Genomic DNA, 288358 nt, shown 5'->3' on the forward strand with positions numbered 1-288358 from the left:
TGTCTGATTTCAAAGCACAGAGTCTGGGTTCAGATGGGTACATATACTGAAGAGGTGTGAAGCAACATCATGCTGCTGCAAGGGAAGTGGTGAGCAATGAGGCTGGAATCGTTAAGCACCTACTCTTGTTCACCTGACTAAGGGCGAACCGGGCAAAGACAGATTGGGCTGGAATTGGAGGAATCGGTGTAAATGCGCGATTTCATGTGTCTGTACCATCGCAGCTCTGCCCACTGAAAAGGCCTACAAGCAATGATACACCAAGCCTCATTCAATGGTGGGGTTAGCAAGGGTGTCTGCCGCCTCCCGCCCTCCCGGCAGGCTTCTCTGTCACATTCCATTGCGGTCTCGCCACAGACCAGATATCGTTCATCTGCCTGCGCCTCCTTCAGCCGGGTAAGCGGAGCCCCCAACTCCTGCCACGCCTTAAGGAAAAGACCGCAGAAGGAAAAGACCGCAGCGGCCACCACCTCGGCGGCCATTTACACCCGGTGAAGCGCCGAGGACAAGACGCCGACAGGAAGAACCTACATGGGCGGCGACCCTGAAGGCGGAGCTGGAACCGAAGCCGGAAACGGCGCCGTGGGCGGGGCCTCGGGCTCCTTTGTTTTTTATTGGAGCTCACCGCTGCCAGTCTCTTCCTCCTCCCTCCCGTCCTCACCTCTTCCGCGCCGGCAGTCAGTAGGTGGCGGGCAGGGGCGGGTAGGGGCGGACGGCCACTTCCGGGTGGGAGAAAAAAGCTGGGCCGCGGGAGGGGCCGGGAAGAGGGAGGAGGAGGAAGAGGAACCGACGGACGGCGGCGGTTGTAGGTTGTTCGGTGGCGGCGGCTCCGGCTCTCTTACGGGCGCACTATGGACAGCCAGGGCCGGAAGGTGGTGGTGTGCGACAACGGCACCGGGGTAAGCGCTTCGCGGGGAGGCTGCAGCGGCTACAGGCTCGAGCAGGGGATGAGCGAGGGGCGCGCGGGCCCTTGGCGCCCGGGGCTGCACCCCTGGGCCCTCGGTCCCCGGGGCTAAGGGGCCAGGGCCTCGCTTCCCGCCTCCGTGGGTGTGGCGCGCGAGAGGGTCGGGCCCCTTAGTTTACCCGAGCCCGCCACTCCCGCAGCTCGGGGTCAGGACGGCGGGCGAGGCCGGCACTGGATGGGGTTCCCACCTGCTGCCCGGCCGGGGCCGGCCCCGCGCTGGAGCCGCGGGATTCTGGCTGGCTAAAGGGCCGGAGGAGTAAAAGGCTGGGTTTGTGTGTTCCAGAAGGGCTCCATTCCCCAGGGTTGCCGGTGTGTAAAAAGAAGATCAAGAGGCCTTCCTTTTCCTGTATAGTTGAAGATACAGAACGGGAGGCAGGAAGCGGGTTTAAAGAAAAAAGGGAAGTGCTGTCATGCAGTGAGCCTCAGTCCTTTCGCAGTGTTTGTTTTTTTGTTTTCTTGTTTTTTGAGGGGAAGGGAGACCAGGTCGGCAGCGCATCATTTACTTTTTGTTCTACATGCTGGAAATTTGGCCCAGGTGCAGCCCCGCAGAGACCAGTGTGTTCCAGTGGTTGATCTTGCACCCTTTAAGGCCCAAGTGTTAATTCCACTAACCTTAGGGGAAGTTAATCAGTTTGGGTACCCCTCCTCCTTTTTTTCCTTACTTGCAGAATACAGGTAATGTTAGGATTTAAGATTCTAAAATGCAAATAATTGTAAAAATCTGAGTAAAACACTGATATAGAAATTATTTGAAGGTTGTTTCTTTCAATCGCCCCCCCCACCCCATTAAAAAAAAATGTATTTTGGGCAGCAAAGTCAGGAAATTAGAAGACAGAAGTGTTACTTATTTTGGATGAGTTCTGTATTGATCACTTCCCCCTACATTACAACAAGTCCTAACCATCTTGGAGCTGCAGTATTTTGTGACTTTTATCCCCTTCCTTCCATAAATGTGATAGATGAATTAAAATAGATTTTATTTGAACTTTAAAGCCCTTTGGAAACTGGATTGTTGAGGGGAAAAAAGAGCTGATATTCACAGCTATAATATGCTGCCCTTGATTGAATTTGTTAGACTTTTACAAGCAATGATGATATTAGCTTTATCTGACCTAAGTTAAAAACGGATGAGAGTAAGAAGACATCCATACAAAATGGAATAGTACTTAAAGAAAAGGAGGCAGGTCCACCACTATAGAAACATTTTTAAGATCTATTGTTAAGTTTAAAAAAAAGTTTTACAGCAATTCCATCTTTATTAAAGATATTTATGTGTCCACAAATGTATGTGTATATGAAAGTTTTGGCGGAATTCATAAGAAATGTATGTTCATAGTGGTTACCTGTAAGACTAGGGATAAGAGTGAGGTAAGGTGGGAAGGACTTCATCACCCTTCTGAATTATTGGAAAACTGTTCTTTGTTTTTTTAACAAACCATGTATTTTTAAACTATCTTTAAATGAAACTAACTATAAACATGTATTACTTTTACAGTTAAAACTCAGTTAAAGGTGCTTTTTAAAAAATATTAGCCTGATTCCCACTGTAGTCTCAAATTGACCTCTAAATAAATGTAAATCTTTAAAAGTTGATGTTAATATATTTTGTTTTGTGAATATGTCAGCTTTTTTCTTTAGAAATTGAAGTCAGTTATGTTTTAATGGATTCCTCCTCTTCGAAGGACAGTGAACCCTGTTTTTGTAGTATATGTTTTCTCATAATATTTAGGTTTTTTTTTTCTTCTTCTTTTTTTAAAAAATTTTCTTTTTGGCTGCACCGCATGCAGGATCTTAGTTCCCCGACCAGGGATCGAACCCACGCTCTCCGAGGGTGGAAGCGCAGAGTATTAACCACTGGACAACTGGGGAAGTCCCATAATATTTAGTTTTTATGTTACTATTTCATTAGTTTATCTGTGTTAGAAAACTGATTGTATATTATTGATTAGTCTTATGTCTAATCCATAATTTAAGAATCTTGTTTCTTAAGACAAAAGATCAGTTACTATGACATAAATAGAAAAGTGTAGTTAATTCAAACAAAAACTTACATATTTGGTGTTATGTTTCTAGTTACTCTAAAATTTTTATCCAGATTTTCTATAGGACATGGTAGACTTCAAATGAAGAAACAGCTCTGATGTGGTATGTAGTCATGAATGCTGTGATATTTCTGAAAATTTAGAGAATTAGGAACCACTTAGATTCTGTATTTCTTGTGGTTATACTTCATAGTCAGTTTGATTTTATTTAGGTACCTGAAGGTCTAATGATTCCTCTATGATTAAATAAAGAAGATATTAAAATTAAATTTCTAAAAACTTATGGAAATAGTTGTTACTCCAAAGCAATTTGCCTCTTACACATTTTAGGTGTTAAAATTATAGGTATTTGAGAACTTGATTTTTTTTTTTAATTTATTTATTTATGGCTGCGTTGGGTCTTTGTTGCAGTGCGTGGGCTTCTCATTGCGGTGGCTTCTCTTGTCTCAGAGCACGGGCTCTAGGCGCGCGGGCTTAGTTGCTCCATGGCATGTGGGATCTTCCTGGACCAGGGCTCGAACCCGTGTCCCCTGCATTGGCAGGCGGATTCTTAACCACTGCACCACCAGGGAAGTCCTGAGAACTTGATTTTTTAAGCCCCTCTGGCAGGCCCTGAGTCGAATGCCCTAAGAGTAGGTGAGTTCTTGTGATCACATGCCAGATGTTGGTCCCGCTCTTCTTCCTCACTAGCTCCCAAGCTGACCACTGTCTCTTTTCCTCCTAGAGGAGGAAAAGCTCATCCATTTCCAGTACTTTATGCATTTCACCTTCATAACCATTCAAACCTAAAATGGAGCCCTCGTCCAAACCTGCACCTAAAATAGAGCTGCAGAAAGTGGCCAGATAGGTGAAAATGTGGAGATCTGCTTAGGCTTGGGTGCCTTGCAAGAGTTGGGCCTGGGCCCCTGGTGTTGTATATTCTTTTACCAAACTTGGGTGATTTCATCAACATTGAGTTAGTTCACCAACAGTGAAGACTTCTGGCGTGCCTACTGTGTGACTGGTATAATTTTTAGGGTCTAGTGATACAAAGTAGCTTATAGTGTTAGGTAATTACACTTTTACAATCCACATTTGTAGTATTATGGCCTTTATCAGGCTTATACAGATTTATATAATGAATTTAGGAGTGTTTGAGTTAGAAACAAATCAGAAACAGGTTTGGTTTCACCCTATAAAATGCTTTGGAATAGGGCTTCCCTGGTGGCGCAGTGGTTGAGAGTCTGCCTGCCAATGCAGGGGACACGGGTTCGTGCCCTGGTCCAGGAAGATCCCACGTGCCGCGGAGCGGCACGGGAGAGGCCACAACAGTGAGAGGCCCGCGTACCGCAAAAAAAAAAAAAAAAAAAAAAAGTGCTTTGGAATAAATATAATAAATATTTTGGTGGTCTGAGATCAGAATAATCACTATGCAATTAAATTAATATGTCAATATCATCAATTTAAATTAATAAAGGAAAAATACAAATTAAATAAGTCCAAATGAGGCTTTATAAATCCCAGTTTATTTTTTGAGGGAGAAAGGTACTTTTAGAGCAAATGTAGATGAGCTTTTCTTTGTTGCTTGCAAGAACATTATACTGTTCATGTTCTTACCATTTGATGACTCAGTAGGAAGTAAGGGAGCCAGTTTAAACCACAGTGCTATGAAGAGGAAACTATATATGGTAAAATCTATTTCTTAAACACAGCCTTACTGCACACAATGAGAGAACTAAGCCACCAAGTCTTAAAATGATTGGAATGGGGGGAGGTATCTCCAGGATTAAAAATGATACCAAACAAATAATTTTAAATAGAATATTTTCTTTGTATTTTATTACATCGTGGTTTAGATCTTTTAAAAAATACTTACTTTTTACAAGAAAGGAAATGTCAGGTTGTCTGTTGGTTATATGTTATTGAGAAATACATCGTTGTAATTATATTCTTGTTATTATAACTATTAATGCTTTCACATTTGAAATAATGTGAAATAGTGCAGCACTTGCCATTTTGACCAAACACTAGTACCCTGTAGTAATGCTAGCACTGGATGGCACCATCTACTTCCAGTAAGCTACTGCTTAAGCAGAATAAATGATTTCATTAATAAGTGATTGGTATCTTTAATTTGAACTAAAAGCCAAATTTCCATTTTTTATAAAGCACAGGAATAGTAGTTTACAATTATTTTTATAGTTTCAGGAGTTCTTAATTTTTTGTCATCTTGCCTCAGGCACTTGGCAAATATTTTGTCCCGTGAAGTATGCTCAGACAAGAATTTCAGGATGCAAACTACCCGTCTATAATTGTTCAGGTTATAATCAGTAAACATTGAGTGATGTGATTATGGATTTACCGTGTTGCACGTTGCCCAGTGTGTTTGGCTCAGAATGAGGGGAGGCACGTCAACCTTCGCAGCCTCCTCCCTGCACCAGGACTTGGCTTACGCCCCATCCCAGGCTCCTGCCCCACCTTTACCTTGTGTTACGATTTCTCACTTAAATCATTTGTTTACATTTAATATGCTAAAAATGCCCTTACAAACTTGTACGTTCTTTTTTCATTCATTCTGTCATTTTTTTTAAGAACATTTATACCCATGTGAGCATGTTCAGTCTGGTGAATGGACACTTTTGACCCACCCAGTGTCCTTATCTGTTCATTATGTTAATACATAAGAATTTAATGTCTACATTGTATTTGGTTTCTATATTTGGAACATATGTATAAATTATGACTAAAGCTGGTGATCATGACAAATTTTATTTATGTAGAAATTTGGATATGGTGGGGTAATGAGAAGAGATTCTCTGGTTTTGCATCTGACTTCAGTTCACGTCAAGTGAGCTGGCTTTTGACTTAAGGACAAAAGCGAGTTTGATTTAGAAGAGAAGCGTGTGAGAGGTATTTTCATTTTCTTTTAATTTGAATAGACTAGAAAATACTAAGTATTATTCTTTTCCTCTGTGGCAGTTGTCACTCCAACTCTTTCTGGGTCACATTGTTAAATTATTTGGGAAGACATTGTGGAAAATGGACTAGCATTTCTGAATTCTGTTGAACACTTTTTTAGGGTGGGAAGTGTATTGCTCTTTATCAACCACTATTCAAATGGAGAGAGAGGTATGAGCAAGCAGGTAATCTACTGCATATGCCATCATATCACAGTAACTTCTGCCTTGGAAGCTAATCCGGTCAGAATTGTAACATAGTTTTAGAAATGGGTATGTTGGTGAATGGTAAACTAAGCAGGACTAGGTTTTGTGAGTTTGGAAGAAAACCTGTCTGAGCAGTGTGTTTTATTATGTAGGTTCTAAAATGTAAACGTGAACTGAGGAGATACGAATTCAGGTGGTGTTGGAAATATGCAATTTTTAAATTTTAGGCGTATTTTTCATACCAGTAGCTTTAGTCTGCTAAAGACATGACTTCAACATATTTTTAAGAGCTCTATATATAAAAGACTTGAAATTATGCATGGCAGAATGTTCTAGACTATTTATAATTAAATGTGGTTCATCAACATCATTTCCAACAAGATTGTCTTTGCAGTAGAAAAATTTTATATTTTGGAGTGTTAGTCAGAAGTCAGTGAGTTTCAGGTAGTTGCTAACCTTTACCACTATCAAACAAAACAGTTCCTTGTAAGTAACAGCTTTCTCTCCACTTCTGTGTTATTACTATCATGCATCACATTCAGTTACTGTTTTTCTCCTTAATTCTTCTAAGAGAATATGGTACCTGAAGCCATGGAACAATAGACTTTCTCAATATTAAACATATTCTCTAGGTTAAAATAATCATAGTATCATACGGGTCAACAGCAAAACTTCTAATATTTATTGATCAATTAAATAATATGCATTTAGTATGTGTCAGACACTGTTCTAGGTGCTTGGGATTCATCAATAGACACAAAAATCCTTGCACAGTGTACCATACATTGAATAAAGGCTTGGCTTGGTAAGAGAGAGGCTTGGTAAGAGAGAGAGAGGGTAGAGACTGATTGCATTTCCTTTCTTTTATAGCTTCTTCCTCCCACCCTGAAGTTTTAAACTGCCTTTTCCTTGTAATGGCTGCTCTTAAAAATAAGTCTAAACAGACTGTATTATTGGTATAAGAACTAAAAACCCTTGGTTCTATTTTCAGTTTTACTGTAGATTGTTAAATCTCCTAGTACATCAGTTTCTTATTCATAAAATGGAAGTATTATTAGAATCAGTGATATGTCCTCATTGGAGAAGTACACTATCTGAATATGAAATTATGTCATTTGTTATTACTGAATACGTTTGTCTAAATATAAAGGTGTAAATAGCCCAAAATGCCTAATAAATGTTTATTTTGATGCTAGTCCATATGCCATTTGATTTTCCCATTTTCAAAAATGGGGTTGCTTAAGTGAATTGCCAGACATGAATGAAAAGCTGCTTTAGTTCTGTTCATTTTCTGACATTTCTCTTTTAAAAATCCTTAGCATTTGTTGAGTGAATTTGTCCCTTCCCCGCTGTGCATCAAGGCAGTGGGCTCCAGCATGAACTGCTCAGCTTAGCTCCCTGTGGTGGGGAGACCTAGGCAGTTAACCAGTAAGGAAACGGGAACTCTGGTAGTAGTGCCATAAAGGAAATAAATGGAGGATATGATAGATGGGGTGACTACTTTGGGTAATTTGAAAGCAACAAAAGTTTAAAATATTATATAAATGCAAAGTGGTACTTTTCAGATACAGTTTTTAAAAGGATAATAATCATAAATACCTTGACACTAACCCACTTTTACTGTTCTTTTCCAGTTTGTGAAGTGTGGATATGCAGGCTCCAACTTTCCAGAACACATCTTCCCAGCTTTGGTTGGAAGACCTATTATCAGATCAACCACCAAAGTGGGAAACATTGAAATCAAGGTAATATTTTATTTATTGATAAATGAGGAGCAAAACCTGTGAGGTGTTCTTTGAATTAAGTAGTTTTAAAATGTGATGCCTTGAAAAGCAAAGGAGGAGGGCCGAATTTCTTATATTTAAAATTTTTATCAACACCTGAAGAAAGGCACCAGAAACTGAAGTTAATTTCATCTGACTTTAAGTATAGCTTGATGCCATCACTCTCTGAATGAAGTAAAATACTTAGTAAGATTTTTATGTTGATGTGAATACTATATTAGTGACTTAAAGTCCTATTACCTAATATAATTTTTAAAAGAAATCAGCCTGGTATTTTTATGTCTTTCAGTTCCATATATTTTTCTATGTTAGTGTCTCTTTGGGACCTAAGATTTTTCCTTCCCATGTTCTCATGGCCTGATCCCCCTACATTTTTATATAGCTAGTCAGGAAACACAGGATATAAATCTTATTGGTTCCTCTTTTCACCAGTATAACTGATTTCCATAGTGTGCAGGAGGAAGCTGTGCAAGTCTTTATTTGGCCTTGTATTTATCTTAGCACGAGGAGAGGGAAGGGAATATTGTCATTGCCTACCTACTGTACTTAACATGAGTGACTGGATGTTAAGGGTGATAGATTTTTATCTTCTATTAAAGGGATTGAAAATCAAGTGGGAGTTACAATATTGTAGAAGAAAAAGAATCAGAAGTCAGTGGTCACCAATTGACTTAAATTTTTCAGGTGGCCTAGGGATCAGGTTATACAAAATGCAGTAACATTTAGGGGTCCTTTTACTGAATCATTTGTGAACGGACTAGCATTGTTGGTCCTATCTGGACAGTCCTTGGCAAGACTTCACTGAATTGTTAGTGTGTGAGTTAGTGTGTGCCTCTCTGGAACGTTTATTTGAGATGTCTAGGAAGGTGGTAGTAGGTGGTAGAGGTTTGCTACTTGGTGGCTCTCTGCTGTTGGGACTAGAGAATTGAATTACACAATGAATAAAAGTACAAACTGAAACTTAGGTTCTGTGTTAATTTTTTAAAGACTTAAAAGAGTGAATGATTCTGGCCTCTGTTTTGTTATGTTACAATCAGAAGGGATACTCAATATGAGAGGTTTTTTGTTTTTGTTTTGGGGGTTTTTTTAGGGTCTTTTGGGAATTTTGTGGAATTCTGTATTCTCTTTTTGTGAACTCCTTTCGTTCTGATTGAATTCAATCTTAAATGAACTCAACTTAAAATTTAGCTAATAATAGTGATAAGGATAAACTTTTTAATGATGTTGGAAGTCACACTTTTATTCAGTATCAGCCTTTTAAAGAAGAATGGCTTTTTTATATACTTTATGGATAATAACATTTTTGAGGTATTAAGATACATATAGCTATTTTTATTGACCAGCATAGTCACAATAATTACCATTTTCTTGCTTTTTAAGGCCAAGTGATAGAAGTGAAACTAGATGATATCCTAATAAGACGTTTTTGCTAAGGAATTCCCCAGTAGCATTTGCTTGTATGGTTTGTCAGTCTGTGTTCGATTGGCTCACTTCTGTTCAATCTGCTTAATCTTTTAAGTCTTTCAAGTTAATTTGTCTTCCAGTAGAAAACAGTGAAAGAAAACAGACCTGTGTCAAATTTAACTTGACTACTAGAGCTTGGAAAGTCAACTCTAAATACCCTTTACTTACTCAGCTAGACCTTTTCTGCTATTTATTTTCCTTAATTAAGGTTCTTAAATTCAGTAATGAATTAAAGAAATATGACTTTTTTGGAATTCCTATGCCTAGTGGATTGATTTATACTTTTTGTGTCTTGTTAGCTAAAATGCAGTAGACTAAAAACTGGAAATTTAAATTGTGTAATGAGTTTATTTTCATTCAGGAGTAATAACTGTCCATGCTAATTCGGCCCTAATTGTTAACTCCATAAACTGTAGTAGTACTGCATCTGACCTCGACCTAATTTGTCTCTATTGCTTGTATGTTTAAAAATTTCAGTGAGGATTTTATTTAGGCCTTTTCTGACTCTTACTTCTACCTTCTCTCTCTTCACCTTTCTTGACCTGTTGAAGTAGAATAACAAAAAGATGGTAAGTGAGGTTACACACATGCTCTCTGTTTGTTTTCCACTTTTGCTTGGTGGGACAGTAGTTGTTGTTTTGTGTCCCTTTGGTATTGGGGAGGGGGGTAATTCCATATTTTAATTTTTTAATTTTTAAGTACTTTGATTTTTAACCTTTTTCATTGCTTCAATTTGGTAGCAACTAATTAAGTCCTATACTTTCCTGATTGCATACAATGGACCAAATCAGAACTAATTACTAACATAGTTTTGAATTGTTTTCCTTGTGTTTTTTGTAGATGAATGTTACGATTAAAATGGAATGTGGTGTGCATTTTATTAGAAACCAAGTGGCTTTATTTAGGATATGTGTGATCCAGAAAATTGGGGTGAAGTTGTTGCATTTGGATAAATCCACTTTATTGACCATTGTTAAATTGAACACTGCCTGTCATAGCCTCTATATATATGTGTGTATATATTTGCATCCAGTACAGTATCATGTGTGTATTTAGTAAACTGAGTACAATTTTAATGTGCAAATGAACTATAAATAGTAAAGGGGGAGAAAAAGAGATTGACTTGTTTCCTATATTATCCTTATCGATGAGCAGATTTTGCATTATCTGAGTATAAATAAGAAAAAGGTGGAAGTCTTGTAAGACTTTCGCATAGACAATAGATTCTTCCTCTAAATATATACCATTGTGTGGCACCTTTTTCTTTTGAACTAGAACTAGGCGCATCCCAGGCAATTGACTCTTTCACCATATTTTTCTGTGGTAGTCAAAGTGCTTTCTGTAGTAGATATTTTCAAGTTTGTTTGTTTTTAATATTATTTGTAAGCAGCTTTGACAGAGATTAATATCAGGCCTTTCTAGTGATATGTATTTTAACTAGTAACAGTAACTTTGTGAAGTTTTCTTTTGAATAAACAAAAGCATTTAAAAGTGGAAATTCCTACATTTATCCTAAATAAAAGATCATGCATTTGTCTTAAAATCTGGAGGAGATTAAGAAAAAAGTGCACTTGTAGAGAACAGTGTAGGCTTAATTTAATGTTTTTTATGAAATTTTGTTCTAGGAATTTAATTGTGGTTTTAAAGTATATTTGCTCTACTTTTAATTTGAGGTGACATTGTTCAGAATGATTCTTGGCAAATCTCATCTACACTGCCTGCTTTTCATAAAATATAAATGCTTTTATAACAAAATCTCAGACAGTTACTATAATTTTTCATTCTTTCAGGTAATAGGTGATGGTTTAGGCTTGGTCCAATGATGAGGTGGGTGGTAAAAAACTAAGGTCTGATCTGATGGCTTATAATTTTGGTCTTGGAGATGCGGGCAAGTTACATAACCTTTTATCATTTTGGGGTTTTGGAAGTTAAAATATTCTAAGGAAAACTATATGTTTTAGGATTTTTTGAAATAAAATTTTAGATATTGATATGTTTTTAAATTAGATAGCTTGAGTTAGTCAAGACTATTTGCACTAATTTGATAAGTTAATACTCATTTTCTTCCATTTTAAATGTCCTCTTTGTTCAGAGGGATGGTAAGATACTCAATGCCAGATGTTTTTTTCAGTTTATTATTTATGGTATGTGTGCCCTAGAAGTAGATCCATGACACTTTTATTTTGAGTTGGCATTAGATCAGACATATGTAAGCACCTATTCTTGCATGGAATAAAAACTAAACAGTCTGATGAAATCAGACCAGACTTATACTAAATTTGTTGAAATGTAGTTGTGAATAAATATCGATGATATAAACCATCTAATTATCTGATCTGTTATTACCTTGTATAACACAAAGAAAGATATATTCTAGAAGAAAGTAACAAAACTGTATATTAAGTTATATTGATGGCCAAAAGTAATATATGTACTTGGAGGTATAAATTCCTCCCCCTAACATTTTATTAAGAAGTGTTTAGAATATACGGCAAAGTTGGAGGAATTTTGCAGTGAAACCCATACATCCATCACCTAGATTCTGATATTAATGTTTACTATACTGATATATCACATATCTATCCATTTATCCATCTGTCAGTCCATCAGTGTATCTTGTCTTTTGATGCATTTGAAATTATCAGTATACTTCTCCATAAGTAATTCAACAAATGCATGTCAGTTACTAGAGTTGACAAATACAGATTTTTAGTTTTGCATTTTCCTATCAGATGATTCTAAATAGTTAATATTTAAGCAATTTGAGTATTAAGTTATGGTAAATTAACTTTATACAAAATTAGTTGCAACAGAAAAGTTTTAGTGAACATTTCTAGCATGTGCTTTAACTTTGTTTTTCCTTTTTGTTGTTGCTTTCAGTGGATTTTCTGGAAATCTGTTTGGTTTTTCTTCATTGGTGTTGTTTTTAGAGTCTTCACCCTTGTTTATCTCTTCTCTTTTTTTTTAATAGTTATTTTTAAAAGTTTTAAAGTCATACATGTATTTAAACTTCTGTTTTAAAATATCCTAAGGTCTTATAGCAAATAGTAGCTATTTCTGATACTAGGGGTTTTTTTTTTAATTGAATTCAAAAGTATATGTAGAAATCAAGATTATTTAGCATTTTGACTAGCCGATTTCTAAAATAAGTTTAAATTCTGGGACATCATTAGCCTTATTATACACACAAAATTTGACTTTTGAAATGTGGGTCATCTTAAGTATGCTGTCATTGGAGACAAGACTTGTGAGTATTCTGCTTCGTGTGTAATAGCATAGTTTTCCAGTATTATACTTTAAGATTAAAGATGTCGCTCATGAGATAATTTTAAAGAAGAATTGCTTCTCTTTGTCTTAATTTTTTGTATCTCTACAAATTATCATTCATCTTGGTGAAGCATATATTGAAACTTAATTTCAATTCTAATTGAGGCATATATAGGTAGAAGTTTGTGAAATTTACAAGTTATGTGGTGCATATCTTACAGTGTAATAAAACATCCTTTTATTTTTTGCTTCTCATTATGCTTTATAGTAGTTACACTTATCATTTTGATATTTAGTACAAAGAAATGTGCTGCATGCATTGAGCATTTTTCTACAAGTTTTTTTTTTCCCCTGATGTGCTATCTCACATATCACAGGCCTTATTTTTTGAACATTTGAGCAAAAGAAACAGATGAAACCTCATACAAAACCCTCCAAAATATGAAAATGTGGGGTTTATTTGTGCTAATGCTCTTCTTTTGGAAACATATGTATTAAAGGTAAGGTCAATTTATTGATTTAAACCACGCTGTACATAAAAATTTATTATTCATGATTAAGATTTGCAAGGCATTGTTCATGAAAGAAAAGACCTTTTTAACTGTGGAATGAAGAACTTTGTCTGAAAGTGCCAGAAAGATTAAAATTAATTATTCCCAAGTTTTCCAAAATATTATGGGAGGATAATTTTCTGAAGGTATTTTATACAAAAATTTGGTCTAAAGCTTTGATATTATAATTTTCTAGGATCTTATGGTTGGTGATGAGGCAAGTGAATTACGCTCAATGTTAGAAGTTAATTACCCAATGGAAAATGGCATAGTACGAAATTGGGATGACATGAAACACCTGTGGGACTATACATTTGGACCAGAGAAACTTAACATAGATACCAGGAATTGTAAAATCTTGCTCACAGAACCTCCTATGAACCCAACCAAAAACAGAGAGAAGATTGTAGAGGTAAGTTTTTAGATGGGTTGCGCACATATGTGTTTCTGTGATGTGATGTTAAAGCACATGTTTTTTCTTTTATCTTACCGTTGTCCTTAAGAATAAAGGGAATAAGAATAATTGTTATTTTCTCCCAGATCCTATTTATTGAGCACCTAACTATGTTAGTCATTACTTATAAGTAGAATATACCAGTAAACAAAGCGAAGTCCTGCTGCCATGGAGTTTATCCTCTAGCAGGGGAAAACAGACCAAAAGAGCAAAAAGTGAGTTAATTGAATGGTTTGTTAGAAGATAATAGATGCTAAAGGGAAAAAAAAGAGTAGGTTAAGGGGGATGGGGAATGTAGGGAGGCTGCGTTTTTCATAGAATGTGGTAGTATGTGTCTGTGAGAAGGTGATATTTAAACAAAGGGAGTTAGCCAGAATATATTTGGGAAGAGCATTCCAGGCAAAGAGAGTAGCCAGTCTTGAAATGGGAGCAAGCCTGCATATTAGAGAGTCAGCAAGGAAGCCAGTGTGGGAGAGCAACAGGAGACGAGGTGGGAGAAGTAATGGGGCAATCTAGGGCCGTGTAGGCTCTAATAGGGAATTAGATTTAAACTCCAAGTGAAATGTACAAGGAAGGGACATGCTCAGATTTAGGTTCCTGTGGCTGCTGTGTTGAATGTAGATAGAACATAAGGAGGCAAGGGTACAAGAGAGACCAGTTTGGAGACTTTTTCAGTTACCTAAGCACAAAATAATAATGGTTAGGATTAGAGGTAGTAGCAGAGAAGGTAATGAGAAGTGGCCAGATTGTGGCTCTGTTTTGAAGGTAGGGCCAAAATATATTCTGATTTCTTAGATGTGGGTAATAGAGGGATAACGGCAAAGATTTCGCTTGAGTAACTGGAGGATGGGGAAAGACTGAGATAGTAGAAGAGGATTTGGGAGGGAAATGGATCAGCAGTCCAGTTTTGGACATGTTAGGTCTTCATTAGACATCCAAGCAAAAATGTCTAGTAGATGGTTATTAAGATCAAGTTCAGGAGAAAAGTCTGGGACTGGGGATAAAAACTTGGGAGAGTCATGAGGATATAGATAATATGGTTCACCAAAGAAGTGATAGTAGACAGAGGTGAGAAAGCGAAGGGCCGGGGAGATAGAGGAGAGCTGGGAAACGAGGTTGAAACGGCTAATGAGGTAGGCAGTTACAGAGAGCAGAAAGTCTACATTCTTAATAGTTTAGATAGGTAACTTTTCAAGGTTGTCTTTCATTTTGTTATATATGAGATAGAAACCTTTAATTGCTTTGTATTTGAGTAGCTTTCCAGATACTACTTAATGTAAATATCTTGTTTTACTCAGTGGCTATCTTTAGATGTTTATGGAAATTTTGGAAGAGATTTAGAATTTTTATATTAAGTGTTTTAAAATTTTGAGATCATGGTTTTAGCTACAGAATCCATATCATTTCTTATGGTTCGTATTTTATTACTTTTTTCCCCTAGCCACCCCTAAAACTATGAAAGATGGGCTTTACTGTATTAGCTCATATTTTAATTGCATTTTACACTTTCTGAGTTTTTTTTGTTTTTGTTTTTTGCACGGGCCTCTCACTGTTGTGGCCTCTCCAGCTGTGGAGCACAGGCTCCGGACACACAGGCCCAGTGGCCATGGCTCATGGGATGTAATTTCTATGTAATTTCTCCGCGGCATGTGGGATCTTCCCGGACCGGGGCACGAACCCGCGTCCCCTGCATCGGCAGGCTGACTCTCAACCACTGCGCCACCAGGGAAGCCCATTTTACACTTTCTGAATGGTTTACAATCACTAATACTTTGTGATGGATAAGTAGTCATTTGTAATTGCTATTTATTTTTAGCAGCTCATTACAAAATCAGAGTGAAGAGATATTTTTGCATTAAATCCAAAGGTTACTACACAAGGAAACCTTTCGGAAAGTAACACAATACCAGAATGAAAACCAAGTTTTCTTTCAAATGAAAAGTTAGGGAGATGACAGGTATAGTGTCATCCACTAACTAGCTATTTGACTAGGACACATATTTTTTTAATCTGCAAAAATGACAAGAATTAGTCTTACTGCACTCTAAGGTCTCATCTTTAGTTTAATGCTCTTTTTTACTCATGAGTGCAAATTTGGCTATGATTGATAATGCCCTACTTCAATCTCATCCAGAAAGTTGTATTAGAACTACAGATACTTTTTTAATGATCTTATAAGTAAAAACAAATTCTAACAGACTGTCAAGTTGATAAATGCAAATACAGTTGACCCTTGAACAATGCAGGGTTAGGGGTGCCAACCCCCCTCGGTCAGACATTTGTGTATAACTTTACATTTGGCCCTCTTTATTCCAGTTCTGCATCACTGGATTCAGCCAATCTCGGATCATGTAGTGGTATAGTATTTATTTACTGAAAAAAACCTGCAATTAAGTGGACCTGCGCGGTTCAAACCTGTGTTTTCAAGGGTCAACTGTATAGCATTATTCTTCCATTTTCATCCCTGTGGTGGGGGAATAAAGGATGATGGAGTAGAATACTACTTAGAATATCTAGTTGCTTAATTGATGAGTATGTGTTTCAGAGATGTAAAATTTATTTATGTATGTATGTATTTTAGAATTTTTAAATGAATTTTATTGAAGTATAGTTAATTTACAATGTTGTGTTAGTTTCAGGTGTACAGTACAGTGATTCAGTTTTGTTGGTTTTGGTTTTGTTTTTGGCTGCACCACGCTGTATGCGGGATCTTAGTTCCCTGACCAGGGATCAAACCTGTGCTCCCTGCAGTGGAAGCACGGAGTCCTAACTGCTGGACTGCAGGGAATTCCCCAGAGTTGTAAAATTTAAATTCTGTATAATTCTTATTGTGGTCAGTTGTAAAATTTCTAAATATGAGATATTCATAGCGGTAGTCAGCACTGCCAATCAAGGAATGCTTAGTGTAGATGACAGAGAAAATCCTATAGGATGTTCCCAGCCAACCTACACTACAGAGAATGAGCATGGTTGGGAGCAGAGAGGGCATGAGGGAACTCCTCCCTGCAGTGTACCTTGGCAGAGAGTGGAATGCAGCCTTGGCTCCAGTGGGGAGGGCAGGCTCAGCTGCTGAGCATTCAGGATCTGCCAGCATTCAGGAGTTGCTGTGTTTATTTTTGTTTTCCTGCCCTACTGTTTTATTACCTTTTTTTTTTTTTTAAACTGCTGGAGGTAGAGACACAGTCTTTCTTGGCCCAGGTTGAGGGAGAGGGATGCGAAGGTAAGCAGTTAAGCAATTTCTATAGTTTGTCTTTAAATTAAAAGATATTTCCTTTAAGGGACATCAGTTGAGAAGAAAGGAAAGCAGAATGCTTTCTTTCACTCTAATTAGCCATTAACTAAAACACTCAGAAATCTTTGCTTTGTAGCACTTATGAAATGCTTGGGGACTTAGTGTGTATTCAAAAATCTGTCCCCAAAATTGGAGCTCTGTGACAGCAGGACTTCAGTAGAGGCAAAAAGAGCTAAAGAGAATGGAGGATTCTTTTGGGTTCTTTGATTCTATTTTGGATAGCTAATCCACTCTGACCATCAAGAAACCTTATACATACTTACTATGTAATTTCTAAATACTAATTTTTTCCCTTTCCTTTTGCATTTTCAGGTAATGTTTGAAACTTACCAGTTTTCTGGAGTGTATGTAGCCATCCAGGCAGTTTTGACTTTGTATGCTCAAGGTAGGTGAAGCTTAACTTTTAGTATAATCAGTTCAGCAAATATTTATTAAATATGTTTGATGTCAGAGAAGTTTGATTTTTCAGTAAGTTGTAAGTCCCAGAAGAGCACAATATATATGTATTTATATTTATTCAAATATTTTAAGTATTTATTCAGATATTTCCACAATTTCTAAAATTTGTCAAATAAAATATACACATTTTTATTTTCTTTACTAAACAATGAAAGACTTAGGAAAAAGAAACTTCTCAATTTTTTAAAAGTAGAAGGTTCGGGGCTTCCCTGGTGGTGCAGTGGTTGAGAGTCCGCCTGCCGATGCAGGGGACGCGGGTTCGTGCCCCGGTCCGGGAGGATCCCACGTGCCACGGAGCGGCTGGGCCCGTGAGCCATGGCCGCTGAGCCTGTGCGTCCGGAGCCTGTGCTCCGCAACGGGAGAGGCCGCAGCAGTGAGAGGCCCGCGTACCGCTAAAAAAAAAAAAAAAAAAAAGTAGAAGGTTCCCTCTTTTAGGCTATTTAAAGTAAAAAATGTTTTATAAAGTGGAGAATGAAAATGGAATTTGTCCTCAGAATTGGCAGTTAAAAAAAAAATAGAGCCAAAATGTTAGTATAAATCATGTTTGTCAAATACATAATAGATTAAATACAAAGGAAAAGGCAGACATTTGAGAGTGCCTTCCTAACTTTTTTTTTTTTTTTTTTTTTTTGCTGTACGCGGGCCTCTTACTGTTGTGGCCTCTCCCGTTGCGGAGCACAGGCTCCGGACGCGCAGGCTCAGCGGCCATGGCTCACGGGCCCAGCCACTCCACGGCATGTGGGATCTTCCCGGACCGGGGCACGAACCCGTGTCCCCTGCATCGGCAGGCGGACTCTCAACCACTGCGCCACCAGGGAAGCCCCCCATGAATATTTTTTAATAGTAAATACTACAGTACATGGTCCGTGGTTGGTTGAATCTGGGGATGTAGAGGAACCATGGATGCAGAGGGCCAATTATAAGTTATATGCAGGTTAACCCCCGTGTTGTTCAGGGGTCAGTTGTACTTGGGAAACAAACTAATATTGTCGTGATCCATCTGATTCTACACGTGCATAAGTAAAAATCACTTTTCAAAATACATACTGGGTTTTTAAACTGTCTTTACTACTACATATGGATACTAAGAAAGTACTTGGGGAGAATTAAATTTTTAAAGAGGCTTTATTCATTCACCAAGTGTAGCATGTGCCTCGATTTCTGTTTAGTGCAGAGGATATGGCAGTGAGTAAAGTAAGCTACTCCGTAAGCTACGTGTGGTCTCCTTGTCCTTAAGGCAGTTACAGCCCAGCTGTGAGTAATTAGTGCTTGTGTGCACCTAGGTAATTTTGTTTCATTTTTTTTTTAAAGTAAATTTCAGAAATTATTTTAGAAAATACTTTGGAAAATAGATATTAAAAATTTTGAATCTAAGCTTTGAAATTGGTAATAATAGTTGCATTTAGGGGGTGGGGATGGGACGTTTCTGCTGAAATGATATTTTGTTTTAATTGAATGAAATTTACCTTAACAGATTTTTCTAGCAGTATTCATAAATTTATTTCTGTCCAAGGAGAAGATACCCTCTTTTAATTCCTGATACTTAGCTATTTTTGTTTAACTGTTGAATTCTTAATTTTGAGAAATGATAGTCCAGTAATACTAATCAAAAGAACTCTAAGCCGTGGAAAAATTCTCCTTCTTAAACAAGGTGGCTAGTGCTAACCAGTTAAACCAAAAAAAGTAAGAAGCAGCATTCGGAGCCAGGGAAGGTTTTTGAATAAGAGAGAGGTAACACAGTGATTCAGGAAAGTATGTTTGACTGCATTTTGCAGACAGGATTGAGGGGAATAACAAATCATGGAGTCTGGGCTGGAAGTTAAAGTGGTCAGGGAAGGTATAAATGGAAAGGTAAGAACTAGATTGAGCTTTAAAGAATCCTTAGGAATGAAGTGGAAAGAATGAATAATCCAGTGACAGAAGGGTGTGGCACTGGAATCCGGTCAAATACGTAAGGGAGAGGCCAGTATGTAACCTAGTGGGAGTGTAGAAAATAAGGTGAGGTTGGATGGGAAGGTCTATTTGGAAAATAAAATATGTAAATTGCTGCTTTAGTTGATATTACTGGGAGTATTTTTGAATTAATGATATTGTGGATTCTTCTTTTTTACAATAGAAAGTCTCTTGTTTAAAAGAATGCAACCTTAAGAGGCAGTGTATGATTTTTATGAAACTTAAAAAATCAGTCAAGGAAAAACAGATTATATTAACTTCAGTAGGAGGTGGTTTGAATAAATGTATTCCAAGATAAATCAGTTACTTAGTGCATATTGAGAAAGAGGGAGAGTGCCTACTCAGGGATGGGACAATGATAAAAGAATGCTTGAGCAAATTGTAGATAATGCGTATTCTGGTTAAAATTTTTTTTGTTGTTAAAAATATTATTAGACTATTAAAAACTACTAGAAAACATGAGTCAGAAAACGTTTTGTCTTTCCTGAATTAACCCTGACACAAAAGGTGAAACAGTAATTTGCAGCCATTTATAGTTTTAAATAGCACATATGAGAAACAAGGCAGCTTCTTTGCTGTTTTTTAAGAGGTTTAACTGACATTGTCTTTTTGGTTTCTGGTGAATAATTGAAATGATCCTTCGGCTAGTCAAGATGAATTGTTCTCCGATTTCTAGCTATCTAGTATCAACAAATTTTCCAAACACAGTTTTGTCATATGACAAAAATAATAATAAAGAACTAGATTATTTCAACAGGTTCACTATCAACTTGTGTAATATTTACCTTTCACAATGGTTTTCGTAAAAGTTATCCATGATGCTCTAGAAAATTTTACTTTAAGGGAATTCAGGGATCCAGATTAAGTTGGAAGGAGAAATAAAGACCATGTTGTATTTTTCAGTCCTAGGTCTGAAAAATAGTCCTAGGGCTATCTCCTGGGGTAGCCCATGATTAGACTAAAAGTCTCACAGGAGGCATGTGAGAGAACACTGACTTTAGTGTCTGTGTATTCGAAATAAGCTGCAAAATAAGCAAATAATAAAGAAATGCTGGCTTTTAGACCATTCTGGTTGGTGACGTTTCTAGTTTGGTTTCTTTACCAATATTTGAAATTTGCTGGCTTTGATTTTTCTGATTTGGCTTTTTATTTACAACCTCATGGTTCTTCCACAGGTTTATTAACTGGAGTAGTGGTGGACTCTGGAGATGGTGTGACTCACATTTGCCCAGTGTATGAAGGCTTTTCTCTCCCTCACCTTACCAGGAGATTGGATATTGCTGGGAGGGATATTACCAGATATCTTATCAAGGTAAGCAAAAAAAAAATAATATCATAGAATTAGATTTTGTAGTTTTGTGTGTACCAACTTAACACAAAATTGAGTGTATCATCTCAGGATTCTAGCTAATCTGCACCACCAGAGAAGTGGCCCAGTTCATTATTCATATAAAATCCATATGAGATTCACACACGTGATCTCTTGTATACTAATGAGAGTTCATCATTACATAATTATATTTACTATTCCCAAGGAATGGGTAGAGAGGTATTTCAAAGATGGGGGAAGACTCTAAAACTTCCTTGAACAACCTAGGCAACCTTTCTGCCATAAGACCTTCCTTTGAACAGGTGGATGATAAAGTGTACTTGTGAATATAATTAGTTATAATTTTCTTTAAAACATTGCTGGATAAAGTATATAAGGCCACTATTTGGAGGCATGTGGGTTTTTTGTAATGTGGAAAAAAAGGTTTAGAATGTTGTCTGTACCAGAATTCTGTAGTTAGTGTATTCTCTCCAGGTCAGTCAGTGGCTCTCAGTCAGGGATGATGCTACCCCCCCAGGGACATTTTGCAGTGTCTGGAGACATTTTTTGGTTGTTACAGCTTTGCAGAAGGGCTGCTAAACATCCTACAATTAACAGGGCATCCCCTGCAACTAAGAATTGTAAGGTCCTATATGTCATTGGTTCTGCTGTGAAGAGACTGTTCTAGGATGAAATCTGTGCAATAAATTAGGTTGCATTAAGTCTTCACCTTGACATTGGGTTCCTTTAATCTCATTTAAAGTAATAATAAGATTATTAATGAGAATTATAATACTCTCATTCTAAGCCAAAATTCTACTCGAAGGTGACTACCAAAGGAGTGCCCAAGGGATTTCTTTTGAACATAAGCCCAAAGATAAGGGGATTTGTTTTCTTAAGTTTTTATATGAAAATGTTGTTTATGATGCATATTATGTGGGGTTTTTTTGTTTTTAACAAATGCTATTGCCCATCTAATATGTGTCAGACATAATAGAAGTTAGGGATAAAACTTCATTAAGACCTGGGGTATTTCATGAATATGGTATTGATTGAGCAAATTGCAGAATTATAGGAGTCCAGTGTAAAATATTACTTATTAATAGATATTTTGCTCATTTTGGCCATTTATTATTCATGAACTGTTAATTCTGTCTCTCTGTGAAACTGAAATATAAATCCTATTATGGCAAGTAATATTCCCATTTCTGAAATACTCAGTAAGAGCTAAGGCTTCACTGCCCATTGCATCTGGTATTGATGTGACATATTTAGAGAGCATTAATCGCTTTTGCAGAGTTGAACTCATTCCGATTACTTGTGAATTTACTGCTATTTTTTTGTACCAGCTGCTTCTGTTGCGGGGCTACGCCTTCAACCATTCTGCTGATTTTGAAACAGTTCGCATGATTAAAGAAAAATTGTGTTATGTGGGGTATAATATTGAGCAAGAGCAGAAACTGGCCTTAGAAACCACGGTATTAGTTGAATCTTACACAGTAAGTATTTCCAGTGTATAATATATATGTGGTTTTAAAATGGACAACTTTGGCTATTGGTGTATGCTTAAGGAGGTTTTCTTGGAATCCAGTATTTTTGGTTTGGGTTGTTATAATATGTATATGTGTGATCTTTAATGTCTTTCTACATCATGATTCTATGATTTAATTATTTTAGGATACCGTATAACATGAAATAAGGCAAAAATCATGTATTGCTTTTCTACTTTAGGATGCAGTTAGATGTGAGATATTATTTTGAGATTCTAGTACCTGGAATAGCATTTTTCAGCATGGGTTTCACATAATGTTATTTCTGTGAGATGTTAATAGGTATTTCACAGAAATTAAAATGGGGGCTAATTTTCAGGTAAGTTTGGGAGAGAGTTGATTTCGCTTTATTAAAGGACTTCTCAGAGCCTTTGATATGCTGATTTGTACATGACTGCAGTAATTCCTCAGCATTTCATGGGGCTGGTGTTCTGAGATACTTTGGGAAGTGGTCATCCTATAGGATGGCTTTTATAATTCAGTAGGTGGCAGTCTTCCTGACTTAGTATTTTCTTAATGAGATGTTCAGAACAAATGTTAACTTGAAATTGAAACTGATGAGCCTTAGAACCTAGTTATAGTTTACACTAGGGGAGTTGATCCTCCCTGAATTTTTAATGTATTGCTGTCTTTAAGTCTGTCATTCATCTGGGTATAAAGTACTTCCACATTGCATCTTTGATCAATGCATCTGGAGACATTTTTTGGTTGTTACAGCTTTGCAGGAAGGCTGTTAAACATCCTACAATGAACAGGGCATCCCCTGCAACTAAGAATTGTAAGGTCCAATATGTCATTGGTGCTGCTAGGATCTAGTAGTTATTAAAATGAAATTGAGTGATAGGCAATAAAAGCAAGTATTCTTAAACCATTTGATTCATGTAAACTCAACCTATCACAAATATGTACATAATAGTCATTTGAAAAATAATTATAGGGACTTCCCTGGTGGTCTAGCAGTTAAGACTCCGTGCTTCCATGTGGATGGCTAGTGGGAAGCTGCTGCATAGCACAAGGAGATCACCTCGATGCTTTGTGATGACCTAGAGGAGTGGGATAGGGAGGGTGGGAGGGAGGATCAAGAGGGGGAGGGGATATGGGGATATATGTATACATATAGCTGATTCACTTCGTTGTACAGCAGAAACTAATACAACATTGTAAAACAATTATACGCCAATAAAGATATTTTAAAAAAAAAGAAAAAAGGTTACCAGGGGATAAGGTGGGGGAGGGATAAATTGGGAAATCGGGATTGACATATACACACTACTATATATAAAATAGGTAACTAATAAGGACTTAATATATAGCATAGGCTACTCTATTCAGTACTCTGTAATGACCTATATGGTAAGAGAGTCTAAAAAAGAGTAGGTATATGTATATGTATAACTGGTTCACTTTGCTGTACACCTGAAGTTAACACAGCATTGTAAATCAACTGTACTCCAATAAAAATTATTTTTTAAAAAATTGGAAAAAAAAAAAAAAAAAAGACTGCGCTTCCACTGCAGGGGGCATGGGTTTGATCCCTGGACGGGGAACTAAAGATCGTGTATGCCACATGGTACAGCCAAAAGAAAACAAAAACAAAAATAAATGAATAGGGACTTCCCTGGTGGCACAGCGGTTAAGAATCCACCTGCCAATGCAGGGGACATGGGTTCGAGCCCTGGTCTGGGAAGATCCCACGTGCCGCGGAGCAGCCAAGCCCTTGAGCCACAACTACTGAGCTCGTGCCACAACTACTGAAGCCCGTGCGCCTAGAGCCCGTGCTCTGCAACAAGAGAAGCCACTGCAATGAGAAGCCCGCACACCGCAACAAAGAGTAGCCCCTGCTCGCCGCAGCTAGAGAAAGCCCGCGCACAGCAGTGAAGACCCAACGCAGCCAAAACTAAATAAATCAAAAAAAAGAATAAAAATAATTATAAATTTTTATAAGTTATATTGTTTAATTTTAGAAGATACTGATCCAAATAGTCAATAAGTCAATACTTTGCAACTTAATGATCTCCAGATTTGCTCTGGGGATTCTTTCCTGAAGCCTTCTTGGCAGTTACCCTAGATTTATAATTTGTCACCTACCTGACTTTGGAAGAAAGTGTCATGAGGCAGAGGATAAGGGAACTAGAAGTGTAAGACATATTTTATTTATTTATTCTCCTTTCTCAGAGAGTTTGAGGTAGGTTACAAAAATACATGCAACAAATAAACAGTGAACTGATGAGTAAATGAAGAGGGTTAAGAGTGGACAACTAACGGAAAGGGTAAGATTTGGTGCAAAGAAATGGGAAGCATACAGTTTTAACAGATCCAAGAGGTAGTTCCTAGGGTAGGTGGCCCCAGGCTGGCCTGCAAATAGAGCTTTGAGAAGAGCCACACCATCAGAGGCTGGAAGGGCCAGGTACAGAGGTTTTGGTAACAGTAGTGTGCCATGTGAAGTTTTTCCATGTATCTTGGGGTGATTTCAAGTTTGGGTTTTAAAGTTTATTTTTTTTAAGGGTAAATTATTTTTTAAAGACATTGATGTGATTTATAAAAAGATAATTTTGGAGTGATTGCTTTGCACATACTTGTAAACAATCATAGCAAACGGGGGTAAATGTCTTAAGGAACTTGCTTCATCATGCTTTGTCATATTGGAAAGTCAGTTTTGGAATCTAAACATAATTATTTTAATTATGTTATTTTAAACAAATATACTGTTAGAAATGTTAATGTAAAACTAATTCTGGTATGTCGTACAGAAATGTGTCCAATGCCAGCGTATACAAGCATGCTTGTTACCTAGGTCAATTCAGTGAATTGTGAGGGAGTTTTTGTTTAACATTTCTCATTTAATTAAATATAAACATGATGTAACTTAAGAGTTTTCTGCACAAGGTCATGTTGTAATGGTATCTGACCAGTTGTTTAAATCTCATTTTCTTAAAATTATATTTATTCATTATCATTTAAAATTTAATAGGACCTAGTAAGTAGGATACAACAGAATTGCCCAATAAATAGTCTAGGTCAATATTCTTTAAGTTTTCTTGATCATACAATTTTTTTAGATTAAATGATTTGACAGAAGTTTCACACGTGATATAAAGTGTTTTGATGACAAAATAATAAAGTTTCCCAGAGTAATTATTTGGTGAAAGAAATTACTTAAAAATTTTAATTGAATTTGTCTGTGCTCCATGGTAAAAATATCCATAAACTCACAAATGTGTTAAAATGATAAGCAACACTGACCCCAGCAAAAATCCAGTTGCCATGTGCGATCAGCGCCACCTGTAGTGCTCACCTGCACACACCAGTGGACCATCACACACTCGTGCGTTGGCGAATCCTCCAAGAAATTCCTCCTATTTGGGGCCGTGACATACCATTTTAAAAGCAGAACATAGCATGATAATAAAAACAATTATTTTGATGTATTTAATTTACCTTTTTTATCTTTTTTCAAAAATGTATTTTCAGAGAAATATATTGCTGATAATGATTTTGGTTCTAGAACAGGTGTTTATAAGTACTAACATCTAAAGAGCACTAGGAATTTTTTAAATCTTTTGCTGATACCTGATTGTTCTTGGTTTCTAGCTCCCAGATGGCCGCATTATCAAAGTTGGGGGAGAGAGATTTGAAGCACCAGAAGCTTTGTTTCAGCCTCACTTGATCAATGTTGAGGGAGTAGGTGTTGCTGAATTGCTTTTTAACACAATCCAGGCAGCTGACATCGATACCAGGTACATTAGAAATTGTTGTTTCAAAGTTATTTATCAGAAATAGATGGAATGGGCTTCCCTGGTGGTGCAGTGGTTGAGAGTCCGCCTGCCGATGCAGGGGACACGGGTTCGTGCCCCGGTCCGGGAAGATCCCACATGCCGCGGAGCGGCTGGGCCCGTGAGCCGTGGCCGCTGTGCCTGCGTGTCCGGAGCCTGTTGCTCCGCAACGGGAGAGGCCACGACAGTGAGAGGCCTGCGTACCACAAAAAAAAGAGAAAAAGATGGAATATAAATAGCTAGAATGACCAAGTTGTCTGTTGTCTCACTCAGGTTTCTGATAGGATGACACTGGTTGTTGAACAGCATATATCATTGTGTCTCAGGTGCCTCTTTAATCTTATTTTGAAATAGTTTAAATGTTGAAAGTTGCAAGAATAGAATAGAGAACTCCTATACACTGTCCAGTTTTCAGTTTTACTGATTTTAACATTCTGCATGTTTGTGTGCTCTCTCTCTCTTCTTTCTTGAGCCATTTGAGTAGGTTGTATGCATAAGTCCTCTTTACTGCTTAATATTCACTTTGTATTTCTTAGGAATGAGGCTATTCTCTTACAGCCACAGCACATTATTGAGTTCTGGGGATTGATTACTGACATACTTTCATCTACCATCTATTTCAGTTTTGTTCACTGTCCCAATAATGTCCTTTATACAGTTTTTCTTTTCTCCAGTAAAGGATCAAATCTAAGGTCACACATTGTATTTAGTCGTCATGTCTCTTAGTCACCTTTTATCTATTATAGTTCCTCAGTCTTTTATGACATTAATATCTCTGCAGAGTACAATTTGGGTTTGAATGTTTTCTCATGATTAGATTTAGATTGTGCATTTTTGGCTAGAACAGTACTTAAGTGATGTGTCCTTCTCAGGTTATCACATCCAGAGTGATGTCTGTTTGCTCCGAATTGGTGATATTAGTGTTAAACTCTTAATGAAGTTTCCTGTTTTCTCCACTGTGTACGTTTTCTTTTTTTTCCTTTCCTGACTTTTAAGTAATTTGTGGGAAAATACTTTGAGACTGTGTAAATCTCCTGTTCCTCATCAAACTCTGGCCCCCACCCCTTTTGGCGTCTGTTGATGATTCTTGCCTAAATCCATTTTTATTGTGATGGTTGCAGACAGGTGATTTTTTCTCATTCTGTCATTCTGTATTTATTAGTTGGCATTCTAGCATAAAGAAGTCCTTTTCCTTTCTCCCTTGTTTTGTTTGTTGATTATCAGTATGGTCTCATGATTTTATTTGGTGGATTATAATTTATTACTGCCTTATTTCATTTTGGTGCTAAATTGTTCCTGATATCGCCTGTGAGAGCCCCTTCAAGCAAGCTCCTGTGTCCTTTGATGTGCCCTCATCTCTTTTTGAGCACATTCTACTTCATTCTGTTTTGTGGCACAGGATATTCCTGGCTCATCTTTAATTTTGTTTTCTGAATAGGTAGTGGAAAACTATACAAAAAAGTATACTCAGAAGTATTACTCTCCCCACCCCTTGTCTTTCACCCTAGTCCTCCTCCCTCTTTTTTATTTTCTTGCACAAAAGGTAGCATACTGTAAATACTCCTTTGCACTTCGCTTTTTTCACTTAATGTATTTGAAACAAGCTTTTTTTTTTAATGTCTAAAACTGCCTTCTTTTTATACGGCAGGTTTTTATTATCCGTTTTATTCACGTGTGTATGTATGTCTATCCCAATCTCCCAATTCATCCCCTGCCCTGCCCCCGCTTTCCCTCCTTGGTGTCCACACGTTTGTTCTCTACATCTGCCACTTCCTAGGGGTTGTCCTTATTCTTTGTTCCAGTTGCATTCTTTTTTCCAGTGTGATAATGCAGTGATAATGCTGCATTTAATAACCTTGTGCACACTGTGTCTTTGTATTGTTGGGCATATATATTCTGAAAAAATGTCTGGGGGGAATAGTTGGGTTGAAGGATAAATGTGTGTGGTTTTGTTATTGCTCAGTTCCCTTCTATGAAAGTTGTACCCTTTCTTTTTCCCACCAGTCATATATGAGGGCACCTGTGTCCCCAACAGCTTGTTCACACAGTTTTTCAGCATTTTACTTTTATGCCAAGTCTAATGAGTGAGAAATGATATCTTAATGTAGTTTTAATTTGTGTTTCTCTTAAGATTGAAGTTGAATATATTTTTCTATGTCTAGGGCCATTTTTATATCTTATCCTGGTGAATTATCTGTTTGTGGCTTTTGCCTGTTCTATGGAATTAAAAAAAAATGTTTTCTCTCAGTTTTTGAAAAAGTTCTTTTTATATTAGCTCTGTGATATCTATTGCAGACAGTTTGTCATTTTTCATTTGTCTCTTATGGTGTTTTTGGCCATACAAAATTTTGTTTTTATTTAGTTATATAAAAAGATTTATAATCTTTTATTGCATCTAGAGTTTGAGTCATAGTTTAGAAAGCTCTCTTTGTACTCAAGTTATTGAGAAATTCACTCAGAAGCATTTTATTAAGCAAGTGTTTGCCTACTTCTTTATTTAACCCTGAATGAAATAACCCCCTAATTTTTGTGGGCTGGCTGGGGAACAGGCTGGTAATGGAAATTAATAAAAATAGCAGTTGGCTTATAAAAAGCTATAAATCTAATGGAAGATGATCAAAAATCTCATCTAGACTTAATAATTATGATAAATTCTTACGGTAGGGATTGGGTAGATGCTTTTGTCCCTTGATTTAATGATCACTAATAGCAAAATTATATTTCAAAGTGCATTCCTATTGGTAGTGATTAAAGTTTTGGTGTTCCTAAAGCAATGGAGTGAGGTTCAGTACCCTCTCCACGTTGCTAGCTCTGGAAAGCAGCACAACTCAGATTTTGTTTTGCATGTCCTGTGTGTTGAAAGCATACATGTAAATGCTCATGGGGGGCTTCCCCGGTGGCGCAGTGGTTAAGAATCCGCCTGCCAATGCAGGGGACACGGGTTCGAGCCCTGGTCTGGGAAGATCCACATGCTGTGGAGCAACTAAGTCTGTGCGCCACAACTACTGAGCCTGCACTCTAGAGCCTGTGAGTCACAACTACTGAAACCCGCGTGCCTAGAGCCTGTGCTCGGCAACCAGAGAAGAGCCCGTGCACCGCAACGAAGAGGAGCCCCTGCTCGCCACAACTAGAGAAAGCCCGTGCACAGCAACGAAGACCCAGTGCAGCCAAAAATAAATAAATAAAAATAAATTAATTTTAAAAATAAAATAAAAATAAATGCTCATGGGCATTTACCACATGTAGCTATACCTCAACAACTTAGTTTATGTCACACTCATGTGCATACTTCTGCAATTAAAAACAATACAGAACTTATTCTAGAAGCTAGAATTATAATAGCCTGAGCCTTTGAGAACCTGAAAGTAAGTAAAAACCTGGAAGTGAGTTTGAATGAGGCCAAAATGGATGTGACTTAGCTCCTGAGTTTTACTAGGAGAAGAGTTCCTCAGACCCTCACTTCAGATGATGTTACTTTTACTACATATGCGGTTATTTTAGATTTGATTATCTGGTATCATGACCAACAGCATATTTAAGGAAGAAAGCGAGGACTGCTCTAAGAAGAAGCAAGCACATCAATCTAACCAAAAATAGTAGCTGACGGCCTCAAAGCAAAGGAGCAAAGCAAGAACTGGAATCGTGGTAGAATATGGTTAATTATAGTAAACAACCACATCTAAGTGGCTCCGTGGAAGCACTGTGATAGCACAGTCCAAATACTTCAAGTTTGTAATGTAAACTGGTCATTACTAAAAGACTCAATTACATTGCAAGAAAATGTTATGTGCTTTAGAAGTATTGTTATCAAAATGCTAATAATTTTATATATAAAGAGGGTTTATTATCTATTAACAGTAGTAATAGCAAACATTCAGCCTTGTGGTTTACATGTTGAATTTTATTTAATTCTCCCAGCAGCCACCTGAGGCTGATGTAAATAAAAGCAACTCTGAGATACTGTTTTCCTAATCTGAAACCCCTAATGAATACCTATTGTGTTTTTCTAGATCTGAATTCTATAAGCACATTGTGCTTTCTGGAGGGTCTACTATGTACCCTGGGCTGCCATCACGGTTGGAACGAGAGCTTAAACAGCTTTACTTAGAACGAGTGTTGAAGGGAGATGTGGAAAAACTTTCTGTAAGTATCAATCAATAATCCAACTGTTAACATACTTTTAAAACCCTATAAAATAGTTTGTGACTCTTGACAGCCACCAGAGGGAGCAAGAAGTCTTTCTAAACAAATTTCTAATGCAGTCTAGTGTAGCCTTGAAGAGGTAGGAAGAAGTAAATGGTTCAAGATGAGCTTTGTCTCAGAGCGGTCCTAGTGCCGGGGCACCTCTGTATTCAGTGTATCGAGGCACCTGGGCCCAGGGCCAGATGTTTTGGTTCATCTGTAACAAACAGTCTGGAGCCAGAGGTGCCTGTAAGTATATGGGAAGAACCTGTTGTACTATGGGGAGAGAAAGACCCCTTTGGGTTTGTTTTTTTTAACTTGTTTTTTTTAATATGTAGTCAGCATTCAGTGCTACTCTTGGACTGTCTCATGTTTCTGACTGAGTTATTTTCTGGCTGTTTCTTGCATATGTCTTATCTCCCCAATCAGATTGTAAACAACACCGTGTCTCCAGTTCTTTTGCATCCCCGTCAACTATCATAGCTCTTGAAACAGACTTTAATTGGTAGTTGTTGGTGTGTAGAGTAGGAAGAAATTTTTAAACTAGTACGTAACAGTTGGTGGTTATTTGGCATTGATTTTTTTTCTACAAACCCTGGACTGTGTGAAGTATACTATACATACTATGCATTCAATTAAGAGTCGTTTAATTCTAAATTAATCTCTGAGGTTCATCTCACCAACTTTGATCAGTTTATATAATGAGATTACATCCTACAGAGGGCTGTATGTATTAGAGACACTATGTCACATCTTTTATTTGTGACTCAAATTGTTGAAATTAAATTGTGTGTGGACTCATACATTAAACAAATTAAAAGACTCAAAAGGAGCCATGTTGTCTAAGTACTTCACTCATTTGTCTGACTTTGAGTATACATATAATTTAAAATCAGTCTCAGATGATTATTTAGCAAATGCTTCTTGAACTCCTCCTAGGTGCCAAACACTTGTCTAGATGGTGGGAGAAACAAAACAGTGGTGAACAAAACCAAAAATCCCCGCGTTTAGTCTGTGAATAATATATCAGTAGTAATAAGCACTATGGAGAAGTCAGGTTAGGGGCTAGAGAGCGGGCAGTGATTGGGGGAGACGGTGTGCTCCTTTGTGTAGTGTGATCAGAGAAGTACTCCCGTGAGATAAGATGTAAGTCTTATTCAGCCACGGGGAAGAGTTTGGCTTTCCTCCTATTGAGGAAGGAGGATCTTGCGCAGAGATGGTAGGATCTGACTTGTTTAAAGGATCATTAAGTCTGGGTGGTGAATAGATTGTTGAGGGAAGGGAGGAGGAAAGTGAAATCACAAGACAGGTTAGGAGGCTCTGAGAGGAGGAAGGAGCTGGGAGAGGTTTATAAGATAGACGAGGAGGTGTGAAGTGGTGTCTTGCAGAGTGCAAGAGAGAAGAGAAATGTCACGGGATTGCCGAGCAGCACTGAGGGGCTCAGCTGAGGTAACGTTTAAAGCTAGATGTTGAGTTTCTCCGACACGTGTTCAGTTGCTTGAAGGCAGGGGCAGAGCAAGAGAGTTGATCACCCGAGTTGGTGTTCTGCCGAGTGAGGGAGAGAAAGACAGAATCACTGAGGATGATGTCAGGACATGGTGGAGAGAGCACGCACACGTGCCACAGAGCGGGTATGAGGAGGAATAACCTGGGCATCTATAGCTGCCCTGGGCAAAGAGGGGTGGTGGATGGAATAGTCAGATAGGGTGAGTTTCTGAGTGGCTGTGGAGTTGCATGGAGGAGGGAGAGAACAGTGAACAAGAATTACTGTTACCAACCTCCAGAGTTAGGCAGGTAGTGAGAGAGAGAGAAATAGCAGCCAGTTGAGAAAGCTGCAGGGGCAGTGGTGTCCTCAGGGGCTAGCCAGGTGTCCCCGAGAGCGGCGTTGCCAAACCATAGCCCTGGACCAAACCTGGCTGTGCTATAAAGTTTTTTGGAACACAGCCAGACCCATTCTTTGTCACATAATATGTTACCTATTGTCACATATTGTCTCTGGCTGCCTTTAGGTGTTGCCAGAGAGACCTGCAGAGCCTCAAGTGCTTAGTCTCTGGTCCCTTGCAGAAAAAGTTCGCTGACCCCTGCCAAAGAGTAAAAAAGTAACTAGAACAGTAGGTTAGCCTCAGAATTAATAAGTAAACAGATGTTTTTCTATGTCATGTGTTATGACAGATCCTACGGTTCATTTATGTGATGTAAAGACAATGTAGAATGACATAGTTATTTTGAGTCTTTTTGCGGGATTTGTGACTTTGTAAATAAAACTGCTGTTTCATTTTGAGGTTTCTCTTTCAGGTGTTGACTGACCTACAGATGGAGGTCTTTGTTAGACAGTTAATAGTGGCTCCTGCTTGTCTTTAATTTTGGTTACTGTGTTCATTTTTTCCAACATCCTCATAATTTATTTTGACCGTATTAGGCCTTGTTTATTTTGAGAACATTTCGTTTGAATTTGAGAGAATAGAAAGTGAGCTTTGCTTATAAGAAAAGAACTTAAAGCTTACTCTATTGCATGGGACTACAATCATAGGGGCGTGAGACCTTGAAGAAACTATAGCAGTCCGCTTATCCCAACTCTTCATTTGACAGCTGGCCAGGTGATTTGCCCATTAGTGGGAAACCTGTCACAGGGCTCTGGTACTTGGGCTCTTGGTAGGGCGAACATGGAGTTCTTTGTTCAAATCAGGCTGCTTTTGAGAGTGACAAGGAGTGTAGTTAACAATGGGGCCACAGGTGTACATTGCGACTGTTCTAAGCACACTGGGATGGATGTGTGATCTCCTGGCTGTGAGTTTTGGGCAAATTACAAAATTTCTCTCTCTAACTGAGATACTTACGTCACAGGACCTCTGTGAGAATTCAACAAGAGAATATAAGAAAAAGTCATTTTCATAAAGCAGAAAGCACCACGCGTGTGACGTTTTATCATCTCTTTCTCCTTTAGAAATTCAAGATCCGCATTGAAGACCCACCCCGCAGAAAGCACATGGTATTCCTGGGTGGCGCAGTTCTAGCGGACATCATGAAGGACAAAGACAACTTCTGGATGACCCGACAGGAATACCAAGAGAAGGGTGTTCGTGTGCTGGAGAAACTTGGGGTGACTGTTCGATAAACTGCGAAGCTGGTTCCCATCACGCCCCTAATGCTTTCTTTTTTCCTTTATTGCCAATCTTTGAACTCATTCAACTCCAGGACATGGATGAGGCCTCTCTGTGCCCTTTGACTGGAAAGGTCAGGTTTTATTCTGGTGTCTTGCAGAAGTTTTGTTAAATTTGTGTTGATGTGGGTAAATCTGACTGCTTAATTCCACCACTTCCCTGCAAACACTAGAGGGCCGGGGTCCTGTCTGCTGCTCTGTTTCTCCTAAGTAGGCATTTAGATCATTCCTGTAGCCTTCCTATTTTCACTTTCCTGTTCTAATGCTGCTAGTTTTTAGTCTTTAGCACACTAGGTGGTATGCCTTTATTAGCATAAGAAAAAACAACTTCCACAGGAGCTTTTATGTGTTATTGGGGTAGGGTGGTGAGGGCTGAGTGGGCGGCTGCTGAACCCTTTGTAGCGTTTCCCCTGTGGTGTGGCGCTTTCTGTGTTACTGCTGCAGCTTTAAGTACCTTAAAGCTTCTGGTATTAACATTTTAGGGAAATGGTTGGCTCAGAACTAAAGCGTTTGGGGTGGGGTTTTGCTTGGAGGAAAGGGGGTGGGTTTGATTTTATTTTTTTGATTTTTGAGCTTTTCTGCTCTGGGGTACGTAAGATGAACTTTATTTACAATACTTTGATTTGGCAGGTTTTCTACTTTTGGTCTGCCTGGAACTATTTCCATATGCTGTAAAAAGCAAGTGTAGTGTCCCATTATTATGTGACTTAGGGATTTTTTTATTTGTTTTTTAAAATCAACCAGATCAGCTGGGAGTAGACTCCCTAGAATCTACCAATGGGAAAGTAACATTGAAAAAAAGCTTTTGGAAATTCAAATTACAGACAAAAAGTGCTTAAGAGCTGGTATTTTTCTAAGTGCTTCTGCTAATACCAGAAGCATTAAGGTAACCCAGTGCCAAGTACCATTCTTGCAAAATTCTTTTATATAACCAACCAGTGCTTATTTAATAAAAACAAGTAGATACATATAAATAATTACTGGCAGTAGGTTATAATTATTGGGTTAAAAATAACATTGAAATATGGGACTTGTGCCAGTTGGGTAATTTTCACTAGTTTTTTTTTGTTGCTATGTTTTCATTTAAAACCTGGAAGTGGAGTAAAATTTGACTATTTAAAATGTTGGCCAAAAAAAAATCAAGATTTAAATGCATATTTGTACTGAAAAACTAATCATAACTACTAAATCTCAGCCATCTTAAGCTTGAAAGAAGAATTGTTGGTATTTTGTAAATGTTAGCCGATTTACCTGTCAGAAAACCATATTTATGAATCCTGTTGGTATTGCTTGGTATCTGAAAAAATATCAAATAGTACCCAGACTTGAATTCCTTCTAAATTTGAAAAATAAAGTAATAAGAAATTGTATCACTCTAAGTACAAAATGCACATTCTGGAGAAAAATGTTTTTCTTCATTTCAAAACATTCTTTACTAATAACGACTTTGAAAGAAGAAGCGTACTTTTTTGGGTGACTGAAATTGGAGAAATTATTGGCTATAGCATCTGGTTTTTTGTGAAGAAACTTAAAAATCAGTTTATATGAAATGAGCAGCAAAAGAAGGTTAGTTTTAATTATGCAGCTTCTGTTAATATTGTGTATTTTTTGTCTGTTTTACCTCAATTTGAACAAGTAAAAGAAGTTTGCCTGCATGCTGGACATGCTTCAGTACACGTGAATAGCCTATGAATAACGTTTGTTAGATTTTAGGGACGTGGGTATCAGAGTCACTTTGGAATTCTAAAGTGTTCCTAAGTCATGTTCTTATAAATCCCCCCCACCCCAGCCTTTTGAATACTGAGTTGTTAAAGGACACAGATGTAGGACCAGTATCTACTAGTTCATTTCAGGTAAATGGATTGACTTCTGACCTTTGGTCATGATTTTAAAATATGGGGGTAGAAGACAACAAAGAATGGGATAGACTCTTAAATAAAGCAATGAAAGCATTTGTCATTTGTCCCTTGAATGTAGAATTTGGTTTTAATTTTATAATTCTGCTAGCAAACATGACAGTTAAAATGATGTATTAATATATAGAAAGAGTATAGTTTTTAAATTACATTTTATAATTTTCCTATTCCAAGGTGAAATAACGCATTTAGTAATTTGGGGGTGGGGTGGGGAAGTATCATGTTTAATTGGAGTTGTCAGGTATGAGTCCCTCAGAAATTAAATTTTTTTTCGGTTTTAAAAGAGATCTGATATATAGCTCTTGAAAACCTTTGTCACTTAAATTTCCAATAATTAAAATTCTTTTCTTTTAAAATTAGAATTGCCAATGCCTTGACCTTTGAGAAGGGTTTCTTAGAAATAGGTCCTGCATTTAAACTTTTTTCTTTAAAATGTGTTATTGGAAAAAAAAATGTGGTATTGGATGTTAACTTTTACACAGTTCTGAGCACTGTCAACAATATTTGGAAAGTATTTTGAGAGATCAATGGAAAGTTAAACATTCTAAATTTAACATGAATACACTTCTTTTTGATTCAGAAAATAAAATCAGATTTTTCAAAGTAAATTTGAATTTTGTCTTTGTTTTTCCTCTTAATAGTATTTCTCTTTGGTTTCATTTTCTTATTTTTATTCATATTTTCGTTTTTGCTAATGCAAGACGTATCGACAACTTTATGCTAGTTGTTAGGCAAAGTTCAGTTCAGTGACATTCTACTATATGACAAAAAATAATTTATTTTTGGTGTGATCTTTATTTCTGATATGATTTTAAATACCTAAGGGGGGGCGGAAAACCCTAGGAATAAAAGCAAATCACAGCTACAGCTCTGTTAGACATTTTTCCCTCTAGGAGACTGTTTTGTCTCCCGGAAGATTTAAGGAGGCTTTGGCAGTGTTAGGAATGCTCGAGAGATCTATATGGAACATGCCTCTTTTCAACAACATTTTACCTCATCTGCAGACTTCTAGGCATATTATTTTTAACAAAGCAACTAAAGACACATGAAAATTTATTAAGCTGATCCAGCCCTTTCTTACTTTTATACTAGCCTTTGAGGATGGGGTCTGGGGAGCAGATGTGAGGATTTTTGTTTTTCTTGCTCCATGAACTTGTGTGCTTCAACCTCATTGCTCCCTTCACGGCCGGAGTCACTCAGGACTTCCTGAGGTTCTCCTCTGGTGTCTTTTATCCAGTCTCTTCCTGGTCACCAGAAGAATGGTGTGATTGCTATGTCCATGTTACAGAGGGGCACTGTATTAGGTGTCATTGTTGAGGGAATGAATGTCTCAGTGCTCTTCATTCTTTTTTTCACCCACAAACCTTGACCACTGTACAACTGAGTGTGGTTATTAACTACTAATTTTAGAACCATCGAAGAGGGTATCCAACGAAAGTGAACCAGAAACTCAAGGATTGATTTTAGCCCAATATTTAACATGCTGTCTAACCTTGGACTAATTGGCCAACTACCCACAGTACCTGGGGGTATTTGTAGGATCACTTCTTTTCCTCCAGCTCAAATTTCTTGAACTATTTAGAAGCTTGAAAATGCTACATCAGAGGTAAGTGGAGGAGGTGGGGGAAGGACCTGGAAAAGTATATTTGCAAGTGTTGAGTGCTTTGTAAAGGCCAAATTACTGACTTTAACCCTGCCATATTGCAGTTACTTTAGCTACAGGGTAAAAATAAAGTTGGGATGTAAATAAGGCAGCTCTTAGTAGTTAGTATTAGCAGGGAATTGGTTCCAGGACACTACCCACGTGTCCCCCCCCAGGATAACAAAATCCAAGGATGCTCAAGTCCTTTATATAAAATGGCATGGTATTTACCTGTAATCTACACACGTCCTCCTGTATTCTGTAAATCATTCCTAGACTACTTATAATAACACAATGTGAAGGTTATGTGTTACCTAGATAGGGCTTCCCTGGTGGCGCAGTGGTTGAGAGTCCGCCTGCCGATGCAGGGGACACGGGTTCGTGCCCCGATCCGGGAAGATCCCACATGCCGTGGAGCGGCTGGGCCCGTGAGCCATGGCCGCTGAGCCTGCGCGTCCGGAGCCTGTGCTCCGCAACGGGAGAGGCCACAACACTGAGAGGCCCGCGTACCACAAAAAAAAAAAAAAAAAAAAAAAATTAAAAGAAAGAGAAATTTGGGCCTTAACTGAGGTTCAAATGTTGAAAGTAGTAAGTTGATAATATACATTTGACCCCTTAATTTGAAATCTTCAGTGTACCTCCAAATGTGTGTGTGTGTTTGTATATGTTTTCTTAGATCTATCTACATGTGAAAGTGTTTGGCATTCAATTTAAGAACTATTGAGAAGGAATGTTGGTTTGGAACCTAAAACTTGACTAGGTACAATTCAAAGGATCTTGATCAGTTAGGGAAGCCATTTTGCTTGTTTTGCTTTTACTTAGCAGTTTAGGTAGAATTTAATATGTTAAGTATCCTACAGAAAATTTATATAGCTAGAGTATAATTATATAATTTTTAAAATACTCAGATCATTGCCTCTCAGTGTCTTTGAAGTCAGAATCACATGGAGTGTTTAAAAGCGCAAGTTCCTGGGCCCCACTCTAGACCTCCAAATTTGACTCTTGGGCCTGAGGATTTGCCTGCTTTCCAACTGCACTGATGGTTCTGATCCCCGCCAAAGCCCTCACTCCCCTGCTGTAGGATATTAACAGGACGAACAGGACCCGCTCCCCAGGGCCCACACCTGCATGCCCTTGTCTCGCTCTTCTGAAAACTTCTAGAGCTTTCAGCAAATAGGTTCAGAAGTGAACAAGCCCTGGAAACTGACGCTGACCTCCACCCCACCGCCCCAAACAAATCCTCAGTTCAGGTGGTGATACTATCCTTTGCTCAAAATGCAAATTCTTCTGGGAAGGTTAAAGCACCATCAGTCATTTACAGGTTGGTGTGAGTTAAAAGGAAGTCCAGTGACTCAGACTGACACCTAGTGAAGATTATTAGCAGCTCTTTGTGATTTAAGTGGAGGGAAGGTCTGTTTCACCTGAGTCCATTGGTGAAAACAGGCAGGATCCTGAGGAGAGTAAACAAGTCAGGAGGGTAAGTTCACTTTTTAGGGGCCCCTGTAGATGCGAGTTGGGTGCTGGAAGTGGTGAAGTAACCAGAGCAAACTGCTTATTTCAGAGTGGTTTTTAGAGCTGTTTTCTCCTCCCTTCTGACTTGCATGGTTCCCAGCTCCCTGAACTCAAGGTAATACAGCTAGTACTACGATCCAGGCACTTGACTGAAATGATTTGTAGTCTGGCCAAGGAGCCCACCTAGCAGATGTAGCTTTACTTCTGGAGAGGAAATATCTGTTTCAAGTTCCATGCAACTAACATACAAGCGAACTTGGATGCAGTGGGGAGACCACTTATATATAATTGATTCAAGTTTTGATTTTTTTTGTAAGCTCAGTTCGTTATAAAATTTGGAAGTTTGTGGAATTTTATTATTTTAGTTGATAGCTGCTAGAGAGAGAAACAAAAGCTTACTCTTGCATTTGCTCTTTTAGGCAGGAATAATTGTAGCCAGAGATTTGCACGGAGGGGGGCGGGGCACTGCAGCTACTACATATTAAAATTAAGTAACCAGCTGCAGGTGAGGAGGTGGTTAGTTTTCAGTGCAGAAACGCTCTCCAAGGAGGAGGTTGGTGGATCCTCTGGGTGAGTAGGAAGTGACTTTTATCTTCTGAACCTAATTCTTATATAGCTCATATAAGTAAGTTTTAGCATTTTCTGTAGAAGGAAAGTGTGTGGTTGATGCTGGATGCATTTTCTTGCTATTTGTTTGCCTGCATATCTCATACCTACTGTTTTAAGCTTCTCTTAAATTTTCCATTTCACCCTGGAGCACACAGCAAATATCCTCCAGCATTTTAAGCACCACCTCTGATAGTACAGTTAGCTAAAAATGTGTATCAGATGTTTACAGCCTTCTTTGTTCACCGTGTTGACGCAAAGTTTGTCCAAAAGTGGAAATGTTTATGATGTCCAATAGTCACTTTAATGACTGCTATCAATACATTTCTTATGACATGAAAACTGACTGAAAAATCACAAGGTCCCCTAAAGCAGAATGCTGTTCGTAATGTGGATTTGGGGGGTATCAGTGTTTCCGACTTGCCTTTTCTCAAACACACAGGTGAAGGCTGTGCTAGGAAAACTATCTTCTGACTTTAAGCTACTATTCTTTTAAAACGGTGTGACAATTTCATGGTTGTCTTTTTTTTTAAGTTTTGGATAATTTTACTAATCTCAGAAAAGAGATGGCTGAGTTATCTTTCTCTTCCATTTTATATATGTAGCACTCTTATGCCTTAAACATTTTTTCTCTTCATACCATTCAAGGGAAGCTAAGATTTGTGGTGTGAGCCAATGGAAATCTTCTCCTAGGTATTTGTTTTTTTAAAAAAATTGAAAAGGCTTCCTTGAGCATTCTAAATGAAAGTTTTCTTTGTTTTGTTGCATTTGTGGGTCTTTCGAACAAATATATGAGGGGAAAGATTTATGTAATGAAATGCCCATGTTTTAAGAGTCTAAAGAAGCTTAGATTTGTGGCACTCCCACCCCCATCTCTGCCGTCAAATCACTGAGACGAAAACTTCTGAATACGGCCTGGATCACAAAAAAAACCTTTGCTGTTCCCACATTCTCTGAAATGACATCTTAAACTCTTATAGCTCAAGCTTTGCTAACTGGCAAACTAAACTAAATGGAAGCCCTCTTCACTAGCTGATTTGATTCAAAAACCTCACACCGAAGGAGGGCCTTTTCCCACTAAATTTCAGTACAATAATTACTTTCAAGAATATATCCTGTTTTCTACAGGCGTGGAGCTTGTCTGCTAAAATAATTATGTGTGAGGCAGACAGGGAAAGAATTGCATCTGCAAAAGGCAGGACGAGTTTAGGAGATGAGGAGGTAAGCCCCTCGCTGACTCACAGCTGCCCACCCCGCAAGGAGAGAGCTGGCCAAGAACCTCCACGCTGATTTATGGAGGAGAAATGAGGAAACCGTTTACCCCAGATCTCTTGGATTTGTGACAATGTCAGTGTAAACTGTTTCCATTCAGACCAAGAGGGAATTCCGAGTCTCCGAGGTGTTCCCTCTCCCACCTCTTCCTCTCCTAGGACGTTCAGGCTGGTGGTTCTAAAACCTTTGGGGTGCCTGAGAATCTCTTGGGGAGCTAATTATGGCGCAGATACCTGGCCCCACTTCCCGAAATTGAGGTGGTGGCACTCTCAGAAGGGCTCATTTACACTTAGAAAAACATGAACCAGAAACCCAGGGGGTTTTGTTCAAAATTAAGCTACAGCCTCAATGATAAAAACCTGGGTGTGTTTTTCCAAAGCTTTCATTTAATTGGGAGTCTTCTAACAGAATGAAGACAAAGGCTCTCCCGCCTAGAATTTACCACCAGGGACTCTTGGATTCCCGGTTAATCTCTCCTCCCCCCTCCCCTCCCCCTCCCCTCCCTCTCTCCCCTCCCCCTACTGTAAGACTAGAGAAGACCTGCTTCCGTTATTACTGTACCTTAATTTTACTTACAAAGGAAAGTATTGCCAGTCTCATCTGTTTCAAAGGGCCTTTGTTTGAAATCCCTTTTGGAAATGGAGCACATTTTCCTGGTTTACTGCCTTTCAGAGAACAAGAATGCATCTTAAACAAGTGTTTTTTGAACTTTTAAAGCTCCTTGACTTTCTGTGAGCTGAGCCAACAGAGGTCTTCAGGCTCTACATTCATTAACGGAGTTACATAGGAAGCATTAGCGACAAGGATGCCAACACGACAGAAAGCTGTAATGGTCACCATTTATTGAGCACACACTCAGAACCAGGCGCTGTCCCTCAGGGCACTTTACCAGCATTCTCTTGTATTTCAAATCGGATTTATTACCTTCACTTTGTAGATAGGAAAATAGGTTGCAAAGATAAAGTAACGCGGGGACTTCCCTGGCGGTCCGGTGGTTAAGACTTCCGCACTTCCAATGCAGGGGGTGCGGGTTCAATCCCTGGTCGGGGAGCTAAGATCCCAAATGCCACACGGTGTGACCAAAAAAAAAAAATGTCAAGTAACTGGAACAAGGACGCAGAGCTAGGAAATTCAGAGGCAGAGTTGAACTCAAGCATCTCTCTGGCTTCACAAGCTTGGCTTCAACACCCTGCCATGTTTCTGCGTGATGATCATCCGAGTCTCTCTGTCTCTTTAAGCCTTGACCAGCTTAGGACCTCGCCTGGACTCCACCCTCCACTCAGAGGCCTTGGGAAAAGCACTTGTCTCTTGTGTGCCTTAATTTAACTCAAGCCCATGAGTAAAGTGCCCCAGCCCGGAGTGGTTGACATCCCAAGTGCCATTAAAAAAGCGCTTTGATATGAAGTGCCCCATAAGAGCTTGCTCTTCTGTTGATAGCAAATCATTCCCATGAAAAAAATTAAGTGGAGACTGGGAGTAAACAAGTCAGTGGTCTGCTGGGCAAAGGCATTTAAATCCAGAGGGGCTTGTCACACTTTGAGGATTTATCAAGCTCAAACTTTTTTTCGGGGGAGGCTTAGTTTTTGCCTACCAAGTGTTCATTCTGGCCCTGAATTTAGATCAGAACTTGACAAATTCATCAGTGGAGATTTCAAAATCGCCACTCATCACAGGAAGGCAAGAAATGGAAAGAATGTCAGTTATTAAGGTTAGCAGTGGCCCCTGGAATCCAAATGGCCCTTGAAAAGAACACTTGGGGAGGGGAAACATTTGAATCACTTAAATCTGCTAAGGACTTGCCCTGTATGGAATGCTCTGAGGGTGGCGAGTGCACGGGCAACGCTCTCAGAGTGACTGTCATGCATGGGGGACAACCTAATGGGAGGCCATCTGCAGAGGCTAAACTGTGGAGGGCCATTGCCTTCTGGGAGACAGTGACTCTGCTCCCATGCAGAGAAGCTGTGTGTCACTTAAGCAGCAGCTAAATTTGCTCGCTCTCTGAATTCAAGGGTGTTTCCCAGATCTCTGTGCTGTGAACAGCAGCGCTGTTTAAGATGGCCTTTATTGCTTTCATCCCCTTTGGCCAGGAGCAGAGGGAGGGTCCTGGCTCTGGGTCTCCATCGCTGCTGCAGGAGGACATGATTCGTGGTTAGCCCATCTCTAAAAGCCCTGGGGAGCCAAGGGTAGGAAGGAAGGAGGGAAGTTGTGTAGCATAAACAAAACAAAAGAAAACCAAAAAAAGCGGCAAGAAAGTACTTCAGATGTGCAAGGATCTGTAATTCACGTACTCGTGGGACAGCTGAGGGTTAGGACCTGGTTTAAATGTTTTCACATGGAATGGAAATACCAAGAAAAAAGCAACCCAGCGTTGGAGGGCCTGACTTGGTTTAAAGAGGTCCTGGAAACAGATTCCTCTTATGTTTCTGGATATTTATACACATCAAGTCCTATACATAAATTGTTTAAAAATATGTGTAGCAGGTTATCCCATAAAGCAATTTATATTGCCAGTCTGCCTTCAGTTTTCCATGAGAGGATGAAATACATTTTATGAGATTTGGTTGAAAATAATGGATCACTTTTTTAAAAAAACTATGGTTTAAAAGAAGTGAATATACGGATAAAAAGTATGAAATGATCTCTTGGGTGTTCATCAAAACCCATTCCAAATGAAGGAGTCTCCAGCAGCAACTATTTTAGAGTAACTGGGCTGTTGCCTGGTGACCTTCACAATTCAGTGCTTTTATAATCAAAGGAGAGATTCCTCAGGATTGATGCTGTGGGCCACACCTCAGAGATGGTTTTTTTCCCAATATCTTAATGGCCCTTTGGATAGAACCAAACAAACACCTTTAAAAAGTAGGAGTGGTGGACATTTTAATAGGCTGCTAAATTATCTCATTATGAGGTGCGCCAGGGATTACTAAACCAAACGGTATGTTGCAATTGGAAGTGGTCAGCCTAACGCAGCTGTTCTGGTGAAGGGCTTGAGGGCCAGCTCACGTGGGAGCCAAAGTTTTTGCAAGTTTTGTACACGTATATGTGTTAAATTAATTTGAAGGTGATCTGTCAAGTTGAACTTGACAGTGAGCCAAAAACCAAAACAAAAAAAAAATAACAAAATCAACTCATGACGATGTTCGTTTCAGTTTGTGCAAGATAAGCACATTTGAAAGTTCCTGTGTATTGAACTGACTTTGTAGGAAACACCTTTTTTCCCTCACTGGATAACATTATTAGCCTGTGTTATTTAGCCTGTATTATTTAGCCTGTTTTAGTTACACTCATTGAATCTTAAAGCTGGCATGTAAGGTTAGGGGTCCCGTGGTTGAAAGCTTTCAAGCTGCATTTCCTAAATCAAACGGCGGGGTGGGGAGGTAAAGTAACTTCCCTATCATTCAACAGAACTTGAAAGGGGCTAAATGTCTGCAGGTATCATCCCTCCTTCCCTTTTCAAAGTAGCCCTCAAAGTTGGTCTGAAGCCAGTGACATTTAAAATCACTGTATTTGCATGAAAGTCTCTGAGTCTTGAATTTGAAGAAGTTAACTGTTCTCTGGGGCTCTAACCTGGGTGAGAGGCAGCCTGGGGTAAATTCCCTAACAGTGTTTGGTGAAACCCAAGCAAGACACCTTACTCTCTGTGGTCCAGTGAGTTAGGGCATCGCTGCATGAACCTCCCTTGCAGCATAGTAGTCTCAGGGAAGTCCTACAGAAAGGAAATGGAGTGGACTTTTATTTGCCCGGCGCAAAGTCCCTCTCGTAATCACTGCCTCCTTCCTCTCTCTGGCCACGCATCTATTAACACTATGCAAGTCACGTTCTGGAAAATCATGGTCCTGGCCAGCAGCATAGACACAGTAGCAGTGGCCACATCCCACATTCCTGGACCCCTTTCTTCTCATCTGGAAACAGCAGGTTTCCAGGTGCTTGAAATAGTTATTACTTCCAGTCTCCTCCTCAAAAGGTTCACTTTAGAACTAAGATTTGAGGATTTTCCAGATTTCATTTTTTGTATTCAGCATAAGCCTTGAAATGCCTGAACAACAGAGGGAAGATGGTGACAGCAAAAGCAAGTACAGGAGCCTAGTGAGCGTGAAAACAACCTAGAAGCTGGGCGTTTTCCCTGGTTGCCTCGTCGGTGCTGTATTCGTGGATGTGGTCATGATGACTGTGGCCACCAAGCTTCTGTGGAACTCTCTTCCCATATTTAGGGGTTTTTCTACATCGTTAAGTGCTGCCTCCTTGAGACAGAAGTCACTGCTCGGTGTGCCCATCAGGCACTTCCACTTGGGAAGCAGACCCCCAGAGGAATGGTTTCCTGCCGAGGGGGTGGGAAGCAGCACAGGCCTGGGGCTCTTGAGTGCGGCCGCGCAGGGCCCCTGCTCCCCAGTGTCAGAGGTGTGGGCAGCAGAGGCTGTGTCCACAAGGGGAGGTGGTGGCTCTCCTTAGTAACTGAGTGAGCTCCCACGTATCCCTTAGTAATTTCTTTTCTTTTCTGCTAAAACCGTCCAGGGCAGGTTACGCTGATCGCAGCTAAGACCCTGACTAGTATACGTACTTCCTGTCCCAAATGGCCAGGATGCAATTCTGTCTTTTTTTTTTTAAAGGTTCAATTTTATTTATTTTTAAAATTTTGGCTGCATTTGGTCTTTGTTGCTGTGTGCGGGCTTTCTCTAGTTGCGGAGAGCAGGGGCTACTCTTCGTTGCAGTGCACAGGCTTCTCATTGCGGTGGCTTCTCTTGTTGCAGAGCAAGGGCTCTAGGCGCATGGGCTTCAGTAGGTGTGGCATGCAGGCTCAGTAGTTGTGGCACACGGGCTTAGTTGCTCCGCGGCATGTGGGATCTTCCCAGACCAGGGCACGAACCTGTGTCCCCTGCATTGGCAGGGGGATTCTCAACCACTGTGCCACCAGGGAAGTCCCGCAATTCTGTCTTAATGAAACTGGTGCTTTGCAACGAAGGACACAGGAGGTATTTCGGACACATTTAGTTCAGTAAAATAGAATGTGTTCATTCCTTTAAATGTCTGAGATAAGAACTCTGCATACCACGCAGAGTAGAGGCTGGCTCAATATTTGTCAAACTAAAGATGACTTTCGTTTTCAAGCGAGAGGCCCCACTCGGTCCCCCTCCATCTGGTAGAGTGAGCATCTGACTTAACGATTTTCATAGGAGCGGAAGGTCAGAAGAAGAGCAGAGAATGTACTCAGTTATGTCCTGCTGAGTTTATTTTTTTCACCCCAAGAATATGGTAAGAGTAATAAAATCCCAAGTAAATTTCCAGGAAATGTGGAGGAATTTATAAATGATCATAAAATAAGACAAGTTCACAGTGTTTTCCCCCTTCCTTAGAGGAGCTGGGAGTAGAGCGGGGAGGAGGCTGGTGAAGCATCAGAATTGTATTTGTGCCTCCTCTAAAATCCAGCAGAAATGTTAGGAACCAAGAAAGCCACGCTGCCAAGTGTTTTCCTTGTTGTCAGGAAACTGGAGAATTATTTAATCAAATGAAAACGAAGATTCAAAATTCACTGTCTACTATGGGCTTAGCTCTGCTGGCTACTCTAAGGAATACTGCGGCAATGTTTATTTTTCCCGAAACATTTGAGAGACGTCGTGCCCCTTTATCTCGTATTAAAGGTATTAAGGTACCTCAGTGTGTATTTCCTAAGAACAGGATATTCTCTTACAGAGCCATTGTACAGTGATCAAATTCAAGAAATCTAATACTGTTACAATGTTTTCTCTTCTACACTCCATATTCAAGTTTGTCAATTGGCCCAACAAGCTTGCAAAGCATTTTCCCCCATTCCAGTGAAGAATCAAATCCCTTACCACCTCTGGCATTTAGATGTCTTGTCTCTTTTGTTTCTTTACTCTGGAACAGTTCCTCAGCTTTGACGTTGACATTGAAATGTTTGAAGAATAGAGGCCAGTGATTTTATTGACTGTTCTCCATTTGGGTTCCTCAGATGTTTCCTAGTGACTAGGTTCAGGTTACGTAGCCTTGGCCAAAAGACAACGTAAGTGATGTTGGGTGATGTCCACCTACGGTTCCTTTAGTTCACCTGGTCCATGCGTGGTCAGGCTTCTCTCCTGCATAGTTACCATCTTTGCCTTGTAACTAATAAGCAATCTGTAGGGTGATATACCTTGTCTTCTAAGGGACTACCACATTAGTGGAGGAGGTTGCAGAGGGCAATGATGAGAAGTGGCTTAAATCCTGACTGCCATTTGCTAGCTGTGTGACCTTGGGCAAGTCACCTAACCTCTCAGATCCACCTTTCCCCATCTGTAGAATGGAGTAATAATATTTCCCGTCCAGCGTTGTCAAGAGGATAAATATGTAAGGTGCTTGGCCCACGGGAGGCATTGCACAAATATTAGCGCACTTCTCCTTCCCTTGCTCCTTTTAAACTTTTTAAAAGTAGCCTTTTAAAGGTTACTTTAGGGCGGTCGTTTGTCGATCTCACTATTGTTTCACTTGCTATCCAGGGACATCAAGGACAAGCAAGACATACAATGCGACACATATGGCAAGAGGCAGGAAACACCAGATATGCACTAGAGGCCTAGGGGGAAATGTCTGGAGTTCTCTTCGGGAGTGCCAGGAGCAGGGGTTGAGGGAGCAAAAAAACGGTGGTCTTGAGGTGCGTGGTCACACTCAGCTGGAGAGTCAGCTATAAGGAAAGTGGCCAGTGGGACGCAGGTTATGAGACTTGACTTGGGCTCTAGGACTCCAGCTCTGCAACCTCAAGGACCCAGGGGTTTCACCCCACACCCAGACCAGAATCTGCTCTGCGCCCCACCACCAGCTGTGTCCCTGGAGTCCCTGGGAAAACCATCCCTCTGCTCTCAGCCTCCATTTCCTTATCTGTAGAATGAGGGCTTTTGACCAAATCTGTTGTTCTCAATCCAGGCTGGGCATGAGAACCAGCAGGGGAATTTTAAGAAAATGCCAGTTCCTGGGCCCATCCCCAAACCAATGAAATCAGAACCCAGACATCAGAATTTTTCAAAAGTTCCCCAGGTGATTACACCGTAAGCCAAATTTGAGAACCACAGGACTAATCTCAAATGTCCTTCCTAGCCTCCAGTATCTATGAATACTTGAATGGAATATTTTGAGGAACTGAGTTTCCTGGCAAACTTAGAATTCACCACCGAAAATTCCTCCTCGTTTCTATTCCTATTTTTGAAAACATTTCTAAAGTGAATAAGTCTAATTAATTGTGAAGGTCCTTCTTACCTTGATGTTTCTATGGATATGTGAGAAGGATATTCTGAGGAACTGGAGTCTTCTGGTTAATTTAGAACTGCACCAAAGATTCCTTTTCATTTTTATTCCTATTTTTGAAAATTTTCTATTTTCATTTTTATTCCTATTTTTGAAAACTTTTCTAAAGTGTACAGTTTCCTGCCTAGGGAAACAGGGACAGTAACTTCCTAACATGGGGGCTACTGCATGCCCTTTCCCGAGCCAGGGCAGACATTACTAATTGATGATGACACCTGCAACTTGCCTTAAAAGTCCTTCTCAACCTTAGCAGCCACAACCAATCAATCAGCTGACACGTGAGATGAATCCTATCTGCCATTCTGGGTATGGTGAATTTAGCTCGATATTTCTTTCATAACCAGGTACCTTTCAGGGCTTCAAGGGCAACATTCCATCAGCCCTTCCTTGACTCGAGTTCTTCCAAGTGCACAGGACTATTGAACAGGTGGTGTAGGGGGCTGTGCCACGTGTATACTGAGTCTCAATAAACTTTGGGTATAAAAACATACAAATTTTTATAAAACTATGCTTTGTGGGCTTCCCTGGTGGCGCAGTGGTTGAGAGTCCACCTGCCGATGCAGGGGATACGGGTTCGTGCTCCGGTCCGGGAAGATCCCACATGCCGCGGAGCGGCTAGGCCCGTGAGCCATGGCCACTGAGCCTGTGCGTCCGGAGCCTGTGCTCCGCAACGGGAGAGGCCACAACAGTGAGAGGCCCGCATACTGCAGAAAAAAAAAAAAAAAGTATGCTTTGTGGCTAGCTACTTTTTTAAAAATTAATTAATTAATTAATTTTTGGCTGCGTTGGGTCTTCATTGCTGCATGCGGGCTTTCTCTAGTGGCAGTGAGTGGGGGCTACTCTTCGTTGTGGTGCGCAGGCTTCTCATTGCGGTGGCTTCTCTTGTTGCAGAGCACAGGATTTAGGCGCACCGGCTTCAGTAGTTGTGGCTCATGGGCTCAGTCGTTGTGACTCGCGGGCTCTAGAGCGCAGGCTCAGTAGTTGTGGCGAATGGGCTTAGTTGCTCCATGGCATGTGGGATCTTCCTGGACCAGGGATCGAATCAGTGTCCCCTGCATTGGCAGGTGGATTCTTAACCCCTGCACCACCAGGGAAGTCCCTTTTTTCTTTTTTTTTTCCTTTTTTAAACATTGAAGTATAGTTGAGTTATAATGTTGTGTTAGTTTCTGGCATACAGCAAAGTGATTAAGATACATTCTTTTTCAGATTCTTTTCCATTGTGGTTTATTACAAGATATTGAATATAGTTCCCTGTGCTATATAGTAGGACCTTGTTGTTTATTTTATATATGGTAGCTTGTATCTTCTAATCTCAAACTCCTAATTTGTCACTCCACCTCTCCCTTTCCCCTTTGGTAACTATAAGTTCGTTTTCTATTTCTGTGTCTGTTTCTGTTTTGTAACTAAGTTGATCTGTATCATATTTTAGATTCCATATATAAGGGATATCATATGCTATCTGTCTTTCTCAGTCTGACTTACTCTATTTAGAATGATAATCTCTAGGTCCATCCATGTTGCTGCAAATGGCATTATTTCTCTTTTTTATGGCTGAGTAATATTCCATTTTGTGTGTGTGTGTGTGTGTGCACGTGTATGTGTGTACACACACAGACACACACACACACCCCACATCTTCTTTACCCATTCATCTGTCAATTTAGGTTGCTTCCATGTCTTGGCTGTTGTAAATATTGCTGTTATGAACATTGGGGCGTTTCTTTCTGAATTAGAGTTTTTGTCTTTTCCAGATATGTGCCCAGGAGTTGGATTTCTGGGTCATATGGTAGTTCTATTTTTAGTTTTTTAAGGAACCTTCATGCTGTTTTCCACAGTGGCTGCACCAATTTACATTCCCACCAACGGTGTAGAAGATTCCTTTTCTCCACCCCCTCTCCAACTTTTACTGTTTGTAGATTTTTGGGGGGGGGGGGTTATAGTTGTTTTACAATGTTGTGTATTGTTTGAGGACTTTTTAATGATGGCCATTCTGATGTGTGTGAAGTGATACCGCATTGTAGTTTTGATTTGCATTTCTCTGATAATTAGCGATGTTGAGCATCTTTTCATGGGCATGTTGGCCATCTGGTATGTCTTCTTTGGAGAAATGTCTATTGAGGTCTTCTGCCCATTTTTTTGATTGGATCGTTTGGTTTATTTTGTTATTGAGTTATGTGAGCTGTTTGTATATTTTGGAAATTAAACCCTTGTCGGTTGCATCATTTGCAAATATTTTCTCCCAGTCTGTATGTTGTCTTTTCATTTTGTTTATGGTTTCCTTTGCTGTGCAAAAGCTTATAAGTTTGATTAGGTCTAGTTTATTTATTTTTGCTTTTATTTTTATTGCTTTGGGACACTGACCTAAGAAAACATCGGTATGATTTATGTCAGGGAATGTTTTGTCTATGTTCTCTCCTAGGAATTTTATGGTGTCACATCTTATGGTTAAGTGTTTAAGCCATTTTGAGTTTATTTTGTGTATGGTGTGAGGGTGTATTCTAACTTCATTGATTTATATATGGCTGTCCAGCTTTCCAAGCACCGCTTGCTGAAGAGACTGTCTTTTTTCCATTGTATATTCTTGCCTCCTTTGTCGAAGATTAATTGACCGTAGGTGTGTGGGTTTGCCATTTACTTCTTTGGCTTAAATTGAATACAGAGAAGACAGTTGTGGGGAAATAGTATAGCAAATAGAGTAAGAGCCAGGATTCAAATTCTGATTTTGTCACTCATTAGGTCACTTTGGACCAGTTTCTGAAACTCTCCCTGTAGAATATGTCTAATAATAGTATCTACTTCATAGGGTTACTGTGAAGTTTGAATGAAGTAACAAAGCTAACACACCCAGGGTCTGACACAGTGAACTCTCAACAGATGTTACCCATTTACCTTGTTAATACCATTCATCAAAGGTGTCATTGAGTTATGATTAATAAAAATTGCATAGAAGTGTTACAGGTAGTAAAGATACTAGCAGTGGAGGTAATGGAAGTACCTATGTTGTGCCCCAAACACCAGCTGATGGGAGGGACATTTGAATCTGTGTCCATATAGTGGATGCTTGTCAATGAGGTCTTGGGTGGCAGTGACCCACATCTGGGATGTGGTCATATAAGTCTGGGGTAATCTACAGGAGCTGTGGTGTCCCAGAGGGGGCGTTTTGGAAATTGGTGGGTGTAGTTTTTGGGTGACATGCCCCTTGGCATCTGGGGATGAGGAGGAAGTTAGATGTCCTGCAGTGTTTGGGAGAGTCCCACGTGACTTTTGAATGTTCTCCCAGATTAAACTCACTACAGATGTACATCAGCAATACTTAGAACATGATAATTCTGAACATAAGTTCTAAAACGTTACTGGAAAAATCCAGTAATTTAGAAGACCATTCCACAGAAAGAAACTTAAACGGAAGAAAGATCTTGTCTGGCAATGACTGTATAACTTACTCATGCTGTGCAACTTGCTGGTTCTACACATTAAACGTTTCTAACTACAAATTTTCCTGAAAAGTGTTTCAATGCAGTAGGGCAGTACTGTGCAATGAAACCAACTGAAAATATGTAACAGAGATTTGAGATTCCTTTGAATAGATCTTGAACCAGATAGAAATTTGTAGGCTCATGTAATACAAGGATCTCATTGAATTTCATTGTTATTTTTAAAAATATTGTTATAATATTGCCATCTATATTCATACAAACACACGCACACACACATAGGCACAATGATAAGAAATCTAGGTCATAAGAATTTTACTTTCAAATTGTTTTTCAGTTGGTCTGTTCTTTTTCAACATTATTCTGATTCCTTCCTCAGAGGTCTTCCTACCACTTGGCCTCTTTCAGTCCATCCTCTCACAGGATACAGCCCCAAGTTCTTGTTAAATACCAGGGATTCTGTCTCTTTAGTGACACCCCTGGTAATAAAGTAGGGAACTACCCTGATGCTGTACTTATAAATAAGTCCCAGCTCATTTATGATTGAGTCTTATTGATCTCAGTATACTATCTTTATTTTAATTATAGTAATTTTATTCTTTCACGTATGTACAGTTAAGTGTTCTCTATTATTAGCCTAACACTCATTTTTCTTCTAGCGTCCATCCATACTTCTACCCTTACACTTTCCTGATCTTCTTATAGAAAGAGCTCTTGATCTTCTTACTTCTCTTAAATCCAAACCCCTTCACTATCAGCAGATGCAGGCAGGTGGCTGCTTCATTGCGACTCCCAGTCCAGCCATGCGTGAGCATTTATATTTTGAAATACATGTTACTTTATTACACATTATCACCTTTTTATTTATCCTTTATGTTAGAGGAGTGGTTCTCAATGGAGGATGATTTTGTTCCCCGCAGGGAACACTTGGCAATATTTGGAGAACTTTTTGGTTGTCAGATCTGTGGGTAGAAGCCTGGGACGCTGCTAGTATCTGCAGGTGCACAGGACAGCACTTCAAGAGTTACATGGCCCCATATCAGTAGTTCTCACGTTAAAAACTCTGTATTAGAGTTAGGGTATTACATTAATCTTTTAAAAATGTGTATAGATGACTTATATGATCCATGAACTTCATTTGTCATACAAACAAACCTTATAACAAAACCGAAACTTAAACATATAAACCACTGGCATAAATAAAAAAGAGCAGAAGTTGTCTAGGTAGACTTTGGATTCCCCACCTCCACTATCACCCTTGAACTAGTTATGTAAATAGAAAATGACTTTGAAAAGTTTTCTGTCCCTTAATCTCGTGTGGAAGCCAAAGGTCAAATGTGAAACTCCAGTGTGTCTAAATGACTGAGCACCCACCCCCCAGCTGTGTTCCTCAAGTGACTGTCACCAAGCATCCTCGTGCCAGGAAACATTTCTTCAGCACCTGTTGGATCTAGTCTTCTCCCCTCCCATTTTGACGATGAGTTTTTAGGGAACACTCAAGAGGCCCCAGGTCACCCACAGGATTTGGTAGAAGCACTTCCCCTGCAGTCAGCACCTAGTTCTGGGTCTCTATCACAGTCCCTAACCTAGAGGAACACAGCTGCAAGGAGGCAATAATGGCTTCCGCCCTGTGCCACAAATATCCTAAGAAGAATGTCTCAGCATTGTTTAAAGGCGTGGCACTCGGTGTGGCTAAGATGTGGGAGAAGTGAGTTTGTATATAGTACCATTAGCACATTCCTTCCCAAGATGCATTGAGACGTCTTTGCTACAAATGGGGTTCAACAAATGGAATGGAAAATTCCAGAGTCTGCAAAACAAAATAGGGGTGAGCAGACTTTGTAGGAGGTTCTGATTCTCTTCCGGTGGAGTAACTTGGCAGCATTTGGCCCCCGTGTCACCGTTTATTATACTGTGTGGCTTTGGACACAGCCTTATTCTTCTGCACCCTGACGGATGTCCTCTCTAGGAAGGGGATATGGAATACCTAGCAGATGCCTGGCACACACAAAAGATACACCATGGGCTGCTTTTGCTTCATAAATCCACTCAAGGCTGTACAGCATAGGGGAAAGATGGGCCCTCCCCCTGTCAAAACTGGAGCTAGCTTTAAGTGAGTTATATCCACGGCAGCTTGGGTAGCACTGGGGAAGGGTCCAGGCAGGAAGCCAGCCCTGAACTCTAAGCCACCTAAAAGCTACTTACTCACTTCGGACTGTCTTTGGACCCTGAAACCATCTTAAGAGGTACCGCTTGATCATTATAAGCTCTTGCTATGTGCCGACTCTCATTTTATTCTCATGATAATCCAAAATATAGGAGCTATTGTCCCATTTAATGGGCATGGAAAGTGAGGCCCGAGCAGTGATGTGAGTTGCCCAGGCTCAAGGTGGTGGGGACCAGAGGGCTGAGGCGGGACTAAACCCAGGCATGGCTCTTACCTGATGCCTTTGCCCCTGCTCAGGGCCTCATTCCTTCCTTCTGGGGAAATCACTGCCCAAAGCCCTCACACACCTCTTGGGAGGGGAGTTTGTGAAGCCAGCCAGCCCTTCTCCAGGACTCCCAACTCACAGGGCCTCAGCCCATCACTCCAGCCTTGGCTCCTAGCAACCACATCCGCTTGGTGGAGAAGTGGGTGGGGCCCAAAGAGCAGATTTATTGCGTCTCCAGCGCCTTCGGCTCTGTCCCAGCCACATAGAATTGGAGCGATGACAAGGATAAATGTGTGTGGCTCTGGGCTCAGGCACTGAGGATTTATTTAGCACCTGCAGTAATAAAAAAATAACAACACTGCAGCGTGCAAGGCACCGCACGGTCCTGCGGAAGGATGCCGAGGAGGTGTGATACAGGGGACGCTCGCTTGCTCTCCAACTGCTTGCAGTCTAGTGACAGAACAGAGACGGTTCCCGGAGAACCTCCGAGAGGGAACAAGGTGGGGCATCTCTGAGATGAGGAACCCGAGAGGTTGTGTGCTCTGAGGTCACGTGGTTAGTGAGGAGTGGAATGACAGCTGCAGATTCTGTGACACTTCCATGAGCTTTCTTTTTCTTTTTAAACACACGTGGGAAAATCAAATTTAAGGGTACAGCTAAACAGAAAAGCTGCCCAGAGATAACTACTGTCATCCTGGTGGAGGACACCTCCCAGCCTCCTCTTTCTCTGTGTAGATGGACATGAACATGCCTGCAACGTGTGTCCTTATTTTACAAAGTTGGATCATGCACATACTGTTCAGGAAACCGCTTGTCTCCTTTACGATGCTGGCCAGCTATTTAAGTGGCTCTCGGCAAGGGGGCTGCCAAAGGGCAGGGAAGAGGGGCACTTCCAGGAAGTTCTCCCAGCAGAGCCTCAGGAGGTAGGTGGAAGGCAGGCAGGTGAAGATGACACCTGGAGGGGAAAAGATGAGCCTGGTGAAACGTGCGGAGGGCTTGAGCACAGAGATGCTGAAGGGAGCCCGTTCAGGTCTAGGGGGTCGCAGAGGAGGCAGAGTGTAGAAAGCGACGTGCTTCAGGGCTCCTCCGAGAGATGCAAGATGCCGGTGAGCCTGGCTTTGTGCTGAGGGAAACTCCCATCTCTGGCTTCTTTAGGTAAGCAAAGCATCCGGCTTTCCCGCAGCTTCCCACACACCTTCAGATGGCTCTTCAGGAGGAAGAAAGCATGAAACCAGTGTTTTCCGAGCTGTGTCCCAGAGAACACAAATCCCACAAAAACAGTTCTCCAGAAAAAGGGTTTAAAAAGTTGGAGAAATGCAATCTATTGTCACCCCACCTTGGAGAACCACAAGGCACAGAAGCTTACCTAGGCCCTGGGAAGTAAGGAGATTGGTTTCACCCAGGGTTTCCCAAATGTATTTTCTCAGAACGGTGCTTACCATCCCTGGGATTTCCCTCTTGCCCTGAGCCCAGTGATATTGGAGAAGACACCACGGAACACCGGGATAGGAGTCTCCCCTCATCAAGGTGACTTCCTTACCATCGGCGGAAAGCCCCAGGCCTCAGGCGCCCACACCCCGGCCCTTGCAGGGTCCCACAAGGGCAGAAGTCAGCCATCTCAAGGGCTCTTCCAGCTCTAACATTCTCCTTCTGAAATTCATGCCAATTAAATCTCACTTGGAGAGAATACCTAGGGGGTGGGATAGCCTAGGCCATTTGTTGGTCAGATTTGTTGGTTAACTTCACTCATTTATTCAACAAAGATTTCTTGAGTTCCTATTATGTGTCAGGAACTGTTCTAAGCATGGGAGATTCAGGAGGGAATCAGATAAGATCTCTTATTGCTCTCATGAGAAACAGACTACAGATAAATAACTGTATCATATATTTCTCATCTAAACATTATGAAGATAAAGTGGTATAAGCACTGAGTGTGGGATGGGGGGATGGAGAGGGGTAAAGTGATCTGGGAAGGCTTTTCTTTTCTGGCTGTGCTGCACGGCTTGCGGGATCATAGTTCCCCAACCAGGGATTGAACCCGGGCAGTGAAAGCACCGAGCCCTAACCACTGGACCACTAGAGAATTCCCAGGGAAGGCTTTTCTAAACAGGGGACATTGAGCAGAGACCTGAGGAAGTAAAGGATGAAGCCATGCCTAGATCTCAAGGCAGAGCATTTCAGGCAGCTAGAATAGCAAGTGCAAAAGTCCTGAGGCAGGAGCATGCTTGAGGAACAACGAGGAGGCCAATGTGGCTTAAGGGAGTAAAAGACGGGGAGGGTATTAGGAGATGAGGTCGGAGAGATGGGGGGGCCAGATCTTGTGGGACTGTGAAGGTCATGGTAAGAGCTCTGATTTTCTTCAGAGTGAGATGGGAAGCCATTGGAGGGATGGAGCAGGAGAGTGGCATGTGATACAAGGGAGGATTTCTGCTCTCTCATGGGGTGAACAATTTTCTAAATGGTGAGAGCCCACTCTCTGCCTTTGAGAATAGCAGAACTTATGAAAAGTAATTGAATTTTCATCTGATGACTGAAGATCTCACAAGGCCTCAGGACTGGTCATTCATTCATTATGCACCTACTGTGTGCCAAGATTTCTGCTAGGCACCAGAGATACAAATATAGTTGATATGACTTTTAGTTCCCGACTATTGATGCAAACCATCACAATTACTTTGTACCCCTAATTAAGTAGGACTCCAAGCTTCCACTGGCCATGGTGGCAAGGAGTTCCATCTCAGTCTTATTTCAGGAGGCAGATGTTCTCCCTTTCCTCTGTGGTTCCGTATGAATCCAGTAGCTTACAGGTACCTGGGAGGGGAAGGGCCTCTGGTCTCCAGTCTCTCGTGGATGACGCCAAGATGCTCATGGTCCAAGCCCAGTGATATTTTCAAAGGCAGGCAGCTCCTTCCCGCTGTGCCAACTAGAGCTTCCAAGATGCTTTCCTTGGTTCCGTGATTACAGCTCGTAAGGACACAGTCTCCCTGGGATCTGCTTCCCACTCTCAGCGATCAGGTCATCAATGGATGCTTCGTGGGTACGTAAGCAGTCCCCTTCCTCAAGCCTCTTATAACCTTTGGTCCAACAGACAAGTAAGGCAGTTGTGGCTGGGCTCTGTTGAGCCGTAGGATAGACTACAGCTATTTTGCTTACAAAGAGTAAGCCAAAGTAGGCTATAGAACCCAAGTTAAGTTGTTTTCTTTATTTTTAATACATTTATTTATTTTTGGCCGCACTGGGTCTTCGTTGCTGCACGTGGGCTTTCTCTAGTTGTGACGAGCAGGGGCTACTTTTCGTTGCGGTGCGTGGGTTTCTCATTGCGGTTGCTTCTCTTGTGGAGCACAGGCTCTAGGCAGGCTTCAGTAGTTGTGGCGCACGGGCTCTAGTTGCTCCATGGCATGTGGGATCTTCCCGGACCAGGGCTTGAACCTGTGTCCCCTGCATTGGCAGGCAGATTCTTAACCACTGTGCCACCAGGGTAGCCCAAGTTGTTTTTCTGTTTGTTTGTTTTTAGTGTAATGTTCAGTTTTTAATGTGATTAATACAAAAATTATTCATTTTCAGTTTTGTGCAACAAGGGAAGGCGTACAACAGTCTGCTTCTGTTCTTGGGAAAGATGCTGTCTTTCTTAAGACTGTAGAACAAAACCAGAAGTTTATGTTTTTACTTTTTCTTGGAGGTAGAAGGAGTTTCAGGGATCATGTAGACCAGATGAGAAAACTGGGTTAGTCCCTTAACCTCATCAAGTTACTTGGCCTCTCCAAGCCTCAATTTCCTCATGTCTTGGTTTTACTCCAGAGGATATTTACCATATATCACAGTCAGTCTTTTACTAGAAACAATAACCAGTTGAGTAGAATTTCCTTTGCGTATTCATGTATGTTCTGTTTTGCTTCATTCCCTAGTTACTTAGGGAAAATTTCTCTCTCCTTCAACTCTCTTCATTTTTCACTCTTTGACTCTCCTTTTTTCTTTCTTTACCCCCTTTAAATTTGTTTACCAGTTTATTATAACGGATACAGATGAACAGCCAGGGCAAGGTCCGGAAGGGTGCTGAATGCAGGAGCTTCTGTCCCCAGGGAACCAGGGTGCCCCACCCTCCCCTCATGCGGATGTGTTCACCAACCTGGGAGCACCAAGGTTTTTTTTTGTTTTTAATTTATTTATTTAATATTTATTTTTGCTGTGTTGGGTCTTCGTTTCTGTGCGAGGGCTTTCTCCAGTTGCAGCGCGCAGGGGCCACTCTTCATCGCGGTGCGCGGGCCTCTCACTATTGTGGCCTCTCTTGTTGCGGAGCACAGGCTCCAGATGCGCAGGCTCTGTAGTTGTGGCGCACGGGCTTAGTTGCTCCGCGGCATATGGGATCTTCCCGGACCAGGGCTCGAACCCGTGTCCCCTGCATTAGCAGGTGGATTCTCAACCACTGCGCCACCAGGGAAGCCCCACCAAGGTTGTTTTTAAGATCACTTGAAACTCTGGGTGATGTGAACCAGGCTGGGGTAGGTTGTACTGGGCCCTACAACCTCATCTGGGCCCTCCTCTCAGCCCGCGAGGCCCCCAGAGCCCTTTGTTCAGGAAGCAGAAGTGCCGCAGTGATCTGCCGCGATGGAGTTTGTCCTCTGCTCTGTAGGACGCTCTCAGAGAAGGGTCGATGGCAGCAGTGCTACAGCACTAATGAAGTTTAGGAAGTGCTGAGCTGAAAAGGGCACGGATGGGGTAATTGAATCGGTGTCAGACACCTAATGGCTTCGAGAGACTTTTCTCCCTTATTTGGTAAGAAGAGCCCTTTCCCTCACATCCTCCGTAAAAGCTCAGGGAGAAAAGGATGTTCACCCAGCTATATAGCAACCCTGTATATTGAGCAGGAGTTTGGGGAAACCCTATGGAGGAGCACAGTTTTAAAGAAGGCTTTGGGGGCTTCCCTGGTGGCGCAGTGGTTGAGAGTCCGCCTGCCGATGCAGGGGATGCGGGTTTGCGTCCCGGTGCGGGAGGATCCCACATGCCGCGGAGCGGCTGGGCCCGTGAGCCGTGGCCGCTGAGCCTGCGCGTCCGGAGCCTGTGCTCCGCAACGGGAGAGGCCACAACAGTGAGAGGCCCGCGTACCGCAAAAAAAAAAAAAAAAAAAAAAAGAAGGCTTTGGAGACTGTTAATAGCAGGCTGGGCAGGGCACAGGAAGAGGCAAATGAGTGTTTTCTACAAGATGCTGCCAGATGATAAAATATTAAAACTAATATCAACACTCGCTCTTCAAGGAATGGTCTTAATGATACTGTCAGATATCTGGGCCCCGTGGTCAAATGGACAGTGAGCTTCGGGCTTGATCAAAAATAGTTTAATGGGTGCCATGAATGGTTGCCAAGAATGCTTAATGGGTGCCAGGCCCTGGGCTAAACTCTTACATATGATCTCATTTAATCCTCACAACAGTCCAGTGAGGGAGGCACTACTATTATCCACATTTTACAGATGAGGAAACTGAGCTTTGCCCAAGATCACACAGTTATGAGGACGTGAAGACTGGCTTGAAATCTAGGATTGGGATCCAAAGCCAGTGTTTCCTTTCTTTACTTCTTTGACAAAAAACTCTAGGGAAAACCAAATATATCCATATATGGTAAAAGATAGTACAAAAGAGTTTACAATGAAAATTAATTCTGTCTCACCAGACCCCAGTCCACTGAAGCCACCATTACTTGTTTCTTGTGTTGCCTTCCAGCTGTATAGAACACACACACAGACGTGTACATGCTTGTGTGTTTAAATGTGTGTGTATACAAGTGGTTGTGTGCTCTCCACACTACGTGCACCTGGCTTGATATGTCTTGGAAGTCTTTAACGTCAGTACAGAGACACCTGCCTGGCTTTTAAATGGCTGCATAATTCATAGTATGGATATATCGAAACTTAACCAGTTCACTCTTTAGGAACATTTAGGACTTTCTAGATTTTTCTTGGCCTTTCTAGATTTTTGCCATCAGTAACAGTGTCTCGGTAAGCATCGTCAGGCAAATGCCCCTGCACATATGTGAGAGCAACGTTGTGTGTGCTTTTGATCATAAGAGCAAGATGACATCCAGGGACAGTTGGGGTCCCTCCCAGGTTGCTGAAGCAGAGATTGCACTTCTCTCATCTCCAGGGCGCTGGGGATGGCACCCAGGGGGCCATGCAGGCTCTTGGCTTTGGGACATCCCATCCATACTGCCCTCCAGTTTCGATAGTAACAGACTTCAGCACTGCCGGGTGCCCCAGTGACATTTCTCAATGAGAACAAGAATGTGGAGAGCAAAGGTTCCTCTCTCCAGCCACCATCTCATCCCATCTCACTTGGGGCAGTAAAGGTCAATTGTTCTGCCGGCCACCCCAGGCAGGTGGAGACCTGTCACACCTAAGGAGGCATGGGCTGAAGTACAGAGAGGTGAAGCAGCTTACCCAAGGTCACACAGCATACATGTTGGGGAGGACCGTGGGATGGGGCCGTGTCTTCCATCTCCTCGTGCACTGCCCTCTCCCCTGCCTCCTCATGTCTCAAGAGGCTCTGCTCAACAGAGGTTTGCCTCTTCTCTAGTTCTTATTAAGACTTGAGAAGACCCTGAAGCCCCTCCCGGGCTCAGGGGAGAGTGTGCAGGACTGATTAGCAAGGGGGAGGGTGTCGTCTTCTCACCTTTTTGCCTTTCCTTCACTGAATGAAGCTGGCTTTTTGTCTCATGCTGAAGTGTCTTATGTTAACTGCTGCTATATTTGTATCAGTCAGGACAGTCTTTGGTGATAACAAACAAATCCAAAATTATATTGGCTGAATACCAAGACTTATTTTTTTCCTTATTCATTCACGTCCTGATCCAGGCCACTCCCCCATGTCAGCTGTTCATCTTGTAGTGACTCAGTGACCCCATCTGCTTTCACCTGTGGCTTTCCACCTCAGTGGGTGGCCTCTATGATTGCCCTGGGGGCGATGTGTACAGTGCTTGGGGGTTGTGTGGGGAGAATGCAGCAGGGTCACACTAAGAGATGACTCTTAAATGCCTCTCTAGGTAACTTCCACTCAGCCCACTGGCCAGAAATAGGCACATGGCCACACCTAATTGCAAGAGACCAGGCAGTGGCAGAGTGCCACATGGGTAACCCTGAGTAGTACGCATTTCTGCCAAGGCCACAGGCTAGTGGGGCCAGGTGAATGTGGGCTACATGAATGGGCCTGCAGTCATTATTGTTAATAATTGTAGACCAGGGGACCAATAGTAGCTTTTAGGTGCTACTCAATTGATAGTTCTTCTGTAGAGGACTTTTATTTTTTTAACCATCTTTTTTCTTTTTTTACATCTTTATTAGAGTATAACTGCTTTACAATGGTGTGTTAGTTTCTGCTCTATAACAAAGTGAATCAGTTATACATATACATATGTTCCCATATCTCTTCCCTCTTGCGTCTCCCTCCCTACCACCCTCCCTATCCCACCCCTCCGGGCGGTCACAAAGCACCGAGCTGATCTCCCTGTGCTATGCGGCTGCTTCCCACTAGCTATCTACCTTACGTTTGGTAGTGTATATATGTCCATGCCTCTCTCTCGCTTTGTCACAGCTTACAATTCCCCCCTCCCATATCCTCAAGTCCATTCTCTACTAGGTTTGTGTCTTTATTCCTGTCCTACCTTTCAGTTCTTCATGACATTTTTTTTTCTTAAATTCCATATATATGTGTTAGCATATGGTATTTGTCTCTCTCTTTCTGACTTACTTCACTCTGTATGACAGACTCTAGGTCGATGCACCTTATTACAAATAGCTCAATTTCATTTCTTTTCATGGTTGAGTAATATTCCATTGTATATATGTGCCTCATATTCTTTATCCATTCATCGGATGATGGACACTTAGGTTGTTTCCATCTGCGGGCTATTGTAAATAGAGCTGCAATGAATATTTTGTTACATGACTCTTTTTGAATTATGGTTTTCTCAGGGTATATGCCCAGTAGTGTGATTGCTGGGTCATATGGTAGTTCTATTTGTAGTTTTTTAAGGAACCTCCATACTGTTCTCCACCATGGCTGTGTCAATTTACATTCCCACCAACAGTGCAAGAGGGTTCCCTTTTCTCCACACCCTCTCCAGCATTTATTGTATCTAGATTATTTTTTTATGCAAGTATTTTTTTGTTATTTTTTAACATCATTATTGGGATATAATTGCTTTACAGTAGTGTGTTAGTTTCTGCTTTATAACAATGTAAATCAGTTATACATATACATAGGTTCCCATATCTCTTCCCTCTTGCGTCTCCCTCCCTCCCACCCTCTCTATCCCACCTTTCCAGGCGGTCACAAAGCACCGAGCTGATATCCCTGTGCTATGCATCTGCTTCCCACTAGCAATCTACCTTACGTTTGGTAGTGTACATATGTCCATAGCTCTCTCTCGCTTTGTCCCAGCTCACCCTTCCCCCTCTCCTTATCCTCGAGTCCGTGCTCCAGTAGGTCTCTGTCTTTATTCCTGTCTCACTCCTAAGTGTTTCATGACTTTTTTTTTCTTAAATTCCATATATATTGTTAGCATACGGTATTTGTCTTTGTCTTTCTGACATACTTCATTCTGTATGACAGACTCTAAGTCTATCCACCTCATTATAAAGAGCTCAATTTCATTTCTTTCTATGGCTGAGTAATATTCCATTGTATATATGTGCCACATCTTCTTTATCCATTCATCCGATGATGGGCGCTTAGGTTTTTTCCACCTCTGGGCTATTTTAAATAGAGCTGCAATGAACATTTTGGTACATGACTCTTTTTGACTTATGGTTTTCTCAGGGTATGTGCCCAGTAGTGGGATTGCTGGGTCATATGGTCGTTCTATTTGTAGTTTTTTAAGGAACCTCCATACTGCTCTCCATAGTGGCTGTACCAATTCACATTCCCACCAGCAGTGCAGGAGTGTTCCCTTTTCTCCACACCCTCTCCAGCATTTATTGTTTCTAGATTTTTTGATGATGGCCATTCTGACTGGTGTGAGATGATATCTCATTGTAGTTTTGATTTGCATTTAGCTAATGATTAATGATGTTGAGCATTCTTTCCTGTGTTTGTGGCAGTGTGTATATCTTCTTTGGAGAAATGTTTATTTAGGTCTTCTGCTCATTTTTGGATTGGGTTGTTTGTTTTTTGTTATTGAGCTGCATGAGCTGCTTGTAAATTTTGGAAATTAATCCTTTGTCAGTTGCTTCATTTGCAAATATTTTCTCCCATTCTGAGGGTTGTCTTTTGGTCTTGTTTATGGTTTCCTTTGCTGTGCAAAAGCTTTAAAGTTTCATTAGGTCCCATTTGTTTATTTTTGTTTTTATTTCCATTTCTCTAGGAGGTGGGTCACAAAGGATCTTGCTGTGATTTATGTCATAGAGTGTTCCGCCTATGTTTTCCTCTAAGAGTTTGATAGTTTCTGGCCTTACATTTAGGTCTTTAATGCATTTTGAGCTTATTTTTGTGTATGGTGTTAGGGAGTGATCTAATCTCATACTTTTACATGTATCTGTCCAGTTTTCCCAGCACTGCTTATTGAAGAGGCTGTCCTTTCTCCACTGTACATTCCTGCCTCCTTTATCAAAGATAAGGTGACCATGTGTGCGTGGCTTTATCTCTGGGCTTTCTATCCTTTTCCATTGATCTATCTTTCTGTTTTTGTGCCAGCACCATACTGTCTTGATTACTGTACCTTTTAAGTATAGCCTGAAGTCAAGTAATCTGATTCCTTCAGCTCCGTTTTACGTTCTCCAGATTGCTTTGGCTATTCGGGGTCTTTTGTGTTTCCGTACAAATTGTGAAATTTTTTTTCTAGTTCTGTGAAAAATGCCAGTGGTAGTTTGATAGGGATTGCATTGAATCTGTAGATTGCTTTGGGTAGTAGAGTCATTTTCACAGTGTTGATTCTTCCAATCCAAGAACATGGCATATCGCTCCACCTGTTTGTATCATCTTTAATTTGTTTCATCAGTGTTCTATAATTTTCTGCATACAGGTCTTTTTTTCCTTAGGTAGGTTTATTCCTAGATATGTTATTCTTTTTGTTGCAATGGTAAATGGGAGTGTTTTCTTGATTTCACTTTCAGATTTTTCATCATGAGTGTATAGGACTGCTGGAGATTACTGTGCATTAATTTTGTATCCTGCTACTTTACCAAATTCTTTGATTAGCTCTAGTAGTTTTCTGGTAGCATCTTTAGGGTTCTCTATGTATCGTATCATGTCATCTGCAAACAGTGACAGCTTTACTTCTTCTTTTCTGATTTGGATTCCTTTTATTTCCTTTTTTTCTCTGATTGCTGTGGCTAAAACTTCCAAAACTATGTTGAATAAGAGTGGTGAGAGTGGGCAACCTTGTCTAGTTCCTGATCTTAGTGGAAATGCTTTCAGTTTTTGACCATTGAGGATGATGTTGGCTGTGGGTTTGTCATATATGGCCTTTATTATGTTGAGGAAAGTTCCCTCTATGCCTACTTACTGCAGGGTTGTTGTTGTTGTTGTTTTTCTGCAGTGTTTTTTTCATAAATGGGTGTTGAACTTTGTGGAAAGGTTTCTCTGCATCTATTGAGATGATCATATGGTTTTTCTCCTTCAGTTTGTTAATATGGTTTATCACGTTGATTGATTTGCGTGTATTGAAGGATCCTTGCATTCCTTGAATAAACCCCACTTGATCATGGTGTATGATCCTTTTTATGTGCTGTTGGATTCTGTTTGCTAGTATTTTGTTGAGGATTTTTGCATCTATGTTCATCAGTGATACTGGCCTGTAGTTTTCTTTCTTTGTGACATCCTTGTCCGGTTTTGGTATCAAGGTGATGGTGGCCTCGTAGAATGAGTTTGGGAGTGTTCCTCCCTCTGCTATATTTTGGAAGAGTTTGAGAAGGATAGGTGTTAGCTCTTCTCTAAATGTTTGATAGAATTTGCCTGTGAAGCCATCTGGTCCTAGGCTTTTGTTTGTTTGTTGGAAGATTTTTAATCACAGTTTCAATTTCATTGCTTGTGATTGGTCTGTTCATATTTTCTATTTCTTCCTGATTCAGTCTTGGCAGGTTGTGCATTTCTAAGAATTTGTCCATTTCTTCCAGGTTGTCCATTTTCTTGGCCTAGAGTTGCTTGTAGTGATCTCTCATCATCTTTTGTATTTCTGCAGTGTCAGTTGTTACTTCTCCTTTTTCATTTCTACTTCTATTGATTTGAGTGTTCTCCCTTTTTTTCCTTCTATTTTTTTTAACATCTTTATTGGAGTATCATTGCTTTACAATGTTGTGTTAGTTTCTGCTTTACAACAGAGTGTATCAGTTATATATATACATATGTTCCCATCTCTCTTCCCTCTCGCGTCTCCCACCTGCCCCATCCCACCCCTCCAGGTGGTCACACAGCACCGAGGTGACCGCCCTGTGCTATGTGGCTGCTTCCCACTAGCTATCTACCTTACGTTTGGTAGTGTATATATGTACATGACTCTCTCTTACTTTCTCACAACTTACACTTCCCCCTCCCCATATCCTCAAGTACATTCTCTATTAGGTCTGTGTCTTTATTTCTGTCTTACCCTTAGGTTCTTCATGACATTTTTTTCTTGAATTCCATATATGTGTGTTAGCATATGGTATTTGTCTCTCTCTTTCTGAGTTACTTCACTCTGTATGACAAACTCTAGGTCGATGCACCTTATTACAAATAGCTCAATTTCATTTCTTTTCATGGTTGAGTAATATTCCATTGTATATATGTGCCACATCTTCTTTATCCATTCATCGGATGATGGACACTTAGGTTGTTTCCATCTGTGGGCTATTGTAAATAGAGCTGCAATGAATATTTTGTTACATGACTCTTTTTGAATTATGGTTTTCTCAGGGTATATGCCCAGTAGTGTGATTGCTGAGTCATATGGTAGTTCTATTTGTAGTTTTTTAAGGAACCTCCATATTGTTCTCCACAGTGGCTGTATCAATTTACATTCACACCAGCAGTGCAAGAGGGTTCCCTTTTCTCCATAGCCTCTCCAGCATTTATTATTTCTAGTTTTTTTTTTTAAGCAAGTGGTTTTTTTTCTTATTTTTTTAAACATCTTTATTGGCATATAATTGCTTTACAGTGGTGTGTTAGTTTCTGCTTTATAACAAAGTGAATCAGTTATACATATACATATGTTTCCATATCTCTTTCCTCTTGTGTCTCCCTCCCGCCCACCCTCTCTATCCCACCCCTGCAGGAGGTCACAAAGCACGGAGCTGATATGCCTGTGCTATGCGGCTGCTTCCCACTAGCTATCTACCTTTCGTTTGGTAGTGTATATATGTCCATAACTCTCTCTCACTTTGTCACAGCTCACCCTTCCCCCTCTCCTTATCCTCAAGTCCGTTCTTCAGTAGGTCTCTGTCTTTATTCGTGGCTTACCCCTAGGTTTTTCTTGGACATTTCTTTTTCTTAAATTCCATATATATGTGTTAGCATACGGTATTTGACTTTCCCTTTCTGACTTACTTCACTCTGTATGACAGACTCTAAGTCTATCCACCTCATTACAAATAGCTCAATTTCGTTTCTTTTTATGGCTGAGTAATATTCCATTGTATATATGTGCCATATCTTCTTTATCCATTCATCAGATGATGGGCGCTTAGGTTGTTTCCATCTCTGCATTATTGTAATTAGAGCTGCAATGAACATTTTGGTACATGACTCATTTTGACTTATGGTTTTCTCAGGGTATATGCCCAGTAGTGGGATTGCTGGGTCATATGGTCGTTCTATTTGTAGTTTTTTAAGGAACCTCCATACTGCTCTCCGTAGTGGCTGTACCAACTCACATTCAAACCAGTAGTGCAGGAGTGCTCCCTTTTCTCCACACCCACTCCAGCATTTATTATTTGTAGATTTTTTGATGATGGCCATTCTGACTGGTGTGAGGTGATATCTCACTGTAGTTTTGATTTGCATTTCCCTAATGATTAATGATGTTGAGCAGTCTTTAATGGGTTTGTCGGCAGTCTCCATATCTTCTTTGGAGAAATGTCTATTTAGGTCTTCTGCCCATTTTTGGATTGTGTTCCTTATATTTTTCTTATTGAGCTGCATGAGCTGCTTGTAAACTTTGGAAATTAATCCTTTGTCAGTTGCTTCATTTGCAAATATTTTCTCCCATTCTGAGGACTGTCTTTTGGTCTTGTTTATGGTTTCCTTTGCTGTGCAAAAGCTTTAAAGTTTCATAAGGGCCTATTTGTTTATTTTTGTTTTTATTTCCATTTCTCTAGGATGTGGGTCAAAAAGGATCTTGTTGTGATATTTATGACATAGAGTGTTCTGCCTATGTTTTCCTCTAAGAGTTTGATAGTTTCTGGCCTTATATTTAGGTCTTTAATGCATTTTGAGCTTATTTTTGTGTATGGTGTTAGGGAGTGATCTAATCCCATAATTTTACATGTACCTGTCCAGTTTTCCCAACATCACTTATTGAAGAGGCTGTCCTTTCTCCACTATACTTTCCTGCCTCCTTTATCAAAGATAAGGTGATCATATGTGCGTGGGTTTATCTCTGGGCTTTCTATCCTCTTCCATCTATCTATCTTTCTGTTTTTGTGCCGGTACCATACTGTCTTGATTACTGTAGCTTTGTAGTATAGTCTGAAGGCAGGGCGCCTGATTCCTCCAGCTCTGTTTTTCGTTCTCCAGATTGCTCTGGCTATTCAGGATCTTTTGTGTTTCCATACAAATTGTGAAATGTTTTTTTCTAGTTCTGTGAATAATGCCAGTGGTAGTTTGATAGGGATTGCATTGTATCTGTAGATTGCTTTGGATAGTAGAGTTATTTTCATAATGTCGACTCTTCCAATCCAAGAACATGGTATATCTCTCCCTCTATTTGTATCATCTTTAATTTCTTTTATCAGTGTCTTTTAATTTTCTGCATAAAAGTCTTTTGTCTCCTTAGGTAGATTTATTCCTAGATATTTTATTCTTTTGTTGCAATGGTAAATGGGAGTGTTTTCTTTACCAAATTCATTGCTGAGCTCTAGTAGTTTTCTGGTAGCATCTTTAGGATTCTCTATGTATAGTATCATGTCATCTGCAAACAGTGACAGCTTTACTTCTTTTCCGATTTGGATTCCTTTTATTTCCTTTTCTTCTCTGATTGCTGTGGCTAAAACTTCCAAAACTATGTGGAATAAGAGTGGTGAGAGTGGACAACCTTGTCTTGTTCCTGATCTTAGTGGAAATGCTTTCAGTTTTTCACGATTGAGGATGATGTTGGCTGTGGCTTTGTCATATATGGCCTGTATTATGTTGAGGAAAGTTCCCTCTATGCCTACTTTCTGCAGGGTTTTTATCATAAATCGGTGTTGAACTTTGGGGAAGGTTTTCTCTGCATCTATTGAGATGATCATATGGTTTTTCTCCTTCCGTTTGTTAATATGGTTTATCACGTTGATTGATTTGCGTATATTGAAGGATCCTTGCATTCCTTGAATAAACCCCACTTGATCATGGTGTATGATCCTTTTAATGTGCTGTTGGATTCTGTTTGCTAGTATTTTGTTGAGGATTTTTGCATCTATGCTCATCAGTGATACTGGCCTGTAGTTTTCTTTCTTTGTGACATCCTTGTCTGGTTTGGTATCAAGGTGATGGTGGCCTCGTAGAATGAGTTTGGGAGTGTTCCTCCCTCTGCTATATTTTGGAAGAGTTTGAGAAGGATAGGTGTTAGCTCTTCTCTAAATGTTTGATAGAATTCGCCTGTGAAGCCAGCTGGTCCTGGGCTTTTGTTTGTTGGAAGATTTTTAATCACAGTTTCAATTTCATTGCTTGTGATTGGTCTGTTCATATTTTCTATTTCTTCCTGATTCAGTCTTGGCAGGTTGTGCATTTCTAAGAATTTGTCCATTTCTTCCAGGTTGTCCATTTTTTGGCCTAGAGTTGCTTGTAGTAATCTCTCATCATCTTTTGTATTTCTGCAGTGTCAGTTGTTACTTCTCCTTTTTCATTTCTACTTCTATTGATTTGAGTCTTCTCCCTTTTTTTCCTTCTATTTTTGTTAACATCTTTATTGGAGTATCATTGCTTTACAATGGTGTGTTAGTTTCTGCTTTACAACAGCATGTATCAGGTATATATATACATATGTTCCCATCTCTCTTCCCTCTTTCGTCTCCCACCCTCCCTATCCGACCCCTCCAGGCGGTCACACAGCACCGAGCTGATCTCCCTGTGCTAAGCGGCTGCTTCCCACTAGCTATCTACCTTACGTTTGGTAGTGTGTATATGTCCATGCCTGTCTCACTTTGTCACAGCTTACACTTCCCCCTCCCCTTATCCTCAAGTACATTCTCTATTAGGTCTGTGTCTTTATTTCTGTCTTACCCTTAGGTTCTTCATGACATTGTTTTTTCTTAAATTCCATATATGTGTGTTAGCATATGGTATTTGGCTCTCTTTCTGACTTACTTCACTCTGTATGACAAACTCTAGGTCGATGCACCTTATTACAAATAGCTCAATTTCATTTCTTCTCATGGCTGAGTAATATTCCATTGTATATATGTGCCACATCTTCTTTATCCATTCATCGGATGATGGACACTTAGGTTGTTTCCATCTGTGGGCTATTGTGAATAGAGCTGCAATGAATATTTTGTTACATGACTCTTTTTGAATTATGGTTTTCTCAGGGTATATGCCCAGTAGTGTGATTGCTGGGTCATATGGTAGTTCTATTTGTAGTTTCTTAAGGAACCTCCATATTGTTCTCCACCATGGCTGTATCAATTTACATTCCCACCAACAGTGCAAGAGGGTTCCCTTTTCTCCACACCCTCTCCAGCATTTCTTGTATCTAGATTTTTTTTTTAAGCAAGTATTGTTTTTGTTATTTTTAAAATATCTTTATTAGGATATAATTGCTTTACAGTAATGTGTTAGTTTCTGCTTTATAACAATGTAAATCAGTTATACATATACATAGGTTCCCATATCTCTTCCCTCTTGCATCTCCCTCCCTCCCACCCTCTTTATCCCACCTTTCCAGGCAGTCACAAAGCACCGAGCTGATATCCCTGTGCTATGCATCTGCTTCCCACTAGCAATCTACCTTACGTTTGGTAGTGTACATATGTCCATAGCTCTCTCTCGCTTTGTGCCAGCTCACCCTCCCCACTCTCCTTTTCCTCAAGACCGTGCTCCAGTAGGTCTCTGTCTTTATTCCTGTCTTACCCCTAAGTGTTTCATGACTTTTCTTCCCTTAAATTCCATATATATGTGTTAGCATACAGTATTTGTCTTTCTCTTTCTGACATACTTCACTCTGTATGACAGACTCTAGGTCTATCCACCTCATTATAAAGAGCTCAATTTCATTTCTTTTTATGGCTGAGTAATATTCCATTGTATATATGTGCCACATCTTCTTTATCCATTCATCCGATGATGGGCGCTTAGGTTTTTTCCACCTCTGGGCTATTTTAAATAGAGCTGCAATGAACATTTTGGTACATGACTCTTTTTGACTTATGGTTTTCTCAAGGTATGTGTCCAGTAGTGGGATTGCTGGGTCATATGATCGTTCTATTTGTAGTTTTTAAAGGAACCTCCATACTGCTCTCCATAGTGGCTGTACCAATTCACATTCCCACCAGCAGTGCAGGAGTGTTCCCTTTTCTCCACACCCTCTCCAGCATTTATTGTTTCTAGATTTTTTGATGATGGCCATTCTGACTGGTGTGAGATGATATCTCATTGTAGTTTTGATTTGCATTTAGCTAATGATTAATGATGTTGAGCATTCTTTCCTGTGTTTGTTGGCAGTGTGTATATCTTCTTTGGAGAAATGTCTACGTAGGTCTTCTGCTCATTTTTCGATTGGGTTGTTTGTTTTTTTGTTATTGAGCTGCATGAGCTGCTTGTAAATTTTGGAAATTAATCCTTTGTCAGTTGCTTCATTTGCAAATATTTTCTACCATTCTGAGGACTGTCTTTTGGTCTTGTTTATGGTTTCCTTTGCTGTGCAAAAGCTTTAAAGTTTCATTAGGTCCCATTTGTTTATTTTTATTTCCATTTCTCTAGGAGGTGGGTCACAAAGGATCTTGCTGTGATTTATGTCATAGAGTGTTCCGCCTATGTTTTCCACTAAGAGTTTGATAGTTTCTGGCCTTACATTTAGGTCTTTAATGCATTTTGAGCTTATTTTTGTGTATGGTGTTAGGGAGTGATCTAATCTCATACTTTTACATGTACCTGTCCAGTTTTCCCAGCACCACTTATTGAAGAGGCTGTCCTTTCTCCACTGTACATTCCTGCCTCCTTTATCAAAGATAAGGCGACCATGTGTGCGTGGCTTTATCTCTCGCTTTCGATCCTTTTTCATTGATCTATCTTTCTGTTTTTGTGCCAGCACCATACTGTCTTGATTACTATACCTTTTACGTATAGCCTGAAGTCAAGTAATCTGATTCCTTCAGCTCCGTTTTACGTTCTCCAGATTGCTTTGGCTATTCGGGGTCTTTTGTGTTTCCGTACAAATTGTGAAATGTTTTTTTCTAGTTCTGTGAAAAATGCCAGTGGTAGTTTGATAGGGATTGCATTGAATCTGTAGATTGCTTTGGGTAGTAGAGACATTTTCACAGTGTTGATTCTTCCAATCCAAGAACATGGTATATCGCTCCACCTGTTTGTATCATCTTTAATTTTTTCATCAGTGTCTTATAATTTTCTACATACAGTTCTTTTGTCTCCTTAGGTGATTTATTCCTAGATATTTTATTCTTTTTGTCACAATGGTAAATGGGAGTGTTTTCTTGATTTCACTTTCAGATTTTTTATCATGAGGGTATAGGAATGCCAGATATTTTGTGCATTAATTTTGTATCCTGCTACTTTACCAAATTCATTGATTAGCTCTAGTAGTTTTCTGGTAGCATCTTTAGGATTCTCTATATATAAGTATCATGTCATCTGCAAACAGTGATAGCTTTACTTCTTCTTTTCCGATTTGGATTCCTTTTATTTCCTTTTCTTCTCTGATTGCTGAGGCTAAAACTTCCAAAATTATGTTGAATAAGAGTGGTGAGAGTGGACAACCTTGTCTTGTTCCTGATCTTAGTGGAAATGCTTTCAGTTTTTCACCATTGAGGGCTGTGGGTTTGTCATATATGGCCTTTATTATGTTGAGGAAAGTTCCCTCTATGCCTACCTTCAGCAGGGTTTTTATCATAAATGGGTGTTGAACTTTGTGGAAAGGTTTCTCCGCATCTATTGAGATGATCATATGGTTTTTCTCCTTCAGTTTGTTAATATGGTTTATCACGTTGATTGATTTGCGTATATTGAAGGATCCTTGCATTCCTTGAATAAACCCCACTTGATCATGGTGTATGATCCTTTTAATGTGCTGTTGGATTCTGTTTGCTAGTATTTTGTTGAGGATTTTTGCATCTATGTTCATCAGTGATATTGGCCTGTAGTTTTCTTTCTTTGTGACATCCTTGTCTGGTTTTGGTATCAAGGGGGATGGTGGCCTCGTACAGTGAGTTTGGGAGTGTTCCTCCCTCTGCTATATTTGGGAAGAGTTTGAGAAGGATAGGTGTTAGCTCTTCACTAATTGTTTCATAGAATTCACCTGTGAAGCCAGCTGGTTCTGGGCTTTTGTTTGTTGGAAGATTTTTAATCACAGTTTCAATTTCATTGCTTGTGATTGGTCTGTTCATATTTTCTATTTCTTCCTGATTCAGTCTTGGCAGGTTGTGCATTTCTAAGAATTTGTCCATTTCTTCCAGTTTGTCCATTTTCTTGGCCTAGAGTTGCTTGTAGTAATCTCTCATCATCTTTTGTATTTCTGCAGTGTCAGTTGTTACTTCTCCTTTTTCATTTCTACTTCTATTGATTTGAGTGTTCTCCCTTTTTTTCCTTCTTTTTTTGTTAACATCTTTATTGGAGTATCATTGCTTTACAGTGGTGTGTTAGTTTCTGCTTTACAACAGCGTGTATCAGTTATATATATACATATGTTCCCATCTCTCTTTCCTCTTGCGTCTCCCACCCTCCCTATCTGACCCCTCCAGGCGCTCACACAGCACCGAGCTGATCTCCCTGTGCTAAGCGGCTGCTTCCCACTAGCTATCTACCTTACGTTTGGTAGTGTATATATGTCCATGCCTGTCTCGCTTTGTCACAGCTTACACTTCCCCCTCCCCATATCCTCAAGTACATTCTCTATTAGGTCTGTGTCTTTATTTCTGTCTTACCCTTAGGTTCTTCATGACATTGTTTTTTCTTAAATTCCATATATGTGTGTTACCATATGGTATTTGGCTCTCTTTCTGACTTACTTCACTCTGTATGACAAACTCTAGGTCGATGCACCTTATTACAAATAGCTCAATTTCATTTCTTTTCATGGTTGAGTAATATTCCATTGTATATATGTGCCTCATATTCTTTATCCATTCATCGGATGATGGACACTTAGGTTGTTTCCATCTGCGGGCTATTGTAAATAGAGCTGCAATGAATATTTTGTTACATGACTCTTTTTGAATTATGGTTTTCTCAGGATATATGCCCAGTAGTGTGATTGCTGGGTCATATGGTAGTTCTATTTGTAGTTTCTTAAGGAACCTCCATATTGTTCTCCACCATGGCTGTATCAATTTACATTCCCACCAACAGTGCAAGAGGGTTCCCTTTTCTCCACACCCTCTCCAGCATTTCTTGTATCTAGATTTTTTTTTAAGCAAGTATTGTTTTTGTTATTTTTTAAAATATCTTTATTAGGATATAATTGCTTTACAGTAGTGTGTTAGTTTCTGCTTTATAACAATGTAAATCAGTTATACATATACATAGGTTCCCATATCTCTTCCCTCTTGTGTCTCCCTCCCTCCCACCCTCTCTATCCCACCTTTCCAGGCGGTCACAAAGCACCGAGCTGATATCCCTGTGCTATGCATCTGCTTCCCACTAGCAATCTACCTTACGTTTGGTACTGTATATATGTCCATAGCTCTCTCTCCCTTTGTGCCAGCTCACGCTCCCCCCTCTCCTTTTCCTTAAGACCGTGCTCCAGTAGGTCTCTGTCTTTATTCCTGTCTTACCCCTAAGTGTTTCATGACTTTTTTTCCCTTAAATTCCATATATATGTGTTAGCATACGGTATTTGTCTTTCTCTTTCTGACATACTTCACTCTGTATGACAGACTCTAGGTCTATCCACCTCATTATAAAGAGCTCAATTTCATTTCTTTTTATGGCTGAGTAATATTCCATTGTATATATGTGCCACATCTTCTTTATCCATTCATCCGATGATGGGCGCTTAGGTTTTTTCCACCTCTGGGCTATTTTAAATAGAGCTGCAATGAACATTTTGGTACATGACTCTTTTTGACTTATGGTTTTCTCAAGGTATGTGCCCAGTAGTGGGATTGCTGGGTCATATGATCGTTCTATTTGTAGTTTTTTAAGGAACCTCCATACTGCTCTCCATAGTGGCTGTACCAATTCACATTCCCACCAGCAGTGCAGGAGTGTTCCCTTTTCTCCACACCCTCTCCAGCATTTATTGTTTCTAGATTTTTTGGTGATGGCCATTCTGACTGGTGTGAGATGATATCTCATTGTAGTTTTGATTTGCATTTAGCTAATGATTAATGATGTTGAGCATTCTTTCCTGTGTTTGTTGGCAGTGTGTATATCTTCTTTGGAGAAATGTTTATTTAGGTCTTCTGCTCATTTTTGGATTGGGTTGTTTGTTTTTTTGTTATTGAGCTGCATGAGCTGCTTGTAAATTTTGGAAATTAATCCTTTGTCAGTTGCTTCATTTGCAAATATTTTCTACCATTCTGAGGACTGTCTTTTGGTCTTGTTTATGGTTTCCTTTGCTGTGCAAAAGCTTTAAAGTTTCATTAGGTCCCATTTGTTTATTTTTGTTTTTATTTCCATTTCTCTAGGAGGTGGGTCACAAAGGATCTTGCTGTGATTTATGTCATAGAGTGTTCAGCCTATGTTTTCCACTAAGAGTTTGATAGTTTCTGGCCTTATATTTAGGTCTTTAATCCATTTTGAGCTTATTTTTGTGTATGGTGTTAGGGAGTGATCTAATCTCATACTTTTACATGTACCTGTCCAGTTTTCCCAGCACCACTTATTGAAGAGGCTGTCCTTTCTCCACTGTACATTCCTGCCTCCTTTATCAAAGATAAGGTGACCATGTGTGCGTGGCTTTATCTCTGGGCTTTCAATCCTTTTTCATTGATCTATCTTTCTGTTTTTGTGCCAGCACCATACTGTCTTGATTACTGTACCTTTTAAGTATAGCCTGAAGTCAAGGAATCTGATTCCTTCAGCTCCGTTTTACGTTCTCCAGATTGCTTTGGCTATTCGGGGTCCTTTGTGTTTCCGTACAAATTGTTAAATGTTTTGTTCTAGTTCTGTGAAAAATGCCAGTGGTAGTTTGATAGGGATTGCATTGAATTTGTAGATTGCTTTGGGTAGTAGAGTCATTTTCACAATGTTGACTCTTCCAATCCAAGAACATGGTATCTCTCTCCATTTATTTGTATTATCTTTAATTTCTTTCATCAGTGTCTTATAATTTTCTGCATACAGGTATTTTTTCTCCTTAGGTAGGTTTATTCCTAGATATTTTATTCTTTTGTTGCAATGGGAAATGGGAGTGTTTTCTGGATTTCACTTTCAGATTTTTCATCAGTAGTGTATAGGAATACTAGAGATTCCTGTGCATTAATTTTGTATCCTGCTACTTTACCAAATTCATTGATTAGCTCTAGTAGTTTTCTGGTAGCATCTTTAGGATTCTCTATGTATATATAGCATCATGTCATCTGCAAACAGTGACAGCTTTACTTCTTTTCCGATTTGGATTCCTTTTATTTCCTTTTCGTCTTTGATTGCTGTGGCTAAAACTTCCAAAACTATGTTGAATAAGAGTGGTGAGAGTGGGCAACCTTGTCTTGTTCCTTATCTTAGTAGAAATGCTTTCAGTTTTTCAACATTGAGGATGATGTTGGCTGTGGGTTTGTCATATATGGCCTTTATTATGTTGAGGAAAGTTCCCTCTATGCCTACTTTCTGCAGGGTTTTTATCATAAATGGGTGTTGAATTTTGTCAAAACTTTCCATGCATCTATTGAGATGATCATATGGTTTTTCTCCTTCAGTTTGTTAATATGGTGTATTACGTTGATTTATTTGCGTATATTGAAGAATCCATGCATTCCTGGAATAAGCGCCACTTGATCATGGTTTATTTTCCATTTAATGTGCTGTTGGATTCTGTTTGCTAGTATTTTGTTGAGGATTTTTGCATCTATGTTCATCAGTGATACTGGCCTGTAGTTTTCTTTCTTTGTGACATCTTTGTCTGGTTTTGGTTTCAGGGTGATGGTGGCCTCGTAGAATGAGTTTGGGAGTGTTCCTCCCTCTGCTATATTTGGGAAGAGTTTGAGAAGGATAGGTGTTAGCTCTTCACTAAATGTTTGATAGAATTCGCCTGTGAAGCCATCTGGTCCTAGCTTTTGTTTATTGGAAGATATTTTATCACAGTTTCAATTTCATTGCTTGTGATTGGTTTCTTCATATTTTCCATTTCTTCCTGATTCAATCTTGGCAGGTTGTGCATTTCTAAGAATTTGTCCATTTCTTCCAGGTTGTCCATTTTGTTGGCCTAGAGTTGCTTGTAGTAATCTCTCATGATCTTTTGTATTTCTTCAGTGTCAGTTGTTACTTTTCCTTTTTCATTTCTAATTCTATTGATTTGAGTCTTCTCCCTTTTTTTCTTGATAAGTCTGGCTAATGGTTTATCAATTTAGTTTATCTTCTCAAAGAACCAGCTTTTAGTTTTATTGACCTTTGTTATCATTTCCTTCATTTCTTTTTCATTTATTTCTGATCTGATTTTTATGATTTCTTTCCTTTTTCTAACTTTGGGTTTTTTTGGTTCTTCTTTCTCTATTTGCTTTAGGTGCTAGGTTAGGTTGTTTATTTGAGATGTTTCCATTTTCTTAAGGTAGGGTTTTATTGCTATAAGCTTCCCTCTTAGAACTGCTTTTGCTGCATCCCATAGGTTTTGGGTCGTCGTGTCTGCATTTTCATATGTTTCTAGGTATTTTTTTATTTCCTTTTTGATTTTTTCAGTGATCACTTCTTTATTAAGTAGTGTATTGTTTAGCCTCCATGTGTTTTTATTTTTTACAGATCTTTTCCTGTAATTGATATCTAGTCTCATAGCATTGTGGTCGGAAAAGATACTTGATAGAATTTCAATTTTCTTAAATTTACCAAGGCTTGAATTGTGACCCAAGATATGATCCATCCTGGAGAATGTTCCATGAGCACTTGAGAAGAATGTGTATTCTGTTGTTTTTGGATGGAATGTTCTACAAATATGAATTAAATCCATCTTGTTTAATGTATTATTTAACGCTTGTGTTTACTTATTTTTTTTTATTTTGGTTGATCTGTCCTTTGGAGAAAGTGGGGTGTTAAAGTTCCCTACTATGAATGTGTTACTGTCGATTTCCCCTTTTATGGCTGTTAGTATTTGCCTTATGTATTGAGGCGCTCCTATGTTGGGTGCATAAATATTTACAATTGTTATATTTTCTTCTTGGATTGATCCCTTGATCATTACGTAGCGTCCTTTTTTTTCTCTTCTAATAGTCTTTATTTTAAAATCTATTTTGTCTGATATGAGTATTGCTACTCCAGCTTTCTTTTGGTTTCCATTTGCACGATGTATCTTTTTCCATCCCCTTACTTTCAGTCTGTATGTATCTCTAGGTCTGAAGTGGTTCTCTTGTAGACAGCATATGTATGTGTCTTGTTTTTGTATCCATTTAGCCAATCTGTGTCTTTTGGTGGAAACGTTTCGTCCATTTATATTTAAGGTAATTATTGATATGTATGTTACTATTCCCATTTTCTTAATTGTTTTGCGTTCGTTATTGTAGGTCTTTTCCTTCTTTTGTGTTTCTTGCCTAGAGAAGTTCCTTTAGCATTTGTTGTAAAGCTGGTTTAGTTGTGCTGAACTCTCTCAGATTTTGCTTGTCTGTAAAGGTTTTAATTTCTCCATCAAATCTGAATGAGATCCTTGCTGGGCAGAGTAATCTTGTTTGCAAGTTTTTCTCCTTCATTACTTTAAATATGTCCTGCCAGTCCCTTCTGGCTTGCAGAGTTTCTGCTGAAAGATCAGCTGTTAACGTTATGGGGATTCCCTTGTGTGCTATTTGTTGTTTTTCCCTTGCTGCTTTTAATATGTTTTCTTTGTATGTAATTTTTGACAGTTTGATTAATATGTGTCTTGGCATATTTCTCCTTGGATTTATTCTGTATGGGACTCTCTGTGCTTCCTGGACTTGATTAACTATTTCCTTTCCCATATTAGGGAAGTTTTCAACTATAATCTCTTCAAATATTTTCTCAGTCCCATTCTTTTTCTCTTCTTCTTCTGGAACCCCCATAATTTGTATGTTGGTGTGTTTAATGTTGTCCCAGAGGTTTCTGAGACTGTCCTTAGTTCTTTTCATTCTTTTTTCTTTATTCTGCTCTGCAGTAGTTATATTCACTATTTTATCTTCCAGGTTACTTATCTGTTCTTCTGCCTCAGTTATTCTGCTATTGGTCCCTGCTAGAGTATTTTTCATTTCATTTATTGTGTTGTTCATCATTGTTTGTTTCATCTTTAGTTCTTCTAGGTCCTTGTTAAATGTTTCTTGCATTTTGTCTATTCTATTTCCAAGATTTTGGATCATCTTTACTATCATTATTTTGAATTCTTTTTCAGGTAGACTGCCTATTTCCTCTTCATTTGTTATGTCTGGTGGGTTTTTATCTTGCTCCTTCATCTGCTGTGTGTTTCTGTCTTCTCATTTCACTTATCTTTCTGTGTTTGGGGTCTCCTTTTTGCAGGCTGCAGGTTCGTAGTTCCCTTTGTTTTTGGTGTCTGTCCCCAGTGGCTACGTTTGGTTCAGTGAGTTGTGTAGGCTTCCTGGTGGAGGGGACTAGTGCCTGTGTTCTGGTGGATGAGGCTGGATCTTGTCTTTCTGGTGGGCAGGTCCACGTCTGGTGGTGTGTTTTGGGGTGTCTGTGGACTTATTATGATTTTAGGCAGCCTCTCTCCTAATAATGGGTGTGGTTATATTCCTGTCTTGCTAGTTGTTTGGCATAGGGTGTCCAGCACTGTAGCTTGCTGGTCGTTGAGTGAAGCTGGGTGCTGGTGTTGAGATGGAGATCTCTGGGAGATTTTCGCCGTTTGATATTATGTGGAGCTGGGAGGTCTCTTGTGGACCAGTGTCCTGAAGTTGGCTCTCCCACCTCAGAGGCACAGCACTGACTCTTGGCTGCAGCACCAAGGGCCTTTCATCTACACAGGTCAGAATAAAAGGGAGAAAAAGTAGAAAGAAAGAATTAGTAGAAGAAGAAATAAATAAAGAAAGAAAGAAGGAAAGAAGGGAGGGAGGAAGGAAGGAAGGAGGGAAGGAAGGAAAGAAAGAAGATAAAGTAAAATAAAATAAGATAAAATATAATAAAGTTATTAAAATAAAAATAATTATTAAGGGAAAAAACGGATGGATAGAACCCTAGGACAAATGGTGGAAGCAAAGCTATACATATAAAATCTCACACAGGATCATACACATACACACTCACAGAAAGAGGAAAAGGGGAAAAAATCATAAATCTTGCTCTCAAAGTCCACCTCCTCAATTTGGGATGATTCGTTGTCTATTCATGTATTCCACAGATGCAGGGTACATCAGGTTGATTGTGGAGATTTAATCCGCTGTTCCTGAGGCAGCTGGGAGAGATTTCCCTTTCTCTTCTTTGTTCTCACAGCTCCCAGGGGCTCAGCTTTGGATTTGGCCCCGCCTCCGCATGTAGGTCGCCGGAGGCTGTCTGTTCTTTGCTCAGACAGGACAGGGGGTTAAAGGAGCAGCTGCTTCGGGGGCTCTGGCTCACTCAGGCCAGGGCGGGGGGTGGGTGGGGGGAGGGAGGGGCACGGAGTGCGGGGCAGGCCTGCAGTGGCAGAGGCCAGTGTGACGTTGCACCAGCCTGATGTGCGCCGTGCATTCTCCCAGAGAAGTTGTCCCTGGATCCTGGGACCCTGGCAGTGGCGGGCTGTACAGGCTCCCCGGAAGCGGGGTGTGGATAGTGACCTGTGCTCGCACACAGGCTTCTTGCTGGCGGCAGCAGCAGCCTTAGCAGTCTCATGCCCGTCTCTGGGGTCCACGCTTTTAGCCGCGGCTCGCGCCTGTCTCTGGAGCTCCTTTAAGCAGCGCCCCTAATCCCCTCTCCTCGCGCACCAGAAAACAAAGAGGGAAGAAAAAGTCTCTTGCCTCTTCGGCAGGTCCAGACTTTTCCCCGGACTCCCTCCCGGCTAGCCGTGGCGCAGTAACACCCTGCAGGCTGTGCTCATGCCGCCAACCCCAGTCCTCTCCCTGCGCTCTGACCGAAGCCCGAGCCTCAGCTCCCAGCCCCGCCCGCCCCGGCCCGCGAGCAGACAAGCCTCTCGGGCTGGTGAGTGCCAGTCGGCAGCGATCCTCTGTGCGGGAATCTTTCCACTTTGCCCTCTGCACCCCTGTTGCTGCGCTCTCCTCCGCGGCTCCGAAGCTTCCCCCCTCCGCCACCCGCAGTCTCCGCCCGTGAAGGGGCTTCCTAGTGTGTGGAAACCTTTCCTCCTCCACAGCTCCCCCCCACTGGTGCAGGTCCCGTCCCTATCTTTTTGTCTCTGTTTATTCTTTTTTCTTTTGCCCTACCCAGATACGTGGGGGGTTTCTTGCCTTTTGGGTGGTCTGAGGTCTTCTGCCAGCGTTCAGTAGGTGTTCTGTAGGAGTTGTTCCACGTGTAGATGTATTTCTTGTGTATCTTCCAGTTTATAAGAAAGCCAGCGCATAGACAATTTCACGCCATGGGAAAATAGAGAGATCAGTACAGAATAGAGACTTTCTGCATGACAACTGGCCAGGCCTTCTCACAAGTTGATATCACTGCTAGTATTGGAGAGTCTCCTGCAGAGGCGGGGGCAACTGTGGCTCACCAAGGGACAAGGACGGTGGCAGCAAAAGTTCTGGGAAGTATTCCTTGGCGTGAGCCCTCCCAGAGTCTGCCATTAGCCCCACCAAAGAGCCCAGGTAGTCTTAACCGTCTTATTGCCAAATAAAACACACGTACAGAAAACCCCACACAACAAACGCAGAGCTGAACCTTAGAAAATTATTATTAGGCAAATATTCTTTTTTTCTATATTAATTGAAATTTATTAGTATCAGTCAATTTTATGCCTTCAGTATGGATTGTGTTTATTTCTGATTGTGGTGCACTGGCACATTTTCAAGGCTTAATACAATTTCAGTTTGCTTTTTACATGAAAATAAGTGTAATGAAGATAATGTCATATTTTATGACAGAAATACTTTGTCTTAATAATTTTTTAATTGAAGTATAATTGATTTATTATGTTGTGCTAATTTCTGCTGTAGTGACTCACACATATATATATTCTTTGTTTTTAATATTCTTTTCCATTATGGTTTATCCCAGGAGATTGGATATAGTTCCCTGTGCTATAGAGTAGGACCTTGTTGTTTATCCATTCTAAATGTAATAGTTTGCATCTACTAACCTCAATTTCCCAGTCCATCTCTCTCCCTCCCCCCAACCCCTTGGCAACCACAAGTCTGATCTGATCTCTATGTCTGTGAGTCTGTTTCTGTTTTGTAGATAGGTTCATTTGTGCCATATTTTAGATTCCACGTATTAGTGATATCATATGGTATTTGTCTTTCCTTTTCTGACTCAGTTCACTAAGTGTGATAATCTCTAGTTGCATCCATGTTGCTGCAAATGGCATTATTCCATTCTTTTTTTATGGCTGAGTAGTATTCCACTGTATGCATGTACCACATCTTCTTTATCCATTCATCTATCTGTTAGTGGACGTTTAGGTTCCATGTTTTGGCTACTGTGAATAGTGCTGCTATGAACATAGGGGTGTAGGTATCTTTTCAAATTATAGTTTTGTCCAGGTATATGCCCAGGAGTGGGATTGCTGTATCATATGGCAGGTTCTATTTTCAGTTTTCTGAGGAAACTCCATACTGTTCTCTATAATGGCTTTACCAACTTACATTCCCACCAACAGTGTAGGAGGGTTCCCTTTTCTCTACACCTGCTCTAGCATTTGTTATTTGTAGACTTTTTAATGATGGCCATTCTGACTGGTGTGAGGTGATGCCTCATTGTAGTTTTGATTTGCATTTGTCTAATAATTAGTGATGTTGAGCGTCTTTTCATGTGCCTACTGGCCATCTGTATGTCTTCTTTGGAGAAATGTCTATTAAGGTCTCTTGATAAGGCAAATACTCTTGAAACTGCCTCCCAATGCAAGAAACAGAACAATAGAGCTAATTTAAAAATTTTTTGGACTAAGCACTCTATTTCGCCAAACTTGAGTGTAACGCAGATTTGGAAAAGTGAAGTTCTGAATTTCAGAGGTATGATGGTCCGCTTTTATGCTGAGGGCTGCTTAATCCCGACAATGAACTTGCAGTGAGCCTGTGACGGAGGGAGCGAGGAGGTCCTCCCTTCTCGTGGTGCATGTGAGGGCGGGGATGTGGGGTGCCTGGGCGTGTTGCTGCCAGACTCTCCCCGGGTGCCCTAACTGTGCCCTTGCTCCCGGGGTCAGCCTGCTTCTTGTGGCCACGGTGCTCCCAGGCGGTGCGTCCATCCACAGAGGTCACCCCACCCGCCGTGAGGCCCCTCCTCCAAACTGCAGCCTGGAGGCCAGCCTGACCTCGGGGACTCCCAGCTCTGGGCGGGAGTCCCAACGCCCCTGCCAAGGTATGTGTCAGCCTCAGAGCAGCACACCATGTTTTGGTAACTCGCAAAGGCCGAATCCTAGAAAGACTGCGTGTTCCCGGCCACTGGCCGCCCAACCTTGGCGATGCTCGGCCCGCCTCTGGGGAGCCCAGTGCACCTGCTGAGAGGCAGCAAGGGCAGGACGCTCCCATCTGGCCCTGTCAACATATATTTCTAGGCTCAAGTCAGACTCGGGAAAGTATGGCTTTCTCCCGTCCCTACACCCTGGCCCCCCTGCACCCATGAAGAAGCAGCTGACCCAGGTTTTGATAGAAAAAATGAGAATCTTCAGTCAGCTGAGAGGAACAGAAGCAAACCTGTGCTGCCCTAATCTAGCTCAGACCCGACCCTCTTTCTGAGGAAGGGTCGAGGAAGCTGGTCCTCCTCTCTCTCTTTTCAGAGCATTTGGAACAAACTTCCAAAATACCAGAGGCTGAGTGCAAACCTCCTTTGCTGTCATCAAGAGGAGTGATGAATCATGCAAACCACGCCGTTTCTCTCGTCTCAAAATACTGCATATATACTTACATTTAGTGTCATTTTACATGTGCAAGGTATTTTTTAAAAGAAATTCTTTTCTCTCTCTCTCTCTTTTTTCCAAACCAAAAACACCAGCTGTAAAACCCACTGCTTCCTTCCCCGCCGAGTCTGCAGCGGTAGGAGGTGGCGGAGGCAGACAGCCGGGGCCCGCTGTGCTCTGAGTCAGGCCTCCCTCTCGGTGACTCACTGCCTGCAGAACAAACTTAAAAGCTGGTGAATGGCACTTAGGGGCCCACAAGCATGCAGGGAGGCCTAAAATATTTGCAGAGGTGCACACTGCTCATGGGCTGAAAGGCCACTATGTAAATATCTGGGCCCCAATGGGGCAAGGCATCTTCAAAGTGGCTTCTGCTTGTCGCATCAAGGCAGCAAGGAAGCAAAGATGTTCATTCAAAAGCAGCATGCAGGAACCACACCACAACTTCCTGGCCTCAGAGGGGAGACTCAGAAAAGGACCACAGCTGCGGGTCCCGTGTTTCTCCTCCATTGCACGCTGCACAGGCTGGTTTTGTGATGGCCTACAATGTCAGCTTTCAGGCTGGGCAGACATGATCAGTTTTGTCTCTTTTGGCAAGGAAAGGCTTTTTTGGAAGACGCTCAGAAGGCAACCATAGTTACTAATGGAGCATGGCGAGCATGAGACAGAGGTAGTTATTACCCAGGCTTGACAAAAGAAGACAAAAACGCGAGATGGTTTTTGCATCAAGCCACAAATATGACTCCCAAAGACCCCCCCCCCCAGGTGAGTGCAGAAGCAGACCAGACACACATGATACCCCTTGCAGCATCTCCCTGATTCCCAGAAAGTCCCACACAAATGTGAAACCTGGCAACAACTCTATGACCAAAGGGGAGGCTGGGAGCCAAACTCCAGGCAGATTTTTCACTAACCACGCTGTCCACTGGGATGCACTCAGAAGAACATTCTTGGATTTCGCACCATTTGTGTTGCCCCCTCTGAGCCAGAATGGGACAGACAGTCCCCAAGAAGAAAGGAAATAGTTTCGTTTTACTCAGTTCCTTCGTTGGTGATGATCTTCCACCTGGGCAGGCAGGAATTATCTTCGAGGTCAGACAGAGAGTAGTTTCATCCTCCTTTTCTGCCTCTCTCTAAATGACAAAGAGTACAGATCCCAGCATGCAACACAGCGTGTAAGAGAGAAGGATGGCTGAAGGTGTGCACCACCTTCAGAGGTTTAATTGCTAGAGAAATTGCCATCAACAGTGGTAAAAAAGGGGAAGGTGCTGGGAGTGGCTGCTCAGAGGTCTGCAAACTACATTTGGTTTTCCAGCCTAATCAGAGATCCCCAAAGCTGAGCAGGACAACCACCCCAGGTTGGCTCAGGGACACCCCAGACAATGCCCACCAGCATGAGCGTCTGAGCCAGGCAGGCTCCTATCCCCGAGAGGAAGCTGCCAGCACCCAAGTGGGAGGCTAAGGACCCTGCGTTTACCTCATCTGATGGGCAAGAGTGAGCCTGGATAGAGGGGTACTTCTCCATGTGATGGAAAAGTACCGGGCTTCCCTGGTGGTGCAGTGGTTGAGAATCTGCCTGCCAATGCAGGGGACACGGGTTCGAGCCCTGGTCTGGGAGGATCCCATATGCCGTGGAGCACCTAGGCCCGTGAGCCACAACCACTGAGCCTGCGCGTCTGGAGCCTTGCTCCGCAACAAGAGAGGCCGCGATAGTGAGAGGCCCGCACACCGCGATGAAGAGTGGCCCCCGCTTGCCACAACTAGAGAAAGCCCACGCACAGAAATGAAGACCCAACACAGCAAAAATAAATAAATTAATAAACTCCTACCCCCAACATCTTCTTTAAAAAAAAAAAAAAAGAAAAGTACCAGGAAGGGGCCAATGAAAAGACAGTAGAGCCTGAAGGAGAGAAAAGCTGTCCTCAAGACTTGGAAATAGCAGATCTCTCTGAACATGACTGTTGTTGATTTTTCTACAAGAAACAGAGGCTGATCTTAGATAACAGCTGCGCTGTGTCCTCTGAGAGATGCAAGAAGATATGGTCTCAATGGAACTGGCCGAAGAAGGAACTTAGAAGGAACAAAACAGTCTGAGATATAAGAAGAGATACAAAGAGAGCTGGTGAAAATAAGAAAATATAAAGTACCCAGAAGAGAAAAGGCAGAGTTAAAACTGCATTTGAAGAGAAAAAGGGCAGAATTGAGTAAGAAACAGCCTGTTGACCAAAGAGAGGAAGAGGTCACAAACATTTTGTTCTCAGGATCCCTTTATACTCAAAAATTATTGAGGACCCCAAAGAGCTTCAGTCTGAGTAGGGTACAGTTATTGATACGACTGCATTAGAAACTAAAACTGAGAAATTAAAAAATATTTATTAAAATTTTATTTTAAATAATAAGCCCTTTGCATGTTAACATAAATAACATTTTTAATGAAAAACTGCTTTCCAAATAAAAAAAATAGTGAGAAGACAGTCACTGGCTTATATTTTGCAAGTCTCTTTAATGTCTGACTAAATGAAAGAAAACTGTATTCTCAGAGCTTTTAAAAAATTGAGACATAATTGACATAACATTATACTAGTTTCAGGTGTACAACATGCTGATTCAGTATTTGTATATACTGTGAAAGGATCACTACAGCAAGTCCATCACCACACAGTTAAAATTTTTTTTCTTGTGATGAGAACTTCTAAGATTTACTTTCTTAGCAACTTTCAAATATACAATATAGATTATTAACTATAGTCACCATGCTGTACATTATTCCCAGGACTTTATTTTATAATTGGAAGTTTGTACCTTTTGACCCCCTTCACCCATTTCACCCACCCCACGCTCCCTCCCTCTAGCAACCACCAATATGTTCTCTGTATTTATGAGTTCATTTTTCTTCCTTTCAGAATCCACATAGAAGTGAAATTATACAGTATTCATCTTTCTCCGACTTATTTTGCTTAGCATGATGCCCTCAAGGTTCATCCATGTTGTCACAAATGGCAAGTTTTCTTTTTTATAATATCGAGTAATATTCCAGTGTGTGTGTCTTGGCTACTGTAAATAATGCTAGAATGAAGGTTGGGGTGCATTTGTCTTTTTGAGTTAGTGTTTTCATTTCCTTTGGATAAACACCCAGAAGTGGAATTGCTGGATCGTATGTTCTATTTTTAATTTTATGAGGAACTTCCACCATACTGTTTTCCATAGTGGCTGCATCAATTTACATTTCCCCCAACAGTGCACGAGGGTTCCCTTTTCTCCACATCCTTGCCAAGACTGTTATTTCTTGTCTGATTGATAGTCATTCTAATGGGGGTGAGGTGATATCTCATTGTGGTTTTGATTTGCAATCCCTGATGACTAGTGACGTTGGGCACTTTTTCATGTACCTGTTGGCCATCTGTATGTCTTCTTTGGAAAAATGTCTATTCATTTCCTCTCCCCATTTTTTAATTAGATTGTTTGTGGTTTTGCTATTGAGTTGTATGAGTTCTTTATATATTTTGGATATTAACCCCTTATCAGATATATGCTTTGTAAGTATTTTCTCCCATTCCATAGGTTTCCTGTTCATTTTGTTGATGGTTTCCTTTGCAGTGCAGAAGATTTTTAGTTTGATGTAGTCCCACTTATTTAATTTTGCTTTTGTTGCCTTTGCTTTCGGTGTCAAATCCAAAAAATCACCACCAAGACCAATGTCAAAGAACTTTTCACTGATGTTTTCTTCTAGGACTTTTATGGTTTCATGTTTGTACTAAACATTCAAGTTTTTAGTACATTTTGACGTTTGTGTATGGTGTGATAGTGGTCCAGCTTTTGCATGTGGCTATCCAGTTTCCCCCTTGTTAAAGAGACTATTCTTTCCCCATTGTACATTCTTGGCTCCTTTTCTGTAAATACATTGACCGTGTATGTGCGGAATTATTTTTGGGTTCTCTATTCTGTTGCATTGATCTATGTGTCTGACGTTATGCTGAAGCCATGCTGTTTTTGTTACTATAACATTGTAATACAGTTTGAAATCAGGGAGCCTCCAGTTTTGTTCTTCTTTCTCAAATATTGCTTTACCTAATCAGAGTCTTTTGTGGTTCTATACAAATTTCAGGATTGCTTGTTCCATTTCTGTGAAAAATGCCATTGGAATTTTGACAGAGATTTATTGGATCTGTAGATTGCTCTGGGTAGTATGGACATTTTAACAATATTAATTCTTCCAACCCATGAACACAGAATATCTTTCCATTTATCTGCATCTTCTTCGATTTATTTCATCAGTGTCTTATAGTTTTTAGTGTATAGGTCTTTCACCTACTTGGATAAATTTTATTCCTAGGCATTTTATTCTTTTTGGTGTGATTGTAAATGGGATTATTTTCTTGTCTTCCTAATAATTCATTATTAATGTCTAGAAATGCATCAGCCATTTGTATATTGATTTTGTATCCTGCAACTTTACTGAATTTATTAGTTTAACAGGTTTTTTTTGGGGGGGGAGTCTTTATAAAGGGTTTTCTACATATATAATATCATGTCACATCTGCAAATAGAGACTGTCTTACTTCTTCCTTTCTGATTTGGATGCCTTTTATTTCTTTTTTCTCACCTAATTACTCTCCCTAGGGCTTCCAGTACTATGTTGATTAAAACATACGGTGAGAGTGGGCATCCTTGTCTTGTTCCTGATTTTAGAGGAAAACCTTTCAGCTTTTCATCCTTGAGTATGATATTAGCTGTGGGCTTGTCATATGTGGCCTTTATTATGTGAGGTACTATCCTTTTAAACCCACTGGAATGAGATTTAAAAAAAAATCGAAACGGATGTTGAATTGTGTCAAAAGCTTTTTCTGTATCGTCCATAGAGATTATAATGATCTTTGTTCTTCATTTTGTTAATGTGGTGTATCACATTGATTGATTTGAAGATTCAGAAGTGTTCTTCCATCTCTGGAATAAATCCCACTTGATCATGGTGTATGATTCTTGTAACTATTATTGAATTTGGTTTGCTAATATTTTGTAGAAAATTTTTGCACCTATGGTTATCAGGCTTATTGGCCTGGAATTTTCTTTTCTTGTAGTGTCCTTGTCTGGTTTTGTATTAGAGTACTGCTGGTCTTGTAAAATGAATTTGTGTTTCCTCCTCTTTATTTAGTTTTTGGAAGAACTGGAGAAGGATTGGTATTAATTTTTCTTTTTTTCTTTTTTTTTTGGCCACACAGCATGGCTTGTGGGATCTTAGTTCACTGACTAGGGATTGAAGCCAGGCCATGGCACCCAAAGTGCCGAGTCCTAACCACTGGACCACCATGGAATTCCTGATTCCATCTTGATAGGGTGTATGTTTCTAGAAATTTATCCATTTTTTTCTAGGTTATCCAATTTTTTGGTGTATAATTGTTCACGGTAGTCTCTTAAGATCCTTCGTATTTCTGTGGTATCGGTTGTAATGTCTCCTCTTTCATTTCTCATTTTATTTATTTGAGTCCTCTGTTTCTTGGTGAGTCTAGCTAAAGGTTTGGCAATTTTGTTTATCATTGTAAAGAACGAGATTTTAGTTTTCTTGATCTTGTCTATTGCCTTTTAAGTCTTTGTTTCATTTATTTCCACTCTGATCTTTGTTGTGTCCTTCCTTCCACTAACTTTGGGCTTCATTTGTTCTTCTCTTTGTAGTTTCTTGAAGTATAAAGTTAGGTTGTCTATCTGAGATATTTCTTGTTTCTTGATGTAAGCATTTATCACTATAAACTTCCCTCTTAGAACTGCTCTTTTTCCATTATTTCACTTTCAGTCTCTGTGTGTCCTTACATCAGAAGTGAGCTTCTTACAGGCAGTACATAAGATGGCTCTATAGAGACACATTATAATTAAAATGTCAAAAGTTAAAGACAAGAAGAGAATCTTAAAAGCTGTAAGAGGAAAACAACTTGTTACATACAAGGGAACTACTATAAGACTATCGGCTGATTTGCAGCAGAAACTTTGCAGGCCAGAGGCAATGGCAAGATATATTCAAAGTGCTAAAAGAAAAAAACTACCAACCAAGAATACTCTATGCCCAGAAAAGTTGTCCTTCAGAGTTGAAGGAGAGAGAAAGTTTTTCAGACAAGCAAAAGCTAAAGGAGTTCATCATCACTAAACCAGCACTACAAGAAATGTTAAAGGGACTTCTTTAAGTTGAAAAGAAAGGGCACTAATTAGTAACAGAAAAACATATGAAACTATAAATCTCAATGGTAAAGGTATATATATATATGGTAAAATTTAGAATAATCGAATGTTGTAAAGGTGGTGGATTAATCACTTATAAAGCTAGTATGAAGGTTAAAAGACAAAAGCAGTAAAAATAACTATAACTACAATAATTAGTTAAGGGATACAGTAAAGTATGTAAAGATAAGGAGTAAAGTATGACAGGAAAAACAGAAAATGAAGTGGGGGGAGATTAAAAATGTAGACCTTTAGAACATAATGTAATCAACTTAAAATAGACTGTTATAAGTTGTTATATGTAAGCCTCATGGTAATCACAAAGCAAAACCCATGGTAGATATACAAAAGAGAAAGTAATCTAAGCATACCACTAAAGAAAATGATCAAATCACAAAGGAAGAGAGCAAGAGAAGAAGAAAGGAACAGAGAAACTACAGCACGGTCAGAAAATAATTCACAAAATGGCAATGTGTGTGTGTGTGTGTGTGTGTGTGTGTATAATTACTTTAAATGGAAATGGACTAAAGGCTCCAATCAAAATGCATAGAATGGCTGAAGATGTATTTTTAAGTAAAAACAAAAAAAACAGGTTTCAGAGCAGTATAGGTAGATGCATAGCTGTATTTTTGTTCCTCTCCAAAGAGAAAAACACATGCACACATCCACACACAAATGTATACACATACACACATCTGTGTATAAATGTATAGAAAAATCTGGAAGGACACACAGTGCTTACTTTGGGTGGGACAGAGGAGTGTTATGGGTTGAATTGTGTCTCTCCCAAATTCATAGGGAGTCCTAATCTCTTTCCTCAGAATGTGAACTTATTTGGGGATAGGTCTTTACAGAGATAATCAAGTTAAAATTAGCCATTAGAGTGGACCTTAATCCAGTATGACTGATATCCTTATAAACAGGGGAAATTTGGACACAGAGATACACAGAGAGAGAAGATGATGTGAACAGTCCTAGCAAACTAGTACGAGGAGGCACACCTTTTTAAACTTCTGTGGTGTATGACATTTTTATGACTATGTATATTACTTTTATAATAATCAGAGCCCTCCCCCAAAACTGGGGAAAAAAAATAAGAGGGCAAGACACAATGAGAGGAAAAGGGTACAAGGCATGACTATCACGTAACTGGCTTTACTCCTCCTTCATAAATTTACAGAGCCTGTCTCCTCCTACTCTCCACCCTCTACCCCACCTCCGCCCTGGCCCCAACACTGCCCTTTAGGGGGTCAGCTTGCCTGGAAGGAACCACTAACACAGGTGACTGCTCTAGCTGAGGAGATGGTAGGGCCCTGATTTGCAAGGTCACACTGGTATCTGGTGGTGCAAGATGTCACCAGGGTCCTCTCCCTTCATTCCACCCATCTGGTTCGGGCCTAAACAAACAGACGAGGTGTGCTATTTCTAACCAGCTAACCCCACAAATCAGAAAGCCCAACAGGCCTGCAAGCAGCCGGCACACTTTTACAAGCTCTGGCCCCTCGTTCACATGGATGGCGCTGTGGCAGCCTGTTTGAAAGCCACGCTCAAACAACAAACCACCCTGAATCCCTGGGAAACAGAACTCTTGTGACAACACTTTGTCCCCTGGGAAGATCTCCTGATTTTCTGGGGGGCGCCCACCGTTAAGGGTGAGTGGTAACTAGCAACGGGAGTGCAGCAGGGAGAAACACAGGCCCAGGAGATGAGGCCACCGACTCACACCCCAAAGGCCACAGAAGCGGAGCTGGAGGTTGAGGAAGGCAGCTCTGTAAGGCAGGTTGTGTGCACTGGCTCCTAAGGAATCAGCCAGCCCTGTGCCCTTCCGCAGCCTTCGAGGGCTGTGAAGGGATCTGGGAGGGCCAGCAACGAAGGAAAACCTAATTTAGAATTGCAGAGAGGTTCAGAAAAAGAAATCCCAACACATTTTGTAGGTCTACATGCTCACAAAATATCCACAATGGCTTCGGCCTCCTGTACTTCAAAAGATGCTGTCCTTTCCAGTTCTTGGTGTTTCCTAGGGTCCCAGAATAGAAGAGGAATTGAGGAAGGAAGGAGCATTTTGAAGCACGTCCTGAGTATTGCACTGTAACGATAGTGTAATCATCGAGCCTCATGACATGCTGAGGGTGGCTATTATCCCACTTGTTACACCCAGGGAAACTGAGGCTCAGAAGGGTGACATCACTTGCCCAAGGGCTAACGGCTAGTAACTATCTAATGACTAGTAACGTGTTTCTCTACCCCTGCTTCCTCACCTGTGAAGTGGAAATGAACCCTCTACTCCGAAGAGGGTTGAAGGAGATGACGGATGTAGAGCCCAGCTCCTGGCTGAGCACACAGGGCACCAGATGACAAATGAACCCTGTAGCAGCCCGGACTGGGCAAGGCTCTTCCTGGTGCCCACTTTTCAAGCCCACAAACAGGGAGCGGGTGGACAGAGCTATCAGTGAGGGCTGGCAAGGACCTGGGCTCTGCAGTCAGTCATCTGGTTTGGTCCTTGCCTCATGAGACCACAGGTGACCTTAGTTACTTACCCTTTCTAAGCCTCAGTTCCTCAACTTCCAATAGGGATGACAGGAGGGACGTGCCTTGGAGGGTGGCGTGAGGTCAGCTCTCGGGCCCCCTGAAGCCCTGGACGTGCCTTCCAAGTTCTCTTTTTTTAAAAATCAGAGCCATTTATTCAGGATTGTCATAATCAGTAAATAATATATACTGTCTCAGCAAATATTATTTTTCTACTTCACCAATTCTCCTTCAGAGCAATCCTATTCCTTTACCATCAAACTTCTTGAAAACATGTTTTACGTTTGATGTTTTTATTGACTCCATGTTGACTCTTCACCCCCTATTAACCTGGTTTGTGCCCCCCCCCCCCAGTCTAATGAAAGAGCTCTTATGAAGTTCTCTAATCATCTCTTAATTACCAATCTTCACGGCTTGTTTCTCTCCATTCACTTTCTAATTCCCAGCATCTCCTGTTGCTTTTCACCTTTGCCAGTGGTTTGGAAAAGTCACCCTTTTTGGCAAGAGTCAAGACTAATGTGAAGGGACCCCTCTGCACATCTCTTTTTAAGGCCCCTACTTGGTTCTCTAGAGAAGAAGCTGAAATTTTCTTCTGTTACCCTTAAAGGACTCCACACTTTGTCACTGTAACATTTGCGTATCCAAAGATCTCATTTGGAACTGAAAGTGGGCCAAATATCACTAAAATCCAACCGCTCTGAGGAGACCGAGGATCTTGGAGTTTTAACAATTGTGTTCTGTGAGAAACTATCTTCCAAACTCCACACAAACACACTCTTAAGGTTCAGCAGGAATCAGTGGGAAACAACCCAGAGGAAGTACAGCGGCTCCCTCCGTGGAGCACGCTTGGGGGAAGCCAGGCTGAGGAAGAGGGGGTGTTCCCTGGGCGGTGATACAGCATTCTTTTCACTTGAGGCATCTGAGCCCAAGGAGCTGCAGTCTCCCCCGGGGACTATGACATAACCAGAGGCGGGAAGGGCCTCAACAACAGACCGGTGTCCACACATCCTCCTCAAAAGGAAACCCCTTCCCATCCTGTGTGCGAGAGCTCCCACGTCCGCAGAGGCTCGAACGCCACCCTGTCTCCAGACAAACATCCCAAAGCCAGCGATCTGACAGGATGTGTTTATATTTACATGGTACATTTTAAAGCAATGGCTACATTGGTCATACATATTAGAAACCATAAAAAAAAGTTAAGAACTAAAATGTACATCATACACTTGTATATATATTTTTTACACAGAGGTAAAAAGGCTTATTATAAAAAAATCAATACAACGGGGTTTTCAGTATACAGGTAAAGAATGAATTATGCTTCAGGCACTTTAATTTGTTAATGTGAGCAAATAGCTTGGTGGGTTTTTTTGGGGGGGGGAGGTTCGGGGAAAGCTTCCAAACAAACTCTTTTGGTTAATGTTTTGTTACCACAGATACAAAAATAAAATCTGAATAATTTCTCTTAGGTGGTTGACATCAGTATGGCAAAGCTGACTGGGAAAATACTACACACTGTTCGGCTGCAGTGTGGCAATTAGAGAGAGACGTATTTACATAAATGTCCCCATGGCTGTCCTTGTACCTTCTACACAAACCAAAAAGGATACGCAGAGTAAGAGTCACTAGCGTTAACTCTTCAAAGGGGTGGAAAAGGACAAGGGGTAAAGGAAGATAGAAACAGATAATGAATAAACAGAGAGGGCAAACAAAAGCGTCTGGGATAGGTGTATTCTTACTGAAATAAATAGGGACGCTTGAACTGAGGTCTAACAAAACATACATTAGTGTTGTGCTTTGTAGAGAGGAGACCTTGAGAAAGACCCTGAGAAAATGCCTCAGGACGGGGGAGAAGATGGTCTTTCGACAGCATTTGGAGGCTGGCTGAAGGTTTCTAGATGTTCTCCAGGCTGGGAAGTGGCTCTTTTCTTGCATCACCAGATTAACAGCTCTCTGCTCCTTTCCCAAACTGGAAGACCCAAACCAGTCACTTCGACAAATGAAAACGTCTACCAACAAACTCATAAGCACACTGGGTATTTACATCGGTGATCTGATAAAGAACTGCAAAGGGCTCTCAGGTGAGCTGAAAACATTCCCAGGAAGGTAAGTGTGGCTAGCACTTTCCCAATATGATTGGCAGACTAGAAAAGTAAGTCCCTTTCCTTGGAGACTGATGTCCTGTGTGCAATTGAGAAGGGATGGGGGGAGTGGGGAGAGAGGAATGAGGCCATGCACTCAGCTGGCAATAATCACAGGAAGATCATGGTGGGAAGAGCCAGCGCTGACAAGCCTGTCCCCTATGGTCTCCACCGCGTTCTGATTGTACTATGCTAGGTACAGGTAACCACTCTTCACTTTTCCTCTTTCTGCAATAACATTTGGCTATTCCTTGCAATATATTAGAAAAATACTCTTTTCCAGCTAATCAGAAGCCTCCTACGTGGCAAGGCGACAGGTGGACCCAGCCTGCTGACCCTAACCATCCGTGCACCAAAAGTGGCAAGTTTGGGTTTGCAGGAGAAAGACACTTAGGCATCGGAAGGGTTTTTACATATGGCCTTGTTTTTTCCCAAGTGTAAACGAAGAATTTGGTGACGTGAAATTGAGTCCAAAATGAAAACAAAAACACAAACCCATGAACAAAATGCAACCCACCACTCTTCAAATTGATGACATTTAAAATTTCCCCCAGTTAATAGAAAATAGCCACTGGGGGGAAAAAAGCTCCCATAAGTTTTATTTACAACCTTTAGCGTTTCTCAACTGGACCGTGTTCGGGAGAACACTGGTTTGGTTTGAAGAGACTATTTGGTTTGCAAAACAATGAGCAAAATTCCTTACTTCACTAGCGGTTTCTTCTGATATTGCTGAATTTTTACAAGTGGCGGTGACATAATTTTAAAAAGTTCTCCTTTAGGGGTAACCAGGGAGGCTCGGAGAAACCTGGAATCCCCTTTCTAGCCCTGGTCTGAGAGGATGCGATGCAGTTTAAAGAATTTTCCTGATTCTCGCAAGTTAATCTGAAGTTAAGGCTCAGTTCTCAGTCATTTTACGAGAGAATGTTTTGCATCAGTGAGTAACTGACCGACTTTTTTGGGGGGAGGGGTGTGGAGACAGAAGATGACGACGGGCTCAAGGTAGAAACTGCAGCTTACATGGGAAGTTTGGCTTTAGAAGAGTTAAAGCGATCTCGTTTTGTGGTAGAAGTTTGTTAACTAGCTCACCTCCTATACATAATCACTGACTGCAGGTTAAAATACATCTGGCAGGGTTTCATCATTCTGACATTCCATTTCCACAGGAACCTGAGGAAGCAAACTCGTCAGCCACAGGCAAGCTCAACCAAGAGAAAGATGGTCTTCGGAGCTCCTGGAAAAACCAACGACAAAACCCACCCCAAAATCAGCAGTTCCCACTGAAGGTGCCTTGGAACTGGAAGAGGTGGGCAGGAAGGACATGAAATCAACACCTGTGTGATGAGACGGTTAGCTTGATTACAGATTGTTAATAATACACGAGGGTCTAGGCGGCGGTTCCTCGCCTTAGAACACTGTGTGCGCACACGTGGGTGAGACTGATGCAGGGGTGCAGAGTCCACCAGGCAGGTTCCCCAGGCTGGAACGGCGCCTTGGGTACCCAGGAGCGGGCAGAGATGAGAGGATGGAGGAGACAAGTCCCCTTGGGGCTGTGGATGGAGGGCGGTGGGGAGGGAAACCGAGTCACACAGCTGCTTTGTGCTTCCCGCCACAGCACCTGCACATCACTCCGCAGTGGTAGCAGGCCCGCAGGGGCAGGTAACAGCACATACAGGGGGCCAAGAAAGACAAGGCGATAAGGGCCATCCACCGGAGGCAAAACTTCTCGTCGCTAGTATCGCACGAGCACGGGTCTGTATAGTCCCCCTCGGGGTCTGACATACAGTGATAGAGCATGCTGTCCGCACACCACATACAGCTCACCCGGCGGATGCAAGTTCTCACGGAGTCGGGCGCGTCCTGACAGTGGCCCCTCCGGTTCTCCTCGTGGTTGAACATGTCGCGGCAGTACTCGCACCGAGAGCGCTCCCCGTCCTCTTTCCGCCGCCGGGACTTGCCCCGGGAGGGCTGGGTCTTGATCACGCTGCCTCCGCGCCCTTTAGGGTCCTCGCCGAGGCCAAAGTCTGAAGAGTCCACGTAGGGGTAGTTGTAGTCGTGCTTGGGGACCTCGCCCTTGGCGAAGCGCACGTAGGAGTCTGCGTCCTCCGAGGGGTCCAGGTATTTGCCCCTCACCGGCGCGTGCCGGTAATCCTCGTAGCCCGTCATCCAGATCTTCTCCCGGGGGTTGATGCGCACGATCTCCTCGTCGTCGTCCGGGAAGCTCACCTGGCGGTAGGGCCTTGGCATCGGCTGCCCCAGGAAAAAGGAGGCGTTACTTCATAGCAGTGGCAAAACAAACCTCCGATATGCATCTTTCACCTTGGCAAAGGCATTGCTTTAAGGAACTGACCCATCCTGTAATTACTGAACAGCTTGTGGGTCAAAGATGGATTTCAAATTGTGAGTCCCAATCCCTTCCTGGGTCAGGAAGTCAATTTAATGGGTGGAGACCAGCATTTCCCCCCTTTCTGTTGCAGTATTACCATATATGGGGGGGGGGGAAGTATACACAGCGTAAGAGTAAAGTGAATTTTCAGAAGCTGGACATGCCCAGATCAGAAAGCAGAACTTGAGGCCTCCCTAGAATATCCTCAACCTCCCTTCTGTGACCCCCACCCCTAAGGTAAGGAACAGTGCCCCCTAAGGAACATTGATTTCTAACAGCTTAGATTAGTTTCACCTGTTTTTGTACAGCATGCTCTCTTTTTTAAGACTGGTTTCTTTTTTTTTTTTCAGAGAAACAGCAGAACACTGGAGTGCACTGCATGTTACAAGGTAAGTACCCTTGTTATCTCTGTGTACATAACATGTGCCTACTGGGCCATGATATAAAACGCATGTGTCACTGTGGGTCATGTGGAAAACAGCAAACTATGAGGCTCAGAAGTACCTTGTAATCTGGCTGGGAAGATAAGATGTTGAGATATGCAAAGGGTAAGAGTACAGGCTCCAGAGGCCAACTGTGTTTGAATCCTGCCAGGATCTCACAGGTGGTGAGCAGCAGAGCTGGAATCTGAGCCCGGGATGGCCCAACCCAGGGCCACACCCTCTAGCCTTCAAACCCAACCTGCATCCCTTAGGGAGGAATAGTCATCTCTGCAGGTTGTCCCGTTACAGTTTGCATCAGTGCCTTGTCCAGAGGAGCAGGTGCTGAATACATAGTTACTGAGTTGACGCAGGTAAGCCTGCCTTGCACAGGGCATCCCAGTTGTGGCAAACAATGAGATTTTCCACCTTCGACGCCCTTTGAGCATGAAGGCTTTTTTGTACGCGGGCCTCTCGCTGCTGCGGCCTCTCCCGTTGCGGAGCACAGGCTCCGGACACGCAGGCTCAGCGGCCATGACTCACGGGCCCAGCCGCTCCGCGGCATGTGGGATCTTCCCGGACCAGGGCACGAACCCGTGTCCCCTGCATCAGCAGGCGGACTCTCAACCACTGCGCCACCAGGGAAGCCCCGAGCATGAAGGCTTTTTAAGGGATGAGGAGCATGGCTCTGAGCAAACCCACTGGAGTGGAATTCGGACCATGAAATTTACCAGCAAGTCGCTAAGCCTCAGACTTGGTTTCCCTGACGAGCAAACTGCATAGGGCTACTGAAAGAATGAAGAGAAAGAATCTGTGCGGTGTCAGCATAGGGCCGGTCACACAGGATGTGCTTGGTACCTGTTGCCAATACTGTCATTATAATATTGTCCTAGAATTTATCACATGGTGATTAGCTTTACTCATCACGTCCCACCAGAGCAAGGGCCACATCTCACAGGCTCTGATTTGCCCTAATTCCTGCCAGATTCTTCACGTCAGTTTCCCCAACTTTGGAAAATCACAATCCTTCATTATTTCAAAACAAATCTTGGGAGCTGACACAGACTTTGCTAATAATTTATTTTGCAAAGTAAGGAGAATCAAAGAGTCAGTTCCCATCTATTGCTCCCATAATGTGATTTTAAGAAAGAACTTTTAATGCCAAAAATATTAGGAAGCACACACAGTAAAATGGATTTTGAAAAAAAGTCATATAGATCTATGTTATAAAACCTCAGTGCCTCGTGCTTTTTCTCTTTTCAAAGCAGACTGGTGGCCACATCACCCACGTGGGCACCCGTCCGCACCCCACAGTTTGAGAACCTGCTCTGAAAAACGGCCGCTTGGTAAATATTTGTTGAATTACTGAATTCCAGCTACAGCTCCCCAAGCAAGCCTGGGCCTGCAGCCCGCGAAGCCAGGGCGCTCAAGCCAAGTGTACAGCTTTCACACAAAGCCGGGAGGCCCTTTGGCCACAGGAACGCACAGTGTTAGCGTATGCTGACGCACAGTATGCTACCAGGAGGGAGCATAGTGTCCTGCGTGAGCGGAGACCTGCATTTGCATCTTGTTCCAGCAGGGACTCTGTCTCCCTAAGCCTCGAGCGTCCCCATCTCTCCACTGGGGATGCGGAGGACCTGCTTGTGGGTGATTTGTGAGGATTAAAGGAGATAAAGCACATGAAGGGCTTGGCGAGGTGCCCGGCGCACAGAAGACTCTGCGTTGAGGGTGAGTCGCCTGCACCACCTCCAATATGGGGGCGGAGGTACTAAGCAGGAGAAGAGGCCTAGGCTCTGGCGTGTGGCTGAACGCCAGGGGAAGGAGGCTGTTCCGGGATCAGGAGCCGCCCACCCCATGACCCCCCAGGAACGAGACCGCCGCTCACCTGTTCGAGGTGATAGTGGTCCGTGGGGTACGGGTCGTGGAGGTGGCCCAGGGTATAAATCCTCCGGTGCTCACAGGACGTGGGGGAGGAGACTGTGCGAGGAGGTTGTTCCCTCTTCTGAGACGAATTAGAAGAACTGTCTGTAGCTGTCTGTGTAGAAGGAGATAGCCGTGAGTTAATTAAAAAAACAAAAACCAAACCCGCACAAAAACCTAACACACCGTCTACGCACACTGGTGGCGTCTCGCTGGATTCCCCAGAATCTTGAGTTTATCCTGGCTATGGGAGGCCGGAGGACCCCTGAAGGGCCAGGTTGTTTGTTTAAAACACGGCGGGCAGAGAAACCCAGCCACAGACCCTGGAAAGCTGGGTTTGTTTTCTCAAACTGTGGGAGCAGTGACCGGCTTTGGGGAAGGGCTCACCGCACCAGGCCTGCTGCTGGTGCGCTCCAGCTGGATCAAGAATGGTCACCTGTTTGTGGCCCTGGCTGCGAGGCCCTCGGGTAAGCAGAGGAGATGCAAACAGGCAAGAATCAAACCCATATGTTCCTTCGTGGGGCTAATCCCAGCCTGGGGACGTCTCAGAGATGAAGGATACCTCAGGGGTATCATAGGTACTGGCTTTCCAGGAAGAAATTTTGTACTCTTCGGCTCGGAGGCAAGCCTGGGGGTCACCATCTCTGGAGAGGGAGGGCAGAGCTGTTTTCCCAGTAGAGGCGACGAGTTCAGATTGGAGCCTGCATGATGGTGTCTTAGGAAGGTGATCAGCTATCAGAATGGAGTGGCTGTGGACAGAGCACAGGCCCTCTCGCCTCCCTGTATGCCCACCACCTAAGTGCTTCATGCTCCCCGGTGACCCCAGGGGACGGTCACTCTCCACATCCCTGGGGCCCAGGCCACATGCTCATAAAGACTTGTCAAGTACAGCTGACAACTGCCTTTGAAACCAGGGCCCCTCAGAATTCTCACTACACCTCTACTTCCTTAGAGTGATGGACCCCACCCGCCCCTTTTTTTTCTGCAAATAAATGCAAAGGTTTTCCTTGATATCTAGGTGTCCTATTTCTGGTAAATATCTAGGAACTCCTCCTTTGCTGTTGCTTCTCACTCTTATATTCCCCTTATCGTATTTGCTTATTTATCTCCTTTTATTTTCCTGTTTTTTGTTCGTGTCATAGATCCTCCAAAGAGCAAGGTAAGGTTGAAACAAATAGACTCATAAAAGTTATTCCCCCCCCATTTACAAAGTAATAAATGCTTAGAAAAATGGGAGTATAAGTATCCAGGAAAAAGAAAAGACACCCGTATTTCCATTATGCAGCACAACTGATGTTAATTTTTAAAACCTGGTGGACGCGTGCAGCATGCCTTGGGAAACCCAAGCCTCCTGGACTTTTCTTTGATTCTGTTTGGTTCATGTGATGCAGGGCTGATGCTGTTTCCAGTCCCACAATCCAGTGACTAAATTCAGCTATGGACACCCACACAGTCCTCCTGAGGCAATATGGAGAGATTTCTGATGGAGAGGTCAGAAAAGATGCTGTCTGTCTCTATCTCTGAAGTTAAGAGCTAAGGGTCCTGTAAGCCTGGAATCCTGGTGAGGCGGCAGGGAAAGAAACTGTGAGGATGAAGTGGGGCAAAACGAAGGGAAGAAGGCCCCCGCGGACACCACTTGAGCTTCTGGATCCCTCCAAGCCTGAATCCTGATCCACCCTAAGATGCCCCAAAGCTAAGAGCCAACTCCCTTTGACAAGTTAACCCAGGATGCGTTGGGTTCGTCCCTTGGGTGCACCTTTCCCCCATTCCCGATTCCTTCTCTGTGGCAGCCTTCCACCTGCATCACATTCCTGGCCTCTCTCTTGCCTCATTCCTCTGCAGCAGGTGGAATGGAACAGGGTGTCCAGAGCCTGCTACTTCCCTCCTCTACCTCTTGGGAGCCACCCAACTGGCAAATTGCCTGTGCTGGCAACCATTCTTGGGACAGTGCGGTCTACTTGGAGGTCGAGGGCCCACCCCACTGCGGGGAGGGTGTGGAGACCCCAGCGCACGTGTGCCTGGTGGGGCAGGTCTGTCTAATCCTGGGGTCCATTCCTGGAATGTCCACTTCCCACAGGTGTAAGCCAGCACTAACCTCATCAGTAAAGAAAGGGCTCCTATCGTTTTTTCTCAATTGGTTCAGAACGCAGATAGGAAAGAGTTGCTATTTACCCCTCAAATCCCAGCAACTGAAAGAGACCAGACTGATACACAAGAATTTTTACTTTCTTCCAAACTCTGGTCTGTCCTCCAAGTCTCACCCACCCTTTCCTTATGTCTTTGGAGATCCTGCCTCCCTCTTTTAACACACCGGTGGTTGCAAGTTGACAGCACGACAAAGCAAAAACAACCCTTAACAGTCTCACGTTATGTGAAGGCTTATGATGTGCCAGGCCCTGGCTACATGTGAACACCACTGCAGGCAAAATATTGTCTCCACATCACACACAGGAAAACAGAGACTCGGAGAAATTCGGGATCCTGCCGACCAGTGGCAGGCAACCGCTGGCAGAGCTGGACAGAAAGGCAGACCCTGCCCTCCAAGCGCGGTGGGATCTCAACGCACCACATCGCTGCTTTGCAAACCCTGGAGAGCCCACGCCAGTGCCTGCTCTGTGTTAATCTTGGTGAGATTAATACGAGTACAACTATTCCAAGTAAGACAGTGTGCCCTGACTCATACAAACTCAGGAGAAAAGGGGATGGTGTCTCAGAATACAAAGGTTTCAAAATAAAATGGACAACCTGGAAGAAATGGACAAATTCTTAGAAACGCACAACCTGCCAAGACTGAATCAAGAAGAAATAGAAAATATGAACAGACCAATCACAAGCACTGAAATTGAAACGGTGATTAAAAATCTTCCAACAAACAAAAGCCCAGGACCAGATGGCTTCACAGGTGAATTCTATCAAACATTTAGAGAAGAGCTAACACCTATCCATCTCAAACTCTTCCAAAATATAGCAGAGGGAGGAACACTCCCAAACTCATTCTATGAGGCCACCATCACCCTGATACCAAAACCAGACAAGGATGTCACAAAGAAAGAAAACTACAGGCCAATATCATTGATGAACATAGATGCAAAAATCCTCAACAGAATACTAGCAAACAGAATCCAACAGCACATTAAATGGATCATACACCATGATCAAGTGGGGTTTATTCCAGGAAGGCAAGGATTCTTCAGTATACGCAAATCAATCAACGTGATACACCATATTAACAAACTGAAGGAGAAAAACCATATGATCATCTCAATAGATGCAGAGAACGCTTTTGAGAAAATTCAACACCCATTTATGATAAAAACTCTGCAGAAAGTAGGCATAGAGGGAACTTTCCTCAACATAATAAAGCCCATATGTGACAAACCCACAGCCAACATCGTCCTCAATGGTGAACAACTGAAAGCATTTCCACTAAGATCAGGAACAAGACAAGGTTGCCCACTCTCACCACTCTTATTCAACATAGTTTTGGAGGTTTTAGCCACAGCAATCAGAAGAAAAGGAAATAAAAGGAATCCAAAATGGAGAAGAAGTAAAGCTGTCACTGTTTGCAGATGACACGATACTCTACATAGAGAATCCTAAAGATGCTACCAGAAAACTACTAGAGCTAATCAATGAATTTGGTAAAGTAGCAGGACACAAAATTAATGCACAGAAATCTCTGGCATTCCTATACACTCATGATGAAAAATCTGAAAGTGAAATCAAGAAAACACTCCCATTTACCATTGCAACAAAAAGAATAAAATATCTAGGAATAAACCTACCTAAGGAGACAAAGGACCTGTATGCAGAAAATTATAAGACACAGATGAAAGAAATTAAAGATGATACAAACAGGTGGAGCGATATACCATGTTCTTGGATTGGAAGAATCAACATTGTGAAAATGACTCTACTGCCCAAATCAATCTACAGAAACAATGCAATCCCTATCAAACTACCACTGGCATTTTTCACAGAACTAGAACAAAAAATTTCACAATTTGTATGGAAACACAAAAGACCCTGAGTAGCCAAAGCAATCTGGAGAACGTAAAACGGAGCTGAAGGAATCAGGCTCCCTGACTTCAGGCTATACTTAAAAGGTACAGTAATCAAGACAGTATGGTGCTGGCACAAAAACAGAAAGATAGATCAATGGAACAGGATAGAAAGCCCAGAGATAAAGCCACGCACACATGGTCACCTTATCTTTGATAAAGGAGGCAGGAATGTACAGTGGAGAAAGGACAGCCTCTTCAATAAGTGGTGCTGGGAAAACTGGACAGCTACATGTAAAAGAATGAAATTAGAACACTCCCTAACACCATACACAAAAATAAGCTCAAAATGCATTAAAGACCTAAATGTAAGGCCAGAAACTATCAGACTCTTAGAGGAAAACATAGGCAGAACACTCTATGACATAAATATCACAGCAAGATCCTTTGTGACCCACCTCCTAGAGAAATGGAAATAAAAACAAAAATAAACAAATGGGACCTAATGAAACTTCAAAGCTTTTGCAGCAAAGGAAACCATAAACAAGACAAAAAGACAGTACTCAGAATGGGAGAAAATATTTGCAAATGAAGCAACTGACAAAGGATTAATCTCCAAAATTTATAAGCAGCTCATGCAGCTCAATAACAAAAAAACAAACAACCCAATCCAAAAATGGGCAGAAGACCTAAATAGACATTTCTCCAAAGAAGATATACAGACGGCCAACAAACACATGAAAGAATGCTCAACATCACTAATCATTAGAGAAATGCAAATCAAAACTACAATGAGATATCATTTCACACCAGTCAGAATGGCCATCATCAAAAAACCTAGAAACAGTAAATGCTGGAGAGGGTGTGGAGAAAAGGGAACCCTCTTGCACTGTTGGTGGGAATGTAAATTGATACAGCCACTGTGGAGAACAGTATGGAGGTTCCTTAAATAACTACAAATAGAACTACCATATGACCCAGCAATCCCACTACTGGGCACATACCCTGAGAAAACCATAATTCAAAAAGAGTCATGTACCAAAATGTTCATTGCAGCTCTATTTACAATAGCCCGGAGATGGAAACAACCTAAGTGTCCATCATCGGATGAATGGATAAAGAAGATGTGGTACGCATATACAATGGAATATTACTCAGCCATAAAAAGAAACGAAATTGAGCTATTTGTAATGAAGTGGATAGACCTAGAGTCTGTCATACAGAGTGAAGTAAGTCAGAAGGAGAGAGACAAATACCGTATGCTAACACATATATATGGAATTTAAGAAAAAAAATACTGTCATGAAGAACCTAGGGGTATGACAGGAATAAAGACTGTGTCCTACTAGACCTACTAGAGAATGGACTTGAGGATATGGGGAGGGGGAAGGGGAAGGTGTGACAAAGCGAGAGAGAGGCATGGACATATATACACTACCAAACGTAAGGTAGATAGCTAGTGGGAAGCAGCCGCATGGCACAGGGAGATCAGCTCGGTGCTTTGTGACCGCCTGGAGGGGTGGGATAGGAAGGGTGGGAGGGAGGGGGACGCAAGAGGGAAGAGATATGGGAACATACGTATATGTATAACTGATTCACTTTGTTATAAAGCACAAGGTAACACACCATTGTAAAGCAATTATACTCCAATAAAGATGTTAAGAATACAAAGGTTTCTACAGATCTCAATAAATACTTTCTGAATCAGTAGATAAGGGCCCTTCAGTATGATTCAAATCTCAAGGGTTAAACTGTTATCCAACACCCGTGTGCCAGGCACGTCTTAGGTTAGAAGCTACCCTCGTACTAAGCACTGTAATACACACTTGCCATTTAGTTCTCGGAAACTCAGTTAACACATCCCTCACCTGCTGTTAGTCACCTGAATCCACCCTGTTTTCTGTGACCTGTGTCCAGGTTAACAATGTAGGGAAAGTCATTCTGAGAAATGAGGCACACCCGGTATTTCCTAGTACTCCTAGCACTCCTCAGCCAATCAGACTCTCCCTTCCAATGCTCCCATCTTTCCTCCCCAGCCCCGGCCAGCCTCTTCCCACTGTAAAGTGCAAAGTTCCTGGACAATTTTCTGACAATTCAGAGAACGTGAGACTGAGAAAGGCCTTTCGAATTCTCCTACTCTGAAACAAATCTGTACAGAGGAGCCGTGAAGCCAGAGGCTGAGGTGTGCCCTCAGTTTACCGCCTCCTGCGGGGAGGTCCCAGCCCGGCCCACAGCCTCCTGCCGCCAGCCTGCTCTGGGCTTAGAGCACGCAGGAGAGGTTCCATCGGAAGCGGAGGCTTCCCATCTCTGCTATCAGATAAATCTTGTCAAGAGGCTCAAGTGACCTACCCACAGAAGGAATGTACTATCAGGGTATCTCCAAGAGAGGCGAGAGGAAAAACCTTTCATCACACGTACCTCTGGACTGGTGCCCCCTTCTCTGCTCGTGGAGAAAAGCAGCCACTAGGCTGTGCACATCCGCACATCAACAAGCAAGATTCTAGAACATGTCTCTGTTACTTGTGTGCACAAGCTAATGACACCCACCAACCTACCAATCGGAGAGCTTCACCTTCCACCTGGAAAGACTGGCTGCGTTTTCAGCTCGCCTTGGTGGTGGGGCAAGGGAATCTCGGAAGTGCTGCAGGTTTGAGCTCAAGAAGAACAAAAGCAGAGGTCCTCTGTGCTTGGGGACCTCAGGCTCCTTAGTGGGGTGGCTTCAGCGGCAGGCTTCCTGAGTCAGAGCAGGCAGTGCCAGCCTTTGATGCCACCCACTGTGAACAAGGCCAGACGCTGCCACTGTGGCGCCGCCCACTTGTAGGAGGTCCCGTGTGACCGGAAGCAGTGCGCACAACCACTGTCACCTGCAAATGTACCCGCCAAAAAAACTTGCCTCCGGGTTTGCGTTCGACTCCAGCTCAGTGTCAATGCTCTGTTAAAAAGATGTCCAATTAAGAAGGCTGTAACCTAACATGAGGCACTGAACAACAGAAATGCGATGGAATGTTATAATGCTAAAAAACAGGGTCTCAGCCCAGGCAGACTGGATTTGAATCAATTCTCTGCTAATTATAAGTTGTCTGATTTTGGTCACGGTGACCTCTAACTCCAGTGTTCACATCTGCAAAATGGAGCAAAAATTGTCCTCAGGGTTACTGCAAAAACGAAATGAGATTAAGCATTTCCATTTTCTAAACAGTCACTACTGATTATATAGAAAAGTTACTGATCCTGTGATCGGGTCCCCTTGCTTAACTCATAAAAATTCAAATGCTTTATCCAGTGATTCTCTGGACTTTTCTAAGCAAATCCTGTCACCCACAAAAGATAGTCTGGTCTCCTTTCCAATATTTGTACCACCTTTTTCTTGCCTTACTACATTTTGCCAGGGTTTCCAGCATGATATGGGAAACCAGAATGTCTCTGTTTGTCTTGAACCTAACTTTGGTGGGACTTCTAATGATTCTCTGTTATATATAATGTTTCCAGATAACTGGAGTGATTATAAAGTTCCCAAAGTTTTGGACTTTCCTGATGGCACAGTGGTTAAGAATCCCCCTGCCAATGCAGGGGACACGGGTTCAAGCCCTGGGCCAGGAAGATCCCACATGCCGCGGAGCAACTAAGCCCGTGCGCCACAACTACTAAGCCTGCGCTCTAGAGCCTGCGAGCCGCAACTACTGAACCCTCATGCCACAACGACTGAAGCCCATGCTCCTAGAGCCCATGCTCCGCAACAAGAGAAGCCACCGCAGTGAGAAGCACGTGCACTGCAACTAAGAGTAACCCCTGCTCGCCGCAACTAGAGAAAGCCCGTGTGTGGCAACAAAGACCCAAAGCAGCCAAAAATAAATAAATAAATTTATAAAGTTCCAAAAGTTTCCTTGGATTCTAGATTGCTAAGAGTTTTCACCAAAAGATGTTGGATGTAACCAGATGGTTTTTCTGTGTCTATTGAGATGACTACGGTCTCTCACCTTTGTTTCATTAATGCATGAATCAAACAGTTAAACTTTGCGAATATAAACCATCTTTGCATGCCTGGGATACGATCTACTCTACTGGTCTTTCATTACATTTGTTTTATAAATACTGATGTGATTTGGTAATATTTTACTTTAAAACGTTACGTCTAGATTCATAAGTGAGTTTGGCCCCTGTTTTTCCTCTACTTGAGCTCATCTTGCTAATTTTTGCAGCAGGGTTACGCTAGTCCTGTCAGCTGAGCTAGGCAGTGTTCTACCTTCTTCTATACTTTGGAACAATATCTATAACATGGAAGTTCTTTAAAAAAAAAAAATTGAAGTACAGTTGATTTACAATATTGTGTTAGTTTCAGGTGTACAGCAAAGTGATTCAGACACATACATTTTTTCAGGTTATTTTCCATTATAGGTTATTACAAGATATTAAATATGGTTCCTTGTGCTATACAGTACATCCTTGCTGCTTATCTATTTTATGTATGGGAGTTACGTTTCTTAACCACCTAAATTTGGTCCCCCTTTTAAGGGGTATACCTTTGACTACATTTTCAAATTTTTCTGTGGTTATATTAAAACACGTATTTTGAGTAATAAGCTTTGCATGGCCTGGTCCTAAAGGCAGTAATCTGAGACAAGAGTTTAATAAGGAAGCACAGGAGGCTGAGAAAAGAAAGGGAAAGGAGGTGGAAGCAAGAGTCAGAGGGCACTAACATGAAAGAGTGGGCCCCTCCAACCTTAATAAAATAGAGACATGACCAGCCTGATCAAGTCCACACTGGTAGGGAAAACACTGGGAGGCTGGCAACCAACCATTCATTTTCTTCTCTCTCTTGGGGATGGAGAAACATGGGACGGATGCCACCTCCAGAGAGGCAAGCAAACAAGTACAGCTGCTTGATCCTCTCTGTATCCCCAGGAGCACATGAGCTGCTGTGAACACGCAGCTTGTAGAGCCAAGCCTGATCCGAGCAGCCATTTCTGGGGAGCGACAGAAATGTGTCACTATGTGTTTTGAATAAGGCATAGAAAACGAAGTGAAGAAACTCTTTAAGGAGCTAATCTGCGCTATCCAGGAATCATACAGAAACGTTAAGCAAAAATAGCACTCCTCGGAGGGAACTGGGAAACCTCGACTCTAGGCCAGGCTAGGCCACGTGTCTCGGGCCAGGTGTTAACCTCTGTGGGCCACAGTGTCCTCATGTGTAAAAGAGGGAGTCGCCCTGGATGATCTCCAAGGGCTGTTTGAGTTCTAAAACTTTTCTGTGTAATCGTTCTGGCTTCCTCCTCAGAACATTACAGAGGAGTCTAAGACTACTGCTTAGTTGATCTGAGAGCCACAGGATGGATGCCAACTATACCTCAATAAAAAGTAAATAAAATAAGAAGTCATCACCACATAGGAAAAAAAGCTGCAGGATTAATTCAGGCTGACAAGAGTAGAATTCTGCCCTGTCTTGTAGATGCTGCGGAATCTTTTTTTCTTGGCCGCACCCTGCGCCCTGTGCAGGATCTTAGTTCCCTGACCAGGGATCGAACCTGGGCCCCCTGCAGTGGCAGTGCAGAGTCCTAACCACTGGACCGCCAGGGAATTCCCGATGTTTTGAATTTTTAAAGACAGCTAGCTAGTAGTTACGACCCCAATTTGCATTATTTTTACTGCAATCTACCACCAAAATAGATTTCAGCCGCTGATACGACCGAAGCAATATTCAATATTCTTCCTATCGCAGGGGCTTCCATTTTATTTTTTTTAAAAAGCATGTATGCACACGTGCATTTATATATAAGTATATAGCATTCTCCTCAGCCTCGGGCTGGGAGATGAGACTGATCTCATGGAAGTCTGGGCATCTTCTGCCTCTCAGAAGACAGTAAACTGTTCTGGGCGTCAGGAGACCGCCGGCTCCGGTGGTTTGGCGCTGAGTTGTCGTTTCTAACTCTTCAGCAAAGCAAGCCTTTCCCCTCAGTAGCTGTTAGACTGGCAGGCCTATGGCTAATCCTTTTCCCTTTGGTAAACGGGAACTTGTCCCCCATTCTGTCAACAGGTCGCACTGGCTCACCTGTCCTCAGGGCCTACATTGGTTCCAGGTGTCCTCTTTCAAAGAGGCAAGCAGAGCAGGAAATCTTTTACGGCTCCAGCTAGCAGGCAGTGTGGGTCTAAGAGGCTGCTGGTGGGGGGAAAGGAGATGACTCTGTCCTAGACTCTAAGACATTATTCTGTCCAGGACCCGGAGGATAGATAAAGTGGGCATTCTTCTACGGTGAAAAACAACAACAAAACCAAAATTCCCACACATTAAAAAAAAAACAACACAAGTTTTGGGGCTTCCCTGGTGGCGCAGTGGTTAAGAATCCGTCTGCCAATGCAGGGGACACGGGTTTGAGCCCTGGTCCGGGAAGATCCTACACGCCGTGGAGCAACTAAGCCTGCGCGCCACAACTACTGAAGCCTGTGTACTCTAGAGCCCATGCTCCGCAACAAGAGAAGCCAGCACACTGCAACGAAGAGCAGCCCCCGCTCGCCACAACTAGAGAAAGCCCGCGCGCAGCAACGAAGACCCAATGCAGCCAAAAATAAAAAAAAATAAATGTATAGGGAAAAAAGTTTTATGTTTCTAAATTTTGAAATTAGGTGAAATTTTGACATGAAAGGAAAGGACTCTGATAAACCCACAGCTTAGCTTCACTGGCAGGGCTGTGATCAGGAAGCGGGTTTCAGGTAACCTTGAACATGTACTCTGCATGAATTAATAAAATGGAAATAGTAGTATATTACTATCCACAGCTTAAAAAAATGAGATGATACATGTGTAAGTGAAGAAAGACACAAGTTGGTGGACTACCAAAATGCCTTTGGGCTTCCTGAAATTGAGAGCATCTCAAAGCTTTTGTTTGAACCTTAGACATTTAATTGCTTTAATTTAGCCACTGTAGGTATTACGTGTTGAATAAAAAGATCCTCCTCTTACTGTGCAATGTGAGCTTGATAATTACTGGCATTCAGAAGATAAAGCAGCTCCCACCCATCTTCTGAGAACTTCCACACCACCCCATGCAGTGCTGGGTCTCAGCCAGCAGCATTAATGGGACGCCGCTCCCTGGTGTCATCCACAAAGCATAGCTGTCCTTCCCCCAAAACATTTTTGCTTTTCTTAACAAACCGCCATAGATTAGTTCCACTAGTCAAACTCTGTAGAGGTAATTTACATTTCAACCTATTTTCTCTTTTACTTATTCTGTTCCTGCACCACTCTATCCCAATCCCTTAATTCCAAGGGTAAAGACAACAGAAACTTTTTTTTTTTTTTTTTTTTTTTTGCGGTACGCGGGTCTCTCACTGTTGTGGCCTCTCCTGTTACGGAGCACAGGCTCCGGACGCGCAGGCTCAGCGGCCATGGCTCACGGGCCCAGCCGCTCCGTGGCATGTGGGATCTTCCCGGACCGGGGCACGAACCCGTGTCCCCTGCATCGGCAGGTGGACTCTCAACCACTGCGCCACCAGGGAAGCCCAACAGAAACATTTTCGATCAACTGACCTTCTAAAATGTGACTGGGGCTCTCAGGCGGGCACAAGAGAACCCCGTAGTGCCACTGAAGAAGTCAGTTGAGGTTTTAAGCCAATGTACTAGTTGAAAAGTCCATTATTTAGGCGGCTCTTTGGCAGTGATGAGAATCTGGTATATTTCATATGCGAAATCTATTGAAACTTATTGAATAAATATTTCCTTTTCTTAAAGTTCTCTGAAAGTCAGCAAGCAGATTTGGGGTTTGCATTCTAGGTGAACAGTGTATGGAACTGAGCACAAGTTGCTTCACCTCTCTGAGCCTTGGGGACTTTATCTGCAGAAAAGGAAGTGTCAATAAGTACCTCATGGTCAGCTGTGAGGACCAAATACAGTAACGTACATGAAAGTGCAGGGCACAGTGCCAGGGATAGCTCCACGCCACAGTGCCTTTCCTTCTCCTCCCCTTGGGCCAGCAAACAGAAACTCAAAGGAAATATTTCACCCTGGGAAGGTTTTGAGTCCAAAAGGATCAATGATCACAGCTAATTAATGGCAGAACCAAGTTTAGACTCCTGGCCTCCCCCCAACTTCCAAACTCTGCACAAACAGGAGTCATATGCCACTTTACCTTTTAAAAACATCCCCTTTCTTAGAAAATCAGTAAACGAACCCCATTTATTACAAAACTGTTAGATTTGCCTTCAGTTTTAATGTGTGTTGGGGATGGATTAGGTGGAAAAAACTCTTCAAGAAAAGGAAAATTTTGTGGTATGCTGCAGTCTTCTGCTTCTATAAGGGAAAGCTTGACAGTTACAGAATTCCACAAATTCATTTGTTTCTACTTAATCAAGAATGAAAATAACCACAACTTGCAAAGACTCAAAAGCTCACCTAAGACAAACTGCTGCTTCATACTTTGGTTTCAACCACATGTTCTAGCCACGCTTTAGAAAATACCTGAAGTGGACGGGAGGGGTTGGAGATGTCATTAGGAGCAACTGCTCTGAATAACCATGAATAACCAGAAAGTAATCAAATGCAGCTTGTGAGGAACAGGATATCAAGGGTTCAAGCGTAGGGCACGAGGAAGAACCACGTTTTCCAGTCTGGGCGAAAACATGGCTAAAATCTGACAATGCTGTAAAAGACATTTTTCCTACGTGAAGGAGGACTGCCTACCTAAACAATTAAAGGACGATGAAACACCACAACATAAACAAAAAAAGAAAAAGAAAAGAAAGGCTGGTTAACATCTTTACTGGAGTATAATTGCTTTACAATGGTGTGTTAGTTTCTGCTTTATAACAAAGTGAATCAGCCATATGTATACATATATCCCAGCCAGCCTTTCTTAACTGGGTTCTAGGAGAGAATTCCGACCCACACAAAATGCTATGAATGACTTTTCTCGATTCTGCAAATGACGGTACACAGTTAGTGCTATTCTAGGTGCACAAGAGAGAAGTTAACTCGTTACATAGGATGGATGCTGTAAAGTGTGAGGGGTTCATTAGGAATCTCTATTGAGAAGTGCTGCCCAAATCCAGAAGCAATACTGAGGTGGGAGAATAAACCTTGGAGGTGGGAAAATAAATCAAAACCTTATAGGGACTTCCCTAGCGGTCCAGTGGCTAAGACTCTGCACTCCCAATGCAGGGGGCCCCGGGTTCGATCCCTGGTCAGGGAACTAGATCCCACATGTCGCAACTGAGAGTTCGCATGCCACAACTAAAGATCCCACATGCCGCAACTAAAGATCCCACACGCCGCAACTAAAAGATCCCGCGTGCCGCAACTAAGACCCGGCAGAGCCAAATAAATGAAAAAGAAAAAAAAACCTCATATAGGACCGGACTTCCTATTGCTATTCTGCGGACTTCTAGGCTGTAACACACACTCGGGCTCCCAGTCCGTCACATGAATGGGCCACACGGGGCACTGGTTACATATTTATCCTCTTATCTCTTCTCCCCTTTCCAACTTGGGTCCAGGAGAACCTAAAACATAACTCTTGCATAAGATTGACATAAAAAATAGAGCAGCCGAAATACCATAAATATAATTATTCAACAAATGGAGAGCAAAACGGCAGTGGTGAACGGGATGAGCGAGGAGATGGTGTTCGTTGCTCCTCCACTATGAACTGGCTGTGTCATCTTAGGCAAGTCGCCCATCTGACTGCACGACTTGTGTCTATAAAATGAGGCAAATCCTACTTTGTTTGCCAGAAGGAAGGAGGCTGGCTCAGCTGACATGAAAAAATCCCTTCCAATTCCAAGACCTAGAATGCTGAGGAGTTGGCACGTCTACAGGTATTCTCACCTCCTTGCAAGCCAAACATTTCCAGCTAACTCTTTTGTCAGGTCTCCTACCTTTAATGTGCCATTATTTCCACGGTGGACACACTTTCCTCCTCCCTTGACCACCCCCCTCCCCGCCTTTTTGAGCAAACTCCCTCTTATTTTTTTTCTTTCTTAAAAAAAAAAAAAAATCAATACGTGTATATCATTTAATAGCTCGAGTAGCAATCTCGCCCCCCCCCGTCTCAGCTTCTCACCCCCCCGAGAAATAAACCTTCAATTCTTGTGGCTCTTTCTCCTTGCATTTCTCTCTCCATCTTTTTAACAGCATCTTGTTAATACTCCTCTCTCCTGATTTGCAGCTTTGGATATTATTTAAGGCCTTATTATGGAAGATGAAGACTTAGCTATTTTCTACACCCCAAGTATCTTTCTATAAAGCAAATATTTCCCTAATCCCCCAGCTTTAGAGACAGAATCCAGCCACTCAGCACAATGACAGCTGAAGCACCGACAGCACTTGACCACAGATTCTCGACGAGCCTGCTCTGGCAGTACGTGTACCCTGCAGCTGCATTCTCCCAAGATCGTATTAAAATTCTCCTTGTCTAGCTACGAAGATGCTAATAACATTTGTAAATGATTTTGGTGCTCTGCAGCAGTAAATAAAGCCCCAGGTTTCAGTGGATCCAATCCTACAAGATAGGAACTTGGAAGATTGTTCATTAAATGACTATAAAACCCAGAGCCTCTCTAGTTCTATATAGTCCCTTTACTCACTGCCTCCCCATCCCCGATGACCCCCCTTCCTTGTGGGCCCCAAGCCCTCTGGGCCCAGAGTCTTCAACTGTAGGGCTCCAGGAGAACGTCAGTCTTAGGCTGGGGAGCAAAGCAGCTCGGCCTCTCCGCGGAGCTACAGTGTCCATCTCTCCAGGGCACGTGGGCCTCCTCCACAAGACACGCCAGAGCACGTGTCTCCCCCACAAGACAAAAGCACAACAGAGGGATAGACTCTCGAGGGTCCTTCCGTTCTTTCCCTCTCAAGGCTCTCCGGCTCCGGGGAGAGAAATGAAAAGCTGTCTGCCAGAGGCACGGATGAGAGCGGCTGACTCTCACCAGGGCCCCCAAATGCCCGCCACAGAACACTAGCCTCTGTTGTCGTTGCTTTATACGCTCTCCATTACTCATCTTACAAATCTGTACCAAATGGCTCAGGCACTGGAATTCCCTCCCACATCCATATTTAATGCCGGGCACACCCTGGCCACCTAGGGATTTGCGTGCACCTGGATGGATCACGGTATCTGAGGTCTCCCAGGGAGCAGAGGAGACCGTGCGGGGTGGAAGGCAACAAGGAACATGAACAGCCAAAGGCTTAGAGTGGGTGATGATGCTTGGAGCTCGTCTCCTAGTTATAGATGCGTCGGAAAACACAGCAAGAAAAATATGACATGAAGCTACTGAGAATCCCTCAAACTCACCCACCTTTAGATGGTCCCCCAGGACAGCAATAAAGCCAATGAGTAAAATATGAAACCCTATGATTGTTACGTACTATATTGGGGTTCAGAGCACCCATTTATTGAGCACCTATACAGCAAAGCTTTATAAGGGTGTAGAGACTATAATGAGGACTGCTTCTAATTGGATGAAGAGTCATTCATTCAGCAGATAAAATACGAAAACCAAAAAAAGCGGCAGGCTTTCAAGTAGCAAGAGAGAAATAGACAAGAGTACTGTGGGATTTGAAAGAAGAGAGAACAATCCTAATTGGTTCAGGGAGAAATACTAAGACACATAGATGGATAAACAGCCCAAGACTCAGAAAATCAGAGCAGTGGCTAGTCTGGAGTCTCTGGTGGTGGTTCCATCCGGAAAGATGTGGACACACACCAGGCTGGTGGCAGGAGAGGCGTGGGATGACTGCAGAGGCAATGTGTTGGCGACTGGCAAGACGCATGGGCAGAGCACGTGGGTATGTGTCTGCACACGCGTGCACACATGCTAAGCTGGATGCTAATTACCATCCTGAGAAGTCAGGGGGACAGGCTGGTTTAGGCGCCGAGAGTCAGGAAAGTATGAGACAGCCCATGCTTGGCAAGCACCCAAGCCCAACAACTTCTCCACGGTGGATATGGGGGTGCCCCTTCCTCCACTTCATCCCCCAACGTGGAACGTGCATCCATATGTTGTCCAGTGTCCTATTTTCCTCCCGGTCCCAAGGAATCCCCTGAAACAGAGGGAGACCCCTGGTTCCAGCAGCAGAAACAAAAGACCTCCTCCTGGTTCCTCAAGTTATGCCTCTAAAGGTTTTCTCCCGCATACGCTGTTCTCTTAGAAAATTCTCATTCTGGCTCGTCAAAAGTTGTAAGAGGGTCTATCACCATTTACACTCTTTCTATAATAAATGAGTTCCAAGTTCTAAACATCTGTCTTACCAATATAAGTTTTAGAACGCAACAAACCTTGGGAAGCTATAGGCTACACAGGAGTTAACGCAGCTGCTCTCTTCCACGGCTCCAGCTTTCAGAAATCTCCCTGATTTCTTAGGACAAAATGTCTCACGACAGGGAGCTCGTGAACAAACAGGAAACCTGGCGCATTAGTCCCTGACGACACTCCCATCCTTACATGGGATGTTGCTGATAGTCAATGGCTTAATGACTGGGCTTGTCTTGGGGAAGGGAGGTAGTATTATTAATAGGCCCCTGTTTGTAAACAAGTGGAATGAAGGCAAGGATCATAGACATCAGGGCCCACAGGGAATGCGATTAAGTCGCACTCCTCCTGCAGTGAGTTTCCGAGTGTCTGGAAGCAGCGGAGCTGTTTCTGTACTTCCTTCCAGGCATTCGGCCTTACCCTAGAGCAGCACATTGATTCCCTGTGGATTAAAGGACAAAACCAGGAGGGATGCTGGCTTCCATCATCAGCCTGTTCCCTCTTGCCCTCTCCTGCTTCCATAAATCACTTCTGGCAGGTAGCTGGGAAGCAGCTGCGAATGACAGTTTTGCTCTGGAGCACAGGAAGCCACCTTTTAACCCGCCTGCTGTTGTTTGTCTCTCAAAACGTGACAAAGGAACAGATGTAAGCAACATGCCAACTGTCGAGAGGATCTGCTTGGAGCGCTATGGGAAGCCTGCTCAGAGCCACATTACACCAGCCGCTGTGCGGAGGCACAACTGAGTTCATTTCCTGACATATCACCCCCACACACACACCGTTGCCCCCGTCCCAAGCACTCTCTACTCATGTCAGGTCGGAGTCTGCAATGCTCAGGCAACTCAGTACATGCATCCCTGCTGCCACCTTCACTTCCCGCCTCGAAGCCCGTTCCCAAACCCTGTTCTAATGCCACTGAGGTCCGGTCCAGCCTCAGCTCCCAGGGGTCTTCTCTGACCCCCACAACCCTCCTTGTAAAGGACCTTGGGCCAGAGCACTTTACAGTCTGTGCTGGCTTCTAAGCTTCTCACAGGCCCATCTCATTGCTGTCCAGACCACCCAGTTACCTCCATGAGGGCTTGAGCTGGGTTCACACACCTCTGTCTTCCCAAAGTAGCGTTTTTCAAATTACTAGTTGCAGGATGAGCGGGTCGGGAATCAAGTTTAAAGGGTTGCAACTAATATTTAAAATATTAAATAAAAACACAGCTTATAAAAGATACTCTTGGGACAACTGAGGAATTATCAGGGAACTATTAGATGATATTATGAAATTCCTATTAATTTTCTTAGGTCCAGTAATGGTGTTGTATAGAAGAACGCCTTATTTTTACGCGATGCATGCTCACGTATTTAGAGGCGACTTACTTTCTCCTGGATCAGCAGAAAAATTATGTGTGTGTGCGTGTGTGTGTAAGTTCACACGCATGCACAGATAAAACAAATGGGGCAAAATGTTACAACTGTTGACTCTAGGTGTGGAGTATACAGGTGTTCACTGTACTATTCTTTAAATTTTCCTGTATGCTTGAAAAGTTTCATAATAAAAAGCAGAAGAAACTAAAAAGAGAAAAAAGTCACAACGCAGGGCATGAAATACGATCTGGTTTGGGATGTCTATGGATGTGTGTCCTAGGTTACAATTTAAATGTATTTCTTCCTGTGGGTCAAGGCCGAGACTTTGAAATGCTGCCCTACAGCTCCTGATGGCACAAGCACACAGCAGGTGCACACTGAACTGTTTGTTTAATTAACTTCTAAAAGCACAGAATTTTAGTGAAGGGGCAAGCTGAGAAATCATTTTGTCTCCAGTTACGTCCCATTAACTCAAGCTGTGTCAAAATATCCAAGCCATTTCCTGCCTTAGCACACTTGGCTCTAACCTCAACTCCGCCTTCAGAACTCTTATCAGATGTTTAATTACTCATCAGGAAGGCTACTCCCCTGCCCCGCACCCACCGCGCAAGGGAGGTTGGGGGAGCTGGTTGTTAATGCAAAACTCTGAGAGTAGGGTGACCAGTTGTCCCAGTTTGCCTGGGACTGAAGTATGTATTTTGCTGGACTAGGGACTTCCAGTGCTAAAACTAGGACAGTCCCAGGCAAACCAGGATGGCTAGTCACCTTAAGTGTGAAGGAAGACTGGGAGCGCGCCCTGGACAGCTCTAGGAGAGCCGATACTATGTGTCTTGTAGCATCACGGCAACATGAGGGACCAGGGAAAACCCAGGGCAGCATAATTATGACAAGGCAGAGATCTCCCTGACAGCATCCCAACAGCAACAGCAAATACCAAATTGCCAAGTGTCTCTCATGCCCCTAAACAGAACCTCTCTCTGATTATTCACCAACTCATCTGGAAAGCAAAGGACCATGGGAACTTACTGTAAAAACGTCATCATCACCGAGCTCAGCCTCATTATGGATGGTGGAAGATGATGTTGTTGAGCCTAAAAAGACACAAAAACCACAAAAAGGTGTTTCTAAAGAGGATAAGTCAAAGCCAATCATTTAAAAAAGTATATTTAAATAAACCACATCCTATTCCTTTCACATGTGAATCACCAGCAGAAATATGTTACCTGGGAATTAAATTAAATTAAATTAAATTTACCCTTCTTAATTGACTTTAGCCAGCATGTTCCCTAAATGAACTTTGCCTACTGTTGTTCCCAAATCAATCCCTCAAACTCCCTCACTGGCCACTGGAGACCAAGTACGCAGAGAGGCACCACAGAGGCCATGCATCATGACCGGCCTCCACCAGTGACCCCCATGCCCCCACTGTGTAGTGGGAAAAGCAATGGATGGAGAACTCCAGGTTGGACGGGCCACAATCTCACTGCATAACTGGACTTAGAGGTCAGGGCTTTTCATTTACTCACGAGGGGATTTGACTAAACAGCTAGTATGATTGCTTCCTGTGCTGAAATTCAGACACGGTACTCTAAACCCCAGATTGTGGGAGCCACCTTCTAAGCTGATACCTGGGCAAAGAGGTTTTCTCTTGCAATACTAGGGTATCGATGAGTTTTCTTCGTTTCTGCGGGCCAACATTTAGGTTCATTTAGGCTCATGTCAGAAAACCCAGTTTATTCCATCAGGGAAAAAAATGGTCATTTAGGGTTCAACTGGTTTATCTGTTCAACGCTTTCTTCATTCTGGTAGGCAAATCACTATAACTTCCCCTTTTCTTTCCTAATACCACTCCATAATGTGTGGATCAAATCAACTGACACTGTTAATGGCCAAAAGGAAAAACATACTTAAATTTGCATAAGTAGGGCTTCCCTGGTGGCGCAGTGGTTGAGAGTCCGCCTGCCGATGCAGGGGACACGGGTTCGCGCCCCGGTCCGGGAAGATCCCACTTGCCGCGGAGCGGCTGGGCCCCTGAGCCATGGCCGCTGAGCCTGCGCGTCCGGAGCCTGTGCTCCGCAACGGGAGAGGCCACAGCAGTGAGAGGCCCGTGTACCGCAAAAAAAAAAAATCTGCACAAGTGATAGATCTACCAAAAGGGAAATTTAGTCTCTATCTTCTCCTTTTCTTCGTTAGGTCTTACAAAATGTACATTTGGAAAATATTTTGCTATTACATGAAACTGAAATCAAAAGACTTGCTCAGAAAGAAATGAGAAACATTTACATTTCCAATGAGGGATCACAGGAGGAAAAACAAGTCCCACAATACCCTGTGTGCAATTCCTATTGATCTCTGAGGATTTTTCTCTACTATCTGAATTACTCTAGTCCATCAACGTTTAAGGCAAGTTCGGTAGAACAGAGCTAGGTAGAGTGTATACAGAGAAAAAAATTACAAAAGAATCCAATTTTGTGTGTAGCTTCAGTGACTAAGTACACGGACATACTGCTTCTACCAGTAATACAGGATACTTTCTGTTCTAAACATTTAAAAGCTATGTTTAATAACAAGATTTTAAACATTTGCCACTTGTGTCAGATCTATGATGTGAACACTGGCTGTTACTCTTCTGGCCACCCTGGGATTGCAGTTCCCTGATTCGTGTTCCAGCCAGAACTGTCTCCCCGCTGATGTTAAGAGATGTTTCTTTTGAGATTTGCTTTTCTCTCTTCCCCCAAATCCGCAATGAGGACAATGACTTCAGAACATATTTTTTCATATACAAATAAAACATATGTTCTTTTGCGATTAATCTCCCCAAATTCTGAATTTGGCTTTGCCGTGCCTTGCTTAATATTCCTTTCTTCACAGGGCCCTGGCTATGGAAGCTTGAACCCTTTGATTTGATAAGTGAATGTGTCGAAGTGGAGAATTTGTGTGTTTGGACTCTGTGGATTCTAGAAAAGCCCACGAGAACTCACTGCCCAAGAGCCTTCCAGGCCACGATTAAATGCAACACAGTGTTTACCAGCTGCTCACCCAGGGACTAAGGAGTCACAGATCCCTCTGCCTTTTCAGTAGCAGACGTACCCCCTGGGCTCTCCTTACACAACAGTGGGAAGGCATGGAGATTTCTGGGCCCATTAGAATCTGTTCTCCACCTCTGGACCAAATCTGACCAAAGCTGTTTCTCAATAGTCAGGGAAAGGTAAAACACATCAAAAAGTCATTCACATGGAAGTCTAGAGCTTGTCTTTTCAGAGCAGAGTCTAAAAACCAATTGGAATCACTCGTTACTCTGAAACCCATCTCCTTTTTCCCTGCACTGTCACTTAAAGTTTTTTTCTCCTTGGATGTTCCTAAAGTTTTGGCCTCTACTGACCTGGCCCCCAACCTTCCTGCAAATAACCCACAAATATATGACGGCAGACAATTCAGATTAAAAAGAACCTGGAAACCTCCTGTAGTCCCACTGAGAATGCAGTAATAAATTCAATACCTTCTATAAGGTCTTCGATTGCTTTCCTCACTCCCCTGTCAAAGGCTCGAGCATCAGCAGGGCTTTGGAAAGTAAGTCCAAACTTCCTATTGTCGACCTTCCAGTGATGAAAGGTTGGGTTGGCTTTGGTGTAGACCAAGTCCTTTCTCACATAGCATTCCAATACCACCTGAAGGATTGAAACACACAGGCGGGTTACTTGTTAAATCGTCATGACTGCGTCTGGTTACAAAAAGCTAACTAGGAACCATCGTCCTTGGTGGCAACTAACGAAAGCCCCCCCCTCTGCCTTCACGTATCTTTGAAGGCTTCTTGGAGGAAGGCTTTGTCTGCCTCTGTTGACCACGCACTCCTTGCTACCCCGTACCCTTGGTGGTCCTCCCTTGGTGGATCTCAACCTTCCTTCTCCTGTCCTAATGCGTGTCTCTCAGTGACCTCAAATTCAACAAGCTGAGAAAATAACTAACTTGCTCTGAAAATTCTGCCCCTAGTAACTTCCCCTTGTCTAGCAATGCCAACCCCTCCCTTTTCATTCTCTCTGGCTCAAATCTCTGTGGTTTTCTTTTGCCTCTTCGGCTTTCTCTATCCCCCGTATTATTATTCACCAAGTCCATTTCATTTTTCCTTCAACATCTTTTGTATCAACCCTGTTTCAACTGCTACTACCGTGATCTAGGTCTCTACTAACCTTTTATCTGGATTATTAGAACAATCTCCAAATTTCTAGCAATCTCGTCTCAGAGCGGCCTTTTTACTAAGCTATGACTTTGAGCAGATTGGCTTAGACCTTTGACCTTTTTATCTCTAAAGCGGAAGCAAAGCAACACCAACGTTATCAATGAACGTACACATGAACATGCTTTGAAAACACCAAACAGTAAGAAACCTAACGGTCACACACGCTTCCCAGTATATCGCATTATGTTTTACTCTTATTTACTTCCGTTTTTGTCACCTTCACAATTTAGTACTTGGTTTCATATTATTCTCTGCCAGTTTCGTGTGCATTAGTTTTGTTCCCCTAACTAGACTGTAAAAGGTCAAGATGTTTTATAAAATAACTCCCTCTGTGTGTAGAGTGCTATTGCGGATAGAGATACCAGAGTTTAAGATGATAGAATAAAAGAGGCATGCAATCATGTGAACGTAAACTCCAGTCTTTATTCATAGAAAGCTCCAAAATATTGACAATATTTATTTCTATGGTTCCATCATATATATATCAAAATGATTTTGCTAACTTCTACTAGCTTTGATCTTGTTCTGGCAAAGTTCTACATTTAACAAAATGAGATCTTATTAATTTTTAACTAAGTGAAAGAATCAAGGCCTGCCTAAATTAATAAAAATTCCAATTAGAGAGAATATCTTTAAATGAGTACAACTTTCAAGAATACATCTAGGCAAACAGAAATTAAACATTGCCTAATAAATGTTCCCTAACTTAATAGATGAGAATAATAGTCAAATTGGCATATCAAATAGCAGTCCCAGTTAACTTTATTCCATTGTATTGAATGAAGACAACAGTTCCCTCGCACAGTTCTATTTATGATTAAATTGCTTACTATGGCCATTTTCCCCTAAGAATAGCACAATGATTAAATGTCAGCCCAGCCCCATTCCAAGTTGGGGATATCCAAATAACCAAGGCTTTAACTAACAAATGTTATCTATTTTAGAATTTAATAGTCTCAATGCAAAGTCTCAAAATAAACTTTTTTGTAAAAACAAAGACTTCTGGATTTTTCCCTATTTTTTGGGTGAAAAAAATTAGTCTTTGGTTGACATTTTCTGTGTTTAAGATTATTCCAAAGGTACATCTTCCTAGAGAAGTGCAGTAAGTTCTTAGAAAAGTAAAGTTCAGCCACCTAAATTATGTGAGGGAGAGGAGGCCAGATACCATTTCTTTGTTCTCTTAAACAAAATTACATCATTACCTATCTAAGTTTAATGACAAGAACGAAAACGTTCAAATGCTTTCATCTTCCTAACAGGTATAACCCCTCTAGTGAAGTTTTGGCATAATAGGTATCAATCTTCTAAAGTGAAGTTTAGGCATTGACTTAAAAGTTGAGAAAGGCTTTTAAAAATAGCTTTTTAAATCAGATGCGTGGGGAGACAAAAAGTGATTATATATTCTTGTTGGAGGGTTCAAAAAAATCGATACAAGAAATCCATATTGTAGAAGATTTAAGTAATTTAGGTGAGTCCATGAAGGTTCCATTCTTGCCCATCTACCGTCCCTACCCTCAATGCCTCTCCCTTCTCCAGAACTGCCCACTGTCGGTATGGCAGACACAACTCCAGTTCCCTTCCTGCAGCTTCTTTACATGCGCATGTAAGTTTGTGTGTGTGAGTCTGTTTAAATGTAGCCAAGCCTATAAATTGGTCTTTAACTTGCCTTTTCCCCAAAAACGTGTCTTGGAGATACAGGAAGGATACAGAAAGGATTCTGTTTAGTGGCTGCATAAATAATATTCCTCAGTACGGATATATTAAAATTATTCAGCCATTCTCCACACTAATGGGCATTTAAGTCATTTCTAATTGGTTGCTTTTACACTGTCTAATGCTGGAATGAACATCCTTGAACATGTTCTCAAAGTCTTGGGAGCCTTCCCTCTGCACCCCCAGGTCCTTTCACGGGGTCTGGGATGGCAAAACTATTTTCATATATTAAGATACTTTTGCTTTTTCATTGTGTTGCCAGTTCTGCTAATGGTGCAAAAGGAATGGTGGGTAAAACTGCTGTGCTGAGGCATGAATCAAGGCCAGGCAGTGGCACCAAACAGTACCAAAGTCACCGGATTCACCACTGTCACACGGTCAAAGTAAAAAAGGCCAGTCTTACGTAGGATTGTACTTGATGAAGCAGTTAAAAATTATTACATCTTGACCTGTGAATACACATCTTTCATCTCGTGTGATGAAATGGGAAGTACACATAATTGGATTCTCGTATCTGCTTCTGCATTTGATCCGCTGTAATACATTGCTTTGGCTGAAGTATGGGAAGAAACTCTGGATTTGCACAAATGTGTAATTAGAAAAGGGAAGAGTATCTCTCATAGCCTTCTTACTTCTACTGCATGGGGAAGAATGACGACTGTCTCAAGGAAAAAGGTGCGTAATTGCTGCAGTTTTGAGTTGAACTAACTACTTTCCTCATGGATCGCCAGGTTTACTTGAAAGAACAGCCTACAGGTGAACTACGGTTATTCAGACTTGGGTACTTGGCCGACATTTTCTTGAAGATGAACACAGCGAGCCTGTCACCTCAAGGAGAACGAGGAGGTATTTGTTGCCAATAATGAGACTTCAACTTTCAAGTGAAAATTAGAATTTTGGACAGCTTCCCAATACTTCAGACTTTTCTAATGAGATCAGTGGTGATATTAAGAAATGTGATTTTTTGATATTGTAGAATTAAATGTATCAACATTTGGAAGTTAATAATGGTTAACTCAGTAAACCATTATTTTCCAAATGACCAATGCATGACGTTACAAAATCAGGAATGAGTAAAAGATCCATGCAAAGAGAAAGATAAACCAGTGGATTTTAATGTCATAGAGTATAAAAAGGTCATTGATATGGTTTCAGAGTCCACATTTAAGAAACTACTACAAGCCGAGTTTTGGTGTAGCATCAAAGAAGTCTATCTACGATGGTCTGAAAAGGCTATTAAAATATTTCTGTTTTCCAACTACATATCTGTGTGAGGCTGGATTTTCTTCATGTACTTCAACCAAAACATATGGCCACAGATTGAAAGCAAGAGTAGACATTAGAATCCAGCTATTTTCTATCAAGTCAGATAATAAAGAGATCTGCAAAAATGCAAAGCAACGCTATTCTTCTAATTATTTTTTTTCTGGAAAATAGTTATATAGTTATTTGCCTATTCTTGCCTGTAAAGAATGTCATTTATGCTAACACTACTGTTTAATTAAGATTTTTTAACAATTTCAGTTTTAATTTCTAGTATGGTAAATATTAGTAGCTATAAGCTGCAAGATGAAAGCGTTTTGGGGTCCTCAATACATTTTTAGAGGGTAAAGGGATTCTGAGACCAAAACTCTCCGATAACTGTAACTATCCATAAAGCTCTGCAGTCTATCTCCATAGGATAGGGTTTAGATGTGGAACTGCCAAGTAAAACGGAATACACATTTTAAATTCATATCCTGCCAAACTGCCTTTCAAAGAGCTGTGCCGGCTGTGACTCCCACCAAATGTGTGTGGGAGCGCTCACAGACCTGCACTGGAATGCAACCTTTTAGATTTTGTGATTCACCTTCATAAGGTAGTTAGTTTCTCACAGCATTCATTTCAGAAGTAAAATCCTCTAATCCATCTAAAATAAGATTCAACTCAGAAATTTTTAGTTTACATATAATTTCTCAGGAAAACTTGATTGTCTCCGACTCACAAAAAATTATCCAAATAACGACTTTGTGAATGGATATTTGGAACACAGACTTTTCCCGTAGAAACAATGGAAGTTACGTTCACAGGCGTCAACACAGAAGTCAAGTAACAACAACAAAAACCAATGTGCTGAATTCTAGAACTGCACTACCTTGGAAAAACCACTGACAACAGTTTCTATCAGAAAAGGCTGGTTGTCCCGGTTGGAATACTGGGAACTCTGATACCATCCGTTCTCTGTATTCCCAAAATGATCTCCACCCTCTCCTCGCCATTCCACCACTGAGGGGGAGGGGTGTCCTTCAACAACCCCACCCCATTTGCACAGCTTCCAGGAGGATTCATACCCTCCAGTGGGCAGAAATGCTGCATTACGTAAGCTTGGAGGCCAAAGGAGGAGTCACCATATTGCCATAAGTGTGTGTGGGGTTGTGTGTTAGGAGTCCAGGATTTACCGGAGTGTGAAACAGGCACAGCGAGGGATGGAAAGATGCAGAAGCACATCTGGGTGTATGGGTGTGTGATTTAACTACTAGTGGATATAATATATAAAAGTCCAGAAGTGTAGTCACAGAATGTAAGGGGGACAAGAAGAGGGAGAGGGTGATGGAGAAACATGACAGGGGAGGGGATGAGGCACACGATCCTTGTGCAATAGCAACACACAACAGAAGCTGGTCCACAGCCAGGACTGTCCTATTCCCATGCAGAGCTGGTATGAAGGGACCAGGTTTTGGCTTCACAATGAAATGGTTCCCAGTGCTGGCTCTGCTAATGACTATGTGCCCCAGACTGAGGAAATGGATCACTTCTTGGAGAATTGAGGTTCCCCATTACAAAGTGTAGATAATATCAATAGTATCCTCCTCCTTCAGACTGTTGCAGGAATTTAACTGAGGTTATTTCCATAAAGGGCCTCAAACAAAACTGTAGGAGCTCACAATTACTATGGTCAAGTCGGTGGTACAAGTTTACAAATGTATCTATAAAATGAAAGGGCTGAATTAGACAATGTAAAGGCTATTTCAGGTTGACATATTCTATGACAAACCACAGAAATACCAGGAAAAAATAGACCTAAAAAGATGTAACCATTCAGGTACAATAATTTGCTAACACAAAAGTAGTAACAATAAAAATAAAAAGGGAAAAAGTGAAAAAAATTTTTCTAGCAAAATTTTTGTAGGAAAAGAACCCCAACTAAAATAAAAAAGGCAAGCAACAGATTATAAAAATATCTGCAGATATGTAGATGAAGATGAGTATCTTTATTATACTCAGAGGGCATACGTATCAAGGAGAAAAATCAGGCCCCAAAAGGTAAATACACAAAGGACGCTGACAGATAATTCACAGTTAAGACTGTTTAACAAACAGAAAAACATTTGATCTCATTATTAATCAACAAGATACCACTGTTACTCTAATCAAATTGGTAAAGATTTAAAATATGTGACCCTCAGTGTGTTAAAGAAAATTCTCACATATGCTGGTAGCAGCTCTTTGTACAAGTATCAAAAGTCATAAAAATTTGACCCCTCAAATTATTCCAAGTAAATAATAAGTGTGGAAAATGCAGGTAGATAATACTGGGGGTAGCGGGAAGGGAAGGAATCTTAACATTTGACACTAAGGAGATCCTCAAATAAACAGTGGAAAATCAGCCTGATACCAGCAACATGAAAAATTTCTTATGAGAATATCTTATGAGATATAAAACTTTAGGGACTTCCCTGGTGGTCCAGTGGTTAAGACTGCGCACTTCCACTGCAGGGGGCAAGGGTTCGATCCCTGGTCGGGGAACTAAGATCCCACATGCCATGTGGCCCAAAAAAACAAAACAAAACCACACCACACCACACACACAGATATAAAACTGTTTACGAGCTCTGATTACAGCTAGGTAAAAATAAAAATACGCACAAAGGGAAAAAAAACTATATCAAAGGGCTACAGGTGGTTATGCACATGCGACTTTGGCTCAGTTTGGGGTCAGAGTGACAGGGTATCAAATACTGGCTCCCGGCCCCCAAGATGGGTCATCCAGAACAAGGAGTCTTTCTGAATCTTAGTTTCTTCAGTTATAGCTATACAGGCTACTGTAAGGATACAATGATACATCTCAACTAAAGGGCTAGCATTGTACTCAGCCCTTAGGTAAATGCTGGCTAAAAGGTAGTTATTTTACTTTTCCTTGTTAGTGTGGTTACATTGCCTTTATTGTGAATATCTTATAAACAAGAATGTTTTAATTATTTGACTATTAGGTAAGGAATTTCTTGAATGGCCATGTTTCTTAAAATGAGCTACATTCTCCCTTTAAATTTTCATTCATTTCATTTTCAGAAATGAATCAAGTGTGAAAATACCATTTCTGTTAATCCATATATAACATTTAGAAATTGTTCTGCCTTATTTTGTAACCTTTATAAACATTAAGAAGTGGTTGCAGAAGAAGATTAAGTTTGTATACTCAGCACATAAAACTCAACACATGCCGCTGTCAAGGGTCTCAAATGTACCACTGACTTATTCCTGTGGTGTCTTTGTATTTTCTCTGTTGAGATCCTGCACATTTTGAATCAATGGTTGGCTTTGGAGTATACATTCCAGGATCGAATACAGATAGGAGCATGTTCTCCCAGATTCAAGGCCACCAATTAAAAATAGACAATTTTCCTTCGTATCATAGATTCCTTCATAACAAAGAACTGGACAACCAGTCCCTCCATGAAACTATGTTATAAACTATCAACGCCCCCATCTTTGTGAGATAATGATTACTCTCCAAAGTGCCTATTTTTAAGCATGTAGAATTATTACACAGGAGTGTGATGCCGCTGCTTTTTGTTACTTTCTTTTCCCAAAAGTGTTTTATTCATTAGCTTATGCAATAGAAGCTGCAGTATTTTTGAGATAAACATTTATTTAGAAGTAACGTCAGATGACACTTCCTCTTTGCATTCTATCTCTCACCATCCAAACCTTGATGGCATGCTCCATGAATAAACCCAATGTTTAAAAAAACTCTGACTTTACAGCTCACTACGATGTGATTCATAATAAAGAGCATACTTTCATTTTGAACATCTTGTTACAGTGACAGAAAGACAGCTTAATTAATCAAGACGCAAATAAGACAGCCAAATGCACGGCTTCTAAGCATCTGAGTTATACGGTGTGTAGTAAAAAGTGACTTCACTGAAAAGCCAAGGTTAGGTTTTGCAATTTGGCGCCAGCCCCGTGAGTTCTAACTTTGGAAGCTCTTGCAAGAGTCTGAAGTCAGAGAAAGAAGGAAAAATATACCTACAGGAAAAGGGCTATGATTTAATGTCAAGAAATCAGTCGTTGCTAATTTAACCCACGCGTTGCACGTCTGCCATTACCAGTTTGTCTTTCTGTCGTTCACCATGGATGAGAAAGCCGCTTCGTCCATTGCCTTCGGGGTGCATGACCTTACAGACCCCCACGCGACTGATCCCGCCTCCTTCCTGTGGGAACCATCCCCCGCTGGAGTCATCTCTGGTCATAACCACAGCCTTGACGCGCACAATATAGCTGTCACTAAAACGACAACAACAAGAAGAATGGGGCATGACAATGGTCTGGAGCTGGAGGACACGTTTCACAGTGCAAGGGGACCATAGCCAGCATTTTTGGGACTCATCAAAAGAAAATCTACGCCTGGCAGCAACCTTAAAAGATAGCCTGTATCAATGTTCAGGGAAAAACCCAAACTCTTAAACTCAATATAAAAGTACGTTAAAAAAAAAAAAAAAAAAGACGCCCAGTCATTAAAAAATATTTGTGAATCTTTGAGAATGTATGCAAGCATAACATTCTCCAGTTTCTAGGTGGACATATTAATAATAAAACGAATGAACTTCTATCTACAGTTTGGCATCTATAAGTTCGGAAAGACGAATCTATTAACTTAAGAGGACATTATGGTTTCAACCCTTAAAACTTGGTTTATAATGAATGACCAAGCCTTAACATTTTATAAGGATAATAATCTTCTGATTTAGCGTTAAGTAGACGATAGCCCACTCCTAAATCACAAATTCACGGTGCGATCATTTATATTTCAGTTCAAATACCCTTTACACATGTGTAGCCTTCTGTTTATGATTTTATTTTTTCCTGTCTAAACTTTGATTTCGCAATAAGCTCCTTTGCACATTGGCCAAAAATCCTCTTTCTCCTCCAGAGACCAACTCTAGCTTCTTTTCATTCTTCATCACTTTTCCGAAACTTATTTGGATTTTCGGCAAGGCCATTAAATTCTCACTTGCTGTTTTCTTTCTTGGAACAACATTGCTTTTTTTAATCCTTCAAACATACATCCCCATCTTCTACATGCCAGGCACTGTACCGGATTCTAGGGAAACAAAGATGCAGAGTAACATAGAACCCTCTCTTTCTACGCACCCCAGGCCCAGTGCTCAGAGCCTAGCCGGGCAACCTCCGATCTTCCAAACACCACTCAGACCGTCCCTCTGCCCCACATCCTTCACCTCACTCACCTGCAAAGGCAAAGCTACCCAGGTTCCCTACCACCCCCTGCAGCTCACCCACTACTGTGACCCAGCTCCCCTCCCACTGTGCCCCTGGGACTCAAGGGCCAACATCCCCCTTTACTTCCTAAACCCTTCCTTTCACACTTGTTTTTCTTGTGGTAAAATACACGTAATGGAACGTTTATTTTAGCCATTTGAAGTGTACCATTCCATGGCATCAAGTACATTCACTGTTCTGCAACCATCACCAGAACATCAACCAACCATTTCCAGAACTTTTTTCATCTTCCCAAACTGAAACGCTGTACCCTTCAACACTAACTCCCCATCTTACTCCCGGTCTCTATGAATCTGACTACTCCAGGTACGTCTTGTAAGTTCCTTTCACTTTCTTAACCTAAATGAAAATGCTCTCTGGCTGAGTCACGTGGCCCACTCGTGTGGCTGCCTTCTCTCTCCTGCACCCTTCCCCCACTCAGCCTAGATGGGGGGGTAGGGTAGCCACCTCTACCGCAGGCTATCGGCACTCTCTCCAGTTCCTCTGAAGCTCACAAGTCTGACCGTGCCCCCTTCCTCAGACCTCTGGTCACCTCTCCTCATTCCTTGAAGAGGTTAGCACGTGCGCTTACTGTCCCTCCATTTCTTCACCATGACCCCTGGCGTGATTCTTCGTCGTTTCATCATTCACCCAGAGGATCCTTCCAGTTCTCTGACCTCGCAGTTTCTGGAACTCTTCTCCTTCAATGTCCTTGTCTCAGCCACCCAGGCCTAGGTCACTCTCTTGACCTTGTCAGTCTTAAGCATCGCGCTCTCCAGCCACCATCTCCCTATGGTGCAGCTCACACTCTCTAGATTCCAATAATTCTTCAGCTCCCCAGGGCCAACAGTCTATTGTGCCCTGTTCTCCGCACCCTCATGTTCTCAACCCAACTTAAGTTCCACGGTCTATCATGATACTCTTGCAGAAAACCTAAACGTTTGCCTTCTCTGAAGTTGCCCAGTGAAACTCCAAACCCTGGTGAAATCCTACCATCTACTTAACTCCATGCCCTCACTCAGGCTGCTGCACATGGTCAGAGGGAAAGACCCCGCTCTACTATGCTCGTAGGTCTACTTTTGAAGTCCTAAGCACTAAACTCAAGTGGGTCTACCCAGCTTCCCATCCCCAAGAAGACTGTTTCATATGTCCTCCTGCCCCCTCCCTCTCAGATGATGGACAAGCATGCTTTAATTTCACTGAGAAAACAGACACACTCAGAAGAGACCTTGCACCGGCACCCACTAGCACACCTAGTACTTGGTACCAGTATTTGCTGCCTCCCCTCCTTTAACTGTGCCTAAACGATCCATGATCTAAGCCAGGGCCAACGACTCCACTTAAATATTTTCCATGTGCTAACAGTGCCCCAATTCACATTTCCATACCCAGACCTCTTCCCTAAGCTTCAGATCAGTAAAGCCAACTGCCTGTGTGATTTCTCTGCTTTGGCATCTAGTGGTCACCTCAGTTAACACGTTTAAGACTGAACTCGTGATTCCCAACTGGCTCTTCCTTTGAAATATATCCAGAACACTTCTCTGACGACTGCAACAGTCTCCTAACTGGCCTCCTTACTTCCCATACCTGCCCAACTTTCTAAGAAAGTCGAAAGGTAAGTCAGATTACGACATTCTATTCAAACTCTCCAAAAGCTTCTTATATCACTCCGAGTAAGAGTCAACATCTAGTGCATATCTTACTCTCCTCCTTGCTCATCCCACTTCAGTCCCATTGGCCTTGATGGTCCTCTGCATTAAGCACCCTACCTCAGGGCCTTTGCACTCGTTATTTCCTTCCTTCTCTTCAAACCCCATTTCCCACTCTTCTTTCTACACACCAACTAGGCTCATTTCCTTAATTCATTCGGGTCTCTGTCCAGGGTTATTTCATTAGAGAAGATTTCTCCGTCCACTTTATATAAAGCAGCACCCTCTACCCCTCTTACATCTTCTCACCGTGCTTTGTCTCTCTACATTTTACTAAATCAACATCTGCCCTGTTTGCCCACTTTTCCCAACCAGGACGTAAACTCCATGAGAGCAGGGACTTTGCCCTTTTTGTTTCCTGCTATATCCTTAGAACCTAGAGTGATGTCTTTCATGTAGTAGGTCGAGGAATGAATGGATTAAATAGACAATATTTGTAAACAGGTTTTAAAAAATTATTTGTAGCTAAGAAAATCTCTGAGAAAATATAGTGTTCAATACTCATTTGCTTATGAGCCACAACGGCTTAACTGGGATAGGCTAAAGATTTCCTTTTCATTAACAGGAAAATTGAATTTAAAAAGTCACGTGGTTTCTATCATTAATCCATTCACCTCAGGATTCAACACGCATATTCCTTTAGATGAGAGAGATTAAGAACATTTTATAATATCTGTTTAGTTACATACACACAATTTGAGAATACGCTCCCCCCACATTCCCCATTTATTCTAGAAAAACTAAGGGTTCCCAGGATGTGTAATTCTCTAGTATGAAACACAGCTTTCTCAAATCGTCTGTGAATGTACCGTGGGTTCGGCCCAACAGGAAATGGCCAAGGTGAGTAACTGAAACTCTACACGCCTCTTGCTAAAACATGCTTTTACTTTTATTTTGTTGCGGCTGTGTGCTCTTCTCCCTTCCTTTGAAGGGATTAAGTAAACACGAAAAAGGGAAGTTTGCATTATTTATGTTGGTGCCATAAACTTATTTCCAGAGAGTATCATTTATTAGAGATTCAAACAAATACCCCAGCCCCTGGCTTCCAGACGACAGGGGCTCTTCATTTTGGCCTTTGTGGTCTGCAGCATCCTCTTTTCCTGCCCTGATTCCTTCCATGCCCGTTCCCGAGGGCACAGATTTCTCTGTGGTGCGCTTCTCTATGGTCACACCAGTCTAACAGCTGAACACCAGGTCAACTGTTAATACTGGTGTAACTGATTAGGACCTGGTGTTGAGGGTGGGGAAAAGAAGCCCCCCATCTCCTCTGGCAGCAACCCCAATAGCCAGCATTAACTGAGGCGAGTGACTATTGGAAACAAGGCAGGGGGATAAAGTGTTGCACTAAAAGCTGCGACGGCTGTCTGCATAATCCAGCTGCATGGCCGCATGCCAACTGCTTCCTATCCGTGGTGTATTTACGTTATTCAGGCACTCACCCCGCCCAGAACAGAAAGGACAATGAACTCTACTACCGAAAAGGTATAAAGAAGGAAGAAACTCCCTTCCCACCCTCCCTGCCTCTTTCTGGAAAGAATTAAACAACATGCTTAAGCCAGATGCGGGGGTTTGTCTGTGGGGTGCGGGATGAAGCAGGAGAGGCGAAAGCAGATGCATTTCTTCACGTGCACAAGAAAAATGCTGCAGGTACGCTTTAGAAAATTCCCCCAAACGCTACTGTCAACAACAACAATCACCTCATGCTTCTGAAAGTTTCAACTGTTCAATTGGTGTAACTGATTAGGACCTGGTGAAGTTCCAGGCGTGGGTCCAAACACAAACTGAATGGAGCCCTCCCTAGTGTCTGAACTTGAGTTAAACTGACCCTCAGAGTCAATGTCATTACAAATGGTGTTTGACCACCACCCGAACACCACTACATTCTTTATATGCATTTTGAGTAAAACTGGCTTTTTCAAATTGGGCTGGGGATCTGGCCCAACGTGGCTCCTTGAAGGACAAAGCTTTGCACTCCCCACATGCAGCCTTATTTGTAAAAACAGGACTTGCTGTCCTGCAATCACTCAACATGCAACAGAGGTCGGTGACAGCCCATGGCAGGATGGGGAGGGAGAGAAAGAACAATTTTAAAGCTAGATTTTTGTTTTGGGGTGCTGATTCCAAGGTGGCACAAGTAGTTTTGCATCTCAGGCATTTCTGTTCTAAGCTGTTCTCCCCAGAGTCAAAGCAGGCCCTGTCTGGGCCACGTTACAGAAGTAAACAAAGGGATTGTAGGAAACAGTGATGAGGCAGCATTGTGTCCGTAAAGAATGTTCAAAGCCAGACAGGTCAGCACTGCCTTGACCTTCTCAGCAGCTGAAGAAGCCTCTTTTTGAGCTTCAGTTTCCTCATTTGCAAAACACGAAGAAGAAGCTTACACCGTGCTGGGATGTCCTGAGGGTTAAAGGCAGTAACTGAGGTCCAGTGCCTGATACAAAGAAGCTTGGTCAACTGTAGCCATCATAATTATTTTTGCTGAAAGGCTGACTTTAATTACGAAAGCAGGTCCTTTAAAGACAAGCCTTTCTGGCCCATGATGACTGGGTTTCCTGACTGCCTGCCTTTTTTAGCTGTCGGAGAACGGGGTGGCAGGGAGGCCTGTTGGGCCTTGGACAGCAGGAGAGCATCCAAAACGGACCTCCAGCAATGATTAATGCAAGGCCGATTTATAAAGAACAGGTCTGAGCCTACATTTCAGGCACACCTGTAGGGAAGCAGTCCGTCTACCATGTGGGAACTGGCGGCGCTCTGCTCCTCTGGCTCTCCCACTGGCTTCAGAGATAGAGCCTGGAACTTTGACATCCACCATAAATACTCCCCCCGCCCCCGCCCCCACACAGCCAGCCCTTATCTGATCACAGGGCCCCTTTATCTCTCCATTATGCTAAACATTACATTCACTTCCTCCCAGGCCTCTTTTCCATCCTTCTCCACTTCACCAGACCTTGAGAGGGATTAGTCCAGATCGCCGCCTGTCAGGCTCCCTTTTGGTCCCAGCACAACCGCGAGCCGCCAGCTGAGCCAAATATAACGCCACGTCCTCCAGGGGGACGAGGACCACTCTTCACTGTAATCACACGCCCGGCCCACCCCCAGTCTTCCTTGAGCCTATAGATTTCAAAAAGCTCTTTGATTTAATCGAATTGTTATGTGTATATAAAGTATTACATGTATGTGTAAAACGTATGTGTGTGAAATACATGTGTCTTGTCATCTTTTTCAAAAGGATCAACAAAATATTTCGGCAGAATCAAATGAGTTGAGGAGCCAAAGAGACTGGTCATATTCTATTTAAAAGGGTGGTGGTTTCTTGAGTTTTAGTAGGTATCAACTACTTAAGAATTTTTTTTAAAGTAGGCTACGCTGGTTTTAGAAATTTATATAATCCAAACTTTATAAAGTTTGGAAAGGAAAGCTGTACATAATGGAGTTTTATGCATGGTGGAAACGTGGTTTTCAGCTCTGTACAAGCCCCTACAGGTAGAACACTAGCTCTGCCCGCTTCCTGTCAAACAAAATGTGTGTTGTTTGTATGGTTAGGCCATTACAGGCAACAGTGGTAAGAAAAGCATCTAGACGTGCGAGACCCCACAGGAGCCAGTTCTGGGGAAGGCACCTGGCTCTCCTCTCAAATGCAAATGAGCAGCCACTACGAAGCAGAGAAGGACTTTTCTGAACATTATGTGTTTGCTTCTTAAAGAGAACTGGCTGGCATGATATCAGAGTTGGGGGAGCTAAAAAGTGGGCTAAGACCACTCAAGAAAAAGGCTTCCCCACAGTTAACTTAACACCCATGAAATCAGCCATGAAGTACACTTGACGGAGAGTCGTCTTGGAAACAGCCCTACCCCCGTATCTGCTAGTAAGAGAATCCAGGTACCTCGAACAGGTACTGACACCATAACTTTGCATGCATGGCACCAAGGCCCTCTGCCAGGGACCAGATTCACCCAGAGAAGAAAGCAGGCTCTTCATCCAATCTTCATAGTGTCCCTGCATTTCTGAGATGCTGCAGCTCATCTTGCCCATGCAGAGTCATTGCCCCAGACGATACAGCAGAGCTTTTATGTGTTTTATCTTTGTGATCAATGTATGCAGTTTTGAAATGGCATGTAATGAGTTTTCAGAATGGAACCCCAATATATAACATGGTACCTGGAAGGTGGTGGGTGCTTGCCTTGCAATGGGGACTGGGGATGTAACCTTCATCCAGAAACTAACTGGGCGGAAAGCAGGGGTTCCTGCTTATACTGTGGAGTGTGAATAGGTTTTCCTCCTTTACTATGTGCTGGGCTCAGAATCTGGGAGTGAAGATAACTAGAAAATGTTTTAGGAATCCCCACTTTATTATTATTTTTGGCCATGCCACACGGCTTGTGGGATCTTAGTTCCCCGACCAGGGACTGAACTCGGGCCCTTGGCAGTGAAAGTGCAGAGTCCTAACCACTGGACCACCAGGGAATTCCCTAGGAATCCCCACTTTAATCCTGCATCACAGCTAGTAAGGTCTGCTGTCCTGCAAGGTCACTAGAGCCCTCCCTGTCCAAGTTCCACCCTGAGCCAGAGGGGGAGGCATGGGGCGTGCTTATTCTCATCCTCACATGCCCCATATAAGCCCAGCACCTTTGTTGTTCAGGCTCCCTAGCTACCCTGAAGCATATAAATAGACCTACTCACCCACACACTATTTTATAGTGCATGTATTAAAAGGGGTTGTTTTCTCCATTACTACGAAGGACACTGCCAGCATGACTAATATTTGAAATAGGAATGATCCTTAAATTTATTAACTTATAAATAATTCCTTAGAACCAATCCTAGGAAGTTGAAGTTTATTAGACATGGGCCTCTAGTACTTTTATTTTCCTACTTAAACTTTAATACAATAACTCTCCTCTAGAATAACCACTGCAAACTCGTTTCTATGAGCTACTGTTTCCATCATTCAAAATAAATGCCCCTACCTTGTTTATAATATTATGTACAATACTTTCCTTTACATTACAATGTGCATTTTCCAATCTCCAAGTGCTTCCTCACACTTTCAGGCCACAAGAGCCAGAGTAGCATGTACACCGAAAATCATTCTCTGGCACGTGGAGCTGAAACACACACCCTGCAGACGTCCATGGGAATGGACACCCTGCCAGCTGTCCCAAGTGGAGGGTACTTGCTGTTCATGGGTCCTGTGACCCTTAATGGCCAAGAAAAGGAAATGAAGCCAAGACACAAAGGAATAAAGATCAGGGCTGGAAGTTAAACATGTAAGCTTGACAGATGCTTAAGAGGCCTGTGAGGAAATAGTTGAGGAAATACCAGAGGCAGTTAGGGGTCCTCTGACATCCCCACAGCCTGGAAACACTGACCAGAGAGCACTCTGGTGAGCTAGAAAACCCTACAGCTGGCGAGGCAAGTCAGAGCTTCTCGTGGCCCCCAATCCCTCACCTCAGTGACAGCCCCAATTCCAAGGGCAAACCTTCACACGCTGAACGGGAGGTGGTGATACCCACGGCAGCGCCCAGGTACGCTGGAGGTTATCTTACAAAACACTGGTTTTGGGGTTTCCTTCTCAGCAAGGTTTACAAAGTTATATTAGAATCACTCCACTGTACTGTCTTTAAAACACAATTTAGGGCTTCCCTGGTGGTGCAGTGGTTAAGAATCTGCCTGCCAATGCAAGGGACACGGGTTCGGGCCCTGGTCCGGGAAGATCCCACATGTCGTGGAGCAACTAAGCCCGTGTGCCACAACTACTGAGCTCACGTGCACTACTGAAGCCCACACGCGTAGAGCCCACGCTCCGCCACAAGAGAAGCCACCGCAATGAGAAGCCCATGCACCGCAATGAAGAGTAGCCCCCGCTCGCCGCAACTAGAGAAAGCCTGCGCACAGCAACGAAGACCCAACGCAGCGCCCCCCCCCCAAAATAATAAAAAACCCACAAGTTAAAATTTAACCTCTAAGCTTTCCTCACCTGTAGTTTGAACAAGCATAAATCCTCCACAGGAAAAGAGTGATTCAGCTGGATTATACTTCTGTTGCTCTCGATTTTTTTTTTCCCCTTTTGGAAAAATCGTTTAACCAAAACCTTTTGATTTTACTTATTTAATATATCCAATATGTCTTAAGGATGGAGCTATAGTTCTTTTTTTTCTTCAACAAAAAACCCTTTCCTACCTACATTTAAATTCAGAACTTAAATTCAGAAACCACAAGAATACTATTGATAAATATATAATATCCACAATGATGGATCACTTATAACTGGGGCACAATAAAGATAAAGGCATTAGAGCTGTTATGCTAATGTACAACCTAAAACCATAACACCGGGCAGGGTTAAACCTGGGCAATAAAGTGTTGGCTGAAGTAAATCTTAGCACCCGAAGGCAATTTTAGAAGACAGATTTTTTTAATGGCTCTTTGGCAACTCTCCCTGTGTCAATATAACTTTCCCGAGCAACTATCTCTTGAGGTAAGTAACGGACCCAGCTGGGAGAAGCAAGACCCGGCTGAGGTCAAGCCTGGAGAGATAGGGCAGGACAGGCATGGTAGCTTATTGTACAATTGGTGAAGAAAGGAATCATTTTTTCTTGAAATCTGAAGATTACTTGCTCTAATCTCTACTAATAGCAGAAATCCTAATTTCCCCACCCTGTGGATCCAGGGAACTGGAGATTCCTGGGCATATGGGCCCCTTAAATCCTAGGTGGGTTTCCTGGTTGACAGACCACTCCGGACCTCTGTATCCTTATTTGTCAAGTATCTCTACAGTGGATAATTACCTTAATAGGAGGCTCTGGAATGCATTTTAAATTATTTTTGAGTTTTAGGGGCTTCCCAGGTGGTGCAGTGGTTAAAAATCCACCTGCCAATGCAGGGGACACAGGTTAGAACCCTAGTCTGGGAAGATCTCACACGCTGTGGAGCAACTAAGCCCATGTGCCACAACTACTGAGCCTGCGCCCTAGAGCCCGCGAGCCACAACTGAAGCCTGCGCGCCTAGAGCCCATGCTCCGCAACAAGAGAAGCCACCGCAATAAGAAGCCTGTGCGGCACAAAGAAGAGTAGCCCCCGCTCAGCAACAAAAGACCCAACGCAGCCACAAATAATAAATAAATTAATTAATTAAAAAAAAATTTTTTTGAGTTTTAAAACACTGGCTCCAGAAAATTAACTCACACGACCCTCTACCACGAACAAAAATCCTTCGATTTGGAAGTAAATATAATACAATTAAAAACAATTTTTAATTTACAATCCCACTGAATTCAACAAAGTTAAAAAAATTTTTGGAAAAGATTTCTTTTTAAAAACTCAGCATCAAATGATTCTCTGCGGTGCCTCAGATGAGGATTATGTTAGCACAAGGGGGATAATTCCATTTTAGACTCTTCCTTTCAAGGCAAATCTCCTTCACCAGGCAAGGCTGCCAGACCCACCTAGACGTGTCTGCATCCTGCCTCCACTCCTCGTTCCTTTTACCTGTACATCCAGGAACCATATCTGCTGTAGATAGTTACTGAAATAACAAATAAATATATCCATGTATCTGTGTTTTATTTTAATGTGAATTCTACCATAGCCTTATACACAGATTCTCTAACATGGTTAACGTGGATATTTTAAGATCACCTGAAACATTTTAGGAAATCACAGTAAGATTTTATCACAACAGTTCATTAACATTAAAGGCAATCGATGGGAGATTTCTGAGTTATTCTCAAAAATCATCAAAACACGAACAACTCTGACATGAATAAGCCACTTTAAAAAATGAAATTTATCTTATTCAAACCAAGATAGAATGAATCTGCTTCTTACAGACTGAAATGGTTCTGTCCTAAAGGGTGAGTTTCAGGGTGATCACACAGTGCGAAGTGGGGACAGGAGTCCTGGTAGGCGAGAGGCCAAAGTCTGCATCTAGGTTTATGATTTTGCTTTTATTGTCTGCTGCTTTGCTGAGCCCAGAGTTCAGTGGGGTTCATAATTAATCAAGATCAAAGGATTACCAACTTGAAACAAACAAAATAACCCACAGCTAAAGAACCCTTTCTTCTCCTATGTTTTTCTCCAAAAGCAATTAATTTTCTTTGACTTTCCCTCTGTTTTACACACCCTTCCAAAAATGGTATTTACGATCCACATTTAAACCCCCAAAGGTCAGCTAATGGAAATGTGAGATTACTAAACAAAATTAACTCTCACCACATTAAAGTACACATGTAATAGAAAAATTGGTACTTCAAAACACAAACGGCAAAGGGAGTTGTTTAAAGTTAATAATCTCCAATTCAGGTCTTTAAATCGCAGCCCTTGAACTTCTGTGCCTGACTATCTCAGAAATCTTCGCTTTCTAACAAATTAGAGAAAACAAAAAGGAAGAGAGTGATTAATGATCACATGCTGAATTGATCAGGAGAAGCACACCATATCTGCAACTTACTTTGAAATGCATAAAAAAATAACAGGGTGTCTCAGATGGACCGAGGGATGGATGGATAGATTATGTGGGTGATAAAGCGGTCGAAGTAAAATACTAGTTTGCAGGCTGGAGCTGGTGGGTGTTGACCGTATACTTCTTTCAACTTTTCTGAAACACTTGAAGATATAAGGAGAAAGAGAAAATTTAGTGCTAGATTCTAAATGGAGATCAACACTAAACCTAGAAGATGCTGACAAAGGTACTGAAAAGTCTGGTTACTTCTCCTCACGTGATCCAGGACACATTTTCCTTTTTTTTACCTGTCACCTACCACCCTCCGCTCCAAAGCAAACCATGGTCAAAAGGTTAGGAAACTACTTTATCAACCTATGTTGATACCAAATTTTAAAGCTATAAAATCCTCTACAAGCCAGTCTTTAATAAGACCTGTTCTCAAAAGGAGGTGATAATTTCGCCCACAGGGAGGAAGGTCAGCATGTCCTGTTAGCGACAGGCTGACTGGAGCGTGATCCACTGGACACGGACACCCTTTCAGGAGGCAAGAATTACCAATTCATTTAATTCCTTTTCTTCTAGGATTCTGCCGCCTCCCTCATCAGAGATGAAAAGCTGAACAAACAAATAAAGCGCATGTGTTCTCCCTGAAGAATTCTGGACCTCTTCCTTTCCCAGGCAGAGACTAGAAGGCCTGCACGGAGAGCTTAGGTCTTCAATTATCACTGGTGAAGAGCCACACAAGTTAGTTACTCGCTTTTTAAGCTAGAAAGAATCGTAGAAATTATCTACTCCAGACCCCTCACTCAGATGGAAGAATTAAAATCCAGACTGGAGGGTTTCCCTGGTGGTGCAGTGGTTGAGAATCTGCCTGCTAATGCAGGGGACACAGGTTCGAGCCCTGGTCTGGGAAGATCCCACATGCCGCAGAGCAACTAGGCCCGTGAGCCACAACTACTGAGCCTGCGCTCCGCAACAAGGGAGGCCGCGAGAGTGAGAGGCCCGCGCACCGCGATGAAGAGCGGCCCCCTCTTGCCACCACTAGAGAAAGCCCTCGCACAGAAACGAAGACTCAAAACAGCAAAAATAAATAAATTAATTAATAAACTCCTACCTCCAACATCTTCTTAAAAAAAAAAAATCCAGACCGGAGAAGGGACTTGTCCAAGGTCACTGGCATTAGGGACAGATAAAGAACTAAGATCCAATCTCCAAACAACACTCCCAGACTCCCCACGCTTTGTTTTAAAGGGGTCCAGAATTGTGGCCAAGGTCTCATAGCTCAGCTAGGTCATCCAGAGGTTATAAGAGAGGTTATTCTCATGGGTCTCTTAAAATGTACTGGATGGACAACTGATTGTCAAAGGAATCAAAGAGCAAATATCACTAACATAGCCGCGCGCAAAAATGGCAGAGCTGGGGGTGGGGCTGGGAAGTCCTCCCCAGTTTGGCAAAGTTTCACACCAACGGAGGCAAATCCTCATTTTTGGATCCACAGGGTGTAGCTAGTGCCCCACGTCAGCAGACTTGACCTCTGTGGCACAACTCCTTCTCACTCCTGGCTGAGACACCCCAGACCCACTAAGCCCCAGTTTGTTCATGTATAAAATGAGGGAGGGGGCCCAATGACCTTTGAGGTCCCTTTTCAACTTTGGCCTCTTTATAACTTTGTGTTAAAAAAAACCACATGGCCGTAAAGTCATGCCAGAGGACTTAGCAAATATTCTACAAAAGCATATCAGAAAACTTTCAGCAGTGAAATGCAACCGAAAACATCTTTCGAATTGAAGAAAAACTCTGAAACCACAAAGACCTGAAACCATGACGAACTAACAGATAGGCTCCCTCAGTGCAAGTGGTATTATGCAATTATAAAGCTCCCAGGAGCAAAGCTGGGCTATCAAAGTACTATGAGAAAAGCAAGAAAATGATGAAAGTTGCGTTTTAATAAGTTCCTTTGAACAAAATAGGTACAACCTAGCCATCCGGCTGGGATTACACATCCACAAATGCGAGATTCTCCTTAGCCACAATGGAAGAAAATCGCCAAGACATACTTATGGAGCAAATTCAGGCAAAAAAGAGAAGAGAAATTGTCTCTTTTCTCCCAAACAGTTCATCCTATAAGCTTTATCATTTGACTCAAGACAGCCACTCCAGTACCAATCTTCACTACTTTCAGAGAGAAAGAGGGAAAATGTTAAGAAAAAGCAATGAAGCAATTGCTTAACTTAAAAATGGGGAGAGACATTTACTCGTAGGCCTTTGATAAAGAAACTCTGTGTACTTCAGGTTTCCCATTGGGTCCAGGCTGCTTCAATGTCACAAATGAGCTCTGGTCAAAGTTTTCTTGTCGGGGCTTCCCTGGTGGTGCAGTGGTTGAGAATCTGCCTGCTAATGCAGGGGACACGGGTTCGCGCCCTGGTCTGGGAGGATCCCACATGCCGCGGAGCAACTAGGCCCGTGAGCCACAACTACTGAGCCTGCGCGTCTGGAGCCTGTGCTCCGCAACAAGAGAGGCCGCGATAGTGAGAGGCCCGCGCACCGCGATGAAGAGTGGCCCCTGCTCGCTGCAACTAGAGAAAGCCCGCGTGCAGAAACGAAGACCAAACACAGCAAAAGTAAATAAGTTAATTAATAAACTCCTACCCCCAACATCTTAAAAAAAAAAAAAGTTTACTTGTAAATCAGTTGTTTGAAACGAGAACGTGATTTCCCCACGGAACAACCTAAAAGGGTGAGCAGTAGGATTCCCAGTTCGGTCCATGGAAGCCTAATCAATTCCTAAAATACCTGAATCACAGGCCTATTCCCAAATGGTTTTGACTGCCCGCTGACCATCTCAACAGAAGCCTGTTTCCCTCCTCTGGTGGAACAGCCAGTTTTCGGCTGGGTTTTGCCATGAGTTTTCCTCCCTGGGTGTGGGGTGCAGGAGAAAGGGCAAGCAAGGAGAAGCTCTTAAACTCTTCATTTTGGCTGCATTTTGGGTCCCTGGAATTTGGCACTACCGGATCTTGAAGAGGGCAGAAAAGAGCCAGCCTGACGATCGCCTGCTAATAAGGCTGAGAAATCTTTACATCTATGCAAGCAGCAGACAAACCAAACAGAAAGCACGTAAGGTACCCAAACTCACAATGACTGGTTTAAATGCAGTGTGACAATGGTACCAGTACCAGCGCTTTAGGAATGCCAAACAAGCGTCCCTGGGGAAACTGTTCTTTTTTTTTTTTTTTTTTAATAAATTTATTTATTTTATTTTTGGCTGCGTTGGGTCTTTGTTGCTGCACACGGGCTTTCTCTCTAGTTGCGGCGAGCGGGGACTACTCTTCGTTGCAGTGCACGGGCTTCTCACTGCGGTGGCTTCTCCTGTTGCGGAGCACGGGCTGTAGGCGCGTGGGCTTCAGTAGTTGCAGTACACGGGCTCACTAGTTGTGGCTCGCGGGCCCTAGAGCACAGGCTCAGTAGTTGTGGCGCACGGGCTTAGTTGTTCCGCAGCATGTGGGATCTTCCCGGACCAGGGATCGAACCCATGTCCCCCTGAATTGGCAGGCGGATTCTTAACCACTGCGCCACCAGGGAAACCCTGTTCTTTTATGATGGCGATGACTGCCAGTGAGCAGTTAGAAAGGCAGCCACAAGGCAAGGCTCACAGGATCAACACGCAGCAGCGACTCGACTAGTTCTTGATTTATACATAGAGGGACAGGATTTGACCTACGAGGGCAATTTCCTTCTGAGATATTACAAAACAGAGCCATCCTCTTGGTACACGTGCTTCCATTCAGTTTCTCTCCTGCCATAAAAGAACTGGGGGGTAAGGAGAATGTGTGGGCCAACTAGCTAGGAAGCTGGCTCACAGTTTCACACCATCTTCTTAAAATGTGGTTTCATTTGTAGGAGAGTATTCTAGTCTGATCTCAGAAAGAACTCCCAAGGAACATGAGAGATAATTAGGAAGACTAATAGCCATTTGATTTTAAGACTCATGATCTTCACGGATAATCGAGAGCCTCGGAGGCTAATAAGCTGCTGAATATGGACTTTCCTGGCTACCACCAACATGCTTGCTCCAGGGAGCCCGACCAAGCTATTGGTCATGCGTTCAGCGGTAGCTAAAGACCACTGCCTGAGGGAAGTCAATCCAGCAGCCAGGGCCCACTTCTAGCAGCGAGCTTTACAGGCAAGGTGGCGGTCTGTGTGGCCCAACAGATGCAACTACACTACCACGAAGCCGTGCTGTGGCTGCAGGCTGCCATCTAGTATCAGGAAGAAAGGATGAAAGGGCTTCTGTCTGAATGCCTGATCGAGAGGAACTCCTCACAGCCCAGCTCATTCACCAGTGCTTCAGCAACCTCTCAGGACCTAGCCCACCCCTAGGGAAGTCACAATCCCCGAAGGGAGCCACCTGGACTGAAAATTGCTCCACACCCAGCAAATTCCCACAGTGAGAAACTCGGTATATGGAAGCTCTTGGGTGAACTGAAAAGGCTAAACACAGAGTGATGTGACACGATGGCACTTTTTCTCGTGTGTTTGCATATAGGGAATTAACCCTCACATTTATTGAAGGTCAACTCCTATCTCAAAAGGCAATTAATTTCACATCCACGGTTCACTGAAGTATTACTCACAATAGCCAAGAGGTGGAAATTACCTAAATGTCCATCAGGGGACGATGAAAAAAGAAAATACATACAACAGAATCTTTTTCAGCTTTAAGAAAAGGAAGAAATCCTGTCGTATGTTACAACATGGATGAACTTTAAGGACATTAAGCTAAGTGAAATAAGCCAGTTCAAAAAGACAAACACTGCATGATTCCACTTTTAAATTCCATTATCTAAAGTAGTCAAACTCATAGAAACAGAAAGTAGAATGGTGGTTGTGAAGAGCTGGGGTAGGGGGATATGGGAGTTGTTTAATGGGTATAGTTTCAGTTTTTCAGGATGAAAAGGTTTCAGAGATGTGCTGTACAATAACGTACATGTAGTTAACACTAATACACTGGACACTTACAAATGGTTAAGATGGTAAATTTTATGCTATGTGTTTTGCCACACACACACAAAGTCAATTAATTTGAGAAATAAAAAGGGGCCACTTGAAATAGGTATACTCAAGAAGGACCCCAAATTCATAAATTTGGGACTTTGGCTAAAGAACATTTCTATTGTCCTTAGGTAAACATTACCTCTATTTTAAAAAAACCACAAAACTCTCCTCTAATGATGAATGTAGCATATGTCCATTGTGCAAACTACATACATTATAACCACGCTTTGATTTAAGAAATATTCTTCTATACTGTGAGGAATGATTAACAAACTACAAGACCTTCTCACGGTAACTATAAAAGATTCTGTCACTTATCACTAATATAGTTATAAGTGACAGAATCTCTAAAAATATTTATTTATTAACATCTTTATTGGGGTATAATTGCTTTACAATGGTGTGTTAGTTTCTGCTTTATAACAATGTGAATCAGTTATACATATACATATGTCCGCATATCTCTTCCCTCTTAAAAATATTTTTTATGATTAGTACCTTTTTATTTCTTCTATACCAGCCTCAGTTTTTAAAATTATTTAAAACACACACAAACACACACACACACACTCACTCACAAGGATTTTCTAATGGTTCCATTTCTTCAACACGGGGGCTAGTGTTTTTTTGTTTGTTTTTTTTTTTTTAGTATTTTTCAAAGCAGAAAAAGGGGCTGTTTTCTTTTTCTTTGGAATGAGCTCCTGCCAGATTTTGCACACTGCAGTTCTTTGGCAATGTGATGAGAACACATGCCCACCCACAGACACTAATTCTGCTCCTCACTCTTCCCAAGCAGCCTCTATGACACATGCTGTCTATACTCCATTTGATGGAATTCAAGAGGCCCAGTCAAACAGCAGGCCCCGCAGGGCCGGAGCAACGGCAGGCAACCCATCTCTTCCACGGGATGGGCACAAGGAATGAATGTTTAAAATAAACCACAAAAAAGCCAAACCCAACTTGTACGTCCCCAATCTGAAAATCTTTACAACTCTATGAATTAACACTGAAAATGAAAAGTCATCTCTTGGGTTGAAATCTGGAAAGAGATAGTATCTGGCTGTGGTTCCTCGCACAGAGCTCTGTGAAGACAGTGCAGCAAACTCTCCGAGCTGCTCAAGAGGGTGCTCAAGGAAGGCAGCCTGTCCTGCAAGCCAGCAGCTTTCTAAGAGGGTGGAATCGCCATCCTGGCACCAAGGCATTTGCTTGCTCTTTGGTGATTATCAGTCATGAAGAAATGCTGGTGATTAAGAATCCAACTATGAATGGGCATGGCTTCCATTAACTGTCCCTCATCTGTCCTAAGGCAATCTGGGCATAGACGACAATGCAAACAGGTTGTCAGCAAACTTATACCTGGAAGAATGCTCAGGACTAATAAGAGTCCATACTGGTTTGATGACAGAGTGGTCATTCACCCCGTTCACAGGTCCTTAAGAGCAGGGGTTGATGCCCTAAGGCTGTTCTGTACCTGTCTCTGGCTTTTCTGAGCCACATGAGAAAGTTGATATTCCCAGATAACAATACAAGATTTATCTATAAGTGCTATTAATCCCACCCACTGTGTAGGCAGAGTGGCCATAAACCCCGGATGTGGGGAGGACAGTGTAACAGCAGAACAGTGGGCAAAGGACAACAGGCAACGGACAGGTCCAGCTCTCCCCCGGGGGCTACGGTTACAACCACGCATCTATAAATCATCCACCAAGTACAGAAGAACAGACTGCAAACGCACTGAACAGGTCTCTCTAAATACAAATAAGTATTTTTAAATGTTGATAGATAACGTATAGTATTTTGAAAGGATTACTGAATTCATTATAGCCTTGAGTCATTAGAATATAATTTTAGCCGATGCTAAAAAGGGGAGGGGTCTTCAAAACTCAAAGATTGACAAAGACTGTCCTTGGTGTTTACTAATCTGTGCCACTAAAATATCCAGGACGCTCTAAGCTTTCAGGATTCACCCTCCCTGACTGCCACTCCCCGCAAGGAAGAAGGGGAAAAAAATCCTTTGTCCCAGGTTGTCGGTCTACTTGGCTCAGAAGACACGGCCACCGAAACTATCAAATGAATTTTTGAGTAGGGCAGTTCTTTCTTTGATATGAGAGCCGTCCAAGAAATGATAGATTCTGAAGAACCAGAAGGGAAGAGCTAAAAGTTGCTTCTACAAATAACCATCAGTGGCTCCGGCTAATCCACGAATGAAAAACCCAGGAGGAAACTGTTGCCTATAATGATGGATCCCCACTGAAGAGGGAATGAAAGCAAGGACAGGGCTGGGCCCGGATCACAGCATTTTCAAATGTGACACTACCCAGCGCAGAGCTCTGAACAAGGGCAGCGTCTCACTCAATATCTATCAATCGCTTCCAAGTTGAACGATGGGAAACCCACGGTACCAACTGCGCTCTGTATCCCCTCTCCCTCAAAAGGAAAAGAAGGAATCTGAAAACCACGTGGTCACTCTGGACTGAGGCTCTTGGGGCTTACATCCAAGGGGCTCCCAAAGGCTGCCACAACCCCAGGGGTGACTACAGAGATCAATATGCCCTGAGGGTGAAAAGTAACCAAAGCCGAAAGAAATCACGCTGCCCTGAAATAATGCGGACAGGACCTGAGTTAGTCTCAACTGCACCAATCACAGGAGACCAAGGCCTTTTCACAGACATAGAAAAACGCCAATAAATCAAGAACTTTAAATGAAATGTTTTTATATACCTGCCTGTAATACTTTCTGTAGGCCTCAAGGAAAAACAGATATCAAAACCTAAGATTTTAGGGGTAAGACAGGAATAAAGACACAGACCTACTAGAGAACGGACTTGACGATATGGGGAGGGGGAAGGGTAAGCTGGGACGAAGTGAGAGAGTGGCATGGACATACATACACTACCAAATGTAAAATAGATAGCTAGTGGGAAGCAGCCGCATAGCACAGGGAGATCAGCTCCGTGCTTTGTGACTACCTGGAGGGGTGGGATAGGGAGGGTGGGAGGGAGGGAGAGGCAAGAGGGAAGAGATATGGGGATATATGTATGTGTATAACTGATTCACTTTGTTATAAAGCAGAAACTAACACACCATTGTAAAGCAGTTATACTCCAATAAAGATGTAAAAAAAATTTTAAAAAGATGTTAAAAAAAAACCCTAAGATTTTAGCGAAATCAGGGCAAATTAGCTCATCTCCCCTTAATTCACATTATTTAGTCACATTATTTTTCTGATGACTTTTGACAAAATGAGCCCTGGGCTGAGTGTGGCATCCACCAAAGCTCCAAGAGACCCCCGTTCACTGTAAGATGGCAAAATTCAGGCTTTAGTTCAAGCTACATTTCTAAAGTAGCTTTTCTTCCATGACTTTAAAAAAAAATGTTAATGAGAAGGAATGAAGAGGACTCTCACTTTGAATCTGAAGTATTTTTTTAATATTGCCAAGTGCTATTATTAAATATTCACTATATATGCGTGTGTACACACACACATATAAAAATAAGCAGTACAGATGTGGGCAGGAAAATTCTTAGCAAAACTCCCACATATTTCAAATACTGTTCTTCCACATTATTGTCCTCTACCATAATTAGCATGTTACAGCCTAACAGGTGGCTTTCATTTATAGAATGCAAAATTAATGAAATTTGGAGATGGTCCTGTCTCCAAAAACAAATTGGCCATTCTAAAAATAGTGTACCCCTTAATCTACAAAACAAACAGAAACACACCAAACAAACTCATTTCATGCTGGCTCACCATATCATCGGAACTGCTGAATGCACTTTAATAAGTAAATTTAATACATTTACTGACAGTTTAGAATACACATACCTCAAGGAAAACAAGTCATTATTATGGGCTTTACAAGAAAGGGGAAGAGAAAAAAAGACTGCCTGTTTTCCCAGCTTGGTAACCTCAGATCTGTTTAATGCTCTCTGAGTGATAACAAAATTTACCACCACAGACAGGGCTGCTCCACAAATGCTAAATCTTAGGCAAATTTGTGGGCAATTGTGTTACAGGCCCTGACCCAGCCATTTTGGACAGACAGACCAGAAAAGCATAAATAGCACTGCTATAAACTAACTATAGCATCTGTCCCTAACAAGTAGGATACAAAAAGTATTTTTAAAAAACATGAGGAGACGCTGAATGGACTGTCAACACTTGGAGGAATGTTTAATACACTCAAATAAACAAGATATGTGCCTTAACTAGCCAGGCATTGTTTAAATTTAGTGAGTGAAGAGAGGGTCAGACAGGCGACATAGCCTCCCAATTATGCAGAACAATCCTTCAGATCATGTGAAAGCTATAATTAAATGTTGTTACCAAATCTCCACCACCCTTTCTCCCACCTAGAAAAAGTTAATGCATGAATTCAGTATGAGCAAATTATGATTTGCAAAAAAAATATTCACTTAGTAGGGGAATAAAGCTTTCTGGCATTAAGTCATCCATCTTGGAGGGGTAGGAAAAAGCACAATATTGGGAAAAAAAAATCCAACATAATAAATAAAATAGTTACCATTAGACCACCTCCTTAGTTCATCTCTGCTTATTCATTTTTTTTAAAGTTTTAAGCTACCCCACTCCCCCCAAAAAGGTATACCACCTCTGCTGTTTCCTAGGCAGCATCTTTTAAACTCAGGGCTTAATAAAAGGGATGGGTTAACACCACTTCTATCTGAACATCTAAGGAGAAATGTGTTTCCAGAAAGGAACATGAGTGGACAAGAGCTCTGTGTCAATCAAAAGATCAGTGGTTACCTATCTGTCCTCGCACGTGGCTGCACACATACATACACACGCTTCGGTTCTGCACAATTAGAATAATTTTTTCCCCTCCCTTCAAAAATGTTAAAAGCAAACACCAGAAAGGTTAGGCAGAGGAGAACCACAAGAAAATGAAGTTCATATAAACAGTAAGCACATACCTGGAGGGCGATGCCATTTCCGCTACATTGTAGAGTCCAAGTGCTGGGTATTAGCATTGTTACTACTATAGAGCTTCCGAGAAAAATGGATCGGCTCTTGCGGACCTGAGAACCAGCTGGCTGCTTGAGAAGTGGTTTCCCCCATATATGATTCAGTCTCCTTGACAAATATACTGCATCGCACTGGATGAGTCATCTGAGGGTTAGTCCGCATTTTATAGGCCTGTTGTGTCGTTACTCACATTCAACATCCTGCTTCTCAAAAGTGGAAGCTGGAAGTCTGACAGCTGACAGATGCTTTTTCCAATTAAAATGTTGTTTAAAAAAAAATTCTTGTAAGTTTTGATGATCAGTCATTGATGATACTGTGAAATGCACAGGGAGCAAATGGCACGGCTCAATACCCCAGACCACAGTCTGTACAACCACAAGGGCAAGTTGTTTACCCACCCCCATCCCCAAATAATTTTGTTCAGAGTTGAAAGCAAGGACCCTACCTCCTCTTTTAAACTATCAGTGAAATCAGTATGTTGGTTCTTATGTTGTAAGGTTACCTAGTTGCAAGAGTTTAAAAAAAAAAAAATACACATCAAAATTTTGTCCCTGGAATAACTTAGGTGGGATAGTGGCATTGTGTTTATAAAATGTCTACTTTTAAGAAAAAGTATGCTAGGGATGAAATGCTATCATATCTGGGATTTGTTATGAAATATTTTTGCCCCAAAAAGGGGAAGTTTAAAGAAATGTGACAGAATCTTGGTAACTGTTGCATCTGTGTAGTGAGTGTATGGAAACTGGCTATATTATTCCCTCTTCGTTTGAGTAGCTTCGACAGTTTTCACAACAAAATATTTTTAAAAATTAAAAAAAAAAAAATTCAGTCCTATGGGCTAATCGTACCGACACTAGGCAATTTTCTAGTTAGGTGAGAACTCACCATATGTGTGAATGGGGGCATCATTCACACAGGGCAACCAAGCGGCCCTGGGGGTGTGGGGGAGTGCCAGCTGGAAGGTACGATACACGTGTCCTGAGGCCACCGTGAGGGTGCACCCAGCCCCTGGACCCATCAATGCCTGGTGCCCTCTCCTCCCAAGACTGTCTGGTGGTTGTTCCACAGGCTTTCTTTGAGGACTTCACTCGTGAGCTCAATGTTGACATTACGAGGGATGGGTGACTCTTTCCAGCTTCCTTATATGGTTTTGGAAAGGTGCCACGAGAGATTATAGAAGTCCCACCCAAGTCCTCTCAACCAACAAACCTCACCGGGAGGTGGCAGGGCGTTTGCACGACTCGACTCGCTTTATGCTCAAATTGGATTAAACCACCTGAAGGAGGAAGACAGCTTTGATTTTATGGCCAAGAGAAACCCCATATATGGAAGCTCCAATGTATGTTAAAGGAAATCATTGTTGAAACTAGATGTTTAAAAAGCCATCTGTGTTGGTAGGTATGTTCTCCAAGTGTGACAAGTCATCACAGGGCACTGGAAATACAGAGGTCCTATGAAAGCCTAGGGCCTCAGGACTGCTACCTTTAGGGCTGACACCGAAGGAGAGGAGGAAGTGTCAGGTCGAGACTCCCACCTCAGCCACCAGCCAACCAGCCTCAAAGGACTGGGCAAAGAGGGCTGCAAATTGGCTGCAAACGGTTGTGATGTCCTCACACCACATCAAGTGACCCTTACGAATCCAGACTGTTCAGGACTGTGTGGGCCGGAACTGAAGCCTTCCTTGGTTTTGACAGATTCTTTCCTCAATCGGACTGTAAGCTACAGGCTTATCAAAATGTCCCCTTGAAATGTAAAAATAACCTTCCACACACTTGCGAAGTATAACTGACCTTAATGCAACAGGTAGAAATGGGAGGAATTAATGAACTTCTAGCCTAATTTGAGTTTCTGTATTTAAGAAATAAATCCATACTTCTTTAAAGAACTGTATAACTCATATTTCACTAATTAAAAATACAAGAGTAGGGACTTCCCTGGTGGTGCAGTGCTTAAGACTCTGCACTCCCAATGCAGGAGGGCCCCGGGTTCAATCCCTAGTCAGGGAACTAGATCCCACATGCCACAACCAGGAGTTCGCATGCCACAACTAAGAAGCCAGTGAGCCGCAACTAAGGAGGCTGTGAGCTGCAACGAAGACCTGGCGCAACCAAATAAATATTTTTTTAAAAAATACAAGAGTAATAGCAATAATAATGTACATACGCACAGAGAAAAGGAATGAGAATATGGCAAATACGGTAAAATGTTAACAAATGGGGAATTGGATATAGAGGAGTCCTTCACACTATTCATTTCTCACTTACAGAAAAATTGCAAGTTTCAAAATAAACACAGAAACAAGAAAATACACAATCCCTGTTACAAAAACAAAGAAAAAAAAGATTTTTATGGATTTAATAGCCACCACAGTTTTGCTGCTGCTCCCCTCACTCATTAAAAAAAAAAAAAAAAAAAAAAATCTTAGACCAGAAGGAAATTTACCAAAATGGAAACGTTAGGAAAGCCTCTCTGGGTTAGGGTTTCTCAAAGGGTGTTCCTTGCAAACAATGTTATAAGAGGCTCCAAAAACAAAGCAAAACCAAAACCCCCTGAACAAACATTTTGGGAAAACAACATACTCCATCCTTGAGAATGCCATTTGTTTAGTGTTGCATTTCACAAGCTCATCTGGCCACAGCAACCTCTCACCCATTCCCATCCCTATGAGCTGAAGAAAGCACTTTGGGAACTACTGCTGTAGGTAATGGGTTACGGAATGCTTTTTTTCCCTGATCTTTTACTCTAAGTTTTCTTCAGAACACGCCTCGCTTACTATAAGAACAAAAGACACGCAGACTCGGTTTCTGCCATTTGTAATGGAGATTTCCTTTTGGCTGACTTGCACACTGATGGCCACCAGCAGTCTGCCCTGACCACGCTACAATGGCCTCGCCACCATCAGTGCCAGTCGAGGACCCTTGCACCTGGGCACAGCAGGTTAACAGCTCATGCTGGTGTTGGTGGTTCTGTTAAGAGTGGGTAGGCCCTGGCTGAGGCCATCCAGAAGAGCTGCCCGGGCCCAGCTCCACCTGGCCAGCCTTAGAGCACTGGGTCTTGGAATGTGAAAATCAGCCTGGAGGTCTCTGGCTTCTGAATTCCCTAGGCCTTTAAATATTCATCTCCCAGCACTGATCCTTGGGTGTTAAGAAGCAGAACTCCCTGGGAAGCACAGCAGAACATGGCTTCCAATTTCTTACAACTCGCTAAAGGACTCTTATTTTTTTCATTCTTGCCATGTATTAATTTATACAAGAGTTTTCAGCAACTATCTCTTTGCATGTATTTTGGGGGGGGGGGGAGCCTGGCCCTTAGCTATGTTATGTAAGTTCTCTAAGCCTTTGCTTCTTTGTCTGTAAAATGGGTATAATACTATGAATAACCTCAGAGAATTGTTCTGAATGGGATAAATGTGATCATTCACAGTAAGTACTTAGTATAGGGCCTGGCCACCTACAGAGCACTCATTAATTTATGCAAAAAACAACCATGAGGACGTTTGCAAGTTTTATGAAGTTAGACTGTGAGAGGTGGGCAAATCACGGCCAGCCACCACACTGGTCTGTGGCCTATCGTCTTGTGGCCACTTTAGAGCTACGAACGCAGAATTGAGCAGTTGTGACAGAAACCATATGGTCCCCAAAGGTGAAAATATTTACTATCCAGACCTTCACAGAAAAAGTTTTTCGACCCCTGGTGATTAACGTCTGGGTGGATAAAGAACCAGGTCTTTTCCCTATAGAAGTTTTGGTCGTTGCCCCCTTACTTTAATATCTCAATTTAGAATCAGATACACAAGCATTATTTCTGGTGATTTGGTCCACACGAGCTGTGTAGCTCATGCTTTCCTTACAATGCAAAACACACACCACAGTGCTGTCTCATGGTGGGTGGAGAAATCCACAGAGCCTGAGGTTGCCTGTTGGTCTTTCCGCCTCCCCTCCTTCCTGACCTCCCCTATTTCAGAGTCCAGCGACCGCAGCTGATGTGATTCCACAGCTGTAATTTCCCTCCCCCAAGTCACATCTGTGCATTATGTCGAAACCACATGCGTCCCCAGAGCCTCAAGCAAGAGGTGAAAGATGATCTGGAAGAGGCATTTAGGAAACTGAGCAAAAAGAAATGAAGGGTGCTTTCAAGAGGGCTGGACAGCCATGGGCAGGATTCATACAGCACCAGCGGCCTTCAGAAACAACGGCTGCTGCAACACTGCCCCAGCCAGCAGGAGTCCTGTGAGGAGCCTGGGGGCCAACCCAGAAAAATGAAGAACACGCCTCAAAGGCAGGTCCCAAGACTCATCCCCGCATCCAGTCGTGCTGCCTATTTTCTTTGGCAGGAACGCTTGTTTATTTGGGGAAAATAAACCCACAGTATTAATGGATAATGCAGGTGAAGGGACTCCTGGGACTGGTCTCTGTGAGAGGAAACTTGAACAAAAGAAACCATTCGAACTGCCTTTTATCAAAAAAAAAAAAAAGTCTTAGCCAGCTGATCTGACAGAGATGAAATCTGGGGGCTACTTAGACACCCAGTTTTTCTGGTGGTCACTTGCCTTCCCGGCATACATCAACGTCTTTGCGACGTCAATCCAATAGAAAACCGCCTGTGTTAAATACTAAAGTGAAGGATGAGCGCTGGTCAAGAAAGAGGAGGGAAGCAGAGGATTTCAGATGGCACGCAGAGTGGCAAATCGCACTTGCAGCCAACTCAGTTTTCAGCTGTGTTCCTTAAGGTGTAACTGTCTAGCACAGGGGTAAAGGAAGGCTTTCTCCAAAGCTCGCGGTTAATTTGGGGATGTTCAGCTCGGCCAGAGCCAGAAGACCTGCGATGATTAAATGCATATGAGCTGTTAAGCTAAGCAGATCTTGTTTTTTTTTTTTTTTTAATAATAGTCCCTATGATACAAGGACCTTTCAGAGCTGGGCTTGTGGATTCAGCCAGGTTTCTTTAGGGAAAGGCAACGGGAACTCACATTCACCTGGTGCCCATTTTGTGTGGGGTACTCTGTATGGCTATATTAATGCACCCGCAAATTTTGGTCCTGGCCTGTGTGGAGGAAAACAGGAATGAGCTACTAGGTCGATTTAGGCTAGATAGTCTGAATTTTTCGGCACAGGATGTTACACAAACAAGACTGATAAAAGAGGAAGAAGGAGTCTGAAATACATCAGAAATATGGGAATGTCACCCTGGGAAATTACAGAAGGAACCATGGACTTGATTAGCAAGGAATAGGTAAGAGCATTCAGGGTTCTGGGTCTATGGCCGAGCTGCAGGCCAGGCGTCCAGCAGATCACTTTTCGCTTCCAGCCTGGAGAGCAAACAGGGCGACAGGGCCTGGCCTCAGGGACCTGGGCTGCAGACAGAAACCAAACCTACATCTAGGGGTGGAACTTTAAGTTCAAGGGATGAGGTTGCCTCAAGACCTGGAAAGACACTCTTTCTCTCTGTCTCTGTCCCCATACACACACATAGGGAGCGCCTAAGGGGTGACTCTGTGTACTTAGTAACATCTGCCAGGCTGAACAGTGAGGTCTTTGCTTGAAATCTGCTTAAGGTTGGACAGCTTATTCCTCAAGGTACACTCGTTATCATGAGGATCGCGGCACAGACTGAGCATACTAGACCCGAATCTGCCATCAGCCTAGCTCAGTCCAATCTGTTGTCTTCCTAACTTCAGGCCAGAATTAGACCCGAAGCCACTCAAATGCTGCACAATTGCAGGGACAGTCTTCAGAAGAGGAGTCTACCACTCATCTTGACTGCTGTTGGTCACTAAAAACATATGCAAGACAATGGTAGTCACCTCTATTTGTCAGATGGCTCTGCAGGTATTCAGCTGTGGAAATAGAAATCGCTTCTGAGAACTCCCAAGAGTACTCTTTAATCATCTGCCTACGTATACAGCACACATGACTGGGGTTAGAAATCCTGCAAATTTATTCTGTTGGGAGGCAGTAGCTTGGGCCTGGCTTCACCACTAGCTATGTGACCTCGGGCTGCAGAGTCCCTTCTTTGTGCCTCAATTTCCTTGTCTAGAAAACGCAGGGCTTAAACTAGTTCAGTCCTTGAAGCTCCAAAATTGTACAAAGAATGGATTGATAACAGCTAAATGAGAAAACTGCCCAGTAATGAAAGCAGACAGAGGAGAGAGTGGAGTGGAAGGAAAGCTGGGCAGTGCTGGTTCAAGACTCAGGGCTTGTTGGGGCAGAGCTATGTTCCCGACCCTGGATCTAAGAGGCCAGCTTAAACTAACCCACATGCTTAAAAGGATGCAGATCTCGCAGCTTGCCCTCTCAGCAAGCCCTTGCTGCCCTCAACGGCAATAGCAAGTCCGAGGGTGGGAGCGCCAGCAGGTGCCCCCAGAATGGGGCCCTGGGCCAAGAGGAGCTCTCCTGACAGTGCAGCCCTGAGGGCACATGGCAGCCACTGGCCAGGGTCGCTCTGTCCCCTCCCCCTCCCCATCTTACTTGTATTTAACCAGGAAAAAATGTGATAGCACATGGATAGCCTAGGCAGTGGATAAATACCTCAGAAGTCCTCTTGCAGCAAGTGTCTATATATGTTGTGGTTATTTTCTGTCTTACATGTTCTCAAATGTTCATATTTCAATAAACCTCTTTCTCTCTCTCTCTCTCTCTCTCACACACACACACACACACAAAGGATGAGGATCTCATGCCAAAGCTGGAACTGACTTTTCCTTACAAACAACATTAGTCAACCATAGCAGCTAATGTCAACATTAGCCATGGTTGTATTATAGGCAGGTGCTGAGCCTTACAATCTCACAGGACTTTTAATCACAGACAGAAACTAGAGATAGGGGAACAGTCTAGCACACCCTCTTCTCCGTCTTCATGGCTATCAGTACCACAATGACAGCATTTTGCTATGATTTGCACGTTACCTTTGCCATTGGACTTGAGACTCTTAAGAAAAGATTTTTTTCACTTTTGTAGCTCAGCATCTGGCAAATGGTAAACCCTTGGTAGATTGAGTTTCTTCCATTCATTCAACAGATGCAGGTTAACCTTTATTGGCTTAAATAGGGGGTGGAGATTAACTGCTATTGTTGACTAATGTTTGTAAGGAAAAGTCAATTCAAGCTTTGGCATGAGATCCGCATCCTTTTAAATGTGTGGGTTAGATTAAATTTAATGCATTCTTTGCCACTATCTGAATCCTATTAAAAAATAATTGGGAAATAATATTTCCCCATTTTTCTATTTATTCATTTCTGATTTAAAAAAAACAAAAGATATTGCATGTAGGGCTTAGACAGATTTTTTTGTTCCGTCTTTTAGTTCAGCACCCCCTAGCGGCAAATAAGTGATTTACAGGTTTAGCACCTTATGGGCCTTAACTGTTAACTAAAAACCAGAAGAGCAGCCTAGAATTCTAAAATGAACCTTAGAAATATCTACTTCTACACCAACCACATTTGACAGATGAGAAAACTAAGATCATCGGCCAAGTTTCTTGTTCAAATTCAGTTGTAGCAGCCAGAAAGAACTGAGCCTAAAACTTCTGACACTAAGTCCATTGTTCTTTACTGAGAATTACCTACCTAGCTAAAACCAAAATCATCCCTAAATTCTGTCACATTGTTAACTTCTGGTTTCGGAAAAGCAATCAGAGATGATTCCAAAACAAGAAAAGTAGATGACGGTGTCCAGAATATGTACCTGCACTAGAATTCTCAGGTACCAGGTTAAATAAATCATCAGAAGGGTAGCCAAAGTTACTCATTATTCTGAAAAGTGTTTCTGACTTTGCCATCAACATTTAAGTTCTATCAGAAATTTTTAAAATGGGCCAGTGAAGCCGAGTTAGGGCTTGCCAGTCAATACATTGCAAACTATCAGATAAAGATGACAGATCACTGCCATAGGCACAAACTTCTTGAGTTCTATGTAGGGAAGGCATAGGTGGTGAACATACAACTTGCTTCAAGCATCCCCCTTTCTCAGGAACCAAATATTTATAATCTACTACAGGGACAGAGGAGGGCTTACTCACTCTCTTCACTTAGTTGCCATTTAAAACGACAGTCTTCAAGTTTTATTAAAATAAGTATCAGATGGCTAAGAGGGAACAATGAGGGGGAACGGACAATGAACGCGGGTCCCACCTATTTTATAGATGAAAAACCAAAGAGTAAGCCCCAAATGCACAAACTGGAATAAAATATAAAAGGTACATTTGTGTGCTTCCCTGGTGGCACAGTGGTTGAGAGTCCGCCTGCCGATGCAGGGGACACGGGTTTGTGTCCCAGTCCGGGAAGCATCCCACATGCCACGGAGCGGCTGGGCCTGTGAGCCATGGCCGCTGAGCCTGCGCGTCCGGAGCCTGTGCTCCGCAACGGGAGAGGCCACAACAGTGAGAGGCCCGCGGACCGCAAAAAAAAAAAAAAAAAAAAAAAAAAACAAAACAAAAAAAAGGTACATTTGTGGCAGAGCAGAAGAAGAATAATAGGTCCTCAGTGTCCTTGAATTTCATCTTTCAGAGTGCTTTTAAACAAGGCTTGTTCCTTCATGTTCTGTGTTTGAAGTCTCCCCAAAGATTCTCTCTGCACCTCTTTCTCCACTCAAGGGGGAGAAAACTGTTCCATGGACTTCATTTGTTTGTTTCCTGTGAGCCCCGAGGAATTGCCTGATACTGAGAATATGTCAGATGTGAAGAGCAAGTCTTAACATCAGAACATCCCATGCTACTAGGGTGGGACCAGTTCAGCTCAGAGGGATTTTGCTACCACTCAAGAGAAGCTGAAATAAATATAAACATAGACAATATGGCACACAGGATGCCAATGCATAAGCAAAAGATTGCACAGAGGGACTAGAATGGGAAAGGAAGCCATGCCCACCCTCCCCAGCTCCACCCACCACGCCTCCTCCTCAGAAGACAGCAGCTAAATGTGCAGGAGGACACAGGCAGCCCACCTTCCCTGTCCCCTACAGTTCAACGTTGGATCTCAGGATGAGGAAGGGAAAAAGCCTATGGGCTGCAGAATAGCACCAAATATTTATCATCTACTACTGAGGAAGGCATCACGGGAAGAACATGCCACACATTCCCTGGGCTGGCCAGAGCCTCACTGGTCCATTTCACAACAGACCTGGCATGTTTAAGTACAGGTAATCAGCGGTCAGAAGTTTGCAAAACAGATTAGGTGGGGCATAACAAGTAATCAATTTATCTGTACAATGTAAGTATAGATGTATTTATCCCTTTTAATTCAGTTAATTGTTCTGCTTAGGTAACACATTCATGATTTATAAACCAAAATATAAAAAGGTATACTCCCAACACATCCCATCTGTCCTGTTTCTTCTCCCACCCTTCTCCCATCCCATCTGTCCTGTTTCTTCTCCCAGCCAGCAGTAACCACCTTTTAAAAGTTGCGTATCCTTCCGGGGTTTATGCAAATACATTTATTCTCCCCCCTTCTCACAAAAAAGGTAGCATGTCAGTCACGTGTTCTGGACCTTGCTTTTTATCCCTTGGAGATCTTTCCATATGGAAACATAGACAACTAATTCATTCCCTCCTTACATCTGTACAATATCCGACCATAAGGATGCACCATGGTTTATTTAACCAGTCCCTCATTAATGAACATTTAGGCTCTTCTAAACCTTTTGCCATTGAAAACAATCCTGTGATGAACAACTTTATATATGAGTTGCTTTTATATATTAAGATGTTTACTTACTGCTCTGTAACTACCTGATCATGGTACAGAGATAGAAAGAAGAAAATCTTACAACTACAAATCCATCTGAAATCTTGACTTCAGAAAAAAATCATATTTTGGAAGTATATAAAAGGAGATTTTGATGTGGTTTGATACATATGGAGTAGGCACTCCGTCGACATTTGTAGAAGGAGTGAGACAGCATTCAGTTATTATTATTATTTAATAATAATTATTATTCAATTATTCTTTAACTTCTGACCCCTCAGAATTATTATTATTCAATTATTATTTAATGATAACTCAATTATCATTCTTCTCCTTCTCACCCCCCAAAAGCCTCAGCACCCATCCATCCTAGGAGACACCCAGGCATCTGCCCCTTTAAGAAATTCTAACAGCATTCTATCTCATAGACATTGTGCCGAAGCGATGACTATGAGATGTCTAGTGCTGCCTCAGAGGGCATAAGGTAACCATCTCTGTCGCTGGTCATCATCTGAACCTAAACTCAGAGGTCCAGCTGGAGGTGAAGGCACCCAGAGCCAGCTGCACCCCTGGGGAGGCAGGGCTGAGCTGTAGGCTGCTCCCCGCAACAGAGCCTCAGTCCCAGGTGAACCCCCAGAAGTAAACAGCTAATAGGACCCCTCAGCAGAGCCCAGAGAGGGCCCAAGAGGCAGTCCTAGCCCTTCCCAGCCACCGCCTCCAGCACAGGAGCAGGAAATTCTAAGCTGTCCACGGAACTGACTCATAATTCTCTTTTCACAAGCATCCTGAAGGTTCTATTCTAAGTTTACCAAAGGGAACATGCCTTCAGGCAGAAGCAGAACAGCACAGAAGTGGCTGCGGCTGGGGCCTCAATGAGCATTTCCTCTGTGACAGGTCAAGGTCCCACCAGAAGGGCTAAGAAAAGTATGGAGGAGACCAAATGCCATTTACACCTCCTTGCAGAGGTCCACATGCATCATTACCTGTGTTTGTACACAACGATGGCTTAATTACCCCAGGGTTAAAGCCAAACATTAAAAATGAATTATACTTGTTTGGACACGAATTGGAACAAACCAAATGTATAAAAGCATTTTTTAAAACAAATAGGAAAAAACTGAACATGGATTTGTTATTAGATGAGATTACATAATTACTGTTAATTTTCTTAAGTGTGATGATGGTATTGTGGTTATATTTTTTAAGTCATTTCTTAGAGATACATATTGAGTATTTATGGATGAAATGATGCATGGGATTTGCTTTAAAATACTACAACCCACCCCATCTCTTCAAAAAGTGTGTGGTGAATGACTGCTGAATGGTGAGGACATGGGTTTCATTACACTGCCCTTTTTTTTTAATATAAATTTATGTATTTTTATTTTTGGCTGCACTGGGTCTTTGTTGGAGCACATAGGCTTTCTCTAGTTGTGGCAAGCGGGAGCTACTCTTACTTGCAGTGCGCGGCTTCCCATTGCGGTGGCTTCTCTTGTTGTGGAGCACGGGCTCTAGGCGTACGGGCTTCAGTAGCTGTAGCTCGCGGGCCCTAGAGCGCAGGCTCAGTAGTTGTGGCACACGGGCTTAGTTGCTCTGAGGCATGTGGGATCTTCCCGGACCAGGGCTTGAACCTGTGTCGCCTGCATTGGCAGGCGGATTCTTAACCACTGCGCCACCAGGGAAGTCCTATACTGCCCTCTTCACCTTTGAGAATATGTAAAATGTTTCATAAGAAAACATGTTGTTTTAATAGCTATATGCCACTGAGACCTCACTACTGAGGAGGACAGGCAGTTCAACCCCCAGGACGGACACCTTGGCCCCAGATGATAGAGTTAGTGACCCCACAAAAGCAAGTCAACTCAGTAAGTAACTGCACCAGAAGATTTTTCTTCCTGTCAAGTAAGACACTGGTTCTCAAACTTGCACATTGGAATCACCTGGGAGTTCTGTGTGTGTGTGTGTGTTTTCAAATTGGTGCCTAACCTAATTGTTTGAGGGTATGGTCTGGATTTCTAGATTTTTCAAAGTTCCAGGTAATTCTAAAGGACAGCAACGTTTGAGAATCAGCGCTCCAGAAACCTAAAAGCGTGGTTCAGGAAAAAGTCAGGGGTAAGTGTTAGAGGACAGCGGAAGCTAGACACCTTCTGCTCAAGTCTACCTGCAACCTCTTTAGTCTACTCAGCTGTCGGTCCAGGGCCCCCAAGTCTGGGGTCCAGGCCAAGCTTCCTTGAATTACTGGTGCAATTAAGGAGGACACTAGAGCTATACAGTACAACCAGGGACTTGGCAAATAGATGAAAGCCAGAAGCTGGGCCTACTTTAAATCCAAACAAGAGACGACCTGTTGTCAACATCAGGCTTGAAGTTCACATGACTGTCCACCTTCACTCACCTGGGCATTAATTAAGTGCCAATGTGCACCCTGCTGAGGCCACACTGTGTTTACCACAGAAAAGCGCCTGTTCTAAGAGGAGACGGTGGGTCTTAGGCAGCTTAATGGGTTAGAGCTGCTGGGCAATGGACCCCTAACAGCTGACCTTATTCAAAGCAGAGAGGAAGTGGCAATTCTCCTCTTGGGAGTATGAGCCTCACCTCACAGAGGGACTGGGGAAATTTTCCTGTGACAGGTGGCATATTCTGATGTACAACTGTGGGTCTCTGCCCACATTTCTGTGGCAATGGGGTTAATTCTGGTGTCATTCTCAGGGCCCTGGGAGAGGTGGAGAGCTTGCATCTGTCAAAGCTCCTCATAGACGGAACCCCTCTGACGCTCTCTCACCACCACCCTGAAGTGTTATTGCGTTCTCACTTTACACAGGACAGAAACGAGGCCCAGGCAATGCTATGACGCCATAGTCAACCTGGCAATAGACAGCAGAGCTGGAGTTCGACCAAACAAATTCCACAGCCACGTCCTCCAAGATAAACTGAACGTGGCACCTCTCACATCCACCCATAGGAAACAATCCAAAGGTTGCTGGTGGCCCAGCCTTCCTGGATGAACCTATTAGTCATCATAAGCATCTATAGACACCAAACCCTTGAACTTTCTTCCATCATTCCGTGGGGACATGCGTTTATCCTCCACCCCTGGTGAGCCCCAGCTGAGTGCCGCTCTCCAGCCACTCAGAAGTCCATGGAATCCGGGAGGAGGGAGGAGTCCTTCTCAAACATCCAGCTTTAAAGTCCTGGCGGAGGCCAGCAAGCTGAGGGCTCTTCGCTAGACATACACACACTCCCACCTTCAGATTTGAATTCTGTACATCACAAGGGGTAAACCCACCAGGAACACAAGTCAACCCAGGGCCAAAGCCAGATTTTGGCCTCTACTCCTTGGATGCAGGAAACCTCCTGCTATGAGCTTCATCAGCAGCTACACAAGTGGCAAATGAAAGGCCAACTCAGCCGGTACTTAATCCAGTAGGTGTACATAAGGCTAATTTTTTCTCCCAAAACACAACCTTATAGGTCTTAGTACTGCCCACTTACCATCAAACCCCTGCCTTTAAAGTTCTGGTCCTAGGAGACTCTGTTACTGTTCCAAAGATGCTGTCCCAGGTCAAAGCTGCCTGGAACCCTTCTTCTGGAACTGCCTTCAAGGTTAGTCTTTTTATTTTATTTTATTTATTTATTTGCTGCATTGGGTCTTTTTTTTTTTTTTTAGCGGTATGCGGGCCTCTCACTGTTGTGGCCTCTCCCATTGCGGAGCACAGGCTCCGGACGCGCAGGCTCAGCGGCCATGGCCATGGCCCACGGGCCTAGCCGCTCCGAGGCATGTGGGATCTTCCCGGACCGGGGCACGAACCCATGTCCCCTGCATCAGCAGGCGGACTCTCAACCACTGCGCCACCAGGGAAGCCCTGCATTGGGTCTTTGTTGCTGCGTGTGGACTTTCTCTAGTTGTGGCGAGCAGGAGCTACTCTTCGTTGCGGTGTGTGGGCTTCTCATTGCGGTGGCTTCTCTTGTTGCAGAGCATGGGCTCTAGGCGCGCGGGCTTCAGTAGTTGTGGCTCACGGGCTCAGTAGTTGTAGCTTGCGGGCTCTAGAGCACAGGCTTCGTGGTTGTGGCGCATGGGCTTAGTTGCTCCGTGGCATGTGGGATCTGCCCTGACCAGGGCTCGAACCCATGTCCCCTGCATTGGCAGGTGGATTCTTAACCACTGCGCCACCAGGGAAGCCCAAGGCTAGTCTTATAATAAATGAGTCTGCCATTAAAAATTAAAAAAAAAAAAATCAATCCTTACTTTTTAGTTAAGCACCATTTCTTAACTTATAGTGGAACCATCACCAAAGCTTATTCTCGACTTACTCATTAGACTTAGCTCTAATGAACTTAAGGCCATTTCCAAACTTAAAATCTAGCTTTACAATAGAAATACTTAATATCACCATCTTTTCTTCTTCTGAAGAGTTCCAAAAAGGCTCCTGAAAATGTTTCAAGCAAATGGCTAGGAGATGGAGATGGGCATGGAGGTGCCTGAGATCACAGCTTTGAAAGATACACTCAAGTACCAAGGTGTACGGACTCAGATACAAACGTACATGCTCTGATACTGTTTGCCTTAAAACAACAAAAAACTCAAGCCACATGATATCTTATGGTACATTTTATATGTGCCTATAATCCATCATGCAGCATTAAATGGCATTAATAATAATCATAATGAAATGTTAGTTGACATTGACCTAACATGTGCCAAGGACACTATGCCTTCTGTGTCTTCTTGAAATCTCACAGCAGTTACCTGAGGCAGGGCCTATGAGTATCCCCATTTTACAGGTGGGGAAACTGCCACCCAGAGAATGGAGAACCTGCCCTATGAACCCATTGGGTGGCAGAACCAAAAGAGCAGTCGGACTCCGGGGCATACAGCTCTCAATCCCTGGGCTCATTTCCAAACCTCACCAGGTGAGCCAGCCACTGGTGGAGCTGCCCTTTCTGCACCAATACAACAGCAGCAGAGCACCCTGGTGATGCAAATGGAACATCTTGCAAGTCGGCCCTGGACCTTCCACCACAAAAACACATGGGGAGAAGGTTGTGTAGCACACAGTATTTCAAAAGCCAGGTGAGGGCTTCCCTGGTGGTGCAGTGGTTAAGAATCCGCCTGCCAATGCAAGGGACCCGGGTTCGAGCCCTGGTCTGGGAAGATCCCACATGCCACGGAGCAACTAAGCCTGTGCGCCACAACTACTGAGACCGTGTGCTGCAACTACTGAAGCCTGCGTGCCTAGGTCCTGTGCTCCGCAACAAGAGAAGCCACAGCAATGAGAAGCCCGCGCACCGCAACGAAGAGTAGCCCCTGCTCTCCACAACTAGAGAAAGCCTGCGCGCAGCAACGAAGACCCAACCCAGAAAAAAAAAAAAAAAAGCCAGGTGAGAGGGTGTCCTCCCAGCAAAGCTCAGAAGCACCCACAGTATTCAATTCTTAGCTCGGATGGTTCAGCAACCCAGGACTGAACCCTCCCCTGGTGTCCTGTCCCAGTCTGTGCCGTCAACGTTTCGATAACAAACTAATGCTTGTGCAGAATGGAGCAATACACCCATGGGCTGGTCTGGCAGTGCCGAGTGACACCCTACGGTTAAACACTAGGATCTGGAGTCGCACAGTCCGAGCTGCCCTCCCCGCCCCATCGACTTCCAGCTATGAGTCCTCGGACAACTTACTTCGTCTTTCTAAAGTGCGTTTTCTCCATCTGTAGAATGGAGAAACAATGCCGCCTACTCTGGGGTATCTCAAAGTTTGTGATGCCAATTAAGTGTACATGTAATAAAGCACATCGCACAGAGCAAGAACTTTAAAAAAATGCGATTTCTTAGGTCAATTATTCCAGCAGAGCTTAAGTATACGACAGACAGCTATGTGGACAAAAGATGTCAAAGTTACGGAGTGCCCTGATGCAGTGCTGTTCTGCTGCCTGATGACAGATCTCCCCCGCCGCCACCCCACCGGTCAGCATAGGTGCCCAAGCAGAGAAATTTGACTGTGTCGTATCCTTTGGCAAATGATAACTATACAATCCATCAGGTTCCTCCTGGACCTCTGAAGTCAACATGAAACTCCTTGTAACAGGGAATTACTTGGGGTTTTCAAACACCAGTTGGAATTTCCCCCCTTTTTTCCTGAAAGGCCAACCTGACATTAGGAGGTCGGCTGTGGTTCTGTACTTCTCAAAGCAGGGCTTTCTGAAGCTTCACATCCACTTTGCGTTCTCCCAAGATATGTTTACACTTGCATAACCACTCCAAAGGCGGTGGAGGGGTGGGGGGTGACGGACCTGGGGACTGGTCTCAAATAGTGGCTTCCCGGGCCCATCCGGAGAGTTCCTGAGTTGGCAGCTACTGGAGCCTGACCTGGGGCAGAAGAACAATCTAAACAAGAGAATAAAGCAAAACAATAAGCCCCCTGAACACCACGACCCCTGCATGTCCCAAGCTGACTGAGGGGAAGAGTTCTGAATCGGTGGGGGGCGGGGAGTGGGGGGGAAGAGGCTAAGGGAAAAAAAAATTCAGCCAGGAGGGGTACTTTTGAAAGGATTTTTAAAAATTCCTGCTGCTGCTTATTCAGTTATTAACCCTCTGCCTGGAAGTAGGCTGTCCCACCCACTGCCCTGAGCAGTCTATGCTTAGGGCTGGGTCACCGCTCTGCCAGGCCACCAGGCAGAGGGACCTCTGTGACCTGTATTAGCCTCGAAGCCACAACAGGCAGCTGAGCTCACAGCACTGTCCTACAGAAATGTAACGTGAGCCCCACATGCAATTTAAGTTTTTCTAGTAGTCACATTAAAAAGTAATAAAACCCAGGCAAAACTAATTAGAATATTGAATAATATAGTGGACATAATCCAGTATATCTAAAAAATCTTGGATAATATTTTTAATCAAGATGAAGGAATTACTAAGGAGATACTTTACATTCTTTTTCTTGGTACTAAGGCTTCAAAGTCCAAAGTGTATTGTACACTTACAGCCCATCTCAGTTCATACTAGCCTCATTTCAAGTGCACAACAGCCCAGGTGGCTAAAGTATTGGACAGTGCGGGTCTAGAGCAGTGGGCCATTCCCAATCTGGTTACCTGAATTGCCAAGGGCGAGGGGTGGTGCCCTGTGCAGAACATGACATGCCAACCCCACCTCGGAAGGGCTCAGGAGAGGCAGCTGGCAGCCTTCCAGGTTCTGCTGAGGCACAAGCCGCCACCCACACAGCCCAGTCCCCGCCGCCTCTCTGTAAGAGTCATACAAGAAGACTTACATTTAAAATACACCCACCAGCGCTTCCCTGGTGGCACAGTGGTTAAGAATCTGCCTGCCAATGCAGGGGACACGGGTTCGATCCCTGGTCCGGGAAGATCCCACATGCCGTGGAGCAAGTAAGCCCGTGTGCCACAACTACTGAAGCCTGCGCTCTACAGCTCGCAAGCCACAACTACTGAGCCCGTGTGCCACAGTACTGAGCCTGCTCTCTAGAACCCGTGAGCCACAACTACTGAGCCCGTGTGCCACAACTACTGAAGCCTGTGCTCTAGAACCTGCAAGCCACAACTACTGAGCCCATGTGCCACAACTACTGAAGCCTGTACTCAAGAGCCCATGAGCCACTACTGAGCCCACGTGCCACAACTACTGAACCCCACGCGCCTAGAGCCCGTGCTCCGCAACAAGAGAAGCCACCGCAATGAGAAGCCCGCGCACCGCAACAAAGAGTAGCCCCCACTCGCCGCAACCAGAGAAAAGCCAGTGCGCAGCAATGAAGACCCAACAGCCAGAAATGATAAATAAATAAAATAATAAACTTATTTTGAAAAAAAGAAAAATAAAATAAAATATACCCACCAGCATGCTAGCCTGGGATTGGTGAAGCACAAAAAGTAGGAGACCAGAAAAAGTCTTCCAGAGGCAGGTGGACTCACTGGGCCGAGGAGTAAGGTGTCCACTCCTACTGAGCCACGCTGGTCTATCTGTCTATTGGGTCTGAACTTGGCCCCAAGCTTCAACGTGGCTCTTTTTCTTTGTGCACAGTCACGAGCACCATGTATACCGCGTGTGCGAAAGGAAGCGGGAAGTTGTAAGATGTAAGAACAAAGTATGGTCCTATGAAGGGTATTTTGAACTCTTAAGGTGGGTGGAGACATTTCTGGAGCTATTACTCCCCTGTGGATATTCAGTAGGGCGTTTAAAATGTCCTCACATAGAGCCCTCTGCAGCTGTCACTTTGTCTCCCTAGGGCTCTGGTCAGAAAGAGACCACCTTTAGCCTGGCGGAGGTGGGCTGAGCACACCCATCAAAGCCCACTGCAGCTCCCAATCACAGGGCTTCCCGTGTGCTGGGATAAGCTATCCTGCTTCAGCCTTACTGGCTGGGGTGCCTAAATCGAAATCCTTCAAAGGAAAAGCCTGACACATCAGTATGGAAAAGTCCTCTTATCATTTGGAAAACATAATTTAGGGCTTGGTAGATAAACATGTACAGGAAATACTTCTATAGAGGTCTTGATCCTCTGAAGATTAATAACCCACGGAACTGGAGACCAGCCTCAAACTTGGAGGAAGTAGGCAAGTTATAAAAACAGGAAGAACGGGAAGTTTATTTTTGGATGAATATTTGTTCTAGTGAAGCTCTCGATCCTGACAGAAACCTTGATCTGCAGGTCATTTGCTGCAGCGGAGCAGCTGCAGTGCGTGTTTCCACAAGCTGTCCCACCAGAGATTTCCGGGTCTTTCTGGAAAGGGCCTCGCCCCACTCCTGCAAAACATCTGCCTTGCTGCCACTGCTCCGGGCCTCCTTCCTCCCACATTCCTGCCGGTCAGTGGACTCTTCAGCCCGGCTAGAAAGCTCAGGCATCGCCACCAGCCCTCTCTGCCGTTGTCCCCAGGGCCTGAAGCCGGCCCATCTCCCCCAGGTGCATGACCGGTAGCTCTTGGCTCCTGCTACGTCCGTTCCTGCATGATCTGATCAGCCTTCCTCCACAGACTGCCAGCCTCCCTGGCCTCACCAGCCTTTCCACTTCTCCTCCTACAACCCCCGTCACCACACCTTCCATGGCTCCCCACTGCTTCGAGAAGAAAAGCCAAATCTTCTCCTGTTTGATAGAGCTTTACACAACCTGGTCCAACCCATCTTTACAGCCCTATCTCAATATATGCAGGACTGGCTCTGTGATTTGCGGGGCCCCGTGCAAAAGGAAAATAATTTGTGGGGCGCTTTGTTCAAAAATTATTAAGAATTTCAGAATGGCAAGAGCAGAGCATTAAACCACGTGTGGTGGGGACCTTCTAAGCCGAGGCCGCATGTGAAGGCATTGGCTCACACCCACGACGCAGGCCCCTACCATGCGCCTCCCTCAGACCGACCCCAGAGGGCAGTGGGCGCTGCCACCACTAAGAACCCTTCTCACCTCGCCTCACCTCGCCTCACCCTCGCTGAAACTCACCGCTCCCCTCAAAGACTTCAAGACAAGGAAATGGGCCTCCATCCTCTCAGGGAACCCGTTCAGATGCCCCTTCCACTGAGTTCTCTGGTCCTGGTTGATAGTATGGTTTAATTTATCTGTCTCACCTCCACACACCTTAATTAGACCAAGAGTCCCAGGGCTCTGGGTTCATTGCTTAGTCATTACTGTGCCCTTCCCTTCCACCTTTCCAGAACAACACTTGGTACACATTAGATCTCTATACATTTCTACTAAATGGTCGCTAGGAATATTGCTCTCTACCTCTAACGGCCACTTACAAAGCCTCCTATGACCTTGCCAAGTAACTGGTAAAAGGAAAATTTTTTAAAATTCCCCAGAGATCTTGCTTTTGCGCAAGAGATGCCCAGGTCCTCCGGAGACAGAATCACACGCGTTTGAGGGCGTCCGAACAGGAACTTCCATTAACCACCATTATGAAACCTACTGGCCAGACACCAAAGCTGCACATGTTGACTTCGGCAGTTGCTTCACAGGTGGCCCAGCGGCAGAAATCTCACCACCTTGCTGGCTGCCGCCAGGACCATGGGGAGCGTGGTAGAGGGATAGGAAAACAGGAGTGCCGGCACTACCTTTCACATTACCCTGCCCGGCACAGGGGTGGGTAGAGCCCGAGGGGGGAGAGGGGGAGCCATGTGTAATTTAATGCCCTATCACTGCCATTGGGAAGTAGGTTCAAGACAAGAACCTTGGGTTCTCACCTAGAAACTTTAAACGATTTCTCATTTCCCTTGACATGAAGACCTTCTCAGGGAAAATGCTTATGAGCCCTTAAGTTCCTTCTGAGCAAAGAAGCAGAATGAGGTAGGGACTAGGGAGCAGAAGAGTGGAACACTGTTCACCACCACCCCTTCAATGTAGACCCACTTTCTTATTCTTCATGAAGAAAAATATTGGAAATCCCAAATACCTTTCTAGACGTTCAGGCAAAGTTGATTTTTCCAGCATTTGTCAACTGATTGTTCTCATGGGAGATGGTGAGGCCAAGAAAGGCGGGGATACTGTACCAGAAAGCACAGGTATTAACTTTGTGTACCCTCTGGTATTAGAAGATCTTCGAGGAACCTCCTCCCCCGCAGTAGGCCGTTCAGTAACGGTAACCATAGTAACAATAGCAGCTATCATTGAGCAGGTTAATCACGGGGTGAGGGCTGGACCAGTTGTTCTCAGTCACATCTCTCCTGGCATTGGGACCATCTGTACCTTCCTTGTTTACTGGTTGCCCTGCTTATTGTGTAGCTCCCTCTTAAGAATGTAAGGTCACCTCTGATCACCCAAGACCCAGAACAGCACTGCCAGCCTAGTAAGGTCAATGTCATCATGGATTTGTCAAGAAGATATCTCCACCCTTACAGTCTGGTTCCCATTTTATAGAGGAAGAGAAATCAAGGCTCAGGGTGTCTGAGGAAAGACGTTTCAGGTTTGGGCTCTTCAGCTGTCACTCTGTGGGTTTAGAGCACTTTGTTGTTTCAGAAGTCCCAGGCCTTGCATCCTTTACAATGTCCCTTTGGAGAGACCCGCTTTCGCTGCCACGTCTCACCCAGCAAACATCTCCCACGTATGGCTCTTTGTTTAAAAAATTATTTTCTTGGGCTTCCCTGGTGGCGCAGTGGTTGAGAGTCCGCCTGCCGATGCAGGGGACATGGGTTCGTGCCCCGGGCCGGGAAGATCCCACATGCCGTGGAGTGGCTGGGCCCGTGAGCCATGGCCGCTGAGCCTGCGCGTCCGGAGCCTGTGCTCCGCAACGGGAGAGGCCACAGCAGTGAGAGGCCCGCGTACCGCAAAAAAAAAAAAAAAAAAAAAAAAAAAATTTCTTAAATTAATGAATTTATTTATTTTTGGCTGCATTGGTTGTTCGTTGCTGCACACTGGCTTTCTCTAATTGTGGCGAGCAGGGGCTACTCTTTGTTGCGGTGCGTGGGCTTCTCATTGCAGGGGCTTCTCTTGTTGTGGAACACGGGCTCTAGCGAGCAGGCTTAGTAGTTGTGGCACATGGGCTCAGTAGTTGTGGCTCGCGGGCTCTAGAGCACAGGCTCAGTAGTTGTGGCGCATGGGCTTAGCTGCTCCGTGGCGTGTGGGATCTTCCTGGACCAGGGTTCGAACCTGTGTCCTCTGCATTGGCAGGCGGATTCTTAACCACTGCGCCACCAGGGAAGTCTCCACGTATGGCTCCTTAACAGGTACTTTTTTTGTTGTTTTTAAGTTGAAGCTGGTTTTACTGTTATAGAAGAATACTTCGATTATGAATACAAATTCAGCAAACAGTCTGAGTATCTAAACCCCCAAGGTAGGGGCTGGGGGTTCTCGCACTGTGACGGTGATTTTGCGGAGAGTACCCTAAAAGGCTTCTGTGGGGTGGGTTATGTGTTCGGGACTCAGTCGGTGCTGGTTCCCCCAGCTGTCATCACAGAACACAGGCAACACAAGCTCCAAATGGCTACCAGAACAATCTCCTCCTTAGTGTGCGCCTGAGGCTCTTGGCTGTACTTTCTGCATAAGGAATACATATACCATTCTCCAGCTATGACCACGGAAAAGGGAATGGGAACTCCAACAGAGGCGTCTGAGTTTCTTATCGAATAATTTATAACCCTGATCAATTAGTTTTTGCACAAAATAATGGCAAGCACACTCAGGTCTCAGTTTACTGAATGGACAGCAACAGCTAAACATACTCAATTCTGATACTAGTAAGCGAAAAATAATACAAAACTTTCAACCATACCGGGTAAATGCTTCCAAATTATATTTCAAGTAAACAGGACTTAAGCAGGAAAGGTTCAGTAATTGTGCACATGTAAACTCCAGAGGGAAGATACTGTAGCATTTGGTTCAACAGAATCAGAAATATTAAAGTAATCAGCCCTAGGCAACACAGAAGGCAGAGCTGTTTCCAATTCAGATCTGTCTAGACTATTAACTAAAAATGCAAAATTTAACCTAAACATATAAGTGTATGCAAAAAAGGGAACTTATAAACACTGAACAACTAGGGAGAGCAAATATCTGAAAGCCACCCTGAGTCAGCAATGAGGCTCGTGTCGAGGCCATGTTCAGTGCATTAGCCAGCCTTACCCAGGAGCTGTGTTTAGGCCCGTACTTCAGTACAACGTTTGGAGGGGAGAGGTTTAACCTGAGTCAATCCAGAGCTTATGAAACTCTGAATCTGAGCCCTCGAGGCAAGGATCGTGTGTCTCCCATTAGGGGCAGGGCCAGAGACATTATCAGTGCCTGACAAAGGAGAAGGGTGAGGTAATGCCAGCCCAGGGCGCCGTCTGGGTAGCCTGCCCCACCTGCCTGCCCGTGCAGCGCCTGCCTCCCAGCTAAGGTCTCCACTCCCATCCATCCTGGGCGGTGCTCAGATTAGCCAAGGTCCATGCCATGGGCTTGTGACTCCACTGCTGGAGATTTCTTGAGCCCAAAGAGTATAATGAGGCCTTTCACTGTCTTTCTTGGTGAGGATGGCTGGGAGGGCCTGGTCCGCTCACTGTGGGGTTTACTGTGTGCTCTTAGGGGCTGTTATCAATGGCATAGGAAGTCCCTCGGTCCCCTCCACAGGCTCTACCAGCACAGACAAGGGATCAAAACCAGTGGGAGGTGAGGGGGTGGTAAGAAAGCAATTCTTCCCCAAACGCGCGCGCGCGCGCGCACACACACACACACACACACTCTCTCTCTCTCTCTCTCTCTCTCTTCTTTCTCTCTCCTCTCTCTCTCTCTCTCTGCAGTTGTGTTCTTGGTCATTTCCTAGGTACCCAAAGCAAAACCCAAACTCTGAGCGTGTGGTCCAATATTATAAATTTATATTTTTTTAATATTATGTATTCAGAATACATTATTATATTATAAATTTAATTATATGATCTTCCTCAGTCTAGCTCACAACCCATCTTCCTCCCAGTCTCCTTGGCTGGGAGGCTGAGAGGGAAATTGCTGTCCTGGGCAGCCACACAAGCCACCAATTCAACCAGTCTCCATAGGCAGTGAAGGCGAACCATCTGGGGGAGCTGCCGCTGGCTGGGGAGGGGCGCACGGGATCCTGTGTTTCTACCAGCTCCGCAGGGACGCTGGCCCTGTGCAGGGAGCTGTAGGCACGAGGCACCTGGAAATCCCGACTGGCCCAGCCTGTCCCCTCGCTCTCGCTTCTCAGGCCCCCACCCCTCTTCCCTCTGAAGGGTGAAAAGGCCCTTTGATTCCCAGTTCTGCCCCAGCGTCAGGAATCCACCTGGCAACCCTCCCCTGTTCTCACCCCAGCAGATGCTTCATCCCCCTTCCAGACAGGCAGCAATACAAAGATATATTAGTCTTCCCCCCCACCCCCGCAAAAGGGAACATCTTGCCTTGGGAAGCATAGTCTTTCCCCTGAACATTAAAAATCCTGAAGACACTCTACTTTTACAATTAAGAATAATTTTGCTACATTACTTCCCTCTTACCGCCTAAAAAAGTGTGTTGGGGGAAGGAGGGTGACATATATACTTTTGAACTTTTTGGAAGGAAGAGGATAAGGAAACACACAGATTCTTTGAAAATATAACACACGAGGTCCACATTTAAACTTCGTTTTCGCCTAGACATCACAGTCCCCATAAAGAAGTTAAGAACCTAAAACTTTTTGTTATTTGTCAAATAACAGATTTCTAAGATTTGAAAGCAAAAAAAAAATCCCTCCCCCCAACAAACACCTGAAAAGAAATGTCGATTTTGTGCTTCAACCTCAGGGGTGAGGAATGCCAGTGCCCTCTCATTGTTGCATTAATGTGGCAAAACAAACAATTAACAAGAAATTCTGGCAGAGTTCTCAGCAAGGTACAAGTTCAGACAACGGCTGAAGGCATTTCTTTTTGGTGCAGAAATGGAGTTGCTCTAACTTGAATGAGGGTTAAGAAGCTCTTTGCCATGCACAGATTTTGAAGGAGCTGGAAATTCTGCAGGAGTAAAACTTCATTTTAAGTTTAAAAAAAACCCTGAAGTACATTTTTAATATCTGGAAAGTAAAGAAAGTTTGTTGAAGAAATGTTTAAAGCAAGTAAGCAAAAAGAATGGGACTTCCCTGGTGGCGCAGTGGTTGGGAATCCGCCTGCCAATGCAGGGCACGCGGGTTCGATCCCTGGTCCGGGAGGATCCCACATGCCGAGGAGAAACTGAGCCTGTGGGCCACAACTACTGAGCCTGCGCTCTAGAGCCCGCAACCCACAACTACTGAGCCTGTGTACCACAACTACTGAAGCCTGTGCACCCTAGAGCCCACACGCCATAACTACTGAAGCCCGTGCACTCTGGGGCTCGCGTGCTTCAACTGCCGAGCCCACGTGCTACAACTACTGAAGCCCGCGCACCTAGAGCCCGTGCTCCGCAACAAGAGAAGCCACCGCAATGAGAAGCCCGCGCACTGCAGCGAAGAGTAGCCCCCACTCGCTGCAACTAGAGAAAGCCCGCATGCAGCAACAAAGACCCAATGCAGCCAAAAAAATAATAATAATAAATACTACCTGTGATCCACCACCTAGAGATCACCACTGCCGATAAAGCAACCTGCAATCACAGTGGTCTTAGCTGGACAAAGCTGAGGATGGATACCTTGATATACACATCATCCCCTCCCCATGCTTGGACTCATCTGGAAATTTGCAGAGTCCAGAACCATCATGAAAGATTCCAACACCTACAGAAATGTCTGATGGTCTGGGGAGAAGAGCCAAAATCACCTTCAGAGAGGACGACTGGTAAGGCAATCTTAACAAAATAAAAGAAAAGGAGAAGTGTTTCCAGAAATAACCAAAGCTGCACCTGGACCCAGCCCTTGCCACAAGATCATGCAGCAAAACTGAAAAAACTCTATCACCAGAGGCCAGCGACTCTACTATGGAAATCCCCACCTCGGGCTCCGGATGGGGGGAAGGTGTTTCCTCTGTTGGATGTCAAAGGCAGTCCCGGCCACGGCAGGGGCTGGAGTGAAGCAGCACTAAGTCAAACATGGCCAACTCAGCAGCCTGCTATAGGCAGTAATAATGTAACTGTCAAGAGGGGCAGCAACGGGAGTGGCTGGAGTGGAGGAACTGTAGAGATGCAGGTGGTGGTTTACAGCCCAGACTCTGGATCCAGACTGCCCGAGTTCAAATCCAGACTTTGTCAAGAGCTAGGGGCACCTGGGTAAATTAATCTCTCTATGCCTCTGTAAAGGGGGATGTGATAGCAGTACTTCTTTCATAGGGCTGGTTGATTAAAGAGTGTTAGCCATGAAATGCATGTAGACCAATACTGGCCACATGTGAGCACCATTTAAGTTATTGGGTATTTATTTTTTCCTACACTTTCTAAAATAAGTCATATTAATTGTACCACTAGAAACTCTATTGCTTGATTCCTCCCCAGGCCCCATCAGCTTGTCACTTGTCCTTTATCTTTGGCTCTTCCTGCCGAATGGCACAAACTCATCTCAATACGTACTCGTATATACTAGAGTGACAAACTGTCCAGGGTAGGACTTTCAGTGCTACAACTAGGGCAGTGCCGGGCAAACCAGAATGGTTATAGTCACCTTAATATACACATAAAAGTATAAGTAAGAAAACAAGAGTCATGCCTGTAACACCACCGCTCAGAGATGACCACATCAGGACTTAACAGGCTGGTGTAGTTCCTTCCGGTCCTTTTGCTATGCATGTTTCAGGCAAAATTTGGATCCTGATATGTAGATACAGAGTTCCGTATCCTGTTTTCACCCAATGCTGTATTCTCCATACTATTAGTAATTCCCTGAAAGTACTGCTTTCTGAGGCTGCATGCTATCTGGTCATACGGATGTTCCACGTGGCTTACCCACTCTCCTAGGCTCTCTTATCGACACTTTCAACTCACATAACTTTAAACACCACTGCCCATAAGTGGGTTTTCACCTGATTATTATCTTTAACTTTCTAGAAGAGGGCTTTTGGATAAAGATGAACTTTTTAAAAAAATGTACTGATATATATGTATCACCGAATTGCTTTCCAGAAAGGGGACACCAAATTCTACTCCCAACAGCAGTATATGAAAAATGCCCCCCCACTAAAGCCATACCAGCATTAAAAAATACTGTTCTGTTTGATAATTCATAACAGTTGAAAAAATGCTATTGTTTCATTTGCATTAGTTTACTAATTGGGGGAATAACTGCTGTGAAACTGCTATTATGTTTCTGCTGCATTTCTTTAATAATTCGTGGGGTTGACTATTTTGTTCCATGTTTAGCCAACTACATTGTTCTCTTTTAACCAGTTAGCTTGGTATTTTTTAAAGTATTAAGTTGTCTATTTTTCTACTGGTTTCCTTAGTGTCTCTTTTTGTAATTTCCTGAACTCTTCAGAGTTTTATATTAACTCTATATATCACAAGTGAGGCAAACTTTTTTTTTTTGCAATTTTGTCTGTTAAATTATCTGTGCTATCATACAAACGTTAGTGATATCAGTGATTTCCTCTGTAATTTCTTCCAGTACGTCTATGTGTGGGCAATCCTTTTCGTAGAGATGAGTTAAACATCTACCTATGGGTTCTTCTAGTTTATTTTTTAAGGTTTTCATTTTTTAAATATTTATTTCAGTTTTGAAATAAAATGTGAGGTGAGGCTCTACATTCAAAGGAAATCATAAAACCCATGGCACAATGGAGTTATGCTGAAATGAGGAAATTGTTAAGAAATTAAATCTGCAGGATACAAACTGGAGATTTGCATGAGATCTACTCTCAGTAATGAATCAGCTCATTAAAAAGCAGTACTCAGGCATATACCCAGAGAAAACCATAATTCAAAAAGATACATGCACCCCAATGTTCACAGCAGCACTATTTACAATAGCCAGGACATGGTAGCAACCTAAATGTCCATCAACAGAGTAATGGATAAAGAAGATGTGGCACATATATACAATGGAATATTACTCAACCATAAAAAGAAACGAAATTGAGCTATTTGTAATGAGGTGGATAGACCTAGAGTCTGTCATACAGAGTGAAGTAAGTCAGAAAGAGACAAATACCGTATGCTAACACATATATATGGAATTTAAGGGGAAAAAAATGTCATGAAGAACCTAGGGGTAAGACAGGAATAAAGACACAGACCTACTAGGGAATGGACTTGAGGATATGGCGAGGGGAAAGGGTAAGCTGTGACAAAGCGAAAGAGAGGCATGGACATATATACACTACCACACGTAAAACAGATAGCTAGTGGGAAGCAGCCGCATAGCACAGGGAGATCAGCTCGGGGCCTTGTGACCGCCTGGAGGGGTGGGATAGGGAGGGTGGGAGGGAGGGAGATGCAAGAGGGAAGACATATGGGAACTTATGTATATGTATATATATAACTGATTCATTTTGTTGTAAAGCAATTATACTCCAATAAAGATGTTTAAAAAAAAAAAGCAGTACTCAGGCATATACCCAGGGAAAACCATAATTCAAAAAGATACATGCACCTCAATGTTCACTGCAGCACTATTTACAATAGCCAGGACATGGTAGCAACCTAAATGTCCATCAACAGAGTAATGGATAAAGAAGATGTGGTACATATATACAATGGACTATTACTCAGCCACAAAAAGGAATGAAATTGGGTCATTTGTAGAGACACGGATGGAACTAGAGACTTTCATACAGAGTGAAGTAAGTCAGAAAGAGAAAAAAATATCATATTAACGCATATATGTGGAATCTAGAAAAATGGTATAGGTGATCCTATGTGCAAAGCAGAAATAGAGACACAGATGCAGAGAACAAATGTATGGATACCAAGGGGGGAAGGGGAGGGTGGAAGGAATTGGGAAATTGGGATTGACACATGTATACTATTGATACTATATATAAAATAGATAACTAATGAGAACCTACTGTACAGCACAGGGAAGTATACTTAATGCACTGTGGTGACCTGAATGGGAAGGAAGTCCAAAAGGGAGGGGATATATGTATATGTACGGCTGATTCATTTTGCTGTGCAGTAGAAACTAACACAACGCTGTAAAGCAACTATACTCCAATAAAAATTAATTAAAAAGAAAAAAAAAGCAGTACTCGACAATGAACAGGATCAAGCAGAACATGCCAGGGACACTCCATCCTCCTCCTTCGCCAGTCCTAGTCTTCCTAAGTAAGTGTTGTTTTAGTGGATTGTCAGGAGTTGAGGGGAAAAGATGAGGGATGAAAGCAGAGGGCAGTACAATAACAAGGGCAGGCTAGGGGTCCCTCAGGCCCTTCTGGCTCCAGAACCCAAAGAATGAGAGATTCTACCTGCTACTAAATAACAAGAAATGAGGAGCTTGTTAGGAGTTTAAAACAGATCTCTCCTTTGCAAAAGGCAAAAGATCACAGAACTAGCTATTGTTCTTATACAAATTTATTGCTACAGAGATCAAAACAAGGCAGCATCATGTTATTCAAAATATGCCGAGGGCTTCCCTGGTGGCGCAGTGGTTGAGAGTCCGCCTGCCGATGCAGGGGTTCGTGCCCCGGTCCAGGAGGATCCCACATGCCGCGGAGCGGCTGCGCCTGTGAGCCATGACCGCTGAGCCTGTGCGTCCGGAGCCTGTGCTCCGCAACGGGAGAGGCCACAACAGTGAGAGGTCCGCGTACCGCAAAGAAAAAAAAAAAAAAAATGCCGACTATAGCATCCAGCCACCTCTTAGCCGCCTGCACAGAAATGCAGTCCTATTGTGGGAAGCACACTCTGTGGGGAATGTGCACCTCTCCCCAGCCTGCCCTTCCACCTGGGTCTCCAACCCCAAATCCAGAGCTGAAGAGTGCAGTTTTACTCAATACCTATTTGTTGAATAATCATAGTTTTTTCCTTCTTAATAATCATAATAAAGGGATTTACCAGATATGAAAAGAGATCTTTTGGTGTCTCCTGATCTGTGGCCCCCTTCTCCAAACAATCATCTCAAATATCCTCTTGTACTGGGGAGCATATGGACTGTTCTTTTTGAAGAAGTCATTCATTCATTTATTCATTCATTCAATAACTGTTACTGCTCACTGACAGGCTACTCGTGATAATGGGAGCAGAAAGCCATGGTGCAGTCAGAGGCATCTGGGTTCCAGATCCCAGCTCCCGCAGTTGCCGCCTCGGGGATGATCTTGATAAGCTACGTACCTCTGAACCTGGGCTCCTCATCTCTAAAATGGGTTTTAAACCACACAAGTAAAGGCTACCGTGAGGACAGTAGAGTGTGTGAGAAGTACAAGAAGGCAAGAAAATTGTAAAATGGCAGAGTCAATAGTGGCTGCTACCTGGGGAAAAAAATAAAAAGCTTTCCCGTGTCACATGCACATGTGGATCAGATGTCTCCTCCGATGTAAATTTTTTAAAGTCCAGCGAACAATTTAAATTCTCATTTCCTCTCAGGTAGCTAATCTGCTAGAAATAGATCAACCACAGTTCAACAACTAAGTAATTACACGTCATTAGGCTCGGAAAGATGATTCCGCAGATGAACCCCTGCTTTTAAAATTCACAGGCGTTCTGGCAAAGTGTGCTGCTTTTAGAGGCTGGTCATGGATGGGAGGTGGCTGCTGGCACCCTGCACAGGCTTCTGTCTGTCAGGAAGCCGCTGTGAATGGACACGAACAGGGCTTAATGGACCTCCTGTTGCAAAGCAGCTTCAATAAACCCCCAAACTGAGGATCACCTCTGAGCCAATCTGACTGAAGACCACACACTATCTGAAGACTGACTTCTTATCAATATGTTTCACGGACATTCAACAAACATTCACCAGACCCACTTGAACTTGAAGAAAGAAGCACACTCCCCTAGTGTTTACTGAACCCGCATGGGGGCAGGGCTCCTTCCTCTGTCACTTCTGTCCATTTCTGATAGCAGGCTTGCTAGGAGCCCTGAGCTGTCTTGCTTATTATCTCAATATCCCGGTACATCAAGCCCAGTTCTGAGCAGTGAGGCTCAAAGAAGGTGGAAGGCAGATATTCAAGACTGGCCAGCAGTCTTTTTTCCTTTTATATGAAGTTAAAAAAAAAAAAAAAGGATTTTTTTTTTTAAACCACTATATGTTCACATGATGCTACTTCCATGTCTCATTTTAGGTAAGTTTATGCCAATCCGAGCGATGTTTACTCATTTTCTAAACGAGGAAAACATGACTGCTCTCGTTGGGCTTGACTCTAGCCACAAGTGTAATGAGTACAGAGCTGTCCAGTCAGCAGGACTTGCCACATCTGGCAATTTCCCGCCATCACCAGCTCCCCCAGAGGGGTCCGGCCCACTGGCCGCCCATCCAAGTACCGCTGCTCGACGTCCCTCATTCCATCCCAGGTTCTTCTCCGGCCTGGGCTCTAAGTGTCCAGCGTTGCTCAGTCTGCGGCCCCTCCCCCTCCTCCCCATGCTCTACTCTCACCAACTTTAACCCTCTGCAGAGGATTTCGTCCGTCACCTAGCGCAGCCCTCGCCCCACTTGCGGCAGAACCTCGCGTCCCGACCCTTCCTTCAAGTCTGGGGGGTGAAAGGAAGCCGACCAGAGCCCTCTCCCACGCACTCCCCAGGGCTCCCTCCAACACCTGCACCCCGCAAGACGGAAGTCGGAAACCTCTGCCACTGGACTCACACGCCCTTTAGCTGCTCCCCAATTCTCCCACATCCGGGCTTCCTGTCTTCCAGTCCGTGCATCACCAACCGTCTCTCATGGGCTCCCGCAGTGGCCTGATCTCTCTGCCTCTGACCTCAAATCCCAGTTCCACTTGGCTCAAGTCACTTAGCCTCTCTAAACTTTCACTCAGTTTCCCTGTTGGTATAAGGGGGCTTGGATAGCACCATCGCATAGGGCTGTTATGAGGACTGAAAGACATTAGGGGTGTCAGGCACCTAGTGATGAACTCGAATTTCTTGCCTTACAGTTGGAAGCCCTGCTGGGGTCCCCTCACGCCCCGTGAAAAACCTTCCACTGCTCCCTGCGATTTACAGAGTAATCAGCTCCTCATTCAAGGTTCTTTTTTCCATCTGCCCCAAACCGCTTTTTCTAAACCTTACCTTTCAAACTACTCCTTTTCCCCTCAGATGTCTTCTGCTGTGGCCAATACCTGCTCTGTCTTAAGAGGTCAACAGTTTGAGACGTGGAATCAGACTGTCTTGGGTTCAAATTTCCACTCTAACCGCTTATTGAGCTCCCTTGGGCAAGTTATTGAAGGGGTCCAGGCCTTAGTTTTGTTAGCAGGAAAGAAGCTGCTATGAGGATTACATGGGATAATGAGGCTGATACCTCGGCCAAGCGCCTGGGGTACAGTGAGCCCTCAATAAGCACTGATTACTCTTCTTCAGGGTCCCTATCCCTCCTCTCGCTTTGTAGTCTGAATCCTTGTTAAATACTTCGGCCTAAAACACCTCCCTCTCTGCATGGCTAAGCCTGTCCTGCAAGGCTCAACCCAAATGGCACCTCCTCCATGACGGGTTTACCTGCAACTCAGCCATCTAACTCATCACCTTCCCCTTCTAAATCCCTGCAGCACGTGGCCCTACTCTTGGGCACCTGCCCCACTGCAAGATGTCCTGGCCTGGACTGACGACATTTATGGACAGGCCCCATGTCTGATTCATCTCTGTGTTAGCCACACAGTCCTGGATAGGGCAGAACACTGGTAAATATTTGCTGAGTGAAAGAACAAATTTTTGGAGGAAAGGCAAGAGGGAGTTCCAAGCTTTGAAGACTTAAGGACCCAGCACCACAGTGTAACTGAGCAACAGGACAGAGACGGATTTGTCCTGGGACACACCGGAGAAGTAAAGAATGTTTTATTCCAAAGGAGCACTGAAGCCAAACTACACAAAGTAAAGTGAAGTCAGCCTCCTCCTGTCTACTCCAAGGGAAGCCTGGCTGCCTCTCCAGAGCCAAGAGTGGCCGCCATTTAAACAAATAAGTCCCGCTGCTTCTGGGCATAAACAGCCCTCCAGGCTTCAATCCTGAGGGGAGGGACTCTTGCAGATCCCGTGCTTGAAAAATTAGATCTTTGATCCCAAGAGGCTATTCTAAACTTCTAACCAGGCCTGTCTGCTTAGCAGTTCACTCCTTAAAAGCCTGTGTTGGTAGCAAGTACAGCTGCCTTCTTAATCACTTACACCCCACAACCAACTAAAGATAGCTTGAGGAGGTCTGCCATATGCCAAATTCTTCTTTTAAATAAGAACACAAGAACCGTTCATGCAAGAAAAATTCAGTCATGGCCGTAAGAAAAGGAAAAAGGAAAAACACTTGGCTTTTCTTTGTTTTGAATGAAATACTGAAGTAGAAAAATTCTGATAGTGAAACAGATGCACACTATATCCTGACACCCCATTCACCAGGCTTATATGATTTACATGGCCCGGCCTCTGAGATCCTTATCCCAACACTGATGAAAATCCTGAAGATGACCCAGGCCTGCCGGAAATCAGCCAACAGCAGTGCCAAGTGATAAACCCAGCCCTCAGTGCCACCATCTTGAACAAATAAGCCATTATTAACTCTTCTCTTTGGTAACTGGGTTGGGCTGTGGCTTAGGACATCTTTCTTTTCCTTTTTACCCAAACTGTACCAATCTTCTCAAGGCAAAACTGAATTCCTTTCTCTTCTGCAAAGCTTCTCTTAACTGCCTAAAAACCAGCATAAATCTCCCCTTTCCCCCCACCAAATTCCTACAATGTTTTTGGCCCTTTGCTCATAATACAAGGTAACATGGAGTTATATTTAATTCACAGACTCTGGCCTTTCTAATTAGATTGCAAACTTCTTGAAGACAGCAGTCTTAGCTAGACTTCTTTAGACATGTCATTTCCTCCAAAGCACTTGACAGGGCTATGTGCAGCCTTGTAGAGAATATGCAGGTGTGAATACTTCTCCAGTGAAACCACTGATGCACAACCCTTCTGCCATCAATTTTAGTGATTATCCACTGGCTTCCTCAGGCTTAGCTCTCTTATATCACCTTCCACAATTCCACTCCTCACTCCTCCTGAAGTAGTTATATGACATTTTAATTAAATCAAGATTTGGTGGGGTTTCCCTGGTGTCGCAGTCGTTAAGAATCCGCCTACCAATGCAAGGGACACGGGTTCGAGCCCTGGTCCGGGAAGATCCCACATGCCGCGGAGCAACTAAGCCCGTGTGCCACAACTACTGAGTCTGCGCTCTAGAGCCCGTGAGCCACAACTACTGAAGCCCGCGCGCCGTAGAGCCCGTGCTCTGCAAGAGAAGCCACTGCAATGAGAAGCCTGTGCAACGCAACGAAGAATAGCCCCTGCTCACCACAACTAGAGAAAGCCCGCATGCAGCAACAAAGACCCAACACAGCCAAAAATAAATAAAATTAATTTTAAAAAAATTGGTGGTACACTGGTATGATTAGATAAATATTTAAAGTGGATCTTATAAAATGTGATGGCTATCTTTCTTATAAGCTTGTTTTATTCCTGCATTAAAAACAGCCTTCTTTTAAAATGTTTGCTTACTTTTCAGTGTACCAATTATTATTTCATCTACAACCTGGGCCAGAGCTGAAAAGCATTTTTTCAATACGATCAAAAGCATTTTTGCTCCGAAGGCCATCCCTTCTGAGACCATCCAACCTACACCACCCCCATGTGGACTGGCTGTTCTCAAGGCCTACATGTGTGGCTGCATGGCTGTGGCTTCTTCCCTTCATTTCTGTTCTGCGCTGGATTCCTGGATCTCATGGTGTTCCCTTTCTTTCTCCCATGCTCTGATGGAATGTTCTCTCACTCCCTGTTTTTGGTTCAGTACTGCATCTGGAACCCTAGCCTTTAGGATTCTGTAGCAGAAACTGCCTTCTATCTCACCCCCAACTTTGCACCACCCACGCAGCAGGCAGCTTGGTTTCAGCTTTCTCTGCTAAGCCAACATTCACACACTGGCACTCCATCTTGCAAAATATGGTTGCTATCCCTCTGGGAGGTTTCTGGGTTCATTCTGTTTTCATTCCTTACTGTCATTTTATTAGAGTTTTGGGAGGAAGCAGAGATATATACACTTGTTCAATTTACTGCGTCTAACCAGAAATCAAGGACCGAATGTTTACAAACAGAATTACAAGGTCAGTCACCATGTCTTGCACCATTTTTTTCCCTTCTAGCATCAAGTACAAAGACTTTATAAGTAGTGAGAGCTCAAGAAGTATTTGCCAATAGCGGTGAGTCAATAATTTAATTAAATAAATGCTAACAATTAGACCACTCAGATTATAAATGGTAAAGCAATCAGAATATTAAAACATACAAATACCTGTGCATTTTTCTTAGGTAATTCTAAAGGCACTTGGGTTTTATAGAAACTCGAACACAACTAGAGTACCTCACTTTCCGACATACAGTAGAAATGGCCTCTTTACAATACAAAACAAAGCAGAAAATCTTTAGGAATAATGTTTGTTATTTTAGTTTTTGTCCAAACAGTCGTGAATAAATACCAACTGCTGGCAGAACTCTAAAGTTCTTTGCATTCCAGATAAAGTCATTCATTTATTCAACAAATACTTAAGATTATACTGTGTCCTGGTACTTTCTAGGTGGCACTAGTGTATACTAGAGAAAAGAGAAACGTGGTTCCTGCTTACATACAGGGAGACCGACCATGAACATATAAATCAACAGACCATGGTACATCCTACACAGATTTAAAGTTGGACCACTGAGTGAATGGTGGTGTCATTTGTCAAGACAGGGAAGGGTAGGTGAGTGCGCTGCCCCCCTTTAGGAGATCGGAAGTTCTGTTTTGGACATTTAATGTCCAAAACGTCTTAATATTTAGATGCACATTAGATGTCCGTGTGGTGATACTGACACCAATCTGGAGTTCTGGGAATGGCCAGACTGGAGAAATCAACCTGTGAGTCATCTGCACACAGAATGGTACATAAAGCCGTGGGACTAGATGGTACCCAGGCAGGCCTGGAGAGAAAGGGGCGAAGGGGGTGCTCCAGCACCTAAGGAGGTGAAGCCTTAGTAAACACATAGTAATTCCCATCAGAGTTCTATGGGATCACAGCATCTTAAGACAAAGTAGATGTTAAACGCACACCTATATTACTGCCTGAATTACAGCAATGTAATTCTGCAAAGCAGCTGCATCTGAAGACATTCTGACAATTCAGAAATTATTAAATCAATAGGCATGGTACAGATACACAAAGAATCATAATCAAGGTCTTTACTTTGCAGGACGGCAGAAGGTTTGCTTCAGTATTAAGCAAAAAAGGGTTAGACAGGGGCTTCCCTGGTGGTGCAGTGGTTGAGAGTCCGCCTGCCGATGCAGGGGACACGGGTTCATGCCCTGGTCTGGGAGGATCCCACATGCCGCGGAACGGCTGGGCCCGTGAGCCATGGCCGCTGAGCCTGAGCGTCCGGAGCCTGTGCTCCGCAATGGAAGAGTCCACAGCGGTGAGAGGCCCGTGTACCGCAAAAAAAAAAAAAAAAAGGGGTTAGACCGTGATGAGCACATTTAGTCAAACTGAGAAACGAATCTACCACGTTGGGACATTTTACACTTCTGCCAAAGAATTCATTGGCACAATTCTTTTAGCCAACACTGAACCCAGTAACATTTGATTTACATCCAAAATCCCAAATACATTCCCAAAAGCCAAATATAAAGCATCAGACTTCACTCAAGGTCCACAGTGAATCCTGAAATGTCCAAGCTTTTTCGAGGAGCAGCTATATTTGGCAGTACTGTGTTGGCCATGTGCAAACCAAACAATGGCCCTCCTAAGGAAACAACTATTTCCAGAAGGGATTAAGTATAGAAAAGTCAACATTTAGAATATGATATACTAGTCATCTTTAATCTTTTTTTTTTTTTTTTTCATTTGCTGTACGCAGGCCTCTCACCGTTGTGGCCTCTACCGTTGCGGAGCACAGGCTCCGGACGCACAGGCTCAGCAGCCATGGCTCACGGGCCCAGCCACACCGCAGCATGTGGGATCTTCCTGGACTGGGGCACGAACCCGTGTCCCCTGCGTCGGCAGGCGGACTCCCAACCACTGCGCCACCAGGGAAACCCACTAGTCATCTTTAGAACACAAAGAGAAACCTCAAAAAACTAAAGACAAATTAAAGCCTTGCTACTCAAAGTGTGGTCCACAGAGCAGCCAGCAGCATCAGGAAAACTTAACAGAAATGCAGGCTCTCAGCCTCTGGGCCCAGCCCTGCTGAATGGGAACTTGCAAGTTAGCAAGACGCCCCAGGTGACTCACACCCACATGAAAGCCCTGGTCTAGGAGGCCTGGACCTCAGGGCATTTGCTGGTGCTGTGCTGGTGACAGCAATAATCAGGTGAATAGGACATTTAAACACTTCAATCCAGAAGCAGCAGCATAGTCAGTTTTCAAAAAAGGAACGTTCATGCTAATTATATTCCCGTAATTGTTCTAAGGATTGTGCGTAGGCAGGCAACCATGTAAAGTTAAAATCTGTAATCACATATACTCACAAAGTTAATCACATATATTAAATATATTAATAAACTACATGGGAACTAGGTAAGCACAAGTATATACAACGTGTCTTTAACCAAACCAAGTTGTTTTAAAAGTTTCTCTCTTCTCTTTATTAGACAGCTAAACGGTCTCAATAGTGACAGTTTTCTTCGGGCGTTTTCTTGAGGAACACATATAAATTTATCATAGATACTTATTCCTACTGGGCCCCATTCACTCATTGGGCAGATACTGCTTGCGCTCCTATCATATCAGGCACTGAACACAGCAATGAACAAAACAGGCAAACGTCCTGCTCTCCTGGAACTAAACCGTATTGTGCAGAGTGGACCTGGGGTCTCTGGGAGCTGGAGAGTCAACACCCCGCCCCCAACAAGTCTGGGACACGAGATCTGGGGGAAGCCACTGAGCAGGCAAAGGGTACAGGTGTGGGTCTACAAAACCGCGTGTCTGCTTCTTACAGATGCAGGCATGGCTCAGTCATCCCACGCACAGGTCCCCAGCTTGGACATCATCCTTTCCCTTCTGTCAAATAAATCCCTCCCTGTCCAACAACTGGCCCAGGAAACCATCTGTGGGCAGACCTCACTTTCATTCCCCACTTCTCTCCCATCTTCGGGGCAGTATGGACACAGTGTTATAAACATGATGAGAAACAATAATGGTGATGACAACAGCAGCTTGCTAACATTTACTGCATGCTTTCTTCTGGGCCAGGTGTGTCCCTACATCAGCCCATTTTCCAGAAGAGAAAACTAAGGGCCTTAGAGTTTATGTAACTGCTCTAGGTCACCTGACTAACAAATGGCAGAATCAGGACTCAAACTGCCTTCTTAGAGCACTTTTCAGCTTGGTGGAGAAAAGTACAGAATCGACATAAAAATGTAGACAGAGAAAGCTGTTTTTCAGGCAGTTACTGAAATATCCTTTTCATCTTTCCTTTTATCACTCCAACAGCAGTTAACAAGGGCCAGTGCCATAAATCCTGTTTTTCCTCTTGCTTACTTCTTTTATTCTGACTCCAAATACTCCCGAGTTAAAATGTTTAACAGGGGTTTTTTTCCCCTTCATCACAGCTTTGTTACAAGTGCAAAGTAACTGTGAATGACTGTCCAAATAAGCAGGAGGAAAACCCCCCAGTAAAGTCCATTACACACACCTGAACTTAATAGGCCTTCAAAACCCCCAAGCAATTGATCAGCGCCGCAGGGCTCCCGAAAACACAAAAGTCATTTTGTGGGAGGAATGCTGCGTGGCAATCTTCTTTTCTGTGATTTCACCTCATTTTATAACAATGTTCAGACATTTGGTTTGATCAAGTATAGTAATTTACATTTCTCACTTTTAACTAATTTAAGCAGCTACATCTGAGCCCCTCCACAAGTCCTCAGACTCATCCGCCCTTCTCCCCAGAGCACTCCTGTCTGAGAAGACCCAGCACCTTTTTGCCCAGGGACTGCCCCCACTTCCCAGCAGGCACTCTTTTAAATTCAAAACTAATCCTGCGGAAAAAGCTGACCGCCTGCAATGGGCAGCACCCCACCACCACACACACCCCCTTTTTCCCTGGCACTCATCTGAATGATCCCGGTGGGGAAAGATGACCACCAAGCCAACCAGACCTCCCTGCTAGCCAACTGTGTCACCTGGGGCTCCACTCCCCAGGCCTCGGTGTCCTCATCTGTTAAATGGTGCTTCTGGCCTAGATGTTGTTGGTGGACACTCTTTGGAGCTGATGACGCAGCCCTCGGGTTAGAGAAGCAACCACCCGGAGGTGGCAGGGCCCTCTAAGAGCCGGGGCAAAATGCCCAGGGCCGCAAATACCATCCCAGAGGCAGTAAATCCCTCAGCCTGTGCCCCCCAGAGAAAAAGCAAGAAGGCACGTTTCCTAACCCTCTTCACCCAAACCTCCACCCACACACTTTCCAGTCCTCCAACCCTCCTTCTTAGAATTCACTCTCCAGAGCCGTCAGGAATAATGAATCAAAATGTTGAAAACACAGAAAGCGACACCAGTGCCCACTCCCTCTCCTGCCCCCCAGTCGAAGAGCCTAGTGGTGAGAGGTGGGACCCACATTTGTCTCAAAGGTGTCAAGGAGCTTTTAGAGAGAATGTGACAGGGGGCTAAGGTGGTGGCAGAAATGAAGTCGGTCACTACACTCTCTGGGCGCCATGCCTGAGATGTCCTGACTGTTTATCTCTGGGGAGGATCTTTTCTATTCAAGGAGGAGGTCAGGGGCAGGTGGCAACACAGACTTCAGGCTGCTCGACAAACCAGCCCTCCTGGCTGCAGGTTCCAGACAGGCCAGAAATAGTTAACATCAAGTTCTCCTTCGCTGGGAGCAAACCTGTTCCGCCAGAGTGGCCAGATAAAGCGAGCCGCCACTTCCCTAGAGATAAGATCCACCTTTCCCGAGAGCTCAGACCCGCAGGCGAGGCAGCGCCCTCCACTCACACGGGCTTCTGCCCTAAGTCACTGGACACCACTTGGGCAGTAGAAAGTTTAGTCTCTTCCTCAAATGGGGGCATTCAGCAACTTTATTCATGGCTAAACGTCCCAGGAGAGAAAGTCTCGGACCTCACAGCTAATGTGAATAATGAAAAACTCCCAAATCACAATGACTTAACAAGAACTTGGTGTGTGTGGGGCGGGGGGAGGGTGATTAATGCCTATGCCTGAGTTCAAGGGAAACACCTTATGCAGTGAAAACCCATCAAATGACAATCTTTAGAGACATTTAAATTGTCCTCATCAAGTAAAGATTCAGTGAGAGTGGCCTCGAATCTGTTGCTGTGTTGGCCACAGATGCAGGAGAAAAGTTGGTAAATCAAAGGTGTGGGTGCACGGCCTGCAAAGTTTCTCTCTGCTCCAGGCTGGGGGGATGCTGCTCATTTCAAGCAATTTTGTGCCGAGTCTTTGTGTACACTGACTGTCACATACACCCGAGTTCACGTGCTCTGCAAACCTAGATTTTGGTGTCTGGTTTGCTTAAATCAAAAGATCAACTTGTATTTGGATCACGTTGTCCTTTTACCTGTGCGGACACTGTATCTGCTCAAGCTTCACCACGGGAGCACAGGTAACTTCCCAGAACTCCATTTGGAGGACAGTTCTCCTTTGGGGCTCTTGGGAGTGTCTTAAAATACTGCTACTAACACAAAAGGGTGTGATGCCCTAGTGATAATTTTGCTCTCCAGAAGAAACAATAAAAATATCAAAAGCTGGGAAAGGAAGTCAGAGGACTAAAAGGGCAGAAAAAAAAGAATGTTATCAGAATGTTTATGACATAGCCTGCGTGTGGAGGGTAACTCCAAAATATGCCACCAGGCCAGGCCTCTGTTCCTCCTCTTTCCTATTTCTTTCCCAGAGTCCCCTCTGGCACCCTGCACAGTCACAGATCCTTGGCAGAGTCTAGAATCTTGGTATTCAACGAACCAAATGGGTGAGGGGCTCTAGACGCCCCACATCCATTCACTTGACATAGACAGGATTTATCGGTCTGTTTTCAGCTCGAGAGAGTTCTTTGCAAATCCAGTCTCTTGGGCCCCTCTCCTCTCTTGCTGGTTCCATCTTTCAGGCTGCTTATCAGAGGGGCATGATCTGTCCCTTCTGTCTACACCTCATGCCCCCTCAACAAGGCTCTAAGTTGAAACTGCTTTCCAGATGCCAGAAACATTCACCTGGCTCAAACATGACGGGCACTGCAGCAAGCACCTTCACTGCTGGGTCTAAATGAATCCTCACACGCCTCATAAAATTAGTCCCAGCTGACAGATGAGGAAGCCAAAGTCTAGGAAGATAAATATACAATACAAGAGACAGGGTCCAAATCTGAAATCAGCTCCCCTGCCTCTGAGGCGGAGACTGTATTTATGATGCCACAGTGATTCCTACAGGAATTCCCTGTACATCACCTTCTCTGAACTGGTGGTAGAGCTCCAGGCAAACTGCTCAGCCAGACCCAAAGCCCCCTTCCAAGGCTTGTGTACAAAATCCCAGTCTCCAGTCCCAGGAATCTGTCAGGTTTTCTGGAGTTTTTCTTCTTCTTCTTCTTTTAAACATTTTATCTTGTTTGCTCACATTATAGGCTTCCCCCCCTCCTTTTTTTTTTTTTTTTTTTAAATTTCTGGCCGCATTGGGTCTTTGTTGCTGCACGCGGGCTTTCTCTAGTTGCGGCGAGCGGGGGCTACTCTTCATTGTGCTGCGCGGGCTTCTCATTGCGGTGGCTTCTCTTGTTACGGAGCACAGGCTCTCTGCGCATGGGCTTCAGTAGTTGTGGTACACAGGCTCAGTAGTTGTGGCGCATGGGCTTAGTTGCTCCGCAGGATGTGGGATCTTCCCAGACCAGGGATTGAACCCATGTCCCCTGCATTGGCAGGCAGATTCCTAACCACTGCGCCACCAGGGAAGTCCCTCTGGAGTTTTTCTTCAGCCCGTAAGCATTGCCCTGATACTGGCTTTCATCATAACCCTCATCCTTTAATCCAAACCCTATGCAGTTAACAGTGGATATCTCAAAATCACAGATGCCAATTACAGAGCACCTCTTTGTGGACCCAAAGTTTTATGCACATACATCATCTGACTTAATACTTACAAGAGCCCAGAAAAATAGATATTATGGTCCCTCTTTTACATGTGAGGTTTTGAATGGTTCATGTGATTTATCCCCGGTCACATGGCTAATAAGCAGCAGAGAGGAGTTGACACCAGGCCTGCCTTAGTCTAGAGGGGTACTGTGTAATACAGGAGGCACCTGGGGCTACTGAACACCTGAAACACAGCGGGTCCAAATGAGATGCCCTACAAGTGTAACGTACACATTGCCTTTCAAAGGCGTAGCACCAAAAATGCAAAATATCTCATTAACAATTTTTAATATCAATTACATATTGAAATGATGATTTAGATATGTTGAATTAAAATATATTAAACTTAATCTCACTGTTTCTATTTACTTAAAAAAGAAACAAAACAAAAACACTGCTACCAGAACATTTTCAATTACTTATGTGCCTCCTGTAGTATTTGCATTGGACAGCACTGGTCTAAATTCTACGGTCTTTACTAAAAAGCCCTACTACCTCCCTACAAGAACGCGGCGCTTAGCAATTTACGTTGCACACTATTTAAAAAAGAATAAAGCCACCTTGACAGCCTCACTTATGGTAACAAGAATTTTGTTTCCTGATGAAGACTTTAAGAATAATTTTTTTTTTTTTTTGCGGTACGCGGGCCTCTCACTGTTGTGGCCTCTCCCGTTGCGGAGCACAGGCTCCGGATGCGCAGGCTCAGCGGCCATGGCTCACGCCACCAGGGAAGCCCCTCAGCACACTCTTGGCGTTTGATCATACCTTCTTCTCAGGCAGCCTCCTTTTTATCGCTAGTTGTACTCACCATCCTGGTTCTTAACCCTGACAGACAAAAATGGTTCCCAGGGGCTTCCCTGGTGGCGCAGTGGTTGAGAGTCCGCCTGCCGATGCAGGGGACACGGATTCGTGCCCCGGTCCGGGAATATCCCACATGCCGCGGAGCGGCTGGGCCCGTGAGCCATGGCCGCTCGGCCTGCGCGTCCGGAGCCTGTGCTCCGCAACGGGAGAGGCCACAACATGGTTCCCAAATCAAACCAAAAGAGGACCTAGCTTTTTGCCCTTAAGGAAGAGGCTTTCACATATGAGAAGTTAGGCGAAAGATGTCAGGCACAGGGTCTACAGTAAAAACCAGAAGGAGTTATGGCCCATACCTTTCCCTGGAGGAGTGTGTCTCAGTGCAGTGCGCCCAGCCGCTTGGCTGGTATGTGGTTGGGGTCCTGGCCGGTGCAGCAGGACCTGAGGCTGCTTGTTCCCCCGGCGTTCACGATGGAAGGCCTACCAGCTGAACCTCCCGGCCTCCTGCAACTGCTAACCGTAACTGTTCGTCCTCTCTGAGGGCTTTCCACTTTTATACTATAATCATCACCATCAGCTGTAGCAGATACTCTTTAACAACTGATTGCTTTCCACATACCAGGCACTGAGCTGAGCACACAACCCAGGTTATCTCATTTAATCCTCTAGCAAGTCTTTGAGGAATTACTCTTTGAAAACAAGGAAATCACAGCTCTAGACCTAGGCAAGACTTATTCAACAGCAGGCTCTGAAAGCAACACTGAGGGAGACTGGGTCTCTCTGCCCTTCTTCCCCAGCATTCCTAGGATTATCCCCACTGCTTGCAGTGGGGAGGGTGATTTAGTCAGTTGCAAAACTGCTAACACGGCACCGTTTAATAGTAACTTCAATTACTTGCTTTTAAACAGCACTCTCACATGATGACCTGTCAAATGGCACTTTACCTGTGTGCTACACCGGGCCACACATGCATAGGCTAAGCAAAGTTAACTAGCATGAAGGGACTTGTAAAACTAAACTACAACAGGGGAGAAAAGTTAGGGATGGAGTGGCGGCCTGAACAGGTCACTTCCTTGCTTTAAGCGGCTTCTATCTTGGTGTTAATTGACTTTGAGTTAAGAGCCTTTCATACAAATCGAGGGCAGCTGACCTTTGGAGCACCGGTGACTTGTTGGGTAAATACGTCTTTATGGACTTCATAAAATGCAGACTGTGTAAATACACACTCAGGAAGTATTAAAAGCACTGGGTGGCTGGAGTAAAGGCACAAAGGTGGCCTTTAAGATTCCTGAGTACTCAGTAGTTGGATGGTTCAGAAAACGAATATTGAGGATGTAATTACAATTTAGGAAATAGATCTCAAACTCTGGCTTTCAGGCAGAGGAATCACTCGGGGAGCTTTTCAAAAATACAGATTCTCTGGGCCACACGCCCAGAGAGGCTGATCCAGGAGGTCTGGGTGGCCGCTGACATCCGTATTTTAACAAGCCCTCTAGACTACCCACGCTGAGTAGGTGGCCCAGGACCAGCTTCAAGAAACTATGATTTCAGTGCTCTGAGCAGCTCACTCACCTTTTCTCACCAGGTCTTCCGCACTGCTTCCAAAGAATACCACCCCGGGAATACAAAAGACTAGAGTCCTTCATTCAGAAGTGGAGAGAGCTTTTGGAGCAGCAGGGAACTCCCTTCCTCGGCCTGCCCAGCACAGCAAGAGCCAATAACCGATGCCCAGCAAGTGCTCAGGCTGGCACCGGGAAAGCCTTCTTTATGCCTCTGAAAGGGGGACAGAGCTACTCCTACAGAGCCCAGAGCAGCTGAAAGCAGCACAGCAGATCAAGGGTACAGGCTCAGCATGGGCAGCACGCATTTTCCACGCAAACAGCCTGGTGCCCCTGCACTGACCCCAGCGCCCCGCTACCCCGGACTACATGGAGAGGCCACCATCCACAGCATCTATGAAAAGCACCTCCAGCTCTGGACCCCTATTTTACAGGAGACTCGGCTGAACGTGAACACTGATAAGGAGACCGGGATGGTGTCTGGGCAGCGGAAGCTGCCGTCCTGTATCGGCGGGGCGGTCAGAACGGCAGGGAACCGGCTGTCGCCGCCGCAGAGGACAGTGGTTCCACAGAGGGACTTGCTGACAGTCAGGGCCACATACCCGAGTCACCCCGGGCATGAGGGCTCCTTATCTCAGAAGTGTCAGAGAAGAAGCTGGAGGGCCATCCGGGGTGGCAGAACAGCGCATACTTCCCAGCTCCCTGAATTGGTAGGATCTACAGATCCCGTGTTTCCATCCCTGAGGTGGGGTGGGGATTCAGGGGGTGCTTTCACATGAACAAATGTGCCCCCGGCCACAAGTAACCCTTTCCCCAAAGCTTATCACAGTGGTTCATGACAGCATTTGCTTTTTCTACTGGACACGGAGACTGCCAAATTAAGTATCAAACGTGCTGACTTGAGTATTCCCAACGCCAGAAAGTGTCAGATCTATAAACAGTTTATGAAGGAGTATAGATTTTCAACAGCCAAAATGAGTACTTGTGGACAACAATGAGTGTGTAGTTTTTTTGAAAAATTCACAAAAGCTATAGAAGAAGCTGCTAATCTTCCCACTCGAGGTGTGTTCCACCTCAGAACCTCTAACGATCCAATTTCCACCAACAGGCTACTAGTAAAACGACTTAAAGAGGGAAACAGCAAGTCTTACGAAAAGAAACAAAAAAAAGGCCTAACCTTTTCAAAAGACGAGTTGTTGTTCTCACAGGCATGGCCTCAGCACACGTTCATTCTCATGCGTTTGTTTAAATTAAGTGATTCGTAATTTCACCTTCCAGGTTATGAGTCCTCCCATTTCCAAACAGAGGAAAGGCGGAAGGGCTGACACACTTCTTTGGTTTTTACACTTTTTCGCATTATCATCCCATATGGTTTCACCATCGAGGCTCTGGATGTAAAAATGCTTGCCCAAGGTTGCTTTGTTGGTCACTATTGTGCCAGCCTGCCCTCAACCCTGGTCTCCCTGCCTGGGAAGGGCCCGTCACCCACACCACCTACAACCAAGACCAGCTCTGCTGTAAGCTCTCCTACAAAGCTGTTTAGACCTTTAAAACTTTCTCAGAGGTTCCAAACCCTTGTCAAGACACACTAGTCTAGAAAGAAACACACACAGTCAACTGGAGGAACCTTTAGGAGATACACAACTTTGGGCACCACTGACCTCATCTCAAGGTCCATCTTGCCTCCAGCTTCCTGAGGGAGCTTTTTTGGAGGGAGGGGCCGAAGAGGGGAGCAAAGGGGACTAGGCGTAGATTGACAGGAAGCTGGAAATCTACAAATGAGGATGTGAAATAGGAGATTCGGTGTCTGAGGCCTGTGGACCCAGGCAGTTGTGTTCAGGCTGCCATTTTTCTGCAAAGAAGTCTTTGAGATCTTACGAAGTCCTTAGTTGACTTGGTCCCATTTAAAAAAAAAATTGTTATAGTTGTAGCAAAATGTACACAACATAAGATTTACCATTTTAACCATTTTTAAGTGTATGGTTCAGTGGCATTAAGTACATTCATATTATTGTGCAAGACTCCCATTTTCAAGTGCACCCTTCACATATTCTCCTAAGATATTAAAACGCTTTTTCAGCCTTTCCCTCATTTGCACGTGGTGTCACACTTCTGGGTGACAAGCTACAGTCTTAAAATCTGGCATCAGTTTTTGTTAGAGACATCGGTTTTAAGTCAATGTATTTTCATTTCTAGGTAAAAGCATATGATTCTATAGCCGTTTTCCTTTAAATTCAAACAGATGCTGGTCCCACATTAACAAAGGTTTGTCAGAAATCAAATTCAAGGGACTTCCCTGGTGGTACAGTGGTTAGGAATCCACCTGCCAATGCAGGGGACACAGGTTCGATCCCTGGTCCGGGAAGATTCCACATGTCGTGGAGCAACTAAGCCCGTGCGCCACAACTACTGAGCCTGAGCTCTAGAGCCTATGAGCCACAACTACTGAAGCCCATGCACCTAGAGCCCGTGCTCCATAACAAGACAAGCCACCACAGTGAGAAGACCGTGCACCACAACGAAGAGTAGCCCCCCCTCACCATAACTAGAGAAAGTCCGTGCGCAGTAACAAAGACCCAATGCAGCCAAAAAAAAAAAGATCAAATTCAAGAACTATTCTTGATTCCTGTAAACTAACTGGCCCGAATCGCCCCCAAAAAGAGACAAAATTTTAAAAACTCTTATACTTACTACTTTATTAAAATAGCTAAGCTCATATCCCAAAAGCATCTGTGTTACATCACTAAGGAAAACTTCCGAAAAAAGATTATTAGAGATTTTAAAGATTCAGTCAAACCTTTCAAAAAATTAATAAAAAACAGTCGTGAGGCTCTTTGGTGGGGCTAATGGTGGACACCAGGAGGGCTCATGCCAAGGAATACTACCCAGAACTTCTGCTGCCACTATCCTTGTACCCACGGTGAGCCATAGCCACCCCCCGCCTCTGCAGGAGACCCTCCAACACTAGCAGCTTAGCAGTCAACCCTTCTGTTCTTAGTCCCGATACATGGATTTGAAGCCCAGTTCTACCAGTTGGCTGTGCGAAGTTGGACAGAGTGTTGGGACATTCACAGAAAGATAGACAAGATGAAAAGGCAGACGGCTATGTACCAGATGAAGGATCAAGATAAAACCCACCAAAAAAACTAAATGAAGTGGAGAAAGGCAACCTTCCAGAAAAAGAATTCAGAATAATGATAGTGAAGATGATCCAGGACCTCGGAAAAACAACGGAGGCAAAGATCGAGAAGATGCAAGAAATGTTTAACAAAGACCTAGAAGAATTAAAGAACAAACAGAGATGAACAATACAATAAATGAAATGAAAAATACACTAGAAGGAATCTTCTGCCTCAGAATAACTGAGGCAGAAGAACGGATAAGTGACCTAGAAGATACAATAGTGGAATTCACTACTGCAGAACAGAATAAAGAAAAAAGAATGAAAAGAAATGAAGACAGCCTTAGAGACCTCTGGGACAACACTAAACATAACAACATTCACATTATAGGGGTCCCAGAAGGAGAAGAGAGAGAGAAAGGACCCGAGAAAATATCTGAAGAGATTATAGTCGAAAACTTTCCTAACGTGGGAAAGGAAATAGCCACCCAAGTCCAGGAGGCGCAGAGAGTTCCATACAGGATAAACCCAAGGAGAAACACGCCAAGACACATAGTAATCAAATTGATAAAAATTAAAGACAAAGAAAAATTATTGAAAGCAGCAAGGGAAAAATGACAAATAACATACAAGGGAACTCCCATAAAGTTAACAGCTGATTTCTCAGCAGAAACTCTACAAGCCAGAAGGGAGCGGCATGATATACTTAAAGTGATGAAAGGGAAGAACCTACAACCAAGGTTACTCTACTCAGCAAGGATCTCATTCAGATTCGATGGAGAAATCAAAAGCTTTAAAGACAAGCAAAAGCTAAGAGAATTCAGCACCACCAAACCAGCTCTACAACAAATACTAAAGGAACCTCTCCAAGTGGGAAACACAGGAGAAGAAAAGGACCTACAAAAACAAACCTGAGGGTTTCCCTGGTGGCACAGTGGTTGAGAGTCCACCTGCCGATGCAGGGGACACAGGTTTGTGCCCTGGTCCGGGAGGATCCCACATGCTGTGGAGCGACTGGGCCCGTGAGCCATGGCCACTGAGCCTGAGTGTCCGGAACCTGTGCTCCGCAACGGGAGAGGCCACAACAGTGAGAGACGAGCGTACCGCAAAAAAAAAAAAAAAAAACCCGAAACAATTAAGAAAATGGTAAGAGGAACATACATATCAATAATTACCTTAAACATGAATGGATGAAATGCTCCAACCAAAAGACATAGGCTCCCTGAATGGATACAAAAACAAGACCCATATATACGCTGTCTACAAGAGACCCACTTCAGACCTAGGGACACATACAGACTGAAAGTGAGGGGATGGAAACTGACATTCCATGCAAATGGAAATCAAAAGAAACCTGGAATAGCAATACTCATATCAGATAAAATAGACTGTAAGATAAAGAATGTTACAAGAGGGCTTCCCTGGTGGCGCAGTGGTTGAGAGTCTGCCTGCTGATGTGGGGGACGCGGGTTCGTGCCCCAGTCCGGGAGGATCCCACATGCCATGGAGCGGCTGGGCCCGTGAGCCGTGGCCGCTGGGCCTGCGCGCCTGGAGCCTGTGCTCCGCGGTGGGAGAGACCACAGCAGTGAGAGGCCCCCGTACCGCAAAACAAAACAAAACAAACAAAAAGAATGTTACAAGAGACAAGGAAGGACACTACATAATGATCAAGGGATCAATCCAAGAAGAAGATATAACAATTATATATGCTACCAACATAGGAACACCTCTATACATTAGGCAATTGCTAACAGCTATAAAAGAGGAATTCGACAGTAACACAATATAGTAGGGGACTTTAACTCCTCACTTACACCAATAGAGAGATCATCCAAACAGAAAATTACTAAGGAAACACAAGCTTTAAATGACACAACAGACCAGATAGATTTAATTGATATTTATAGGACATTCCATCCAAAAACAGCAGGTTACACTTTCTTCTCAAGTGCACACGGAACATTCTCCAGCATAGATCACATCTTGGGTCACAAATCAAGCCTCAGTAAATTTAAGAAAATTGAAATCATATCAAGCATGTTTTCTACCACAACGCTATAATATTAGAAATAAATTATAGGGGAAAAAACGTAAAAAACACAAACACATGGAGGCTAAGCAATACGTTACTAAATAACCAAGAGATCACTAAAGAAATCAAAGAGGAAATCAAAAAATACCTAGAGACAAATGACAATAAAAACACGAGAATCCAAAACCTATGGGATGCGGCAAAAGCAGTTCTAAGAGGGAATTTTATAGCTATACAAGCCTACCTCAAGAAACAAAAAAACTCTCAAACAATCTAGCCTTACACCTAAAAGAACTAGAGAGAGAACAAACAAAACCCAAAGTTAGTAGAAAGAAAGAAATCATAAAGATCAGAGCAAAAATAAATGAAATAGAAACAAAGAAAACAATAGCAAAGATCAATAAAACTAAAAGCTGGTTCTTTAAAGAGATAAACAAAATCGATAAACCATTAGCCAGATTCATCAAGAAAAAGAGGGAGAGGATGAAAATCAATAAAATTAGAAATGAAAAAGGAGAAGTTACAACGGACACCACAGAAATACAAAGCATCCTAAGAGACTACTACAAGAAACTCTATGCCAATAAAATGGACAACCTGGAAGAAATGGACAAATTCTTAGAAAGGTATAACCTTCCAAGACTGAACCAGGAAGAAAGAGAAAATATAAACAGACCAATCACAAGTAATGAAATTGAACCTGCGATTAAAAATCTTCCAACAAACAAAAGTCCAGGACCAGATCCCTTCACAGGTGAATTCTCCCAAACATTTAGAGAAGAGTTAACACCCATCCTTCTTAAACTCTTCCAAAAATTTGCAGAGGAAGGAACACTCCCAAACTCATTCTACGAGGCCACCATCACCCTGATACCAAAACCAAACAGAGATACTACAGAAAAAGAAAATGACAGGCCAATATCACTGATGAATATAGATGCAAAAATCCTCAACAAAATAGTAGCAAACAGAATCCAACAACACATTAAAAGGATCATACACCATGATCTAGTGGGATTTACCCCAGGGATGCAAGGTTTCTTCAATATACACAAATCAATCAATGTGATACACCATATTAACAAATTGAAGAATAAAAATCATATGATCATCTGAATAGATGCAGAAACAGCTTTTGACAAAATTCAACACTCATTTATGATAAAAAGTCTCCAGAAAGTGGGCATAGAGGGAACCTACCTCAACATAATAAAGGCCATATATGACAAATCCACAGCAAACATCATTCTCAATGGTGAAAAACTGAAAGCATTTCCTCTAAGATCAGGAACAAGACAAGGATGTCCACTCTCACCACTATTATTCAACATAGTTTTGGAAGTCCTAGTGACAGCAATCAGAGAAGAAAAAGAAATAAAAGGAATCCAAATTGGAAAAGAAGAAAAACTGTCCCTGTTTGCCGAGGACATGATACTATACATAGAGAATCCTAAAGATGCTACTAGTAGAAAAACTACTAGAGATGCTACTAGTAGAAAACTACTAGAGTTAATCAATGAATTTGGTAAAGTTGCAGGATACAAAATTAATGCACAGAAATCTCTGGCATTCCTATACACTAATGACGAAAAATCTGAAAGAGAAATTAAGGAAACACTCCCGTTTACCATTGCAACAAAAAGAATAAAATACCTAGGAATAAACCTACCTAGGGAGACAAAAGACCCGTATGCAGAAAACTATAAGACACTGATGAAAGAAATTAAAGATGATACAAACAGTTGGAGAGACACACCATGTTCCTGGATTGGAAAAATCAATATTGTGAAAATGACTATATGACCCAAAGCAATCTACACATTCAATGCAATCCCTATCAAATCACCAATGGCATTTTTTACAGAACTTAGAACAAAAAGTCTTAAAATTTGTATGGAGACACAAAAGACCCCAAATAGCCAAAGCAGTCTTGAGGGAAAAAAACAGAGCTGGAGGAATCAGACTCCCTGACTTCAGACTATACTACAAAGCTACAGTAATCAAGACAATATGGTACTGGCAAAAAAAGAGATATAGATCAATGGAACAGGATAGAAAGCCCAGAGATAAACCCACACACCTATGGTCAACTAATCTATGACAAAGGAGGCCAGGATATACAATGGAGAAAAGACAGTGTCTTCAATAAGTGGTGTTGGGAAAACTGGACAACTACATGTAAAAGAATGAAATTAGAACACTCCCTAGCACCATACACAAAAATAAACTCAAAATGGATTAAAACCTAAATGTAAGACCAGACACTATAAAACTCTTAGAGGAAAACATAGGAAGAACACTCTGACATAAATCACAGCAAGATCTTTTTTGATTCACCTCCTAGAGTAATGGAAATAAAAACAAAAATAAACAAATGGGACCTACTGAAACGTAAAAGCTTTTGCAAAGCAAAGGAAACTACAAATAAGACGGAAAGACAACCCTAAGAATGGGAGAAAATATTTGCAAATGAATCAACGGACAAAGGATTAATCTCCAAAATATATAAACAGCTCATGCAGCTCAATATTAAAAAAACAAACAACCCAATCCAAAAATGGGCAGAAGAGCTAAATACACATTTCTCCAAAGAAGATATACAGATGGCCAAGAGGCACATGAAAAGCTGCTCAACATCACTAATTATCAGAGAAATGCAAATCAAAACTACAATGAGGTATCACCTCACACCAGTTAGAATGAGCATCATCAGAAAATCTACAAACAACAAATGCTGGAGACGGTGTGGAGAACAGGGAACCCTCTTGCACCATTGGTGGGAATGTAAATTGATACAGTCACTATGGAGAACATTATGGAGATTCCTTAAAAAACTAAAAATAGAATTACCATATGACCCATCAATCCCACTACTGGGCATATATCCTGAGAAAACCATCATTCAAAAAGACACATGCACCCCAATGTTCACTGCGGCACTATTTACAATAACCAGGTCATGGAAGCAACCTAAACGCCCATCGACAGATGAATGGATAAAGAAGATGTGGTACGTATATACAATGGAATATTACTCAGCCATAACAAGGAACGAAACTGGGTCTTTTGTAGAGACGTGGATGAATATAGAGACTGTCATACAGAGTGAAGTCAGAAAGAGAAAAACAAATATCGTATATTAACACATATATGTGAAACCTAGAAAAATGGTACAGGTGAACTGGTTTGAAGGACAGAAATTGAGACACAGATGTAGAGAACAGACGTATGGATACCAAGGGGGGAAGCAGCGGGGGTTGGAGGTGGTGGTGTGATGATTTGGGAGATTGGGATTGACATGTATACACTGATGTGTATAAACTGAATAACGAATAAGAACCTGCTGTATAAAAAAATTAAATTAAATTAAAAAAAACGAACCAATGCAAAGGAGAAAAAAGTCGTATTTTGGACAGCTGTAGGTGATTTTTTGGTGTGCTTTAGAATGTTTCTTTATTAAATAGAAGGCCTCTTGGATCAACAATTTGAGTTTATTTTGTATTGTGTCTTATGATCTCACTTTACATGTAACATCAATTTGGTATCTTCCTCCCTAAGAAATTATTTGTTACTAACTTTAATGAGATGGAACCACAAAGAAAAAGCGGGAAGGGAAAGAGCAAGTCCCCTTCCCTAATATGGATTGTGTGACCTTTTGAAACCCCTCCTGTATGACAGATGACTCAGGATAAATTAAGGGGCAGTGATAGGGGAATTTTTTTGTTGTTTGAGCTACAACTGACCTATAACATTAGTTTCAGGTGTACAACATGATTCGCTATTGCAAAATGACCACCACAATAAAGTCTAGTTAACACCCATAACCCAGGGGGGGTCTTTAAAAACAGTGAGTAATGCTCCTTGGGTGGTGCCATCTTGGTTGGTCACAACCCTCTAGGTTTGGTGGTATTCCCCTCTTCGAAACCCTGATTAGTCCAAGATACGGTAGAATCTCCTAGATTTTTCGAAATACTGACACAGGGTGTGAGGGTGAAATTCTAATTCAATTGGTCTAGGGAGGAGAAAGGTGAGAGTGGAATGACGGACAGGTGTTGTGTCCTAGGAAAGCATGGCAAACCAACCCGGATATGCTCCACCTGGGGCCTCTTGATATACTGATAAACTGCCCTTAGTAGGACAGTCAGGGGAGGAGTTCTAGTTCAGGCTGCATGCCACGGGTGGGCGCTGGACCACAGCTGTCTGTTCTCCTTGTCACTGTTGTACTGCTAGATGCGGAACACGAGGAATGTGAAAGGAGGGATCTGCAGGTAAACCATTTATAACCAAACCACCTTGACCATCTGGATGATCCAGAAGCACTGGGACGTGGAACCTGAAACCCCACAGCGCAGTCTTTAGGCTCATAAGGGATCCTTTGCTCTATGAGTAAGAAGCATGCCCAGCTGATGGAGATTAAAACGGGAGGGTGTAGAACCCCAAGAGAAGGAAGGTGAGGTGTGCCTTCCCAGCCTGTCTGCTGGACCGTGGGCTCTTGCGGATAGTGTGTCTTGGTTTAGGGATTGTTTTTATTCTTCCTCAAGCCTAGGTTTCTACACAGCCACCACACTTAGCTATGTGGTCTGGTACACGGGATAATCCCAACTTTATCTGGAGTTAACCTGTGGGGCAGCGGCCTTACAAAAATGAAAGTAAAATGATACCATAAAAAATATTCATTATATGACCAGCTGGTCAACTCTTCCCTCCCTCTCTTTGCTGTAACAGCACCTGTTGGCTTAGAAATGTTCGGAGTTCTCACACTAGTGCACCAAAACCGCCACCCTTCCCATGCTGGCATCCACCGACCTCCCACCGACCTCCCACCTCCCCCACCCCCCAAAACCTGCATATCAAATATTACTTCCTGCTGTCTATGACCACACCGCCTTGGCAGTTAACATCAAAAGCAAACACATGAAGAGAAGAGAAGGCACTGGAGCTGGGGAGGAAAGACAAGCGTAGGTAACGTTTCATAGACTTTTTTGCTAGCGCCCAGGTGCAAAAACCTTGGTCACATGTATTTCAACTTCTCATCTAAGGGCTCATCTTTTCTCCCCCAGAATGGGGAGCTGAGGGTAGCCCTTCTCTGCTTCCACTCCCTACCCTCCTGTTCCTGAAACACACATGAGGAAGCCACCCCTGGGGACCCCTACCTGCCACCCGAAGGTGAGCCACGCAGGAACAGCGTCTGGCAGCTCACCTATTCTCAACTTGTGCAGGGGCTGACCGAGGCTGACACTCTGTTCAATGTTGATGGTTCCTCATCAACACGGGCTATGTTTATCTAAATTGAACAGGTTTCCACCATCTTTTTCCTGTCTCTGGAGGGTTCAACAGCTCAGGGTAACAATTGTCATGAATGTTTAACACAGCACCCAAAATGGGACTGGAACCAAGGCCAGATGACATCTGCTTGCTTATATATCCCAAGCCACCAACTAGCTGTGTGACCCTGGGTTCCTCCCTCGACCTCTCTGGATTGCAATTTTTCCGTAAAAGAAGGGAGCTGGCATTGTCCTAAGATACTCTCCAGTTTTATAATTTTATGGTCAAGTTGCAACCATTTTACTTCATCGAGAAAGGGCAACGTATTCTCCACTTCACAAGGGCAATTTCAATTGAGTGGTGCTGTGTTCCTGCAGAAGTAACAATGCTAAAAGCAAACAAAAACCAAAACCCCTCACCTGGTTTATTACTAGCCTGTAAGTTTGATCTACAAAGTAAGCTGGTTAATTTTGTTTTGAATTTCAGAACCCCCCCCCCCAATCTTCCAATAAACGTAACGACAACCTCTTTGGAACAAAGGTTCCCACAGCAGGGCCTACTGCATTTCATTAGAGCCAGAAGGAAAGCCCTGCCCAGATACAGGTTCTTAGTGGCCTCCCTAACTCCAGCCTAGCCTGCAACTAGTTGCAATTTACCAACATATCATTTTATCGTTTCTTTGCTTCAAAACTTTATACAGCTCCATTCCACCTAAGAAACAAAAGCTCAAATACGTATTTTGTTAGCCTGGCAGGGGATAACCACTCAAATTTAGCCTCGCCCGACTGGACCAGCTCTTTCTCTGAGCTCCCCAAGCACAAACCCAGAGGTGGAGTTTCCTCGTCTGTGGAAGAAACCTTTGGACATAAGATGCCTCCTCTCCAACCTGCCTGACCCACCACTCTCCCACACCATCACCGCCACCATCCTTATCTGAGTTCTCTAAAACTCAAGTCCCACCTGGTCGAAAGTGAACTCTCCCCTGGCTACTGCAGCAAGAAGTACTTGAATTTCTTCTTTGTATTTCTATTTTTAAAAAGAATATTATACTTATAAATAAGAACAAAAGTTTTCTTAAAACAAGAACTCTACTTACAATACTTGGAGCTACAAGAGTTCTTCAACATTATGTTACTATCCAATCCCTTTATTTTAGAGATGAGAAAGCCAAGTCCAGAGAAGCAGCTCGGCATCTTGCCGAAGGTCCCAGGGCAGCTTAGTGGCAAAGAAGTGATGGGAACCTAAGTTTCCTGACTCCCAGAACTTACTGTACATGGCAACCTGGTACCATGTTCTCTGCTACTTGGTATCCATTCAAGAGCTTCTAGTGTTGAGTATATCCTCTTTTCCACAACAGAGAGTTGTGTGCTGCCCAGCACAGGTGTTCAGCAAATGCAGGAGGGGAAAGGGAGAAGAGCTGGACGACAGATGATACACTCCCCCAGGAACCCCTTCTTAGGAGGAGACCCAACTTTGTGCCAAGTCTCTGTGGGGGGATGTCCTGACTCATTTTCAACTCCTCCCATCCACCTCTAACCAATGCCCTCTGCTTTCCTTCAGACCTTCCAACCAATCCCCAAACGGCCCAGAGCATAAACACACCCTTTGCATACGCATCCCCTACAGAATGACCACACTCGTGTTCTTACATCCAGAATGAGGGTCACAGCAGCGATTCCCAACTTTCTAAGAGTAAGTATTCAAAGGTTGAAAATTCAGGGCTCGGCCCTCCTCCCCAGGGATTAGAGCTGTATTTTTAAATAACTGTGAATTGAGAAAAATATCACAAACATTCACCGTGAACTCAGTACAGTAGTATTTTATTGAGGTTGTATTTGATGATTCTATAAATGTAGCTACATACATTGAAAGAGTCATACATGTACATGGCGGATGTTATGTACATATTCGCTTCACAAACAACACTTGAAGTGCTTATGGGTCCCCAGTCACTTGTTGGGCAACTCCTGGGTGGTGGCATCAGTTCAAAACTTCAGAGGGGGGGGTACCTAAATGCTGGGGAGGGACCTCTTCCTCTGAAAGAAAAATATGATAGGCCAACGAGGGTCCACAATCAGCTCATTTCAGATTTCTCACTCCATCTACCTTCTTGTTGGAGTTATTACTTATCACAGGCGTTGGTATCTTTAGTACCTCTTTGGGGGGGGAACAAAGGGTCTTACTTCAGTCCTCTGGTCTATTCTTGGCTTTCCCAGCAATGCTGCCTCAGGTAGAAAGCCACTTTCCGATTCATATTCCGGGCTCTTTCCCATCTCTCCCCAGGAATTATCTCTAAAGAGTAAGTGCTGACAAGTGATTGATCATTTGCATTTTAACCCTATTCAAATTTGGGTAAATGGTTTAATATGCATGCTAATATTCTATCATTATTCCAATTAAGGAAACTATTATGTTCAAGTGTTTAATCAGGAGAATTAGGGAGAACTCCAGACACCTAAAATTAACCTTTAATAGTCTTGACATTCATTTCATTTAAGTGCAATTTGCCAAGCTATAAGCAACTCCCTGCCTAAGACTTCTGCTTAAGCACGTGGGGATTCCTGATAAGACCTAAAAGCAATTCATTTCCTAACTAGATTGCTGTCTAAAAGAATAAACTAAAAGGGCTACAATTTAAATACAATCAAGTCCCCAAGCAGTCACATTCCAGAAGACTTAAACATCATCATCTTGATCCCCAGGAACAACAATGCTATTCGCTTCAGAAACAACACAACCACTTCCTCTTTCTCTGACCTTCTCAGTTTAATTACTTCCTGTGATTTCTTCTAGGGCTGAGTGTGCCTGCTTCCCAGGGCGGCTGGCTTTCCATAGGAGACTGATTTGTCTGGAAGGTGCAGAATGCCAGCTGACAGACATTACACACAAAGAGCTGGGACTTCCTATTTCTCTTTTAGCGATGGATCTCTCGGGCCGCCTGGCATGCACCAAGAACTTTTTTTAAGCCATAAGAAGAAGAAAAACTTCTTCCAGCACCTTCGCATCTAAAATCAAGCTATACCTCAAAGCTGGAGGTCCTGCCAAGAATGGGGAAGGGCAGGCCCTTGATGATATCTCTCCGCCTGGAAGCACCACCTTCTTGTCCAATGAGCTTCTTCAACAGCTTCCAAATGCCAAGTATGTGAGGTCACCTTTGAAGACACAAACCTGGCAGCCGGGAGCTCACCATCATCACAGCCACAGACAGGCTCTTGCTACTCAAAGGTCCCTGGATCTGCAGTACCAGCAGCATCAGGAAGTTTGTTAAAAATGCAGAGTCTCTGGCCTTACTGAATCAGAATCCTCATTTTAGAAGATTCCCAGGTGATTCCTATGCACATTCAAGTTTAATCCTCCTCTCAAAACAGCTAGGCTAAAAAGCAGGTCCAGGAGTATAGCGTGCTTGGTTTGCCGTCCTGCTCACACACACTCCATCAAGGGCAAGGTGGCCGGTCGGTTCTCTTTCCAAAAGAGGTCTCTGTGGAACTGCTCTCTGTATCAGTACAGAAAAGGCCACCTCAGTGGGCACTGGTCCCCTACTCCACAGAGCTGAACAGGAATGCAAGGAAGAAATGTCATCTCATAGTTCCGAGGCATTTCCAGGATTCTAAACGAGTTCTAACTTCATTCGCTCAACGGTAATGTCAATCAAGCTGTACACGCGATAGTTTCTTTGCAAAAACTGAGGCTCTGTGAAGTCATGACACGTCATGTTGTTCTACAGACACGGGATCTGAAGTCAAAGACTGTGGGTAAAAATAACAAATCCTGCTCTGTGACCTCACACAAGATGCTTAACCTGGCTGAATCTTTTCTTTGCCTGCAGCTGTGGACCCTTCTGGCTCTTGGGCACGGTCCATCCACGTATGAGTGCGTGAGTTTATGTACACGTAACACACAAGCGCACACACACTCCCCCTAAAAATGACTCGAAGAACTTGTCAGGGGATTCTAGGAAGGGCATGCAGCTCCTCTAATGCTCTGGAGGAAGACTTCCCTCCACCCCAAATCTGGGAATCCCAATGCTTGCAGCTCGAGGGGGGAACCCTGCAGAGGAAGAGGAAGAAGAGAGGAAACACCTCTGGCAGCCGGTCAGTCCATGATCCAGACCACACTGGCCTCACACCCCTAAGGCACATGGAAGTGTCTAGCACGCTAGAATGTAAGCTCCCCAAGGGCAGAGGGTGCTTCCGAGTCACAGCTCAGCTCCTGCCTGACAGGTAAGGTGTCTGGAACACTGGGTGCAGTAAGTGAATGGCACTCCACAGCTAGTCTCTCCCTTTCCTCCAGCCTCACCCCCACTGCTATTTATTTTAGCCAATAAATAATTTATACATGGTTTTGCAATTAGGATCCAAGTATGCTCTAAAGTCAAGTTCTTTGGATTCAGAGAATACTATACTCCAAATGGACACCTGCAATCTGGCAAATCTACTCATTTTCCTTAGCATAAAAGACATCTAAGAACGGATGGTAGGGGCCTCAAAGCTGGTTTGCAAACAGCAAACTCCTCATCTGAAACCTGTTCACCCACAGATTAGTGAGAAGGCCACCATTAAGCCTTCAGGGCCAGAAAAGTAACATTGAGCCAGGGCACACCATCCTGACACAGCAGGCTTGTTTTGGAATTTGGAGCGTGAGAAAAATCCCAGATATGATTTAAACTATTAAGCACAGGAGAGAAATGTAATGACTATGTTAAGACTATATTCACACTTATCCAGCTTCCAAAGGTCTGTAAAAATGAGTAAAATTATTGGGATGCTGATGATTAAATTAAACCTCTGGTCCAGCATCCACTTTATTCCTTGGCTGGAAATATAAAATGTGAACACCAACATGGCACGCAAGTAGACAAAACAAGCCATAAGCCAGCTTACTCCTAAGAGAACTCTCAGCCTCACTCATTTCCGCCAAGCCTATTGACTCTTGTTTTAGAGACAATTTGAACGCTATTGGTAATACGATTTCTAGACCACAGACAGGGATGGCAAGAGAGTCAACTATATGCTACCATAGATAAGTACACTGACTGTTAAGAGTCTGTAGCGGGAAGAGGCAGAGTGTGACCCCAAAGCCCATGTTTCTTCCACTACCATCATGACAATCTGCCCCTCGCAGTAGTTCTGAAAAAAACAAAAACAAACAAACAATAAAACTCAAAGTCTTTTTGGATGTGGGTACAATGTGAATTGTCATTTAATTTTTTAGATAAGGTAAAACTATTTTTCAATTAATGAACATTTATGTTAACCAATCAATAAATGTTTGCAGAAAGCCTACTATGGGCTCAGCACTCTGCCAGGCTATGTGGTATACAGGTCAATAAGCTATTATTCCCACACCGGGAAGGGCAGGCGGGCCAAGCTTCTGGGTGCATTCTCAGTTAGGGTGGGATGCAAATATTACAAAACAAACAGTGCTTATCTGAAAAATCAATAAGGGAGGCAGAGCCAAAGCAATGAGAAAAAGAAATAAGAGGAATAAACAATGAAAATGAAACACAAAGATGAACTAGGAAAGACAATTTAAAAAACTTAGCCTGAGCGGCTTCTCTGGTGGCGTACTGGTTAAGAATCTGCCTGCCAATGCAGGGGACACAGGTTCGAGCCCTGGTCCGGGAAGATCCCACATGCCGCGGAGCAACTAAGCTCGTGAGCCACAAGTACTGAAGTCCGCACTCTAGAGCCCACGAGCCACAAGTACTGAAGCCCACGAGCCACAACTACTGAAGCCCACGCGCCTAGAGCCCGTGCTCCGCAACAAGAGAAGCCACCGCAATGAGAAGCCCACGCACCACAACGAAGAGTGGCCCCCGCTCGCCGCAGCTAGAGAAAGCCCGCGTGCAGCAACGAAGACCCAACGCAGCCAAAAATAATTTTTAAAAAGTTAAAAAACTTAGCCTAATTAAGTTTTAAGCGTTTATGAATGACCACAGGGGATAAATCTAAGAATGGAAACGAGATCTGAAAAGTCGTTATTTCAGTACAAAGAGGAGGGGCCAAAGCCCTACATTTTGAAGCTGCCCGTATTGTTTCAATCTCTTCACTCACAACTGCTAAATGCCAGGATGAAGTCAAAATCCATTTCTCCTTAGTGCAAGTCAACATAGAAATTTTGTTTTCAAGTAAATTTTCAACTACCCTTTGAAAGTAGCATAAATAACATAAACAGGATTTGCTATCATGTGCCCCCTGTGAACATATTGTTGACAAAAGATTACCTGAGAAATGAGTAGTTACAAAACAGTTGGTTCTTAATTTAGTCAACTCCTATGCCAGTTAATATCAAATATTTTACTAAGATCCAGGCCTGACTTCCTTTCCCTGACAGGGGACACCAAGCTGTGGTAACAATCTTCTATGCCTACTAGGGCAAGCACACAGAAAACGCATTTAACAGAGCACGGTGTGCACCAGTGCAAAACATTCCTTCTACTCCAGTGACTAAAAGCCCTAGACAATGCCTTAAAAAATCATCAGTGTTCTAGCCTTAAATATTGATCAAAAAGAAACATTTAAAAAAAGAAAAAAGAAACATTTACAAGAATAGTTAATGAGTTTATCAATGTGACTGGGTCTTTGAAAAAAAAAAAAAATCAGCCCAATTTACTTAAGAGAAAACAAGCCAAAACCAAACACAAAAACTTCCTGCTCTGCCTCTGTTATCATCTTGTTCCGTTTCTGAGGATTTTGCTGTTAGATTGTGTATTTGTGTTCATCCCCATAATATAGGAACTCTGCCAATAGTGGAGTTCATCAGCACAGCTGTCTCCAACTTCAAGTGTTAAGACTCCATCAGAACCCTATAGCTACTGCAAATTGTTAATACTGTGATTTCTGCCGAGATTCTCCTGCAGAGGCAGAAACACAGGCCCTGGCTTATTGTGTTTAAGACGTTCTACTTCCCAGTTCTCACAACAGTGATTGGAATCAAAATGGTTTTGAGTTGTCAATCACAGATCACCACCACCAGATAGTTCTGCACCCAATGGCCACAAGACATGTTTCAGGTGAACACGGAGCTTCTGAGAAGGAGGTTTATACACAACCTAAGTTAACCAAATAGGACAACTATAATTATTGCATTAGTCTGCGGGGGCAAAACAGCATTTTAAAATAATCAAATCCATTTTTTAGTTTAATAGATCTTTATTAAAAGCAACCACAATGTGCCCAATGGTATTGGGACAACAGTTAGAAAACTAGGCAGTTAAGAGGTAACCCTAAATCCCAAAAGCTCATGTTCTGGGACAGAATCTAGCTGGGTGTAAGTCCAACTCTAAATGGTGATAACTGTCACACAGTGTGGGAGGAAAATGCTATAAAGAGCCCACGGTTTTGACTTAGGGAGTCGGGGTGGGGAAAGTCTAGGAGGACCTCATAAGAGGAATGACTCAGAGCTGGCTGGCGGGGGGAATGAGCAGAATTTCACTTGTTGGAGAAGGAAAGGAAGAAAGATGACTCCGGAATAAACAGCACAAGCAAGGAGACTGTTGAGCAGAATAGTATCGGTACTGATACTCATCCACTTTTTATACATGTTTTTGGTTAAAGGGACTGGAAAAAAGGTAGCAGTTGTTAAGATCCCTGTGGAAATAAACCCAGCAGATGGAGGTTAGTCCAGGCCCACCACCTAACAAGACATACAGCCTTGCAGTAGGCACTTTATACAATGGCAATGTCTTTATACAGTGACAATGTCGTGGCTTATAAGCTTGTTAAGGTCTTTCCAAGGTTTTTGTTTTGTTTTGCTTTCAAGATTTTCTAAGAAAGAGACCAAGATTCCAATTCTGCATAGTCAACTCTGTTTTCAACATTTAAGGATTCTATTGAGGTAGAGTAGAAACACACCCCTTTTTTTTTTTAAGGCTAATGCATGGAGAATGGATCAATACTTGTAATGGGTCTAATTACCACAACTCTTATTTCAATGACTGTAGAGCAAACATTCCAGTAATAATCAACTCTGAATTCACACTCCTCCCATTATCTTAAGGTGTATCACAGAATGCTCAAGCCCAAGTTTATTTAAATTCACTTTAATTCAGTATGTGCTTCATAGCATTTTCAGGGAAGATAAGGGAAATGAAAGAAATTATGGCAATGACAGACTGTCATCAATTCAGAAGAATTAGGGACAGCGTGACTGTCAGAAACAGTGTGAGCTCTGAAGTCAGAATGACTAAGGCTGACCACCCTCTCCCCTTCTGAGACAGTACCTCATGGTGCTTTAAAAACACAGTCCTTCCTGAGCCAGGCTGCTGGGGTTACTTAACCTCTCTGGGCCTTGATTTCCGCACCTATAAATGGAGGTAATAAAACCATCTACTGCATAGAATTGTTGAGAAGACTAAATGAGTAAAGTGCTATAAAAGTTATTTGCTCTCTTCAGCTTCCTCATCAGTTAAATGGGGTAATACCTCCTTCACACGGTTATTTGAAAGTGAGCCTGTAAGAAACCTATCTCAGTGCCCAGCACAGAGCCGACACCAGACACCTGTTATTCCTAGTGTGGGCTGCAAGCTTTACACAGGCTGGCTCATTTAATTCCCACGGCAACTCCACGAAATCAGTAATATTTATTCCCATTTTACTCACTCAGATAAAAGCAAAGTGAGATACATAAGTAACTTGCCTTAGATCAGAAAGTGACCAAATGGCTAAGCCTTGAGCCATAAGAATATGTTACAAATGCATTTAAAGCGGGATCTTCAGCCCTTGGCTGAAATAACCAGTTAGAAAGACATTTTTCAGTCAGTTGAGACTGAGAGTTAAAGACAACAGGGAATTATTCTTAATTTTGTAAAGTGTGATCATGGTATTGTGGTTTCACAGGATAGTATGCTCGTCTTTTGGAAAGTAAGCTCAAGTAATTGGATATGAGAGTTCTAATGTCTAATTTCTTTGAAATGGTTCAGCAAAAATATTAGAGCCTTTTTTTTAAAAAAATGGGAAATCTTCCAACATTAGGGAAAATATGTGCGAGGGCAGAGCTACAAATCCATTCTCAGCAAGATGTGTGTTGCAGAGAAGAGTTCATGAACAAAATAGAAAGCTGAATGGTAGCCAGGTGTCTCCTGCTTGAGAAGGGTTTCTTCATTTTGTCTGCAAATTTCCAAATCATTTATAACCATGATCAAATGATTTAAGAATACAGACGGAATACATATGATTTAAAAAACATTTTCCACTCCCTGTATACAAAAGACCACTTTCGATAATGTATTGATGCTCGTTGATTTTTCAATTATTAAAAAGCAGATCTGTGGAGTTGTAAATCTTAACATGCATTTCTATCTGGAGTGGGATCAAAAAAGGATCAGGGTATTTTCTATATGGAAGCTGTTGTTTAGGACCATCAGCGAAAAGAGCATTCCTAAATTTATGAGCATGTATTTATTAGAGAACACTTTTATTTTTCTCTTTTCTTTTCTTTTTTGGCCACGCTGCACGGCTAGCAGGATCTTAGTTCCCCCACCAGAGACTGAACCCGGCCCACAGCAGTGAAAGTACAGAGTTCTAAAAACTGGACTGCCAGGGAATTCCCTAGGGAGGAGTTTTAAACTGACACGAAAAAGAACATTAGAAGACAAAACTTATTATTTTTAAAAAATTAAGCATGATTTTACCAGTTGCAAGACTGAGTTATTGTATTCTGATGCTAAATGTAACATATTTAAACACCTGTATTGTGTAATAAAAACCTTAAATATATGTGGACTATCAGGAAAATCTATTTCACCTAAGGCACAAATATCTCTCTCAAGTCTCCAGTTTGATGTCACTTCCTTGTAAGTAACACACCTTGTCTACTTCTGAAAGATTATCTGAGGGACCTCGAACATAAAACCATTAGAAAATAGGAGACTGTAATGAATATAGAGGAGCAGTAAACAAATCTAGCGAAAACCTAAGCTAGCATGGCTACCATAATCAAGCAAACACTTTAGCTGAGCTTCCAGAAAGTGGTAGCGAAAACAAAAAAAAAAGCAATCACAGCTAGCTCTGTAACTCAGAGAGAAACCTTCTTCCTGGCACCAGCATTTGAAAGGAATCTTTTTCAGAGGGATCATTACGTAAGAACGTTAACCAATATAATGGACAGAGTCCACAAATGGCAGTTTACAGCCCGAACAGCCCGTTTTCTTACCAGGCATTTCTTGTCTCATGACAAGGTCATTACATTAAAAGAAATCCCGAGAAGGCCACTTCTGCAGTGCGCTAAGGTGCCACAGCTTTCTGATTCTCTAACTGAAACCAGAACCTGTCCTCAAATATCCATTGTCTCAACTGGGCTTCTGACAGCAGTGGGGGCAGCCGGTTCCATGCTGAACTGCTCAGAAAGCCTGGAAGAGAGAGATTTATTTCTTGCTGGTGATTCCACATGAAATCCCTTTGCTTTGGATACCAGATGGGGTAGGATGTACAGCCGACCTGCTGCCCTGAAAAGGGAGCGGCCAGGCCAGTATCCCCAAGGGATGGAGCCAAGGAACCCAATCTAGGGCGGTGAACCAATCTCCAACAAGCCCAGAGCATGGCAACCGTCCCTCCCTGCTGCTACCGCTAACTGTGTGTGCAGAGCCAAACAAGGACCCATAAAAATACCTGTTTATTAGTCAGGTCCAAAAAGGGGCAAGGCGCAGCAGCATATTCCTCCCCCTGCCCCATATTTCAGCCCTAGAAGGGCAACATTTTACGATTTCAAGATACAGTCTATGAAGGCAAAGCAAAAGGTCTAAAATAGAAAGACCAGTAGATGTGGTGGGGCAGCGGACACGCACACCAGGCGGGATCCTCTCCAGCTACGGACGCGTGTCCGGCAGACCAGGAGTTACTGCAGTCAAAGCTCCCTAGGGACCCACAGAAAGGAAATTCCCTTTCCCAAACACCAACCCTCCCAACACTCCCTCCCGTCCAGCCTGGTGACAGCAGACGCCAAAGGATAAAGGGGCATTTAAATAAAAAAAAAGAGTAGATTCTTAGAGCACAGCATTCTGTCACCTGCTGCATAGCCCTCAACGCCGGCCAGCCCTGAGTCACTTCCCCTCTCTGCCCCGGGTCTCAATGCTCGCGGGGGCAAAAGACCCGGGGCCTCGGGCGGGGGCTACCCACAGCCCCCACGCCCCTGCACACACGCACGGGGCCTCCCTCCAGGCAAGTCCCGGCGGCTACAGACCCGCTCTCTGCGCCCCGGCCAAAGAGCCCCAACCGGCGCCGCCGCTACCTCGGCTAATGGCAGCTCTGAATGAAAGGAGCCGAGGCAGGCTCCGGATTTATGAATGTGCAGGGGAGGAGGGGAGGGATATCATGTGACAATAAAGGAGACCGTCTTATTCACAAAAAAAAAAAAAAAAGTGGCTGGCGGCGGGCACAGCCACTGAGCAGAGACGGCCGCCGCGGTGCGGTGACCGCTCGGACCCGAAGCCGACGACCTCAGGCACGGGGCCGGGCGGCCCTGATTCTATTGCATCCGCGATCGGAAACGCCTCGGGCGCGGGTGGGAGAAAGCCAAACCGGACTCGGCGACCGTGGAGCCGGAGGGAGCTGCACCCTTGGCCCAGGGCTGGAGAAAGACACGGGTCCCGCGGGAGGCTTTACACAGAGACCCTCCAGCGAAGCGCCCCGAGCATTGTTCCCCTCGGGCCCGCGGGCTGGGCACGTACACGTGTGCACGCGCACACGCACAGATAAACACACACACAGATACATACACACACGTGTCCGCAGCGCGCTGCCCCGCACGCTTCCGCCCGCCCCCGCCGCAAGACCTCTGATCCGCCCAGCGAGCAGCCCAGACCCCGCGGGACGCCTGTGCTGGGCCCGCCGGCGCGTGCACACACACTCACACGCGCCACGGGACCCCTGGGCGGCTCCAACACGCCGGCCCGCGCGGGGACCCGGGCGCACGCAGACCCCCGCGCAGCCCGCGCCCAGTCCTCCCTGTGCTCCGCCGTGTTTTTTATGAATGAAAATGTGGTATGCAAATGAGAGCGATTCAGGAAAACGACATGGCGGAGCCTCGGCCCCAGTGGGCTCCCGAAGGGACCGCGGCGCTAGCGGCGGTTGGGAGAGCCACAAAGTCACCGTGTAAAAACCCACCGACCCCGGGAAGCCGGAGCGGGGGTGTCAGGTCTTCCGCTCCCGCCGCCGAGGATCTCGGCGGGAGGAGTGTTTGTGAGTCCCCGGACAGGGAACGGGGACCGCCCCGAGGTCACCCGCGCGCCCTTGGTCCCCGCAGCGGCCACCAGCCCGCCGACCCAAGGCGCGCCCCCGCTGGCCCGCAGCAGTTTTCGCCCCCTCCTCACTTCAACAAGCAGGAAATTTCGCGTCCCAAACCCCACAGGCCAGCGAGTCGCTGCACCCCACGCCAAGTTCACCCAACCAGAGTCCCCGCCCGCGTTCTCAGCCCCGGCCCCCACGCTGCCCCTTCGGGGCACCCTCGTCCCACCCCGCGGCCAAACTTACTCGTCCGGGTGTGTTTCTTCGGTCATTTTCCTGTTCACCTAGACGCCTGTCCCGCGGCGGGCAGCTTTGCTCCCTTCATCTTCCTGTCTGCTCACCCCCCTTCTTCACATCTCCGGAGATCGCCTGATTTGTTTGGGGGGAGCTGCTAGAGATGAAGGGGACGCCGCAGAAGGCAGAAGGGGAAGCAGGGCGACCGGAGCGCGGGGTGAGGTCTGGGGGAAGGGGTGCACAGGCAAGCTTCGGGGGGGAGTGAGCGCCGCAGCGCCGAGGGGCTCGGGGGCGGGGGGCTCCGGGGGCTCGGGGGCGGGCGGAGATGAGAGATTTGGGCAGGGGACAGCGATGGGAGAGGAGCAGAAAAACAAGAGCGCCGTGGAGCGGCGGGGATCGCTGAGAGCAGGAGGAGAGGGCGGGCCGCGGGTGGGGGCTTGGTCCGGGGTTGCCCCCGGAGAACCGGGCCAATCACGGTTCCGGGGAGCGCTCGGCGGTCGGGGGAGGTGCGCCTGGAAGGCGGTGCAGGGCGCCCGGTACGAGCCCCATCTCTTGACTCCGCCGATTTACTCCATATTGGATTCTCACCGCCGCCAACAGGAGGAGGAAGTAGGGCGGAAGCGATGACGTCTTCCCAGCGGCCAGAGGTGGTGGAGTGCAAAAAGCTTCCTACTTGCGACCGAAAAAAAAAAAAAAAAAAGGAGGAAAAAAAAAACTTTGTTCCGTCTACTGAGCATGCCCGGCTTCCTTTCCCCCCCACCCCCCACCCTCCCTCCTGGCTTCCACTCCCGGAGGAGCCCCGGAGCGGAGTTACTTGCGCCGCGTCTAACTCCGGATCCTCCTTCGTTAACGCTCCGGGTTTTAAGATGCCCGAGAGGAGGGAGGAGGCGGCAGCCGCAGACTCGCACACATCTGGCTCCCGGTTGGTTCCCTCCCTCCTTCGAAACCCCTGGATTAAAAATCGGAGGACTAGGGGGGCGGGGGGGGGGGAGACGAGGAGCTCAGAGGAGGGCCGGAGGGGTGCTCGCGATCAGAAGATCAACTATCCCCGACCTTGGAGCGGGAGAGTGGGGGGCGGCACAGGTGCCTTTGCCAAGATTCTGAACGTCAGAGGCTTTTCAGTTTCACGTGAATCTTATGATCTTTTTTTTTTCTTAGTAGAGGAATGGGCAATTTTAAGGAATCATTATTTGTACATTGAAAAAAAGAAATCCAACACAACCCAGAAACGTTTGCATTCCAGTAGAAATGAAAGACTTTCCCAGGTTAAAAGGTAAACCCAAATATGTTTTTTAAATTATTCAGTAAATCTCTCTCAAGTTGGTGGAGGATGGCCCTTGTCCCAGGCCCTTGAACGCCACAATTCCTGGCCCAGAGGTTGCCAGCTGCCTGGGCTTTGGCACAGTGAGATGGGGAAATGGAGAGCTCCTCGAGCCCTGTTCCCCCTCCACCTCCCCTTTGTTTTTGAATTATTTTTCCTGCCTTGGCCTGGGACCCTGGGCCTGGATGGGCCTGCACTTTCTAAAACAGCACTGTCTAGGCAATGGGCAGGCAACCTAAACAACTGTAACAGGATCTTTGCTTGGCTTGATGCTCTGCTGTTGCAGTCTTGAAATTCTTTATGGTGTTTGAACAAGGGGCTTCACGTTGTTACTCTGCAGTGGGTCCCACAAATTCCATAGCTATTGGATATTTCCTTCTGGGGTCTTGCTAGGGAGCAAGAGATGCAGTCTCTACCCCTTCCTGACCTCCCAGTGCAGTACTTTTCTATCCTCCTGAATCTGCCAAGACACTACACAGAGATTTTTAACTTAATAGCAACCACTGAACAAATTAAGAGAAGATTATATGCCTCGAATGTAGTATACCTAAAGTGTACATGTATGCATTTGGACAGCCGCAAGTACTCCGAAGACAGAATTTCACCTTGAGTCAAGGAAAAGCTAGTGGTTTACCCTAGGCTTCGTGTTTACGATAACCATGATCTTGGTGGACGTGGATTGGGTTCCACCCACCCTTGATGCTGAGTGCTGCTGTGTGGTGGTGAAAAGGGCACTAGACAGGGGAGGGACACCTGGGTTCTGGTTTTCTCCTAGCAGTCCTGAGACCCTGAGTGAGGCTTCTAGCAATTCTTCAGTTTCTTTATAAAACAAAGATAACAAGGCCGCGCTTGTCCTTCTGTTTTTGAGGCCGTTGAGGGTCTATGAGACAGCACTGAACAAAGCAAGACCTCGTTGTTGTCCAAATCCCCATAAGGCTAAGGCATCTACCCAGTTCTCACCTTTGCCCATTGTTGCTTTTCTCAACAATGTTTGAAAGAGTTCCCACTCATTCATTCCTGAACTTCCAGGAACATGGACATTTGTCCATGTCAAAATTATCCACCCAATGGGCATCTCTTCGGCGCCACCCTCCAGTTTCAGAGTACTCAAATGGCAAGGTGGCAGGCGAGGTGATTATTAATTTCTGCAGGTAGGCAAGCTGATTCTGTGTTATCACAACTCATTCATCCAGCTCCCTGCTAATAGCAGTGAATGACTGGCCCAACCCAGGGACCAGGCAGCCGGAGGAACAAAAGAAAACATTCCAAGGTCCAGGAGTAACCAGGTCCCAAATTGGTTGTCCTGCTGCCAGACTCCAGCAGGTCCTTAAGTTCTCTGAGCCTCGGGTTCAGTGTCTGTAGTGTCAGGATAATTCCCACAACATAGAGTCGTTGGGAGGATTAAATGGCTATAAAGTGAAGGCACTGCTGTGTTACGCACTCTGCAAATAGGAGATTAATGGCAACCATTTCTTCCTTCTAGCCTGTGGATTACCAAATGCTCCCCCCACCGCTCCTGGTCCTCTGTGTTCCTCTAAAGAAAACCTTGCAATTCTCTTCTGCCTTCTTCATTACCCAAAAGGGGCCTTTTGATGAAAATGTTCCTAGCAGGTCACCTCTTGGTCCCCCCCATCAATTGCTAACTGTGACTCCGGCAACTCCAAAAATAAATGGCGGTAGTGGGCGAATAACTTAAATGTTTTTTGATCTATCAGGGTGTTATCAAAGTCTACTGGATTGTTTCCAGAATAGGGGGTATCACGGATTCAGGGCTTTAATGACATTGCTGAAAGAGCTAAATACCCGCATCCCGGTCTCTCCCACACAACCAGCGAAACAAGGGGCAGGGAAAGCAAACCAAAGGTGTCTCGTACAGCGTCAAAAGTAATATTGATCTGCTCACAACTTCACGCTAACCTAGCGGAGCCCCCAGCAGGACCCCCACCTACCCGCCTCTCAACCGGAGTCCGGGGCCCGGGAGCACCCCCTCCCGAATCCTCCTCGCCAGCCGCCTGGAAAGCCTGGAGCCCGGAACAGGAGCGACCCTCGGCGACCGCCGGACGGGCATGCTCAGTAGACCTGCAGGTCTCCTTTAAGTCGGAAGCCGGCCGCGGCCCCCGCCCCCTCCCGCCCCGCAAGGGCGCGGGGAGAAGCGGACATTTTCTCCTTTTCAGCAATCTGCTCTTTCTTGTCCTTCGCCCCCGCTCTGCGTCCTCCCACTTCTCGCCCGTCGGGGTCCGGTAGGGCGGGGAGTGTAGATCTCCCCGGGGTGGGCTGGTGATAATCAGTTCCCTTCTCCTCCTGGGTGTGTGGGGGCGTGGGATAGGGGGTGATTGGGGGAGGACTCCACTGTGCCCTAAGGTTTGTGCTGCCCGGCCGCGGCCCGCAGGAGCCCCCCTACCGCCGCGGCGCCCCCCGCTCCCCGCCCCGCGAGGCGGGCGCAGCTGCGTTCCGCCTGTCCTCACCTCACCCCCATTCTGCCCCTTAGGTATTTCTCAATGACCGGCGCTCGGAAGACACTTCCGACCCGGGAGGGAGCGGGTAGCATTAGCTCCCGCTTTATCAGTTCCTTCCGGCCTGCCGGGAGCCCAGCCCTGCGCTCAGTTTGGCCGCGCCCGGGTGCTTTTATTATTCTGTTTAAATAAGCAGTCGTGTGTGCCAGGGTGTGCCAAGCGACTTTGCAGCCTGGCTGCCTCCCCCCAGACCCGCCGGCCGGAATGGAAACCCAAGCTCTCTCGTAATGAAGGGGATGATGCAAACTTAGAAACTGACCCGGCACCCGGGAATGATGCCCCACCCCCACCCTTGGCGCGCGGCGTCCCAGTCCGTGCATGAATGGCTGGAGCCCGATTGCATAATCGGCGCGGTATATATAGCCGGCGGGCACGCCGCTGACGCGCTCCTGCGTCCTGTTATCGTGAATACTTCATCGCCGATGGCGTTGGCTCCCGGGTCATTTTCCCTTTCAGCTGTAAGGCTGGGATTTTAAATAGCAGAGATGAAAGGCTCTTGTCCCTGCCTCCCTCCTCCCTTGAGTTCATGTATTATGAATGAAACCTCGCTGCTTCCTGAAATCCCTACTTCAAGTAGGAGAGAGGCTCAAAGTCAAGGGTCAAGGCAGCGGTCCACCGAACCTCGTGTGTGTGTGCGCGCGCGCTCGCATCCGGGAGAGAGAGAGCAAGAGATGATTGACAGGATTGGGCAACCTTCTCGTTGAGAAAACGTAACCGCTTAGGGTTTGCCCCTGGAGTTTCAGTTTACAACTCTGCAGCCTCAATTTATGAGTAGATTATGCAAAGGGTCCTTTCGGCTGTGGCTGCTCGCTCTCCCTCAGAAGGCCTCGCCTCTGTAGAAGTGCTGTTTCATTCGGAGGAGCTGGTTCCCTTTCCCCTCCGAGGCAGCAAACATCCCCGGCTGTAAAAGCCCTGGGGACATTTGAGGTGTGGGAGAAAAGCAGTGCAACGGGTGTTTAGCCATTCTCTTGTTCTAGAACTCTTCTTAGAAGCTTCAGCTATGTCCAAAGATGAGGAAGTTTCACAAATATGGAGTCATTTTAAAGACGACAGGATGCAGAGGTGTTTTTTACCCCTTCTCTTAAACACCAAGTTTCAACTTATTTTCTCAAAATAAAATGACTGGTTCTTCATAGATGTATTTCTGGCATGTGAAAGGCAGTGGTCTGGTCATTATTTTTCAAGCTGGAGGCCCTTTCCTCCAACCTGCATTTAAAGTGCCAGGTGCTTTGTGAGGCTATGGGGATACAGTGGTCAATGAACCTCCTGCCCTCTAGGGTTTCAGTCAGGTGGGGCAAACAGTCCCGTGAAGAAAGCATTAGGACAATGGCATAACTGCTCTAAAACATGCGGTAAGCAGGAGAAAAAGCAGAGGTCAGGGAAAGGAAGGCTGCCCAGAGGAAGGGGTGTTTGAGCCAGATCTTGAAGGAAGGTGAGAGGGCGTATATAACTGACCCAAAGGCCCTAAGGTGTGACAGTGTGGAGAGCCAGGGTAACAGAGAGGCGAGGAGAAGGGCAGGTCAGGGAGGCAGCAGAGATCATGCTAAAGGAGGTTAGACTCTCTTGAAGTCTTGGAACCTTTTGCAGCAGGTTCACAGCTGAGCTATGTCCAGTCCCAGCTCTTTGCAGGGGCCCCTATAGTTATGCAAATTTAAGGTAAGTGGGCATCCATTGTTTGGGGGTTTGCAAACTGATAGCCCCTGGGTCAGATAAGGCCCCAGATAAATTTTGTTTTGCCTGCTTTTTTAAAGAAATCAAGCTAACAGTTGGAAATCAGAATATTTCACATAAAAATCAAGATTTTTAGCTCCTTCTGAAAAAACTCCAAAGACATGGGGATGGTGAGTGCCAGATTCTTGCCTGGTAACAGTTGGTTGCAGCAGAGTGGTTGCTGCCGAGTCTGTCCGGCTTCTGGCTCCTGTAGGCATTTGAGTTTTTGACCTCAGACATAAAAGAATCCTTTATGACTGGATCATGGTCCCACTCTGAGACCCCAGGTAGGCAGAGCTTGGCACTAGGTACACAGCATTTTAAATGAGGAGCCTCTGGTCTCCTGGGAGGAAAGACACCAATCTTCGATCTCCTACCCCAAGACTCTATTATAAATTAGGCCAAACAGGGTGGTTTAGAATGGGCTTAGTCATAGCCCAGTGGCAGGGAAGCAATGAGGCCTCTAAAATAACAACGCTTATCCCCAGCTCAGGCTCTATTTCTGGGGAACTCAACCTAAGATCTCTGCCAACAGGGCAGGTGAGGTTCAAGTGATCCACTGGAAAACTCCCCAAATGGGATCATGTTTGTACCCTAAATTTATGGAGCAGCTTATATAAGTTACATACCCATTTTAAGCAGGGAATGCTAGACTCAGATTTACATTATTAATAGATTACTCCAGGCATGGAGGATGGTTTGCAGGAAGCAAAGCAAAGACTGGTTAGGGAGAAATTTTCTTCTTCCACAACAGAAATAACAATGCATGACAAAGCACAGTGGCATTGGCCATGGAGAGGGAAAACTAATTCCAAAGACACAGATGGGATGGAAATGACTTGGCTTTATGATCTATTAGATATGGAGACTAATGGAGAGGTCTGGGATAACTTCAAAGTTTTTGACTTGGGAAATTGGATGGATCTCAGTGCCTCTGACATGATCAGGGTAACAGGAGGAGGGCTTGATCACGAATAGACAGTTGCTACCACTCAACTCTGAGACCCACAAAATAGGTCAGGGATTGAGGGATACAGGGAGGCCAGAACATAGGAAAGCAGAACCTAGAGATGGAGATGGAGGGACAGTTCCCTGAGGACATCAGTTGAGCAACTGGATTCAACCTTGCCTGAAGCTGGAGGATGATCTGGCCTTTTTAGATCAAGTTGGGCTTCTGTCACTTATAGCCAAAAAAATTCTAACTACCAAAATAGAAAGCCGTATTTAGGATAGTGAAAAAGATTGAGAGGAACTAAGGAATAGAACATAAGGGAATTTTAGAATGTACGTTTGCTGTTTGCAATTTAACATAGGGACATCTGGGGTCAGTGCCAGGGAATTTCATAGAGATTCTGATTTAATAGAACAAATTTCTCCCAGGAAGTTAGTCAACATTTTATGAGTTGTACCAACCTCTCTTTTTGGCCTTAGCATCCCATTGTCACCACCTTATTTCACATCTCCAGCTCCCTTCTCACTCTTAACATCATGCCTCATTTTTACTACCTTTATTCCCCAGCCTCTTTCTTCTGTAAAGCTCATAACTGAGAAAGGATGCTTAATAATATAAGAATATGAACTTTTAGAATTGGAAGAAAATTAAAGATCATATGTTTGTGGCAACCAAACGTTTTACCCAAGCTTTTTGGAATGCGTAAAAGGAAAAGAGGAAAATAAAACTCAGTAAGATATGGTCCCTGTATCAGTTAGCTTTTGCTGTATAACAAACACCACAAGGGACTTCCCTGGCGGTCCAGTGGTAAAGACTCTGTGCTTCAACTGCAGGGGGCTCAGGTCTGATCCTTGGTCGAGGAACTAAGATCCCACATGCTGTGTGGCCAAAAACCAAACAAACAAAAGAAAACACAAAATTTTGTGGCTTAAAACAATAAACATTTTATTATCTCTCATGAGTGTGTGGCCTTTAGACCAGGTGACTGTTCTGGCCTCGGCCAGCTCAGCTGGGGCTGGATGATCTAGGATGGTCTCTTATGTATCTGGTGATTGGCAGGCTGACTGGTCTGGCCTGAGCTGGACTAGCTCATCTCTGCTCCATGTGATCTGTTATCTTCCAGTAGACCTGCCCAGATTAGATCACATGGCAGTGGTGGCAGGGTTCCCAGATCAGCAAGAGGGCAAACCCCAAAGTACATGCATTTTTCAAGCCTCTGCTTGCATCACATTTGTTTATACTATCTCATTAGCCAGAGAAGTCACATAGCCAACCCAGAGTCAAAAGTCAAGAAGCAGGGAATTAGACTTTCCTTCTTGACCAGAAGAGGAGCAGAGTCACATGGCAGGGGATGTGCATACAAGGATGGGAGGAATTTGTAGCCATTTTTATAGTCTACTTCAAATTTCACAATTAGAGAAGGATATTTGTAATAATATACATTGATCCCATATATAAGTGCTATGTATTTATTTATACAAATATATGATAAATATATTAGAAAATATACTCTAAGCATATACGTATGTCATATATTTTAATATAAGTATTCTATATTTATATATAGGTATACTATTTATGTATAGGAGTACTATTGATAGAATTAACTTCTGCCTTTACAGTCACTGACTTACGGCCAAAGTAACTAAAACTGCTTAATGTTGAATAGATTTGTTCGTGCTATAAAACTCTTCTCAATAATTTATTGAATGAAGAAAGAGACATTTCAAACTTATTATGCTTTCCCTTCTTTCTTAGCATGAAAATCCTGTGTCTGGTGTGCCTTACTTCTTAAAATAGGTATATTCCTAAAGAGATCTAGGCAATTGAAATATTTGTTAAAAAAAACAAAGCACAGGGCTTCCCTGGTGGCGCAGTGGTTGAGAGTCCGCCTGCCGATGCAGGGGACGCGGGTTCGTGCCCCGGTCCGGGAAGATCCCACATGCCGCGGGGCGGCTGGGCCCGTGAGCCATGGCCGCTGAGCCTGAAAAAAACAAAACACATATAAAAAACACTAGGAAAACTTAACTATTTAAGATTGCTATAGATTGAATAATTTGGAAAAGCAAATAATCGTCCCTTAATTTGTTCATTGTATTAACTCAGATTTTATATATCATTTTGGAATTAAAGCAAGGCTCACTTGTGTACTTTTTTGATGGTAGCAGAGGTGGTACTTTTGTTGGGGGAAATGATGGTGGAGATGTTGAGTGGTAGTGGTGAAGGTAATAGCAATGATGGGGTAGAAGTGATGGTGTGGTGATAGTGGTGGAGGTGATTATGGTGATTATGGAAATGATGGTGGTGGAAAGATCTGAAATAGAAACTTTCAGTTTGCTGCAAGAGTTTCCCTGTGGTCCTCTCACCAGATCCCAGATATACAGACAGCTGGGCAAAGTCATTGAAGAAAGGACCAGAAAAACAGTAAGTCAGAGAAGAGAAGAAGATAAAATGTAGGATGAGACGCCCAGTAGGCCAGGCAATTTCCCATGATGCCAGGAGAGTCAACCAAGTACTCTTCTTCCAGGCCTCAGTTGGGTATCTCTTGCTTTGCTCCAGGGAGGCTTCTCTCCCCTCCCCTTAGTTGGGCTAGGTGCGCCTCCCATGTGTTCCCTCTTCTTCTATCCTAACGCTCTTTACACCTTTTGTAATTTGATATCTGCCTATCTATATTCCCTCCCAAGCTCACTGAGAGCAGAGACCACGTCTTTGTCTCTCTTACTGAATAGAGAGTCACTCTGACACATAGTGGGTGCCCTGTAATACTTACTGAGTAAATGAATGACAAGTCACCATGGTTTGCCTTCTTTCTTTCCCTCTAAAAGTGCCTTTTGCTCCATGGCATCAGAGAAAGTGCCCTTCTGATGACTTCTTGTGTGTTGCTGGGCCCAGCTTTCTGATTTCAGATATGGGCTGGGAAGGTCCCCAGTTGAACAGTAATATAAAACCATGGAGTACTAGAGTTCAAAGGACATTAAAGGACCACCTGTTTTAAGATGAGGAAACTGGGACCAGATGAGCCAAGTGATTCCGTTAAGATGACACAGATAGTCAGGGTCACATCCAGAACCGTACCTCAGGAACTCCAAGTCCAAATTCCATAACTAATAAATAATTCCATAACCAATAGCCTTTGTTGGAATAATACCAGATGCACCCTTGGGGCTTATTTCTAGTTACGGTGATAGGACGCACTGTTGCTTATCGATGTTGAAGCTCGTTCATGAAGGAGAAAATGAAGACTTGCTTTTGGCGTTCCAAAGACTACTCAGGCGGCTATATATAAATATAAATATAAATATAAATATATATATATATATATATATATACCCACACACACGTAGGCCACGCCGTGGGCCTTGTGGGATCTTAGTTCCCTGACCAGGTATTGAACCCAGGCCGTGGCAGTGAAAGGCGAAAGCCTGGAATGCTAGCCACTAGGCCGTCAGGGAACTCCCAGGGAGCTATGCGTTTTTTCTTGCATTATGGCTCCCGTTAAATGCTACTGCACGCTGCTGGTCTAGGGCAATAGCGGTAATCCCTTCTCTAGTTCTTGGTTTAGGGGTGGTCACATGGTCACATTTTTCTTTTGACTGAGCATTGTTTTTTCCCTTGTTTTTCCTTACACTGAACTGTCACAGGGTGACCAATAAAATGCAAGGAGATGTCTGCTAGGGAAATACTGGAAAAAATTTGAATCCCTGAACAAAAGAGAGATACGGGCCTGCCCTCAGAAGTTCTTGTTTGAGACAGTGGTGTTCAGCACTTCCGGGGGAAGAATGCCGAGAAAATCAAAGGAGAGCTGACTGAGAATCCTGGAATTTCTGAGCTACTGAGTTGACCAGACTTGGAACCCACCTACCTCTGGACTTTAGGTTATGCGAAATAGTACGTCTTTATTGTTTAAGCCACTTTTTACTAGTGTCTTGTTGCTTGCGGTCAAACTAAGTGATTCACACTGTATTCATTTGTTGTATGCACAGAAGTCCCTGTTTTAAGTAAATCCCAGTGTTTCAACAGCAGGTGTCTGGTTGGTTTGCCACTTGCAGAAGAGGACTAACCAACAGAGTTAACTTCCAGACACATCTCTTTGAGACATCATCTGCTAACATTTGTAGGCTAAGAAATTTTTGTTGCTATTCATGTAACAACCGAACATTGACAATCTAAAAAACATAAAAACCTCTAGCTTATAAGCACACAGGTTGTATGCTCATAACATGTGGTTAAAATTCAATGGTTTTGTTCCATTGTTATTTGTGATTATAAGAGTAAGCCCTGGGACTGCCCTGTTGGTCCAGTGGTTGAGACTCCGCGCTTCCACTGTGTGTGGGGGGTGGGGGGTGGGGGGGGGCGTGGCATGGGTTTGATCCCTGGTCAGGGAACTAGGATCCCACATGCTGGGCAGCGTGGCCAGAAAAAAAAAAAATTTAAAAAGCAAAAAAATATAGCAAGGAAAGTAATATCCCAGTAATCCCACCTCCCAGGTATAACCCCGATAATATTCTGAATGTGTATCTTTATAGACTTTTCCTCTATGTATAGTGTATATTTTATTAAAATATAGTGTATATTTTAATAAAAATAAGATCATACTAAACATACTCTTTTGTAGACTCTTTAAAAAGACCTCAGTAATAATATGCATGTGTTCAGAATCCTAAATGTCTCATACACGTTTTCCAGAAAGCAGCTATGAGTTGATATCATTCTCTTTAGTCTTAATGTACATATGTATAGATGTAAAAATAGTTGGCAAATAGTTGACAGCTGGCAAAATAGCGTCATATAAATTATTTTATTCTTTCGAGCCCCTGCTGTAACCCATCTAAACTAGTACCTTAGCATTTATAACAAATATTGAACCTATTTGTACTAGCCTTTTTCACCAACTAAATCATAAATTCCTGGAGGGGATAGGGAAAGCAATGACCAAATTAACTAAGTTCTAAACACATATCTATATCTATCAGAATGCATAGTGCATGCAAAGTACTCAGTACATGTTTATAGAATGAACAAAAATGCCTGTACTGTTTTTGTTTTGCGATTACAATAAATATTCTGTAGGCAAATTTACATCGCTGTTTGCATTGAAATTCTCATTTTACACCGGTTAAGATGACACAATGATTAACATCACAAAAGAAACAAACATTGGACTTCCCTGGTGACACAGTGGTTAAGAATCTGCCTGCCAATGCAGGGGACACGGGTTTGATCCCTGGTCTGGGAATATCTCACATGATGCAGAGAAACAGCCTGGGCACCACAACTACTGAGCCCACACACCGCAACTACTGAAACCCGCACGCTCTAGGGCCTGTGTGCTGCAACTACTGAGCTTGCGTGCTACAACCACTGAAGCCCGCGTGCAAAGAGCCTGTGCTTTGCAACAAGAGAAGCCACAGCAATGAGAAGCCCGCGCCCTGCAACAAAGAGTAGCCCCCGCCTGCTCGCCGCAGCTAGAGAAAGCATGCACACAGCAACAAAGACGCAGTGCAGCCAAAAAAAAATAAATAAAACAATAATAATAATGAGTTGTGTTTAAAAGAGAAAAAAGAAACAACATTACTTTATTATCACCAACATCATCATAAATCTTTTAATGGTCCAGACTTGAAGATTCTGCCTGAAGTCTGTCTTCTAGTTCTGGACTCGAATTTTAACCATTGATGTTTTACCCAACACCAGACAGCTTAGAGTTGAGCAGAAAAGCCATCAGATACCCCAGTATATCAAACCTGATATTTTTGGTTAGCAGGTTTTTAAAAATTCAGGTTTAGTCATTTCTGACTAAATGTGTTCATTTTTATCTCAGTACTTGCTGTCCCATAGCTGTATAATCTCTACTTTCCTATTTGTTCTTCCTCATTTCCACTCCCTCCTAAACCTACCATAGCCTAGCTTTTGTCCTCACCACTTCACATAAGCTGCTCCGAGTTTAGGTCATTTTATCTGATTGCTAAATCTGACAATCTTCCTTCAATATTGATTTGTCACCTAACCCTGCTGACCACTTCCACCTTCTTGAAAATCCTCCTCCAGCAGCTTCCACAACCCCAACTTCTTGTTCCTCTTTACCTCTCTGTTTATTCATTTATTCAGCAAAAAGTTTTTACTGAGTACCTGTGTTAAGTGTTATTATAAGAGTATGCAATAATGTTAGTAATGCTGGCATCTACTGAGAGCTTTCCAAGGGCCAGGCAATGTTTTTAAATTTTAAACACTTTACATATATGAACTCAATCTCACTTGAGCAGGGGCTAAAGCCTTTTTCTAAACAATAAATATTTTCCTAAAGGTAAATAGTTTTGGCTCTGCAGGCCCTGTGATCTATGTCACAACCACTGATCTCAACCACTATGGCATGGAAGTGGCCACAGACAATACAGAAATGAATGGGTGTGGCTATGCTCCCATAAAATTTTGTTTACAAAACAGGTGGCTCAATGTGGCACAAGGGCTATAGTTTGCCAACCCCTGCTCTAAAATCTAATGTAAGTTCTGCTGTGGCAGGAACTTCTTTCTGTTTTGATGTATCATAGATAGGAAATATTTGGTGAATGAACACTCTCCTTCTAAGAGAGGAACTACATATTTTAATCTCCATTTTACAAATAAGGACACTGAAGCACTGAGGTTAACTAACTTGCCCAAAGTCACCAACTGGTATGTGACAAATCCAGGATCTGAACCCACACAAGTCTGACGTCAGAGCCTGTGCTCTTAATCACCGGCTGCAGAGCCGTGGCATGGAGGAGAAGGTCGGCGGCTGTTCCCACGGGAGAGCAGAGGAGTTATTTTAGCTGGACCTTGAAGAGTGAAGAAGAATTCACCAGGAAGAAGTGAAGAGGGAATGGAGAGGCTTGGCATGCTAGGATGTAGAAACTGCAAGTACACAAAAATGCCTGATACAAAATGGCATTATGAGCAAACTGACAGCCAAGGAAGAGATTTGCTTAGGGAATGCATTTACCTTTCAGTAACTCACATGTCTGGACACAGGGTTTAAGGTGGAAAGTGGTGCAGATGTGGCTAAAGAAGTATGCTGAGGGCCCTTGTGTGAACGAATTTGGATTTTAACTTGGAGGCAGATGGGCTACAGAAGTGTTTTGAGCCTGGGAAGGAATGACCGTATTTGCATTTTAGATCCATTTTTTAAATTACATTTTATTTTCAAATTAGATGATACATGAATATTGTACAGCAAACAAAAGCTGAAAAGGTCTTCCTCTTGCCCATCTCCAGCCTTTCAGTTCCCTGTCCCAGAGGCACCCACAGAGTCCAGTTAGAAAGAAGACTTCCTCTGTAGTCGGAAGAATGGATTGGGTTGGGGTGAACTGGATGTTTTATTAATTAAGTTAATTTAATTAGTAAAGTTATTAGTAAATTGATTTAATTTTTCTCTTTAGGGTGGATGATAATGAAAAAAGGTTGAGGAAGACTGACTTACACTTTTTTTTTTTTGCGGTACGCGGGCCTCTCACTACTGTGGCCTCTCCCGTTGCGGAGCACAGGCTCCGGACGCGCACGCTCAGCGGCCATGGCTCACGGGCCCAGCCGCTCTGCAGCATGTGGGATCTTCCCGGACTAGGGCACGAACCCATGTCCCCTGCATCGGCAGGCGGACTCTCAACCACTGCACCACCAGGGAAGCCCTGGCCTGCACTTTTATAAATAGTTCCTCTATTAAATCCTCTTCAAATGACTCAAGTTGTGTGCATCTATTTCTGCCCATGTGCCAAACTGATAATGGATAGTGAGGCGAGGATGCAGGATGGTTATCCACATGGTACATGATCATAGAAAAAAGGCAAGGTAACATCTTGGTAGTAAGCACTGCCTGCTGGGATTAGAATCCTGGCCCTGCTGTGTGACTTTAGGGGATAATAATGGTACCTATCTCCTAGAGGTTGTGAGGATCTCACTCTCTGTGTGTTAGCTATTGTTCAAAGAGTCGGATGATAAGAGCTTCAAAGGAGGAGGGGGTTTTGCCAGAGGATGGAAGAATAAAGGTTTAGAAGTCGGATTGAGGAATACGGAGAGTGCCAACACCACTTCCAATGCCCATGGGCGTGGGAAAATGAGTAGTATCCTTTCCAGAATTCAACAAAGGAAGAAAGTTCCTTAGGGAATACATTCACTTTGCTGTTGAGTCAAGGAAGGAGCTAAAAGGTTAAAGGTGAAAAGAAGTTTATTTACAATTGAATGGAGGTTCTGGGGCATAGAGGAAAAGGCCTGAGAAAGGAGAGGGCAGAAGGTGGAAAGAAAGCCCAGAGCGGGATGGCAGATTGGAGATTAGGGTAAGGGAGAAGAGACCCAGCTGGAGGCAGGGCCACTGCATATGACAACTCTGGGCTGAGCAGGGCAGGGAGAGGACAACTATGGTCATATCTAACCAGCTGCCTATTTTTGTAAAGCCCACGAGCTAAAACTGGTTTCTACATTTTAAAAATTGCACTTACCAATAATGCATGAAACTGATATGAAATTCAATGTCAGTATTTATAAACAAAGTTTTATTGGATCACAGCCATGCCGATTCATTTACCTATTTTTTCTGTGGCTGCCTTCACACTTCAGTGGCAGAGTTGGGCACTGAAGTGGCAGCAAAGACTGAACGGCACACACAAGCTGAAAGTATTTACTATCTGGCCCTTTACAGAAAAACTTTACCGGCCCCTGCTCTGGTAGGTCATTCATAGTCTACAATATGTATGGCAACCCTGGAGTTGTGCAACACAGGGCCCTGGCCCTAGGAGTACTCATTTTGGATGGTGGTAAAGGATGACAGTGAGGAAATGCATGGATGGAATTACATGGCCTCGAGGCTCTTTTTTGGAATGTGGGCACAAAGTTGTTTTGTTAGAACAAAGCAAGAACAAAGTTGTTTTGTTAGAATCCAGGTTGGCCGCCTGGATTCAATCCACCAGCTCTTGGATGGTGAGGGGCTAGGTGTGGTAGACACAACTGGTTGCCCACACAATCTCCATCTCTCCTCTTGCTCTTTACAAACAGAAGCCTGATTTTATCAGGTGTTAATGTGCCCTTTTAAAAACAATCCTCTCGGGGCTTCCCTGGTGGCGCAGTGGTTGAGAGTCCGCCTGCCGATGCAGGGGACTCGGGTTCGTGCCCCGGTCCGGGAGGATCCCACATGCCGCGGAGCGGCTGGGCCCGTGAGCCATGGCCGCTGAGCGTGCGCGTCCGGAGCCTGTGCTCCGCAACGGGAGAGGCCACAGCAGTGAGAGGCCCGCGTATGTAAAGAGGGTTGTTGATTTTAACTCATTGAATAGACTGGGAATCCATGAGTTCAGACTGAAAAATAGATGAAGGAAGAAGAAAAGTTCTTCTATAGGGTAAAAAGAAAAATAATAAACTATAGAATGTATGACAGAATTAGAAAATCACTATTTTGCAATCACCTTATTATTCTTTCAGGTAAGAGCATCAGTGAATGCTAAAATTAACAGGTGAAAATTTGATGAGAAACATGACGGTGATATAGTCGCCAAGCATCTCCCCCACATTCTTACTAATTTAATTTCAAAGGGGAAAATAGTAACTTTGTAGTAGGGAAATTGGACCAATACCACCTTACCACCTTAACCAAGTGATCACAGTTAATAAAGATTATGTGCCCCCTGATATGATGCCCCGAGAAGGACACCACATCACTTCTGTAGGATTCTGGTCACAAGTATGTAACCAGAATCATGAAAAAACATCAGACAGTCCCAAATAAGGGATGTTGTACAAGTAACTGGCCTGCGGTCTTCAAAAATGTCAATGACATGAAAGATAAAGAGAGCTTTAGGAACTTTCTAGTTGAAAGTAAACTAAAGCAACATGACAACAAAACGCAATGTGTGATTCTGGGTTGGTTCCTGGACTAGAAAATATATTTTTCTTTGTGATAAAGCACATGAGGGGGACAATTGGCAAAAGCTGGAGATTAAATAATAGCATTGTATCAATGTTAATATTCCGATTTTGATCATTGTATTATGTTTATGTGAGAGAAGACCCTTACTTTAAGGAAGCATATCCTGAAGTACGTAGGAGTAAATATGCATGAGGCAGAGAAAATGATAAAGTAAATGTGGTGAATGTTAATATTTGGAAATTTTGGGTGAAGGGTATACAGGAGTCCTTTGTACTATTTTTGCAAATTTTCTATCAGTTTGACATTATTTCCAAACAAAAAGTTAAAAAAACAAAAACACCTCATCTCCCCCAGGCACCCATGGGGTGAGATATTCGTATCCCCAATCCTGGCCAATGAGTTGTAGTTTTTAGCCTAATGGGTGAGGCTTTTCAGAAAACAATTATCTTTCTGAGAAAAAGGGGGAGGCTTGGCAAATGACTCTTGCCCTTTGCCCTTCCCCTTCTTTCTGCTTGGAACACAGGCTTAATGCCTGAGGTGGAGCAGCCATTTTAGGACCATGAGGACAAAAGGATCTGGAAGGAGCTTGAGTCTTCATTAAGCCCTGCCTGGACTGCCTTCTAGATGAGAAAGTCAGGTTTCTATTACGTGCAGCCAAATGCAATTCCAACTAGAACATCTAAGGCTCCCAGTGGTGTTTAAGGTTTAAAGCAGCCTTTTTCATGGGCAATTGCTTCTAACTGCCCCATAAATGTTGATGTTCGCTAAGTTTGGGTCCTCAGCCTTCTCTCTCTCTGTGGTCTCCTTGGGTTACCTCATCCACTCCTACTTACCATTTAAACTCTGATCACTCTCAAGTTACTATTTTCTAATTGCTAGGTATTTTCTCCTAAATTGCAGACCACATATCCAGCTACCTACTGGAAACCTATGCGTATGCTCCACAGTCACTTAACAGTTAGAAATCTGAATTCTATTTTCAGACACACACACACACACACACACACACACACTAAGGATTCTCTTTCTCTATGCCTCTCTCTCTTTCTCTTCTTCCAACCACCATCCAAATACTTTCCCAAGTCAGAAACTTAGGAGTCATCCTCTCCTCCTATTTTCTCACCCCTGACATGCAATTAGTCATCAGGTCTTGATGACTCTATTTCCTAAATAGCTTCTGAATCCATTTCCTCCTCTTAATTCTCATTACCTGGACAGACGCCTCATCATCTCTCACTGGTATTTCTTCATTAATCTAAACAATCTCACTGCCTCTGTCCTTTGCTCCCCTAACATACTGCTGTCTGTTATCTTTCTAAAATGTAAATATGATCACTGTGCTTTCCTATTTAAAAAATTCCTGTCAATTAACTGCTTATGGTAATAGCGTCCCCCCCTCCCCAATTCCTAGTACAGTATGACAATGCTCACAGATTAACTTTCCTCTCTTGGCTGCCCTCCAGCACCACATCTCAGAAGGACTGTTGACTGCCCTGGCTGGTTTGTTATATTCTTAGGAGGCAACTTTCCCTTGGTTCCAATAAACCAGTGGTCTTCCCTTGTTCCAATGCTCGATTACTCGCAGCAAGTTGTACCTCACTTCATTCCATGTCAGATGACCTACATCGTTCTCTTATCTCTAGCAAAAATAGATTTTATATATTGATTGAAATGAGATGTGGGAGCCACGTGTGTGATTGTGAGAGTTGAGCATTGCCTGAATCCAATGAATGCCATTCATACAGATGGTATTTTAATCTGTATATGGTGGCCCAGGTAGGTGAGCTCTAGGGATGTGCACAACGCAACCTGGCTCCGCACTGTGGGTCTCCTGTTGTGTTGACTGTTTTTGAGGTAAGCAAGCCTCTGGTCCTGGGACCGATTCCTCCATTTCCTGAAGCCAGCTTCTGGGACTTGGGTGGGATATGAGAGTCAGTAACAGAGCCGGAAACGAGGTTACTCAGCTTTGGAGGTGCCAGCCATGAGCCTTGTCCTTTAATAACCTTTCCTGCTCTGTTCCTAGAAAAGTACTTTTTTTTTCAAAACCCAGATCAAATGGACCCATTTAAGCCTTCCCTCACCCAGGCAGATTTAGACATTCCTCTTAGGAGCTCCCATGGTTCTCACCACCCTATAATACGATTATGTATTTGCATGTTCATTTCCCTGCTTCTGGTTTCCAGCATCTGAACACAAATCTTACTCCTTTTAGTATGTCCCCCAATGAGTGTATGTTCCCTAAGTAAAGCCTGATGTGTGGGGAATAATCAAAAAGTGTGTGTTGACTGATTAAATGAATGGATGTTTCTTCTAGGTTCCAAGTGGAGCATAAAGGAGAGAACTGGGACCTGGGTACCACTACCAGTTAGTTCTTCCACTAACTAGCTTTGTTACAACGATCTCCCAACAGATCCTTCCCCTCATCAATGAAGTGGAGACAATAACACCCATCCTGGAAGAGTTGTTTTGAAAATTAAAAGGGTGACTGATTATTCATTCAGTTGTAGGGATGTACTAAATTCCTTTCATGAACGAGGTGCTGTGTTAGGCACCAGAGGTATAACATTGTCTTTTCCTCATAAAGGTTTGCAATCTAGTGAGAAAGACAGATAATTAAACAAAAATCTACAATAAAATATAGTGAGAATTATAATAGGGAAAGAACAAGATACCAGGGGAAAAAAGAACAGGGATTATAATCTAGTCTAGGCATTAGGAAAGACCTCTCCAAATGGTGTAAAACATGGGTAAAGTGCTATACTCATGTCAGGTAGGATATTATTGCTATAGATGAGATTGCCTTTGGATTCATAGGAGGCAGGCATCATATTGCAAAGTAAGGCTTCCTGGAAAATGTGGAGCATTGAGCTGGACCCAACTTCCTCTGGTGTTGCTGACCAATCTTTATCAGAAGGTCATGCCCTTCGAATCCTATTTCCAGGATCAAGGATGGATTTGCCTTCCTCGGTCCACACTCCAACTTGCCTTGTGGCTCTGAGAACCAAGCCCTCCTGTTAAAGAAGAATATAAACCACAGAGATGGGGAATGCTATAGGAACATTAGAGGGGACAGTGATGTTTGTAGGCCAGGCAGCAAGGTAGCACTCTTGACTTCTGCCTACAAACGCATCCAGAATTCGACTGCCTCAGACCACCTCCTCTGTAACCGTCTGGTCCAGGCCACCATCATCCGTCACTGGGGTGACTGTAGAAGATTCCAACATGGTCTTCCTGTTTTTACCCTTGCCCTCCTACAATCTGCCTCCACACATATTCCAGCTCTAAAGTTTTTTGTTCCTTCCTTTGGGCACATTAACTTGAAGAAGACCAGCTGTTTGCAAGGAAAGGAGGGCTTGGGTGAAAGAATGTGGAAGGAATTATGCTCGCTGGCAGGATGAGGAGATGCAGGTAAGTGGTGCCTGCCTACTTCTCAGTGGGAGCCTGTGGTAGGTAAATAAACGAGACCAAATAAGCCTTCTGATGTTGCGTTTGTATCAAAGCGTTTTTAGATAAGCCCCTGCTCCTTTACCCTTTCCCAGACTCCCCTCCTCCACATTTCCCACACATTCCCTGAGTTGCTTCCTGGCTGCGAACATCCCGTCTCTCTGCCCCCTCATCTTCTTTTCCTGACTCACCCTTCACGGTCTTTCCCAGCAATGCCTGAATATCCTCTTGTCTATCAAAGCCAGCTCCAAACAGTCATCATAATGTCCCAGACTCAAGGAAGGAGCAGGGGAGCCATCACCCCATGGTCAGCTCCTGAGGGTGCCGAATAAAAGTGCCAGACACTCAGTGTGGGTTTGCAGTGAGGACAGTTGACCTGACCCAGGGATTCAGACAGGACCACATCTTCCAGGATGATCTGCTTCAGATCTTGGCGTTTTTTCAAATGCCAGCAAGGTGAGGAATGAAGATACCTTTTATTCCAACACCTTTATTTTTCTTCCCCCAATTTCTATTCTGAATTTTTAAAAACTTAAAGTTGAAAGAAAGAGCAATGAAATTGCTAGATTCTTCACCTAGATTAACAGTTGTTAACATTTGCTTTCTTTTTCTGTCCTCTTTTTTCTTTTCATGCTTGAGATTATCTATTCCTTATCTATCTCTCTGTCTATCTATCTATCATCCAATGTTGGGGAGGAAAAATTTTTCCTCTACTCTTCTTGGTGCTTTGGCTGGTCTAATAATCAAATTAACATAAGAAAGATTAACTGGCGGAAAACAAATTGAATGACATACATATGAGGCCCCCATAAGAATCTGAGACCCAAGGGCAAGGGAGACAGTGAGGCTTATATGCCATCCTGAGCTAAGGAATGGGGCTTCAAAGGTGAGGGTAAGTCACAAGACAATAAGAAGAGCAGATGTTTGGTAATTAGGTGGCTGCCCTGCCAAACAGATAGGTCATTCAGATGAAAGTTATCTTTGGTAATAGCGCTCTCTCAGAGCCAGGCCCCTAACTAAATTCTTTTAAGTAGTTAAGGGGTAGGTAAAAAGTTCTTCCTGAGTCTTTTGGGCTTCCTTTGGGCACATTAACTTGAAGCTCAAGTTAATTGAGCTTCAAGTTAACTCAAAATAATTCACATGCCGAAGTGGTACATTTTGGGGAGACTTGCTCTGAACCCCTTCACTATCTACACACACACATACATGGTGAACCTTTGGAAATTAAATTGCAGACAACTTGATACTTCACCCCAAATACTTCATCATGCATTTCCTAAGGGAAAAGACATTTTCCTATACAACTCAATCTCAATGTCACATCCACAAAATCTAACATTAGTGAAATAGTATTATCTGAAATACAGTCCAAAGTTTTCCAATTGTTCCAGGAATGTCTTTTAAAGTCGTCCCCACTCCACCCCCCAATCCAGTCAAGGATCAAGTGTTGCATTGTTTTGCATTTGGTTGTCATGTCTCTTTGGTTTTCTTTCATTTAGTACAGTCTCCTCACCTGTTGTTCTTGTTTGTCTTTCACAACATTGACATTTTGAAAGAGTCCAGACCAGTTGTCCTGTTGAATGGCTCCAACCTGGACTTGCCAGATTGTTTCCTTGTGATCAGGCTCTGGATAAACATTTTTTGGCAAGGATATAACATGGGACGTTTTGGGGATTTCCCTCTGCAAGTCATCAGGAGGTATGCATCAATTTACCCATTATTTGTGATGCTAATTTTGACTGCTTGGTTCAGGTGGTGTCCATCAGATTTCTCTATTGTAAAGGTACTTTTTACCCTTTGTCATTAATGAGGAATAAAAGAGAGGTAATACTTTGAGAGCAGGAAATATCCTGTTCCCCCAAAATCTTTTACCCAATGATTTAGCAACTATTGGTGATTTTGTTCAAAGCATTTATTATTACATCAGTGTTTGCAAAATGGTAATTTTCTGATTACATCCTTCCTTCTACATTTATTATCTATCATTTATTTGTTGAAAAATAGCGTCCCATCCCACCTTTTAAAATGTTGAACTCTGAATTCTAGATTCCTTTTTTTGTTTTGTTCAATGTTATAGTCCTCTATTATCACTGTTTTTTAATGTTCAAGTTTGGTCAGTAGAGCCATCACCTTTAATATTTGATTATTTATATTGACTTCTAAGATTATTATTCCAGGGCAAACAGTTGTTTTCTGTTGCTTTTTTTTTTTTTTTTTGGAGTAAGTTTTGGGATTAGATTTTGGACCAGAAATTTGAAGGTCTAACTAGGATTATATGTTCTGAGATGTGTAGCAATTTGAAGAATTTCTAGTTGGCTTAAAGCACATGTGCTCATGAAATATGAATCAGAAAAAAAGAAACTAATTTATTTAGAAGGAGAAGATGAAGTTACAGAGGTATCTCCAGAAACCACCATTTTCATTACACCTCGAAGTTATCAGACATTAGAGAATATTTTCTTTTAATCTAAAACCTTCCAGGGCAATGCCAGGCTTATGAGAGGCAATAGGCGTCATCAAAACAGGGCTTTGTAGCTATACATAACTGGTTCAAATCCAAGGTCTTTCCCAGCTGTGTGACTATGGACAAATTACTTCACCTTTCTCACCTGTTTCCTAAGGTAGGTAATGAGAATACATGTATCCCGTACTTTTTGAAAGTTTGCTTTATGCCCCTTCGCTTTTACGAAAGACCTGCATTCGTACCTGTTTTCTATAACTGCAAGACATCCGAAGAGGATTTTCACTTCTCAAAAAGAAGTCGGAAAGTGAAAAAAGGCCTTCAGCATTGGTTTTGCATGAGCCATCCTGGAGGCAGTGCACCCCAAGCAGCAACAGTGAAACCACCGCGCTCCTTCCCTGGGAACTACACTCAGCATCTCAACATCCAGCTGCCATAGTTTTTAACTGTGTCTGTGAGCATCCATTAACAAGATGTGTCATAAGGTAATTGCTTCTTTGCTTTACGCCGTTTCGGCACATGAAAAGTTTCATAGGAACACTCTCTTTTCGGATAGTGGAGGAAACCTGTACTGTTAACCGAGCGCTAAATATTTTGTCATGATTAAAAATAATGTAGCTTTAGTGCTTGTCAAGTAGTAGGAACTCAGGGCAAGTCATTCCTTTAAAAAGAGAAGTAGAGAAGGGAACTAAGTTGGGTTGCATGAATGGCTAAAAGCCTGTGTTGTAATAGCTAAACAAATGTAAATGAGTTGGCTGCGCCGAAGTGGAGATGCTCTAAAACCATTTCCTCTGCTCACGGAAGCCTGTAGCAAATGCATCTCACATACTGGAATATACACTCCATGGAGCAGGGATTTCCATCTGTTTTATTCACTGTTTTGTCCCCAGTATCTAAAACGTAGTAGGTGGCTCATTAGATATCTTTTGAATGAGGGAATAAATGAATGACTGAATCAATATAGCTTACCAGATAAAACAGACACCCACTTCTTATGTAACTCATAAGGGGCAGCCTCTACCTTCCTCCCCCTTTTCTAGAGTTGGATTCCTATGACACAAAGTGGTGTTGTCAGCTTGCTACTGCCACAGTTATGCTGTCTAACTAATTATCCTGAAGCTCAGTTGCTTAAAACAACAATCCTTTATTCTCATGCTCATAGGTCTACAGGTTGGCTTGACTAAGCTAGGCTGGCTGTTGGCTCTGGGATCCAAGCACCAGTTGGATTCAACTGTGTTTCATGTGTCTCTCATCCTCCTTGGACCAGTGGCTACCTGGGGCATGTGATCTGTTCCCTGTATCTCCTTCTGGGACCCAAGATGTAGGGTATGGGTGTTTGTGTGGGCATGGTCTCTCTAAGCTGAGTTGACTTTTAGGTTTTCCCATCATTCTGACAATATCGGCAGGTGATTTTGGGATCTACTAGATGCAGACATATATACACGCTTCACATTCCCCTTTTCAAGGCAAGCATGAATTCTCAGAGGCAGTTTGAGCTCCTAGGAGCTATGTGCCAGGTACTATTCTAAGAATGTCATGTGGATTAATTCATTTAACTACAAACCATCCCATGAGATATGGTTCTATTAATATTAAACCATTTTAGGGACAAGGACAGATAGGTGCAGAAAGGCTAAGTAACTTGCATAAGGTCTCTCACTGGTAATTAGGGGTAGAAGCAGGATCTGAACCCAGTTCTCTGTTTTGTGGCTTAACTTTACCTACTGCGCATTTCAGTTTAGTTGCTCAAGATGACCAGCTGTGGCTTTTTTCAGAGGCTTACAGGAGTGGCTATGGCAGACTCAAGCTCTCTGATGTTTCGAGCTACAAATATATGAACCGAAGTCCGGTCGATTTGCATTTCTGGATTTAGGAGCAGATATTATTTATGAACTAACTGACCAACTAACAGGGAGGCCCCAATGGAAGCAGGATGAAAGCAGAGCCGGGCTGTGCATGCAGTTACCATGGGGCCTAACTCTTCTTTCAGAAAATATCTCTCTGGAAGGGAGGCCTCAAACTGTGGATCCCCATCGTGGCGTTGAAAAGGCAGCAGACAACCCTCCTTTTCTAGGCACCTCCCCAAAGAACTCTCAACAGGATATGGCTCGTTATATTAGTTCTGTAATTTTATTTTCCAAATGATGCTTATCTTTGAATCTTGGCTGGGGAAGTTATAGCTAAGGTTAAATGAGGTTCAATGTTTTATGACAATACTTCCTTAGATTTACACATGACTTTAAAAAAATGTGTATGGGGCTTCCCTGGTGGCGCAGTGGTTGAGAGTCCGCCTGCCAATGCAGGGGACGCGGGTTCATGCCCCGGTCTGGGAGGATCCCACATGCCACTGAGCGGCTGGGCCTGTGAGTCATGGCCGCTGAGCCTGCGCGTCCGGAGCCTGTGCTCCGCAACGGGAGAGGCCACAACAGTGAGAGGCCTGCGTATAGTAAAAAAAAAAAAAAAAAAATGTGTATGTTTTCATCTCTTGAAACCTGTGACAAAATACTGGATTATCTTCCATCCTGTCATTCATTTTCTACATTTGATATAAGTACTGAGCACCTCTTATTGTCAAGCCCTTCACTGGAACTGGGAAAGACACACTGAGCAGTAACCAACCAGCCTCTGATCTCAAGGAACTCATAGCCTAGTGCGGAGGTGGACGTGAAACCAAGGATCTCATAAGTAAGTGTACAACGCAGCCGTGAGATGGGCTAAGGAGGCCAGGGCCTGGTGCTAGGAGAATGTGCATTGGAGCAATTTGGTATAGTTCTGGGAGGTCAGGGAAGGAATGCTTAAGCAAAGAGTCGGGGAGCAGCATGTGCAAATGCCCTGGACTATGTCTAGTATCAAGGACTCGGCCAGGGAGGCTGAGCAGAGCCAGGGAGGTGAGGGCAGGGGCAGAGGCCGCTGGAGAGGTAACGAGTGCCAGATCACATGGCTTTTACAAAATGTAGTACCCAGGCTCTACCCACAAAGATTCTGATTCAGCTGGAGGAGGGATTAGATACAGGTTTTTCTTTCTTTCTTTTTTCTTTTTAGGTTCCTTCAGGTAAAGCAACCAGGGTTGACAATCATTAGCCTAGGGTTATTTGAGCCTTAATCTAAGGGCCATGGGAAACTACTAAATTGTTGACAGCAGGGGATGACATGATTCAGATATACATCTTAGGCCCCTAGGATACCTGTACATACATACATCCAGTGAAGAAAAAAGGAAGCCTTAGAAATATAGATTTAAATAGCTTTCAACTTTACAAAAAAGACTTTTTTTTGAGATGAAAAAATAGAGACAACAATAGATGTGTATTTTTTTTCCTAAAGCTACTTAGGTATTTGTTAGAATCTCTGGCTTTAGAAATTTGAATTCAAATAGAGTGATGCAAATTTCCAGGTCTTTGAAAAATTTTCCATATGTCCTCAGAAAACTCTCATCCTAAATCATGGAAGCTCCTTCCTTTAAAGTGAAAACCTTATACTCACCTAGGCTCTCTATATTTTTAAAAAATGTTTCCATAAAAGAACCACAGGTCACAGAAATTATTCTGATTTGAATACTTTGGCTAGAGTAGGGAATTTGTGTGATACCTTTCCAAATAACTTGCCTTCCAAGTAAATCAGTTTGTTGATATTGAAAGTGTTTCCATAATAATATTTCATCTGATTCTTATGTTGTGTGGAAATTGAGGAACAAAGACATCAAAGTCTCTTTCAAGGTCAGACAGAAGTGAATAGCCCAGCCAGGACTAAGCCTGAGTTTCTGACTTCTATCTTCATGGCCGTTTTTTTCCCTCGTGCGAAAACTGGGAAATGTGATCTCATAAATCAGGACTTTTCAGAAGATTCCAGTCATGTGATTATAAGAATTGTCACATACTCTTCCCTCTTGTAGCTCCAGACATTAACTCAATTAAGCCTCATAACTCCACTTCAAGAGGAGAATTATTTCCATTTCACCTTCGTTCACCCAGGTTCTCTGTCTTCCCCATTAGATAGTCAGGTCCATGAGGGCAGGTCCCATGTCTGTCTTATTCACCAACATACCCTCCCTGCCAAATACCTAGCATATAAGTAAGCAGTCAATAAAAATGTGTTAACTTGGAAATTCTTTGAGGAAAGAACTACAATTATTCTCTTTAATTTGTCTCATACTCCCAGATGTGGCCTCTGGGACTGAGTAAATTCTTAACTAACTAGTTAGCCTGCTGAATTAACCCAAACTTTGAAAAGATTAGGTTGTCACCATCTCTTCTATTTTTAGGGTGATCAACCATCCTCATTTGCTCAGGACCATCCCACTTTTAGCACTGAAAAGTCCTGCATTCAAGGAAACCTTTCAATCCCAACAAGACCAGGACACCTGGTCACACTAGACACAGAACATAAGATTTTTCACCTGGAAGAAAGTACCTTTTGGGCTTCCCTGGTGGCGCAGTGGTTAAGAATCCGCCTGCCAATGCAGGGGACATGGGTTCGAGCCCTGGTCCGGGAAGATCCCACATGCCGCGGAGCAGCTAGGCCCGTGCGCTACAACTACTGAGCCTGTGCTCTAAAGCCCGCGAGCCACAACTACTGAAGCCCGAGCATCACAACTACTGAAGCCCGCACACCGCAACGAAGAGTAGCCCCTGCTTGCCGCAACTAGAGAAAGCCCGTGTGCAGCAACGAAGACCCAACACAGCCAAAAATAATACATAAATTTATTTAAAAAAAAAAAGAAAAGAAAGTACCTTTCGACCCAGTGGTTCTCCAAGTGTGATTCCCTGGACCAGCAGTACTAGCATCTCCTTCAAATCTGTAGGAAATAGGCAAATTTTGAGGCCCCTCTGTCCTTCTGAATCCAAAATTACTGCAGTGGGCCCAGTAATCCGAATTTTAATAAGCTCTCCAGGTAACTTGGATGCCAGATAAAGTCCGAATCACTGTCAACCTGAGTATTGTTTGATCAAACAGGAAGTATAAATAGATAGAGCCTGAAAGCAGACCACTAAGACAATGCCAGTCTGTCCTTCTTTGGCTTTAACTCTCTTTGGTTGCTTTAAATCCTCTAATCCTGGCTAAGCTCTCTTTCCATTGAAGTGGTAAAGAAGGCGTGGGCGGGTGCCTCTCGACACACCCTGTGGCTTCAGAACTTGGAAGCCTTGGTTTACAATATGGTGGCTTCCAAGCAGCACTGGTTTCAGTGGCGACCTCATGTCTCTCTTCTTGGGCACGGTGGGTAGAGCAAAGGAAAGAAGTGTTTTTCCATATAAAAGTGAGCAAGAATATGCCGTGCATAGGTCCAGGACCCAGAAGATAGTAGTGATGCTTCAGAAGAGTGTCTTTTAGAAAGAATACAGTCACGATTTTCTCTCTTGTTTATATCACCAGGTTTTTAGAAACACGAAAGACAGGGCCAGACCTGCCGTCCACTTCCACATCCTCCAGTTATTCAAATTCTTGAAACATCAATCAATCCAAAGTCAGTCACCCAGGCATTTTGCTGGTCTCTGTAACATTGGACACTTTAGATAGGATTCCTAGGTACACAGCTACCACAAATTCCCTGGGGAGATAAGTGGGAACAAAAGGCACTGGAATGGCTTATCCTTTTTCCAGGAAATTGAGTGGATGATTGGATGATTCCTTGGATGACTTCAGAAGAGGCATCAGGGCTGGGAAGAGAAGTGAGGCGCTTCAGGCCTCTGCACACAGCTGAGGTCATTCGGGCTTAGAGGCATTCATCTTTAAAGACCTGAAGACGGGGAACTTTTCTGAATGACTTATCAGACAGATGGCGTGATGGCTTCCAGCCATGGAACTCACTTACTCTGGATAGCCGTCAAGGATAAAAGTTCTATTTTCAGGTCTCATCATGAAGTGTTTTCTGTTGTTGTTTTTAAACTTTTTTCCTAACATGGCTCCTAACTGGTTCGGTTTGTCTGGAGAATGGCATTCATCTACTCCTCTCTGGGGTGTTAGACTATGCAGGGGTAAAGGTGTGGGCACCACCATGCCAGAACACAAACTTGTGGACAGTGCCAGCCAAAACCGATTTCTGACTCACCAAGAAAGGATGTGCTGGGATCCCTTAAGATGCCAGGGCATTTTTCTAGGGCAACGTCTTGACCAAATGACCTTGCAAATCTACCTCCTTCCCATCTCCATTTTCTCACCCTGTTGTCACTCCATTAACTAGGGATGAATAAAATATCCTCTCAAGTGGATCTCCAAATTTAAATAAACAAACATATGATATCTGTGTTATCATATTGACAGCAGTGAACGTTTCATTTGGATTTCATAGGACAGATATAGGTGATGTTACATAGTAATAACTAGAATGTGAGCTGCTTGAGGGCCTTTCTCTGAGTCCCCCTTGTAGACCTAACACCTCGCTCATAGTAAAAGCTCACTAAGTGTTATTCCTGGAATGTTGTGTAAAAGCATTTGGAAAACTATGAAGCACTCTAATATCTTTCTACAAATGCTCATATGTACCCGTATCTCTATGCCAATCGGGACTACCTACATCGGTATCTCGACTGTTTCCTCCTTTCTCTCTCTTTATATATATGTCATGCATGCTTCGTACAGACATTCCTCAACCTACAGAGCTTTGCCGGTTATTTCCCAGTCCCTCCTTATGGCAGCCCAAGGAGGATGTACCAGGCTGTAGTGCCTGGCAATTCCCAGATTGCTCAGGAGCTCTCTCCCTCCAGCCCTCTCCCCCTCCCCTTTCTCACCAAATAGAGCACATTTCCACATGACCAGCTTGGCCTAGTCAGTGCTTAAAAAAAATAATCAAAAGCTTTAAAATGCTTTTCAATGGTTCCAAAACAATAAAGTCAGTTAAAAGGAACACCAATGGTGCTATTGCGTTAGGTGGCAATGATCTGAAGTACAATGAACACAAAACTTTCATAGCATTAAGGGAGTGATTATTTTATTGACATGATTCCTCTTCGAACATATGTTTCAAACGGAGTTTAAGTATTGAAAAAATTAACTTTATTGTTAAGACTCAAATCCAGCTTTTATTGTCTCTGTAGCAGTTTGTAAATGGATCATGAATGGGCCAGACTTTTTGAAAGCGTTTGGCATATAACCACATGAAAAACTAGCAGATGTATAACTAGCCTCAGGTTTGTATTTCTACCATCCCGGTTAATCACTTAATCAGTCATCTGTCACATCAGTACCAGTGCCCTGACGAGGAACTCAGTTCTTAGGCCCCAGAACTTGGAAGGCATTGACCTCAGTGTTATGAAGGTGTGGGAGCCAGGAAGGTAGGTCTGAGAAGGATGGCGGGTGTCTCCTGGATCAGGCCTCATCTACCTTGGCTTACTGCCCCTTGCCTCCAGAGATACAAGGCCACCGTCATGAGGCACTTTGAGAGTTGTGGGAAATGAGCCATAACCAGTAACCTGGGGGAGACAGAGCAGGACAGACAGGTGGGCCTGGGATCTTTAAGACACTTAAAAAAGTGTCAGCTGGGGGCTTCCTTGGTGGCGCAGTGCTTAAGAATCCGCCTGCCAATGCAGGGAACATGGGTTCGAGCCCTGGTCCGGGAAGATTCCACATGCCACGGAGCAACTAAGCCCGTGCACCACAACTACTGAAGCCAGCACCCTAGAGGCCGTGCTCGGAAACAAGAGAAGCCACCGCAATGAGAAGCCCATACACCGCAACGGAGACCGCGACTAGAGAAAGCCCACGCGCAGCAGCAAAGACCCAGTGCAGCCAAAAATAAACAAATAAATGTATTAAAAAAAAGTGTCAGCCGGTGGAGACCAGTCTTCTTTTTTTGTTTTTGTTTTCTTTGAGGTTTTTGTTTATTTGTTTCTATGAGTTCAGTTTTTTAAGTTATTTTTTAATCTATATTTATTTATTTATTTGGCTGCACAGCATGTGGGATCTTAGTTCGACCAGGGATCCAACCTGTGCCCCCTGCAGTGGAAGTGTGGAGTCCTAACCACTGGACCACTAGGGAATTCCCTATTTTTTATTTCATTGAAATATAGTTGACATAAAATATTATTGTAGTTTCAGATGTACTGCATAGTGATATTATGTTTGCGTACATTATGGAATGACCACAATGATAAGTCTAGTAACTGTCCCCATACAAAGTTATTACAATATTATCGACCATATTTCTTATGCTGTCTATTACACTCCCGTGACTTTTTATTTTATAACTGGAGGTTTATACCTCCTAATCCCCTTCACCTATTTTGCACCCTTCCCACCCGAGACCAGAGTCTTCTTAGCTAGAAGACTGAAGTTGTCCCAGGCAGCCTGACACTTCTTAGCAGTACCAGCTACATCACTGCTGCTTTTACGCTCGCTTCTGGACATCCTGGACATGAAATAAAGATACCGTACTACTGTACTCTATACACTACTGTACAGTAAAATACACAAAAGTGCAACTACTTGTAGAGGATGCACGCACGTGACAACGTACACCAAACACGCAAACTAACTTACGTGATTGGACATGTGAATGCACGTTTGCATCTTTGAAAGTTTGCAACTTGAAGGTTCATATGTAGGGGACTTACTGTATTGTGTTAGTGGATAATTTTTTTTCTTAATAGAAGAAATGCTGAGGGACTTCCCTGGTGGTGCAGTGGTTAAGAATCCACCTGCCAATGCAGGGGACATGGGCTCGATCCCTGGTCTGGGAAGATCCCACGTTCTGCAGAGCAACTAAGCCCATGCACCACAACTACTGAAGTCCGGGCGCCCTAGAGCCCAAGCGCCCTAGAGCCCAAGTGCCGCAACTACTGAGCCCGTGTGCTGCAACTACTGAAGCCCACGTGCCTAGAGCCCGTGCTCCGCAACAAGAGAAGCCACCACAATGAGAGGCCCATGCGCCGCAACGAAGAGTAGCCCCCACTCGCTGCAACTAGGGAAAGCCCGCGCACAGCAACGAAGACCCAACACTGGCAAAAAAAAAAACAAAGGAAGCAACGCTGAAACGTACTCTTCATCCTAGTTTTCTGCAAGGCTACTGATAGATCATACCACTCAAGAGTTGGAAAATCAGATGGTTTTATCAGCCTCAGCAGTGGACTTCAGCATGGAGGTGGAGGCAAGGAAAAAGCACCAGGAGTGGTGAATGCCTGCTGTGTGTCAGGCACTGTACTGGGCACTTTGCCTCCATAATAATCTCATGGGGTCAACCACTCAGTGTGGTTGCTGTTACTCTCCCATTTTGCAGATGAGGAAACCATGGGTTAGAGGGCAGAGGGTCTACAGCAGAGCATCTCAATTGGTCTACTGAAATTGGTGCTGAGCTATCGATCCTCTCAGACCCAGTGGTGCCAGGATGGAGCCTGAGGGACCTGGAGCATCCTACCGTCAACTCCTGAGGAGAACACAACCTCCTCCTCATGCCCCGCCAGGTGCCCCGCAAGATGCCCCGGCCACAGGACAGGCCCGTGGTGAGCTTGGGTTAGGGGCAGACCCTGCTCTTCTGTCCTCTGACTCTCACAGCTCCAGAGGGCTGGGGCAGGGCTTACAGGGGCGACCTCGAGAGCCTGCTTGTGGCCAAAGGCATAGAGAGTCCGGAGATGGAAAGTTTTCAGGATTAAGGCTGAGGCTGAGGTGCTAAACTGGTAAAAACTTCTCAGGTAACTTTGGGGAAAACAGATACCTTTCTTGTAAGAGAACAAAAGTTCTCTATTTGTGCACCACAATCTTAGGGTACAACTAAGAGAAAGAGGAGGGGAAGAGGACCCTGGGCCATCCCAACTCCCTGAAGCTACCGTCAGCAAGGTCGGAAGGTGGCCAGACTTTGTCTTTGGTGAGCAGTGGCAGAGGCAGAGAGTTATGGCCCATATTTTCATGGTCTCTTGATTGGATGATTGGAGCTCCCTATGTTTTGTGTGCTGGCTGAGTAGTTTGGTGTCTGCGCAAGGCTCAAACGCTGTAGCCAGACTCCAGGAGCGTCCATGGCTACATACGTGGAGAGAAGTTTTGAGTAACTGGAATGACTTTCCGTTGATGAGAGCACTGATTTTTTTTTTAATTGCACTTATAGTTTCTAAGACCCAAAATAGCCTTGGGCTATAGAGCACAGGTTAGTTCTTTAGGCAAGTCTTGATGTATTCTGCCCTCTAAAAGGGCCAGTCCCTACCTCAGTTAATATATTAGGAGCTTCTGGTTCAAGGCAAAGATTTCCACTGATGTGTCTTCAGGACAATCGCTGCTTCTATTCATTCCCATGGGAAAGGCAACTTTCAGAGAGAGATTCTCATGTCTCCACAAAGGTTTTGGGAGATAACCTGGGGAGTTCTGCAGCCTCTCTTTTTTTTGTTCTGAGTGTGACTTGCTGGCAACTTCTCTCTTTCCCTAGGGACCTTTGTTCTCAGAACCTTCCACCAGCTCATGTTGTGGGGAAAGAAGGCATTTTCCAGGGAGACTAATCGTTCCTCGAATTTGTAGAGGGCTATCTAGTCTTTAGTATTACAGAGAACATTAAAAATATCGTAGGCTGCTCCTGCTTTTATAAATGAAGAATTGAAGTCTAGGGAAGTTAAATGATTATCCAAAATGTCACAGCCAGCAAGAGGCAGAGCCAATGATGATAAATCCAGGGTCCTTGTCAGGACACTAGACTAATCTCTTTATGGGTGGGGGATTCAGGCTCCATGAAGTCCATGGAGGGAAGCTCTTATTAAGTTTGTCCCATATGTTACTTCTCTCCTATCTTCGTATATAGGATCAGGGTTGGGAGACAAGCACACACTCAAATGACAGAGTGGGAGAGTAGCCAAAGCTCCCAAGTCCTCTCCTTAGGTGGGGTTTAGAAGACTGTGGAAGGGTGCCTCCTTCCCCATCTTTCTCCTAATTCAGAAACTAGGTCAAGAAAGCTAACGGAATTAACGTAAAATAGATTAGCTCTTTCATTGGCCTAAGTAGTCCAGCTTCAGAAATCTTTGGGAAAGATGATACCCAGGAGACTAAGATACTTATGCAATTAAAATATAAAGAATATAAAGATTGTGCCTGAATGACCTGACTCTTTCTGAGGTTACACTTAGCTGGAGGGCAGCCGTATGTACCAGGTCTGGGAAAAGAAGATTGCAAGGGCTGTAAGGCTCTTGTTTTGACCCATAGGTACAGGCCATAGCACTGGCCCTGGTTACACAGATATACCCTAGAGAAGAGTGGAGAGAATTTGACAGCCTCCCATGAATTCATTCTGAAAGGATTTACATGACGGGTACCGTGTGCCAAGGGTGGGTATGCAGATCTGAAGCCTGCCTGGCCCTGTCTCTGTGAGTTCTCAGTGCAGCAGAGAGATGAGAATACGGGCTGGAGGGCAGCTGGGGGCAGACACCATCAGCTCAGCCTGAGCTGAGGGCGATTAGGGCCGCCCCCTGAGGCAAGGCAGCTGTGATCTCATTATATCTGCAAGTGCTGACATGGTCTCAGAGGGATCACCCCATGCTAGCTACCTGATCCCCTTATGGATTCGTCCTTCCCTGTAAATGGCTTTCAGATTTCTAAAGCAATTCAGTTGGGTGGCAGGAGTCAGTAGACTTTACCCTCACAGCCACTCCCACGCTCATAATTCGAGACGCCGCTTTAGGAATCTCATTTTCACAGCCGAATGTCAGCAGATCCAGTCTGATATCTGAGGATGAATTTGAAATCAATGGCAGTATATTTCCCAATCTTGGAAGTGTGGTTTCAGGCATTGTTGACTAATAGGCATTGCTGAAAGCAATCTCCATCCAAAATCTCTGTAATAAGAAACACATTTCACATTTATCGATCACTTACTTTGTGACACGCTGTATGTGCATTAGCTCATTGAATCCTCCCAACAACCCATGGGTGGGTCCTATTATTATCCCTAATTTATGGGTGAGTAACTGAAGCTGAGAGTAAATGATTAGCCCAAGAGCACACAAGGGGGAAGTGGCTTGGTGGGGATTTGTAACTCCTAAGCCCATGCTTTAAGTCCAAGCAGCTTAATCACCACATTAAACTGAATCTTTATCTGAAATAATGCAATACAACAGGGAATTTTCTGTTTCAGGTCTTTTGAAGGAGTGGGAGGGGCTTCTTAGTCTTAGAGAAGCGGGTAGTTTGAGGAAATTATGATTACCATAATATTTCCTATATATCCTTTTATACTTCGAAGATGACAATTATAAAGACTCTTTCATATGACCTTAAAGAGGGGAGGGCACTCATCCCTAACACCAAGGAGAGAGAAACCACAGGCTAAACATTTCTGCATGGTGCTGGCAGTGGTGAAATGGAGAACCGTTTCCCCATCTGTGCAGGGGGAGGGGTAATAGCACCTCCCCATTAGGGTTACTGTCAGGCTTAAATGAGATGATGTCTGAAAATTTTCTGGCACTGTGCTCAATAATTAACTCTAATTTATTACTCAAGGTTTTAGGGGGGAAAGATAAGTAATTTGACTAAGTAATTAAAAGTATATTTTTATTAAAATAAATGGGCATGCAGGGGACTAGAACGAAAACATTGCATATATTTAAAAAGATATAGATCAAATATAGACTTCCCTGGTGGCACAGTGGTTAAGAATCCGCCTGCCTATGTAGGGAAAACGGGTTCGAGCCCTGGTCCAGGTAGATCCCACATGCCGCGGAGCAACTAAGCCTGTACGCCACAACTACTGAGCCTGTGTGCTAAAGCCCACGAGCCGCAACCACTGAGCCCGTGGGCCACAACTAATGAAGCCCGCGCGCCTAGAGCCCGTGCTCCGCAACAAGAGAAGCCACCGCATTGAGAAGCCCACGCACCGCAACAAAGAGTAGCCCCCGCTCGCCACAACTAGAGAAAGCTGGTACTCAGCAACGAAGACCCAACACAGCCAATAAATAAATAAAAGATATAGATCAAATATCAAAGAAATGCGATGCCAGTTATCGGGCCTCTTCAGGATCTGCCTCAGACGTTTATCTGTTTGTACTATTTCAATGAAAATGACTATGTTGCCAGGCCTTAAAAAGTCCTTTCCTCTTTAATGCTTCCAGCACCCAGAAAGGGGGCCCATTGTGACTTCCCTTGATATGTAAATGAAGCCTCTGAGTCCCGGACACCTAAAGTTGCCCATTTCAAGTTTGTTGTTTTCCCCCAAACTCCCTTTGTGTCTACTGAACCCGAGGAAGGCTGCGGGGAGGGTCTGTCTTCCAGATACCATCCAGAAAGGGAGCCCAGTGGGGACACGGGATGCTTTCTGGGATACTTTCTACGAAGCTTCCATCGCAAGCCTGAGGAACCTTGACAACTTCCTCCTGTGTTTCCCTATCTCCTTTCTGTCTCCCTTTAGAGATTAGCAGTAAAACCCATCCCATCCACCACTCTTGTGAAGGCGGCTGACCTAATACCATTATTTCCTTTTCTTCATCTCTGAGGCCCAGAGAGGTTGTACTATTCCTCACAATCCTACAAAAAGTTCGGAGGCGACCTAGAGGTTCAAGCACACGTCTTCCAATGTCTATTCTTGTGCACTTGCCACACCGGACCACTTGCATCTCAACAAGTGCCTTTCTGGAAATTGTGGTTAAGAGACCTGGACTCAAAGCTAGAGAGATGGGTGCTTGAATCCCAGCTCCACCTCTTACTGGTGAAGCTTGAGGGGCTGTGGAACGTTTCATGACCCTATTACAGCTTTAGTCCCCAGCCACGCCTGTACATGGAGGGATTAAATGAAATGATCTCTTTAAAGGCTGAGCACAGGGCCTGGCAGAGAGTAAAGCCTCAAAAGATGTTAGCTGTTCATATTCTTTCTTAGAAGTAATTCAAAGAAGTACATTTAGAAATTTAGGGGGAGGAACCTGCCAGTTTTTTCGGGTTCACATCCAGGCAATGAGGGCCTTTTTACCTCATTCAGACGTTGCACAGAATCGTCTATATTCAGTGCTATCCCCATGTAAAGGTTGACATGTTTCTGTAACATATGAGGTCCTGGTAAACATTTAGCATTAACACTTGGGTTGAAGGGGCTGGGGTTCTTGATATACCTTTAAAACCAGCATGGGGGGCATTTTCACCAGAGAAAAGGGACATTGGCTATATGGCAGCCTTGAGCCTTGCTGAGTGAGATTCCTATGTTGAAGAATGAATTACTAGGGTCAGTCGTGGTGTGGGGTTCGACACACAGGTCATCTCACTGAAGAAGAACTAGTTTGTAGGGAGGTAGTTTGTTTACTTGGTGTCTCCAAAGGAGCAGAACCTCGTTCCTTGCTTACCATTCCTGGGACTGATGCTCAGCCCAGGGATCTAGGAGGAGATTGTTAAAGAAATAAAATACTCGGTGATGCTTGTTAAAGGCGGTGAGGCAGGCTTTATTCAGGACCATCACAATAGCTATAGGGACCACTGCAACTGGGCTTTATAGTGGCGGAGAGAGATTGGGCTCAACTCAGAACACAGCATGGGCAAATGGGAATTTATAGCCAAGGAGGAGGATGGAGGTCAGGGATGAAATATTACTAAGAGGAAACATCAAGGGTAAGGGGGATTCTGGCTAAATTGACCTCACAGGACTCTTGCTGAAGACAGACCAGGGTGACCAGACATCACTTGGGGATGGTGGAAGATGATGAAACTGATCAGATATCGAGGGTGGGGGGGTTCTGGTTAAACTGACTTAGCAGGGTTCTTGCCCAAACTGGATTTTACAAGGAAGTGCACAGATCAGGATCCTGACTAAAGTTTTTTTTTTTTTTTTGGCTGCGTTGGGTCTTCGTTGCTGTACACGGGGTTTCTCCAGTTGCAGTGAGCAGGGGCTACTCTTCCTTGCGGTGCGAAGACTTCTCATTGCGGTGGCTTCTCTTGTTGCGGAGCACGGGCCCTAGGCGCGTGGGCTTCAGTAGTTGTGGCACATGGGCTCAGTAGTTGTGGCTCGCGGGCTCTAGAGCACAGGCTCAGTAGTTGTGGCACATGGGCTTAGCTGCTCCACGGCATGTGGGATCTTCCCAGACCAGGGTTGGAACCCATGTCCCCTGCATTGGCAGGCGGATTCTTAACCACTGAGCCACCAGGGAAGCCCCGACTTAAGTTTTGTCAAGCACAGAATCTTTGTCAAGCCTGTATCTTTGACATTCCCCAGTGCCGGCCAGCTACTGGGCTTCCTGGATGCCTCTAACCGTTGTTTGCAAAGGAAGTCATCGCTTTGGAAAGAATATTGGACAGGTTTACAAACACCCAGATATGGGTGGGGGAGGAGAAGCATCCCGTACAGTAAGGAGTCCTTGTCTCACTGAGAGAGTTTACAGTCCAGGAGTAAAGGAAACCCAGTGAAGAGAAAAATCCATACTTGGCTAAAGGGGCAGCTTGCATCTGACCGCAAGAAGCCGGGAACGTGACCTGGATTTCCTCAAGGAGCCTGGAAGCAGTTCCTGCCCATTATCTCCTTTGTTATGAAACCCTCTAGGGAAAGAAGGGGTTGTTTTTTCATCAGCCCCCAAACCGCTTACAAGGATGAGACTGTGCCCGGAGATGGCAGGTGCCCAGGCTCAGGTGCACTGAGGATACAGGGAGGCTGCCTTGCATCTCCAGCCCACTGGGCTTTCCTCTTAACAGTGGGACAGATGGACAGAACACCACCTGGTTTCTACTAATCACATTTATTATCCAAGAGATGAGTGATGAGCTCTAGTTATAAGAAGTTGATTTGGGAGAAAGCCTAGGATGGAGACTCCCAGTTTAACTCTTTCTGACCAGCACAAGCTTAACAGGATGCAAAGATCCTACCCTGTCTTCCCCCCTCCCCCTTTCCTGCCAACTAGTTGGAGGTCTACAAAGCCAGCTTATTTTTAGCCTTTGAGGCGAGGCTGATCCACGCTTTCCCTCGCCCCTTCCTTTGAAAGGCAGTCCTTTTCTCTCCTGAGCCTGTCCTTGAGCAAAGAGAGCTCAAAGCTGCCCCATCTGCAGTATGCTGTGGCCACGGGCCCCGGGAGTGTGAAGGTACAGCTGACCTGCCGGTAGGAAGCATTTAAAGGCATTGAAGTACCAATACTTCCGGCTGTCAGGATTTAAGTCATCAATTTGTTCATCCAACCTGTATAGGCAGCATCCCGTAGAACATTCTGAGGGGAGAGAGACGGAAAGAGATGGAGAGACAGAGAGGAGAAAGACAGAGAGAGACGGAGAGACAAAGAATCAGCGTCAGGGTATTATTTCCAAGGAAGGATTGATTACTCAGGTAAACACAGAAATACCCTTTCTATGATAAAAAAAAAAAAAAAAAATGCCCCACACCACAGTTTCAGTTACCTAAAAAAGAAGGAAGTATGTCTTTAAAAATATTAACAAGAAATATTTCAAACATATGAAGAAGTGCAGCGTATATTGTAATTCATGAGTATGAACTCCTAACATCCTGACTTACCATTTAGGGCTATTGACATTTTAAAAAATTTTAAGGAATAAGCGTTATAAATATCAATTGAAGCCCTCTTGTGCTCGCCCCTCAATTCTCTACCCCATCTGAGGGGCTGTGTATCTCTCTAGTCCATCACAAGTATTTTCAAAGTAGTAAAAGAAAAGGAAACTTGTAAATTAGCCACTACCATTAAAAACATTCCTTTAACTTCCTTCTCTTCTTTAGGTCAGCAACCCCATCCTCTTCACCAGCACCATTAGGTTCCGGAATGGGTTCGGCCTTAACAATGGCAGTTGAGAAAGCCAGGACCCCAAGGAGTGAGGTGTTTGTAGCTGACCCTGTGCACACACAGGGGCGGACGCTGGGAAGGAGTGGTGTGACTCTCCCTTGCAACCCAGCACCCCCGGCACAGACCCTAGCACAGAAGAGCTGCTGGATACAACCTTGTTGCGTGATTGCCTCTGTTAGTGAATGAATGAGCACTCAAATCCTGCCCACAGTGCAGTCCAAGCCCTGAACTTCATCCTAATAAATGATTCATCCTAATCAATGAAAACCTCTTTAGAGGGGATTCATCTTGTTACCTACTGCAATGGATGTGCCACCTGGGCAGTAGGTTGGAACTCAAAGCCAGGTTTCAGTAATACCAAGTTCTAATGCAACCCAGATTGCTTCCCAGAGTTCTCAAAGGATGGCGTCAATATCTCCCCAGGAATCCAGGCTGGGCAGAGGGCAGGTGGCGGGAGGCCTGGGGTGGAAGAGTACAGGGCTGAGAGCTATCAGGACCCAGTGCGGAGGGACTTCACGCTGTGACTCTTGGCTGTATGGTCATTCGGAGATCTGATGCTGAGTGGGTGTCAGGCACTGTGTTTATTCACTGAATCCTTGTAACAAACCCATGAAGCAGGAGCTATTGAAGCCTCAGGTACAGATGAGGAAACCGAGAACCAGAAAGCCTAAGTAACTTGTCCAAGGTCACACAAAAGGAAGTGGTGGAGCTGAGGTTTTTCCCAGGCTGGGGACTCCACAGTTCATGCCTTTTTTTAAGTTGGGGTATAATTTACATTCAGTAAAATTTACCCTTTTTAGTGGTATACAATTCTATGAGCTTTGACAAATGCATACAGTTGTAAAACCACTACCACAATCAATGTATAGAGCAGTTCCATCACCCTCAAAAATCCCCTGGTACCCCCTTTGTAGTCAATCCATTCACCAGCAGCCCTGGACATCCAGGAATCTGTTTTCTGTCTATTTTGCCTTTTCCAGAATAAATGGAACCATACAGCCCTTTGAGACTGGCTCCTTTCACTTAGCAAAGTGCACGTGAGACTCCTTCTTCTGCTGCTACATACATCTGTTGTTTGTTCCTTTTTTCTTTTTTTTGTTGTTGAGTACTGTTACAGTGTATGGATGTACCACAGTTGGTTTCCATTCATTAGTTGAAGGATACTTGGGTGGTGCCCAGTTTGGGGGGTTATAAATAAAGATGCATCAACATTTGTGTACAGGTTTTCGTGTGAATGGAAGAACTCCTAGGTATTTACACATTTCATTTGGGTAAATACCTAGGAGTGAGATTTGCATAGCCCACGGTTTTAGCCAGACTCCAAGATGCTATGAGACTGAATATCCAGGACCCTGGAGATGTTACAGCCCCTGTTGCAGGGGTGAAGGCAGGGAAAAAAGATTTTCTTTTGATTCACACACTTCCAAAAACCTCAGAAACAATTGTTTTGTTCTAGTCTTTACCCTTTTTTTTTTGCGGTACGCGGGCCTCCCACTGCTGTGGCCTCTCCTGTTGCGGAGCACAGGCTCTGGACGCGCAGGCTCAGCGGCCATGGCTCACGGGCCCAGCTGCTCCGTGGCATGTGGGATCTTCCCAGGGCACGAACCCGTGTCCCCTGCATCGGCAGGCGGACTCTCAACCACTGCACCACCAGGGAAGCCCTACCCTTTTTAATATAAAAAAAAATGATAACGTTATAATCACAACAAAGTTTTAAGATTAAAATGTGATTTTTGATCTGTGACAAGTGTGAAAAACTAAACACCACTCTTTTTGTTTTCTTCACTATTTGTAATCTCAGTTCTCACACCCCAGACAAAACTCAACCTTTTCTCCCCACGACATAATACATTTCTAGTTGTTTCCTTTATTGCTTTGAAAGCCATTATGGTCAGAGCCAGGCATTAAACAGAAAGTGTAGATGAGGTTTTCCTTCCCTCCTCTCTTGAGAATTCTGCTCTTTCCTCTCAGGTTTATTTTAACTCACTTCTATTCTACCCCACTTCTCCAGCCCCCTTCCTTATTCTCTCCCATCATCTGCTTTGGAAGAGGGAGCTAGATTCTCAAATGGAAGCTTCCTTGTTATATTTGGTTAAAATCTCTCTATCGAGTTGAGGACACTTAGACATCAGGCAAACCGTGTCTCCCCACTTTGCGTCCTGATGTGTGTATGTAAGAAGTATGTGAAACTTCCCACTTCTAATGAAACTGTTCTTCCCATTTTTACATGGTGAGTCAGTAGTGGCCCTCCCACAAGATGGGTTCTAGTGAATTGACAAAATGAAACAGGACTTGGTGAAAAGAATTCACTTGCCATGCCTCCCCATGTAGGTAGGGGAATCATTTTCTCCTCCTTCTTTGGGCTGGATGTGCTGAGAACCTGTCTCAGAGTTATTGCCTGACTGGTTACAACAGAAACGTTCACATTCGAGACAAACGTAAGCAAGGATGGAGGAAACCCTCACAGCTGTGCCCTGTGGAGCTGTTTTCAGGAGTCAGGTGATATCTCTTGAGGTTGCTGAGTGTCTTAGCCTGGGTTCTTCCAAAAGCAGAGCTTGATAGGAATGTTTATATGTGAGCTGTCTATTGGAGAGTGAAACAGAGAAGGCGGGAGAGCCAACAAAGGGATGAGTTATTGAATTGGCTGCTTCCTGAGAAGCTTTGTGAAATGCAGCACAGGAACATCCGGGGGTGGGGGAAGTGGGGGGTGGGAGAAGCATGTGTCCTGCTCCCACGCCCTAGTGGGCAACGGTTGCCCCATGGACATCAATACCTCCCACCCTCGCCTGGCCTTTGGCAGAGTGTGGGGAAATCCAGGACACGATCCCCGCGTAGACCCGTAGCCTGCCTAAGGGGGTTGGTTGAACCTCCGGCTCTTGCTGAGTAAATGGCAAAGCTGTTTGGAACTTCCTGGGACTGGGATCCAGCCTTTGCCTTCCTATCACCCTGGCTGTAAAGCTCTAGTTTACCCAGAGAGCTGGCAAGAAAGGTGGCTGTGGAATTTCTGTTTGGGAGAGGCCTGAAGACAGCCATCTGGCTGGGACCTGGGGGTAGGTCTTGAAGCTGTGTTTACATAGCAGACATTGTTTTTACTTAGACTGTATGTTTATCCGGAGATGACTGAAGGATAGCGGGAGCTCTTAGCTCTGCGCACAGCCGCCAAGGTGAGGTCTTTTGAATGAGTTCTGACCATGCTCGAGAGCCTTCAGTGCTTTTCGTGCCCAGCCTCTTCACAGAACCTCCCTTTCCGTCCAGTGTGTCAATCTGGCCTGCCCACTCCCTCACTGGGGAGAAGGTGAGGGCAGGCAAAGGAGAAATCCTCCCCCAGCACAGGAACCGTAAATGAGGTCTCTGTTGCCAAGGCTTCAGGGAAATATCTTCAACGCCCAAAGTTGGTGACTCCTGGGTTCCAGGCTGTGTGATCCAAGCACAGCAGTGAGAACTGGTGGTCATGCAGCGTCCTCCGGTGCCAAGTGTTCGGAGCTGGCAGCTGTGGTGGGCACATGCGTCATCCTCCTCAATCATCCCTCAGACCTGAAGGAAAGGTGACCTCTTTAATATGTGATCTGTATTCCTTTATGCATGTCTTGGCTTGAAAAGCAGTTTCGAATTACCACGTGTCTAATATCCTCTGGGATTGTCTCTTCAACCTTGGTTTTGCTCTTGGCAAACATCTCCTTTTCCTTCCCAAGTAGCTTTGACTTGAGGAAGGGGCAGGGCAGAATAATGAAAAGAATCGTCTAGATTCCTTTGCTCTGTGGTTCTACTCACCCGTCTGTCCCCTTTCATTCTCCCTCCCTGTCCCTGCTTCTGGCCACCAAGTTGTCCCCATCCTTTTAGCCCCACTTCCTCCAGTTGTCTGAGGTCTGTCCACTCCAGTTCCCAAAGGTCACCTTCTCCTCCAAAAACAGCACTTTTCTGATGCATCACTTCTGCCCGATGACAACTCTGGTCTTGTAATTTATCTTTTCAGGTACTCGTCCCCCCCCAACCCCCATAGATCACACACTCCTTAAATCTGTACTCACCACAGTGCCCGGTTTGTGGCACTTTGCTATGGCAGCCCTAGGAAACTACTACAGAGCATAAGGCAGCTCAGGGCAGTGATGTCTTACCCACCTGTGCCCCGGGCAGTGTTTAGTTCAGACCGTGTTGGTTGACTCAAGGTGTTAAAGGGAACTTTTTGAGGGTTGTACATTACTGGAAGGTATGGCTCTTTATAGCCTGACTACTGTCGCAGCTGCAGAAGTTAGGGGGTCAGATGCTGAGACGGGACCCGGGGTGTGGGGCACTGGGCAGCTGCCTCCTGGGAGGACTGGACAGTACTAGGGAAGGGAGTTGAGAGGAAGCCAAGACTACCTTCACCTCCTTCCCAATTTTGCCGAGAGCTGGCCTGATTTCAGGGCCCTTGCATCAAATTACGTGGGTTCAAAAAGGCTCAGACACTCCTTCTGGGAGGAGGACAAATCCCCTAGAATCCAAGGTCCTGACTGTGGACCTTGGTCAGCCAGACTCCAGAGGACTGGGTATCACCGGGGGTAGGGAGAGGGGTGATGCTCTGGGGTTGAGGTCAATTTAGCAAGTAGCCCGTTGTTCTCTCTCACACTCTGTGAAAGAGGATCAGAAGTTCACTGCACGGCTCTAAGTCCCTGGCAGCACTGTTTAGAATAGCAAGATTTTGGAAATGACCCGAACGTCTGACAATCGATGATTGGTTAAAGTAGGGTTTAGCCAGACATTGGAATTCTATTCTGCCATTAAAAATGATGCCATGGATGATTGTTTATTGATATGATAAAAGGCCATCATATATGAAAAACACATACACACATGTAATATTTTACATATCATACATGTATGATACACGTATGCAGGTATAGGAAAAGATCCATGAGAAACTAAGACCATGGTTATAACAGGGGTTTTCTCTGGCAGGTGAGATTATGGATGATTTCTCCTCTGCAATGGGCACATCTTTGTGATATAAAACTAAAGTTGTTTTAGTTTTGAAAAATGCTCCTGCAGTATTCCACGGGTTGAGCCATGAGAGTCCCCCTTTTCCCCTGTGAGAACTTACGTTTCTGCATTTCTTTGCCCAGGCTTGGGCTCTCTCTCAATGAGTCAACTGAGAGCCGTGACAGAGCTGCACAGGGAAAACCTCATTGCTGGGGCAGGTGGGAGGTCTGGCCGGGAGCTCCTGGCAGCCCCTTGGGAGTCACCCTTTAGGTGCTGCAGGACCTGAGGTCACCTGCGGTGGTCCCTCCACATCGTGCAGGGCAGCGTTTCCCTGACCTCGACTTCCCCGGACCGTCTAACTTCGTGTCGGCCTCTCATTCTATTAAATATTGTCTTCCTTGAAATCCCAAGCCCCACACCTTGTCTCTAAATACTGATTTTAAAAAGTTACAATAGTCCACTCCAGTCCATCTCAGCCAGCATTTATTATTTTTTTCTTTATTTTTTTCTTTTTCTTTCTTTTGGCCACGCCGTGCGGTATGCAGGATCTTGGTTCCCCGACCAGGGATGGAACCCATGCTCCCTTCAGTGGAAGCTCGAAGTCTTAACCACTGGACCACCAGGGAAGTCCCAGCTAGCGTTTCGTTTACTGCTTACTTTGCGCCAGGCGTGGAGTTAAGCTGCTGGGGAGAGCAATGATCGCCGAGACAAGGGTCTTACCCTGGAGGAGGGACCATGACTGACGGATCACCGAGGTGCCAGGCACTTTGCTGAGGACCTCATACGCAGCCTCACTTTTAATTTAATCTATACAACAACCCTCTGGGTTTTGATGGTACAGATGAAAAATTAAGGGTTTGGAGATTGCTCAGTATGTGTTTAAATAGCAAGATGGGGGTTTAAATCCAGTTCTATCTGACTCTAACTAACTTGGAGTCTCCAAAGTGTCCACTATACAGTGCTCAGTTAGCCATATATCATAGTTTACTCAGCTACAGTCAGCCCTTCATATCTGCAGGTTTTGCATCCATGGATTCAACCAACTATGGGCCAAAAATATTTTTTAAAAAATTCCAGAAAGTTCCAAAAAGGAAAACTTGAATTTGCCACACACATTGCCCCTATTTACATAGATTTACCCTGCATTTACGACTATGTATATAGCATTTGCATTGTATTAAGTAGTATAAGTAATTTAGGGATGATTTAAAGTATACAGGAGGATATGAGTAGGTTATATGCAAATACTGTGCCATTTTATATAGGTCTCTTGGGCATCCATGGAGTTTGGTGTCTTGGGGTGGGGGGGTCCTGTAACCACTCTCCTGTGGATACTAGAGGGACGACTGTATTCCTTATTTGAACAACTGTATACTTTTAAGTATTTCCACTATTATAAGGAGACACTGCTATCATCTTGTACATGTACACAGCTTTTGCTGACCTTTAAAAAAATTTACATATCCACACACAGTATGTGTGTGTGAGAAAAAAGACTGAAAGTAAATACACTAAACACTTAATAACAATTAGATGTGGGGAGTGCGATTGGTCATGGGAGGCACAGGGAAAATAACTTCCACTTTAAAAAATACTTTTTTAGAGCAGTTTTAAATTAATAGCAAAACTGAGGGGAAGATGCAGATATTGCCTCTACGTCCCCTCCCCCATACCTCCAGCCACTCTCACTATCAACATCTCCCACCAGAGGGGTACGTTCGTTACAGCCAATGAACCTACACTGACACATGATTATCACCCAGAGTCCATAGCTGACATTAGGGTTCACTCTTAAGGTTGCACATTCTATGGGTTTTGACAAGTGTATAATGACATATATCCAGCATTACAGTATCACACAGAGTATCTTCACGGCCCTGAAAATCCTCTGTGCTCTCTCTACTCATCCTTCCCTCTCCACAACCCCTGGCAACCACTGATCTTTTTACTACCTCCATAGTTTTGCCTTTTCCAGAATATCATATAGTTGGAATCAGAGTATGTAGCCTTTTCGATTGGCTTCTTTCACTTAGCAATTTGCATTTAAATTCCTCCATGTCTTTTCATGGCTTGATGGCTCATTTCCTTTTATTACTGAGTAATATTCCATCATCTGGATGTACCACAGTTTATCCATTCACCTGCTGAAGGACATCTTGGTTGCTTTCAATTGTAGCAATTATGAATAAAACTGCTATAAACATCTGTGTACAGGGTTTTGTGTGGACATAAGTTTTCAACTTATCTGGATAAATACCAAGGAACGCGAAACTGCAGGATTGTACGGTAAGACTATAACTTTGTAAGAAACTGCTAAACTGTCTTCTGAAGTGGCTGTACCATCTTGCATTCCCACCAGCAATGAATGACGGTTACTTCAGATCCCTGGATGCTGTTAGCATTTTGGACTTGGCCATCCTAATAGGTACGTAGTGATATCTCATTGCTGTTTTGATCTGCAATTCTCTAATGACATATGATATTGAGCATCCTTTCATATGCTTATTTTCCATCTATAAATCTTTGGTGAGGTGTCTGTTCAGGTCTTTGGCCCAGTGTTTAATCAGGTTGCTCATTTTGTATTGTTGAGTTGTGAGAGTTCTTTGTATATTTTGGATTTCAGCCCTCTGTTAGAGGGCTTTTGAAATATTTTCTCTCAGTCCGCGGCTTATGTTCCCGTTCTCTTGAGAATTTTCACTTCTTACTTTACACGTTTCAGTGTTGTTTGATTTTTTTTTCTCAAAGGGCAGGCAGTGCTCTTTGTGGTAAAAAAGTTTCTTTTTTTTTTTTTTTAAACATTGCCTTTCAATGCATTGCAAATAAACTAGAATTTATCAGTAATACAACTGCTTTGAGGAGGATTCCTAGGCAAACTAAAAGATTTCCCCTAACCAGAGAGCTTACTCTCTCTGGCCTTGCAAAGAAAAGAGAGCAGTAAGCATGGTGAATATCTCCCACTGGAGGTAACGAACTTTTTAATAGCTTGTGTGTGGTTACGACTATGTCATATATTTCAGAGTTTAATGACATATTATACATTTATATGTCTGATAGAAGCTTGGATAAGCAGGAGACTCTCTGCCTCCCTGAAAATAAATCCTAATGAATTGGATTCCCTTTAGCTAAAAGAAAAAACTGGAGACAGCTGTCTCAGCTAGAGAGAACAAAGAGAAAGTTTAAAAAGAGAGCACACTAGAGGCCAGAAAAAGACACTTGACAGAAGATAGACCTCTTCAGATGACGGACTTCTGTGGTCCTTATAGGAAGAGGATCTACGTTTATGGTCAAAGGCCTTGGGTCCCAGACCAGCTCCAGCATAAACTCACTTTGTGACTTGAACAAGATGCTAAGCTTTTTTTGAGCCCTCCTTTCCTTATTTTGGAAAATGCAGGTGATCGTAATAGTAACAATCTCACAAAGTTGTTTATGAGAATTAAATGATGCTTCACTTTCAAAGCACTTTAGAAAGAAAGACGTGCTTGTTCTGACCTGCCATCCAAGTATTCCTTGGGTATTTAGACAAATTGTGTTTGAATGCCTACTGTGTGCGACCACTGGGCATACCAAGGACAATAATGCTTGGCATTTAACCTCAGGAATCTGTCAGGCAATATGAAAAGTCAGATATGTGAAAGGATCACCCGACTACTGTTGCACTGGAACTTATACCGGATAATTTGCCATTTGAACAGAGGGTCATCTGTGTTGTTCATGATTACGAGAATGTTCTTTGTGTCTTCCCAAGTAGATTGCAGGCTCCTTGAAGGTAGGACCATGGCTTATTTTTCCTCCTACAGCAAACATATATAGTGTTGTCATATCTATTACCATGCATGGAGGGCTCTCTCTGGACTAGGCTCTGTGTTGAGGTCTTTCAGATATATTTTTAGATAGATCGTATGTGATCTTTAAAACAACCCTATGAGGTAAGTAATACGGTTATTTCAATTTTACAGTGAGAAAACAGAGGCACAGAGCAGTTAAAGAACTGTCATGCGGCCTCTCAGCTGTTGAGTGGTGGAGTTGGAATTTGAACATTGATTTATCTACCTTCACAGCCCATATTCTTAACTGCTGTGTTGAAACTTGTTAACTGGTTGTTAAATTCATCTTACCGTTTGAAGTAGAGAACTTGGTGTTGCGTTTAAGGGAGGGTGGGAGGGAGGGAGACGCAAGAGGGAAGAGATATGGGAACATATGTATATGTATAACTGATTCACTTTGTTATAAAGCAGAAACTAACACACCATTGTAAAGCAATTATACTCCAATAAAGATGTGGGGAAAAAAAAAAAAAAAAGAAAGAGGAGGCGGGCTTCCCTGGTGGCGCAGTGGGTGAGAGTCCGCCTGCCGATGCAGGGGATGCGGGTTCGTGCCCCGGTCCAGGAAGATCCCACATGCCGCAGAGCGATTGGGCCCGTGAGCCATGGCCGCTGAGCCTGCGCGTCCGGAGCCTGTGCTCTGCAACGGGAGAGGCCACAACAGAGAGAGACCCGCGTACTGCAAAAAAAAAAAAAAAAAGAGGAGGCAAGAGGTGAAGTACTGGAGAGCCTAGAGCCCTGAGAGGGAGCCTTTGGTTTCTTGTCATGGCCCTGGGGCTGGCTGGGGCGCGCGTGGGGGAGGGGGCAGCAGGGGGAGGGGATGTTCCCACCCTTGGGCATCGCATGCATTTTCCTGGTCCTGCACTGTGAGAACCGAGAGTATTTTCTCTCATTTGGCAACAACCAATTAAAGATCTCCGTGGGTTCCCACACAAGGAAGGACAGGTCAGTCAGGATGCGGAGCCAGCGTGCTAAGAGAGTGGCATCCAGGGACCAGGCGGATCTAGGGCTGGGGGTCATCTGGGCTGCTGCTTACACAAGGACCCAGTGATGGAGAGGAGATGAAAGCAGGAGCTGGAAAGGGGAGTTGCTGGGAGAAACAGTGAGGCAGACTGGGGGACAAATGGACCTTGTATTGAAAGGTTCTGGTCTTCATTGTTTTTGCTCTTTTTAGTGAATGTAATGATCTCTATCAGTCAGAATCCAGGAAACAGCCCCTGGAGAGGGATGGTTCACAGAAGGGAGAAATGCTACCACCTGGGGCCGGAAGCAGCAAGGGGACAAGAGCGGACACCGGGACCCCTGAGAACTTTAGCTGTAGGACATGTCCCTTGACAGGAGCTGTGGCCTTGGGTAGAGGAACATAGCCCCCGCCAACCTGCAGCTTGGCAGGAAGTGACCGAGGGGGATAAACACCCCGCCTTTTTCTTTTGCACCCTCTGATTTCGGGCCACTCACATAGGTTTCCCCCAACCAGATGCCAGAGAGCCAGCTCATGTATTTATAGCAGTCAGCAATTTGAACACAGAGCAGAGAAAGGAGCTGGAGGGCCACATAGAGAACACCCAGTGCCTGTATGCACAGAAGCAAGTAGAAGCTGCTCTAAAAATAACCCAGAGACTCTCAACAGGGAAGTACCTAAGTGAACAGTGACACGTCCACTCTAGGGAACACAATGTAGCGGTTGCAAGGACGGAAGAGATTAATAAGTATTGGCGTGGATGGATCACTGAGACGTATTGTTGAATGATGAAGCAGATTGCAGAAAGATGCCTAGAGTAGGATGGCGTGTTTGTACACACACACGCGCGCACACACACACGCTGCTGTAAGTCTGTTAAATGCTCCAAGTCTACTGTCTATTATGGTGTGTGGTGTATGTGTATATGTACATGTGTGTAAGGTCTGGAATGATAATAGTGGTTTGCTTTGGGGAGGTGGGAGGAGGCAGTCAAAGGGGGTGAGAGTCAAAGGGGACTTTAGCTGTGGTAGACACAGGCAGTTGCCTAACAGCAGCCATTTCCCACCCTCTTCCATTCTTTCATACTAACAATTCAAATTTTGTTCAAGTATCAAAGGGCAGCACTGTACTCAGGGAAGGTAGGTCCAGGCATGGCTGATCTAAGCCAAGTACACTTAGACTGGTTGTCTTTGCCTGTGATGTTTTTTAGGAGTAACCATGCGACCTAGTCCACTGTTTTCTTCTAGAAGTATTTTTCTTGCTGTAATAACAAGGAGAGTATAGTGGATGAAGAGCTCTGCCTCTGCACCTCCTTTCTGTCTTAGGGTGATGTTGTTTGAAATTGTGATGCACGGAGCTATGGCAACCATCTTATGACCATGAGGGAGAGGCCAGGAGAATGGTAGAGTTCAGTCCAGCATCCTGACATCTCACTGTTCCAAAGCAGATATTCTTCTTCAAACTTCTTGTGACCTGAGATATTTAAATGTCTTTATTGCTTAAATCACTGTTAGGCAGGCATTCTGATACAATTAAATACATCCTAACCAATGCAGTAGCTTAATCTGAAATAGCTTAAGTATTTTCTCAGGAGAATTTATTCCTGTACTACTGGTGTAATTAAACATGTGTTTGTGAAGCTCCCTCAGGTGCTCATGCTTCATCTCCAGAATGGATCTGGTTCATCTTCTGCTGGCTCCCTGGGGCTCTCTCTACCCTTCAGGGTCCTCGTTTGCCTCTGCCTCTGGGCTTCTTTGATTGATGATACAGGTGGACAAGGCTTTTGGAATAAACCCTCTATCCCTCCTGAAGCCGCTCCATCCCCTGCATCCCCCACTCTCTGGGGCTGCCCTTCCCACAGCACTCTCTGCAGGGCAGGGAGGCTGCCATGTGGTAACCAAAGACATCTGGGGAGACTGGAAACGTACAGAGTGGGAGAGGCCATTAAGTCCAGGCTTAAAGCCAAGAGCCGCATATCTGGGCGAGATTCCTTTGCTCTGCACCTGGGCCTGGTATATGAATATTATAAAGAAGCTCATTCTGATTTATCCAGGGAAGTCCTGTGGCTCCTTCGATTTGAGGGAGCTTTTATTTATTTTATTTATTATTATTATTATTATTTTTGCGGTACGTGGGCCTCTCACTGCTGTGGCCTCTCCCGTTGCGGAGCACAGGCTCCGGACGCGCAGGCTCAGCGGCCATGGCTCACGGGCCCAGCCGCTCCGCGGCATGTGGGATCTTCCCGGACCGGGCCAAGAACCCGTGTCCCCTGCATCGGCAGGCGGACTCTCAACCACTGCGCCACCAGGGAAGCCCCTGAGGGAGCTTTTAAATCACTAGCACTCACTGCCTCTACTGGAGGTCTGGATTTTAAGCCCACAGAGATGAGCTACGTGAAAACATCTTAAAGAGGAGCATGAGTGGCTTGGGCAGGTTTGCGTTGGTGGAAGGTCACTCTGGAGGCCGAAAACTGTTGGCGGGCCCTTCTGATAGGTTGAGGGAAAGGAGCTGAGGTTTCAGTTGGGGCCCAGGGAAGGGGTGCAGGGGAGGAAACCGGTGTGAGTTCCCCCCTTTCTTTCATCGTGGGCGATGCTCTACATATGGTGGCAAGGCATGTTTTCTGCCTTCTTCAAAGCAAGCGTAGAGATGTTTTGGACGCTGTATTCAGGGGTGTTGAATTCAGGGAGCTCTCTCTAAGGGTTTCCTTTGTGGCGTTTGGCAGTCAGTCCTACATTAATCATTGCGTTCGTGGCAGGAGGGCTCGGCAGGGGGATGGGAAAACAGGACAAGCGTTGTTCCTTTGCAACCCCCGCCCCCCGCCGCCCCGGGCGGTGAGTGGTGGTACCTCCTTCCTCCCTGCCTCTCTCCACTTGCCCTCTTCCTGTTCGCTGCATTCAGGATCACAGGAAAGGGATACCTGTAGACTTTGGTGAGAGGTGAGGTTGGGAGGGAGAGGATAAGAAAAAGCAAACTTTCGCCTCAGATGCCCGGCTGCTTTATTATGCATGCTTCTCTTTCTCACTGTTTTTTGGAAAGGCTGAAAATAAACACTTTTGTAATACTGACTTGTAATTCACACTTTCCTGACAAGTTACTCAAACGGCAGCCACAGCCCGCTCAAAGAGGGATTTGAAAAAAAAAAAAAAAAAAAGAGGGATTTGACGCAAGCTTTTTTCAGCAGGCACTTTCTAATTCAGAATGTTCTAGCACAGCTGACCTTGCTACTTCTAAACTACCTGAGGGGCCATGGAGGGAATGTGGGAGCCCTGGGCCAGAACACCACCAGCGTCTCCACCGCAAATTCAGACTTTTGAAATTGCTGGTCCTCAGGGACACTGTTCAACTCACTTTTCAAGGCGTGTTGTGGAATCATTGAAAACCTCACAAATGTATTATAACTCAAGACCCTGATTCTACAGGCCAGAGAAGTGACTCTCCTGCTAAAATGACCAGATTGGTTAGTAGAGGAGCAGAAATAAAACCCCAAGCTCTGGGGGCTTCCCTGGTGGCGCAGTGGTTGAGAGTCCGCCTGCCGATGCAGGGGATGTGGTTTCGTGCCCCGGTCCGGGAAGATCCCACATGCCATGGAGCCCGTGAGCCATGGCCGCTGAGCCTGCGCATCCGGAGCCTGTGCTCCGCAACGGGAGAGGCCACAACAGTGAGAGGCCCGTGTACCGCAAAAAACAAAAACAAAAACAAAAAACCCAAGCTCTGGACTCCCAGTCCATGTGCTTACAGTAAGCCATGCTTTATTAATTTCTTGGACTTTCTTTCTTTCATTTAAGTTTTTATTATGGAAAGTTTCAAACACACACAAAAGTAGAGAGGCAAGTATAGTGAATGCCCAGGTACCCATCAGTGAGTTGCAGTAACCATTCATGGTCTGATGTTCTTGTTTGATCTGATCCATTACATCCCCCTTTGCAACCAGACATCATGTCATTTGATCCATTAATACAACCGTGTGTATCTGTAACAGAAAGCTTTTAAAAAATAACATAACCACAGTACCATTATCACACCCGCAAAATGAACATCTCAGCGTCATAATGTGTAGCCCGAATTCAGTATTCTCCAATTGTGTCATAAAGGTCTATTTGCAGCTTGTTTAAATCAGGATCCAAACAGGGTCGACACATTGCATTTGTTGATTTTTTTAAAAAGGGCTTTTGAACTGTAACAGTCTCCCCTTCCATACTTTCCCCAGGCCTTATGTTTGTTGAAAAAACTGGGTCATCTCTCCTTTCGAATTTTCCACATTCTGCATTCGGATTGTATCCTGCTGGTGCCCTTTAACATATTTCTCCATCCCATTTCCTGGAAGTTGGTGCTTAGATGTAGATCAGTGGTTCTCACCTGGGGGAGATCGCTGCACCCTCCCACCCCCATTTGGTAGTGTGTAGAGACATACTGATTGTCACAACTCTGTGGTAGTGCTATTTGCATCGAGTGGGTAGAGGCTAGGGAAACTGCTAAGCATCCTATACACACAAGAAAGAATTATGTGTCCCCAAATGTGAATTTTGAGAAATCTGAGACTTGATTAGATTCGAGTTCTTTTTCTTTTCTAGGGGGGGAGGCAAGGATATTTCACAGGTGGTGCTGTGCACTTCCTGTGGCATCACAGGAGGAAGCCACTCTGTCTCGTGTTAAGGTGATGCTAATGTCTATCAGTGGGTTCAGGAGGTGTCAGCCCAACACGTCCATTATCAAATTAGAGACACTGAGATATTTGGAGGGTAAGAGATTGTCCTCTTAATAGCTGAAAACCTTGCATGTCTTTGGCAAACAGGGACATGTGGCCATCCTATCCATTGACTTTCCAAGAGCTTTACTCAGCTTTAACTGAATTTCTTTCACTCCCCCCCCCACCACCCAATTTTTATAAAAGTTACAGGGGCACATAATTTAAAGACTCACCAGATTCTCCTAGACTTGTTGCTACTGCAATTTTCTCATCCCTCCCCATTTTCTCTTCCCAAGAGGCAACCACTTCCAATTTTTTCAGCTGGTTCTTTTAATATTTATCTTTGCATAGCCTAATAATAGGCTTATATTGCTACTTCTTGAGTTTTCCAGTCTTCTGCCTGGAGGAGATAGGCCCGACTGCCAGGGTTCCAGGAGCCAAGTGGGGCTAGAGGGCTGTGAGTCTCAGTATTCAGTATGTAGAATTTCATGTTTTTGTCCTAATTCCCTTGCAATCAACTGTGCCTGCTGTCCTCCAGTCCACAAACCCTCTGTTATCTTCCTCCAGAAAATAACCCGAGTCTAATGGCAGGATTATGGAAGAGCAGTTGCCCAGCTGTACAGAGTTGGGGAAGGAACCTAAGGATCAAACTATTATGTACATTTTTAAACAGCTTTATTGAGGTATAATAGATGTAACATAAATAGCACTTATTTATAATGTACAATTTGGGTTTTTGTTTGTTTGTTTTTGCTTTTGTTTTTGTTTCTGGCCTCACTGCGTGGCTCAGTGGCATCATAGTTTCCCGACCAGGAATTGAACCTGCACCCTCTGCGGTGAAAGAAAGGAGTCCTAACCACTGGACCGTCAGGGATTCCCTACAATGTACAATTTAATAAATATATATATACCTATGAATGTACACACCTGTGAAATCATCACCACAGTCAAGATAATGAGCATGTTAACTACCACCACAGTTTCCTCTCTATCCCTAGGCAACTACTGATTTGCTGTCTGTCACTATAGATCAGTTTGCATTTTCTAAAATTTTATATCAATGTAATCATACATTATGTGCTCTTTCGGGAGAAGGGTTCTGGCTTTTTTTTCCCACTCAGTATAATTATTCTGAGATTCATCCATGTCGTTGAGGGTATCTATAGTTCTTTTCTTTTATTGCTAACTGGTATCTCATTGTATCAATAGGTCACAATTCATTCACTTGTTGATGGACATTTGGATTGTTTCTAGGTTTTGGTTATTACAAATAAAGTTGTTATGAACATTCATAGGCAAGTTGCTGTGTATACATAGTTTTTCATTTTTCTTGGGTTGACACCTAGGAGTGTTTCCCAAAGTGGCTGTATCTGTTACATTCCCACCAGCAATGGATGAGAAAATTCCAGTCGCTCAACATCCTTGTCAATACATGATTTGGTCATTTAAATTTTAGACATTGTAGTAAGTTTGTACTGGTATCTCACTCTGGTTTTATTTATTTATTTTTATTTTTTATTTTTATTTTATTTTAGCCACCTCATACTCTGAATGGGGTGGGGGGGTTGTCCCTTTTTTTTTTTCATTTTAACATCTTTATTGGAGTATAATTGCTTTACAATGGTATGTTAGTTTCTGCTTTATAACAAAATGAATCAGTTATATATATACATATGTTCCCATATCTCTTCCCACTTGCGTCTCCCTCCCTCCCACCCTCCCTATCCCACCCCTCCAGGCGGTCACAAAGCACCGAGCTGATCTCCCTGTGCTATGCGGCTGCTTCCCACTAGCTATCTACCTTACGTTTGGTAGTGTATATATGTCCATGCCTCTCTCTCGCTTTGTCACCATTTACCCTTCCCCCTCCCCATAGCCTCAAGTCCATTCTCTAGTAAGTCTGTGTCTTTATTCCTGTTTCACCCCTAGGTTTTTAATGACTTTTTTTTTTCTTAAATTCCATATATATGTGTTACAACGGTATTTGTTTCTCTCTTTCTGACTTACTTCACTCAGTATGACAGACGCTAGGTCTATCCACCTCATTACAAATAGCTCAATTTCGTTTCTTTTTATGGCTGAGTAATATTCCATTGTATATATGTGCCACATCTTCTTTATCCATTCATCCGATGATGGACACTTAGGTTGTTTCCATCTCTGGGCTATTGTAAATAGAGCTGCAATGAACATTTTGGTACATGACTCTTTTTGAATTATGGTTTTCTCAGGGTATATGCCCAGTAGTGGGATTGCTGGGTCATATGGTAGTTCTATTTGTAGTTTTTTAAGGAACCTCCATACTGTTCTCCACAGTGGCTGTATCAATTTACATTCCCACCAACAGTGTAAGAGGGTTCCCTTTTCTCCACACCCTCTCCAGCATTTATTGTTTCTAGATTTTTTGATGATGGCCATTCTGACTGGTGTGAGATGATATCTCATTGTAGTTTTGATTTGCATTTCTCTAATGATTAGTGATGTTGAGCATTCTTTCATGTGTTTGTTGGCACTCTGTATATCTTCTTTGGAGAAATGTCTATTTAGGTCTTCTGCTCATTTTTGGATTGGGTTGTTTGTTTTTTTGTTATTAAGTTGCATGAGCTGCTTATAAATTTTGGAGATTAATCCTTTGTCAGTTGCTTCATTTGCAAATATTTTCTCCCATTCTGAGGGTTGTCTTTTTGTCTTGTTTATGGTTTCCTTTGCTGCGCAAAAGCTTTTAAGTTTCATTAGGTCCCATTTGTTTATTTTTGTTTTTATTTCCATTTCTCTAGGAGGTGGGTCAAAAAGGACCTTGCTGTGATTTGTGTCATAGAGTGTCCTGCCTATGTTTTTCTCTAAGAGTTTGATAGTTTCTGGCCTTACATTTAGGTCTTTAATCCATTTTGAGCTTATTTTTGTGTATGGCGTTAGGGAGTGATCTAATCTCATACTTTTACATGTAGCTGTCCAGTTTTCCCAGCACCACTTATTGAAGAGGCAGTCCTTTCTCCACTGTACATTCCTGCCTCCTTTGTCAAAGATAAGGTGACCATATGTGCGTGGGTTTATCTCTGGGCTTTCTATCCTGTTCCATTGATCTATATTTCTGTTTTTGTGCCAGTACCATACTGTCTTGATTACTATAGCTTTGTAGTATAGTCTGAAGTCAGGAAGCCTGATACCTCCAGCTCCGTTTTTCGTTCTCAAGATTGCTTTGGCTATTTGGGGTCTTTTGTGTTTCCATACAAATTGTGAAATTTTTTGTTCTAGTTCTGAGAAAAATGCCAGTGGTAGTTTGATAGGGATTGCATTGAATCTGTAGATTGCTTTGGGTAGTAGAGTCATTTTCACAATGTTGATTCTTCCAATCCAAGAACATGGTATATCTCTCCATCTATTTGTATCTTTAATTTCTTTCATCAGTGTCTTATAATTTTCTGCATACAGGTCTTTTGTCTCCTTAGGTAGGTTTATTCCTAGATATTTTATTCTTTTTGTTGCAATGGTAAATGGGAGTGTTTTCTTGATTTCACTTTCAGATTTTTCATCCTTAGTGTATAGGAATGCCAGAGATTTCTGTGCATTAATTTTGTATCCTGCCACTTTACCAAATTCATTGATTAGCTCTAGTAGTTTTCTGGTAGCATCTTTAGGATTCTCTATGTATAGTATCATGTCATCTGCAAAGAGTGACAGCTTTACTTCTTCTTTTCCGATTTGGATTCCTTTTATTTCCTTTTCTTCTCTGATTGTTGTGGCTAAAACTTCCAAAACTATGTTGAGTAAGAGTGGTGAGAGTGGGCAACCTTGTCTTGTTCCTGATCTTAGTGGAAATGCTTTCAGTTTCTCACCATTGAGGATGATGTTGGCTGTGGGTTTGTCATATGTGGCCTTTATTATGTTGAGGAAAGTTCCCTCGATGCCTACTTTCTGCAGGGTTTTTATCATAAATGGGTGTTGAATTTTGTCAAAAGCTTTCTCTGCATCTATTGAGATGATCATATGGTTTTTCTCCTTCAATTTGTTAATATGGTGTATCATGTTCACTGATTTGCGTATATTGAAGAATCCTTGCATTCCTGGAATAAACCCCACTTGATCATGGTGTATGATCCGTTTAATGTGCTGTTGGATTCTGCTTGCTAGTATTTTGTTGAGGATTTTTGCATCTATGTTCATCAGTGATATTGGCCTGTAGTTTTCTTTCTTTGTGACATCCTTGTCTGGTTTTGGTATCAGGGTGATGGTGGCCTCGTAGAATGAGTTGGGGAGTGTTCCTCCCTCTGCTATATTTTGGAAGAGTTTGAGAAGGATAGGTGATAGCTCTTCTCTAAATGTTTGATAGAATTCGCCTGTGAAGCCATCTGGTCCTGGGCTTTTGCTTGTTGGAAGATTTTTAATCACAGTTTCAATTTCAGTGCTTGTGATTGGTCTGTTCATATTTTCTATTTCTTCCTGATTCAGTCTTGGCAGGTTGTTCCTTTCTAAGAATTTGTCCATTTCTTCCAGGTTGTCCATTTTATTGGCATAGAGTTGCTTGTAGTAATCTCTCATGATCTTTTGTATTTCTGCAGTGTCAGTTGTTACTTCTCCTTTTTCATTTCTAATTCTATTGATTTGAGTCTTCTCCCTTTTTTTCTTGATGAGTCTGGCTAATGGTTTATCAATTTTGTTTATCCTTTCAAAGAACCAGCTTTTAGTTTTATTGATCTTTGCTATCGTTTCCTTCATTTCTATTTCATTTATTTCTGATCTGATTTTTATGATTTCTTTCCTTCTGCTAACTTCGGGGTTTTTTTGTTCTTCTTTCGCTAATTGCTTTAGGTGCAAGGTTAGGTTGTTTATTCGAGATGTTTCCTGTTTCTTATGGTAGGATTGTATTGCTATAAACTTCCCTCTTAGAACTGCTTTTGCTGCATCCCATAGATTTTGAGTCGTCGTGTCTCCATTGTCATTTGTTTCTAGGTATTTTTTGATTTCCTCTTTGATTTCTTCAGTGATCACTTCGTTATTAAGTAGTGTATTGTTTAGCCTCCATGTGTTTGTATTTTTTACAGATCTTTTCCTGTAATTGATATCTAGTCTCATAGCGTTGTTGTCGGAAAAGATACTTGATACAATTTCGATTTTCTTAAATTTACCAAGGCTTGATCTGTGACCCAAGATATGATCTATCCTGGAGAATGTTCCATGAGCACTTGAGAAAAATGTGTATTCTGTTGTTTTTGGATGGAATGTCCTATAAATATCAATTAAGTCCATCTCGTTTAATGTATCATTTAAAGCTTGTGTTTCCTTATTTATTTTCATTTTGGATGATCTGTCCACTGGTGAAAGTGGGGTGTTAAAGTCCCCTACTATGAATGTGTTACTGTCGATTTCCCCTTTTATGGCTGTCAGTATTTGCCTTATGTATTGAGGTGTTCCTATGTTGGGTGCATAAATATTTACAATTGTTATATTTTCTTCTTGGATCAATCCCTTGATCATTATGTAGTGTCCTTCTTTGCCCCTTTAATAGTCTTTTAAAGTCTATTTTGTCTGATATGAGAATTGCTACTCCAGCTTTCTTTTGGTTTCCATTTACATGAAATACCTTTTTCCATTCCCTCACTTTCAGTCTGTATGTGTCTCTAGGTCTGAAGTGGGTCTCTTGTAGACAGCATATATATGGGTCTTGTTTTTGTATCCATTCAGCCAATCTGTGTCTTTTGCTGGGAGCATTTAGTCCATTTACATTTAAGGTAATTATTGATATGTACGTTCCTATTCCCATTTTCTTAATTGTTTTGGGTTTGTTATTGTAGGTCTTTTCCTTCTCTTGTGTTTCTTGCCTATAGAAGTTCCTTTAGCAGTTGTAAAGCTGGTTTGGTGGTGCTGAACTCTCTCAGCTTTTGCTTGTCTGTAATGGTTTTAATTTCTCCATCAAATCTGAATGAGATCCTTGCTGGGTAGAGTAATCTTAGTTGCAGGTTTTTCTCCTTCATCACTTTAAATATGTCCTGCCAGTCCCTTCTGGCTTGCAGAGTTTCTGCTGAAAGATCAGCTGTTAACCTTAAGGGGATTCCCTTGTGTGTTATTTGTTGTTTTTCCCTTGCTGCTTTTAATATGTTTTCTTTGTATTTAATTTTTGACAGTGTGATTAATATGTGTCTTGGCGTATTTCTCCTTGGATTTATCCTGTATGGGACTCTCTGTGCTTCCTGGACTTGATTAACTATTTCCTTTCCCATATTAGGGAAGTTTTCAACTATAATCTCTTCAAATATTTTCTCAATCCCTTTCTTTTTCTCTTCTTCTTCTGGAACCCCTATAATTCGAATGTTGGTGTGTTTAATGTTGTCCCAGAGGTCTCTGAGACTGTCCTCAGTTCTTTTCATTCTTTTCTCTTTATTCTGCTCTGCAGTAGTTATTTCCACTATTTTATCTTCCAGATCACTTATCCGTTCTTCTGACTCAGTTATTCTGCTATTGATCCCATCTAGAGTATTTTTCATTTCATTTATTGTGTTGTTCATCATTGTTTGTTTCATCTTTAGTTCTTCTAGGTCCTTGTTAACTGATTCTTGCATTTTGTCTGTTCTATTTCCAAGATTTTGGATCATCTTTACTATCATTATTCTGAATTCTTTTTCAGGTAGACTGCCTATTTCCTCTTCATTTGTTAGGTCTGGTGGGTTTTTATCTTGCTCCTTCATCTGCTGTGTGTTTTTCTGTCTTTTCATTTTGCTTATCTTACTGTGTTTGGGGTCTCCTTTTTGCAGGCTGAAGGTTCGTAGTTCCTGTTGTTTTTTGTGTCTGTCCCCAGTGGCTAAGGTTGGTTCAGTGGGTTGTGTAGGCTTCCTGGTGGAGGGGACTAGTGCCTGTGTTCTGGTGGATGAGGCTGGATCTTGTCTTTCTGGTGGGCAGGTCCACGTCTGGTGGTGTGTTTTGGGGTGTCTGTAGACTTATTATGATTTTGGGCAGACTATCTGCTAATGGGTGGGGCTGTGTTCCTGTCTTGCTAGTTGTTTGGCATAGGATGTCCAGCACTGTAGCTTGCTGGTCGTTGTTTGATATTATGTGCAGCTGGGAGGTCTCTTGTGGACCAGTGTCCTGAAGTTGGCTCTCCCACCTCAGAGGCACCGCACTGACTCCTGGCTGCAGCACCAAGAGCCTTTCATCCACAGGGCTCCTTAATTTGGGATGATTCGTTGTCTATTCATGTATTCCAGATGCAGGGTATATCAAGTTGATTGTGGAGCTTTAATCCGCTGCTTCTGAGGCTACTGGGAGAGATTTCCCTTTCTCTTCTTTGTTCTCACAGCTCCCAGGGGCTCAGCTTTGGATTTGGCCCCGCCTGTGCGTGTCGGTCGCCGGAGGGCGTCTGTTCTTCGCTCAGACAGGACGGGGTTAAAGGAGCCGCTGATTCGGAGGCTCTGGCTCACTCAGGCCGGGGGTAGGGAGGGTCACGGAGTGCGGGGCGGGCCTGCGGCGGCAGAGGCCTGCGTGATGCTGCACCAGCCTGAGGCGCGCTGTGCGTTCTCCCGGGGGAGTTGTCCCTGGATCCCGGGACCCCGGCAGTGGCGGGCTGCACAGGCTCCCCGGAAGGGGGTGTGGACAGTGACCTGTGCTCGCACACAGGCCTCCCGGTGGCGGCAGCAGCGGCCCTAGCGTCCCACGTCCGTCTCTGGGCTCTGCACCCTCAGCCGCGGCTCGCGCCCGCCTCCGGAGCTCTCCCAAGCAGCGTTCCTAATCCCCTCTCCTTGCGCACCAGGAAACAAAGAGGGAAGAAAAAGTCTCCTGCCTCTCCGGCAGGTCCAGACCTCTCCCCGGACTCCCCTCCGGCCAGCCGCGGTACACCAACGCCCTGCAGGCTTTGTTCACGCCGCCAACCCCAGTCCTCTCCCGGCGCTCCGACAGAAGCCGGAGCCTCAGCTCCGAGCCGCGCCCGCCCCGGCGGGTGAGCAGACAAGCCTCTAGTGCTGGTGAGTGCCGGTCGGCCCTGATTCTCTGCGCTGGAATCTCCCCGCTTTGCCCTCCGTACCCCTGTTGCTGTGCTCTCCTCCGCGGCTCCCAAGCTCCCCCACTCCGCCTCCCGCAGTCTCTGCCTCCGAGGCTCCCCCACTCCGCCACCCGCAGTCTCCGCCCGCGAAGGGGCTTCCTAGTGTGTGGACACTTTTCCTCCTTCACAGCTCTCTCCCGCTGGTGCAGGACCCGTCCCTATCCTTTTGTCTCTGTTTATTTTTTTCTTTTGCCCTAACCAGGTACGTGGGGGGTTCCTTGCCTTTTGGGAGGTCTGAGGTCTTCTGCCAGCGTTCAGTAGGTGCTCCGTAGGAGTTGTTCCACGCGTAGATGTATTTCTGGTGTATCTGTGGGGAGGCATGTGATCTCCGCGTCTTACTCTTCCGCCATCTTCCCGGAAGTCTCGGGGGGTTGTCCTTGAACCACCATTCAGAGACAGCCTCCCTACTCGGAGTAAACCTGCATTTCACAGAAGGACAACGAGGTCTTTCAAATGCTTTAGTAACAATACTACCAGTGATCACACCTCTGTCTGAGTGCTTCCTCACTCTGGTTTTAATTTGCATTTCTGAATGGCTAATGATGCTGAGCACCTTTGCATATGCTTATTTGCCATGTGTATATCCTCTTGGGTGAACTGTCTGTTCAAATCTCTTGACCATTTAAGATTTCTTTACGTAGTTTGGATGCAAATCCTTTATCAAATATGTGACTTGCATATATATATATATATATATATATATATATATATATATATATATATATATATTCCCAGTCTGTAACTTGTCTTTTCATTCTCTTAACAATGTTTTTCTTCTTTTATGCGGTACGCGGGCCTCTCACTGTTGGGGCCTCTCCCGTCGCGGAGCACAGGCTCCGGATGCTCAGGCTCAGCGGCCATGGCTCACAGGCCCAGCCGCTCCGCGGCATATGGGATCTTCCTGGACCGGGGCATGAACCCGTGTCCCCTGCATCGGCAGGCAGACTCTCAACCACTGTGCCACCAGGGAAGCCCACAAATGTTCTTAATTTTGATGAAATCCAATTTATCTATTTTTTTCTTTTATTCATTGATCTTTTGATGTTGTACCTAAGAAATCTTTGCTTAAACTGAGGTCACAGAGACCTTCTCCTGTTTTCTTCTAGAAGTTTTATACTTTTAGGTTTTAAATTTAGGTCTGTGATCCATTTTGAGTTAATTTTTCAAATATGGTGTGAGGTATGGATCAAACTTCTATTTTTGTATATGGATATCCAATCACTGCAGCACCATTTGTCAAAAAGACTATGCTTTCCCATCAAATTGCCTTTGCACTTTTGCAAGGATTTATTTCTGTATTCTCCATTCTAACCCGTTATTCTATTTGTTTATCTTGAATTCAGTACCACATTGTCTTGATTATTGTAGCTTTATAATAAGTCTTGAAGTTGGGTAGTGTAAGTCCTCTACTTTTATTCTTCTTTTTCAAAGTTGAATTGACTATTTTAGGTCCTTTTCATTTCCAAATGGATTCTAGAATCAGCTTGTCAATGTGAAAATTAACAATATAATGTATAATGTAAAAAGCTCACTGGGATTTTGGCTGAAGTTGTATTGTATCTATAGATAGAATTGTGGAAAGTTTACATTGTAGCAACATTGAGCATTCCAACCCAAGAAAACAGTACTTTTATTATATATATATTTAAATATTGTTTATTTCTCTCTGCAATGTTTTTTAGTTTTCATTATACAAGATTTACATATCTTTTGTCAGATTTATCCTTAAGTATTTCATATTTTTAAGTGATATTGAATATTTTAAATTCTATTTCGTATAATTTGTTGCTGGTATATAGTAATGTACTTTGATTTTTTTATATTATTACTCTTATATACTGAAACTTTACAAAACTCATTTATTAATTCTAGTAGTTTCTTTTGTAGGTTGCATAGGATTTTCTACATAGATAATCACATCATCTCTGAATAAAGACACTTTTACTTCTTCTTTTCCAACCTGGATGCGTTTGTTTCTTTGTCTTGCCTATTGCAGTGGCTAGAGCCTTCAGTTCAATATTGGATATATGTGATGAGAACAGACATCCTTTCCTCATTCTGATGTTAGGGGGAAAGCAATCAATCTGTCACCACTAAATATGATGTTGGCTGTAGGTTTTCCTAGATATTCTTTATCAGGTTACAGAAGTTCCCAAATGTTCTTACTTTGTTGAAGGTTTTTATCAGGAAAGTTAGATTTTTTTAAATGCTTTTTTGTATCTATTGAGATGTCACATGGTTTTTCTTTTTTAATTTGTTGACATAGTGAATTAAATTTATTGGTTTTCAAATGTTAAATCAGCCTTATAATCCTGGGATAATACCTACTTGGTTATTTGTTTTAAGAAATTTACATCTACAAATGTCTAATCACTATGTTTACACCTGAAACTAATATAATATTGTATGTCAGTTATACCTCAATTTAAAAAACAGAAATTTGCCTTTATGTTCATGAGGAGTATTGATGTGTAGTTTTCTTTTCATGCAATGCCTTTGTCTGGTTTGGTATCATTGAATACTGCCCTCATAGGACTCCTTACCTCCTCTTTAATTTTCTGGAAGAGGCTGTATAGAATTAGTATTATTTCCTTAAGTTTTTGGTATTATTAGTTTTATTTCCTTTTATCTTTACTTTCGGTTTCATTTGCTCTTCTTTTTCTGGTTTCTTAAGTTAGAAGGAAGCTGAGGTCATTGATTTGAGACTTTCTTCTTTTTTATTTTTCCTAACTTAAGTGTTTAGTGCTATAGATTTCCCCCTAAGTTCTGCTTTAGCTGTACCCACAAATTTTGATATATTGTGTTTTCATTTTCTTTCAGTTCAAATACTTTCTAATTACTCTTTTGATTTCTTCCTTGACTCATGAGTTAAGAAGTGTGTTATTTTGTTTTCAAACATTTGGGAGTTTTGAGATATATTTTCCTTATTGATTTCTGTTGCAATTTCCTTTTGGTCTCAGAACATACTTTGTATGACTTGAGTCCTTTTAAATTTATTGAGACTTGTTTTATGGCCCGGAATAGGGACTATTTTGGTAAATGATCTGTGTGCATGAAAGAATAATGTGTGTTCTGGCAAATTTGTGGGTGGAAATAAAAACTATCTCAAGATAGTAAGCTGGGGCAATCATGGAGCTCATGTTTATTTTCTGTCTCTCAGGGATGGCTGTACTTTGTTGCCTAATAGCCAATGTCTTGAGAACAATTGTTTCATATATTTTGTCTATTTTATAAATTGTGTCTGGTTAGGGAGTAAAACTGGTCCCTGCTGCTCCATCTTGGCCTAAGTGGAAGTCTCCTTCAACTGCTTTTAATCTGTGTTCTTATTAGTCTTACCTTAACCTTCCACTTCTAGAGGTACCTGATTCTGACAATTCTTGAGCCTTTGGGTGTTCTAAGATGTCAGTCGTGCTGTTTCTTGGCTTTCCTCAGCACTGACTCTGGAATCTAACAACTATTCTGGGATAGTTACTAAAGCAGAGCTGGGACTATACAGGGGACACTGAAATTAGACAATCATGGCTGAGCCTGTCACTTTCTCATGTGTCTACACTGCCTGGGGTAGGGCCTCAAACTCAAATACCAACAAGAGCCCTATAGGGAGGGGAAATGAATACAGAGCACTGGTGCTAGATAATGGGGAGGGGTGGGCACTGACATAACTCATCTTGTTTAGACAACCCTGCTCCAGTCTCCCATGGCTATGCAAAAAAGAAAGTCTAGTGTCGTCAGATCTTTCACCAATTCAGAGATGCTGGAAATTTAAAACTTTATGCAAAATTTCTTCTTTTAAAAATCTTGACAAATGATCCAAAATTTTTAAATGTTGTGGTTCAAATGAAAATCCAACTACGGACTATCTCCGCCCCATTGGGCTGCCAGTTTGGTACCGTTAGATTTTCCTCCTTTGTGTATTCTTGCTCCATTATGCAGGCAACTTTCCCTACTTCTCATGTGTCTCTACTCCCCAAACATTGGCTCACACAGGCTGCTGGTTTTCAGAGTCCAAGAAGGGATAATCTGATTGTCTATATTTGGTCTTATCAACTGGGGTTGGAGAGGGTCAGTTAGGACCATATTACTGGCCTCTGGGGACTAAGGGTGGGGTAGGGCTCTATGGATGGTGAGGAAAAAAATCAGTTTTCTATGGACATCCACTGAATCATGTGATGGAAGAGTTGGAAATGACCTTAGAAAAGACAGTCAGCCTCATCATATTACATATGAAGGGCCTGGTGCTCAGAGAAGTGAAGTGGCTTCTCCAAGTTCAAAGACTTCATTAGTCAATGGTAGGGCTAGGTCTGGGATGTAGTTGCCTAGCCAAGTTTTCTTTCTTCTGTGTTCCATGACAGCAGGAGATAAATCAGTATCCTTAATGCAATGCTTGATGCAGAGTAGATATTCAGTGAATGTTTGTTGAATAAAATGATGTTCTGAGCTGTTTTCTGTAATGTTAGCATAATTTCTTTATAAGTTAGGATAAGGTTTAGCTAGCTACGTATAACAGAAAATCCTCAAAACAATGACTCATACTCAATAAAAGTTTATGGACCTCTCATGTGAAAGAAATCTGGAGCTGGGAGGCACCTTTAGGATGTCAACGATAACTCTATCTCCTGATTTCTGTTTTGTCATCCTTAGTGCATAGCTCCCATCCTAAAATTTGTCTTAAGGTACTAGAGCTCTAGCCATACACTTGAATTTCAAGATGGAAGAATATAGAATTGGTCATGGCAAAAAAGTTTCCTGGAAGTTCCACTCAACTTCTGCTTAAATCTCATAGTTTGAAACTTAGACAGGTGGCCACACTTAGTTCCAAGGGAAGCTAGGAAAAGGAAGTTGGAATATTGTCTTCTTGACTAAATCAAGGTTTTGTTAGAGAAGTAGGATGGAATGGATATTTGGTTGGCAACTAGCAGTGCCTGTCAGAATTGAAAAGAGTTAATAGTTGATTGAAATATGTTTCCTGTGCTTTTGATATGCACAATAACCAGAAAAAAATATGAAGGCCTTTAAAGATAGTTATCAGAAGAGACGCAAACAGAAAAAATGCTGGTTTGGTTTAGATAATATTCTAAAGTTCTGGTTCAGTCGTTTTAGAAAACATTTGTTCAATTATAGTTCATATGAGTTTAATAAGATTGGTTTTCATAGAAATCTTTTTGGGTGAGTCCACAATTTAGAAAAAATAATGTTTGGTTTCGGTTCAGTATGGGGTTTCACAAATTAGCGTGATCTCTTCCAATTTTTGGTTCATAGTTTGGGCCACCTCCAGTTCCTAGTTATGATGTATCCACAGTAGGAATTTTGCAACTACAGTTTAGAATAGCAGACATAGGCCAGAGAACCGATTTCTACATAGGCAGGAGGTTATTAGTCCTGCTTTTCTTATGTAGGAACTAATAATCCTATTGGCTTTGAATGATTCTAAATTTATCTCTGTGATTTAGCATGGCTGAAGGTTGCACTTGTGAAAGATGTGCCAAAATTAACACATTAGCTATTTCATCCTTGCTCTAAAATTGAAAACTTCTCTGTTCTTACTCGTAAGTTTTGCATTTCCATGGTTTGAGAGTTTTTACCCTGTTAGTTCTAGAACACTATTCTGGATTTTGCTTTGTATGGTGCCTCAGAAGATACACTTAAAATTAGAAATTGCAAGTTCAATTTTTTAAAATAGGGACTAGAGAGATACTGTACATTTCAGAAGCAGAACATGTGCTGAGAGCGATGGAACTCCTGCTAAAGGGAAGGCAGGGCCTCGAAGGACATGTGACTCGACATTGCCACACAGTATAACATTTTAATGAAAAATTGGAGAGCTGAGTTCATATGAAATATCTCAACTTTTACATATCAGCCACTAATTTAAAAAATTAAAATCAAGTCATGGGTCACTATTGTGCAGGCCAAACGATACATGTTGTCAGGTCAGATTCTTAGGCTGCTGGTTTTCAAGGTCTGATTTAAATGCTCCACGTTTCTCCATGTCCCTCTTGTTCTCTGCTATGCTTTACTTGATGGTTTTGCACTTATTATTTTGAGTAATGAAGTTGATAAGATATTTGACAGTGGCTTCCTACTTCCGTTGTCATAACATTGCCTAAGATTCAAACTTGTCTAGGAAAGAATAACTCAGTGGGAGGAGATGTTAACGAAGCTGGAATTCAGTTCTTTGGGTATGACCACATGCTTCTCATAGCCATTGGCCATCCTTATGAAAGTCATCTGGTCACTTTGCACATACGACCATTGGTCATAAAGTAGCCAAGGCAAGAGGGTGCAAACGGTGCCTTACGACCCATCTCACAAAATCAGTCAAGTAGCAGATTTGCACGTTTATGTGCTACTCATTTATTTTCCAGAATGCATTCAGTGAGTGCCAAGTGTGTGCTGGGCCTGGGGAAGAATGGCAAGTGGAGTGTAGAGTGGTGTATGCCTTTCTCTGGGCTTTGCTTATGTGTTTTTAAGGGAATTAAGGAGAATTAAAGGGAAGGAGGCCTTTGCTCTCTGGCGGTAAACTGTGAGGATATGAGACTTGAAGCTGTCATCGGGGGAAAACTGGTCTGAGTACGTGAAGCCAACATGCTCAGAGGAGCATCATCTCTCACCTGGATATGAACCAGCTTCCTGACTTGTCTCCCTGCTCTACCCTTGTGTGCACTGACAGTCTACTTGGAATAGAGGAACTGGGCTGATCTTTCAAACCCAAAGTCAGATGTCGCTCCTTTGCCCCAAACTCTGCTTTGGGTCCCCGTCTCACACAGGGTAAAAACTGAAGGCTTCACCCTGGCGCATATGGGCTCCCACATGAGTTGGCCCCGTTTGCCTCGCTGTCTGCATCTCCCACGGTAATCACCCTCCCTCACTCTAATCCAGCCGTTCGTCCAAAATGCCTGGCAGGACCTTTTCACGGGCTGTTCCCTGTCCCCAGGATACTCTTCCTATTGACACTTTCAAGACTAATGCTTACTACTCCTCCAAATCATGCTCAAATCTCACCTTCTTGTGGAGGCCTTGTTAGTCAATATGCTTGCCTAACTTGACCCAGAATTCTTAATCTTACCTATATAGACATCATCAGGGTCTTGACGAAATTCTGTCTTGTATTAAGACATATCCTAAATACTTCTATAGCATGACCCTGCTCTACCAGTCTAATCAGTCTAGCAAAAAGGACAATAAGGCTATCTGGGCCTTAGGTTGGGCTGAATGAAATTTAAGTCTCCTTCCTTTGTGAAGACTAACCAGAACAATTCTTAATTTTACTCAAATTCATTGCCTATATGCCACCAAATCCTATAAATCTGTGACATGAAAATAACAACATTAATAGTAACAGTTGCCATTATTATATAATTAATATACAATATTATTATGATTATGATAGCTAACACCAATATAGTATTTTTAATGTGCCAGGGTGCCAGGCACTGTTATAAGTGTTTTATGTATATTCACTTATATACAATCCTCACAATAGCCTTATGAAGTTGATATTATTATCCCATGTATTAGTAAGAAAACTGAAACAGAGATATTAAATAACTACCCAAGTTCCCACAACTAATAAGTCACAGAGTCACAATTTAAATCAGGCATTATGATTCAGAATCCACGGTATTTTTCTTTTCTTTTTTTTTTTTTTTTTGCGGTACACGGGCCTCTCACTGTTGTGGCCTCTTCCGTCGCAGTGCACAGGCTCCAGACGCGCAGGCTCAGCGGCCATGGCTCACGGGAGCAGCTGCTCCGCGGCATGTGGGATCTTCCTGGACCGGGGCACGAACCCGTGTCCTCTGCATCGGCAGGCAGACTCTCAACCACTGCGTCACCAGGGAAGCCCTGTTTGCTTATTCTTTATTGTTGCTTTCGTTTTCACACATGAGGAATCTGAGGTTCATAGAGACTGAGTAATTTGCCCAAAACAGTAGACGTAGGGAGTGGCAGACAAGGATTTGGATTCCAAAGCTGTGCCCTGCTGCCATAAAGACACTCTGGATATGTTTAGAATGGCAGGTGGAGGGTGGTATTTGCCTGGCTCCCTGTCCAATCACTTCTCCTTCCTGCCTTTGAGCTTGGCCCTGAGTGGCTCCGACACCATGACCGCTAGGAATAGTCTTGTCGAAGAAAGGCCTTAAAGGGTGACTGCAGTGGGCGGGGCATTGGAGCTTCCTTGATCCGGCAAACTCAGCGACCTAGAGAAGCCTTGCTTCTGTGGGCTAATCTGACTAATTTTAGGCTGCTGATTAACCTTTGGGAATTATTTTTCACCCCAGAAATTTCCCAGTTTTATTTATACAGGGTGACTTAGCCTTTTCACAGACCACATCATTTCCTTATTTTTAGATGTGTTTTAAAAAAAAACCCCGCCAGTCCCCAAAGCCTCAGCAGCACTGGGAGCTGAGGCATAGCCCAGGGCTGAGTGTCTACACCTTCAACGACAAGGAGGGTCTGGAGGCTAGAAGCCTTCCTCCATTCTTTTTTCCTTCCTCTCTCCCTCTACCCTTCCTTCCTCCCTCCCTACCTCCCTCCCTACCTCTCTTCCTTCCTTCCTTCCTTCCTTCCATCTTAAAAACCCTCCATTCTTAATTTGTTTGGCTTATACTTATTAAGAGTTACTAAACATATATTAGAAGTCAAAAATTTTATGAAGAGTTTAAAAGAAGACAGGATGTTTTCGGAAAGTTGTCTATAATTTACTTTCAAAAAGTTCAGCATAGCCAGAGGACCTTGAGTTTGTGCTATTTGGTTTAAGCTCCATCTCCACGGATAGCAGCTCTAAGCAAGCACACACAGTCCAGGACCAGCTTCATTCTGTTCAGGAAGTTCAGGCAGCTGCTACAAGCACTAACGCTATTCAATCTTGATCAATACCTTATGCTCCGCTAGTAAGCATAGTGAATGTCAGAAAGGGGTTTTATTGGTGAAAATAGTAGTTAGTGCTTGCATAATGAAAGTGGTCTCCCAGTTTGATGAAACTGAATATATTCGAGATGTGCGGACGGGCTGAAATGTTTCAAAGCCACTTGGATAAACAGGGTAGAAGAATCTAGCAAGGCCTGTAGCCTGCACTCTTAGGGCGGGCAACAGACACTGGATCCCTAAATGATCCCATATCCAGGCACTGGTTTAGGAGAATGCTACCTGTGTGGACAGAATCTTGTTTCTGGAATGTTGTCCTGAGTCTCAGATAAATCTTTCATGTGAGGTGGTGGTCAAAGCACTTCAAAGGGTAGAGAGCTTACACTGCATGGGGCTTATAGAACAGCCTTTATAAAGAGCTTTGTGTTTGCTTGTTAATAAGCTGTTTTTTAGTAAACGTTTGCATATGTGGCAGCATTTGGCTTGAGGTTTCCCATCAATGTAACAGGGCTGGGAGGGTGTGGGGAAGTAGCTAATCCTCACCCACCTCCAACTTCTTCAGTGGCTACTGTTTTCACCAAGAAGAACCAAACGGGCGTAGGTCAGTTTTCAATAACTCCCTCCCTTCAGAGAATTTGCAGTTTTAGCTGGAAAAATTAACAATTGGAACAACAGTTGGAAGAAAAAAACCACAACTCAATAAAGGATACCCCACACTTCATACGAGGCACAGGCAGGAAGAGGAGGGTTTCAGAAAGGGCAGGAAAAAGTGAGCAGGATTCTTTTGTTTCCTTGTTTTTCTTTATTTTTGTCAGTTTTATTGAGGTAGAGTTTACATAACACAAAATTCACCAGTGTCAAGGGCACAATTTTTAAAAAAATTTTTAAAATTTTATTTATTTTTTTATATAGCAGGTTCTTATTAGTCATCCATTTTACACATATCAGTGTATACATGTCAATCCCCATCTCCCAATTCATCATACACACACCCCCCATGCTTTCCCCCCTTGGCGTCTGTGCGTTTGTTCTCTACATCTGTGTCTCTATTTCTGAAGGGCAGAATTTGATGAGTTTTGATAAATGTATTGAGGAATCAGCTTGGCTGGGTGGCTGCCATCTTACTAGCATGGGCGGGGCTCGGGGGGGTAAGAGAGGCAGTGAGGCTCTGCAGTTGGAGGTGGCTCCCTTATCAGGTCAGTTCTTTAGCTGGGTTCTGGGCGTTGCTCTAGGAAGCTCGGCCCAAAGCCCGTTTCTCCACCCTCGCAGTGATTTTGTGAGTTTAGCTGGAGTGGTTTGCAACATACCTAACAAGTGGTACAGCGGGGCACTGACTCACCTGAACGGATGATGTGACCAGTCAGAATGCAAGTCGCTGTGAGCGACCAGTAGGACTGCAGGTGCACACGGATGAATATCAACCTGAGAACAACCAATGCCCTTTCAAAAGTCCCTTTCTCCTTACGACATTTGTTGCCTAAAACCGAGAGCCCTGATGTGGAGAAAACCAGTCTTTGATGAGAGAGAAGCAAGGGAGCCAAGGTGCTGGTTTCTATCATCCCCAAGTCCCAACCGTATCCCTGTTCTTCCACAGGTTTGTTGTCCTGTGAGATTCCCCTGCATCCTTCCCACGTCCCCCTCTTTGACTTAAATTGATTGAATTGTTTCTGACCCTGGCTAAATTAAACGTCCTAAATTAAACAACTGAGAGCTTTGATGACTTCTTGATAGATGCCCCTTTGTAGAGGCAAACAACAGAAGTGTGGTTAGATCTTGTGAGTTCCAAAGAGGAATGAATAACACTGATTCCACATGGTCTTCATGAAAAGTAGTATGCTCCTGTATCCTTCTAAAATGTTTTTTTTTTTTTTTTGCGGTACGCAGGCCTCTAACTGTGTGGCCTCTCCCATTGCGGAGCACAGGCTCCGGACACGCAGGCTCAGCGGCCATGGCTCACGGGCCTAGCCGCTCCGCGGCATGTGGGATCTTCCCGGACCAGGGCACGAACCCGCGTCCCCTGCATCGGCAGGCAGACTCTCAACCACTGCGCTGCCAGGGAAGCCCTAAAATGGTATTTTTGAACTTAGTTTCCTCTTTCTATTGTGGAAGGGATACCCCAAAGGCCTATTTCACCCCTTTCCCATCCTTCTCTCCCTTATATGGGGGACCCTGCCTCTGTCAACAGGGTACAAAACAACAGAAAATAGGTGTATGTGGAAAGAGAAGAGATTTTGTTTGGCTGTGACAGCAAATTTTATAACATGGTGGCTCAGAGGAAGAAGGCTATGTACTTTAGTGCCCTTGAGAACTTAAACAACTCACTCTACATGGGAGACTCTCCTATATTTCTTCCTTTAAAGAGATAGAAAATTAATAAATTAAATAAGAAAAAAAATAATTGGGGCTCAGTAGGTGCTGTTAAATGATGATTGGTTTAATAATGGAGCACACATCGGGCAGACTCTATGAAATGGCTTTGAGTCAGACCCTGAAGGAAGGATTTGAGTGCAAGTAAATTATTTAGGAGATGATTCTAGGAAACAACTATAGGAAAGTGAGGAAGTAAAATGGGAAGGGAAGGCAGCCAAGAGAGGGCACTTTATCAAGCAAGTTAGCAGAATGTGTAATGGAGCTAAACTGCATTCAGGAACTTTAGAGGCCCGTGTAGAAAACACACCTCCTACATATGCTATTCAAGAGGTGAGGGAGCTGGGGTATTTATACACCAACACCTGTCAGTAGTTAGTTGAGGGCTGCTGCTGGTGGTGGGTGTTAAGGAACTGGTAGAGCAGTCTCCAGCAGACAGAAGAAGCCCTGAGGCAAAGAGATGCAGGTTGCAGCTGGAAGTTGGCCAGTTGCCTTGGAATGAAGGGAGAGGGGAAATAAGAGCAACATTGACCGCTTCTGCTAGAGCACACTCATGACACC

General features: G+C 43.3%; 2 protein-coding genes across 4 annotated transcripts; one reads left to right on the forward strand and one right to left on the reverse strand.

Annotated features, from left to right (window-relative positions):
- The first annotated feature begins 756 nt into the window (after positions 1 to 756).
- ACTR2 (actin related protein 2) lies at positions 757 to 35865 on the forward strand. Its single transcript, XM_082852370.1, has 9 exons — positions 757 to 899; positions 7784 to 7894; positions 13412 to 13627; positions 17274 to 17346; positions 20549 to 20685; positions 22032 to 22181; positions 25824 to 25969; positions 30016 to 30148; positions 33132 to 35865. The coding sequence occupies exons 1-9, from the start codon at positions 852 to 854 to the stop codon at positions 33300 to 33302; spliced, it is 1185 nt and encodes a 394-aa protein (XP_082708496.1). The 5' UTR covers positions 757 to 851; the 3' UTR covers positions 33303 to 35865.
- A 56838-nt stretch (positions 35866 to 92703) lies between these two features.
- SPRED2 (sprouty related EVH1 domain containing 2) lies at positions 92704 to 219003 on the reverse strand. 3 transcript variants are annotated; one of them, XM_082851391.1, is made up of 7 exons: positions 218962 to 219003; positions 215188 to 215844; positions 127360 to 127537; positions 119540 to 119708; positions 117067 to 117131; positions 98418 to 98567; positions 92704 to 95977 (listed from the first exon to the last, which is right to left on the reverse strand). In XM_082851391.1, exons 2-7 carry the CDS (start codon positions 215211 to 215213, stop codon positions 95312 to 95314), a joined length of 1254 nt encoding a protein of 417 aa, XP_082707517.1. In that variant the 5' UTR covers positions 215214 to 215844; positions 218962 to 219003; the 3' UTR covers positions 92704 to 95311. The 3 variants fall into 3 exon arrangements, with proteins under 3 accessions (XP_082707517.1, XP_082707516.1, XP_082707515.1); XM_082851390.1 differs by lacking the exon at positions 218962 to 219003 and adding an exon at positions 215990 to 216028 and having other exon boundaries at positions 215188 to 215847; XM_082851389.1 differs by lacking the exons at positions 215188 to 215844; positions 218962 to 219003 and having other exon boundaries at positions 127360 to 127876.
- Positions 219004 to 288358: the final 69355 nt, after the last annotated feature.

Source organism: Leucopleurus acutus, assembly GCF_964270905.1.
Source record: "Leucopleurus acutus genome assembly, chromosome: 12".
Lineage (NCBI taxonomy): Eukaryota > Metazoa > Chordata > Mammalia > Artiodactyla > Delphinidae > Leucopleurus > Leucopleurus acutus.

Excerpts from the sequence above, each read along its gene's own strand:
- ACTR2 (XM_082852370.1), top strand. The coding sequence starts at position 852 with ATGGACAGCCAGGGCCGGAAGGTGGTGGTGTGCGACAACGGCACCGGG. Across the intron at positions 13,628-17,273 it reads ACAGAGAGAAGATTGTAGAG|GTAATGTTTGAAACTTACCA; the intron begins GTAAGTTTTTAG and ends TTGCATTTTCAG. Across the intron at positions 30,149-33,131 it reads GAGATGTGGAAAAACTTTCT|AAATTCAAGATCCGCATTGA; the intron begins GTAAGTATCAAT and ends TTTCTCCTTTAG.
- SPRED2 (XM_082851389.1), bottom strand. The coding sequence starts at position 127,569 with ATGCCCCATTCTTCTTGTTGTTGTCGTTTTAGTGACAGCTATATTGTG. Across the intron at positions 119,709-127,359 it reads AACGACAGAAAGACAAACTG|GTGGTATTGGAATGCTATGT; the intron begins GTAATGGCAGAC and ends TCAATCCTTCAG. Across the intron at positions 98,568-117,066 it reads GTGATGATGACGTTTTTACA|ACAGCTACAGACAGTTCTTC; the intron begins GTAAGTTCCCAT and ends CCTTCTACACAG.